The following is a 215,808-nucleotide window of genomic DNA, read 5'->3' on the forward strand; positions in this document are numbered from 1 at the left end:
ATCAAAATAAAAGAGAGTGGAATGTTTATAACGATGTAAGAGAATATCGTTGAAAGAATTCATCATAAATAAAAAAATAAAAAAATTGTCCTTCGCTGTTTTTGGACAATGTATCTGATGCAGAAAGAAACTTGACACGCCCTGTCTTCTTATCAGCATATAATCCTGTGGAATTCATTACGGCTATATGGTTATACCTTGCCTTTGTGCAGTGATGTTTATTACGTATACATATATGACTAATTCATTATCGGCTGTTATGTAAATTACTTTTTTATATAAATATGAATATAAATATGTTTATTGTTTGAAAAACAACCACCCTTGATTATGCACATGTACTGCCGCCCCCCCCCCCCCCCTCACAACCATCCTTGATTATGCATATGTACAGTTCTGCGAATGATACGGTCGGTATTTTACGTAGTACGTTCTGTGATTTCTATTGACACTCAATTCTCTTTTTCTTGGTGAATAACATATTCCTCCAATTCCGTTAGCAATGAAAATGTAACCATGACACGTATTGTGTGTCGTGCAGTATATCTCATTATGTTTCGGATGTGGCTGATGCTACATGGTGGTGCAGCATGGACTATACTGTATGTTCTGGACATTTTGCAACAACTGACGTGACTTCAAAAGCCAAAACGTTCACTACAAATATGAAAAATAGCAGTTCAATTCGACATTTTCCAACACGATACACTGGACACGATGATTACGGAATGCCATATATATCAAAAAAGTCCAAAACAATATAAGCATGTCCAAAAATAACATGAGCATGTCCAAAATAATATGGAGAGTGCCGAAATATTATATGAACATGTCGAATTGAACTGCTATTTTTCATATTTGTAGTGAACGTTTTGGCGTTTGAAGTCACGACTCTTGTTGCAAATGTCCAGAACAATATAAAGCAAGTCCAAAAATAATATGAGCATTTCCAAATTTATATAAACATGTACGAACTAATATAACTATGTCCAAAAATAATATGAGCATTTCCAAAATAATAATTAGCGTGTCAAAAATGTATATGAATATGTCGAATGTAACTGCTAACTTCAACTTTGTAATGAACATTTAGGCGTTTGAAGTTACGCCATATATATAATAATATAACATATATCGAACTTTCTACTTTGGTGTGCTGAAAACAAATACAGCATATCAAGCGAAAAGTAACACGATGTACAGTTCATCCATTACCTTCTTAATGTATGTGTTAAAATTTTAATGATATGTCGGTCGAGAACGATTTTATTTTCGAGATAATATTAGTTGAGTTCAGTTGTTTGGTAGCGCGAGTGGTCGACCGGCCCCAAGGTGCTGTGACTATCAGTGAGTTACCACGAACCGGCAGCGTTTTTTTTCCCAGGACGAACGTTGGTTCCAGGTTTTTCAGGAATTTACAAATTCGTTTGAAATCAGAGTTAGGGATTAGAAATTGGGTTAGGGATCCAGATTCTACGAAAATGAAGGATTGTCTACGGAGAGCCAAACGTTCCATAAATGTCGAAAAAGAAAGTGAATTGTCCAAGTTAATATATACATGTCCAATTCGATATCAACATGTTACAATTCCATATGAATGTCATAGGTCTTATTTTTTTTTAAGACGTTCACGTTGATGCAAATTTATCCTCTACCATAGCCCAGACAACAACCTCAAAGAGCCCATGGCCCACACGTGATTTAATAATGTGCAAAGACAAAAGGATAATTCCTGTAGTTGCATTGGACCCTTTATACATTGGAGAAACCAAAAAATACCATCTACGACTTTTATCTGTACCGGGCCCCAGGCAACAGCCATAAAGGGCCCATGGCCCACACATTATTTGATTATGTTAACAAAAAGCAGGATAATTCTTTTAGAGGTGTTGGCCCTATTGGACATTGCGGTATCCAAAAATACCAACGACATCATTTTTTAACTGTAACGGGGCCCATGCAGCAACCTCAAAGGCCCAATTGCCCACACAGGAATTAATCATGTGAAAATAGAAAAAGGGCTCAAAAATTGTACTAAGGCGTCAACGTGATCCCTGTGGCTTGAATATTTTATTTCCTTCTCTCAACATGCTGACACAAGTTTTGGACATTCTCATATAAATCTCGACATATATATACAGTTTTGGGCATTAATGAAACGATGGCGCGCGCCGATGTGCCAAAAATATAGCATGACGTCAATATTGTATCTAGCAAGCAATGTTGACATGACCAATGTAGTAGTGGCATGCTGTTACAAGTTTTCGACATGCTGATGTTGAATTTTACATGTTGATAGACGTAATGACATATTGGTATTTTGTTTCGACATGTTCATATGGAATTGTAACATGTTGATATCGAATTGGACATATATATATATTAACTTGGACATTTCACTTTCTTTTTCGACATTTATGGAACGTTTGGCTCTCCGAAATGGTGGTAAAATCATATATAATGCTTCATATGTAATCAGGTAACAAGTGGCATGCTTGCAGAGCTAGTGCTGGTGAGCTTTTTTTAACTAAATACAGAATGCAGTGCTGAATTTGAGATTGAATGTGATGCTATCTTCCGATTGTTGTTGTCGAGTAACCAAACCGTAGTCCAGTTTTGCGAAATAATCCCTGGTTTCCGTGATACAGATTAAGTTATACAGTAGTTCTGAAAATCTACACTGTAACTTGTAAGGTAAACATAAAAAAGAATGAAACTTTAAGCTTTTTGCCTTGGTTTTTCGTATCGTTCACAACTTATGTGAACTTAAGACGGTACTAACAAAGTTAGGCTACAGACTACAGTTGTAATTGTATACGTGCCGTTATGCACAGCCAAACCGTATATAGGACTTGGAAAGTAGGACTAGGAGACTAACATTACGAGTAGTAAGGCTAGCCTAAAAATAATGTAGCCTAAAAAGTTAGACTAGGCATCGGTAGTAAGTAAGCTACTGTAGGACAATGCAGAATACACCTACTGTAGCCTACTGATACTGTACAGTGTTAGAATTGGGGAGTAGGATTGGCTAGCTGATGTAAATAACAAATCTTGTGTACGGAAAACTTCAAGAAAAAGTTAGGATTAAAAAAATATGGTAAGTGACAAGGTTTCTATGCCATAGTTTCATTGTCTTTCTCACTACATTATTCTATTTCTCATCTTTTTTTGTATCACCAAGTAATATTAGCAATGTCATCATCAATTTTGTATTTGTGTGCAATTTGTAAAATTTTATCAGTATCAAATACTTGTGGATACATTATGAAGACTGCATAGACCTACTGTAAGCACTTATTGATTTATTGTGTATGTTATACAGTGCATACAGTACTGCATATAGTTACACTAGTGATAAACACTGTAGTTGTTGTGTTTGAAAGTCAGGTTTTAACTTCTCAAAACGTGTTTGCTGAGTTCCGAAGTAGATTCAATGATTCTTATTCTAGATGCACTCTGACCAGGTGAGCTTAAAGGATGTAAAGACTCGCGCACAAAGAAACTCATGCTGGTAATCTGACCTAGTTTTGAATGAGGTGTAACAGAAGTGTTAGACACCACCATCGATCCCAGAAAATACACACACAGCTTGCTACCGTCGGTAATTAGACACAAGTGTATGTACAGTCAATACATAAAGCTATGGTTAATACCCACAACACAGTGTACATAGCAGCGAAGGACATCTCAGGTCTAGATAAAAGATAACAAGGTATCACGTTTCATTACTGTCTGCATTTTGTAGCGACAAGAAGAAAACTTCACTTGCAAGCAATGGAAAGTAAACTTTTTCAGAGCGCGACACGCGGTTTGGGGTGAGTCTTCAATGCCTTTAATGGAGAAAAGCTCTTGCAATCCAAAGAAATTCATTTTCAGTTGCCCTTATGGCGTGAACGATTTATCGTAAAAATGAGGACTGCCTATATATAGCAGCATGTTCATTATACAAATGTAACCACTAACCTACATACTCATATCCACCATTTTGACCCAATTCCATGGAGGAAAAGTCTTAAAACACTGTTTATTCATGGCAACGTAGGGAAATCACACAAATTTGCAAACTACGTCGGTAAGAAAGAAAGATACTTTTCAAGAGAAGGGACCTAACACAGGCTAGCCATGAAAGTGGAAGTAAGTCTAGCCTAACAGTCGTAAACAAAACAGAGAGATTTGATTGTTGATGATGTTGGGTGGGGCTTGCAAATTTTGATTGCTGGATTGTTCAACCAATCAGAATTAGTGTATACAACAAACTTCAATGCATTTACCAAGTTAGGGATAATTTTACCTTGCTGACCTTACCAGATAATATGGACTTAAAACATTGAACAGAATAAATATAAAAACCTCATGTAGTCATTTTGGTGAAATCGGATCAAACCATCAATGGCACTGACGATAGAACATTATAAGCCAACATAAAAAAATCCAGGGAAATTCCAGGGATGTTAGGAACCTACTGACAGGGCATAAGCTACATGTATATGTGGAACTTACCTTGCTAGGCTTAGTACTTGTAGCCTATAGTTTTAGCATATGAAAGCTGCGCACATTTATGGCTGTCATTCCCCTAGATAAATGCGCATTGGTATTCTGGGCTGGTGGTTATTACACAATTAATGGCATTCACTGTGATTGGGTAGTTGTTTGCTATTGGTCACGCATGGTGACTGGGAGTTTATTGTGTATTATTCTTTATTTATATACAGAGATAACTTTCGGAATTGCGCTGGGAAGCATGTACTTTGGGGACAGAAGTAAAGAAAATATACGAATAACGGTTGTTTAGGTTATTTAGGGTTGTATTGTTTTGTTATTTTGAAAATTGTGTACAATTATAAATACTGTAGACAGTTTTTTATAAAGATTATCTCCCGTAGCAGGTTTGGTACATAGGGCAACCATTTCTTTAATGTTTACTCTGGTAATAAAACAAGCCTTCCCCTTTTTTTTCTTTTGTGTTCATTAAATTAATCACCAGCCCTGGCAACAAGTTCACTGGCTACTGAATATGCAAAGTGACCAACATGTAACTGTACAGTATGAAATAGCAGTGACCAGTGGCAAGGTTTTTTTAATGATAATTCAGGGTGTTGCCATCTCTTGATTGGGCAGATTGGTTACTACCGTGTACTACTGTGTTGTTGTGAAGGTTGTGCCTGTTAGCCAAATTTATTAGCAGAGCACCCCTACCTGCCAAACAGTGAAGAGTTTCAGACCCACTTTTTGTAGTTTATCACTTTTTACTGTATCGAAACTTAGAAAGTTTATTTGTGAATCGTAGATAGCAGAATCCTATTTTAATAATTAGTCCAGCTCTTAGCTATAATATCCTATAAAATAAGCAATAATCTTTGTCTGGAGGCCAGCTTCACCATTATCAATATTCGTACCACCTTTGAAGAAACTCTCCTGCCAACTATCATAATATTTGAAGGAAACCAGAAGTGTTTTATTTACGTTTCTACCAAGCGGAACAGTCACCTACAGTAACTATTTAATTATTATTTTTTTTGCCAGAGGAGAATATTGATTTAATATTGCTGTATATTGTGTGGAGAAGGAATCCACAGCCAGCAACAGAAATGACCATCCAAAATGAAACATGACCAAGAAACATATTCAACTTATTATTTCAAACAGAACTATTTTTGTATTATTCTAAGTTTTCATTGGAGACGCCCCAACAGTAAGACATTTTATTTAAATGTTAATTTCTATCTGTTATCGAAAGACCTTTAATAGTAAATTTAGCCCTAATTAAATTATTTAAATTGACTCAAGTATCAAATATAGCTCTCCGACTTCCTGCACTTTGTTGTACAGTGTTATTTATTTTATCTCTCTGTCTCCTAGATAATGCTGGGAAGTCATTAGACTTCCTCAGCATTAGGATTTCTATTGACCAAATGCTAGTAAGAAACTAACATACCCTCAGTGATTGATTTCTCTTACTGTACATCATTTATATTTGATAAATTTAAAATAATCTTTATTGGTCTTAATATGCAGTTTTGGTGATGTGAATCAATGCAATATACAGTATTCTCTTTCATGAGTGAGCTACAATATAAGCGATGTTACAAATGGATGCAAAGTAAATCAGGGACTTCACAACCATGTTCGTAAAGTTTAAAATTTGGGAAGGTTAAGTTTATCTTAAAATGTTACTTTCTTTTAACATTTAATTCAGCTATAAGTGAATACAGCCTAACAGGTAGGTAACTTTATAGTTCTTTTTGAGCATAAATTACAGGCTAAACAAATCACCTTCAAGCATTGTTCATATCACATGATTGCAAAATGATATTTTATAGTGGATTCTTGGGAAAGTTAAATTTATGCAGTTTCAAGGGGCGATGACAAACCTTGTTCATGTCGACTGTCGAGACTTGAACGTAACAAGGCTTAACCAGCTCTCAGGTATGTATAGACATGAATCGATATCTAGAAATGTTATTATTTCTCCATCTGCAGCAACTTGCTTAATATTCATCTGTTGTTTAGCTAACTGAAAAGCAATATATCCTTTCTAACTTTACTGTTAGGGAAGATAGAAAACTTGTATATAAACTGTAATAACAAATTCTTTTATTCTCCTTTGTCCAACTATTAATCATTGGATTTTCTTAACACTCTTACTAAGTTTCAAAATCAGTGGTACGATGCTCACAGCACAAAATCTGTCTCATCACAAGAAACAGACCTCTCATCAGCTTTGGAATTCTCATCATTAATCTCATCTAAGTTGCTAGCATTTTCCTCTGCAACCTCTTCTTCTTTCGTAATTTTTTTCTCTTTTTTTCAAGTTCTAAATCGAAATTTCCATTTTGTTTCTTCCTCTGAATCTCTTTGGAATTCTCAACATCGCTCTTGGGTCTTGGTTTTGAACTGGTGTAACTGCAAGGTACCTCACCCTTTGGATACAACACTGAAGGTCTTCCAACATTTCCTTAAATACAGAAAGAGACAGAATTGAGACCATTTGAAGTTAACATACTCATGTGGCCATGACAAACACACCATGGAATTTAAAAACAAAATAATGATCCAATTTAATAACAAAAATCTGCCTTCATATGCAATCAATCTGACTTTTCATTATTTGCTACAAGCAGAAAGAGTCTGTGCAACAGTGATGGTGTGTGTGTGTTTGCACTGTATGTGACACCCTTGTTTTTTAAACTCATAATTAACATGTCAGTTGAAGTTTGTATTTGACATTCAATGTAGATCACTAGATCCCCCTTAATACATACAAGGACACTATTGAAACCAGTGGCTGTCAAAGGTCATTTGAGGTAAAAGTCTGAAAACATGATAAATACTGTACTATAACTCTCAAAGATTATAGATGATTCCTTTTTGTGGAGAGCAAAATCCCAAAGAGCCAAACGTCAAGAGAGGTCAAAATTCAGAAATCTTCAAACACAATAACTATCCAAGTGAATTTGGACGAACTTCAATACGTTCTGTATCCAAAATAGTGCCAACAAAGAAACCGATTGAAATTGTGATTAAAGATCATTTGAGGTTAACAGAGGTCAAGGTCTGAAGAAGATAATTGCACACAAAATCAAGTTCATGCTGGAGACAGTATACTGTACATGTAGTAGAATACCTTTGGTTGGTGGAGGTGAAAAGTCATTTGGAGTGTACAGATCATCAAAGTCTCAACATTTTATAATCCTGACAATTCCAAAGGGTAAAATGCATTACTGCGAGAACACCCAATGCTGATCACTGCCAGTCAATGACTGTTTGGTCAACAACACACTATAAGAAATATTTATGCAGTGTTAACGTTCATTTGCAATATGGCAAAGAAATCACTCGACCAATTAGCTCTCTGGTTGTTTACTTTGTCTTGAATGTTTAAGGTACATAACAATGTGAAAAGTTGATGTACAGTTCATCATGTTCAGTGACACATATCCAGGTCACTTGCAGTACACTGCTTAGACAGTTATATGTCAAATCTACTTTTATACCTTTAACCATGCAAGAACATATACTGTACACACTGTTGAGACTCAAATTGCTTTACAGTATGTCTCATGAGGACTGTAACAGTCCATGAAGCTACCAGGTTTAATTCTAAGGTATTTAATTGACAATGCCAACTTGTGGTCTGAAATTAACCATTTACAGTGCTAAACTAAAATTAATGTATTCAAACTTAAAGTAACTTACATTACTTAAATCAGAATGGACTGTCTTACCTTGAACCATTTCAATCTTTAGGCTATGTCTGCTAACGATCCCAAACACCCAACTCTTTCCAGGTAAATTATTAGGAAATGGATTAAATCTAGTAGCAACATTTATAAGGGCCTGCGCTTTATTTCTCAGATCTGTGGTCGTACAAGGGTTTCCAGACCTGGCCCTTTCTATAATCCAATCCACCAGTTTTTCTTCTTCATTTTTAGTCAGTACTGTTTTAGCTCCAATGGCACAATCCATGCAACTTCTTTCACGAACCTTGTCAGTCAATGTAGTCCGAGGAACCTTATAAAACATTGCAGCTTTTGATATTGATGCTCCTTCCTCTTGTACCATTTTGAGAGCTTTTGCTAAGTTTTCTAGTAGGTATCTTCTTCTCACACCTGGTTTTTGTCCGTGGTTCACCATTTTTATCTGAAAATTGAGAGATAATTTTTATTTAACAATCTATCTATTGAAGGGACTGAGTATCTGCTACCAAATCCCTCTTGAAAATTGTTAAGTATAAGTCACCACCTCTGCACCTCATGAAAATTTTAATTTCTGTATAGCTGTATTGCTTTTATTTAAAAGACACTTAATTAAACTCCTTAATGCTTCAGAGATGATGACATCAGCTCCTCAGTGAAGGTATAAATGTTAATATTAATTATTTAATTTCATTAATCCAAAGAATTTCTTTGGAATTTTATGTAAAATAGAGAGCACCCTTGGATGATAACCATTTGTCCATGAAAAATTTGTAATGTACTATGTCACTTTATACCCAGGTTATTCTTTCTAAACCTTTCTAATTGTACTTTTTATATCACAAGTTTTAAACAAAGGGTACCATCTGATGTCACACAATTGAATTTCAGATGCATTCCACTCTTTAAAGTACTATAGAGGGGTATAAGAGTCGATACACTGTCTTCAAATATATAATTTAGTTGGTTAAATAAATTGAATGAGTTTAGGTTGATTGTTTATTCAAAAAAACAATTCTGATTGTTGATCTAAATGAACGATTTTGCGGGCCTAAGTAGTGTGAAGCGAAGCAATATACAGTGCATATAGGCCTACAGTGTACCCACAATATGTGCTCTTTCTGTCATACCAAAGTGCTTTAAGTGCCATCGGAGTAACATGGCGGAATGGCTCTTTTTCTATGGCGGAAAGAGCACATTTTCTATGGCGGAATGTACCGATGGCGGAATGACACGCCCGCCAGCACAAAAGACCTAGGTAGCAGTAGTAGTACTAGTACTTCTCTGTTGGCTTACCAGTCAAAACGTCCCTTTAACAAAACGTCCCCGTACCAAAACGTCCCCGCTTTTGGTCAAAACGTCCCCGTCTATCACATTCATTCAGAGTTGTGAATATATATTAATTTTAAGTTACAATTTGGCTAAGTATTTCGGCATGCAAGTTGGATTACAGGCGCTAAATAAATCGTGAAGGACTACAACGTTTAATTATATATAAAAAGAATTATACAAGAGGAATTAAAAACGAATTTGGATGCGTTTACTATACAATATATATATATATCTATATATAGGGAAAATTTTCCACAAAACATCCACACTTGCATTCCAACTGATTATAAAAGCGGGGATTTTTTGACTCACGGGGACGATTTGACACACGGGGACGATTTGACTGCGGGGAGGTTTTGGTAAAAAGCGGGGACGTTTTGGTCTTAAAAAAGCGGGGACGTTTTGGTAAAGGGACGTTTTGACTGGATACCCTCTGTTGTACTGACATTAAACCGGATAGGGCCTAGGCCTAAGTCGATGGTTCGTACAGTAAATTGTAGCACACAACGTTAAGTTCGTAAGCGGCACCGACTTGAAAGCATTCTGTTCTTATTCTGAACATGTTTAACAAAGTATTGTTTCATAATAACCTGTGACTTGTGTAAAGAAAATGGAGATATTCCAGTTGTTTCATGAAATCCAGTTGCTTATTGTTACTCTACTGCAGCCTACTGGAATTTGGAGAGCAAGTCATGACGCTTACAATGAATCTTTGTGAATAGTGTAAATACATACAGTACTGTAGGTACTGGTTTAGCGAAGGTTGTTTGATGTTATCATAACTAGATATGTAGAATACGCCATCCAAGCAATCTGCTAGACAATCACGATCGAAATTGAATACATCTGCCCGAAGTTCGCGTGAAAACCATTAAAGGGATATTCAACACTGTTTATTGAAAACCCCATCTAAGTATTGTAAAGAAAACCAGTCTCTTATAAAACCCAATTTTCATGATGCCATCATTCACACTACTGTTACATTCTTCCTTTTACAATACACTACAGGGGCGTCGGAAGCTATTTGGGATTGGTACGGCAGATGAGAATGTGGCCATCTATCATAATTATCGGGGGGCGTTTGGTAGGTCAAACTACGCTACGCGCCACCATGGTTGGCGCGTAGCGTAATGGAGATAGTTTTGAAAAAAAATGCCTCCCAGATTGCAGGAAATGGCACTTCCCGAGCTTGAAAACAAGACCCCTGCCATGCCAGAGTAGTCACATTTAGCCTACTTGCTTGTTTCATTTTGGTTCTTTATTTTTTGCCATTTTTTTTCTTAGTCCTACTTTTTTTTTTGCGCCGTGAATATTGGTCCGGCATTCGTCGGACCTGCCGTACCGGCTCCGACGCCCCTGCACTATGAACATCCCTTTAAAGTGGGCTTTCCATTGCTCAACTTCTACCAAAGTGCTGTGGTCGAGTCGGGATAAAAGCGGTGGCTTTTGAAGCAATGAGGCTTAGCAATCAAGACATTACAGGTTCGATACCGGCCGGATCATAGTAAAGTGGGTTTTTCTTCCAAATGCAATCTACGGTTTCCCGTCTCATTCTTTCTAACTTGGAAAAGATTCCAAATTTGAGTTAAAGTGTTGAATTGGAAGCCACCCGACATGTAAGTTGTAATCATACAACCAGTTAACTAGCAAAAAGTGTATAGATGGACATGTATGTGCATGGTGTTTCAAGAAAATTTTGGAGATGCCAGTATGTGCTTCATGGTGGCGATACCAACCATAAATAGGAACACCCAGAGAAGCATCTCCCTTCACCTGTCATAAGTTCCTTTTTGAAGTGTGGTACACCAGACCGCCATAATGCGAGTAATCGATTCGTAGTACAGTACACTGATTAAAACTGATGAATTCTCTCTGTTTATCATTTATACGTATATCATTGATTGAAATATGTGGGATTGCTTTTCAGATTTGTTACAGACCAGGGCCCAAGAATGGAAGTTGAGGTCAAAGTTGAAGTCCTGGATGACGAAGATTATTTATCGACACAAATGTTAGAAAGGCAAGGTGAGCAGACACCATTCTAAAAGCAAAAAGAAAAATACTGGCCTCACCGTAGGGTGGGGGGGGGGGTCATGAAAGTGTGACCTCTTGTGACTTAACTAACAAAGTGCCCTTTTGTTGAGAAACTTTTAAAAAAAATTGTACCATCAAATATGTCTTGTGTCATGCACAGATGACTTATTATGTCACAACGAATTTTCTACCAGTTTTTTTTTTTTTGATTTTCCTCTCGAATCAAAGTCACATGACCTATGATTAGTATAGCAGGTGCGTATCCAGGGGGGGGCGTTGGGGGCGCGCGCCCCCCGGGTAAGAAAAAGAGGAGAGAAAAAAAGAGAAGAAAAAAGGGAAAAGGAGGGGGAAAAAGAAAAGGAGGAGAGAAAGGAAGGGAAAAGAAGAAGAAAAAGGAGAGAAAAGGGAGAAAGGGAGGGAGTAGAAGATAGCCAAGACTTCGGGAAGAGAAAGAGGAACAGTCATAGTTAAAGCGCTGATCCCTATTATATACACAGGGTAGCCAGTGACAGATCAAGGATTACGGAGGGGGTGTGCGCCTCACCCTACCCCTTACACCAACAACTCCATTTTGACGTTTTTTTCCCTCTCTCACTAATGTATCTATATAAATACTATATATGGTCTATCATAACGCGTGTGTGTATGGACGCCTTAAACAATTGTACAATTGTGCTATATGGAACCAACTGTGGCTGGTCTTGAACTCGACGGGGTCGTCGGGAACATGACGCATTTCGGGAAGGGGGCGACCGCCCCCCCCCCCCGAGCAATTTCTCTTTATGACATCGCTAGTAATTTCAAAATAGACAATGCTTAGGTGCAACTTACAAGGCCTGGGAAGTGTCATTTCCAGCGATCTGGAAGGCATTTTCGGCCAAAATTTTTCATGTACGCTTCGCGCCAACTCATGGTGGCGCTTCGCTTAGATAGTTTGCATACAGGCTTCGCCCCTCCCTTGGCAATTACTCGCTACACGCCTGTTCGAATTTGTAAAGCAAAGAGCAGATATAACATCATATCAGTGAGCATTGAAATGACTGTTCCACGATGAACAGCCTCAAAAACTGTCTATGTGTGTAGTCGAAGGCGTAGCCCAATTAGATTTGGGGCTGTAACGACTTGCCCGAAAAAAAAGCCAAAATTTTTCGCGCGCCAAGCGCGCGTTCAACATATCGATGCCAATATCATATAAGCAAGCATCGGTCATTACATTGCATGGCATCGTGTACCGCACGGTCCGTGAAAGTAGCACAGTATATCGCAGGATGCTAATGTAAACAACCAAATGTCTTATGTAGATGGAGAAAAACCATACAGATCCATTTATGTCAAACTCTCTTTTACAGTAGTAATGTCGACCAATCTTAGAACTTTATTTTAATTACCAAGGAGATCATTTTTAAGCTTTTCATTGCTATTTATTTTTCTCTCAGTAGGTGCCCGAAAAAAATGGGGAAAAAATTGGTTGCGGGGCGGGGGGTGGGGGTTGCAGCCACGCCTCCAACGGGACCTACGCCTATGTGTGTAGTGTTCGGTTTCGATATACCTGATATCGGAAATATCTGCTATTTTTCATTTCCTTCAACGAAGTTTTATAATAGCCATACTAAGAGGTTTTAATATTTCTACACCAATAAATTAACTGTGTCTGAATTTTCCAAAATTTCCTCACCAACATTCTTCATCATACTTTCCTCTACTCGTGCAATTTGTACCTGTCTATTAGGGGTTCCAGGAGGTTTTTCCCTATTGGTTGTCCATAGATTGAATTTGTGCAACATTATGGGTATGTTTTGAAGTGATTTTTATTCACGAGAAATGTGAATTTTCAAATTCTCAACAAATAATGGGCTTAAAACCTTGAAAAGTGGGGCTTTCGGATATTGTGGGCCGTGACGTAGAATCGCCTACAAAAGCAATGATCCATAGGACATGCAATGAGGTCGAACATGATGTGTGACTGGTGACAATCTTCAAAAAGGTTATGGATGGAAAAAAATTGAGAAATACTTGGTTCTCAGGCAAAAGTGTACATCTGGTTGGTCATTTTCAAGCCCGAGAAGTGTCATTTCCGGTGATCTGGGGGGTATCAAAACCAGAAATTTTCTTGTACGCTCCGCGCCAACCGATGGTGGCGCTCCGCTTAGATAGTAATTCGCGCCCCCCGGGTTAGAAAATCCTGGATACGCGCCTGTATAGAGTACTGCAACCCTGGTAACTGTCTAACCTAATGTTACCGTGGTTACCAATCCTTCATTCGCTCTGTTTTGCAATGTATCAGGATTTTGCAAAATAAAATTAAATAGTGTTTAATATCCATTCAACCAACTTAACCAGCTTTGTTGTCTTTCCATGATCCAATTGACTATGTTAAAAGCTGTCCATTAACATTGTGGCAAACATGGAATGTATTAACTTATTTCAATGCATAAAAGTGCAGTATATTTCTCTTTCTCCTTTCTAGAGATGTCATTATCTGAGATAGACAATATGGACAAAAGAAAATGCCAAAACTTTGTGAACATTGAAACGGTCACCTCCAGAGTGAATGGACGAAAGGAGATTTTTATCAAAGAAGATGGGCATACTGAAGACCATGACCATAAACTTGAGGTTTACGATACTAAAGACGAGGGAACGAAGGGATCAGATTGGATGGGTACAGGAGTGTCTAGCGAGTTTATTGAAGTAGCACATAGTAATGATATCACAGATAACATTCCAGTGCTACATCACGGGGAAGAGGAGCAGGAGGCGGGAGAGGAGGAGGATGGAGGCTCGGATGATGGATGGGAGGTACAGTCAGATGATGATGATGATGTTAACAGCGAAATTGTCAGAGCAGCCATGGAAGACCACAGAGAAGATTCTAAAGGCAATCCAGATATTTACAAGTGTAGAGTTTGCGGGGAGGACTTTGCTTTTCTAGCACAGAAGACCAATCATGAGAAGATACATGTGAGAGATAAACCATTTCGATGTCGGAAATGTCCCAAGGCGTACACCGTACCCGAACGGCTCCGAGCACACGAACTGATCCATGAGGGGATTTCCCTTTATACATGTAATGTATGTAACAAGATGTGTATATCCAAGAAAAATCTGAAAACCCACATGACTTTACATACGGGAGAGAAACCGTTTGTTTGTCGCTTCTGTGGGAAGACATTTCGCTTGAATCACCATTTACAATTGCACGAAAACATCCACAACGGGATAAAGCCGTATAGTTGCAAGACTTGTACCAAGTCGTTTATTTCCACGAGCAGTCTCAGAGCCCACGAAACTGTCCATCAGAGCGAGAGAGCATACCTTTGTGGAATTTGTGGCATCTCGTTCAAACGCCCTCATCAGTTAAAGAGGCACGAAAAGGGGCATTCTGGTGAACGGCCTTTCAAGTGCACCTACTGCGAGAAAAGCTTCACACGTGCCTACCATCAAAGATGTCACGAGAAGGTACATACAGGTCAAGGCCTCTTGGAGTGTAACTATTGTGATAAAACATTCTGTAGCAGAGAGAGGATAGAGAGACATGAGAAAATACACACAGGAGAAAAACCTTTCAAGTGCCACTTTTGTGACAAAAAGTTCATTCAAGAATCACAGCGAAAAAGCCACGAGAAGACGCACAAGAATACAAATATATATGTTTGCACGGTGTGTTCTACTGAATTTAAGCGAAGCCGTTCCTTAGATAAGCATATGAGAACTCATAACGCTACAGAGCAGCACTAATGAATATACGTACTACGCATGTATGTCCGTCACAACCGTTTTAGTGTGTGTTGCTTAGAGTTGGATAACTTGTTAAACACAGATAGTCATGTTTGTAAGGATATATCCGAAGGATAAATGTTTCCATGAACAAAAGAAAGACTGCCTTCGCAAATCTCATTGAGTAGAACGTCCCCTGTGTATATTTTTGCAAGGGATAATGTGGATAATGGAGATTAGTAACATTAATTTTCTGTTCATACTTAATTCATTGTATAGATTAACATCTTCCAATTGAAGACAATGAGACCCGGATTTGCATAACTTAGGAATGGAGAGTTGTAGTTACAAGGAATTTCTGATGACCGGCAATATGAAGCTTATATTGAAGAGAAAAATATTCCACACTGCTAGTTGAAAACCCGTCTCCATATCATGCCCCTAACTCGAGTTATGGTTGATTGAATGTGATCTATTTTTGACTTGCCAACCTTTTATCTCCAGTTTATCTCCCATTTTGTTTTATTTTTCTATATTTTTTATGGAGCCAACATGTGGCGTTACCAGACTTTTCGCATGTTTAAATTTAGGACCATTACTGGTGACCCTTTGAGTGCTCAATTCATATCTCAGAGTCTAGCGACTGACCGCCCGTATACCCACAACTTGGCTTCATCGTTAAGTGTATATGGACGCGCTGTAAAGTAAGCATATTGTCAAAAACATAGATTTAATGCAGCGACGAAGGGGCTAGATGCTTGAAATCTACCGAAATTGAAGCCATCCTGTCATTTTTGCCTCATAGTAGAAACATCTTATATGCACTATGAGGTACATTGTCACTGCAAGGAATTTAGGATATGCCGGAAAGATTCTCCGTCCATTTATTTCCTTCATTGGTATATCTTGTTAGGAACACTACTAGGTTCCTTTCATTAAATTCAAATTAACATGTAAATGGTGCCTGATGTCTCGTTTATAACCCGACGGTTGCTTCCATCTTTTATCTGATACAATTCTTTCCCGACTGAATGTAAGCAATTACCGGACTAATTGCTTCACCTCCGACTGACGATAAGTGAGGGCGCCCCAGTGCCCACTCTAATCCCCACCCAGCCCTCTCAGTGTAACCCCTCGATCGTGATGTAGAGTTTAGGACCTTTGTGTGTGTGTGTGTGTGTGTGTGTGTGTTGTTCGTTAACATGCAAGCAGTCACAAAGGTTCCCCGAATGTTTCCGCCCAGTCCAAAGTTTGGTAACACATTCTCTATAGCATTTCAAATTTTTTAATGACAGAACACACTCTTCCGTCCAATATTTTGCCTTCACGGCTGCCCACCCTCCCGGCATATAGAAGTTCTTTGTTTCGTTCTGGGTTAGGACCCACAAATCCCTTTAGGATACGTATAGGAGACGGTATCAGACGGTACCCAGAACAGCACCCCTTTAATTATAAACTACTTCATTCGCATCCGTCCAATATTTTGCCTTCTGCGGGAACCCTCCCGTGGCCTAGTGTCCCCTTCTTTGATGTGATAACTTCCAATTTATTCAGTAACTTTACACAAAGGAAATGTAAAAAACCTTCGTCCTCCTGAGACTAATTTAATTAGTAAAAGTAGAAACTGGAATAAACTGAAAATGTTGATCGTAACCACGCAAACACCGGTTTCCATTTCGATAAGTGCAGGTAGGCTTTGTTAATTTCTCATCTATTCATGCAACGGGTTCAGAATCTTCTGAACAGTAGAGAGGGGTTGGGTGGGGGCGGAGAGTTAAGATCATCAGTGGGACTTGTGGACCCTTCTAACATTTGCCTTTTCTAGGACGTTTGTAATATAGTGGACCAAATGGGAGATTAAAATTACGATATCATAGGTAATTTCCCAATTTCTATGTCGTAAATTTGGCTTTTAAGTCGGAAATTTATTTCGCAATTTCAAGTTGTTTACATTTTTATGTCCAAATGTCGGGGTATTTATTGTCTCCATATCGTAACGTTTATCTTGAAATTTCCACGGATTTTGAGGTATAACTAAAATTGACAGCTATATCATTGCCTGCCATTCTTTTTGCTAATGCCTAGGATCCAATTGATTGATCCAAAAACAATGGAGTGCTTCTCTGTGTAGAAAATAGGTGAAAACATTAGAATCTCCTGGTTACCCTCCCACAACTCCTCTCCCAACCCACCCCTTCCCGTCCCCTTCCGCCACTTCGGGGCTTTTACCGACGCACGAGTGACCAGTGAACCTGTGCTCTTCCAACGGTAGCTATATGATAGTTTTTAAACAGCGCCGTAGCAATATTGCATCATCGATTCTGTGTACGAAACACATGCTTCCGAGTAGTTACGGACATCTGTGTGATATTAAATACCATCGAAAATTTCACAGACTCAATATACGTATAGGGTTAGTATCAATATTTGCCTCATCTTTATCATGAATTGAACCCTGAAGGAAAATAGGCTACTCTAGATTTAGAGGTATGTCGGTTTGCACCCTGTCGTTACACTACAGTCTACAGTATGTTACTTAGGCTAATGTAGTGAAGGCTCAGTCAACTTGCATACCAATTGCACTACATAGTATCCACTCATTGTGTAGGATAGGCTATGTCGTGAAACTAGTAATTAAGGAACCGTTGAACAAAGAATATGAGTTAAAAGCATTTCTTCGGTCAAGCCTACAGTATGCCACTGTGGTACTATATAAAATGTCATTGCTTAAGTCATCATATACATATTTACAGTATGATGGAGTTAATAACCCCAGGCAATTTTTTTTACAGCGAATTTTGTTTGCTTGGCTTATGAATTTCGTTTGCTTGTCTTTAATATGAATTTCGTTTAGGCCACCTTAACATGTTTTGTATTAACTATTATACACAAGAGAATTAAGCCTAGGCAAAGGCGAAATAAAGAAATAGACCTAGCCTACAGATCTCACATGTTTCATGTGCCATCCCGCAACCATTTTTTCAGTTGCAAAATGCTCTTTTCAAACATGATTTGAAGTCTTGGGAACATTTTCTGAGGAAATCACACTATACTTAACTTAGTAAGCTGTTTTTTTTTTTTTCAGGTTCCCACAAATGTTTTGATCATATTGTTTCACAGTAGGCTTATAGTTAGTCAGTGTGCAATGTCTAATGACTAACTTAATGGGAAAGCCTTACTAATTGATCTCAATTGCTCATACTGTACATCTAACTACTTGACGATAAGAATAGACCAGTGAGCAAACTGTGATGTACTTAAGTTACAGTAATAGTATACAAACAAAGTGGCCATTTTTATGACTAGTCGTAACAATAATTTCCGGTTACGCATGCGCAGTTGCTTTAACGTGGCTATTTTTACGACCAGGAGTACTATTTTTACGACCAGGAGTAACAATTATTTCCGGTTAGGGTTACCCCTGCTACATGCGCAGTTGCTTCATTTACTTTACTGCGCATGAATTCGCGATGTCGTAAGAATAGTTTATAAATAATTGTTACGACTGGTCGTAAGAATAGCCACGGCCTACTGTAATACAAATGTTCCATTAAGCAGATCGGAATAATGGGCTATTGCAACTCGACTTTATCAATCTTTTTGATACCTTTACCAGTGTGTACAATTCTTTTCAATTTCTGCTTCCAGTTAGACTTAAACTTAGCTACTGATTTGGTTCATGTCAAGATGCCGTTGTTTTGCCGATTCTACGAGGAAAGATTCCCTGAGATTGAAGATGTCGTCATGGTTAATGTTTCGTCCATCGCTGACATGGGAGCTTATGTTCATTTATTGGAATACAACAGCATAGAGGGCATGATACTGCTTAGCGAACTGTCCAGACGTCGTATCCGATCCATAAACAAATTAATCCGTGTCGGACGTAATGAATGTGTTGTGGTCATCAGAGTAGATAAAGATAAAGGTAAGTTTTCTAATTTTGTGAAAGCTTATTAGCCATGTTTATGAAGGCTATGTAACAATAAAGCTACTACATACAAAGACACAATTTAAGATAACAAAGACCCTTGCCTAATAACCAAACAATGATTCAATACTTACGTAGGACACTCCAAGATACTTACAAGTTTGATATTTGGTCTAGTTTTTCCCAAGGGTTAGAAAGTCAACATCAGCTCATTTGAAACCCTAACCATATGATGATCTTCGATGAACATCAGCTTATACCAATCCCCCCTTTTGATGAGTCTTCAAGGCATGTGTGTAATTATTGCTCCCATTCCTGCTCCCAGGAGCGCCAGTTTACATCCCCATCCACTGGACGAGAGTGTACCAGCAATTCTGAATGGGTAAAGAACGTGGTGATTTAAAGTATATTAACTATGAATGAAGACACACTTTAATTTGAATAATTCGTCACCGTGTTGCATTCACATTAGCAGGTTGAGTTCCAAGCAAAGCAGATGAATGTGTTCTCCTACTTGACTATTAAGTTACAAGTGCATAATTACACCCAAGTAAGGACACGACAAAGAGAATATGGTTTCTGGGGAGGATTGAACCCAGAATGTAATAATTGTGGGACGGACACTTTAACTGCTACAACACCTGCACCTTCTTTTTTATCTTTGCCTCGCTGCAAAATTTGGTTTTGACAACAATTTACTGTCATTCTTTCTGTCCGTTGTGTACATTTTTATAAGTTTGCGCAATACAGCATTTGATTTGCTTAAAAAATCCCTTACCCTAGTTCAACCATGGAGGTAAAAACAGACCTCCATGGTTCAACTGAAGACCTGGTTAATATTTGAATGAACTCTAACCCATGAACAAATTCTCAACAGTATGAATCTGACAATATTTATCAGTCTCCTTAATACAGAACATTTACAAGTTAAGTAATGTTTGGTATGCCTTCATCTAGATATATATAACATGATCAAATGTTTCCCCCTATTTGTCAATGTTCTTCATGTGAACTTTGACATTATTCTCATCTTTCCAATTCCCAATTGTCCATTCCTGTTATATTTATGAGTAATTTAACTTATTTAATTGAAATTAACTTTATTCTATTATATGACTCATTAATTTTTCAAAATAAAGCACCCGTAGAGCTATAAGTTATTGGTTATCTTTCCTGCAAGGTTATCTACTGTACATACAGTAGCACAGTCGATCAGTGAAGTAAATAATTATGTAATTAGGACTGAGCTCGTTACTGTAATTAAAGTGGTTGCCAGTATTCAGAAGCGAGATTTCAATTTATTTCTACAGGTTACATTGATTTGTCCAAGAGGAGAGTCTCAACAGAAGAAATTGCCAAATGTGAAGAAAAATTTGCAAAGGCTAAAGCTGTGAGTAGCTAGAACTAAGATTAAACATGAAATAATGATGATAATAATAAGGTCCACCCAGAAGGCAGTTACTTAACTTACTTCACAATGCTAAGCAGTTACATGTGCATATTGGAGAAGCTGAATGGTTTATAACTCAAGGTTGGGTGGCTATCCAGATTTACAGTCTTAGCTCAAATTTAGTCAATTTTTTTTTATACAATTAACTACCCAATTTCAGATGCAAAAATTGGGAACTTCTCCTGAATGAAAACGTCATTTTAATTAACAGGCCAGGGCTGGAATCCACAGGTTTCATTGGTTCTAATGCGCCATAGTCTTCATCCACTTGACCACAGCAAAGAACCTTAACAATGACAGTAGCTTAAATAAATGGTCTTACCTATGTCTTACAGGTCCACTAAGTTTAAGCAATGCATTACTTGCCAGTTTTTACTACCAAGGGTATATGGATTACTTTCCATTAAATTGTTTTTATGTATGTCACTTTCATCTTCATCAAATGCTAATGAAATGCATAAAATGCTAATTTTCCATATGATGCTCTGGAGATGAACATTGAGGCTCAAATTGTGTGTCTTCTATACTGGTCAATCACTGTAATCCTTCCCCTTACAACAACAAAAAAAGAAGACACAATTTGCAATGAAAGCGCCTAGTATTGTATTGCTCACAACTTAGCACCTACAATGTGATAAAAAGGGTTCAGTGCAAATAACACAAGTAATGGATTTTCCAGAAGAGAATTTGCACATTCTTTTCTTTTCAGTCTTAACTCTTATTACAGCCTGATTTTTTAGCCACATATGACCTCCGCAGCTTGACAGTTTGGTTAAAATTGGCTAAATTTTCAATTCATGGTCTCCTCAGGTTAACAGTATCCTGAGGCACGTAGGAGAGCTGCTGGGATATGAATCAGATGAACAGCTAGAAGAACTCTATCAAAAAACGGCCTGGTACTTTGATAGGAAAAATGGTCGCCCTGGCTATGGGGCATATGAAGCATTCAAACTGTGTGTACAGTAAGTCAAAATGATACTTAAGTAGGGCAGGGGAGTGAACTGTACCAGCTGTGTGTGCCCAACTGGAAACGTTGTGACATCAAACATAGCTATAATAATGGAACCTCAATCCAAGCACGGCCACAGTAGACTGACATTGTATGTGTGCTTCACAAAGTAGGACTGGTCAAGATTTAGGGAGGTACAAGTGGTGTTTTCAGTATAACTGTCTTGTTTCCACAAATGTAACCAATCACAACAAAACAGTTTTTGTTTGAAAAACCTAAACGAACATTGGTTGGAAAAGAAAATAGTGGTTCATTATACTTGGATTATTTGTACAGGTCTTGAGAATTATCAAAAACTAGGTCATGTCAGTGGCATGGAAGTCGGACAGTGTGTTAGGCTGGTGTAACATTAAACCTTGAGTGGCTTCTTGTTATAGTTAATGGACAGTAAAAATGCCAGCTAATTCTTCAATAATATTAACAGACCTTGTCTTGTTCAGTTCTGTGACTTTACTGCTTTACAGAAGCAGAATTGACCAGTATTATCAACAAGGTTTTGTCCTAAGAACTGTTCTCTCTCTATTCAACAGTGTTGTATTTTGTATAAAGTATGAAATAAATTGTACAAGAATACATGTAAACATGTCAACACATATTATCATATTAATATTAAAGGTATATTCAGTTGTAGAATTGTGTTTGCCATTAATCTTTATGCTAACATTATCAATGACCTGGTAACGTAGTAAGTGACTTCCTCGAGAAGGTCGATGCGCTTGACATGTAAGTTAATTCTCGATCACAAATGCGGAGATTGAAATTGATGTTTTCTCATTTTCAGGGAACCTTCAGTTTTAGAAGAGTGTGGACTGGATGAGAGGACAAGAGATGTCTTGCTAGATAAGATCCAGTTTAAGCTAACACCACAGGCTGTCAAGATTAGATCAGGTTTGAATCTCTTTCACATAATGTATTTTTCATTAATACTGATCACCTTAGATATTGTAGTACTTAACATGTTTACAACTGGTTTGTATTGTCTTTAATTGATCCATCAAAATAGTGACGTGTCTTGTTTTTGACTGACCAGTGTTAATTATTAATATCTTTAGATATTATTTTGAAATGTTTCTTACTGTTCTGTAAAATTGCAATATTAATCTCTTCAAATATCCCAGGGTCATGAATTTTGTTTACTGCTCTGTAATTTCATTATTTATATCTTCTGATATTTAAGACAATGTTTCTTACATTACTGTGGTAACACTATTGATCACATCAGATTTCTTGGGTCCTTGTTGTTTACTGTTCTGCAATATCAGTATTGATCACTTCAGATATGTTGGGTTCATGTTTTTTTCTCCAGATCTTTAGCAGGTCACCTGTTCTGATATTTTATTACAATGTTTCCTACTGTTTTGTAATATCACTATTGATCACTTCAGATATCTCAGAGGCATGGTTTTCTTATTGAATTATAATTTTGTTATTGATATCTCCTGATATTGCAAGGCAATATTTCTTACTGAACTGTTGGTAGCACTATTGATCACATCAGATTTCTTGGGTTATTGTTGTTTACTGTTTTGTATATCACTATTGATCACTTCAGATATTGAGGTGTCCTGTTACGGATATGATGGTATTGATGCTGTTAAAAATGCACTGATGGAGGGCCTCAGCTTATCTGATGAAGAAATGCCAATCAAGGTACTGTAAGCTTAATTGTTGACAGTGTTTTCAGCTTCCTCAAATATATTAAGGTCCCATGAAACTGAAAACATCATTAAATAACATCATACATCAATAACATCAAACATATATATATATATATATATATATATATATATATATATATATATATATATATATATATATATATATATATATTCAGATTCATCTAATAGCACCAATTCAATATGTTTGTGTTTATTTTTTTTTTACTTATTACAGATTCATCTAATTGCAGCACCTCAATATGTTTGTGTTTAATTTCTATTTATTTTTTGTCAGATCCATCTAATAGCACCACCTCAATTTGTTTGTCTTTATTTTTGTTTATTTTTTCAGATTCATCTAAAGCACCACCTCAATATATTTGTATTTATTTTTATTTATTTTTTCAGATCCATCAAATAGCACCACCTCAATATATTTGTGTTAATTTTTTCAGGTTCATCTAATACCACCTACTCAATATGTTTGTGTTTTATTTTATTTTATTATTTTTATTCAGATCCATCTAAAAGCACCACCTCAATATGTTTGTGTTTATTTGTGTTTATTTACTCAGATCCATCTAATAGCACCACCTCAATATGTTTGTGTTTATTTGTGTTTATTTACTCAGATCCATCTAATAGCACCACCTCAATATATTTGTGTTTATTTACTAAGATCCATCTAATAGCACCAACTCAATATGTTTGTGTTTATTTGTGTTTATTTATTCAGATCCATCTAATAGCACCATCTCAATATGTTTGTGTTTTATTTTATTTATTTTTATTAAGATCCATCTAATAGCACCACCTCAATATGTCGTGACCACACAAACCTTGGATAGAGTGGAAGGGTTGGCCAAGTTAAACCAGGCCATAGAGAAGATCCGAGATGCGATAGAGAATTCCAATGGAACGTATAATGTCATCATGGCAGTAAGTAGCACATAAGTAGCACATTATAAATAGTCTACCCATATGCATACTATTAGCCACCCACTGAGCGTACCAGTTGATGATGGCTTATCAGAACCGTACCTCCCAGGAATCTCTTGACCTCTAAATTTTGTATAATGGAGTTCAAAATCAGATCGACAGGGAAGGTTTAGTTTAGTGAATCGGAGGGATTAGCTGCTTTGGGTCGTGTTTATTTCTTCTATTTCTGGACAGGTTTTCTAGATTTGTTTGGGTTGTATGTCGGGTGATCTTTGACGCTGGTGCTGTGGGGATTACGATACAGAAGAGAGAACATGTTTTGTGTACCAGAGTTGCTCCCAACCACAGAGCTCTCCCGATATCCAACACTGTCGCTGTAACAGTTGCTACTACTACCTGTGAGCTAACACCAAAGATGAGGAATCATTATCAAACATTTTGTCTTCTTCTTCTTTATCAATCCCAGCCAAAGGTTGTAACAGACACAGATGAAGCTGAACTAGCCAGACATCTGACGGAGCTTGAGAAACAGAACATGGAGGTCGATGGAGACAACGATGCAGACGACCTCGGAGAACAGTGAAGTGAATATGAAGAGTCAGGTGACAAACCTGGCAACATTGATTTATACATTAGTCAGTGGAGAATCCATTGCTATGGACAATTGGTGACCTTTGACCCATTTGGAGCTTGTTTTGTGTTAAAGTGGATAATACAAATGATTCCACCTACAGTAGTTCATGAGACATCATTTACAGAGCATTTAGACTAGTTGATGAACTGTTGGGTACTATTTTATAAGGCATCTGGCAATTCTAAGGCTAAGAGTCCATGTGTGTACTGTATGCTAGTCATAACCTGTTTGTGTTTATGGTTATTACACTAACATTGTGCAACGTTATGTTTGTATCTTGGTTGTAAACATCATAAGTATTTTCCCTCAGTTATACTTTGAAGACATCAAAGTAATTACTATTTTCTGCTATTATACTTGTTTGACTGTCAAACTTGAAGCAAGGACACGTCCTCTCTCTCTCATAAACAGTCAGTAACCATCAATGCCCTCAACAATTATTTGTGAAATGAACTTTTTGGATACTTGGAACGAGTGCTGCTTTCTGAAATGATGTTTCAACCAAAATACTGACCAGATTACAGAACTTATCTTCAAGTCATTAGTGCAGAAAAGTATATTCATTGTCTGTAAATCATCAGCACAATAAATCAATTAGTTTCTATACTTAAAACAGAGAGCCAACTCCCAGAGATCATCATTAACATTAACATTATCACAGAGGTTATCATTAACATTATCACAGACATGAATGTGTTTGGCATTGTTACTCTACTCTAGATTACATAGGGTTGGATGTAAACCATTAACCTAAGGTTTGGGATGATCTTTCTGTTCTTTGATATTTCTGTCTTTAATTAGTCATGCCTGTAAAGTTAAAGGAGTATTCCATCACAAGTATTGCCTCTCATCAACTCATGAGGGTCTCAAATTTATAAATCTGCCGCTAGGTTAGTTGGTTTACATTTTAATTGTCATCAAATGCTTCAATAGTTCTTCTGTTGTTTTTGTATTTACGATTCCCTTAAAACCTTTCATAACTTTTTTGTTCTTAATAACGTAGTTGTTGATACTACTTTAAATACACAAGATAAAAGTATCTTTTAATCTGTCAACTTTAGCTACAACTTTGGAAGTAATAAATATATCCAAAGTGAGAAACATGACTGTATTTATGATCTCTATCTCTTTAAAAGTCTTTAATGTCAGTGGATTGTATTGTCATCCATATTGCTGTCCATTTTGTTATGGATGCCTGTATGCACCTTCAGTATCAAACCGATTGCCTGTCCATTTTGTGATGGATGCCTGTATGCACCTTAAGTATCAAACCAATTTGCTTTTAATTTTGTGATGGATGCTTGTATGCACCTTGAGTATCAATCCGAATTGCTGTTCATTTTGTGATGGATGCCTGTATGCACCTTCTGTATCATACCGATTTCCTGTCCATTTTGTGATGGATGCCTGTATGCACCTTCTGTATCAAACCGATTTCCTGTCCATTTTGTGATGGATGCCTGTATGCACCTTAAATATCAAACCAATTTGCTTTTAATTTTGTGATGGATGCTTGTATGCACCTTGAGTATCAATCCGAATTGCTGTTCATTTTGTGATGGATGCCTGTATGCACCTTCTGTATCATACCGATTTCCTGTCCATTTTGTGATGGATGCCTGTATGCACCTTCTGTATCGTACCGATTTCCTGTCCATTTTGTGATGGATGCCTGTATGCACCTTAAGTATCAAACCAATTTGCTTTTAATTTTGTGATGGATGCTTGTATGCACCTTGAGTATCAATCCGAATTGCTGTTCATTTTGTGATGGATGCCTGTATGCACCTTCTGTATCATACCAATTGATGTCCATTTTTTGATGGATGCCTGTATGCACCTTCAGTATCATACCAATTGATGTCCATTTTGTGATGGATGCCTGTATGCACTCTCAGTATCAAACCAATTTGATGTTCATTTTGTGATGGATGCCTATATGCACCTTCAATATCAAACCGATTTCCTGTCCATTTTGTGATGGATGCCTGTATGCACCTTAAGTACAAACCAATTTGATGTCCATTTTGTGATGGCTGTCTGTATGCACCCTCAGTATCAAACCAATTTGCTGTCCATTTTGTGATGGATGACAGTATGCGCCTTCAGCTGAAGGATTCTTCATCAATGAAATACAGCATCAAGAAAGCTGGTCGATACGGAGGTGTCCCTCAACATTTCCAAAGTGAATATCTTGGTGTATTTATTGGGTAAAATAAGGCTGTGTTTTCCCCGCTTTTATGTAGGCCTACCTTTACCCTGACTCCTTACTCCAATAATACAATATCACGATAGCTGGTTTCATCAAGTATCATTCATCATTTGCAGTTGAACAAGTTATAGCATATTCAAGAACAATTTGTTAAATTTATCCTTTGTTCTTCCTTACGGCTGTTAATAAAGTAACCCCGCCATGTCATATGTATAGAGGTACTTCATATGAAGTAGCAAGAAGTACGATTAGTTTTATGGAACTTTGGATAAGTTGCTATTAATGTTTGTTAACCATGCGTAATACAATAATAACAGAAATCAAGCAAACGTTTGAGATTCGGATATTTTATTGGATTTGGAGAGTGAATTGCATCATGAGAAGTGGAACTGAGTACCATAGTGTCAGCTTAGATGAAAAGTTCTATCATAATTTGAAACAAGTCTAAAATATGGGAGTTTGTGAGGCTGATTAGTGGAATTTAAGTTTAAATAGTAAATAGAAGCTAACTACAACAGCACTAAGGTTTACCCTACCCCGCCCCCCCCCCCCCCATTACATGCTTTTAAGATCTTTCTGAAGGGGTTAATAACAGTTGAGTTGATATAAATAACTAACACCAAATATTACTTGATAGTCGTGAGTTTCGACATTATCATTCGACTCCTTTTTTGTAAAAAATACAAATTGGAAGACTTTCTACTAAATTTCAAGTTGGACGTACCATCCGTTGCTAAGGTTACAAAAAAATCCAAAGGTGCTTGATTATCTAGCCTTGTCTGGTAGATTGAGAAATCGCAATCTCATTCTTGGTTATATCGTCAAGTTTGGTAAACTCAGTGAAAAACATGGTAACCAAATTACAGACAAAACACCTTACTTTTCTTATTCATAAGGATGGATAACATTTTGTAACCTAACTATATGAAACATTTCCCATTGGTCTCTTGTATATTCCCGAATTGGTCTCTTGTATTTGCGTAATAACAACTGTGGGTCTCTTCAGTGATCATAATCAGGTATAGTGACCACCATCTTACCCCGGGCGTGACCCTGTTTGACCCGATTGAGGGCGTCGTTAGCGTCTAGCATGTCATAGGTGGTATCGATGCAGGCTCTAATCTGAAAAAGTAGAAACGACAGAGGGATTATACCAATTTATGTAATGAATAAATATTATCTGGTCCAAAGCAAATTGGGGGATGAAAAGAAGTTAAACCGGAATGTCAAACCCATCCCTTACTGTACTGTTCAGACTAGTTGTGCAATCCCCCCCCCCCCCCTGTATCAACTGACAGTTTTCGAAAGCACAACCGGATCAAGACAACCATTTTTACAATTCATAAGTCCTTCCGGACGTTTTATCTGCGTGGCGAACTTCTTGCATCTTGTGGTATCTGGTAATTGTTGCCTTCAAAATGATGAAACATTACGTCATGGACTGGGGCGGACTGGGGCATGAATTTTTACCAGCTGAGGGATCCATCAGGCAGGAGCTTGCAACAGCGATCGACGCACAATAGGCACTTTGTACAAGAGTAGAACTTTCCCAACCAGGAGAAACCAGGCGCCTCGTAACCTGCGGTGGACCGGTCCAGAGCCAGTAAGCCGGAAGGCCAAACCGCCCGGTCATCCATTTACTTGAGAACGTAATGACTATACAATATTATTCTTTACCACATACCTTGCCTTCCTGTACCAGTTCGGCGATCTCACCTAGTCTTGCTCCACTTTGTTCATGGAACGAATGAACAAATAGTTTTCCATAGAACAATTTCTGTAAAGAAATAAACTACTCTTGTAAAAGCATTAGCATTTTTCGACAAAATTATCAAATTTCCATTAGTTTCGGAAGGTTGGGAACCAAATTGATAGCCCATAATCGGAATGGCATCTCGGTGATTTAAAAATTCTCCTAAAACATCTCCTGAAATTCCACGAGGGGTGGAGGAGCCGGTGGAACAGGGGATAACACCCCCCCCCGCCCACCACCACCACACCCATCCCCTATATTTTGTAAAACCTCAAAAGGATCACATTCATAGCTTAGTAAGTTCCCCAATTGTTAAACATTTGAAATAATATTAAAAAGTGTCTTTTTTGTTATTTAAAATGTGCACTGTTGTTGAAAACTTAAGCATAAAGTAATTAACAAGTGCCATTTGTTGCGTTATTTTAAACAAGTAATTTTAAAGGGCCATTTGAATTCAACATATTTATCCCTGAACAAAAATGGCTAAAATCGTCACAGCAGATAGTAAATAGTTGTGCACATGCGGTGTTAGGGGAGTTTATGCTTGTTGAGTGTGATTTTTTCACTCAATACTTTACAACCGGCTGCACAATGCGTCGACCGAACACGACTCGACTCAACTGGACAGCCGTAACACCGTTTTCAATAGTCCTCAATGCATGTATGGCCATAGTTTAATCTATCTCATTTGAAAGGAATCCCTTTACCAATGGACAAAAGAAAATAGTTTGTTGCTAAAGCAAGTATCCGCTTTTAGAACCGCATTGTTCTTCGTATAGTGAAATAACTTATATAACCATATTTTCAGGCCTAATGAGGGTAAGGGTGGGGATCGGGGTGAGCGGGGGACAACGCTGGGGTTTGTTTGGTGGTCCGTGAAATATGGAGGGGTCGGGGAAATACGGGGTACATGAAGAGTGTGAATTCTTCCCCCAGAGCCCGACCATGGCTCACGACGCCTCTACATATTTATCAAAGATGTCGGTTGTGACATCTATCAATATAGGCTACCAGCAAAATATTTCGTAGCCCGGAACAATGTATTACAACAATTATCACTAATGATTTGGTGGTTTCTTTCTCTGTACCTGAGGAATCTTAATCTTGATCTTATCGACAAGATTGACCACGGAACCAATGATGAAACCAAAGCGATCCAAGTTTCGCATAACAGGTGTAACTATGGTTACCACCGCACCGCCAGACCGGCAAACCGCCAAACAGGAACGGTATGTATCATTTCCGCCTCTCGTACAGAAGACGTAGTCAAATCTGGAATTAAGATTTAACAAAATCATTTTTTTTTTAATGTGCATGGAGATTGACTAAAACTCATTTTCTAAAATTGTTAGCGTAAAATATTTAGTTAGTGGTCCTGCATTTCCTTCTTTGCAATTACCCAAAATTATTAAGTAAACAGGTTTACAAATCCCCATACTTACTTGGATCAATACAACAACAAAACACTATTTGTTGATGATGATCTTCTCCAGCTAATAAGATTAGAGGCTTTTAGCTGTTTCCCTACAAGGAAACAGAAGCAACTTCTCGTTGAAACGACTGGTATTGAGACCTGGTTCTGATGTGTCGGCCATGTTTTAACCCAAAGCTTTCCGCCGTTTAGCTGGCCAAGCATTATACTGCACAGTGGTCAAACTAAGAAGACAAGGCCTGTTGTGTAAACACATGTCGGGTCTTGCAATAAGAATTTGAAGTAATTGTACGGAATCTTACATGGCGGAATCTAAGCAGAATTTTGTGTCCTTCAAATTATATTCTAGGACTAATGATGCAACAAGACCACGTGGTATCAACAGAAATGCATATGCAAAGTATGTTACAACAGTGATGTAATAATAGACTCCTATCACCATTGACTTACTATAAACAAAAGAAAAGTCATGTGAAAGTGCATTGTTTCCATGGCGGCCTAAAATACCCCGACATAGTAAACGAGCAAGAATGAATTAATACGATCGTTTCTCGTGGCTATCAAAATGTTTTTCCCAAAAACTATAGTTTTTGTTGAGCGTTAATGAAACAATATGTCAATCATATGTGATTGACATATTGTTTCGCTCAACAGCTCATCAAAATACGTGCAATAACCGAACTCGTCACACTTTTACACTTGTTTCAGGCCATGGCTAATATACAGTATTGCATCTCAAAAAGTTTGCCTAAGATATATCTTTTTATGTACCTTTCTTTGCCTTCCATAGCAGAAACCAAAGATTCCTTTTTGTAATCGATGACGTCATCCGCTCCTAGTGATCGAACCATTTCGAACCCATCGGCGCTGCATGTGGTTGTCACGTGACATTCCCACGCTTTCAAGAGTTGAATAACAAAACTTCCAATACCACCAGTGCCAGCTAAAACCAGGACCCTGTGATTAAATTAGACAGATCTGGAATTGAAGAGAGGTCACTCGGAGTATTCCCAACCAAGTAAAATACGTTAGTAAATCGCATTTATTTAAAACATCCTCATTTCTTAATTGAACAGTTCTGCAATTTATTTGTGGGCTTTAGCAATAGGCACGCGGTTTTGTTTTTGTAACTATACTGTTGGCATTATATCCGGGTCTACTAGAAAACTCATTTCACAACACCTTAACAAATGGTTATGGAACAATATAGGAGAAATTTGTATACGGCGCCTTATTCCGTATACAAAATTGTGACATCACATAAGTATAAGCTAGGCGCTGCTTGTAGGACTAGTCGTCTGGCCTGGATTAATGAAGGCATTGTTAATCCTGAGAATGTAATTGGTACTAAAGAGGGATAAAAGCAAACACAGTTTGCTCCTTTAAATTTAAGCAAAATGCATAAAAATTTGCCTGACGAGAGGGGTCATGAGCTAAAGCCCCTGGCTCGGGACATTGCATAGTAGAAATATGGGAGGAACAATAAGTTAGTCTCATTTTCATATTATATTTAATGAAGAGTGAAGATATTTTGTGACATATTTCCCCCGGGTCCGACGTGGCTGTCGACGCCACTGTGTATCCTGCAGTAACCCGTTTGGTTACTGCATGCCCTTACATTTTAAAATACACATTTACCGTTTGCCTTTAGCCGAGGATGGGTTTACTCCAGCTTTTTGAAGCGCCGGATATGAAGTGTTGATGACGTAAGGAAGTGAAGCAGATTGTGTATGAGTCATGTTTTTAGGCTTTAAGCTGACGTCACGTTCAGACGTCAAGAAATACTGAGCAAGTGTTCCGGCAGGGTGGAAGAGCATGACACTCGTCCAAACCTGAAGAAAAAAGTCCAGGACAGGATTATGTAAACAGGTAAGAGAATAATGCCTTATATTACATGATGGGCTTGGAATGAGGTTGTACTAGGCCTGAACTGGGGCTGGAGTATGCATTGTTATATAATATCGGCTGGTGCTGGATTGATGGCCAGAGACTGAGAATGGAATGTGCCGAGATCAGGCAGGGATTGAGTTTGACTGTGATCGGAATGGGCTGTGATTGGGCTGAGACTGGAATTAGTGGAGCAGGGGCAGGAATGGAATTTGGCTTGAGGCTGAATTGATACTGAAATGGGATCATGTGGGTCTGATATAGATTGGGGATTTATTAGACCTAGTGTCCAATGTTAACTGGATAACAATGGGTACTGAGGATAAAGGTGGTAAAACGGTATCCTTGCCCCACTAATGTCCCACTAATTCCCCCACCACAACTCTCTCTGTCTCTCTTCCAGGGCTCACAATATAAGATTGATTTGAATTCTAGATATTAATTATTGAAAGATGTATAAGCAAAACCGATCCCACACAATATAAGGTCACTTCCAGTTTCAAACTTTACATAGACAATTAAATTATTTCCTCGAATAGAGGCTAATGTAGCCATGGCAACGCATCATTATTGTATCTATAAGATCAGGAAGACTGACCTCATCTCCTGGTTTGAAGTTCATCACGAGTTCACCAACCTCTTCCACCACTCCTGAACAGTCTCGGCCAATGACGAAAGGAAATTCGTTAGAAAACTGAAATGAAAGCATTTCAGATTATTATAGGCACATTCCCCACTATAATCCCTGACAGATGAACATACAGTACAGACGGTTGTATGAGGATGGTCACACATAATGGATTTACGGATAATCCGCTGTTAGTGACCCAGTCAGGTATCATGCGATGGGGCGAGACTAATTTAAAGAGAGGGTCGCCCCCTGGTTTTGTACTGGTGGTGCTAAGATGTTAAGTCACCCCAGGGGAGGGGTCTAAGAGGAAGAATGACAGTAAGAAACCTCTCTCTTTGATTTTATTTTGTCAAATGGTGGGCGGCGCGTAAATCCAAAATGGTGCTTTATTTTGCATTTTTGGAAACAATGTTGAAGAATCTTCGACTGTTCAGTCTACATGTAACCAATATAGAACTAGTATTGTTCGATACAGTTGACAAAAGCCTACAGTGGAATAACGATCTTCCTTACGGGGTTTCGAACCTCTGGACATACAATCAGCGTCCATGGTCTAGTTGGTTAGGGTGTTCGCAAAAGAAAGCGGGAGGCCCGGGTTCGAATCCCGGTAGAGGCTAAAATTTTTCACTGTTCTGGGTTTTCTATCTCATTAGAATTTCAAAGATGTGCTGTCTGCCAGTGGTTGGTGGGCTTAGCACTTCCCATTTTTCTAGGGTTAAAGCCCCCCCCCCCCACCCTCCAGCACACACAAACAACAGAGAGGATACGTGGTTGCTTCCCTGCTTGTATCTCATGGTACAAATAACAGTCCACTGTCGTCGGAGACGACACGGAAACACCATATTGCTCTTTTATCTGCACGATGAAGAGGCGGATGTTAATCGGGTCGGGGGGGGGGGAGAGGGGAGGGTATTAATGTATTGGGTAATAAACATTCTGGTTTATCATGTGTAATTTGTTTAGAATAAATTAGCCCTACATGAAATACTGTGAAAATATCATGTTGTGTCTCCCTTCCTCAAAGTTGACTCGCCCAAAGACCGGCGTGACTTACCCCAAGTTTCGTCCTGATATGTTCTAGCATGTTGCGTCCATAGCCTTCTTTGACACGGTAGTCTATGGGGTTAAGCGATGCTGCCTTCACGCGTATCAGTACATCCGTTGCCTTGGTTACACGTGGTCTAGCTATAGTACCTATCTCCATTGGATGAGTGCCATAGCTCTTCACTAATATCGCCTTCATCTTCTTCGTGTCCGAAAATAAAATGGCGGGCTCCACTTGTTTATTCGTTGATTTGAGCAGACGATATGATACAATGACAGCACAAGCTGCTACCGCGAGCTTTATGTGTGTTTTTGTGACTGTTTAAAAAAAAATATGAAAGTGCCAACGATTAGGCCGTTGTTTCTCTCGTTAATCTTTTATTCAGCAGCAACGTCAAGAAATGGACTATAACATGTAAACTCGTTCATTAGTGAGACAATTAAATCCCATTACACATCCCTTGTAGTTAACGCTAAACGACATATGTGTTGCATGGTCGACCTTACAGCACTGTTTCATATATCACAATATTACAGTAACTTCTGTATAGAGTGTATGTTATAAGTTTTTAACCAAACACATTGCAATGCTCGAATGGCCGGTAAGCAGTTCATATTATTAGGCTACCTTCATTTATATTGATAAGGCTTTTACTGAGAGCATAATGCAAATAATACCATCTGGTAGAATTATATGTGCAGTAACTACTTGGATGAAGCAGATCTTCTCAGAATAGCGAGACATCAAACTATAACAAGTCAAGCAGTCAATTATTGTATAGGCCTAACAAGGATTATCAATGATAAACCGGGCTTATCAAACGATACCGCGGTTTTAATTTACTTATCAACCTCAGAATTCCCGTTTTATATTCTGCGATCTTTGTCATCTATACGCACCTGTTCCCATAGTAACCTCAAAACCTTTATCTGGTGTTAAAAGTGTTGCTGCTGTTGCCACAAACATGAATGCTGATACAAAACACATTTTGCTTCCTTCTACCGCCATTTTTTAAGACAGAGCTGGACCGTCGTGCTATCTAGAATGATGACATTGATATAATGAAAATGAAAATAAAAAATGAAAATCCATTATTTGTCAGTGAACAGCGGGTGAATACTAAATAGAGCAACAACTTCATCGGTTACAATCATTACGGAGGCGTTCATTTTTAAAATCACGTTTCATGTGTATTTCCATTCATTAGGCTCCACATTTTTATTGCACTTACACATTTCCGTTGTTTGCTATCTAGCGATACTAATTTCAAGAGATATTCATATATGTCAATAGCCTATATTGTAGTTGAATCCTTAGTAATATTGTAGTGCAGAACCCTTCATATCAATATGTGTAGATGATCAGTAAGGTCAATTGAAGCTACCGTAGAATAAAGCATTATGCAGTATCCTAGCATCCCTCGATTGGTTTCGGCTATATTGTAAGTCGTGGCCCCATTAACTAATTGCCATTATATGCAAATTAACACAATGCATAACTCGTTGCTACATAACTAACTGGCAGGCGTTGTTGATCAAGACAACAGTTTTCACAAAGGAAACATATCTTATGCTGGCATCATAAAATTAAATTATGTTCATTTGGGAAGACGGTCCCTGAAAGTTGCCATCTGTATGTCATAAACCAGGTGGCATTAGACACTGGTAGAAGGTTTACTGCAATGTTAAAAAGTGCAGCAAAGCTGCAAAAGTTCAGCTGAACTTCTTACTAAGAAATATATTTTGATTGGCAATATTTCTGAGCATTTCATTCATTTATTTGTGAGAAAAATGTAAGACAATATCAGGCGGGATAACGGTGTCATTTTCTTTCCTCCTATCCCCTTTTCCTTCCCTTATGCTCCTGCTTAGCAGACAGAGTTTGATACAATGTTAGAAAGTTGTAAGTACTTGGTTTGGAAACGAAACATAAGGATAAGTGTTTTATTTATTGAAATAAACAATGATAAAAGTTTGTAATAAATTTGAAAAGTCTAAAGTACGCTGTAATTACTGCTAAGTTGTTTTCTCGAATACTTAAATGAAGAGCTGCCTTTTTAGTATCTTTAAACCAGAATGGAAAACTGTATTGAGGTTTGATGGATGATTTCATCTTAACAGGATATAAGCCAATGTTATCCTTATAAGATGAAAAGGTTATGTTCATATGATTTCTACAGATACTGTTGACCCCCGATGAAATTTGACCAGTCACAAAATGTATCCATTTATACTCAAAATGACACCTCACGGAAGTAGGACATTTTTCATTGTTACATTTCCTTAGCTAAAGTGGTAACAACGTTGGACTTTATAAGCCTTAAATTAATATCAAGGCGTTTGTCCAACTCAGAATGAATAACCTACATGTTTCCGTTCTTGAGATAAGGTACTATGTATATATAAGGTTTTCACTGTTTTATCCCGTTGACTACATATGACTTTTGACCTCCAATAACATCAATAAGGGTCCTTATCTATAGGCAACCACATGCCAAGTATAAGAGTTGCATATGATACACGTTAGAGATATAGGTGGTACAAAAAGGCAGCACACATACAAAAACATATACAGACTCAAACACGTCATCATGAGTTCATCGGTTGGATCGTCGTTGAATCTATACTATAGCGAACCTATTTTAAAGAAAATTGAAGATATGAAGAACTAACTTCCCAGTACAGCCATCATCGGTACGTTCGACGCCACTTCTCTTTACACTAATATCCCTCATGCTGAAGGTATCGCAGCTACCTGTGCAACCCTGTCCAAGAAGGTCCACCCATCTCTGACATCAAAGTTCTCATGCAACATGTTCTCACCCCAAAACCAACTTCACGTTCATGGACAAGCATTACCTTCAAAGACACGGGACTACGAGGATGGCGCCTTCCTTTGCTTGCCTGTTTATGTCTAGCTAGAACGGATGCTCCGTCGCAGCGCCCTACCGTCCTCTTATATGGTGGCGCTACATTGATATCATCCTTCTTCGTTTGGACCAGTGATGAAGAAAGCCTTTTCACCTTCATTAATCACATCAATTCCTTACACAGCACCATTAAATTCACCTCTGATTACTCTCACCAACAGGTTAACTTCCTCGATGTGACTGTTCGCAAGGAACACGGTTCTCTCTCTACAGACTTATACACCAAGCCCACAGACACACACCAGTATCTACATTCTTCTAGCTGCCATCCCCGGGCCACCACTGCAAGTCTGGAATTACCCGCAGTCAAGCACTTCGTCTTCGTCGTGTTTGCTCTAAAAATTCCTCTCTCATTCGTCATACAGATGTTTTAATAAAACACCTTATTGTCAATGGCCATAGTGCCAGAAGAAATGCATGAAGCCATTCAGAGAGTCCGCTCCCTATCCAGGTCTTCTACATTGGTAGTGAAGGTCAAAATGGGATGAGATTGCGACGACAAGCTCCCTCTGGTTGTTACTTTCCACCCAAATCTTCCTCCTCTTCATATACATATATATATAGTTATATGCGGACACACTAACCACTAGGCTATGGACGCTGATTGTATGTCCAAAGCTTCGAAACCGGTAAGGAAGGTCGCAATTCCACTGTAGGCGTTTGTCACCTGTATCGAACAATACTAGTTCTGTTTTGGTGACATAGTTGCCTTACTCTAGAGATCAAACATGATTTTAACCAACTCGAAGTCATTTGTGATTCCTAAAAGCCGGATCTCGTAAGTTATACTTTGAACAGACTTTTCTTAATGAAATGGAGGTAAACGACAAAGGCGAATTAATATATATAATTGAAATCGTAAGGAGTTGAAAAATCCAGAACAGTTATATCTATATATACATATATATGCATGTGTACTTTACTAATAAGCAGAAAAAAATAACCTACCTGTAGTATGCTAATATAATACAATATTCGGTTGATGTCGAGGTTTTGTTCAACGAGTTACCAAAATTTATATGTTGCTTTGATGCAGCTGAAGTATAAATGAAGTGGAAAACTTTACACACAAACCATTTATGTGTATGCTAAAACAGTTTATGCATGTTAAATGCTCGTTTTTCTTGTATATCTGATTCTAGATTTTATCACAGATGGTCGCTCTAATATTTTAACACCTACACAAGTGTAAAACAAATTACACGATATGAGCCATAAAACAAGTGGGGAATGTAAACACCTATGTTTGCTTGCACGCCATATTGCAATGCGGTGCTGGTAACAGTGAGTTTAAAGAAATATTTCATATGGATAGTCTGCATTAATATTAATCTAAACTAATTGCTTTCGTAAATTCTCATACCCAACTGAGCCTAACGCCAGATGCGGGACTGTTATTGTACATGACTGAACTTAACTCTAGGAGGCCAGACTGCTATGCACGTGACTAAACATAACGACCGTGGCCGCGACTGCTTTTGAATCGAACTGAAGCTAACACCATAAAATGGGACTGTTTGTTGCATCTACATGAATGAGCCTATCACCAGAAGAGGAAATGTTTTTGCACCTTAATTCATGATTTGTATACCAGACTTTAAGACCGATCACAGAAACGGACCACGCCCTCTATTTTAGCGTATTTTTTGTTCAAATTTATCTATCATTAAAGTTAATAAGTCAATTTGAAGCTTTCAGCGGAAGCGAGTTATTTATATATAAACATATCTTCTATAGGGACATATGGTAAACTATGTGTACGTTTGGGTGTCTATACCCGTATATCGAAATGTGAGGGTATAGAAATGAATTAATTTTTCTCAAATTGGCAAGTAAGTTGAACTTTCGAGTAAAATAAATAAGCTAGTTATATAGGTGTTTTCAAATATATAATAATGGTCTTCCAGTGCAACTCATTATACCGTTACGTAATATTACAAACAAGTTGAAAATCATTTCAAATATTTGACTTTAATATGAGTTCAAATTCGATTAACTTTGTATTTGGGACTAATAGAAATTATGATGGAATTATTGAATAAATATTTCTAATTGATTCTCTCAAAATCAGCTCCAATTTTTCTAGCAGTTCCCGTGTGGTCATACACATGAAAGACTAGACGTTTGATAAAGTTTAATGTTTGATAAACTCTATCTTGTGAAAATGTGACATTTGCAATAATCGAGAAATTCTGATGTTCGAGTAATTGGAGAGGTTTGCACTTACAACATTAAACGTCAGGCCAACTTACTTTTACACAACCTTATAAGTTAATATGCGAACAAACATTTTCCCAAATTATCAGAATTACACATTGGTTATTTGAACCAGTTTGCCATATGTCACGTGATTTAAAATCCAACAGATTGTGCTCATGGTTACCACTTTCATTTTTTAAAGTTTATTTTTGGTTTCCACATCATTTTTTTGTTACCAAAATCAAATCTAAACATCTCAACTGATCCACTCTGAGCCCCAGTCCCATTTTCATCGAGACTGTAACCGTATGATCATGATGTTACGTCATTATGTGTGTCACATATTATTTGGAAAGGGGATAAATACTGGACATGGTCAGGCTAAAGGCCGAGAACTATACTTGAGATAAAATGTGATAATTAATTAGAATTACTAACAATGATATATCTGGAAAATAGGAACTTATATTGACTTATTTTAGACTGTAGACGAACATACGTATATTGTACCTAGTGTATGCAAACAGCGAGATTCTACAACAGTTACGTCATCAATACACTTTGACATTCTTGCTTACGTCATGTTTATACCGCAGTTTAAAAGTGCCATCAAGATAAGAAAATCGTTACCCTAATCAGTGGACATTAAAGAAATTAAAGAAATAAGCAAAAATAATGAATTGTTTAGTTGTGTTATTTCTAAATTTCACCAATTTCTGAAGAAAATGATTAGATGAAACTTTTAAAGTCAACTTTATTAGCGATATCTGCGTTAGTCCTTATGTGGCGACATGCGAGATCCCCACATATATAGGACTTGTGAATATTGTCGGTATTGGCGGTCATTATGTGGCAGTGTTAGGATCGCATGATAGGTAAAATGTTCTTGGTCATTATGTGGAGGTGCTATTAGTGCCACATAAGGACTTAAACGGTTCTTGGTCATTATGTGGCGATAACTTTGTGTTCACATAATGACTTAGGTTTACATAATTTTTAATGCATTTTCGTCGTTCCATAGTCATGTTCCGGCAATGGTTACCTCTGCAGGCGGACGTGTACTACTCTCATTGTGGTGCGATACCTCAGTGTAACGCAGTGGTATAATCTCTAGCAAATAACGTATGTACGAGTATGGTTACAATGATTAATACTCTCCGCCTGTTATTCTTCTTTTCATTATTCTGCTGGTAGGTTTTCGTGGATAATCTGTTTGCCTTTTATCTCTGTTGGGTGTTATATACAATGCTGCAGTTTACATTATAACGTTACTTTACTCTCACCGTGTCGATTCGGTTTTCAGTCATAGTCTGTCCATCTCACAGCTTATGGTGTAATTACTGCTGGTGGGTACGTAAGGCATTACACGTATGTTATAGCTCACTGTAATGCAACAGATGAACAACGTATTGTGTGCCAAACAAGATACTCTTTCTTCTGTTGCTCAGTACCGACTTTAACGCAAATGCTTGTTGTTAGACTATCACACCTGAAGCTATTTAGTCTGAAAAAGGTTTCTATTTCGGGATAACATCAATCTTCTGATCCCGTCGACAAATTGATATCGACTTTTCACACTGTAACGAATTATTTTTCTTACTACAGGAACAGTTCAATCGGAGAATATACCTTTTTAACACATTTCTTGGACTAAGTGAAAGTTTTGTGTATACATCACTAAATCTCATAAGTATTGTTCCCAGATATGCTAGCAAGTCAAATAACGTACGAACACCCATATTTAAACTTCGACATGGCATTTCAGCACTGTCAGGCCTCAAAACTGTTTACCTTCCTTTTGGGTGGGTGGGGGGGGGGCACCCCAATGTCTTCGAATAGTTGCGTGACAGTCCTTTCAGAAAAATAGCTTTGAAGACTTTTAGCACTTCTTAGCACGATAATATTTGAAGCCAATATCGACGACCAACTAGAACATAAACTAATTGGGAATCAGTTGCACGTAAACTGTACGGCTATTGGGGAGAGGTATGCACCCCGCCCTTTCCACCCCCCCCCCCACACACACTGAACGTAGATATTAACACAACTTTAGGTTTAGACCTAATTATAGATAGACCCAACGTGTAGCCTAAATATGCACCAATTCACTTCGTTCTCGAAGAACCTCAGTGACACGCCCTCTCCCTTTTGAAATCATCAATCCGGCCCTGGTTACACCACATAAATGCTAGCGACTGCCGCGAACCAATGTGAAATTTGTAACCAATCCGTGGGCCGTAACACCTAGGTTAAATATGTACATATATATTCCCGTGCAAAAAATAGAAGTATTAAACGAACGTGGCATCATCGGGACCTGTAACACCCAGGGACGTCGCTAGAGGGGGGGTGTGTGGGGGTGTCTCACCCCCCCAATCTTGGTAAAAATTACGATAGTTGGAAAATTTGAGTGCGACAGTCGGAATTTCCGACTGTCGGAATTTCCGACTGTCGCCAGCTTCAATTCGGAATTTCCGACTGTCGCACTCTAATTTTTCTGACTGTCGCACTTTTATTTTCATATGTTCTTGTAATTTGTGAGTGACATAAAATTTTCGATCAAAATTGACCTTTAATCAGTCATATTTACCACGTTTACTCGTCACATTGAGAAATTGTATCTCGCGATCCTTATACTCCACCATACAAAACTTCGTACGATTTTGAATACTCTAAAAAAAAATACAACGTTCGCCAGCTTCAATTCGGATAATTTATGTATTAATTTTGCTATTGGGTGGGTCGACCCTGTTCGCTTGCTTCAAGTAAGTTCAGGATATACAGGGACGTAGCCAGGGGGAGCAGGGGAGCGACTGCTCCCCCCTTTCAGTGTCGAAAAATATGTTTAAAAACTGTTGTTATTACACTGCTAATACACGGCGATAACGATATTTGTTTTTAGGCCACTGCACATCTGGCTGTCTTACAAAATATGAAAGTTTATATTGTCCATCAGTTAAGTTCGTCAAATGTATTTCTGATATATTATGTAAAAGAACATGTAAAAGAATTCAAACAGGAAAACAAAATCTGCTGATAATATGATATCATATGATAATGATGAAACTGGCAACAAATTGCACCAGATCGCATCTAAGGACCTTCAATTGTTCAAAAATATCTCAAAGGGGAGGGGGACACCCCCTCCCCTTAGACCCCTCCCCCATAACAATCGCAAAATGTGTTCCCTCTTTCAAACTCCTGGCTACGTCGTTGGGATATATATTGTCTCTATGGTATACAATTAAAACGCCAATGCTAATCTATGGAAGCTTAAAAGTGCCATCAACATAAGCAAAAACTTTGCCCCATAAGGTACAAATGTATCGAAAAAAGTTCGGAACATAAGTGCATTCGCGAAAGATGGGGTGTCTGACTGAAACTGACCGTATCGTTGACGATTAGTGCGGGGGTGGGGGGGGGGGGTACAAGGCAGCAGTCGGAATTTTCTGGCTCCAAAACCCATCCAGTTGGAATTTCAGCCACTACACCCCCCCCAATCATCAGGCCTTAGCTACGTCCCTGGTAACACCGTGTGAGAAATTACTGACTTGAAAGCCTTTATGATATATTTCATTCTAATCAACCAATCACCTATATTGACAGAGAAACTGAGAGTCATCGCCCTCATATATATCGCCACGTGTCTATGAAAGCACCGTAGCCGGCAGAACTTTTTTAGGGGGCGCATGCACAATTGTGCTTCCAAGTATAAAATTCTATGACGAAATTTAATTCGGCATTGTGCAATGCTGCCCTCTATTTTGGACGGCATCTTATGACTTTTGTTTAAAATCTGTGACACCATCTTGTATTTAGAAAACGGGCACTCTTCTTATGGTGTTCGAAAGAGGCCCTTCAAAAAGCCCAAAATATTGTAGCCTGTTCTAGGTATTTATATTTGCAGAGATTTTCAAATATGTACACCTTTTTGTTAAGACACTAATGTAGCAAACACAACTAAGTATTTTGAGGTTATGTGTTTGTGCACCTTTCCATATTGCACTTCAAATATTACCAGATATTTTAAACAGAGAGAAGAACAATATAGGGATTTAGAAAAACACAGAGGTACAAATAGGGTTTATCACATTTATTTCATCAAATCTCAAGATATTCTACAGTAATTCAAGAATCTGTGAAAACCTCAAGCCAGTAAGGCTTAAGGCATAACCCAATTTTCTTTTGCAAAGGGTAAACTACAAGGTCTTGCTAGGCTTGGAGAAACAGGGAATGGGCTACCTTCCATCTTCAGAGGTGAGTTGGGGGAGTGGGGGAAGGAGGAGGAACAAAACTTCTTCTCTCAATCTGCCACATGAGCATATCCTTTTAAATTGAATATTCATGAAACATGAATGTGTAACCACTCAAATTCAATGGTAACATTGGTTTAGTAATCCATTGTTTCAGTGGTGTTGAGTCACTTTGGCAGATTTGAACAAATGCTTTAAAGATTATGAAATCAGTTTTGAGTTATTCCACAAGAAGTCTATAACTTACTCACAAGAAATGGGGTTTGTTAATGAATAGAAATACTACAGAGATAGAACTGTATAGATATAATCATGTCCTTGTAGAAAACAATTTACTGGTAACATGACATCTGGAGTGTGAATCCTGATAGTTTAATATTCAGTAAACCTGAAAGGAGAGCAATTCTAGTAAATAAGAGAGATCTGTAAAACACTGAATGCATCTAAAAGACACTTTGTTACAATCTTCACAGCTGAATATATATGTCTCTCCATTTTTCCTGACGTGTTTGGAAACTTTGGAAACATTCAAGCCATGTTTATAGCCGATTGAATAATTTATGCAGGCCTCTTACGTTAATTGATGTACTTTGCATTTTCTTTTAATATTGATAAGTCAATGCGAACAGATGTGTCTAGACACAATGTGATTTGATCTTTATGCAAGGTTAAATAAATAATGAACACTGGGTAAACTCTTCGTTCAGTTCCTTCATTGCAGACCTAACGTTTGCAGAACTAACGTTTGTCCAGTACCAATTAAATACTTCATTTCATAATGGGATCAATACTTTCATACTTTAATTTGATGTCACATAAACTATTGTCATGTCAAACATCATCAATATTGGCCACAAATTTTAGTCCATAAATATTTCTAACACTTTGCAAAAGTATCTTTCTGGGTGCTTCTGACCATCAAAATTATCCACAAATATTGAGAGGTCTTCAATGAGAGACTTTTTGCCTCCTCTCTGAGGTCATGTGATAGGTCATGTGATAGTGAGTGGTGAAGTGACAAGCTTGTTAAAACATTCACAATGAGTGACCTTTATTTGATTTCCTTCTATATCTGCTGCCAATACTGATGATCATTGTTACCAGAAGACAATCCTTGCCATGAACTTTGGAGTATAAATATATTAAACTTACTGTAGGCATCTGGCAACAAGGTAAATTCAGTTTGTAGGAAGTCAATACAGATGCTAATGTGAAGATAAGGGATGAAAGATACAATAACTATAAGAGAGGGAGGGAGAGAGAGGGAGGGGTGGGAAGATGTAACTATAACTAAATCATAGAATTGGAAAGAAAGTGAGGTAAAACTACCAAGTGTACAACACCTGATGGAATGCGAACATTTTAAAATTCACAATTAGCACACAACATCAACCTCGTCAGCAGTGATATTACAGTGAATAAAACACTTGGACAATATTTAAAATGCTTATATTTTTAAAAGCTTTAAGTGTCTTGGGGGTTTATTGCTATAAAATGTAAGTTTACTGTATTTTTCAGTTAAGGTGAACACATGATACTAGTATAAATCTGATGAATTCACATAATGACAACAGCTTTGGTACTTGCTGTAAACTCATTTTTGTGACTCAACACCACGACGATGCTCATGAAAGTAGCTGCCTATGGGATTAACATATGACAACAAACAAACTGTATTGCTTTGGTGGATTTAGAAATACCCTCTGAGGGAAATTTAACATTTAACAATTAATCAAATTTTGAAATACATTTCAATAATAATAATACTGTTAAAAAAGTTTACAAAACGTACAAATAAAGCGAATCAGATATGAGATCAATATAAAATGTTTGGAAGGGATGCATTAAAAGAGAGATTGTCGTAGTTGTTATTAAACTATCATTACTGAAATTCTTCTCTGTTATTAAAATTTACGACTACTGTTGCTGGGTCAGATCAGTTCTGCGAGGGGAGTTGACTAACATGCGATGTTCACAGAAGGATTCAGTTGGCAGGGCAGGATCGTAGATCAACCTCTCCAACTCGTCTCTTGTTTACTACCGGTTCAGACTTGCCGTTAATGACGATGTTTCTGATACAACCACCGAAGGATTCGTTCTCCAAAATGCCATCGTGAACTTCACCATCTGAAGCAGAAATAAGTTGAAATTGTAACACTGGTGATGTGAATGGACTTAGCATTTAGTAATCATATAACAACTAGCAAGAAAGGATTCCTGATTTACAGGGAAGCATATAAATTCTCTAGGTTATAACAAGAAGCAGCCAGTTGATCAAATACTAATACCACTCTATACTGTCCTTCAGAGCGTATGGACAGAATTAACAGTTCCTAACCTTTTTCTGATAGGAAACTGATATTCATACTGCTCATTCTGTCAGTTCGAGTGCTTTGAGGCCGGACATGAAAATACAGCTCAGAATAAACTTGTCCAAACTATGCATGAAGTTATCATCTGATTATGTGGCTTTCCCTATCACTTACTTAGCCAGTTCAGAATGGATTAATGACTCACCAGGAACACCACGAAAGTATAAGGGATTAATGACTCACCAGGAACACCACCAAAGTATAAGGGATTAATGACTCACAAGGAACACCACCAAAGTATAAGGGATCAATGACTCACCAGGAACACCACTAAAGTATAAGGGATTAATGACTCACCAGGAACACCACCAAAGTATAAGGGATTAATGACTCACCAGGAACACCACCAAAGTATAAGGGATTAATGACTCACCAGGAACACCACCAAAGTATAAGGGATCAATGACTCACCAGGAACACCACCAAAGTATAAGGGATTAATGACTCACCAGGAACACCACCAAAGTATAAGGGATTAATGACTCACCAGGAACACCAACAAGGTATAAGGGATTAATGACTCACCAGGAACACCAACAAAGTATAAGGGATCAATGACTCACCAGGAACACCACCAAAGTATAAGGGATCAATGACTCACCAGGAACACTACCAAAGTATAAGGGATTAATGACTCACCAGGAACACCAACAAAGTATAAGGGATCAATGACTCACCAGGAACACCAACAAAGAATAAGGGATCAATGACTCACCAGGAACACCACCAAAGTATAAGGGATTAATGACTCACCAGGAACACCAACAAAGTATAAGGGATTAATGACTCACCAGGAACACCACCAAAGAATAAGGTATCAATGACTCACCAGGAACACCACCAAAGAATAAGGGATCAATGACTCACCAGGAACACAACCAAAGTAAAAGGGATCAATGACTCACCAGGAACACCACCAAAGTATAAGGGATTAATGACTCACCAGGAACACCACCAAAGAATAAGGGATTAATGACTCACCAGGAACACCACCAAAGAATAAGGGATTAATGACTCACCAGGAACACCACCAAAGTATAAGGGATTAATGACTCACCAGGAACACCACCAAAGTATAAGGGATCAATGACTCACCAGGAACACCACCAAAGTATAAGGGATCAATGACTCACCAGGAACACCACCAAAGTATAAGGGATTAATGACTCACCAGGAACACCACCAAAGTATAAGGGATCAATGACTCACCAGGAACACCACCAAAGTATAAGGGATTAATGACTCACCAGGAACACCACCAAAGTATAAGGGATCAATGACTCACCAGGAACACCACCAAAGTATAAGGGATCAATGACTCACCAGGAACACCACCAAAGAATAAGGGATCAATGACTCACCAGGAACACCACCAAAGAATAAGGGATCAATGACTCACCAGGAACACCACCAAAGTATAAGGGATTAATGACTCACCAGGAACACCACCAAAGTATAAGGGATCAATGACTCACCAGGAACACTACCAAAGTATAAGGGATTAATGACTCACCAGGAACACCACCAAAGTATAAGGGATCAATGACTCACCAGGAACACCACCAAAGTATAAGGGATCAATGACTCACCAGGAACACCACCAAAGTATAAGGGATTAATGACTCACCAGGAACACCACCAAAGTATAAGGGATTAATGACTCACCAGGAACACCACCAAAGTATAAGGGATCAATGACTCACCAGGAACACCACCAAAGTATAAGGGATTAATGACTCACCAGGAACACCACCAAAGAATAAGGGATCAATGACTCACCAGGAACACCACCAAAGAATAAGGGATCAATGACTCACCAGGAACACAACCAAAGTAAAAGGGATCAATGACTCACCAGGAACACCACCAAAGTATAAGGGATTAATGACTCACCAGGAACACCACCAAAGAATAAGGGATTAATGACTCACCAGGAATACCACCAAAGTATAAGGGATTAATGACTCACCAGGAACACCACCAAAGTATAAGGGATCAATGACTCACCAGGAACACCACCAAAGTATAAGGGATTAATGACTCACCAGGAACACCACCAAAGTATAAGGGATCAATGACTCACCAGGAACACTACCAAAGTATAAGGGATTAATGACTCACCAGGAACACCACCAAAGTATAAGGGATCAATGACTCACCAGGAACACCACCAAAGTATAAGGGATCAATGACTCACCAGGAACACCACCAAAGAATAAGGGATCAATGACTCACCAGGAACACCACCAAAGAATAAGGGATCAATGACTCACCAGTAACACCACCAAAGTATAAGGGATTAATGACTCACCAGGAACACCACCAAAGTATAAGGGATCAATGACTCACCAGGAACACTACCAAAGTATAAGGGATTAATGACTCACCAGGAACACCACCAAAGTATAAGGGATCAATGACTCACCAGGAACACCACCAAAGTATAAGGGATCAATGACTCACCAGGAACACCACCAAAGTATAAGGGATTAATGACTCACCAGGAACACCACCAAAGTATAAGGGATTAATGACTCACCAGGAACACCACCAAAGTATAAGGGATCAATGACTCACCAGGAACACCACCAAAGTATAAGGGATTAATGACTCACCAGGAACACCACCAAAGTATAATGGATCATTGGTGTTGGTTTCAGTCTGTGCTGGATTATCGCTGACCCCTAGTATGCCTTCCTCACCGTCCACTGTTATAGAGGCTTCAAAACGATCTTTGACCACTGCAAAAGAACAGTGATGACAAAGATGGCCCTTTGTGTTACACTTTTAAAGTCACAAATTTGAAATTTTTTTATGCTTGTTTCTTCTGTCAATACTTCATATGTAATATTATTTATTATATTCTGTATTGGTATAGCATCATCGCATGGTGGTGCTAATGGTATAGCATGGTGGTGCTAATATAATGGTATAGCATGGTGAAGCTAATATAATGGTATAGCATGATGAAGCTAATGTAATGGTATAGCATGGTGAGGCTATTGTAATGGTTTAGCATGGTGAAGCCAATATAATGGTATAGCATGGTGAAGCTAATATAATGGTATAGCATGGTGAAGCTAATATAATGGTACAGCATGGTGAAGCTAATGTAATGGTATAGCATGGTGAAGCTAATATAATGGCATAGCATGGTGAAGCTAATGTAATGGTATAGTATGGTGAAGCTAATGTAATGGTATAGCATGGTGTAACTACTGTGCTCATAACTAGCTATTAAAAGTCAGTGGGCTTTGACAAACAACAGCAAAATGGAATCTGCTATGCTATGCCACCACCAAACAAAGCTAGTGAAATTAAGGGTAGTTACAAAATATGTTAATGCTATATCACTGCAAAAACAGCTTGTAAAATTTATAATAAAGCTACAAAATACTTGATGCTATGCCATAACACAGCAATATATGTATGTTCTATGTAATTGATCAAACAAAGCTAGAGAGATTAAACAAAAATCTACAACTTACTGTAAATAGTTATAACTTTGGCCAAAGTTGAGCTAGTGAAATTTAGCATATAGCTACGAGGTATCTACTATGCTATGTTGCTGGCCATAGCTGAGCTAGACAAATATAGCATATAGCTACAAAACACCTTGTATGCTATGAATTTAGCATACAGCTATGAAATATCTTCTATGGTATGTCACTGGTCAAAGCTGAGCTAGTCAAATATAGCATATAGCTACAAAATACCTTGTATGCTATGAATTTAGCATACAGCTATGAATTATCTTCTATGCTATGTCGCTAGCCATAGCTGAGCAAGACAAATATAGCATATAGTTACAAAATACCTTGTATGCTATGAATTTAGCATACAGCTATGAAATATCTTCTATGGTATGTCACTGGCCATAGCTGAGCTAGTCAAATATAGCATACAGCTACAAAATACCTTGTATGCTATGAATTTAGCATACAGCTATGATAGATCTTCTATGGTATGTCACTGGTCAAAGCTGAGCTAGTCAAATATAGCATATAGCTACAAAATACCTTGTATGCTATGAATTTAGCATGCCGCTATGAATTATCTTCTATGCTATGTCGCTAGCCATAGCTGAGCTATACATATATAGCCTATAGCTGTAAGGTACCTCATATAGTATGCTTGTGTCTATACACAATCTACTGGTCTTTCACATACCTTCTATGCTATGCCATTGGCCATTGCACAAGCTGAACTCCCCATTTGGAGGAATGTAAGAGGCCATGAACTCCCCTCCTCCATTCTGTACACTCAAGAACAGCTGTCAGAATACAAATAAAATAAATCACGGATGAAACATTTAACAATCCTCATTTTTCATGATCAGTTTGTTCACACAAACGTTTTTATCAAGTGCTTCCCTACTGCATCCAACTTTTTTGTCTCTTACTTCAATTTGGTGGATGTAGTTAACCATCAAGGGCCAATGAAATGGCTTCAACAAAAATCTTTCCAATTCCCAAATTTCCATTGTTACATTCAAAACGGTTCAAGTAAAGTCTGTTCCACAACAATATATTCTAATGGTGTACATAATTATCACATCACAAACACTTTCAGACTATTTTTAAATAGCTGGATGGATGGGGAGGGGAACATTGAGAGTCATGAGTGGGGGACTACAAGTGTTGAAGAACCAGATGGCTACCTGTCCGTCTCTTAATTCCAAGGCCAAAAAGTCCATGTTTGGTTTCTGGATGGAGAAGATGGTTCCACTGCTCTTCCTGGGCTTGATGTCAAAGGTCATTGTCAACTCGATACCAACAGAGAATTCATCGCCTAAGAAAATAAAGAAAAGATTCATTTGTGAGATATGCAATTTGAAACAGATTTCTAAAGTGAAATGGATTGTGGGATATCCGATTGGTAAGCTGAAAGGAGTGCTGCCTCTGTTTAGTAAAATCTTTACTCATCTGAACCTGTGTCCTCTGGGCCTTGAGCTTTAGATCAGAAGGATTCAATACCAACAATTATAACACTGCATACTAATATACTTTCATCTTCACTATAGCACTAACAGATGTGTACTCTAAGATCTGTGTACCAACTAAATACAACATATTTTGTAACTGTTACGAAAAAAAGAATCTATCGATCCATGATTTTCAGTCTTACCGAAATGTGTTCAGAATTTTCTTGCCATTTTGTATGACCATCAATACAGTCTACTCCGTGAGGCAAATAAACGTGATTTTAAAATCAAAATCAGATACACGGTAGATCCCTCATGAAGCTTTAATTTTAATCAGTTAACACCTGACACTACTAATCAGCAGATATGAGTGAGCCAGGCAGAGGGTTTGGACTTTGAACCAGCTGGTACCCTTAAGACATAAGTGAAGCACTAAAGAGCAAGAGGCCACCTGTTCAATAAATTAGCGGTGGTTTTAACACAACCAATATCTGCGGACCATCACTGGTACGCAGATGACAGAGGGAAACTCTTCAGCGAATGAGACATGGGTATTAGACATTTAAATTAACCGACAATGATGTAACAAGATTTCATTGGCTGGTGATGCCCAGAGTTATGCCATATATGTAAAGACAGAAAACCTAAAGTTCAAACGCTTAATAACATTAAACATATTGCAGCATTCGCTAAGTTTTCAAGGCATTTCAAAAATATTGTTCACAGCATTTTCTTCTTCTTCGACTAAATTTTTACAGATAATGGTGAGGGGGACCAATTGACAGGGAATCTGGTTTTAATATTGTGGGAAAGTAGTAAGTGGAGCTCTCAGTGTGGTTCTAGGTTATCACTTTTTGGTTACCCCAGGATGTTTAGCAAAGTTTGGGAAAATGTTCCTTGACGGGAAAATTGGTCCAGTTACTGATGAAATTGAAGAACAATGAAAAGATGAGAGATTTGGAAAATAATAAACTCACTAAGGACTACGTATCCCCCGTTACTACCAAAGAAGACTCCCGGCTCTCTTAATCCTGGACAAGTGGGAACTTCAAATTCATTCTCCAGTTCTCTTGGTTCTGGTTGAACGTTAAAGTCTTTGATGCATCCTATTAGGCTCTCACGGTTCTCAACCTTAACAGAGGATAACAAAATATCAATTGTAAATTATTATTATTCTTCTGTAATCAAGACCAGTAACTAAAGATAGCACTCGTAGAACTGACTTAAGTTACCAGAGCCAAGTGCATAGTAGTTATGCTCATAAACTAGCAGAGGTTGGTAGTAGTAGTTATGCTCATAAACTAGCAGAGGTCATTACTAGTAGTTATGCTCGTAAACTAGCAGAGGTCGGTAGTAGTAGTTATGCTCGTAAACTAGCAGAGGTCAGTAGTAGTAGTTATGCTCGTAAACTAGCAGAGGTCAGGAGTAGTAGTTATGCTCATAAACTAGCAGCGGTCAGTAGTAGTAGTTCTGCTCGTAAACTAGCAGAGGTCAGTAGTAGTAGTTATGCTTGTAAACTAGCAGAGGTTGGTAGTAGTAGTATTGCTCATAAACTAGCAGAGGTCGGTAGTAGTAGTTATGCTTGTAAACTAGCAGAGGTTGGTAGTAGTAGTATTGCTCATAAACTAGAAGAGGTCGGTAGTAGTAGTTATGCTTGTAAACTAGCAGAGGTCAGTAGTAGTTATGCTTGTAAACTAGCAGAGGTCATTACTAGTAGTTCTGCTCGTAAACTAGCAGGGGTCAGTAGTAGTAGTTATGCTCGTAAACTAGCAGAGGTCATTACTAGTAGTATTGCTCATAAACTAGCAGAGGTCGGTAGTAGTAGTTATGCTCGTAAACTAGCAGAGGTCATTTAATGAGCATCAAGAGCTACCAGGGCAGAGAAGTGCTTTGCTTGCATAAGGGCAACTTAAATATGACACAGTTAAGCTGTAGAAATGCAATCAAGTCTAGGTATCACGGGAAGAAGCTGGTCGAATCATAGACTGTGTTGTTATTTACAGCTGTGTATGATACAAAACATGTGAAGTCGCAAACATTGATGGCAAAATCATTATTACTTACTGATGCGTGGGTGACTAATACTTCAGCTCAAAATATTTCTGACTTGCATCTTGAAAAGTTTTAATTTAAAATATGAGAGCATTGATGATGGCCTCAACTTACGGGTATATCATTGATCTCCAAATCTGGAGGCAGTCCTCCCACAAAGAGTGGTGTATCTGTAAGTAGATATTTATTGGGACCTTGGAGGTATCCTGTTGCCACGGTTTCATCATCTACAAGTATCTCACCATGTCGACCATCTCGGAGGGTTTCAATCTAGCAAATAAAGCAATAAGCCAAGGAAATAATATTTAAACCATTCTCAAGACCTCTTTGCTCTAATTTGCCTTAATTGAACTTGCAGTGGTTTTTCTGATTGAACTTAATTGTTGTTTTAATTCTTTACATCTTTTGTTAATTTCTATACCTCCTCCCACCCATTGCCTAATACCTCCTCTCACCCACTGCCTAATACCTCCTCTCACCCACTGCCTAATACCTCCTCTCACCCACTGCCTAATACCTCCTCTCTCCCACTGCCTAATACCTCCTCTCACCCATTGCCTAATACCTCCTCTTGCCCACTGCCTAATACCTCCTCTTGCCCACTGCCTAATACCTCCTCTCACCCACTGCCCTAATACCTCCTCTCACCCACTGCCTAATACCTCCTCTCACCCACTGCCCTAATACCTCCTCTCACCCACTGCCCTAATACCTCCTCTCACCCACTGCCTAATACCTCCTCTCGCCCACTGCCCTAATACCTCCTCTCACCCATTGCCTAATACCTCCTCTCACCCACTGCCCTAATACCTCCTCTCACCCACTGCCTAATACCTCTCACCCACTGCCCTAATACCTCCTCTCACCCACTGCATAATACCTCCTCTCACCCACTGTCTAATACCTCCTCTTGCCCACTGCCTAATACCTCCTCTCGCCCACTGCCCTAATACCTCCTCTCACCCATTGCCTAATACCTCCTCTCACCCACTGCCCTAATACCTCCTCTCACCCACTGCCTAATACCTCTCACCCACTGCCCTAATACCTCCTCTCACCCACTGCATAATACCTCCTCTCACCCACTGCATAATACCTCCTCTCACCCACTGCCCTAATACCTCCTCTCACCCACTGCCTAATACCTCCTCTCACCCACTGCCCTAATACCTCCTCTCACCCACTGCCTAATACCTCCTCTCACCCACTGCCCTAATACCTCCTCTCACCCACTGCCCTAATACCTCCTCTCACCCACTGCCTAATACCTCCTCTCACCCACTGCCTAATACCTCCTCTCACCCACTGCCTAATACCTCCTCTCACCCACTGCCTAATACCTCCTCTCACCCACTGCCTAATACCTCCTCTCACCCACTGCCTAATACCTCCTCTCACCCACTGCCTAATACCTCCTCTCACCCACTGCCCTAATACCTCCTCTCACCCACTGCCCTAATACCTCCTCTCACCCACTGCCCTAATACCTCCTCTCACCCACTGCCCTAATACCTCCTCTCACCCACTGCCCTAATACCTCCTCTCACCCACTGCCTAATACCTCCTCTCACCCACTGCCTAATACCTCCTCTCACCCACTGCCTAATACCTCCTCTCACCCACTGCCTAATACCTCCTCTCACCCACTGCCTAATACCTCCTCTCACCCACTGCCCTAATACCTCCTCTCACCCACTGCCCTAATACCTCCTCTCGCCCATTGCCTAGTACCTCCTCCCGCTAATGCCCTATTACCTTCTCCAGTCCAAACCCTGGTCTCCCATCCCTGTCGGATCATGCCCGCATGGCCGTCCCTGGTTAACTCACCATGTGCCACTGGTTATCGTTGACTCGAGATGAAGAGGTTATAAGCACAGACCCTGAGCCATAGTCAAAGCTGTAGACCAGGTATCCATCATTCAGGTATAAAGCTGTGAAATCATACTGATTATTGTCCGCTGTATAGTATAGAATAGCATAACTCGCTGCTGTCTTCAAAGAGAAGGACACTGTATCACTTCAAGAAGAACAAAATATATAGAAGAGTTATTCGATGTGGTAGATAATAAAAAATAAAAACATAAAAGAAAATTAAAAAAGAATTTATTTGCACACAATATTTGCTGATCACAGTGCCTATGATTGGATCTTGTTTTATTCATGTGGGTACTTTCCATTCGAGACTCTGTTGTTATGTTGCCAATCTACACAGTTTTAATAATGATATTATTATGGTTAGATCAGTACATAACAACAACTTTTAAGTTAATACCTATCAGAATAATCCCGGCCAAAAGTTTGATACTCATATCTGCTTTCATTGGTTGCACCAAAGTAAACAGCTCCACTATCTGATGGGTCAACAACATTGGCTGCTTCACCGAATCCTAACTTGCATTGTCCAGATGGAGGGGTAGTTCCAATTTCAGGAAAGGGTGTAGGGGTGCCATACTCGTCTGGAGGTGTTTCCGATACCACGATGGCTTCATCCGGACAGAAACCGAACGATGCCGAAGAATCACCAACTCTGTCTGCAAAGTTTTGTACACTGATGAAAAAATAGAGGGAGACATTTTATATACCCAATACATAGATAAAGCAGCTTTAAATATCAGTCAAAATTAATTGGCTAAAGACAGGATGTACCAGAAATCATAACTATAATAGATAATGATAGTAGAGCTATATCGAAAAAGAAGCAACAAGTACAAATCAAATCTTTCTGTGACACAATAAGTATATTCTTTCCTCTTATTGTGCTCTACGAGACTATCATAAAGTCTTATTATCTGAGACTAAATTAACTGGTAGCAATGAAGTCTAATTATCCCAGACTATATTAACTGGTAGCGATAAAGTCTAATTATCACAGACTATATTAACTGGTAGCGATAAAGTCTAATTCTCCCAGACTATATTAACTGATAGCAATGAAGTGTAATTATCACAGACTATATTAACTGGTAGCGATAAAGTGTAATTATCCCAGACTATATTAACTGGTAGCGATAAAGTCTAATTATCGAGGACTATATCAACTGCAGTTAATATGGTAGCGATAAAGTCTAATTATCTGGGCATCACTTACTCCTGGTCTGTGCCCACATCTGAGATACATCCTACAAATGGCTGGAGATCTGGAACAACGTTTACATTGTAGGTCAGGCTCTTTGGCAATCCTCCAACAAAGAACTGACCATCTGTGACAACGGATGAACGGATGCGGAAATTACCAGTGTCTTCATCTTCATCATCTATACGGAGTTTAAGGCTTTAAGAAGATAGAGAGGGTTTAGCACAATTAAGACTGCAATGGAGCCGGGGAGGGTTGGGGTTGCGGTGGACACTTCCTATCTTGTGGTATTAATGATATTCCTTTAATATGGTCAAAACCAGGACCAGGAGAGATAGTGACCAGTCATCAATTATCACCGGCATAGTACCTCAGTAGAGCAACCAGCAACCAAACATAGGTGGTTATCACACAGGGCTCCAACATACAATTTCTGCAGCCAAAAACATACATTTTGGGCATATCTGTTCTAATTTCAAGCTGGCCTTGAGCCTATCTCTCTGGCTGCCAAATTTCAGCAGCATGAACATATTTCATCCAATTTTTTTCCGTAAAAATAAGGATAGGTTTAGCTTCATAGAAGAGTTGATCATTTGTTTCAATTTTGAAACCAAGCCTGAGACTATAAGATAGTTTTCTGCACTAAATTCTAAACCTGATAGAGAAATGCTTTCTTTTATAATATTCACTGTGTGTTAGCTATCATCATAACTGAATATGTATAACCTACTGAATATTCAACTATCTATACTTATACTCTCTGTTGCTTTTTTTAATAATATTCAGTGTGCCAGCTGCCATCATTATATCTGAATATGCATAACCTGCTGAATATTCAACTATCTATACTTATACTCTCTGTTGCTTTCTATTCAGTGTGCCAGCCTCCATCATTGATCTGAATATGCATAACCTGCTGAATATTCAACTATGTATACTTACTCTCTGTTGCTTTCTTTATTAAGATTCAGTGTGCCAACTGCCATCATTACATCTGAATATGCATAACCTGCTGAATATTCAACTATCTATACTTATCCTCTCTGCTGCTTTCTTTAATAATATTCAGTGTGTCAGCTGCCATCATTATATCTGAATATGCATAACCTGCTGAATATTCAACTATCTATACTTATACTCTGTTGCTTTTTTTAATACTATTCAGTGTGCCAACTGCCATAATTACATCTGAATATGCATAACCTGCTGAATATTCAAATATCTATACTTACTCTCTGTTGCTTTCTTTAATGATATTAACAGTGTGCCAGTTGCCATCATTATATGTATCCTTCCCAGACTTCACCTTTGTTACCATGGATACTTCTTTTCCAAATGTTGCCTCGACTGTTCCATTGTTAAGCTGCACAGCCATTACATCTTCCTGTTGGTCGAGTTAAAGGGGTATAGTATAGCTCCTTTAGTATATCACTTTAAGGTCCAACCATTCATCTTTCTAATTACAAAGATAATTCTCACTGAAACAAGACATTCCTCATCAACCAAACTTGATATTTCCCTTCTGACATCATGAGCACAGACATAATTAGCGAACCCCCCCCCCCCCCCCCATCTTCAGCTTTCACTCATGCACATGAAAGCACTCCTAAATTTAGTAGCTTGGGAATATAAACCAGGACAAGAAGACACCATTAAGGAGCATGATGAAGTAATTAACCAATAACCATGCTCAAGTATCAGAATAAAGCAACATCCTGCGCATAAAGCAGAACTTGCCTATAAGAAAACCCGTCCTAGATACCCCACCTTTTTTCCATAACAAGTCGGGTAGGTCGGGTAGGATACCCCAGTTTTTACGGAAAAAGTGGGATATCTAGGGTGGATTTTCATATAGGCAAGATCTGCATGATGGGTTGTGTTCATTACTGGTTTGTCATTAAAGATTAAAGATATCATGTATTGCGTAAAGCACATACCTGCATTAACATTCCAATTGCATACATAATATGTAGCATGTCTGCAGAGGTAGTCTCAAGAGGTAGCAACAAAGTGACTACAACCACCATGAACAATTGAACAATACCCTTCCCTTGCCCTTCCCCCCCCCCCCCCCATCTGATGTACTTCACACATCTCAGGAGGTAGCAACACAATACTACAGCTACCATGAACATATGAACAATACCCTCCCCTTGACCCTCCCCCGCCCCCCTTGACCCCCCCCCCCCCCCCCCCCCCCCTTGACCCCCCCTCCCCCATCTGATGTACTTCACACAGACAAGTGGATACTCACATGGGCACTATCAGAGAGGTACACCAACAGACCGGTTGGTTGGTGTGCTCTAAAACTAAAGAGAAATTCTCTTCTGGAGTAGAAGTCAACAGGTGTCATTTTCACATAGCCTCCGTTGGGAGCTGGGAAGGACACCAATCGGATATCCTGAAGAAAGAATATTGGAAAAGCAATTATTTTTCACGGACTGTCTTTGGCCATTTGATACTTAGGTCAACTTTATGGTCACCTAACACTTGTCTGTATCTACACTTCAGTTACTTTCATTATTATCTTATACATACAACATGGTACATGCAACATACATACAACTTATACATACAACTTATACATACAACTTATACATACAACATGGTACATGCAACATACCTAAAACTTATACATACAACTTAACCATACAACTAATACATACATCTTATACATACAACTTATACATACAACAATACATACAACATGACACAAACATCTCAGAAAGGAAGTCTCTGAAGCTCTGTCTAAATCTTGTCAAATTATTCCAGGTTTATTATCTTAAAGGAGCCTTACATGGATGCTGACCTCAATTAGTCTAAAAGCTAGTGAAGGAGGTAACAATGGTTTTGATCATCTCAAGGTCATATCTGGAACAAAGGTCAGCATTGAGGAATGAGCTACTGGCATCTGGTTACCGGCTACTGGAGCTACTGGCTACCGGCGCTACTGGCTACCGGCGCTACTGGCTACCGGCGCTACTGGCTACCGGCGCTACTGGCTACCAGCTACTGGAGCTTTTGGCTACCGGCTACTGGAGCTACTGGCTACCGGCTACTGGAGCTACTGGCTACCGGCGCTACTGCCTACCAGCTACTGGCGCTACTGGCTACCAGCGCTACCGGCTACTGGCACTACTGGCTACCGGTGCTAATGGCACTACTGGATACCAGCTACTGCAGCTACTGGCTACCGGCTCTACTGGCTACAAGCTACTGGCGCTTCTGGCTACTGGCGCTACTGGAGCTACTCTCATGTGTGACTGAACAATTACACAACAGTCAGTGCTAATGTGACAGTGGTACCTCTATAAACATACATGACTTCATAACAGACTACTTAGCCTCCAAAACTCAGCAATTTTACAGGTCTAGACAGCTTCCCAGCTGCATTCCATTGTTCAAGACAAGAGATGTAAAAGCATGCTTACCCTTTGGATGCAATCAGGAAAGATTCCTTTGGACTTGATGTTATCCAAGAGATTGATGGATTCCCTCGTAATTAAGATGTTCTTGATACACCCATTGAAGCCCTTCCTGGTTACCATTCTATACAGTCATCATTAGAACAAATTAAAAAATGTCATTTATCACTAAAATGATTTCACTTTCCAGTCTGTAATTTCAACTAAAAACCAAAGTTTAATCAATCCACAAACTGTCTACCCTTAATCTCTTTTTAACGTGATGCAGCAAGACAAAATCAAACAAAGATCTCAGGGAGATTAATATCATCTAATTAATAATTATAACTGAAATTTAACAAAGAATATTCATTCTAACCTAAGTGTCATCAACTGATCAACTTTAAATGCCAGATTAATACATTTACATACTTTAAACTGAACAAAGAATGTTCATGCTAACCTAAGTGTCATCAGCTGATAAACTTTAAATGCCTAATATACATAACATAATTTGCATAAAAAGCTTTCACAATCCTATATAATCCGTTTATAACCACGTTCAGTTTATGTCACATTAACAATTTTTATCATTCTTTAATTTATTATTCCGTCCACACACAGTGATGATGTAGTTTAAGTGTATAAACCCCGGCTGAGCGGAGTTGTTGAATGCCATATATAATATTAATACATTTGATCACCATGAACTAAATACCAAACTAGCCTTTACTCAGTTAAAGGGCATCATAGTAACAGCATTTCAAGTGAACTGGACAGATTACTAGACGGCTAAGGAGTCAGGCTTGATTAAGTTTTTAACTCACGGATATTTGGTGTCCTTAATTCCAACGAGACCTCCAAAGAACAGAAACTTTATGGGCTTCAGTTTAGCGCTGGTTCCCAATTCTTCTTCAAAGCGTTCTGGTCTGTTAGGAGCAAACATAAATAAAGAAAAATCTATCAATAATTATATTTTTCTGCTCACGATATACCACCTTGAAAGAAACTCCTCTTTAACAAAACAAAATGACATAAGCTTTCTCCTCTCTGGAGGTTATGCTTAAATATTAAATATATTATCATGAACTCTTTCCATATTTGGTAAAGGCGAAAGAAAAATGGAATGTAATGGTCCTGTCAAAATGTCTGTTCTCTTCTCTTCTGTTCCAGGTTATGGGAATATTCCTCCGACTTTGTGCTCAAAATTGCGTTCATGCTTTAGCTGGGTACATTCCGTCTCTCTGAATTATTCCAAACCTTGAGAATTATATTAAAGATAAAAGCACCACAGCTATGGCAGATACTGTTTTAAGAAGACAAAAAACATATTGCAATTAGTGACCATTATTAAAATTTCTAGCAGATTCCATGACAATACTGATGTATCTTTGTGGTTACTGTTGTTCATTGAAAAGATAAAAAAAAGTACCAACAAAGAAAAGAAAGCGTATCCAGTGTAGCATGTCAAGAATTTCTTACGTCAAGATTGATTCTAAAGAATCAATATTAACCAGCTTTTGAAACAATTTTCAACTGACACCTTCATGCCAGCTCAGTTAAAGCATATTATTTTAATGGCAATCTGACCTTGTCAAACACTTACGCTTTGCCGATCTCCACTACAACCAGGTTAATAGTGTCTCGGAAACGACTCAAATCCACTGATGTCCAAATTTTCTTGTTATACTTTTCGCTGGTGGCAATTTTGGTAAATTCTCCGTTTATCGAGAGAGTCACTACGACCCTGCCTCCTCTTATTTCTATAGATATGTAATCAGCCTGCGGGAAAATTATGAAATGTGAGATTGTATGTAATCTTTGTCTTCAAAAATTAAATATATAATTCAGTCTAATCAGATTTATGCAGCCATGCAAAAATAGAACAAGGTTTATGTAAGTGAATGGCCTTATGCGACTACTGGCGCAAAGAGAGAATTAAGGTTAAGGTAGGTTATGTTCATCATCACAGCACCTCCATCACAAATGGTGCAAAGAATGTCCTCAAAAAGGAACAAATTGTGATAGATAATTAACAGTGCTTCTTCCTTCAGTTCACTTTGAACTCTCTAATTTGTTCATGCGGACTAAAGTACCATCAAAACGTAGCACATAGGCTTATCATTTTTCATTTTGAATAATGGAGTTATAGTTAAGTTAATAAATGTCTATTATTTTACCATTTGTTCTATGAGTGTGATTATTACTAATATCAGAATGTGTCTGGCAGACAACAATTTGAAATATGATTATATACTACACTTTCCGAAAATTCTATTTTTGTTTTTGTTTCTATCAACTGCAACCTTACATTCGTTTTTACTTGGTGACCCCAACACAAGAAATTACTAAAAAAGATAGACATATGTGAACAGGTGTGTAACAAGCCTGGTCTGGCCCCATGAACAGATGTGTCACCTGGCCTCCTTTTCGAAGTCTTTATTTTTCCTTAAGTATATTTCTTAAACTGAGATTATTCTTAATCCCATACTTATCCATAATTGCCCCTGGTCCGAGGGGTTGTATGACAAATCCTCTCTTTAACAGTGGATTCAAAACTCACCCCTTTACCACCAAAGAAGATTAAACCGTTGACAGACTGAGTCTTAAAGTATAATCCAAAGTTAAATGTTTTCCCAAAGTCCTTAGGATTGTGGATCTTGACATAACCCGTGCCGTCAAAAGACGTCCCTCCCGAATCGGCTGGGTTAGGCTTCTCCGCCAAATCGGTGACATTTCTACGAGAAAGGAAAGTTGTAGACATCAAGCAGTTGCTCACCTCCAAAAGTATTGAGTATATACGTTGGTAAATGTTATAAATTATTGTTATGACAAATATTACAAATAACAATATTAATTACCAATATCACACAGTAATGATATATAAGAATGAAAATATCACTTACATGATTAAGTGGAAAACTGAGTATAAACTGCTTAAATTAAGTAGGACATGATTTCTAAACATACCTGATGATTCCTTGGTTAACATGGTCAGCATTCTCAAAGTTCCAAATACCAAGTGGTTCCTGATTGAAGATAATGGTATCGATTCCTCCAACGAAAGGGTTAACGTTGATGGCACCTGGCGCCTGGCAAGCAAAATAATCCACAGATTATCTTTATGAATATTATTATGATATTTGCATATCACATTAATATTTACATCTGCTTAATATTTATTCATGAATTATGCTCAATTTTTCTACAGAGTTCAAAACAGAACATGACTACAGATATCTATTTATAATATATAGAAACACTCAGTATCACAAATAAATTATAAATAAATATATTTTCCCCGATTTTTCTCTCTTATTTGAAATGAAATTCTTTCCAGAGGGGTTTCCTGAAACATGTGGTTACCGTAGATAATCTATTGGTAAAACATTCCAATACTACATAGGTACAGGTAACATTTAACTTAACACCATTATGGTTTCCTTACTTACAGTGAAATTCTCTCCGATTCCACCTACAAAGATACCCCATCCTTCACCCCAGTGTAGCAGACTATTTTCACCCTGTGAAGTGCCTTCGTTTTCAACCATTGGAGCTCCCTCAAAATCAGAGTACACAATCAGGCGGCCTTTCTTGCCAACCCTGCAGGAAGGAAAAAGGTTAGGTCAAACAAATTTTGTTCACATATCAAAATACACTATTTGTGTAAAATCAATCATGTTACTGTGAGAGAAAGAAACTTGCTGCATATTATCAGCTAATGAATTCTACAATGAAAACAACACATGATATTTTAATGTTTTTTCTTCCTTAGTTTCAACTGGAGTCTTAGACTCTCAGAAACAAAGACACTGACAAGCAGAGCCACGTTCTTTCTCTTTATGTCATAAGAAACACACTACATGTGACTCCAGAAATGATACAATCATGTTGTAAATGAGAGCATGGCTGGAAGATGAAGTGGGTGCGGGGAAGAGTGGTTGCTTGCTGAGGTGGGTTCTGGGAAGAGGGGTTGCTTGCTGAGGTGGGTGTGGGGAAGAGTGGTTGCTTGCCAAGGTGGGTCCTGGGAAGATTGGTTGCTTGTGAGGTATGTGCGGGGAAGAGTGGTTCCTTCTGCAGTGGGACCGGGGAAGAGCGGTTGCTTGCTGAGGTGGGTTCTGGGAAGAGTGGTTGTTTGCTGAGGTGGGCTTGGATGAGTGGTTGCTTGCTGAGGTGGGTGCGGGGAAGAGTGGTTGCTTGCTGAGGTGGGTGCGGGGAAGAGTGGTTGCTTGCTGAGGTGGGAATGGGGAAGAGTGGTTGCTTGCTAAGGTGGGTGCGGGGAAGAGTGGTTGCCTGCTGAGGTGGGTGCAGGGTAGAGTGATTGCTTGCTGAGGTGGGTTCGGAATGACTGGTTGCTTGCTGAGGTGGGTGCAGGGAAAAGCGGTTGCTTGCTGAGGTGGGTGCGGGGTAGAGTGGTTGCTTCCTGATGCGGGTTCGTGGAAGAGTGGTTGCTTGTCGAGGTGGGGTGCGGGGAAGAGCGGTTGTTTGCTGAGGTGGGTGCGGAGAAGAGTGGTTGCTTCCCTAGGTGGGTTTTGGGGAAGAGTGGTTGCTTCCAGAGGTGGATACTACTCCCAGCCTACTGAATCAAAGTCACAACAGCTTCCTGTTTAGTCTTCCGATCATGCCTTCACGATTTTTACTTTTAGCTCCCATTGACTGTGTGTAGGGTTAGGATAGTAGGATTAACTTACACCTGACTACAACTGTATTGAAACTAAGTGCATTGATGGGTGCATGGTTGGAAGCTGAGCTGGGTGTGAGGGTAGGGAGGGTGAGAGTGGGGGAAGTGGAAGAGTGCTTTCAAAGGTGGTTGCCGCCCCCAAGTAAAATGTTTCCTATAATCTTTCCAAAAAGATATTTACTGTTAGCTCTTATTGCATTCAAAATGTTCCTGTCAATACAAACGGGACAACTTGTTGGCAACAAATGCAAACAGAATGTCAGTGACATTGCAGGTTGCTGATGTGTTGTTGTACAACACAGTAATTCTCAGAGGTTAATAACAGTTATTTACAAACTCTAAAACATGTGCAATTGTTTTGTGAGCTGTTACAGATGGAAACATGTACATACATTTCTGAGAATCCTAAGAATAAAGTGCACAAACTTTAGAGGACTTTTTTTCTGCGATTCCTGCATAAAAGATATAGGAAAATCTCACCGTTCTACCACCACTTGATGCCACTGTCCATCAGCAACGTTCATCGCCAAGGGAACCTCTACATCTACATCTCCAAGGTTATATTTTAGCTTGATCTCACTCTTCTCAATTTCAAGTGCGAGATACTCTTCCTATGAAAGTAAAAGAAAGATAATCAACAAGGACAATATAAATAACTTTCAAATACCATGAGATAAACACCAAAAAACTGAACATTTTGGTTTTTTTAACAAATATATGGACTGAAATTCTTTCCTTCTTTGGTTATGTCTCAGCATCTCCCACACATATTGTTATCCTTGTGTGTTACCTTCCTTACTGTCAACAGAGAGCTGAGATGCAAAGAGATTCTGAAATTCTCCACCGATAGAATTGTATTAATAATATACAACGTTTGTTCTCTACAACAAACAGTAGGTAATATCACTGGAAGATATTAAGTATCTTAACTGCTGAGAACGATACTATGTAACCTTAAGGGTTGTACCCTTTGTTTCTTTTCTTTTCACCCATCCCCCTCCTCCCACAAACATTGTCTTCTCCATCCATCCCCCCTCCTCCCACAAACACAGTCATCTCCACCCATCCCCCCTCCCTCCTCCCACAAACACAGTCTTCTCCACCCATCCCCCCTCCCTCCTCCCACAAACACAGTCTTCTCCACCCATCTCCCCTCCTCCCAAAAACACAGTCATCTCCACCCATCCCCCTTCTCCCACAAACACAGTCTTCTCCACCCATCCCCCCTCCTCCCACAAACACAGTCTTCTCCACCCATCCCCCTCCTCCCACAAACACAGTCATCTCCACCCATCCCCCTTCTCCCACAAACACAGTCTTCTCCACTCATCCCCCCTCCTCCCACAAACACAGTCTTCTCCACCCATCCCCCTCCTCCCACAAACACAGTTATCTCCACCGGTCTCCCATTCTCCCACAAACACAGTCTTCTCCACCCATCTCCACCCATCCCCCCTCCTCCTCCCACAAACACAGTCTTCTCCACCCATCTCCCCTCCTCCCAAAAACCCATCTCTCTCTAGGGATGAATTACTTACAGAGGCTCCTGGTCCTCCGGCGAAGAAGAGAAGTGCGTCTGGTTTTGTGGTGGTGAAGTACATTGATATAGAGCTGACTGACTGAGGGCCATCGCTGAGCTGTAAGGAACGTAGCTGAATGCTGCTGTCCGATTCAAGCTTGGCTGCAATTTGTATCTGAGGATCCAGACAGAAACATAATATAAATGACATGACTAGGGACCAAAAAACTGAAGTAAGTAAACAGAGAGAATTCTATCAAATAGCATAGCTAACCTTTGTGTGTATGTCGTTAAGGGGGGGGGGGGGAGGGAGTACATGTCTTATTTAACCTTCAATATGTAAATACTTTCTTTACCTATGATCCCAATTGTGGTTCTGGTTGCTTCCAATGGACTTAAGAATTCCTGACATTTATTTAACAGTTACTCCTGTAGTGTGATTACTGGCTAGCTCTAATAACTGTGCTCATCTTGACAATCCCAACAAGAAGGATTTTGCTGACAACAGGGAAAGTTCTTTAATAAAGAGATACATGAACGTTCCTAAATTTATGCATTTAATCTCGACGGTCTACACAATCGTTCTTCACACTGTTGCGTAGTAAATAATCACATAAATCACAATGATGTACTTTTTAGCCAAAATTTTGGCCTCTTTGCAGACACCAATATTTCTGCTAGCTAAAAATGGATCCAACCCAGACAACTTCAGGAAACCAACGAATCTTTTCAGCCATAGGTGGTTTAATTAATGATAAGCCCAGGAATCTTTACAATGGAAGCATTAAAGTTGTGAAAAGACTAAGTTTGCATGTACAGTAGCTTGCACATTAAGTGTTAGTTAACAGAATTATATCTGTATATTAGTACAAATGTAAGAGTACCATATGAACAGAAAGACGCTTTTGATATTCCAGAAAACTGCTTAGTAATTACTAAAAAAACATGAAATCCAGATGTTTTCTCCAAGTTCACATCCAGAATACAATGTTAGATTCTCACAATCCTTGTTGCATTGTGTGAATACACAAGACCATTGTGTACTTGGTATCCTTATTTGAATGTGGTATATGCTTAATTACTTCCATATATGTATATTGTTAGGTTAAGATTATCATGTGCTTGGTATGCTTGCTTCTGCCATATACATGTGTAAAGCAATTGTGTATCTGGTATGCTTAATCACTTCCATATTTTGTGTCTTTTTTAAATAAGAACATCATGCACTTTTACTCATTTACTGCCATATATGTATTTGGTTTGCTAATCTACTTCCATAAACATATATTTTAAGGTTAAGACCATAGTGTGCTTGTAATATGCTTACTTAGTGCCCTGTATGACTAATTTTAGTTAATACCAACATCATGTGCTTGGTATGCTTCAGTATTTCCATATATGTGTATAACATTGTGTGTTTGTTTTGCTTACTATTGACTTCAATTTATTGTGTATAATTTCATGTGCTTGTTATGCTTATGTACTGCCATACATATATATATATATATTGTTACTTACTCCATGTGGCAGGGCCAACATTGTCAATCATTGTGTGTTTGTTTTGCTTACTATTTACTTCAATTTATGTGTATAATTTCATGTGCTTGTTATGCTTATGTACTGCCATACATATATATATATGTATATATTGTTACTTACTCCTTGAGCCAGGGACAGAGCATTGTCAATCATTTGTGTGTTTGTTTTGCTTACTATTGACATCAATTTATGTGTATAATTTCATGTGCTTGTTATGCTTATGTACTGCCATACATATATATATATATATTGTTACTTACTCCTTGAGCCAGGGACCGAGCGTTGTCAATAATTGTGTGTTTGTTTTGCTTACTATTGACTTCAATTTATGTGTATAATTTCATGTGCTTGTTATGCTTATGTACTGCCATACATATATATATATATTGTTACTTACTCCTTGTGCCAGGGACCGAGCATTGTCAATCATTGTGTGTTTGTTTTGCTTATTATAGACTTCATTTTATGTGTATAATTTCATGTGCTTGTTATGCTTATGTACTGCCATACATATATATATTGTTACTTACTCCTTGAGCCAGGGACCGAGCGTTGTCAATCTGTTCTCGTAAGTAATCCAGATTACCTAACACATTACTGGAGATGTTCACAAACATTTCATGTTTATCAGTGAGACTTTGGGCAAGGCCAGGGATCTTATCAAGGAATTTGCGACTTTTCCTATCTGTTGGGATGAAAATAAGAAATACTGCCCAATTAAAGGTCATGTCTCACTGACTGGATAAATTGTTACACAAGAGGGAGTTTATTTTATCATTTTTAATAAATATATTTCATGCGTATTACTATTCCATATTTAATTTATGCACAGGTATATCTTATGGATTGTAGAACTATTGGAACCATCATTTTCCCATCCAATAGGTCTTTCCCTTTAAAGTGGAATTTTAACTTGATTCAGATAATCTCTTTAAAGATACAACATAACTTCTTTTGCTATAATTTATCTTTTTACAAAAAACAAACAAAGGTACTTGTCAAATAAGTTTATACAATTTTCTTACTTGAATAGCATCAAATATTTGAGAGTGATGCTAGTTCATTGTTAACAGCTGAGTCATTGTTTAATTAAAGGCATCCAAAGCTCATAAATGACACTATTTATTCATGTGTGCTTTACACTGAAGTACAACAGCAGAAATACATATTTGACATTTTTTTTAGTTTAGTGGTGTGCTGTTTTCATACAGTAGGTACTGTTTAAAATATTTTACAATATTTGATAAACTGAGGTACATCTCTTTCCAAAAACACTACTTCTAAAGAGCACCAGTTGAATGAACTTTGTTTTAATAATAAAATTTAAATAGACTCTACTCTGTGGTTGTATTTCATCGATGTTTCGGTTGGCTTCGATGACCCCTTCTGGAATGTGGGTGGTGACCAATTCTTCCAGCATGGGTAACTGGTCGATGAGGTGCCCAACCATACCAGCGGCTGCCTCTGCCCTCATACTCGCATCCATGGCTTGCATGGTCGCATCCAGAGCCTGATCACTGAATGCAGCTGTCAACAACAACAACAACAACATCTCAGTTTGATCAACTTCGTCTAAATGATGCATTTTTACATACAGTATCTGAAATATCTGTGACCCAAGTCCACCAAACTAACACTGTCAATGACGGAATGACACATTACTTGAATGTAGCTTTTTCCAATTGGTAAATCATTTTAGTTTGAAAAACACTTACAATTATTCAATATCAGATTGCAATTGTGTATAAAGCTAAGACAACTTCTTTTCACAACGTGAATATTCATCAGCAAGTACATGACATTTCCATTCCACAAAATTTATTTAACAATTATTTTCCCCAAAACATTGTTGTTTTTTTAAATTTTATTAATCACAAAAACAAATCAGAAAGTTTCTGTAAGTTCTATATTTTTCTTCATTAACAGAAATGAAAATTGGACACGTCATGCCCACTAAATGTACTGCTATGGGAGTTTGGGTTTGAAAAAAAATATTAGAAAAAAATACGAAATGTAGCTTTGACAAACTGATCAAATGAAACCTACAGAATATAGTATGAGATGTGTGAAACACATAAAAATATCTGCATTGCATTAAAATGATTGATCATTTACAAATTAGGAAAAACCAATTAGTTGCAAACACTTTGAGATCTGTGTCTGCTTATGAGATATCCACTTATTTGTGAATACAGTTGAGATAGGTAAGCTTGGAATAGTCACAGAAGTTCAAATTTCCATCCCAACATACAATAAAGCATAAAGTCTAATGGTAAGACACCCAAGTATACAATATTAACATTACTCACCAACATTGCAGTTTGCTCCTGTGAATCCTGGTTTACAGGCGTCATTATCAAGTGCGCATACCTTGATCTCACAATCACTCTCCTCTGAGAAAGAAACCAAAATGAACTTATTACAAGACAGGAATCTTCATTGGTGGGATTAGGCATATTGTTGACTTTAGTAATAATACTGGTAAATGAATGGAAAGTGTCTTATTTTGCTCTTGTAATGCAGCGATCAGCAAATTAAGCGACATTAATTGTAAAATTAGAAATTGTTTGAAATTAAAAACAAGAAACACTATTCTACAGAGGATGAGAAATAAACCCAATCAGCTCAAATTTCATATCATTTAAAATGAGATCAAAGTACACACTGAATAACTTTATCATTATTAAAACATGATCTACTGATAAACTTTACAGTAATATGATCTCTCATGCTTTGAAACTAGGGAAACTTTCAACATTTAAAAGAACATTTATGGGAGTTCCTCTGTTATTGCTGTGATCTCTTGGCGTCTGTAGGAGTTCTTAGACATTACAGGACTCTGTATGGACTCTATTATAATTCTTGGACTCTAATAAGTATGCAATCTTTACCCGATGGTATAGCCCTCATTCCTCTAAGTGGTTACAGGACTCTGTATGGACTCTATTATAATTCTTGGACTCTAATAAGTATGCAATCTTTACCTTATGGTATAGCCCTCATTCCTCTTAGACATTACAGGACTCTGTATGAACTCTATTATAAACTCTTGGACTCTAATATGTATTCTTTACCCGATGGTATAGCCCTCATTCCTCTAAGTGGTTACAGGACTCTGTATGGACTCTATTATAATTCTTGGACTCTAATAAGTATGCAATCTTTACCCGATGGTATAGCCCTCATTCCTCTAAGTGGTTACAGGACTCTGTATGGACTCTATTATAATTCTTGGACTCTAATAAGTACGCAATCTTTACCTTATGGTATAGCCCTCATTCCTCTTAGACATTACAGGACTCTGTATGGACTCTATTATAAATTCTTGGACTCTAATAAGTATGCAATATTTACCCGATGGTATAGCCCCCATTCCTCTAAGTGGTTACAGGACTCTGTACGGACTCTATCATAATTCTTGGACTCTAATAAGTATGCAATATTTACCCGATGGTATAGCCCTCATTCCACGTTCTATTTCTGAGAGGTCGTACTCCACCCCATTGTTCTTATCTCTCGCTTGACGGACTGCATCCATGGAAGCGTTCAGTTCTGCCTCAAGGGCTTTGAGAAGGAAGAAATATATGAGTCATTACCATCATTGGTCACAAAAGAGATTAGTGATCTGTTTCACCTTCTCCTAACATACATTTTCACCTCTTTACCTACTCCTAAATACAATTAACGTCCTCTTCATTTCTCAACAAGTGCATGATTTGACCAATTAAAACATACCGTTTTAACTCTCGTACTGAAGTTGTGAGCAATATGACTCAATTTACCTACTCCATTCTTCTCAAATAGTAATAAGCTTCTTCTTCTCACCAAGTAATTTTCATCATTTCTCCATAGTTTTTAATTATTTTTTGTAACATTCTGAAGTCATGAACAATGATGATCTTATACCTATCAAATTTAAGCTTTATGAAATTATCTAATTTTGTGACTAACTGATGCTCTAAATATCTATTTTATTTACAAACTATGAGCTGTAACTGGCGAATAATTAATGACTTATATAACAGTGGATTCCACCTTTTTTTTCTTCATCTGTTCTTGTGGAACAACAAAGAATTTATCAAATTATGTAAACATTTCATATTTTTATGAATGGAAACTTCAATATGTCAGCTATTAACAAGTCCAACACAGAAAGTTATGTTGAAAGGATATCCAAACATTATTGTTCATATTACCAGAACAGAAGAACAATCTAAGGATCTGACTGAAAATGTCACTAAAATGATTAAATTATATTTCTTATTTTACTCTCTGTAGATCTTACTATATGGGACTAAGATTACACCGTTAACCGGTCTCATTAATAAAATCGGTTGTTAAAAAGCAGAAACACCGAATCACAAAGAAACTTCCTTTACATAAGAACATGCTGAAAAGAATAAAACAGTGACTAGGGTAGAGTAAACACTGTGAGATTTGTAGAAAAAGGATGTTTATAAATAAAAAGTGCTTAATTAACAGGCGAGACGTTAATGATAAAAGACGATAATAGACACAAAGGCCTCAAAATGAAGGCTATAGCAGCATGTTTGAAGGTCCCTGTGGGGCCAGGATCACCTACTCTAAGTTACCACTAAGACTAAGTCTTGTTATTGTAACAAATTACCACTATAACTTAGTCTTGTTATTGTAACAAATTACCAATCACCTCTTAGAGACAACTATTTCCAACTTTCTCAGAGTCTTCCTACTATACAAGCCATTTTAATGATCACATAGATGACATCTCTATAATCAAGGCAATAAATTGCTGCCTTCCTGAAAAATACAGCCATTTGATGACATTAACACTCTCTAATTGTGTTTAAAATTTACTAACCTCCCAGTGTTTTATTTGTTTTTTCACCCTTTTTCACCAGCTTGTTGCTTATCTTCAGGGACTTCTGTGGTTTGTTGCCAAATCCACTTGCCTGATGGGAAAGAACAAAGCAACATGGCTCAACACTGTTTGATAAAATCATTTTAAATAGATAATAATATGTATCTAGAAAGTATTTTTGTCTCCTGCAATAAAACAACTAATGACCTAGGATTTCGTTCTCACACTTGAGAATGCAAGGAGGAGGATTGGGATCCTGTTTTCCCCTCGGAGAGATAGTAATGCCGACCCTTGTTCCGTATGTATTGTCTAACCACACACTCACGATGAAGTACTGCTTGCAGTACATGGAAGGGAGCGTAACAAAGTTTCGCCATTAACAGAAATGTGCAGATAAGCTGCATGTTAAATAACACATGATCTTGCCTTAGCAAACAGAACATTTTGTAGCAAAAGTATATCTCCAGTTGCCCAAGTCTAAGCACTGACGGGCTGTATTCCTTATTTAGGGTATACATATCGGACTAATACTATTGAAGTTAGAAATGTTCACTTACGGTAGGCATACTGCACACCTTATGTCTAAAATTAAGAACACATGCGACATGGTTTATGTAACATAAGTGTCCTGCATTCGATGCTTCAAAAATACAACTTTACCTCTCTTACAAATCAGGATGTTGCCATGTGATCTTGAGTAGAAGTGTTCTCTAACTTGGGTTAAATAGCTATACCTTTGTGCTCCTTTCAATTGTTGTTAAACAGGTATTAGTTTTAACCAAACACAGGTGCAATGAAAGCTTTGTTTTCAAGCTATATCATTTGTATAACACTATTTAGAACATTTCAAGACCATCGGTCAAACTTGTCAACCTTGTGTGACAATCTTTGATACTTTCAAAGGTTTCTTTGTAACAGCTAGCATTAAAACTATGGCCATGTGACTCCTCTTAAACACATGTAAATCTCATCAAACCTTTCTATCCTGGTGGGGTGTAAATAGACAAGTTTTAATTAACACTACATTTCACAGCATGTCCATTTAAAATATCATGAATATTTAAAATGGCATGAAAATATAATACCATGAATATTTAAAATGGCATGAATATTTAAAATGGCATGAATATTTAAAATGGCATGAACATTTGAAATGGTATGAACATTTGAAATAAATCTTAAAAGTCACTTACTGCTTCCTCAGCCAAAGTGCTTGCATTCTTAGCAGCGAGGGCAGCCTTCTCTGCTTCTTCAATAGCACTAACGATGTCTTTATAGGCATTTGCAGCATTCAAGGCATTCTCTGCAAGCTCTTTTGTAGACACAAGCAACCTGGATAGAACAGGGAAAATTTGTAATCATTCATTCCTTACAAGAACTACTAATACCAAGGTTTAGAAGCAGACAGTAAAATCTGTGGAAAGATTAAACTTGTGCTTGCGAAGACACTTGCAAGGTATTCAGTAAAACAAAGGCAAGAAAATCAAGGTAGAAGAGTTAAATAACATAGGAGCAATCTAACCAATGGCATTAGTACTGGGAGGTCAGGGGTCAGATACACAATTATCCCCAAAGAATTTCCATGCATATTCATGACCATTGTTTAAAGTACTGAATGCAATGTAACCAATGGCATTAGCACTGGGAGGTCAGGGGTCAGTTACACAATTATAACCAAAGAATCCATGCATATTCATGACCATTGTTTAAAGTACTGAATGCATTAAAATTAAAATCCAAATCGTCTTTACAAAATGCATCCTACAATGAAAATTGAAGATATTTTACACAAATTTTATAATGTAAGACATTTAATATTTGTATGGTCAACTTTTTCATGAACTGTGACTAATTATAGGTAAGTCTACTTAATACTACTACTGACATATGCAGTGCAAAAGAATCGATAAAATGCAAAGAATGCAACTAAAAACATTCTACTGTGAGCTTTTTCATGATCATTATGTTTGTAGCTAGAATTAAGTCCCCTAAACGGGACAGTGCCTTCATGGCTTTCTCTAATTAAGTCAATAACTAAAACAATACAAGCTTTCGTTCATGTACACATGCAGAAGGGCTTGCTTAATTTACACCTAAAGGTCATTTATAGACAGAATTTAATGATTTTTTAGCTAACTTAACAACACAACCACATGTGAATTAAATATTCTTAGTTTTTGCTCTTCTTCAAAGCAATAAATTTGAAGACCTGTTATCCAAAACATGATAAACCTCTCCCTTCCAAAACTGCTATGAGAATGTCCCTTGATATTTGATTGGCTAATGGTACTCACCTCTCCAAATAGTCTGCCTGAGCAGTGAGATTAACAGCATGTGCCATAGCGTTGGCTACAAGCTCTCGACTGATGTTGAGGGCGTCCTTCAAAGGCCCATACTCTGTCTCCAGTTTGTTGTGTGCTGATGAGAGGGCAGATGCATTGGCCCCAGTAACCTTCAATAAACAAACAGAAAACTTAATAACAAGGAAGTCAATAAATACATAACTGTACAACATCAAACAGAAAAACTTGCAGGTTCTGAGGGCTTAGTGATATCTTGCCTACATTTATAGTGTTTACAAAGCAAGGCATCACACATATTTGCAAATAACTACAAACAAATGCACACACACATGGGCATCAACACATACACACACGCATGCCAATTTGATTGCATAGGCTAGTACTTGCCTGTCTAAGTTGTTAATAAACTATATAACTTGTTTGATCTCTGTCTTTGAAAACAACCGTCATAAGCGTACAACAAGTCACTTTACTCGAAAATGTCATTTTTAATAAGTAATTTAATTGCAAAAGAATTACACTATAATTTCATCTGTAACTAACTTGACTTTGAAACCAATCGCTCAAGGGTAATGTTAGGTCCTTCTTTTAGTTTCCTACATGATCACAGAGTCTTGGTTAGTTCCGGCCACTACAATTACATACCAGTTGATTACCTAACAGAGAGGTATTCCATCTTTCACTTGATTCAGATGCTATTATTATGAAACTTACCTCAACAGCAGCTGCAGCATCCAGCAAATATTCTCTTGCTTGGTCTAACAAATCCAAGGCTCTGTCAATTTCATCTCCAGACATTGTGTAGATATTAGTAATTTCGTCTCCAATAGACTATGCATATGCATTAAGAAAAGATTGAAAAGACAATGCATATTCATATTAAACAAGATTAAACTGTCTTCATATACCATGAAAAGTGTTAAAATTACTGAATGCATATCCACTAAACAAGATTCAAATGACTATGCATATGCATGACCCATGTTAATGTACTGTAAAGCATATTCATTAAACAAAATTCAAATGAAGGTAGCAAGAAAACAAAAGAATATGTTTATATGCATTACAGATGTCACAGATGATCTAGATAAAGAGAGGAAAAACATTGGGATGGTCTTCTTCTTTTGAAATCTGAATTGTCTTTACAAAATCCATCTTGATAAGAGCTGTGGTTTATATTCCATATGCAAATGAATATGCAAATGCATAATATTTTGCAAATTAAAGCTGATGACTGTCCTGTCCGATGATAATTCTCGTAAACCTATCTACAGACAGAATTGACACCATTCTACATTGTATTAAACAGAGAATATTTGCACATTTGTTAAATTGTTAAATAGACCAATTTTAGCCAACCTAAAGCTTGCTTCTCCCTCTTCTATAAATTGTGGAACTGCTATCCAGACAAAAGCATGAAACATTTGTTTCCTCGCAAATATTAGGCCAAGATTGCAAACAAAACCAGATAAAATGTTACTAATTGTACAGTCCTAAGAAGTATGCAGGGAATTAGAAGGTTAGGTGAGGGATGACCAAAGACTATGATTACCCCCACCCTCCCCTCCCCCTCAACCCCCTTCCCTCAATCTTTCCAACTCTAGTTGTATCATTAAAGGATCCACATACATCGGAGAAGCTCTAACTGCCTATGTTGCTCCTTCACTGTTCATTCATCTCCATAAAGTCTGCTGGTTTCAGAAAGTTGACAATATTTACCTTGATGTCCGTAGGAAAGTCAATGGTATCATTGACAGCGTCGATGATGTCTCTGGCCTCGGCTGTTAAATTGTTCAGTTCTTCCAACTTGTCTATAAAGTCGTCCAATTGCTTTGAGACATTCATAAGACGTCCCAAGATGCCACTGGAAGCATTGGTCAATCCCAGCACTCTGTCCAGTACTGTATATAAGAATGTTAGAAATTATAAAGACAACTCAGTAATGTGATTAAGTTTTGAATCTATAAATTACATAACTAGATGGCAGTAGTGATGACACTGGAAGCATTGGTCAATCCCAACACTCTGTCCAGTACTGTATATAAGAATGTTAGAAATTAAAGAGACAACTCAGTTATGTGATTTAAGTTTGTATCTATAAATTACATAACTAGATGGCAGTAGTGATGCCACTGGAAGCATTGGTCAATCCCAGCACTCTGTCCAGTACTGTATATAAGAATGTTAGAAATTAAAGAGACAACTCAGTAATGTGATTTAAGTTTGTATCTATAAATTACACAACTAGATGGCAGTATTAACGTACTGTTTTGTAACTGCAAATGTATAAAGTTCTGTTCAGGTCAGTGCATTTGATTACCACTTGTGTATTGAACAGCATTTCCCAAGACTATTGTTCTCTTTTTACAGTTCTTAGAAATGCTTCATATAGAGCAGTACTTCTCAACCGGCTTAGATGTGGATCCCCAGAGGGGAAGTGAAAAGTCTTGGGGGTGAATTGAGAAGAAAATGGAATTGGGGGGGGGGTGGGGTGTGGGTAAATGGCCTTGAACAAGGGCCTGAACCAGTGACCTCTGGGTTCCAACCAGTGACCTCTGGTTTCAAATCGGTGACCTCTGGATTACAACCAGTGACCTCTGGATTCAAACCAGTGAGCTCTGGATTCAAACCAGTGAGCTCTGGGTTCAAACCAGTGAGCTCTGGGTTCAAACCAGTGAGCTCTGGGTTCAAACCAGTGACCTCTGGGCTCAACCAGTGACCTCTTGGTTCAACCAGTGACCTCTGGGCTCAACCAGTGACCTCTGGGCTCAACCAGTGACCTCTGGATTCAAATCGGTGACCTCTTGGTTCAACCAGTGACCTCTGGGCTCAACCAGTGACCTCTTGGTTCAACCAGTGACCTCTGGGTTCTGGGTTCAGAGGTCACTGGTTTGAATCCTGTTCTTGACATACATTTCTTGTCTGTTTTCTATATTGTTACCTTACATAGGATTACACAGAGTAAGGGAAGCCTCGCAAATCTAACCGCCGGTTCCGGGCCGGCGGAAATCTCGCACCCCTTGCTCATTATGCATGTGCATATTGGTCCCATGGTTGAATGCACACACGCTGGTTGCCAGCCGGAGTAATGAGCACAGCGTCCTGACAACACAAGGCTGGTTATTCTTCACAAACAATGAGCAAACTTGACCAAGTGACAGGATTAACTTTTGCGGTTTTGATAGTCAATAGAGCGGTAGTTTATGTCGCAAAGTGACTTATACACTAAAATCCGCCACTACCAAATGTCCGAGATTCAGTACTTTATATAATTCTTGCAAATCTTCCACGTTATCAAACCTCACAAATAAAGTTTCTTGGGTCTCTTATGAACAACGATAAAAGCAGCCTTTACCTGGGCCTATACATTATGAGCTTTGTTCAACGAGTGGTACGTAACTATGAATTAAAAACTGAATCAGCCATTGCATTAAATATATGCCCCCAAGAACTTCAGAAAACCCATATTGACAAACCAGAATTTAAACAAAACAATAGTTAAGCTATGCCACATATGTATGTTAAAGAGAGAACATCGACCGTAACGTTGATCTCTGAAGCTAACTGCGACACAAATTCAACGAATAAACAGATGTTTGAGGCTTGATTTTCCCATTGACTTAGTGTGTTAGGCTGCCATGTGGTTAGAGATATAAGTTACTATTCGGTGAAAATTTTACAATACGTACATCAGTTTACAACTGCAGTGTTTACCCCTACTTAAATATCATCGTTTTCATTTTTATCATTTTTGGCACGTTTCCAAAAAACTTTTCATGGAGTAAACTATTTTGGCTCCACTCTAGAATTAATAAGGTAAGTCAGTAAAGGATCGGTAAAGTTATGCGAAATATTATCTTAGACGTTCAAGAAAAGTATATATCCCCGTAACATTAAGGTAAGTAAAACACCTCAAGCCAACCGACTCCTCCGCATGAACAAAACTTTCTATTCCCCATGATACACGAGTCTATACCATACAGACAAAGCACGATATCAAGGCCCCAATAGCTACAGTATGGCTATCTTTATGAAAGTAAACCTTTTAATCCCATGTTTTAGGCCACTTGGCATGATTAACTGAATGCTAAATATTGTTCCCATGTCCTTGTAGAAAACGTCAACTTCGCAAAATACAATTAGTTGTTTTTGTTGTTACGTGAGATCCGTAACCGGTGAAGTGGTTAGGCTATTTACTATACACTTAACTATGGTAGGATATTAATTTTTCCTCTTTTATGGTGGAAATTCTAGAAAATACTTTCTTTTTCCCCCGCCAGATGTGGTCGTATGGTTTATTCATAAATGGGTGTACTAGAGCCTTGCCTACATGACATTAGTTGCATTTAGCACGATATGCCAGTTTCGCGTGAATTTTTCGAAAGTATTTTGCTCGATCTTTCTTAAAATTTGAAAGGTGTACCAACTTACTGTTCGTACACAATTGCTAATTTCTCTACTGATTTTCAGAGTAGTAAAGGACGTTTTTTTTTTACGAAGGTCAAAAGTCAGTAAATGAAGTTGATAAACTTCATTTCTTTCAACTTTCTTAACCATGGAATGCTAGAATAACATTTACACTTAAAACGGAGAAAGGATAATCGCATTTTTTCCACATTTATTTCAAATTTCTTTCACAAGAAATTATCATTTGTTCAATCCTCATGATGTCTACGATCTAGCTGGCTAAAAAAAAAGTACAGCTCCGCTAGAGTGCGAAAAATTTTCCTACAGTCAACCGATTTTTTTTCACCTAGCTAGGTAGTTTAGGTCCTGTTCTATACAACTTAGTAGGATTAGTCTAGTCATCCCGTATGTTAGGCTCTGGTTCACGCTTACAGTATGTGTACGTGTACAAGAAGTGAGATTGTGATTTCAGTTTTTTAAATCTTAAAAATTCAGGAAACTTAATGTCCTTGCAAAAAGGCAACGAAACTTTTTGTTCCTACTTGGCCGACTGGGAAAATAAGAAAGATAGCATTTTAGATTCCTGCAGTGTAAATTCACATTTCCTTACTTATTTTTCATAGAAGTTTTGCTTCTGCAGTAGAATAAAATACGGCGTATAAACATACTATCTTTTTGAAACGTTTGAATACCTTGAGACTTAGCTATGATGTTTTGTTCAACTCACTATTGTGTTCAAATCGGCTTAGTAAAAACTTGACCGAGGCTGTGAATGTAACTGTATAGCGTGGAGGGTGGTTTGGAGAGAGTGTGCACTCAAGTGTGACTCATTATCTGCTTGTGGCTGTGCTCATTATAGCCGCGGAAAAATCCACCGGCCCGGACATGGCGGTTAGATTTGCGAGGCTTCCCTAAGTAACATTACATTAGAGACACTCATTATGTGATGTTAAGGAACATGTTTGGTCAAATACTAACAAATAATCTCATCCAAGTACACTTCTTGACCAAAACACTAGAGTCAACTCCTTACGTTAACTTCTTGACCAAAACACTAGAGTCAACTCCTTATGTTAACTTCTTGACCAAAACACTAGAGTCAACTCCTTACGTTAATCCAGTGAACCAATCCTCATATCCAATATTTCATCTTCATTCATCACCATTTATTCAAAGTTACTACAAATGTCGTTGCAAATGTATGAAGTCCACTCCTGAACTTGTTGCTGAAAACTGTTGATTCACTCAAGATTCTGTTGATGCTACCCTTGCAGGTGATGACTAAGAGATTTCACATCCTATTATTAATGAACTCACATTCTTTGGCAGCCTCCAGCTCAACGTCTGATTCGTTCACCATTCCTGAATGATTGCGTCCTCGGATCTCCTCTAGAATCTCTAAAGCTCTTTGCAGGAGATCATCGAAATCTTCCGTTTGATGCTGCATGGGATGGGTCATGTTACCGGCTTGGTCTATTAAAACAATGTAATCAAAACTTAATGATATTTTACTGTAAATCTTTATGATTTACATACTAATAACGACCTACACATCTTGTGACATTACCCTGTCCATTAGATAAGGACTAATAACTCCTCCTACCACGTCGCTCAGAGCTATACCAGCTAATATTGAAAGCTGTGATATCAATCCTTTAAGCATTTGACACTTGGGTTAAAGAATGTTTACAGATGCAGCACATTACAGTGAATATTTGGGGGGGTGGGAGAGGGTGTGGGGGGAGGTTATTCCTGCAATTCATATCCATACAATTATTTTCATCATGCTCAATTCAAAAGCCACTATAAGAAATACCTTGTAATATAATAAGTGTAAAAAAATTTTTATCCAGACTAACAACCAGCAATCCTTCAAACAGTCTAAATTTACCTTTGATACTGTTGAATGCATTGTCTATCTTAGCTAAGATATCCTTGGCACGCTGCAGAGTGGTAGCTGTGTCGTTAGCAAGGTCGTCGCTTTTATCATCAGCTCTGGATGCCTGTGTTACGACACAAGAAGAGGCGAGAAACTTAAGTATGGAGGCTGAAGATTGATAATGGATATTGTAGGGAATTAGAATGCTCGTTACAAATGGGAATTCTTCGACACAGGGTCAGCTGTACAGAGAAAGAACTCATAACCACTTTTACAACCCTGGTATTCAAACTGTTTAACTCGCTAACCCCAATATTCACCTTCATCATCATGGCCTGGAGAAGCCGTCTAGGTAAGGGGAGAGGGAAGAGAAGGGGGAGGGGGTGAAATTGATATTTGCTTTAGGTTGCTAAGTTGCAAGATGGCAGGTGTTTTTTGCAACTATTAAAGTTTTCTTATGTTCAATATTTTTCCACTTTTTCTTCGACAAATAAGGGCAACATTTCTTTCTTCTGAAATTTTTGGTGATCCCTCTAAATTCTTTTGGAGATGATAATGGTTTGGTGACCCACTTTAAATACCACAAGCAGTCTTCAGCAGTTCACCAAACTATACCTTGCACTGCTCGTAACATATGCTTCCAATTGATTTGACTAAGTTAGCTACAAATTGTTACAAATTGAAAATAACGCGAAGACATTTATTCAATGCAATGAGGTCATGAGGTCACTGGGGTGAGGTCATGAGGTCACATGAGGTCACTGGGTCAAATGACGTACTAGCACAAAATATCTCTTTCCATATTCGTTAGCTAATTTACCAACTGGCTTGAAGACATCAAGTGATGTAAAATTATTGCTTATTAATATTTTATACTGATGGAAGCAACAGAGATCAAAGCAGATTTGTCGAGAAATATAGGCTCCTCTTGTGAATGTGATAGCAAACAATATTAATATGACACAAATATGGATCTATTCTGCCATATACTGTTGCTTACTTTACTTTACAAACCATAAAAGTTCAAACTATTTTGTGAGTGTACCATGAGATAGAGATATATTCATTACTTTACAATACTTTGTATAAGACTTAATGAGCACCTGAGGAACGCAATCCAGATATTGCAGAAGTGTGATAAACACAAATGTTATTAGTTTTAAATCAAAATGAACTACGGTTATTCAAATTTTGATCCTAGTATAAAGTGAATATTTTTACCCCTTTTAATGTTCTCTTGGCAATCTTCTTGAGGCCATCCAGGTTATCTGAGCTGTCTTCTATATCTGGTCTAACTTTCTGGTTATTAGACTCCATGGCATCCGTATGATTCTGTGAGACCAAACATTCATAATTAGACATGGAAAGATGCTTATATCATCACAAGTGAGAGCAAATTTGAACACAAAAAGACACTTTGGAATGAAAAAAGACATCTGAGGAATAAAACTGACTGGAAAACAGCCAAGGGATCAGTGGGATCACCTCTTGGGCATCTCTAATTGGGGATGGGAAAACAGCCAAGGGATTAGTGGGATCACCTCTTGGGCATCTATAGAAGGCTATGGGAAAAAGCCAAGGGATTAGTGGGATCACCTCTTGGGCATCTCTAGTAGGCCATGGAAAACAGCCAAGGGATAAGTGGGATCACCTCTTGGGCATCTCTAAATGGTAATGGGAAAACAGCCATGGGATTAGTGGGATCACCTCTTGTGCATCTCTAATTGGTGATGGGAAAACAGCCAAGGGATTAGTGGGATCACCTCTTGGACATCTCTTATTGGGGATTGGAAAACAGCCAAGGGATTAGTGGGATCATCTCTAGTAGGCTATGGAAAACAGCCAAGGGATTAGTGGGATCACCTCTTGTGCTTCCTAATTGGGGATGGGAAAACAGCCAAGGGATTAGTGGGATCACCTCTTGTGCATCTCTAATTGGCGATGGGAAAACAGCCAAGAGATTAGTGGGATCACCTCTTGTGCATCTCTAGTAGGCAATGGAAAACAGCCAAGGGATAAGTGGGATCACCGCTTGTGCATCTCTAATTGGCGATGGGCAAACAGCCAAGGGACTAGTGGGATCACCTCTTGGGCATCTCTAATTGACGATGGGAAAATATTTCCAAGGGATTAGTGGGATCACCTCTTGTGCTTCCTAGTTGGTGATGGGAAAACAGCCAAGGGATTAGTGGGATCACCTCTTGGGCATCTCTAATTGGCGATGGGAAAACAGCCAAGGGATTAGTGGGATCACCTCTTGCGCTTCCTAATTGGCGATGGGAAAACAGCCAAGGAATTAGTGGGATCACCTCTTGGGCATCTCTATTAGGCCATGGGAAAAAGCCAAGGGATTAGAGGGATCACCTCTAGGGCATCTCTAGTAGGCCATAGAAAACAGCCAAGGGATAAGTGGGATCACCTCTTGGGCATCTCTAATTGGTAATGGGAAAACAGCCATGGGATTAGTGGGATCACCTCTTGTGCATCTCTAGTAGGCCATGGAAAACAGCCAAGGGATAAGTGGGATCACCTCTTGGGCATCTCTAATTGGTGATGGGAAAACAGCCAAGGGATTAGTGGGATCATCTCTTGTAGGCTATGGAAAACAGCCAAGGGATTAGTGGGATCACTTCTTGTGCTTCCTAATTGGCGATGGGAAAACAGCCAAGGGATTAGTGGGATCACCTCTTGTGCATCTCTAATTGGCGATGGGAAAACAGCCAAGGGATTAGAGGGATCACCTCTTGGGCATCTCTAGTAGGCTATGGAAAACAGCCAAGGGATAAGTGGGATCACCTCTTGTGCTTCCTAATTGGCGATGGGAAAACAGCCAAGGTATAAGTGGGATCACCTCTTGTGCTTCCTAATTGGCGATGGGAAAACAGCCATGGGATGAGTGGGATCACCTCTGCATCTCTAATTGGCGATGGGAAAACAGCCAAGGGATGAGTGGGATCACCTCTTTGGCATCTCTAATTGGTGATGGGAAAACAGCCAAGGGATTAGTGGGATCACCTCTTGTGCTTCCTAATTGGTGATGGGAAAACAGCCAAGGGATTAGTGGGATCACCTCTTGTGCTTCCTAATTGGCGATGGGAAAACAGCCAAGGGATGAGTGGGATCACCTCTTGGGCATCTCTAATTGGCGATGGGAAAACAGCCAAGGGATTATTGGGATCACCTCTTGGGCATCTCCAATTGGCGATGGGAAAACAGCCAAGGGATTAGTGGGATCACCTCTTGGGCATCTATAGAAGGCTATGGAACATAACAAAGGGATTCACCACCTCTTGGGCTAAATCGTTCAGTCATTCGAAAAAATGACCTCTTATCCTATAGGTCACTCGTCTCATTCCTGATTCAGCTTAAATGACCTTCATTCGTTGTAAAAATGAAACATTACTCACTGCTACATTTTGAGTCAACTTCTTAGTGCAACAGAATAAAAGTTATTCGAGAAATTGTAAACTTCCTTGAACAGTGATTCATTTCTAAGGTGTAATACTCTTATCTTCCTTCCAAACACAGACGATATGAAATGAACACCAACTCTTAGGAAGACACCCTTGAATACCCCACAATAGTCTCCCATTAACAAAATGATTCATTCAGACAAGCAAAGCTTCAAGTCCCATCAGAAGAAAATGATTAAACATGGCTACATGTTTATCTCATAGCTGACAAAACAGTAGTGTCATACCTTTCACCTCTCCTACCACCCCCCCCTCCCCCTGACCCTTTTGTGATAAAACTGTATAGATCAGAGGTACCTTGATATCAGCGATGGATTCATTTATAGCCTTCAATCTCTTTATTGTGTCCAGTCCAACAGATATATTTGGAATGGTAGATAAGTTGGCCCAGACTGCAAAGTCCATGTCTTCAAGAATGTCCAGCAACAGATGGACACAGTCATCACAAGCTGTGAGAGAATTGACCAATACGATGAATCACTACAGAATCAATTAAAGGAGGAATAATGCAAAGTGGACAATCTACAAGTAGATTAACCTGCAGGACAGACAATCTATGATTGAATTAACCTGCAGGACTGACAATCTATGAGTGAATTAACCTGCAGGACAGACAATCTATGATTGAATTAACCTGCAGGACTGACAATCTATGAGTGAATTAACCTGCAGGACAGACAATCTATGATTGAATTAACCTGCAGGACAGACAATCTATGAGTGAATTAACCTGCAGGACAGACAATCTATGATTGAATTAACCTGCAGGACAGACAATCTATGAGTGAATTAACCTGCAGGACAGACAATCTATGATTGAATTAACCTGCAGGACTGACAATCTACGAGTGAATTAACCTGCAGGACAGACAATCTATGATTGAATTAACCTGCAGGACTGACAATCTACGAGTGAATTAACCTGCAGGACAGACAATCTATGATTGAATTAACCTGCAGGACTGACAATCTACGAGTGAATTAACCTGCAGGACTGACAATCTACGAGTGAATTAACCTGCAGGACAGACAATCTACGAGTGAATTAACCTGCAGGACAGCCAATCTTCGAGTGGATTAACCTGCAGGACAGCCAATCTACGAGTGGATTAACCTGCAGGACAGCCAATCTATGAGTGGATTAACCTGCAGGACAGACAATCTATGAGTGGATTAACCTGCAGGACAGCCAATCTACGAGTGGATTAACCTGCAGGACAGACAATCTATGAGTGGATTAACCTGCAGGACAGACAATCTACGAGTGGATTAACCTGCAGGACAGACAATCTACGAGTGGATTAACCTGCAGGACAGACAATCTACGAGTGGATTAACCTGCAGGACAGACAATCTATGAGTGGATTAACCTGTAGGACAGACAATCTATGAGTGGATTAACCTGTAGGACAGACAATCTATGAGTTAACCTGCAGGACAGCCAATCTGTAAGTGAATTAACCTGCAGGACAGACAATCTGTGAGTGAATTAACCTGCAGGACAGCCAATCTGTGAGTGAATTAACCTGCAGGACAGCCAATCTGTAAGTGAATTAACCTGCAGGACAGCCAATCTACGAGTGGATTAACCTGCAGGACAGCCAATCTACGAGTGGATTAACCTGCAGGACAGCCAATCTACGAGTGAATTAACCTGCAGGACAGACAATCTACGAGTGAATTAACCTGCAGGACAGACAATCTATGAGTGAATTAACCTGCAGGACAGACAATTTATGAGTGAATTAACCTGCAGGACAGACAATCTATGAGTGAATTAACCTGTAGGACAGACAATCTATGAGTGAATTAACCTGCAGGACAGACAATCTATGAGTGAATTAACCTGCAGGACAGACAATCTGCAAGTGAATTAACCTGCAGGACAGACAATCTGCAAGTGGATTAACCTGCAGGACAGCCAATCTGCGAGTGGATTAACCTGCAGGACAGCCAATCTACGAGTGAATTAACCTGCAGGACAGACAATCTACGAGTGAATTAACCTGCAGGACAGCCAATCTACGAGTGGATTAACCTGCAGGACAGACAATCTACGAGTGGATTAACCTGCAGGACAGACAATCTATGAGTGAATTAACCTGCAGGACAGACAATCTTTGAGTGAATTAACCTGCAGGACAGACAATCTGCAAGTGAATTAGCCTGCAGGACAGACAATCTATGAGTGAATTAATCTGTAGGACAGACAACAGGAGAGGAAAAACATGTACCAAAGTACTTAAGTTTCATTCAGCCATAAATTTCAAATCACAATCTTTGCCTTGTGTTTTACATTTACTTGTTATTACCAAACAGAATTATCTAGGTTATCCCTAGCTCACAAACTTATCCTAGTAGAAGGGATTCAATATCAGACCTCTCCGGCACCTTTCATGCCCAGGTCAATTTCTGATCAATTAACAAAGCAATTTATACTTTACTGTCATAAAATAATAAAATCAAGAACTACACGTCCCACCCCCTAGAATGAGGGCCATTTAGCCACTGTATCAAATGATGTGAGACATTAAATAACCCACCTTACTCTCCTTTATTCCCCAACCCCCCCTTGCCCCCACCCCCCCAAACTGACATGTCCCATACTATCCCCCCACACATCCCTTACCATCCCTATATGGTGATAAACAGGCTGTGAGCTTTATACACACCATACAGACATAGAATTACAGAGGCAAAAGGCTTTTTCCTTTTGACTGCAGATGCCACAATATTTCTTTGATCACAGGTTTACAACAATTCATGACTAACACATCACTAGGACAGTCGAATGCATTTCATCATTCAGTAGCGAAATGGAGATTGAAAAAGAGTGACTTTGACTACATTGTAACATCTTCTTAAGACTGGCAGCCACCTCCGCGAGATGGTGAGAGAATACTTACGCAAACACCCATCCTTGGTCAGTACATAACGATCTTCGCATTGATCACAGTTAGGTCCGATAGCGCCCTCAGGACAGAGACACTCCCCTGTGTCTGGGTCACATCGCAGATTAGCAGCACATGAGCATGCTGAGAAAGGAGAGCAGAAAACCAAATGACTTTTTAGCGATTCCTTGCCACAGTTGAAACCTCTAATGAGATTACTACAGACAATATTAACTCCTGACCATTGTTAAATACATGTGATCAGCAAGGTACTTGCACTCATGTAGGCCAGTTTAATAGGGTTTCATACTTTTGCATTCTTTTGACCTCAAATGACCTTTGAACGGCACAGAAAACAATGCTTGCTTTTACTTAAGCAAAGCTACATACAGAGTCTTGTACTTATATAAATATTTAAGTAAATTAAGCAGGCTCTTGAATTTCAATATTTTCTGCTTCATGCTATTGGTTATTAGAGATTACCATCAACTTAGGATTTGAGAGAACTATTGCTAGAGCATAAGAATTGTAATTAACAAGTCACGGGTTCAAATCACGTAATTCTTTGCTCTTTCCAAAACACATTTAACTTTTCCTACTATCACCAATGCTTCTCTTACCTCTACATCCCTGTCTAGAGTACCGATAGAATCCTTCACTGCATTGGTCACAGTTTCGTCCCTCTACGCCAGGCCTGCACACACACTCTCCAGTGGAAAGGTCACACTGACTACCCACAGACGCCAAACCGCACTCACAGGGGGTGCACCCGAACCCACTCTCAAAATTATAATAATTTGCCTAGATAAAAGGAAACGAATACAATTAATATTTTCATATCTATGGAAGTCGTTAGGCAAAGATGTAACCAGATGGGATGGATGAAATCTCTTCTCTGTGTTTGTTATACGTTGAAATGAATAAAGACAATTTTTATGAATAGAGTGTGACCCAGGGAAGTTCTGTACCACACTTATACCAAGATCAGCAGTATACCGTGTCTTCCGTTTATATAGTGTTTGTCCATGAAACCAGGAGGTCCACAAAATATAATGCCCATGAGTCAGCATTCATGAAGATTGAGCCATGACCCACCAGAACCCTAGCCCTCAGAATTAATGTCCAGAATGCTTTAAAACTAGCTTAGACTATGGATTTTGGCAAGCTCCAGAAGCTGCAGATGTCTGGGAAACTCCTACAACTCAATTTTGGGTCGAGACCATAGTTTGTAGACAGAATGTTGACAGAAAGTGATATCATGCTTGCCTTGACAATGATCACAATAAACTAACATAACAACTGCTCACTCTTTTAAAGCCGTTGGTTGTCAAACTTTGAAGGGTAAGAGAAAGATTAATTATACAGTAATAAGTTACCTCACACCGATCACATCTAGGTCCAACAACATTTGGTTTACAGGTACATTGGCCCGTTGATCTATCACATGAGTCAGAGCCATACCGATCACAGTCACAAGCTACCAAAACAAAATGAGAGAACAATAGGATTACATAAAGGAGCATTGGTGCACTGTGTGTGTTATCAGTGAATGGGTGAGTTTAGTAGTAACATCACCAACTTCCATTCACTTTGTTATTCTTTTATTCAATTAACTTTTATACAAATGACAAATGATCATTAGTTTCATTTATATCAAATATTGAGAAAATCTTCACATATGAACCAGTAAACAAATTAAGAATATTGCATGTTGCATATTTAATCTATTTATTCTGTTCATTGAAAATGATCTTCCTTTGTAAATTTAATTCACGATAATTGGTACTTGCATAACTCAAACTTTGTTGACGATGTAAAGAACCAAAGTATGGTAAATATGAGAGAACATGCATTAACAAGATACTCAGGAAAACAAAATTGTAAAACTACAACATAATTGCAAAACAACAATCCAAACTCTTTCCCTATATTGGTCACTTTAAAAAGTACCCTATGGAAGTTGATTATGTAAAGTTTGTAACAAGTTGATTATATTGTTTTATCTCCCGACTACTTACGTCTACAATCCTTCCTATTGACTGCATCTCCGTAGTACCAATCGGCACAATCCTCGCAGTGTTCTCCTGTTGTGTCTGGTCGGCACCTCAAACAATTACCGTAGAGTGAATCACACTCAGGACCGAAGAGACTCGAGTCACTATTCTCTGAACAGTCACATCGCTGGCACTGATTGTTGGGCTTTGATGGGTCACCATAGTAACCGTCCTCACACCTGAACAAAATAACATCGATTATTGTGAAAGATTTAACCTGATTGAAGAAACTGCTTGTTGATAATCTCACATGATTTGGTGTCACTGTTTATTCATGACCTACGTAGATATGCAAATAATTTGTACTACCTGACTACTTTGAGGCATCATGCACTCACCACAAGAAACTTCAACAAGTGGTCTACAAACCTATGAAGCAACCAAATAAATAATGCCAAGTAAACATAGTTGAAGGCTGCCATCAAAATGTATATTTATTTGTTTTAAGAAGCCATGACATAGAGATATGTACTTACATATCACAATATTTGCCGGTATGGCCTTCCAAGCAGATACAGTACTGGTTGTTATTGGCATCAAACCCACAGGTCTCTGCATAGCTAGAAGTATGAAACATATGTTACAATGGTCAAAACAAATATTGATAGGAGAAACAGACTGTACTGATATCACTACATAGAAAATATATATCACATTACTTCACTTTCCAAAACTTATCAGAAAGTCATAAGGATAAATAATTTCTTGTTTCTATTGTATTTAGAAGAACTTTAAATGGACACAAGCATCTAGTTATCATCAAGGTTTGTTCTCTAATTAAAGTGAACATACATCACAGTACTCTCACAGCAGACGTGTAGTACAACAGAAAAATGATTTTACAGTACAAGTAAAAATCCTGTTGGTATGAGAAGAGTACAAGGCTCTAAGTGTGAGTATGGAATATGATTGTGAGTACAGACTCACTTCAAGTATCTTAAGGACAAATCGCTAGGTACCTTGATATCACTCGCACTACCAGCAGTATAGGTTCTTGCACTCTTCTAGACAGACCCATGTGTTTAACAAGACGTTCATCCCCTAGGTGTATGACGGCTTAGAAATAAGTAAAGAAAGTTTCTGAATAAGAGATTACAATCTTACTTATGATCATCCGATGGCCTTGGACATGCACAAACTTCACAACCATCTCCAGGTATAGGGCTCAAAGCATTACCATGGTAACCAGTCCTACAAGTCTGACATTGTGCTCCAGATGTGTCATCCTCACAATTCTGCAAAAACAAAATTTCAAACATTGTTGTCACTAAGGCTAAGTTCAAGTACAGTAAAACAATCCTCAGGTAAAATGAAAGAAACATAATCATTAACTAGTGTAGTGATACAGACCATTTTGAAATTCAAGAATAAAAGAATAAGTGAAAAGATGGGTCTTAAGTACACTTATAAATTTAGAAAGTTTAGAGCATGTTCGAATGTGATCTGGTAACTTGTTCCAGAGATAAGAGCCAGAGTATTCAAAGCTTCTGCAACCATAGGTCTTCCAGTGTGGTTTAGGAACAGTTCAATACAGTTTGTTGGAGGAACGAAGTGTGCAAGTTGGAATACCACAGACTCTGTTATGTATCACATATAGACACACACCACATAACTGTAGAATACATCAATTGGAAACGATACATCAAAATAAACTGATGTCATTTATAATGTTGCATATTCATCAGGACTCACCAAGCAGTAGCCAGTTTCTTCATCACACTCATTGGTATGGTTGTTACATTGACAAGGGACGCACTGACCAAGGAATGTCCCACGGGAGATGCGATAGTGTCCTTGAGCACAGCGCTGTGGATACAGAACAAAGTGCGTATTCATCAGTGGCTGTTATGATACAGTAACATGATCTACCTCTATAACAAACAAAACATTTGACAGCAGCACCCACTAGTTTAAAAGTTTCAAGAATTTGATATTCATGTTCCAAAGATTAAAAAGATTGGCTTAAACCAGGCTTTAAATCCAATGAGATAATTTTAGCTATTAAAGTAACAATGGAAAGCTAATCCATATTTAATACTTTACAGTACAATACTATACCAACTAAATTGGAAGAGCCATTAAGAAATAAAAAATAGTCACTTTAGTTCAGGACATCCTTTTCCTCATCAGGCTAAACATGATAACTTAAAACTATCTGATGAAGAATTAGGTCACATGTTTGCTTCAACTTAGGAATTTTCACCATTTAGTGCAATATTGCATACAACATGCTAGTTTCACTTACAACTTGCAGTTTTCTTCAATAGAAACAAGATATTTGCTTGAACTGTGTATGACCATTTACCTAATCAAGCAGGGTTTCAGCATGTATCGTTAACAGATCATGCAGTGTTACAGTATGTGTCGTTAATGGTTCAAACAGTGTTACAGCATGTATTGATAACACTTACTTCACATGATAGCCCAGTGTACTCTGGAGGGCATCTGCATCGTTCCACAGAGCTTGCTGAATCTCCGTTGCCATCACGATGAGTTGTTTCAAAGACAATATCAGACAAGCTACAAATATAATCAAGTATAAATAAATAGGACTGAAATGGCTGCATGGGGAAAGAAAATAGGAGTAATAGTTGGAAAACGAAAATACACTAAATGTTTACAAAGAAGCATTGGTAAATTCCACACATACAGGCCTCAACTACTATTTAAAAGTGGGTGGCAAAATACGTTTGGAATATTTGGTGGGTCTTAACACACGTTGGAAAAATTTAGCTTAAGTTTTACTGGGCTTGATCGAATATGATCGATTTAACATTTTTACGTCCACAGTCTAGGCTAACTTCCATGCATTTTGAACATCCACTCTGAGGGCTGAGGGTCTTGTTGGTTGTGGGCCTGACAATTTGCAGACTGCTGTTCTACACCCTCAAAAACTGTTTCAAGTTGGCGGAATTTAGATATTGAAATATGCCATATTACCTGAAGTAAAATTCATCATTAGCCTTAATCGTTACTAAAATAATACTAACAAACTAACTTCAATAGTTTAAGTTTAATTTCATGATCTTTCAATGTCTGGAGATAGAGATTAAAAGTAGGTCTATCTTAAACTTTTATAAATACGAAAGCAAATGCACTGGCTTCCATTTCTATATATTAACACTTTAACTACATTAACTACATCTTCATTCAAGTTTTGGGGAAAGCCAAGAATTAGAAACTTGAAAAGCCATTCGGTGACATCATTATAATGTATGCATACTGGTCCTCACCTGGAATCAACAATGCTGTCAAAATACTGGGCCCTGATTTCAAATTGGTCGATATTTCCTATCACCATCATGAACTCCTCTCTGCTAACAGGCCGTCCACTAAAACTGTACTGAAAGTTCTCCTGTTGATGAAAACAGATTGTACACAACAACTTTAACCTTTGACCTTTAGTCTTCATCTCTCACTCCTGATGCTTCAGTGCATGGCACATTTAGCGTGATTACCAGAGTATGGCTATGATCAGTGAAAGCATGCGACTTTCTCAAAGTAATACCCAGCTGCTAAAATTACTTTTGCTAACACATCTGGTAACCGCATACAAGACAACAACAGATCACACTTGTATTTACCTTGCTTGAAATCACCGAGGAAGTCTGAAACTCATCAGGATCAAACATACATTGTTTAAATTTCAAAGATGTATCACCATTACTATCCTTCATATGTGAGTTTGCATGTCCTTGACAACAGCATAAGTTGACAAGCTAAGGAAGATTTAAAATTTACAAGACTAGCAGTACGTACTCTTATGCATTCTAAATATAATTTAATTTAATATCCAGAATCAGAGATGAAAAAATAGAGGACACTGTATCTTCAGACATCATATATTTATATGGGTCGTTTACTTTACCTCAATTAACTTAATATCCATTGTCAGAGAGCTAGATGGTTGAGGCTGCTCCAAGTTACTGTAAATGATGTTGATACCATTACCCTAATAGTGGGAAAAGAAAACAAATTACATGCACACTTAAGCAAATTTACTTAACATAGTCTGATTGAATTAAAAAAAAAAAAATGTAAACTCATAATACACAACTTATAAATTTGGAATTTAGTGTCAAGCTTGTCACCATGGCAATGCAGTAGTATTGAGATTTAAGATCGAACCATGTTGTAACCCAGGAATGGATGTAATTTTCAATTCAACTTTTCCAATTAACATTTTTCCAATTTAACTCTTTCCATTCAATGTTTAGGGCAGGGTTTCCCTAACTTTATCCCCAACGAACCCCCCTGTGGATGTCAGAGTTGTCCACGAACCCCCAACATTTCGAGACACGATCTGAGTCATTATTATACTATAATACGCATAACAGTGCTTCGTAAAAGATCAAGTTCATAGTGTAATATTGTTATGAAATAGTGATACCATCTCTTTGATGTTACCGAAAAACTCCATCGAGACACCTTACAGGCCTCTTATGTATTTATCTAGGTCATGGATTCAGTTTTCCCACGAGAAGTTTTTAACTATCTTATTGAATCTTGGTACAGGGCCTTTTCCCAAAATAGATTCCATTATGTCTGTGGAACATTCGAGAAGGTTCTCTCACGTGGTATGGAAGTTTCCATAAGAAAGGGGATGGACTTCCAAACTCCCAACCAATCAGGGCAGATCAGTGCCAGCGCACTTATTTTTATATCGTTAAGTTAATACAGGATGGTCAGGTTATTGGCTGCCTACTGATTATGCGCAGTGGGATTTTTATGGAAGTAAGGTTTAAAAGAAAAAGGAGGTCAGAAATTTATCACTCCGTCAGAAAGTTTATGACTTGATCAGCAAATTTATCACTCCGTCAGCGCTCCGTGATCAGTTCGTTGCTTCGTCACCATTTCATCACTCTTTCTAATTGTTTAATTGACGGAGTCAAGTCAAGTCAAATCATTGTAATTTAGTTTTATTTGTAAAGAGAATCGACAGAGAAGAAATTATACCGAATCAATAATCAAATCCTATCTCGTCAAATTGTTTTTTCTGTGAACTCATTGTTTTCTTCCGTTCGAGACATCTCCTGAAGAAGCGTAAATACGGCATCAAGATACCCCAGTACCTTTCTATCGCGAGTCCCGATATAGTTTTACTATCGGAGGAAGCGGGCTCGTCACAATATTACATGGTGGAGGAGCGGGGCATTCTTCAGGAACAAAAACGGAACTTTTCACAACTTTCGTTCGTTACGATCAATAACGAACAGAAGGATTTTTTTGGCCCGAAGACCTAACGAGGAACACAACGTATGTTCACGACCTTGCCTAACATACACACTCTACGAGGGAAGTCAGCCTTCACTAGCCTAAGTTTGTACAACGGATGCCGGAACCACTGCAGATCTGTACACTAACGTTAATCAACCCAGCATGCAGTTCGCGTTTGAACATTCGCGCAACTAGTACTTAGAATACTACAGCTCTAAACATCAGAACTGAACATTTTCGCGATCTAAGCCTAGACTCTACCCGATGTCAACGGCGAACGAATCTGCAGCATACGAGATGTAGGCCCACCTGCTACTACCCACCTGCTACTGCTACTACCTGCCGCTACTACTACTGCTAACCGAGGGGCTTCAGTCATCGTTTGCAGTTCCACTACCAGTTCTTAGTTAAACTTAAGGGTGAGTGAAATCATGCCAATTTGTATCCCAACCCCTATTTGAGATCAGAGTGTAACGATAAGTTATTTTAATCGTGTCCATGTATTGCATATTTGTTATTTGTATTTAATTGCGGTCGATAGTGTGTTCAATTGAGTAGAGGCTCATGTTGTATACTCATAACTAGCCTAATTGTATGCGGCATAATGTCCGTCAGTGAACAGGAAACTTCGACCTCTGTTAATGTTATGCAGAAACATAGGCCCACTGATTTTTTGCCATCACGATTTCAGGGCGATATAATTGATGCAGATTTAGCCGAAGCTCATTATTTGGGATTTGAAGATTATTTAGAGTTGCATAAATTGCCGTCCAAAACCCCTCCTGTAGAGGAAGAATTTAATGAAATAAGTCGCATATTTAAGCGAACACTTAAAGGCCAAGCCAGACTCTGGATTGAAAACAAAAGTTTTTCAACTATTGCTGATCTGCGCAAGCAATTCCTTGCTCGTTTCAGTCCAGGAACTTCTTCCTACGCTAAATCACAGGCATTTCATGCATTAAGCTATACGCCAGGTGATACAGCTCAAGCTCATTTGGCCAAAATTTCAAAAGCTGCAGCACAATTAAGCTATGGCGAGGACCAAATTAGAGATAAATTGATCTCGACCCTGCCTTTGCAATGCCGCTCAGCAGTGTTAATGTCTGCATCACCAAAAGCAACAATTGCAGATTTGGTCATGAAAGTCCAATGTTATTTTGACTTACAAATCCAAAGTCAATCCCCAGCTTCTTCCGAATCATTTATGGCAATGCACGACAAAGCGTCTTCTGTTCAGACTCCAACTATTTCTGCATCTTCTGAGATACACGAGTTGTGTACCAAAATTCAGGAATTAGAAACCAAGTTTGATCAGTCACGTAGGTCAGAATCGCAAGACAATCCAAAAGATATGAGGCAAAGATATAGTTCTCGTGATTCTCGTGGTCCTAGGACAGGTCAGAATAATAACAGGAGAAGGTTACCATATTTTAATCCTTCAATCACATGTTACTACTGCCAAAATCGAGGTCATTTTGCACAATATTGCCAAATTCGCCTTAGCCATGAAATAGAGGCTAAGGTAAGCAGAGTACCAACACAGAATTTTCAGTAGGGAGCACTTATGATTGCACTCATCATACAGTGACTCCAGACAAAGTACCAAGTAAAGGAAGATCGAAACGTAAAGCAAATAATATTTGGAAGAATAGTAATATTCCTAGTTCTAGATATACAGGGAACGACCGTAATGTGGATATTCAACTGGACACACGTAATTTTGTAAGAGGTACTTTACATGATGGTAAAGGAATTTCACTGTTGTTTGATAGTGGAGCGACACGCTCTATCATTTCTTCTTCTACAGTGCAAAATTCAAAGTATTTATCCTCTATACAACCAGTCTCAGTTGATGTAGTAAACCTAAAGTTGGGTAATGGTCAGTTTATTCATGCGTATAGCACGATAACATTTCAGGTCAAAATTCAAGGTCATGAATTTCAGCTTTCTGCTTTAATTGCTGCAAACCTGACAGGTATTGACTTAATATTAGGTAGTCCAACTCTGAAGGAATTGAATGGATCTTTGGACTTTACCACAAATTGTTTTAGAATAAAACAAGCCAAAGTTTTCCTTAGGCCAGTGCAGAGATTTGTTCTTTACCCAGGTCAGCAAAGATACATTACTATACAGGGACGTCTTCCATTATATGCACGAAATGCAGATGTGGTTATTAAACCGTTTCCTCTAATATCTCGTATGTGTCCTTCACGAATGTTAGTGAAAATGCATAAAGGTAGAACAAAGATTCTACTAAGGAACATGGGTAACCGGAAATTTTTTCTGAATCCTTCTCGCACAGTGGCTCATTTAAATTTAGCAGATATCATTACTGTCACAGAAGACATACCTACTGAATCTCTAGATTTTCTAAATGTCATGGGAGACATCGAAAAACCGTCTCTTTTTCGAACCAATTCAGACTCCAAAGAGAATCGTGATGAAATTACACGATATAATTTACATCGTTATCCACATTTGACAGACGATGATCCCCTGGTTTCCAAATCCGAACAAGAAATCATGAGAGATAACATTAATTTGGAACAAAGTATTCTGAATGCTTCAGAAACAGAAAGCATTTATGAATTTCTAGACTCGCATAGAGATGCATTTTCTCTTTATGGTGAATTATCTCACTGTCCAAATTATGAGGCTGATATTACGCTTACTAATGATGAGCCATTTTACATACGTCCCTATAGACTTTCAGATGAGGACAAAGTCATTGTCGCCAGTGAGCTTGACAAATTAGTGCGATTAGGCATCTTAGCGGTAGGACATCAGTCTTATACCTCACCGGTTTTCCTCATTCCAAAGAAGGGAACAAAAGACAAAAGGGTTGTCACAGATTTTCGCTACTTGAACAGTAGAATAAAACGTCTCAATCACCCATTTCCATTACTGAATGAGACTATCCGTACCATAGGGTACTCTGGAGCCAAAATTTTGGGTGTTCTTGATTTAAAGTCTGCATTCTTCTGTCTGCCACTTAGTGTTCATGCACAACAGTATACAGGTATTGCTTCATTTCATGGAGGAAAGCATTATTATTATAAACGCTTACCACAGGGATTGAATTTATCTCCAGCGATCTTTCAGTCGCAAATTAATGATATTTTGGCAACGATCCCAAATTCAGATAAGTTCTGTATTGCTCATCATGACGATATCATTGTGTACAGTGCAGACAAACAATCTCACAAACAACACCTAAAGGCAATTTTTAAGGTTTTAATGGACAACGGATTGAAAATCTCTCCGAAAAAGTGTAGCATTTTTCAAAATTCAGTCCGATATATGGGACATTTGCTCTCAATAACCCCAGAAGGTGAGGCTTGTATCCAACCTTTACATGACAGATGTGCAGCAATCAGGAACACACCGAAACCACACAATGTTAAGTCAGTAAGACGATTTGTAGGTGCAGTTAATTATGTGGCTTCGTTTTTCCCAAATATTCAAGCACTATTGAGACCATTACATCATTTGAGTCGTAAGAGAAAGGTATTTAAATGGACAGAGGAACATCAAAGTGCATTTCAAAAGATTAAAGAGTTGTTGTATAATCCACCTATATTGCATATGCCACAGAAATATGGTCGTTTTGTATTATATAGCGACACATCACGAGTAGCAACAGGATCATACCTGACACAGAGAGTTAACGGCAAAGAGAATATTATTGCATATTACTCTAAGATAATACCACCAGCATGTCAGAGGTATAGTGTAACTGAATTAGAAATGATGGGTCTATTTATTAATGTGACAGCATTCAAACATTTATTGCAAAATGTAGAATTTGAGGCATATGTTGATCACTCAGCCATTGTTGAATTGTTTAAGTCAAAACAAGAACCAGCAACTTCACGCTTACGTAAGCTTCTGTTCAAGTTGTCAGAATATACATTTCAGGTTGGTTATAAGAAAGGCTCAGAATTGGTTTTGGCAGATTATTTGTCTAGAGCACCACAGGAATTTCACTCTGAAATAGATCAGGTTGCTCAAGAGGTCAATTCTGGTGAGGATTTTTCAACTCCACCTAAGGAGACATTTAATCCAATCATGACAAGGTCAATGGCAAGGTCAATGGGAGTCAAGGTTCCAGATTTATTTCCAAATAAAGTCACTAAGGAGTCCATGCAGGATTCCCCAGCTAAAGAATCAACAAATAGAGTTGAAAGGACATCCATTCCTAAGGCAACACATTCTAATGAGCATGTTACACAGAGACCACAATCTGAGTCACAGAAGACGACTACACCAGTTATTTCTACTGACAAGAGAGAAACATATATTCAAAGGCCTACTATTTCTATGCCTAGTGAAAATAGACATACATTTAGTCCTGATGTATTAGTTGTGCCAAATTTTACAAGTGTTTCTCAACCTACAGAGCCAAGATTAGTGGATCAGAGTAGACATAGAGTGCAAGAGGTAATCAGAGAACCACCACCAGAATTATTTTCTCAGCCGAAGCCAGTCATAACAAACATTGATCATTTGGTTACAGGGCACATTCCAAAACAAAAGGAATTGAATAAAGTCATGAAGGCAATTCAAGGAAAGCTGATCAAAAACTATGATCTGCCATTTGATGTAAAAGAGTTGCAAATTCAACAACAAACTTGTCCTTACTACAAACCAATTTATGATTTTCTTGCACATGATATTATTCCAAGTAATGCTAAGCATGCTAGAACTGTTCGTTCTCAAGCAGAGGATTATTTGTTATGTAATAGTTTGTTATTCAGGATATTTTTGCATGAGACTAATGATGCTAAGATGACTCTTCAGTTAGTCATACCTGAGACTATGGTAGAACAAATAATATCTCGATATCACGATGACTTGTTAAGTAATCATCAGGGTGTAATGCGTACATATTTGACCATTAGACAGCATTTCTATCTGCGTAATATGTTTCAACGCATCAGTAATTATATTCAGGCATGTCTCCGTTGTCAAGAATTCCGTAAGAAACCGGACAAATTGAGACAATATCATGCTCGCATTCCTGATTCTTATCGTCCTTTTGACAGACTTAGTCTGGATTTCAAGACTATGCCCACAACGGCTACAGGATTTAAACATTTGATGGTTGTTTGTGATGAGATCACTAGATTTGTTGTATGTGTTTCTCTTAAGACTCTTGATGCTGAAACAATATGTGAAGCATTATTGCAGAGGGTAGTCACAACCTTTGGTCCACCGTCTTGTATCATAAGTGATGCGGCAGCTTCTCTTACGGGAAAATTAGTGGAGCTCTTAAGTAAAGCTTTAGGCATTGAACAAAAGTTCATCAGTGTAAGCAATCATGGAAGCTTACAGGTTGAGAGACACATTCAGACTCTTTCAAATTTCCTAAAAGTGAACTTAAATCAGTTTGGTACGGATTGGGTACGATTTGTCCCAACATCAGCCTATGCATATAACACATTTTCCTCTCCTCAGTTAGGTAGCTATAGCCCATTTGAACTTGCATTTGGACGTAAGCCACCAAATCTTACAAATTTATCGTTCAATCCAATGGCAGGATTATCACAATCTCATGGAGAATATGCTGCATTGTTAAAGAAACGATTTGATCATTTGTCTAGGGTAATGTTAGTCTTACAAAAGAAGCAACAAGATGCTCAAAATGTTAAGATAAGTGCAAAACTGGACAAAGGTGCAATTTATTCAATAGGTCAATTAGTGTATCTATATAAGCCAACGTCTTCCTCCTTGACTGCGAACTCTCGCAAAATTGCTGCTGAATGGTGTGGACCACTAGTGATCCATCAAGTTTTAGATAGGACTCATTATTTGTTGGCCACTCTCAAAGGAGAAATTCTTAGTGATGTATTCAATTATAACAGGCTTAAACCATGTTTTGTAAGAGCATCTTCTGAAACTAAGAATATAACAAACATTCAGAAATTGCGTCAGGTCTTGAAAACAAAGGGTTCATCAAGTGAAAAGGTTGCACGAATGCGAAATGTTTTGAGTAGTAACACTTCTAATGCAGAAAATGTCAATGTCATGCAAGATGCACATATTGAGTTTCATGATGAGTTTGGTAACATTTTGCCAGGGGTAACTTCAGATCACATCATGTGTCTTATGACCACTAAGCCAATGAATGTTGCATCCTTCTTAGAGAATAGAGCACATAATGAAGGATTAGCACTTCCATATCCTTCCATGAAAGATAGCATATTAAGGCAAAAGAAAGTTTTTGCAAATGCTCCACAAGGAGACATGAAAGTCCAACGTGCTAGATACAAATTGGGTGAATTACAGGTTCTGGTCACCTATCAGACACCATGTTTTCCAACAGGCTTTAAGAGTCATGATTTTTGGTGGAATGTAGGAAAATATTCCAACACAGGGGAAATAATGAATTTTCTCCATGAAAAGGGATTGAACATTACAGGCAATCCAGGCAGGATGTTGCAAACGTTATATGGTTAGAATGTATAACTGCATATTGCTTTAAGTTCAGATGAACAGGTGTTTTACCCACGATTGTATGAATGGAATGCGTTATGGCAATTACCTGCATACCTATTAAGTGGAAGTCATTTTACTATATGGTGTAACAATATAAGCTTTATTGTTAAAACCACCACCAAGTGACCTAGTTTCATCTTTTATAACAAATGTGTGATGAGTATACCTTATTTCTCCTTATGAATTCGTTCAAACGTTTACCCGGCAATTAGAACATATCCGGAATATTAGCAACATGGGTTTTCATATATTGAGAAATATTTTAAGGATATTTACATTGCATCATTTATGTTATATATTGAAGGCTATTTAGAGACAGCATTGGTGATATGCAACTTTTGCTTACAGCAACAGTTATCGAAGCAAATAAAAGTATGGATCTTTTGAGGAAGTTATGTATATATTTTCTTTTCCTCAATTATTCATGCAAAAGTAAATTTCTTCACTGATGAAGCAAGAAGTTTAAAAGAACAAGATGTTAAGTATATAATATGTAAATTTGAAGAAAGATTTGTTGATGTCATAGTCTATGGGGTCTCTTTTTATGGTATCGAATATCTAGTACTTTGGTACTTTACTAGAATCATTTCGGAGTGCATACCTAGGGTCACCATGCTATCGAGTCACATTTTCTTGATTTTCTTGAAGTGGATGTATATGATTTACAGGGTTTCAAAGCAGTTTTGAAACTATGCCTTCATTAAAGAGGAGGTTTTGTAAATGAGTTTGTAATATTTTAAGGTTCTTTTTGTAAAATACGATTTTTTTTATGGAACGCTGAGGTGTTCTGTTCAGTTAAAAGATAACTAAGTCAAGTATTCTCTGATCTCTCCCCAAATCACGGCATGATTTCACTTTTGATATAAATGTATTATTGATGTATGAAATGCATAAATGTATTTTGTAAGAGATAATGCATATTTCTGCTGTGTCATGTAACTTTAAGATATCTTAATGATATTTTTTTTTAGATTACATCATATGATGTCATCAATATTGAAGAGGTACACAAAAAATTTTCATGGAGATAGTGTCAATGTATATAACATATGATCATTTTAATAATTCGTAACCAAGATGTTACCCTTTGAGATATATGAAGACCATTTATTGAAGTCAATGAATATTAGTGAATGTGCTTACAGTACTCTACCTTCTTGAAATTATGATAAGTTAAAGCAGTATGATGTTAAAATTTTGGAGTATCCAAAAATTTTAAAAGATTGAGGGGGATGTTATGAAATAGTGATACCATCTCTTTGATGTTACCGAAAAACTCCATCGAGACACCTTACAGGCCTCTTATGTATTTATCTAGGTCATGGATTCAGTTTTCCCACGAGAAGTTTTTAACTATCTTATTGAATCTTGGTACAGGGCCTTTTCCCAAAATAGATTCCATTATGTCTGTGGAACATTCGAGAAGGTTCTCTCACGTGGTATGGAAGTTTCCATAAGAAAGGGGATGGACTTCCAAACTCCCAACCAATCAGGGCAGATCAGTGCCAGCGCACTTATTTTTATATCGTTAAGTTAATACAGGATGGTCAGGTTATTGGCTGCCTACTGATTATGCGCAGTGGGATTTTTATGGAAGTAAGGTTTAAAAGAAAAAGGAGGTCAGAAATTTATCACTCCGTCAGAAAGTTTATGACTTGATCAGCAAATTTATCACTCCGTCAGCGCTCCGTGATCAGTTCGTTGCTTCGTCACCATTTCATCACTCTTTCTAATTGTTTAATTGACGGAGTCAAGTCAAGTCAAATCATTGTAATTTAGTTTTATTTGTAAAGAGAATCGACAGAGAAGAAATTATACCGAATCAATAATCAAATCCTATCTCGTCAAATTGTTTTTTCTGTGAACTCATTGTTTTCTTCCGTTCGAGACATCTCCTGAAGAAGCGTAAATACGGCATCAAGATACCCCAGTACCTTTCTATCGCGAGTCCCGATATAGTTTTACTATCGGAGGAAGCGGGCTCGTCACAATATTACAATATAGTAATGGAAAAAACAGGAGATGAACAAATATTTATTTGGAAACTTCAAGATCAGATCAGCTCTTTATCTTCACGAAGTACTGTAATGCGTACACCAACTTCACCAGAGTCATGCGGCCTGTGTCTGTTTCATAATTCAATTATTTATCACATACCCGGTAGGGTACTACTATGGCAACATATGCGTATGGAACGCTAAAAGAGTTTTTCGATAGGTACAACTTTTTTACATTACTAAATTATATGATATATCAGATTTTAGTTCAACAAAAAGTACTCTATTTTTGGCTTTCAGAACGTCTCACGAATCCACTGGGATGGACTCATGCACCACCTGGGGGTTCATGCACCCCAGTTAGGGAACCCCTGGTTAAGGGTATAGTTACATGAGTTATTAAATCCTGTCAGCATTACAGACTCACCTTTCTCTTGTTAACATTGCAAAGAATGAAATTAAACTCAACTGATTGAAAGTTACCAAGAACTAATATTAACCTTAATTTAAGCTTTCAGGTTTGTAAACTAATGTTTCAAGTGCTTTGAGCAATAGCTTCACTTTTCATAGTGTGTTAAAAAGCTTACCCCGATAACAACATCTGGTCTCCTGATTGGCTGAGCAGTCGCCCCTTGATCTCCTCTGCCCTGCTTGGGGTTGTTCATCACTCGAAATGACAGACGCCCTCCATAAGAATTCAACTGACAATGAAAAAAATAATTTGGGAAGAATAATCAATTTACAAGAGATTAAATTACTCTCTAACAGGAATCACAAACAACATTACTTCACAATAATTATTTATTTGTCTGTAACTAATTTGGACAAGAAGCCATACAGCACTTTAACTGGAATCAATTAGTTTGGTCCAGTCTCTGGGCAGTCAGAAGGGTGGCTTGCTTTGAAAAGTACAAGGTACATCTGTTGTGGAAGCTGGATTGTAACATTAAGCAACAACTATCGCTTAGAATGGGATTCAAAATGACACCAAACTATGTCAAAGTCTTTAATATGCATTTGTTGAAACAGAAACTCACCATATTATAATGTACAAGTAAATGAACAAGGGAAAAGCGACTGTCAAAATATAAACAATGCCAAGAGCAAAGACATTTAAGGCTAGATGGTGATTCAACCTGTGACCTCTCTGATACAAGCTCTACCAACTGAGCTGTCAATTAGCCCTTTGTTGGTGGCGAACCCTATACAGACATTTCTTTGCTGGGGGCGCCAGTCAAAGGCCAAGGTATCCTGCACCGTGTAACCGCGGGGATCACGCCTTGGTTACATTCTATGCAACCCAAAGATCAGCAGGGAAGGTGATCTCAAGGGAAATTCTAAATTTTTAGTGTAATTATGCAAGTTAATGAACAATGGAAAACTGACTGGGTTGGAGATGGCATTATCAGTCTTTAAATTTGTCTAAACCCTAAAACCCTATCTGTAACTATAAACCTTAAAAAAACCATGCAAAGACAATCAACACTAAATGTGTCCATGGTTACCTGATTTCCAAAAAAGTTTGATGGTGGGATCCAATAAATGGCCTCTGTCGGTTGGTCTCCTTCACCGTTCACATATACATTGACCAATCCACCACTGTACCTGATTAGAGGGTTGGCCAAGTTGGTCACCTGCCACTCCTCCCTAAATGCAATCTGAAAATTTATCAAAAAGAGGTTTTAATTTAAAACCAATCAATAACAAAGGGCTTAGAATGTTCTTCACTCGTATTGAGTTTTCATTCCAAAAAGGAGTGAAATATCAGTTACAAATTTCAAAACTGAATGGAGAATATAAATAGCTTTACACTCTTTTCATAAGTATAGCTGAAGTATTGTGACTCACCGGTTGTCTGCTTCTGGTATAACTCTTACAGTCGTCTGTGACACCGAAACAGAAGCAGGATAAACAACCCTGTTTGTTTCCCTCACTAAGGTCAAAGGTACCTATGGGACATTGGTCACACTGTTCCCCAATCACATTATCCTGAAAACCAAAGAAAAAAAGTGTGGATTAAACATGTACAAAAGAATCAAATATGAGAATATAACATGAATAATTATAATCACTAAAATCATTGTGTTTATTCTTAAATTTTTTTTGGGCTGCCTGGACATAGCAAAGGTTTTAGCCAAAAGTAACACATGATTTCACAATGGTATTAATGCAAAGTTGACCAAAGTAGAATTTTGTCAGTATGCTACCTGATTCAAATCATAGAAATAGGTTCCTTAATAGTCTAAAGAAGAGACAAGAAAGAATAAACAAAATGAATTAAAGATGAAAGTGTCGTCCTAGCCGACCACTTTTGTTTGGCAAACTGGAGGAGATTACAGCTGTATTTCTGGGCTGTTACTCTTGCAAACTTGGGAGGAATACAATCAGACTCTAGAGATGAGATACATATCTTTAAAGGTCAAATATTTAAGGGTCAGTTGACCTTCCAAGCCAATCAATTATTGTTTCTGGTGACCATATTTACTGTCCGAACAAACCTCAATTTCAGGTACAGTTTCCGTCCAATAGATGCAGGCAGGGAGAATTCCTTAAAAGAAGCACTGTAAGTATTCAAGAGATACTGTTGGTATTAAACACAAGTGTTTTTGATTTTTACACAAAGAAGAGTGAAATATTACCTTGCAGAGACACTGAGCTGTAACTTGGTCACATATTTGAGAGAGAGTTCCTGCAGATTCACAATCACATTTCAGACAGAGAGGATACTGATAGTAGCCAGGCAGACATTGGTCACAACGACGTCCACCGACATTAGGCTTACATCTGAAAACAGGGCAAAGAGGAAACTGATAGAAGATGGATCAAAATATGGGATTTTATGTGGACACAATTGTTATGCTTTTGTAAAAACTGGTAGCTTAGATGTTCAGAAAACAATAGTGCTAATCACCAGGGTAGAGTACACCAGACCACCTCACTCCCCCCTCCCCCCCCAATTTGGGTGATGCATGGAGGCTTGGAATGAGCCTCCCTTTTGTTTGAAAGTATTTTTGTGGTTCATTCTGATTGAAAGAAAGAGATGTAGAAGGAGATTATATTTAAATATGATTAAACAAGGACGTAGGACGTGTGTTTGAATTTATAACAGATTCTAGAAGCTCTCAGATCAATATCAATAAAACAACATGAAGGCCTTCACTTACCTGCACTGACCACTGACTGGGTCACACTCCTCGGATCCTAAGTTTCCTCGATCATCACAGTCACAATCCTGAGAGAGAAAACAGACAGGTTGATCACGAGGCATTGTAAAGGTGACAACTGTGGGCTACAGAAGAGTGAGTTCTGTAGACTTAACAGGGTTTATGTGTATTTCATTAGTTTTGGGTCTATGTGCCTCACTGAGCACTCAGCAAATCTGGACCACAAAAGAGTTAAGTAAATAAACAACAGCCAAGCAGAGATTTAAGAACAGGTTATTCCATCCTTTCTGCTTGAGGCTACAGAGTTGACACAATTCAACACTTACGTGAAGATTATACTTGACAATAGAACTTGTAATTGCATACAAAGACACTCCCGTCCACATCCATAGTTTAGAGAGCTAGTACTAGGAATGACAAGAGTAGAGCTTGCTCCAAGTTGACAGCCTCTTCTCCAGAGAGAACACATCTGCGTTCATCATGCTCAAACAAAGAATCCCCCCCCCCCTTCCACCACCAATCTCCATCACCTGCTCTAGAGTAAAAATTGCACTAAGTTGTTCTTTGCTGCCTGTCTCTTTCCTCCAGCCCTATTCCATATCCCCCTTACCCCTCCCACCTCTCAGATCCCCCTCCACCCCCCTCCCCCCTCCCCCTCCCACTCCACCTGCCCAATCACTGTTCCACTGAAAAGTAAGTCTTGTCAAAATATATTGAGCTGAATTTAATATTCAACTGAAAACTTAGTTCATAAAGCAAAAGAATTTGACAAAGAGTTAATTACCACACAGCCAGCTAAAGGATCATAGCCATATGTTGCTACTGCACATTGGTCACATTGATTACCCACAACATTCTGTGGGCATTCACAATCACCGGTCACTTCATTGCAAACTCCGGTAGGACAACGGCAAGCTAGAGTAAAGTAAAGAGGAAACTTCAATGCATTTAATACATACAAAGAAACACAAGTAATGCATGAGTGTCTTATGTAAGTAGGTCTCATGTAGTTATCAAACAGCTGAAATCATTAAACTTCACAACCACCAGATATACCATCATATACCCCATTAAAACAGCCTGCAGCATGATAGAGTTAATATAAGGTAAAATATTCATAAAATATTACTATAGAATGAGTTTCTGGAATGCCAGAGGGAAACAATAAGCAACGTAATGGCAAGAGAATAAAATTACATCCCAAGAGTACTTATCAAAGATGTGTTGGTACAGCCAATCAATTCACTGAACTAACTTTAAACTCAAAATGCATTGATTAAACATTTTGTGATAACTTTTTTATTTTGTGATAACAATGTCATTTTTGTGATACATTGTCATTACCGCAAAGAAGAGTACTTTAATAATTATCAGAATTTGTTATTTTTGTCAACAGGTTGAAACCAAACTAAGCTTCATCCAGGGATTGGCAGAATAATCATTTCTAGCAGATTCTCTTCTGGAGATTGACTTATTCAACCAGATGGCCCTTCCTCAATGACCATGCTATCCAAATTTCATCAAACCTAATACCAACATTTACCAGAGTGAAGTATTATAAGGATACATAAACCTCTTGATAAATGACCTACGTATTACCCTCAGATGAACTTTGACCTCAAACTAGTGAGGCCCTTTATAAGTAGCACTACAAAGAAATGTGTATTGTTGGGTTGTTCAGTAACTTACATCTACAGGCTGGGAAGTTATAATAGCCGATGGCACAGCCATCACACTGTCGACCTACGACGTTGGCACGACAGGAGCATTGTCCTCCGATTGGTTCACACTCAAACCGCCTGGAACCGGCTGGATTACAATCACAGGGAAATGCACCGTTGTTAAATTCAGTCGAGATGGAAAAGACGGCATCCTTACACAGGTCAGGTGAGCTAGCCCTGTAGGAATAAATAGAATCATAACTAATTAGTCTGTAAACAGAAATAGGTTAAACTCTTGCAATAGCAAAGCTATCTCCATGGTGATATTGGATGAGACTCTGTTTATCTTTGTTCTTTGTCAGTCTCTCCTGGAACTTGAATCCTCATGCCAACAGACTTTAAGTAGAAGAAGTCAGAAATGAGGGTTTGAATCACAAGAGATGAGAAGCTCACTGGAATTAGTATTTAACACAAACCAAGAAGTAATGCATGATCAGGAGCTGGGACAAGGACTAAGTAGGCTCAGAAGCTAGCTAGCTGTTACGACAGAACAAAGATTAGGCCTACTTGGCAGGAACCAGCCAAAACACATTATATTAAGGAAAACTAATGCAATGGAGCAGTAAACTTGAATTAATCGATGGAGGAGTGGGCCAAGGTGATGGAGGGGAAGGGGAGGGGGTGGGAAGGGATCATCATAAATTTACCAGAGAAATCATAACAGACTGTACGTAGTCCCTGCATGAACAATAGTATATTGCTATTTGGACTACAGAAACAAATTCACTGGTCTATAAAACTTGTTACTCGATTGTTGTGTGACCCACTCGATCCCAAACCACACCCTACATGAATAATAGCCAAGTCATACCATGCCTGGGCAATGATGGTTGACATACAGACAGACATTTATACTGACATATAAGATAACAAACAAAACCGCCAACACAATGCCGCATATCATAGCATGACCGAACTCCCCTAATATGAAACGAGGAACGAGGAAGGATTTAGACAAACAGATGGACAGTGTGAAAAGCAAAACGCACATCATTTAAAAATGAATGATGAACCGATAGAAAACCAACAAATGCCTTTATGTTGTTTGGAGAACAGCGAAGCAAAGGGTGTCAAAAGCACATAGTTTGAAAATGAATGGATGTATGGATGAACCGATAGAGAAACAACAAATGCTTTTATGTTGTTTTGAGAAACAGAGATGCCAATTGTGTCAAAAAGCACATAGTTTAAACATGCATGGATGAACCGATAGAAAAACAACAAATGTCTTTATGTTGTTTGGAGAAACAGGGAAGCAAAGGGTGTCAAAAGCACATAGTTTGAAAATGAAAGGATGAACCGATAGAGAAACAACAAATGCCTTTATGTTGTTTTGAGAAAGACGGAATTAGCCAAGGGTGTCAATATGAATAGAATTGGCGTAGCATAATGAGAGGCAGAATACATTAAAGGTAAAAGGTACTGTCAGGCTATGTAGGATAAACATTTCTGATCCTCCTTCAAGTTCATGAAATTCTGATCTTATTATAAAGTACTAGCAATGCACTGTTTGAAATCTCATGAACACTGCTGGATTATTACGCTTGATTACCACAGAGAGATAAACACATGTTTACTCCCCTCTCTTTGTTTGGGGTGGGGGAGGGGGAGAGTTGGGGTAAATTATCAACACTAAACTAGACAGTGCCTTTGAGAGAAGAGAAGTGCTTGCTAATAATGTTTACTGAGAGGGTGTACTTGATGGGCATGTCTGGTCACTATAAAATAATGATAAAACAAAACAATGCAATGAAAAACAAAAGAAATGGACTGACAATGAAAATAAAGCAATGAATAAATCCACCTTACAGAATCTTGTAAACTTACAAGAACAAGCATCAATGTATGAAAAATCCTTGCAGAGTATTAGAAAACATAATGATATAACAAAAAAAACACCAAACATATTGCAGCAAATGGTAAGCTTGTTTGAACTACGGATTTCTTTGCCTTATAAGCAATAACTCAAAAATTCTTGTGATTGACAATTCTGATTTTTTGTAAAAATATCCACTGTACTTATAGTTTGGACATTTTGTTTCCTGAATATAGAAGACTGATTATAGTCTGATTTTTCACATTGTTTTTGTGAACCAGTGAACTGTTAGAAACAGATCTGGATTTAAATAAAATTACATCAGTGCATGAATATACTGATAAATTTATTAAACATAACATCAGTCTTAATGACTTTCGTGCAGCTAAATGAATTATTGCTTCTTTTTTTTAAACAAAATACTGCAAATTTAAGAAACAGGAAAATGCTATAGCATGCGTAAATAAAATAGAACGAACTATAAACAAATACGTATCTGTGCAAGTCAGACATTTACTGTACAGCTGCAATTCATTTTCCTTGAGAATTTAACTCACCATCTACTTGCATTAATACCCTTGCTGAGAAGTAAAAATAGTATATATAAAATACTACACAAATGAACTAACTCTATATACCTAGGCTTGTATCCTAGAGGAAGCATGTTGATGAAGTGGGAAAAATATAAAGATATAAAACAGTTCAATAATAGATAAATGAGCAAATGGGCAACAGGAAAAGTCTCTCAGAATGTGAAGAATGAAGTACCGTTTCACTAAACCTGAAACAACCATCTGTAGCGGAAGGAAAATTTATGGAAAATTAAATTTCAACCGGATTTTATGATAGATTCTGCCTTTTAAGAACAAACTTTTAAAAGCAGTGATCACTTATATATTCTTAAAACCTAAAACAATTGTCTCACAAACTTGTGACTCCAAACTTGTGATGTGATAGGAATGAACTATGAATGAAAGTATTCTCAACAAAGATTTATCTAATGTCTAAATTCCCCATATCCGGGAAATCTTTGTTTCAGAAGTTGAAGCAAGTCGGTGAAAAACTTACGTAATGAAGAAATTATCACTTCCGCAGAAAGTGATGAATTCACCAGCTCTATCTAATGGAATCTCGTTGAGTATGTCACCTGTGTACTGATCCGCGGGAATAGCCAGTATATAGTCCTAGAGGAACATAAAAAATGATATATTTCAATTTCAAAAATAAATCAGATTATGATGTAACTAGGAAAGCAAACACTAATATGTGTGCCATTACATCTTGAACTAAAAAATGTTTAATTCCAATACTGGTTTGATCTTACCAGTTGATATGTAGAACATGTCTTTTCTATGGGATCTATCCAACATATATTAGATTCTAAAATATTTGAAAGAAATTTTTAACTCTTAAAAAGGAAATAAAACCAGTTGTTACTATGGTATCTCTATGACATCATATAGAGCTTCTTGCCCAATCTCTATATCTATAAATTAATTTTTCATATCACAGACTTCTTTGTCACACAGTAACAACAACCCCTTAGACAGACTGAGGAACAAATAACATACCAGTTGCTTCAAAATAATGAGCACGTGTTAATAAATTTGATTGATGCATATCATAACTGAATCAACTCACTATCCACAGGGTGTGGTTTCCCCTTCCTGGGATGGAGACCTCTATTGACTGTCCGAGGCCGGTCAAGTCAATTTCATTGCTCCCATCTGGTAATGTAACAACCACTCTACACCCAGAGATGTGTGGACAATAACCAGCATTGAAAATTCCTGAAGACCAAAATATGAAGAAATATAGTTAAGCAATCCCTACGAGGGTCATCCACAGATTCTTTAACCCACCCTCCCACCTCCTCCCACCTCCTCCCACTATAACATATTCTTGAGTCCTTCCTCTAATCTATCCTTTTTCTATCTGGCAACGACAACCAGCCCCAACCTCCCCCCCCCCCCCCCGGCTTAGTGATTTACATTCAATAAGTCTATTGACTTCATACAATGCTACCATCCTCTACTTTACCAAGTAGGCATGCATGCATTACCTCGCTAGACTGTAGGACTTATCCCATTCAACATGTTGTCATAGTTTGTTCTCTGTATGACTAATATGACTAATATATCCTTTGAATTCCACACAATCCCACCCCTCCTCTCCCCCTACTCTCCCCCACCCCTTCACCTAGACAGGCACCATCCCTCAACAGCTTGCTGGATCTCTGAAGTGTCAGTATAAGAATAATAGGAACTGACCTTCTTAATTTTATTTAATTGTTAAAGCCATATCTCACCTTCACTGTCAAACTCTCCCAGAATTCTGAAGTTGACATCAAAACCTGAATTCTCTGGCTGGTAGTAATGCACAACAAAGACATATTCACCGGGAGGAAGAAGGTGAATCTCCACGTACACGTTAGTCTGAGAGAAAACAAAACACAATCACAAGAATTATAAGTAATAATATATATATATATATATATATATATATATATATATATATATGGAAGCTTCCTTGTATTGTATGTATTGTAGACCCTCCTGCAAGCAGGAACTCGCGAAGAAGCCATCATTGGCTTATCAAAGCCGCAAGCTGACCGAAGTCAGTCTCTTAGATTCATATTTAACGTATATGATCATCAATTGTCAATAATCAACAAATCTGTAACTGGACGACATACATTAATCTTGGAGTGACTCAAACTCGGGACCTTATGATTGAAAGGCACCGGCGTTAACCACTGAGCTAACACTCCCTTGTGGAAGGCACCTGAGATGAACACAACCGGCTCCCTTGCAATCGAGAATATTGCACTGGATTCTCTTTTTCCAAGAAATTTTCATAATTAAGAGTTTTTGCTTAATATTTAAGATTAATTCTTACTGTCTCCTTTCTTAGTTAGACTATGTGATAAAGCTTATCACTTCTTAAATAAGAATGAAACATCAGCTGTGGAGGATGCTCATTAAAAGCTCAGAAGACGATATTGACTCACTATTCCATCAGTCGTTGAGATGTACCTCACTGTCGTTGTCGGTATAAACATGTTTGGCGGTTTGGGATCTTGCCCGGTAGGATCGACGAAATCTATCATAGTCGAGTCTGGTGGTATGGGATGGTTGGACCCCAGACATCTAAGAAAATGAAAATTTGATCAAATAAATCATAAATTTTCAACCCCAGTAGAACGTTTGAGAAATTAGTGGAAACCATAGCAACAGATTTCATATATTGTCAATGGTGAGACAAATCAGTTTGTTACAAACATGTCATCTAGAAGCCTAACGCTAGCCTACACTTATTGCTTTTGCTTATCTCGGCCTCATCGTCCTTTTGTCTGGACTGGTATCATTATTAAATTATTGTCGTAATCGTGGCATCATAATATGCCCTTTCTTGATAATCCCCTAAAGATGCATTTTACAAGACACGACGAAATCGTCAGCTATATTTTTTTTGCCGACTTGTCGTGTACGATTTTGTCGGTACGTGTGGATGGGTTCTCCTCTTGTCGTGAGGAATTATCGTTCACAACAAAGTCATCCACAATTTCTTTTAAAATTGCACCTGACTTGATCGCAGCGTGTGAATGAAATCGTGCTCAACATCTGTCTCGCACTACAAGATTTTGAGTTGTCGTGCAAAGTTGAAAGTTGAACAATGGAACAACTTTCTAACTGTGCATGATAAATCGTGAGCTACTCAAGACAACTCATTTGCACGCTGCGATTCTGGGCGACTTGTAATATGCTCTACTTCGTGCATCAAGTTGCTCACAATTCAACTTCTGCGTAAAGTCCATTCCACACGACACAATTTTTTCGAGCACGACCGTCGTGCACAACAAATCGTGAGGAAAATCGTGTCGTGTAAATGCGCCTTCAGATGTACAACATTCCAAGATTACCAAAGCAAATGTTGCCGTAGCATCGTCATTTAACAATAAACTTTTTCTTCACAGGCACTGGCTGCAAGATGCTGCAGCAAGTCAATTTTAAACAATAGAGTTTTATCTCTGCACACCAGCTGTGTCTATTTTATGAAACTGTAGAGCAAAAAAGATTACATCCTATGCAGCCTTGCTGCAAGATACTGCAGCCTCCTTGCTGCCATACTTTTGATATAGGGACTTAGTTACTGAATTTGAGAATTCTCACCACTGAAGCTGGAAATTTCAGTCTAGGGCAAGGGTAGGAGCCTACTCAATTCCTAGGAGGGACAGAGAGAAACATTGTTTGGAGGAAACGGCCAGAGAATCTCTATACCTATACTGAACAATGTGTAGGGTAGTCTGGTAGGATTCTTAAGCCAAAGGCCGTAGGAGCCACATACCCAGCTCGTGGAAGACTTATTTAACAAGTCATAGTGCAACCTTTCTGTGGGCCACATTTGGCCCGCAGGTCACCTCTTGACCACCCTTTCTGTAGGTCATGTGACAATATCAACTATTACTGTTGAATTCTAATACTCACTCTCCGGAAGCGGTCCGTACACATTCAAGAGAAGGAGTGATGAAGTCATAATGAAAGTTATCAACTGGGATAGCAATCACAGAACTCTGAAAAAGAAAAGTATGTTCTCAAAAGATATGTAAAGGTGACAAAAATGTTACATCCTCATTATTTTGTTCTACTATGATGGTTTAATGCTCTAACATTACTCCAACCCCTCCCTTAATCCTCCTCCTTACCCCTCCAATCTACCTCAACCATACACATCTTCCCACAGCCACTGTCTTCTTAACCCCCTACCTTCATTTTGCTCTAGTCCTTGTCTTATTTATTTTATTTTAACTTTTCTATTCTCTGCTCTCCTACATTCTGTGTTACCTCTTGTAACATGCTCATGAAAACAATAGTACAAGTGCTTTGTGTGTTTATTCTTCCCTTCATGTTGCATTTAATGTTACGTTTTGTGGACATTAATTGCTATAATTCAACCAGCCTGCATAAACTATACTTCATGCTCCAGACCCTATCCACAAATCACACATTGAATTACGATTATTCATGATTAATATATGATTTTTCATGATTATTATATAATTATTCATGATTATTATATGATTATTCATGATTATTATATGAATATTCAATATTATTATATGATAACCAGCCAGTTGGGACAATTTCCTAATGCTATTACCTCTCTAAACTGTACTCAAAACTCATGCTCTCAAAGCACTGGTATTGACAGTACAAACAGTTCCTAACCTTGATCTGATAGAAACATGATATTCATACTGCTCGTACTGACAATATGAGTGCTCTGCAGCGGGCCATGACACTACAGTCTAGAAAAAATTGTCCCAACTGGGTGTGATAATCTTTCAACTCACCACAGCCAGGAAGAATGGATCTCCAAGCTGTTCCAACACAACAGAGATCTGGTTATTTTCTATGTTAAAGATTTCTAGATCTCCTCTGGGACTTACGACTACTGAGCGACAACTATCAAAAGAAAAGAAAAAGAAAACAGAATTATATGACAGCAGCCCTCTCCAAAGAACAGAGGATGAACTTCATTTGAGAATCTCTTCTGTATTTAACGTTACCTTTAAGACAGAGAAATTGCATCAGATCTGGTTGACTTCATTCAACATTGTTTAAGACTCAGTCATTACACATTATAGAATATGTTTCACATCAAAGTAATTGTAAATGTGTCTTTTCTTCTTTAGTTTGAGATATATTTGAGATAAATCATCAAACCAGAATGAAAACATTTCATGGTTCCTTGCTGCTGTTCATTAGTTCCATTCATAGGGAAATTTCTAACAAAGCCCTAATACAACAACAGTAATTTATGCTCACAAACTTTTGTTGCCAAAGTAATGCTAAGCCCTGATATCAATTGCAACACACATCAGTGTGTGAAGACTATCTACCATTATCATCATACCAAGTTTGACGAAATTCCCATTAGTAATAGTAGCCAAGTAATTGCAATTTGGAGTATTTCACGTTGGACCCCATGACCTCATTAATATTCATGATATGAGCACCAAAATCAACAGGGTTAATCTACTTACTATTGGCCACCCACTCACCAAGTATGGTAATGATTGGTCATTCCCTTGTTGAGTTATTGTGCATACAAACTTTTCATAACGAAATAATGCTAGGCCCCCCCCCCTTATAAACATGCATGATATCAATTGCAACACACATCAGTGTGTGGAGACTATCTACCAATATCATCATACCAAGTTTGACGAAATTCCAATAAATAGTAGCCAAGTTATTGCAACTTGGGAGTTTTTCACGTTTGACCCGTGACCTCATTAATATTTTTTAACTTTGACCTCGTATAACTTCGCACACGAAGGTCACACGGGGGTCAACCTATTGACATTTATGATCAGAAGGTACCTTTGACATTTTTGGTGACCTCGGATCACATGACCGTTAAGTTTGAAAATATTCCCCTATACCATTTGCAACTTGTCCCAAAATATCAACCGTGTCACACCTTGGAACTGAGAGTTATTGCATTAAATGTCTGAAAATTAACTTTGACCTCGTATAACTCCGCACACAAAGGTCACACGGGGGTCAACCCATTGACATTTATGATCAGAAGGTACCTTTGACATCTGAAAATAGCATCGAAACTGTAAAAATCCCCAAAACATGAAAAGGTCACCAGAGGTCAAATTGAGGTCAAGGGTCACCCAGATGCGGGTCGACAATTGGATTAAATTGAAGCAACTCCCAACCCTAACGGACAATTCGTTCTCAAGTTATCGCAAAAATACTAGTTTTTTATCATTAATTGACCTTTGGTGACCTCGGATCACATGACCGTTAAGTTTGAGAATATTCCCCTATACCATTTGCAACTTGTCCCAAAATATCAACCGTGTCACACCTTGGAACTGAGAGTTATTGCATTAAATGTCTGAAAATTAACTTTGACCTCGTATAACTCCGCACACGAAGGTCACACGGGGGTGAACCCATTGACATTTATGATCAGAAGGTACCTTTGACATCTGAAAATAGCATCGAAACTGTAAAAATCCCCAAAACATGAAAAGGTCACCAGAGGTCAAATTGAGGTCAAGGGTCACCCAGATGGGGGTCGACAATTGGATTAAATTGAAGCAACTCCCAACCCTAACGGACAATTCATTCTCAAGTTATCGCAAAAATACTAGTTTTTTATCATTAATTGACCTTTGGTGACCTCAGATCACATGACCGTTAAATTTGAAAATATTCCCCTATACCATTTGCAACTTGTCCCTAAATATCAACCGTGTCACACCTTGGAACTGGGAATTATTGCACTAAATGTCTGAAAATTTACTTTGACCTCATATAACTTCACACACAAAGGTCACCTGGGGTAAACCTATTGACATTTTTGATTGTTGAGACGTGAATATAGCATCAAAACTGTAAGAATTCAAACATTTTTTTCTTTGCCCATTTTCTCACCGAAAATACTAGTTTTTTAACATTAATTGACCTTTGATGACCTCGGATCACATGACCGTTAAGTTTGAAAATATTTCTCTATACCATTTGCAACTTGTCCCAAAATATCAACCTTGTTACACCTTGGCCCTGGGAGTTATTGCATTAAATGTCTGAAAATTAACTTTGACCTTGTATAACTTTACACACAAAGGTCACCCGGGTGTCAACCCATTGACATTTTTGATTGGAAGGTACCTTTGATATCCAAATCTAGCATCAAAACCAAACATTTTCTTTTTCGCCCGTTTTCTCCCAAACTAAGCACATTTTTTCTAATGTGACCTTTGACCTTTTGACCTTGGTTTCAAATGTAGTTTGATCTGCTGATTCCAAAAATCAACACGATAAGTCTGTACAGCCATCCTAACTCTGACCGAAAACTTTGACCCCATATAAGTTCGCACACAAAGGTCACACGGGGGTCAACCTATCGATATTTATGATCGGAAGGTACCTTTGACATCTGAAAATAGCATCGAAACTGTAAAAATCCCCAAAACATGAAAAGGTCACCAGAGGTCAAATTGAGGTCAAGGGTCACCCAGATGTGGGTCGACAATTGGATTACACTGAAGCAACTCCCAACCCTAACGGACAATTCGTTCTCAAGTTATCACAAAAATACTAGTTTTTTAACATTAATTGACCTTTGGTGACCTCAGATCACATGACCGTTAAGTTTCAAAATATTGCCCTAACCAGTTCACAACTTGTCCCAAAATATCAACCTTGTCGCACATTGGCACTGGGAGTTATTGCAGTTTTAGTATTTTGGGTTTTTGGACCATAACTGACCTTTGGTGACCTTTGTGGGCACCAAAAACAATAGGGTTCATCTACTCACTATGGGCCACCCACCCACCAAGTTTGATCATCATCAGTCAATCCCTTGTTGAGTTATCGTGCATACAAGCTTAAGCGTCACACACACACACACACACACACACACACACACACACACACACACACGCCAACCTGAATACATAGGTTCCTTTGCTTTCAGCAAGGAACCAAAAAAGTAGAAACAAGAGGGTTCAAACAGACTTGTTTTGAAACCAAGGATATGTTTCAAATTGTCTCATAATCAATATTCAATCTAGGCACGACAGGCTCCTAATGCAGTTTTATACAAAGGCAGTAAGAGATAAATGACTTCATGTGGTTCTCACCTTATATCAGTCACCTACGATCACTAAACAGTGGACCAGATCAACCAGGCAACAAATTCTGAGATAATTGATTGATTGATTGCCAAACTTTATATCTTTCATCCTAACCCAATGTAACACTAGAAAATACTCAACTCAAATTTGTGATTTTCATACGAAGTGAAACTGCCTAAAATTTAACAATTTGCCTGCTTATACTTGCTTAATACAAAGCAGAAATATTTGAAATATACAAAAACAACAGCAAAATCTTACGTAACTAATTTGAATACTAACAAACTTAATCTATGATGACAAAGAAAATGCCACTTGAATGTTTGTATGTTATACTTACAGATATGAACAGTTGTAAAAGTTGACTATTCCTTGCATACGATTCTGGCCATCAGTTACAGTGATGGTTCCCATCTGTTGACCAGGACCGCCTCCGTAATACTCGACAACAAATATGTAATCTCCTGGATTATCTATCTCCATTGTTAGATGAATGTTATTCTATAATCAAAACGCATGTAATGAAGAAGTCAGTCGATAATTGCCTGTCATTACAATATCATGTTCATTTAGTAACAGTAACATCTGGAAATCTATAAATCAACAACATGTCATAAACAAATATTCTTTGAATGACTGAACAAGAGCAGCCCTTGGTCCTGGACTGTTGTTAGGGTCTAGGAAGAACTTTATGGTTTAATTTACAGTACTGAGATTAAGTTTGGTGATGTTTTTCTTCTTTGGAATTAACCTATCTGGTTTAATTAAGGGATATAGGATTATCCTACCTGGTTAGCTGAGGGAACTGGGATATTCCTAGAGCTGGGATAAACTTTACCTGGATTAGTTATGGGAAACTGGGATTAACCTATCTGGTTTAATTAAGGGATATAGGATTATCCTACCTGGTTAGCTGAGGGAACTGGGATATTCCTAGAGCTGGGATAAACTTTACCTGGATTAGTTATGGGAAACTGGGATTTACCTATCTAGTGTAATTAAGGGGTATAGGATTATCCTACCTGGTTAGCTGAGGGAACTGGGATATTCCTAGAGCTGGGATAAACTTTACCTGGATTAGTTATGGGAAACTGGGATTAACCTATCTGGTTTAATTAAGGGATATAGGATTATCCTACCTGGTTAGCTGAGGGAACTGGGATATTCCTAGAGCTGGGATAAACTTTACCTGGATTAGTTATGGGAAACTGGGATTTACCTATCTAGTGTAATTAAGGGGTATAGGATTATCCTACCTGGTTAGCTGAGGGAACTGGGATATTCCTAGAGCTGGGATAAACTTTACCTGGATTAGTTATGGGAAACTGGGATTAACCTATCTGGTTTAATTAAGGGATATAGGATTATCCTACCTGGTTAGCTGAGGGAACTGGGATATTCCTAGAGCTGGGATAAACTTTACCTGGATTAGTTATGGGAAACTGGGATTTACCTATCTAGTGTAATTAAGGGGTATAGGATTATCCTACCTGGTTAGCTGAGGGAACTGGGATATTCCTAGAGCTGGGATAAACTTTACCTGGATTAGTTATGGGAAACTGGGATTAACCTATCTGGTTTAATTAAGGGATATAGGATTATCCTACCTGGTTAGCTGAGGGAACTGGGATATTCCTAGAGCTGGGATAAACTTTACCTGGATTAGTTAAATGGGAAACTGGGATTAACCTATCTGGTTTAATTAAGGGATATAGGATTACCCTACCTGGTTAGCTGAGGGAACTGGGATATTCCTAGAGCTGGGATAAACTTTACCTGGATTAGTTAAATGGGAAACTGTGATTAACCTATCTGGTTTAATTAAGGGATATAGGATTATCCTACCTGGTTAGCTGAGGGAACTGGGATATTCCTAGAGCTGGGATAAACTTTACCTGGATTAGTTAAATGGGAAACTGGGATTAACCTATCTGGTTTAATTAAGGGATATAGGACTATCCTACCTGGTTCAGCTGAGATATTCCTAATGGGATCAGCCGATAGAGTTGAGATTAACTAACCTAAATTAGTTATGGGAAACTGGGATTAACCTATCTAGTTTAATTAAGGGGTATAGGATTATCCTATCTGATTTAGCTGAGGGAACTGGGATATTCCTACCGGGATCAGTCAATAGAGCTGAGATTAACTTACCTAGATTAGTTAAGGAAACTTGAATCAACTTACCTGGTCTTCATCGAGGTGTGCCAAGTCAATAACATCAAGCTCATCACGGATGAATTCATCAGCAAATGGTGTTACTCTGATATACTGTCCAGTGTTGATATCGTAGTATAAGCCATCCACACCCCTCGCATTGGGGTATTTGTCATAGGATGGAAAAACATAGTAGTTACATCTATACAGAAATACAAAGTAAACCATTATTAGTAGAATCTATCGACACCCCTCGCATTAGGGTATTTGTCATAGGATGGGAATACATAGTAGTTACATCTATAGAGAAATACAAAGTAAACCATTATTAGTGGAATCCATCAACACCCCTCGCATTAGGGTATTTGTCATAGGATGGGAATACATAGTAGTTACATCTATATAGAAATACAAAGTAAACAATTATAAGGAGAAGAGAACCACTGAGACAGATGGAAAAAATTCCACATTTTATCTTTAAATGAACCAAGTGTTCTAGGCGCAACTGGCTCTTTATAGATTTAGTCGGCAGTTTTATGTACCAAGTGTTGGAAGACCTACCATCTGTCTTTGCAGACTATAACATAGACTTGTTCGATCACCATGGCACTATGAGTAACATTTTCACAACCAGACAAATATCATCTATGACAACAAACTGTATTTAATTGTTCCTAAACCACGCTTGAAGACCTATGGTTACAGAAGCTTCGAATACTCTGGCTCTTATCTCTGGAACAAGTTACCAGATCACATTCGAACATGCTCTAAACTTTCTACACTCGAAAGTCTACTTTAGAACCCATCTTTTCACTTGTTCTTTTGTAAATTAATCTGCTTTCTTTGTAAAACGCCTTGAGCAGTGACTTTTGTCTACTGATTTGGCGCTATATAAGTCTCATTTATTATTATTAACATAAACCAGAACTGATATACCCTAAGACAACCAAACACAACCCTCGCCTAATATCGTCATCACTCATCAGCTTCGACAACATGTATTTTTCACAACACTTTTTGGAAGACCTAATCTTTCTTTTTTCCTGATGTCAAGCTCACCTTTCTTGTTCAGCGTTCGGGATACAAGGATCGGCCACACTTTGTATAAGAACAGTTGCTTCATAAAATGCAGATGGCAACAGTACCAGGTAGTCCTGTAAATACAATCAAATTGACTTTTTGAGTGGTTTGCATGTGAAAATTTGCCAAACTGAATCAAACTGTAGTTTTCTTTTCGTACAATTGGTGACATTTCAACCGCAAGCTGATGAAACGAGATAAGCAGCATTGTACGAATACACAACAAATGAGTTTGTATCCACTCACCAAGAGGGCGCCCTCCGGTGCTTCTATCCTCGCTGTCCATTCACCGCGGTTAAGAACAAATGGCATAATCACACCACCACCCTCTATCGTTACAAACTGTGGATCGGGTCCTGGAATAAAGACAATGTTGCTGATCTGCTCTGAGCCTGAAAGAAGGTGAAAGAAGTGTTAGAATTAGAAATAGAATTGCATCATAGAATTGCATCAGGGAGTGTTAGCTCAGTGGTTAACGCCGGTGCCTTTCAATCATAAGGTCCCCGGTCCGAGTCACTCCCAGATTAATGTATGTCGTCCAGTTACAGAGTTGTTGACAATTGACAATTCATAATCATGGACGTTAAATATGGATCTAAGAGACTGACTTCGGTCAGCTTGTGGCTTTGATAAGCCAATGATTACTTCTTAGCGAGTTCCTGCTTGCAGGAGGATCTAAAATACATGCAAATACATACATGCACACAATCAACAGCAACTGGGTTTATTTCTCAGCCCTTTTTGTACACTGCCCCCCTGGTTAACCTCAACCCTGGTTCAATTAACCATATCACCTGTATGCCACCACTCATGTACTGCAACTTTTGTGGCAATTTAACTATGGTCTACTTCAACATAGTACATGTTTTACCTTAGTGCACATCAAGCTGAAGTACAATTCGTCCAGTGTGCACACTCCATCTCTGATGTACACTAACCATGATGCACTGCAACTCTACTGCAATTCACTGGAATACCCCAACCACAGTACACTTTAACTTAAGCATACTTAATACATGAACCCTGCATGATGCACTTAAAAATAAATGCACTTCAAAGGTCATCACTCTTAGTTTGCAAATACCATTTACAAATGGATAAGCCAATTTGTTTTTTTTCTTGTTGATAAGAGATCACCGGGCTCAGATGATAATACTGCAGTAAATCTCAATCACAACAAGGGTATTAAGTCAGATATCTAATTTAGAGTAAATATTTGTCTCCAAATCCCTTTATCTACTTTCATGTTTGGTTTTTGTAGATAATTTGAGACTCACCTATATCCCCTGAGGATGGGGTCAGTGTAATTTGACCGGTGGCCGGAGATGATCCGTCGTATAAATACCTCAATACAATACGGTAAATGCTCTGCCGGTCAACGTCGATGGAAACCATGACAACTGGCTGCAAGATGGAAGAAAGTAGTACTCATCAGAACACAAGAATTCTATCTTATTTAAAGGTTTTGTCAAAAGTTATTAACCCATTTCTTATCACGTCATAAGAGAATTTTCTAGGGCAAAATTATAGAGATTTATAAGTTCCATGAATTTGTTAAACTTTGACAAATTTGACTGAGAATGTCGATTATGAATCAAACTGAGGCTTCTGGCAAACTTGTAGACAGTATTTTGGGCTTTTGGTCACACTTGCTTGCGACCATTTTACAAAGAGAACTGATTATTGACTCCAGCTTCAAAATAACCTTTCTGAGAAATTCCCCAAAATATTTTCTCTCAAAATTTGCACATTTGCACTGGTCATTCAAAAGTTTATTAGAATGTGTAAATGTTAATTTTACATGTTCAAGTCTTCCACTAACTTCCACTAGCTTCCAGCAAGCTATGTTAACACAGACACTGTCTACATCATAACCAATCTGGTCCATGATTGGTGCTTCTTGATATAAACAGCCAATCAAACACTCATGTAGACTATTGTAGGAATGATGTCACAAACCTGAATTAACTTCCAGCAAGCTATGTTAATACAGACACTGTCTACATCATAACCAATCTAGTCCATGATTGGTGCTTCTTGATATGAGCTGCCAATCAAACACTTAAGCAGACTATTGTAGGAATGATGTCACAAACCTGAATTGATGACATCACAGCATATCCAAGGTAACTGAATTCTGGGAATTCTTTACTGTCGTAACCAATCCTGGGACGTGTTCCACTAGGAGTGAAGCCACTTTCAATCTCAAACTTAATTTGGTGCAAGCTTGGGAAAAAGTGAAGCTGAGCTGGTCTGTAAAAAGAAAAAGAAATGTGCTTGAGGCAACATGTTTAATAAAGAGCACTATTTGGGTAGTTATATGCTGTTGAAAAACCTGATAGAACAAATAAGTTACTGAATGTTAAACACACCTGTATGAAGTACTTTAGAGTGACAAGGATTCACTTGAAATAAGTTGTTTTTATCTTCCTAGAATTCACTCACTATATTCTAGCAAAGAACAGCTCACTGTGTCCTTGTTTATTCACAACACAGACTCTGTCCTTCCCTTTCTTCCCCAATGAAACCAACCAATGCCTACTATGTCGTATTTACATTGACCAGGCTCCACCAACCAGCACAACCATCTCCCCACCCACTCCCCTCTTCTGAATATATTAACAGTCAGCTTAACATTTTATATAGTCAAGTAACCCCCAAAGCACCATGTTTCTTCCACCCCCCCCCCTCCCCAGATGCACACACACATCTGATTCACTCTTTTCAGTACTAGCATTCTGTTGTATAGCATCTTTAATACTCACTGTGCACAGTTCCGTCCACTAACTCTTGCTCTACAGACACATTGACCGGTGTTCTTATCACAGACATTACTTATGGAGCCACCAACATCACAGCCACAATCTGAAAGACATAAAGATAACACTCATTGAATGCTGTAATACTTAACAAACAGTATCTAGTAAGTATCTCATACAGCTTACAGGTTAAGACGGACAAAACTGCAAACCATCCTGAATTTATATTCTTGGAAGTAATAACACAGTATACAAGAACAAGGTCAGTGGAATATTGTATCAGTGTGTATCTGGGCAGCAGTATTACTATTTATCTGTTTACGCTTACCTATTTATCCAAATTCATTATTAGACTCAACATCTTTGCATTCTTACAGAAGTAATTAAACAAGAAATGAATAAGAAGCATTTCAATACGAGGGCAGTGTATAGGTGAAGGCATGGTGTGGTAGTGAGAATGTCCGTCCCCCAACCATTAGGTTCCTGTTTCAAAACCACACCAAGAACTAGATTCACCAACACATCCAACATCATGATATAACATATGCATTGATCCATCTACCAACATACACATCCAACATCAGAGTATAACCTATCCATAATATATACTTACCTACACATCCAAATGCATTACCAGCCTCCAGTCTATAGTAGCCATCTTTACATTCATCACACTGCTGGCCTCCAACGGCAGCCTTACAGAGACACTGACCTGATGTCTGAAATGAAACAGAAACACTTGGTCTGATAATTATAATAATCTCAATATCTTACATATCAATCATAAACCCTAACCTATTATGATCCACCTGAGAGATTCACATTTCTGTTATACAGGGAATGGATATGATTGGACAGCTTGGTACTGATGAAGGCATACCAAAACTGGCCATTCTAGCTGATGTTGTAAATTAATCCTGAAATTCACCAAAGAGTTTAACAGTTAATTTATGAAAGTCTGTACGTTGAGCATACTGGTTCAAGTGTAACATTGACCATCAAGGTTCATTACCAATGTTATGCAAATCACAATTGTAAGCATGAAAGGCTCAATTTAATTGAGTGAAAACATTTTCTTAAAGAGACTGGAGAGTGAAATAAAATTAAGGAATAGCAGCATCTCAATCATACATCATGGCTGTACTGCTGAGAGAAGAAAATTCTGAAAACAACACAATCCGTTTACACAAAAGCTCTGAATATCAAAATTATATCTCTATATAAAGTTAACCATCAAATTCAGAGAAGTACATGGATTTTCATTCTTTTGACAGCTGAAAATTCCTAATCTTGCAAAGTTTCGTTAATAAAAATCAATAAAATGACAAACCACATCACAAACAGCAAGTCCTGAAACTGTTCCTTCTATAAAGCAGTCACATGACTCACAGCCAGCTGGGTTGCTACGCTGAAGGTTGTAGTAGAGCGGAGCGCAAGAATCACAAGCTCGTCCAATCACATTAGCTTTACAAGTACAGGCACCCTTTTAAGAAATAGCAGGTAAATAAATGTGAGTTTTCTCTTGAATTATAAAAAAAAGAAATATATATACAAAAGTGAGCAAGATTTCAGAAACTGCTTTCTGAGTATACCTCTTCACAGCCTATAAGGCATTGCCAATATATCCCAGTGCATCACATTCAAGCAGTTTCCAAACTTAAGGTAACATGCAAGTCTCACTGTGGGTTGTAATCAGCATCACTCCCCACAAATGATTTCCCACTATTCTGATTGGGTTTGATTTGGGATAAGTTCTTCTACGATTGATTGCCCATATCTCCCTCTAGTTGCATTCCATGTCATTCCCCACCAATAATCTTTCACATTTCGGAGTGGGCTTGAAATAGTATGTTTCCCCTACCTGTGTTTGACCACATCTCCCTGTGGGTTGTCCTGGACGCTCTATCACTCCAGCAGGATCACAGTTGCATTCCTCACAGTTAGGATAATTGTAAAATCCCTCAGCGCACGAATCACAGGTTCTGCCCTGGTAACCGCGGCGACAGCTACACTGACCTGTGAGCTCAACACAAAGAATGCTCCGAGAGCCACTTCTGCTACAGTCACAGGCTGTTGAAATAACAAAAGTTCATTGTCAAATAAATTAAGGCTTCACTAAAATGAGAATTGTGAATGCTCTTCAAGTACCTTTGGTACACAGTCCATCAGAAAACAATAAAGATGTAGCCTTGCCCTCTCCCACCTCCCTTGAACCCCACACCTGGAACACTCTCACTCCTGGCCCAGCAACATCCCCCGGCCACCCCTATCCATGGCACGCCCACTCCTGGCCCACCAACATCCCGGGCCACCCCTATCCCTGGCTAACTCCCACTCCTGGCCCAGCAACATCACCCGGCCAACCCTATCCATTGCACGCCACTCCTGGCTTACCAACATCCCCGGCCACCCCAATCCGTGGAACACTCCCACTCCTGGCCCACCAACATCCCCGACCACCCCTATCCATCGCACGCCCACTCCTGGCCCACCATCATCCCTGGGTCACCCTATCCCTGCTATCCCTGGCTAACTCCCACTGCTGGCCCACCACCATCCCTGGCCTCCCTATTCCTGGCCCACTCTTTTAATACCTACCCAAGCAGTCCGGATATCTATAATAGCCATTGGCACACATGTCACATTTAAGTCCATCAAATCCAGCCTGGCAGTAACACTGACCACCCTCAGAACAACCCTCATACTGAGAGCCCTTAGAGTCGCATCCACATTCTGCAAGGAAATAATATAGAATTTAAAACCCACATTGATAATACGATGACATCACAGTAGAGTTTGCAGAGACAGAATAATTTCACATTCAGAACATTACCTACCTAACAGTAAGCGTATATCTTTATCCTACAGGGACAGATTCATGATTTTTATTCCAAGTATTACTCAGAATAATAAACATATCATCACCTACTTGGACATTAAGAGTACCCTTATTACTTACCTCGACTGATACACCTTACCTATCTAATCAGAGCATGTGTTACTTACGTAGACAGATTAACTTTACCTATTTATTCAGAAAGTTACTTATTTAGACCATGGAGGTTTAGACTCAGTAAACTTAAACTATGTCTTCAGCAACCCTTTTTAATTCCCCAGTGAATGAGGTCGCCAGGAGGAAAATCATGTGGCGACTAGATCTTTATTTTTCCCAAATTCTGGTCGCCCAGAATGAAAATGTGATCTCCACTTTCATATGCTAAATATTAGTACAAAAAAACACTAGGCCTAGGCTCAACATCGAGTAGCACTACTGTCAGTACTGACTACACTAACGTTGAAGTGATTTTGTCTTGCTTGACATACTTGGGAAAGTTTTTATTTCCTCAGAATCCTCAGCACATTCAGACGACGAACTTGAGAGCCCCCCATCGTCTACTTTTCTCTTTTTTCCCAAACAATTCGCTAAAGAAAGTTGCCGAGACATTTTATGAACTACGTCTAAATTAATCCAGTGAAGAAAGGCAAAATGAGTGACTCTAGTTTTAAAAACGCACTATACCGCTATACCCGAACTTCAAATGACTTAAGTTGTGCTATAATTAAGTTCTAATTCCCGTGCTTTCGTGGCAACATAAGGCCCGTGTGTACACACATGTATGGGGCAATTAATACCGTAACGTAAACGATAGCTACAGTACCACTCACGTATAACTGGACATGTGTACGCTCACAGAATCATATAAAGACGTATAAACACGTACAACAATTCAAGAAATGCTTACCGTTAAATACTGGCGTAAAACAATACATTTCGTATTTATTGCAATAAAGATCCACAAAGGATAAAAATGCTAAGTAGAGCTTACTTAAAGAGAAATAGAAACTGCATGTACATGGTTAATTTAAGTATCCAAATACTATACAAAGAGATTCAGTTCACCGAAACACCCCTTTTCCTTACCACCTGAAGAAAACTGTCTTTTATAAATTATAGTACCTTACAGTACTTTACATTTGATACAAAAGTTACTACTACAACAGCTTCCCAAAATTTGTGTGTGTCGCAATAGGTTAAGTTTTAGCCACACAATACCATTAATAATTTGCATATTACACCAAAATTTACACTCGGCGTCCAGATGGCGGGAAAATGTTCAATGTGTTGTTGTTGTGTCGTTCGGTCGTTCCCATGGTGCGATGAACTTGGGCAAGTTCAATAGTCAATGGGAATTAGATGCATGTTACAACGGCATGGTACGTAGACCACTACGACATGTGTGTACAGCGGTCTTAGGAAATTATTGTTGCTCTGAACTTTGCGAAAATTTGAAACGGGAAATCCATTCAATATTAATTTTATAGCAACGTGCATTTAGTCAGTAAGTACATTTCAGTTTTTTGTAAAGCATTGGTGAAATTTTCAGTTGCAAAAACTGGTCGCCACAGTATTATAGGGCTGGCGACTAGCATTAATTTTTCCAGAAATTCTCATCGCCAGCCGAGAATTGTGGTCGCCAATGCGACCATGGCGACCGTAATTAAAAAGGGTTGATCTTCAGTTCGCTCGATTAACCTGATTAAATTAATCAGTGTTACCTATCTTGAATGAGTTACCTTACCTATTTGTTCAGTATTTTTTATTTAGACTGAGTAAACATACATATTCAATCAGAGTCTTACTTAGGTAGATGGAGTAATTCCATACCCATATATTCAGAGTGTTACCTACATACATGATGAACCATACCTACAGTATATACTTTGAGTGTTACTAAGACTGAGTAACCTTACCTATATTATTCAGAGTATTTTATGTACCTGATTAACCTAATCAGTGTTATACCTATCTTGACTGGGTTACCTTACCTATATGTTCAGAGTGTTACCTATTAATGCTGCGTTACCTATTTTAAATTTTCAGAGTGTTACCGACCGCTAGTGATTCACCTTACCTATATATTCAGAGTGATTAACCTTACCTATATGTTCAGAGTGATCAACCTTACCTGTATGTTCAGAGTGTTACTTATTTAGCTTGATCAACCTTACCTTTATGTTCAGAGTGTTACCGACCGCTACTGATTCACCTTACCTATATATTCAGAGTGATTAACCTTACCGATATGTTTAGAGTGTTACTTAATTAGATTGATTAACATTACCTTTATGTTCAGAGTGTTACTTATTTAGCTTGATCAACCTTACCTATATGTTCAGAGTGTTACCTATTTAGACTGAGTTACCTTACCTACTTATTCAGAGAGTTTTTACATACCTCTACATTCTGGGAAGCCATAGTAACCCACAGCACATGTGTCACATCTGCCTTCAAAGTTGACCTTGCAGATGCAGGCACCAGTGGATGGTTCACATACCTCATCAGTTACACCAAAAGGATTACATGAGCAATCTGCAAAAAATACATCAAAATAAAGCTCAAATCACTAAAACCATCAAAGGTTACATGATATGAAAATTTTTTCACACTTTTGATGTGATGACATCACTTTGTCAGCAGTAGATGCCTGTCAACATCTGTTACAAAGATCCAGAGAATGACTCTGTACTGAAAAGCTTTGACTATGTTTAAACAAACGAGATTAACAAAAGTTGCAGCCAGTGATGACAATTGTGTCTCTGAGAGTATATCCCTGCCTCTCTTCACTCTCTCATGAAGAGACACAGCTTTATTTCATCAGTAGATTTACGAACATGTGCTGCAGTATTAACAGAGATGGTAAATGACCTAAATTGTTTATTGCATGTCATTTTCAAACATAGCAATATGAAACTATTAGAATCTGAATAGTTCAAGTGAGGGTCTGTTTCACTTATTAACAAAATCAGTGAAGAGCTCCATCATACCAATATCATGGTTATCTTTCTTTAAAGAGCCGTGTTAAAAAATAAAGCATAAAATAGTAGTCAAGTTAAACCAGGCGCGTAGCCAAGGGGGGGGCGAAGGGGGCAGCCGCCCCCCCTTGAGCATATTTAAAAAAAATTTTTTAAATGTTTTTATGATATCGCTAGTATTTTCAAAAGAGAAAATGCTATGATGCAAGTTACAAGGCCTGGGAAGTGCCATTTCCAGTGATCTGGGAGGCATTTTCAGCCAAAATTTTCTTGTACGCTTCGCGCCAACCATGGTGGCGCTACGCTTAGATAGTTTGCAATGCCGAATCTACATTTTCGCCCCTCCCTTGGCAAATTCCTGGCTACACGCCTGAGTTAAACTTAGTTTCATTCCAACTACTTCTTCTTCAAGGATGATATTGTTGCAATACATTATTCTATAACATGGGAAGGACATGGAAAGGGCATGGAAAGGGCACAGGAAGGACATGGAAAGGACATGGAAAGGACATGGGAAGGACATGGAAAGGGCATGGGAATTAGGGCATGGGAAGGACATGGAAGATTGACTTACCCTGACAGTTAGGGAATCCATAGAAACCATTTGCACATTCATCACACGTACGTCCACCATAAGTGTCCCGACATCGGCACTGGCCGCTACCTTCATCACAGGATCCACCACGTGACCCTCTCCTGTCACAGTCACAGGCTGTCGCAATCACAAAGAAGAGAAGGTTATAACATTTAAAAGCTCAGTATACAAAATAAGAACACAAACTTATTGTAAATGGATCAATTTCTGTCAAGACAAACCAAAAATGTTTTGTACCTGTAAATGTATTTATTGGTTTATGAATAATATATTACATTTTTACCACAGCTATTTGCAGCCAAGTGTCACAAAGATGGTATGGAAACTATAGCCTCATAACACAGAAAACACCGAGATGATATGGGAACTAAAGTCTCATAACACCAGACAACACCAAGATGGTGTGGAAACTATAGCCTCATAACACCAGACAACACCAAGATGGTGTGGATACTATAGCCTCATAACACCAGACAACACCAAGATGGTATGGGAACTAAATCCTTATAACACCAGACTGGTCATATATAAACAATATTCTTTTAAAGTGTATAGTGTTTAGTATTCTAAATTACTTATATTAATAATGCCACTGCCACTTTGAGTGAGTTCAATGAACCAGCTTGACTACAAGTAACTTTTACCTGCACAAGCAGCATAAACTTTAGGGGTGCTTTTTTCTCCAAAACATTAAAAAATCGTGTCCCTGATTTCACATGAACCTTAAACCATCACGGATGCTTGAGCTAATAACAGACATTAATATAATACCAACCTTACTAATTTATTAAGTCTTCACTCATATGATCAACTTATAACAAACAAGTAGTTCCCCTCCTCTCTATGTTCATCTAATCTGGTGTCCTGTATGCTGATGTTACATCACTTATGCCCAGGCGATTCAAAAGCCAAGTTCAGCTCCAGGGACAATTATGCCACCTGGTCTCACTGTGGTACAGTAGTCTACATATATTCATGATACATTTATGGACATATGAAAAAAGTTTATTCTTCATCCCATAATCACCAAGGCCACCTGCTTGACCCAAGGGCCCAAGACTGCAGCCGCATCTGACCCCCAATTTTCATCAACCCTGCTTATGCAATCCTTTTATTATTCCTGTTCCTGAATTAACATCCCTGTGGTCATCTAGTGTACTCTGTCATCCCAAAATGTCCTTTATCTGCATCTCATCCAGTGTCCTGTACACTTTGAGGTAAGTGTCCCCCATGTCACCATCTAGAGACCACCACCACTTGAGCATACCCCCATTAATTACCCCCATCAATTACCCCAATTTATAGTATCTTGTATTCTCTGCTGGTTACCCAAGTCTAAAATGATTCATAATTTGGTCACAAATGGCTTTGCATCACTGCTATGGATATATATCCACATATTTTGATAATCTACACTATTACATACCACTATGGATATAGATGTATCCACAATGTTTATATAATCTACACTCTTACATATCACTGTGGATATCGATGTATCCACATGTTTTGATAATATACACTCTTAGTGTCAACATGTCAGGACACAGCATGTACTTCAATGGAAAGGTTTTTTCCCATCAGTTTTCTTCTTATTTTCCTTTCCAACTCTATTTAAGCAACATATATTTCAGAGTTGATTCTCAGCCCTAATTCACAGCTCATTCTCAGCCCTAATTCACAGCTGAACTAAGCCCTCTTTGATACCGACCAAAATCAGCTTTGAACAACAGATCGGTCGATGTACTACAGATTTCAAAATGGAAGAAATTCAATCCAAGACAGCAGATTGTTGCTCAGAGTTTAACCTGGAAGTTAGATCGCTCCTCAGTAATGACATTTGCAGAGCAACATAAACAAGATAAATGGCAAAGGTCAATGCATCCCTGTCAAATTTACAATTTTCTCATGCCCTATTTACCCCCTTCTATTGTCAATCTTCTCTTAGCTAAACATACTCTCAAAAGACTGCCTGCCTCCATTTCCTTAACTCAAGGCACTTTGCAAATATTGACTCTGCATAGGAGGGTTAATTCTAGGTTTCGAAGAAGACAGTTTTGGCATGGTGACCTATTGATTGCAAAGACAATGGCAGTGTAGGGTTAGGAAGCACAGTCAGTATGGAATAAAGTTGTCAAGTCCTATAGTCTGTCAGGAAGTTTGTATCATTCAAATTTTATGATGATATGGCAGGCAAGCAGATGCCAAGACAATACCAAAAGGTATCCTAACATCAATGTTGGAAGGGTGATGGAATGACTGGATAAATTAGAGAGAGTCTTTAGAGGGACTGGATAAATTACAGAGGGTCTTTGAAGGGACTGGATTAATTAAAATAATTCTTTGGAGGGACTGGATAAAGAAGCGGAAAGATTCTTTGGAGGGACTGTATAAATTAGAAGAGTTGTTGGAGGGACTGGATAAATTAGAAAGAGTCTTTGGAGAGACTGGATAAATTCGAATCTTTGGAGGGACTGGATAAATTAGAGTCTTTGGAGGGACTGGATAAATTTAAAAAATTCTTTGGAGGGACTGGATAAATTAGAAGAGTTGTTGGAGGGACTGGATAAATTAGAAAGAGTTGCTGGAAGGACTGGATAAATTAGTAAGAGTCTTTGGAGAGACTGGATAAATTCGAATCTTTGGAGGGACTGGATAAATTAGAGTCTTTGGAGGGACTGGATAAATTTTAAAAATTCTTTGGAGGGACTGGATAAATTAGAAGAGTTGTTGGAGGGACTGGATAAATTAGAAAACGTTAATGGAGGGTCTGGATAAATTAGATAGAGTCTTTGGAGGGACTGGATAAATTAGAGTCTTTAGAGGGACTGGATAAATCAGAAATAGTCTTTGAAGGGACTTGACAAAAGGCTTTGCCGCTTTGGCAGGACTGGAAAAATTAGAATAAGTCTTTGAAGGAACTGGATAAATCAGAAAGAGTTTTTGAAGGGATGTATGAATTAGAGTCATTGGATGGACCATTTAATACTTTATGTGTTGTTATAAACTCATAACATCTTTATGTAACCATTATCATGTAAAAGCACTCACAATGCATCACCAGGTATACAGTATAAAGCCATTTTGCTATGTAATGTTATTACACAGCCTAAATATCTTTTACCATGCAATGTTCTTATACATTCCTTACATGAAGGAACAACATTACTGCAGGGATATGTATCACAGAGAGGCAAGAATGGATCTTGTGGAATCTATTGAGCAATTACTTCATGCCATGGACATTTATTGAGCTGTATAGTTCTTGCCTCACATACCGAGAACTGTTTAACTGAAGGGTCATGCACTTTTGCCATGGGGCAGCTATCCACAACTTACCAAAGGGGTAAGAGCTAACATGACTAAGGAGCATACAGCGAGCTGAAGTACTTGAGACTGAATATTGGTATAACATATATCAGTCTGCATTCATCTGCACTTCCCAAAGACCTTGTATCAAATGCTTAGGTACCCAGGGGATAACCAAGAGAGGGAAGGAGGGTGATACTGAGGGGAGACGAAGGGGAGGGAGGGAGAAGGAGGGTAGATGTGGGGTCACTCATCTTCACTGTTGGTGTCAGTCTAATGAGCAATAAGTTTGTATCTACAAATTTGCATTTATTCTGCATTTTGATCAATAAATAATGGGAATCCAAAGGATCTGTATGCTAATCGTTACCCTTTTATAGATTTAGGAAGTAATATTATGCCTGGCTGAGGAGGAGGGAAGTCTAGCAATCTGTTATTCAACCAACCATGCAGCTTTCTCCCAAAAACCAGAAATATTTTGCCTAGATCAAGACTTGCATACCAACACTAGCCTACTGTATGTCAGTAGTCTATAAAACAGATAACCTGAAGGTATAACAATCTGTCAACAAGAGTTTTTTCCTTCAGTGTTTATCAAGTTTGTCAACAGTGATATCTTAAATCGAGTTATATATAAACAGTTTACCCCAGACAGTCTACAGCGGTATTCCAGGCACATCATAAATAATATTAGTATGGATTATTTCTACAGTGCTCATGATGCAGCAGCAGTAACAGCCTGAAGGCTAGATTGGCCAGAGAATAAACACAATGGCAGCAGGCAAAATTCGTCACTAAAGAAGAATGACTCGTTAAAAGGAGAGGGCATAAATGATGGGGGTGTATGAGAGAGTAAATGTGGGGGCATATGACAGGGTAATGAGGGTGAAATGAGCAGATAATGAGGGGGGCATATATTAGGGGTAAATGGGAAAGCATATGAAAGGGTAAATATGAGGGGCATGAAGAGGGTAATGATAGGGCATATAAGAGAGTTAATGAGGGGGCATACTAGAGAGAGTAAATAAGGGGACTTGTTAGACAGTAGCTGAGTGGGCATGTATGAAAGGGCATATGAGCTCTAGGATAATGAGGGGAAAACGAGCAGGTAATGAGGGGGCATATTAGGGGTAAAAGCATATGAAAGGGTACATACGAGGGGGGCATGAATAGTTAATGAGTGGCAAAGGGAAGGCATTGTAATCTAGTGACTCAATGACAAATATTAGTTAGACAGGTAAAGGGCGCTCTTTCCAAAACTCCAGAAAGATGAATTGAGAACTTTCTACCATCATCCATGACAGGTAAACATTAGTAATAGGGTCAGGTTCAGTGGCGGAGCTAGGGGTATTGGTCGGGGGGGCGAGAATGGTCTGTAGGGGCGCTTTCGTCACTATCTAAGCGGAGCGCCACCACTAGTTAGCGCGTAGCCTACAGAAATATTTTGAGTAAAGATACTCCCTAGATCGCCGAAAATGACCATTTCCGGGCCTGGCTCATTTGCAGATAAACGAAGAATAAATAGGTGTCATCGCCAAATTACACCAACAAAATGTGACAAATGTCAATAAGTAGATGAGAGCGCATTAAAAAAGTCAATAATCTAGAATAAGTAAAAAGTGGTAAAGAGCTGCAAAGGGCGCCAGCAGTCCATTTGAGTCCGTCAGGGGGGCATCCGCCCCCCCCCCTGACTGTATGGACGCTCCGCCACTGGTCAGGATGGATGAAGAATCCTGGTAGACTAGCAGCCAGGAATACTTTTTAAATTGACATGACAGATACTCACACAAACACGCTGGAAAGTCGTAGAAACCACGTTCACACTGATCACAGAATTGACCAGCGTAGTTGACTTTGCAAGGACACTGTCCTCCTCTAGGAAGACATACCTTGTTCTCTGTGCCGTTGATGTTACAGTCACAAGCTGGAAGGAGTAAGAAAAACAAAATCGTTTACAAGGATATTCACAAAATACTGACAGTTAAAATGAAGTCTGATTTTGTCTGCTTGAAAAGCTGATTATAAGATGCCAGCAATTGGGCACCTTTCCTCTGAGAAACCTCCAATGACCAATAAGTCTGTGCCAAACAGGGGTGGGGGAGGGACAAGCTCCTGCAGGATGGCTGATATTGAAAGCAGAATAATGTGGGGAAAACAAAACAATTGTTGCAAAGTAGATGAGCAAATTATTCAGAATGGAAGCATCAAAACTAAACAAGAACCAGCCAGCTAGGTGAAAGAGAAGCTGACTTCATATTTAATTGCCTTACTGCATACCACAAAGGTGAGAAAGTTCTTATCCTACTTCTCACTTCTCATAAGCATCTGAATACAAACCTCTTCACTAGCTCTGCCTGATACCCCTACCCCCTTCCCCCTCCCCCTACCTCTTCCCGCTACCCATACCCCTTCCCCTTCAATAATTGATACTCAAAAGCAGCTATAAAGACAGCAGCTTAAAATCAAGATGAAAGATGAGTACTGTGCGAGCAGACAATAATTTTTCATAATGTAGATCAGCCACAGAACGGTAACCAAGGGAAGCAATTAGGAACTAAACCTTATCAGCAAAATATTCCCCTGAAAGCATGATCATGCATTCAAGAAGTCTTGAAGAATTATTAAGACAGCCCTAGAGTCCAAACAGAACGTGATTTCTATTTTAATATTTCTTTTTTAATATTTCTATTTTAATACAACTAACAGACCTATACCATATTATTAATGTTTGTTTTGTTTTTAAAATTGACAAATAAACTCTATTTATTATTTCATTTTAGTGGACTGGAAGTCGAATTTACAGAAAACCGAATCAGAACTTCCGTTGCTAAGACCGTGTTCCGGCTCAAAGTCAAGTTTCATACCAGATGGAATCATTTACTTTCGTTGGTATCCTAATAATCCTAGCCAAGATATTTGGTTAATCATGACCTTGTTTAAAAGAAGCATATCAGCACGATCATCCTCTTTCCAGTTTGAACCATCTAGACTGAAGAATGCTGCTGAGATGGTCTCCCCAACAGTCAGGTTTAATTTAGCCAGCCTAGAGTGAGGCTTGTGACCAGACTTCACCTGCTGTGAAGGTTTTACAATAAACATGGAAAGTCTGCAGCAGTGAGCAGTCTTCAGTACCCAGCCAGTAAAGAAACTAGAAGAAACAGGTGGTATTTATCAGAAACTTAAAGGGATTTAACCTCAAGAAGATTTGAGAATTTCCTCCTAAATGAAGCGAAAATAATTAGAGAAGTATCCTGATCCACGGAGACCATTAACAGCGATAAAACCTAGCGTCTGACCCGCATGAATAACATGTATTTATCATCGATGATTAATCCATGAGTTAACTATTTGAAATTATCTCTACATAGCAGAATGAGCTAAAACTGTTAATTGAATAGCCACCCGACGTGAAGTTTTAATTTCTAAGCTATTTGGCTTCTCCCACATGCACATGTGGCTGCTAATTCAATGTAAAATAAACTTCTATAAACTTCCAGAGTATTCCTCTCTCTTTCTCATCTCTCAAAGACACCTAAACCATCAGTCTCAGCGACAATTAATTGTCGTAATTTATTCATCCCATCATTTCCCAGTAAACGAATAGGACATGTCTAGGCTGATCTTTATCAATTGTTTTCAATCGCTGCATAATTCAAGAGCTGTATATGCAACAAATTTTTGGTGCTAAAAAGCATTTTTTTATAGCTTTTATAAAGTAAACATGATTATTTATGATGGCCAACTGCTTCTGACTACTGTCTTGTATGGTACAAATTTTAAATGAAACGTTAAAGGTCAGTAAGAACTTTCAAAAGGATAAAGTTTCACCAACAGCATCCTTTCCTTTAACTATGTTTCATGTTTGTCAATTGACATTACAATTGTCTCTGGAGCCATAGCAGCACTTTCCCGTTTTTCTCGCAACTGTGTACTATTTTCTTCCACATTTACAGACTATGGGGTCGTATAGTTAGAAATTATCCCAGTCTCTTTCCCCATCATTCCGCTAAGCATAGCAGCTGATTCTCCTCCTCAGATCTTGATATGATACTGCTGTAACGCTTTAAGAAAGTAACAGTCATGTTACCTCCACGGTGACCATGTGACTATGCTGATGACACTGCCCTATCGTGCAACAGTGCTAACCATTCTGTGGCTATTATGATCAACTGAATTATTTAATATTCTGTAAAATGTATGGTTTCAATCAATGTGTTAGCAAAATAATTTGTTGCTTCAACCCCAAGAAATGTGTTTTTCATATATACCAATCTAAAGCACAGAAGTTTGTTTTGATCAATATAACACATGGATCATATCATATCGTCTAGCAGGCTAGGCTTTCCTTTAAAGTAATGGAAGAGTCACATTACTTCCTAATGTTTACTGTCTGTATACTCTTTACTTTAAAATCCTTTATATAGATATTTTATATTTATACTGGGATAAATAAAGTAAAAAGATACAACTTAGTTTTGATTAGTGGTGGGCCACCACCTGCTATGGGGAACCTCTTTAATACCAATTTAGTCCTTAATACCTCAGGAATTAATTCCTGGGTGTTCCGAACGTGACAATTTACGACAACATGGGTAAATACTAGAGTCATATGACATGTACATCTAACAATGATCCACTTTAAACAATGCACTATAGCGTTGAGTAGAGGATTCCAATGCCTCTTCTAGGTAAAATCAAAGGTAATCTTTAGTATTGTGATTGGTTATTAGTTCATAACTATTCATTATCTTGTATATCATGTGATGTAATCAAGACACCCAGATCTAAGCTTCTGGAAGGACCTTTGCTGTTTATCCTGCCAGTCACGTTCTGAGCGTTGAAAGTGATGAATTGAAAAGCAGACGCAGAGAAATATCAAATAAATTGGAGTCGAATCAGACCTCATAATCATGTTTCTGATTGTTGTTTATTAACCTGAGATGTCTTACTAATCAAGTGTACGGACCAAAAGCAAAACACTAAAGATTAATTCCTTTAAGTTGGTGATGTCACGAAACCCACAAATAATTTACATTCACTTAATTTGATCAATGATTTCATAAAATGAATGAAAGGGCAGAAATAAATCGATATTAGTAGATGGTATGTTAGGGTCCAAGAAAAGTGGAAAAAAATGAGTGGTTCGGTAGTTATGCTTGTAAAGCTATATTCTGCTTTTCGAAAAATTTCAGTTTCAAAAAGTGTCTGAAATTCTCCTTTAATGCTAGACTGATGATGGGGTTTGTCTTCTCAGAGCAGGTCTAAATTAAATTAATAATCCATTGTTTTAAATATTATCATAACTCAAAAGAAACATATCCTTCTAGTTTCATAAATAACAGATCATTCAACACCATTTGTCCTTGACTTATTTGTAATACATTATAAACATGTCATTAGAGGCCATTTAAGTCTATGTTGATCCAGTGAGTTTCGTGTTGTATCTGAGGCACTGACCTAATGATATGTGTATTAAACTAAATAGTCCATTCACTTTAACAAATGAATATCAGCTGTTGAAATGATTATGTCTCAAAAATTTAAAAGTGGAATAGAAATACCGCCTGGACAACAAAATCAAAATTAATTTTGTTCCTAAATGTCTTCCCTTTCTATCATCAGTATTGGCCACAAATTTTAACTTTCTAAAATATGCTAAAAGTTTTCAAGAGTCCCCTCATGGATACTCTGATCCAGTTTGAAATTTTCCCAGCCATTAAAGAACGATGGCGAACTACTGGAAATAGACAGCGGGAACTACTTGAAATACATGACCGTGAACTACTTAAAATAGATGACAGAGAACTACTTGAAATAGATGGGGGGTGGGAAGGGGACTACTTGAAATATACAAGGGAAACTACTTGAAAAAGATGACAGGAACTACTGGAAATAGACGACGGGAACTACTTGAAATAGATGACCTGGGGGGGCAGGGGACTACTTGAAATAGACAAGGGGAACTACTTGAAATAGACGACGGGAACTATACTTGAAATAGATGACAAAGAACTACTTGCAATAAACAGCGGTGAACTACTTTCACAGCAAACTTTATGCAAAGGTGACCACTATTTTACTTTTCTAGAATATTTGGGGGCAATATCCTTTGCCTTTAAATTGAATATCTGGCAATGGTTGAAACCATTCATACTGAAATGTTTATACAAGTCAGACTCAACATTCCTCAAAATAACTTCTGTTTATTTACAAACAGCAGCTTGAATGAAAATGATAGAAAGAGAGAATAACTTAAGTTCCTATTTCAAATGTAAAAATACATACAGGTCAGTTACCTTAGGCAGGATGTACAAATATAAAAACATTCCAGTGTATATCGAGGTTATAATACTTACGCTTGCAGGTGGGAAAGTCATAGTAACCTTCATTGCACTCCCCGCAATCTGGTCCTGTGAACCGAGGGCGACATTCACACTGTCCTGTGATTGGAGCACAGTTGCCAGTGGAGAAGTAAGGATCACAATCACACGCTGAAATATTTGAAATCCAAAACAAATAATTCACACTTTGTGTGACCATGGAGGGGATAAACTTTCAATAGTCTCAGGTTAAATCTCAATACGTGTTTGCTGATGGAAATTTTGGAAAACAAACTTAGGAAGTACTGACCAGGTGGGTTTGATGGAAAGAAATTTACTTTCTGTTGCCCTTATGGCACGAACGATGTAAACAATAGTCTACACATGCGGCCAATCAAGATTTTAACGCAGTCCTATACTTGTATGATCATCCATTTTTTTTTCAATAGATATGAAAATTGCATAAACCAGTGTCATTTTCACTAATCTTTAGTGCGGTAAGCTGGAAAGGTCAAAGTTTAAATTTGGCAAACACTTAGTGAGACTTCAACTCCATCAGCAACCAATCCCATCCCCCCTCACCCCCCCATTGCTCCCCCCATTGCTCCCCTACCTTTTTCTCCCTTTCTTTGGAACACAAAGAAAACAACATAAATACAGCAAAAATAAATGTTAAATCAACTTATGAAATTTTTGACAGGTGAGAGCAATTACTCCAGATACAGAGAATTGATCACATCGGGATACCCAGACACAGATGAAATCAGTGATTTGATGAACTGTGGAATTCAATTTAATCAGATAATCGAAGCCAGTTTCTCTTTCGTTTGCAAAACATCGGAAATACTGCACTGAGAGGGTATAACTTCTATGACTGTAAGTCAACAGAATGAAAAGAAGTAAATTTAATCTGATAACAAGATCTAGATTCAATCAGTACTGGGTGATGAATAAAGGTCTCTACGGTAGAATGACTCATTCCTTAGGTTACATATTGCATCTGCCTCATGCAAGGATAAGTATGGTAAGGATTATAAACAGGTATGTCAATAACAACACTAGACCTAGACTGTAGAAGTATGCCTGTAGTATGGTGAGAATTAACATCTGGACTGCATATCATACTGTAATAACAGACTTAGCCCAACAGGTCTGCCTACAGTATGGTGAGAACAGGTCTAAGACTTGTAGGTCTGCATGTATCCAATTATAACAACAGGCATTAGCACCCAACAGTTCTGCCTGCAATATGGTGAGAACAGGTCTAAGCCTTGTAGGTCTGAATATAATATTGTAATAACTGACCTAACCTTACAATTCTGCCTGCAGTTTCTTGTTCACAACAGACTTTGTTAACATTGTTTACTTCTTTAATATTTAAGCAAAATAAAATACAGTAGGTCATATGACATCTGTTTCACTTTTTTATGACTAGTCTAATAGTTTCCTGATTTTAGTCTATTTTTCATTCTTAGATGTTGACATACCGGTTGTTGGGTTTGATTGAAACTAAAGAATGACACTCATATAGGTTTACATCGAACTCACCTTCACAGACAGATGGAGATTCCAGAGCCTGGTTACCGAGGCGATAGTAACCATCTTCACATAGCTCACAGTTTACACCAGCAGTATTATGTTGGCAGTCAATACAAACCCCACCGCCATCGTACCGGCCAGAAATATCCAAGGAGAGACGATTCCTGGATACTTCTTCATCATAATAGCAATCACTCGAGTGCTCATGACAGTTACAGGCTGTAAGAAAAGACAAACATTATTGCACCTTTGGCTAGCCATGAGAGACAAGATTCACTATAGATTATCATTCTATCATTAATAGTCAATCATTATTAGAGCATTAATTTGTGAGATTATTTCATGTATCCAGATTTCCTTTCAGGGCAAGTTTAAGTCAAGGTCATGTAATAACTTAATGGAGACTATATAGTGTGGCAAATAGACCTGTAGAAAACATTGCATGTTGAGAACATTATTCACAGAGAGACAATATTATCTCAGCATGACAGCCTATATCACGGACAAATTCTACAGATTTAAAGCTCTTAAATTAAGGCAAATGATTGATGTTCTTTCTGTATAAACTTTTAACTTGTTTGGGATAAACATGACAATGCTATCCATGGTACAGTAAAGCAACAATAGTTATCTAGGTACTTTCATTCTTTTATAACTATTATAAATTTCTTAGACTATTTCAGTCGGATTATACTCAACAAGTATCACTGAGGAACAGAATGTTTGAAGGGAAAATTTGGAAAGGGAAAGAGGAGGGGGATTGTGGGTGCCAGGAGAGGATAAAAGAGGAGATGGGAGTAGGCAAAAGGCAAGGCAAGAGGAAGGGAGAGAAGAGGGGCTGGAAGAGAACTAAAGAGGCTATTGGAGAGAACCTCGTTGTACATACGTTCACACTCATTGGAATCTTCAAGTGTTGCTGGTTTCCATTTTTTCTGGACGAATCCTGGACAACAGATTTCACACTCTGAACCACAAGTATTGTGAGAGCAGGTACAGATAAGGCGATCATCTGGGCCAGGGGTGTCACAGGTATCAGCATGTCCATTACAGACACAGCGCCCTCCAATGGAGATATCCTTTATACTGTAATAATACTGCAGATAACATACCATATGAATATGCATAAATATGCATAAATAGATATGCATAAATAGTTAAATATAACACAGTAGAGTATATCTGGCTAATACCATTTGTAATAGGTATGAAGTTATAGGCTAACAAGTGTTATTCTGAGATAGCTAAGATAAGGCTCAGGGAAAGAAAATATTTTCAGATTTAGTCACAGATGATAAATACTGTAGCTAGTTTCACTAAAAAACAAGAGCCCAAGGGCACTGTGGTTCCTTGCTTGGGGTATATGACAATACACATAATATTATCAAGCAAGATTGGGCTCAAATAGTCCAAGTAATTGTGGTCCTACATGTACGCATAAAGTAACCAACACTATAGCCAACACTTTTGTGATCACAAAATGTGATCGGATTTTTGATCAAAAGGCACTTTTGAGATCTAAATATGGCGTCGAAAATGTAAGAAGTATAAGGTCACCTACAAGCGGGTCAACAGACATGATAACATTGGTGACCACAGATGACATGACCTTTAAGTTTGAAAATGTTCCACCACCCCATTCACAACTTGTCCCAAATTATCAACCGTGTCACACCTTGGCATTGGGATTTAATTGCATTAAATGTCTAAAAATTAACTTTGAACTTGTATACGTAACTTCACACACAAAGGTCACCCGTAGGTCAACCAATTGACATTTTTGATCAGTGAGACCTAAACGGAGCATCAAAACTGTAAAAATTCAAACATGTTTTCTTTGCCCATTTTCTCCCCCAAAAAATACTAGTTTTTTAACATTAGCTGACCTTTGGTGACCTTGGATCACATGACCGCTAAGTTTGAAAATATTCCCCTATACCATTCGCAACTTGTCCAAAAAAATCAACCTTGTCACACCTTGGCACTGGGAGTTATTGCATGAAATGTCTGAAAATTAACTTTGACCTCCTATAACTTCACACACAAAGCTCATCCAGGGGTCAACCTATTGACATTTATGATCAGAAGGTACCTTTAACATCTGAAAATAGCATCGAAACTGTAAAAATCCCCAAAACATGAAAAGGTCACCAAGGGTCAAGGGTCACCCAGATGTGGGTGGACAATTGGATTACGTAGAAGCAACTCCCAACCCTAACTGACAATTCGTTCTCAAGTTATCGCAAAAATACTAGTTTTTTATCATTAATTGACCTTTGGTGACCTTGGATCACATGACCGTTAAGTTTGAAAATATTCCCCTATACCATTTGCAACTACTCCAAAAATATCAACCGTGTCACACCTTGGAACTGGGAGTTATTGCATTAAATCTCTGAAAATTAACTTTGACCTCGTATAACTTCGCACACAAAGGTCACACGGGGGTCAACCCATTGACATTTATGATCAGAAGGTACCTTTAACATCTGAAAATAGCATCGAAACTGTAAAAATCCACAAAACACAAAAAGGTCACCAGAGGTCACCAGAGGTCAAATTGAGGTCAAGGGTCACCCAGATGCGGGTCGACAATTGGATTACATTGAAGCAACTCCCAACCCTAATGGACAATTTGTTCTCAAGTTTTCGCAAAAATACTAGTTTTTTTATCATTAATTGACCTTTAGTGGCCTCGGATCACATGACCGTTAAGTTTGAAAATATTCCCCTATACCATTTGCAACTTGCCCCAAAATATCAACCGTGTAATACCTTGGCACTGGGAGTTATTACACTAAATGTCTGAAAATTAACTTTGACCTCATATAACTTAACATACAAAGGTCACCTTGGGTCAACTTATTGACAGTTTTGATCGGTGAGACCTAAATAGAGCATCAAACTATACAAATTCAAACATTTTTTTCTTTGCTCATTTTCTCCTCCCAAAATACTAGTTTTTTATCATTAATTGACCTTTGGTGACCTCGGATCACATGACCGTTAAGTTTGAAAATATTCCCCTATACCATTTGCAACTTGTCCAAAAATATCAACCATGTCACACCTTGGAACTGGGAGTTATTGCATTAAATGTCTGAAAATTAACTTTGACCTCCTATAACTTCGCACAAGAAGGTCACACGGGTGTCAACCCATTGACATTTTTGATCGGAAGGTATCTTTGGTATCCAAATCTAGCATCAAAACCAAACATTTTCTTTTTTGCTCGTTTCCTCCCAAAATAAGCACATTTTTTCTAATGTGACCTTTGACCTTTTGACCTTGGTTTCAGATGTAGTTTAATCTCCTGATTCCAAAAAACAAAACGACAAGTCTGTGCAACCATCCTAACTCCGACCGAAAAACTTTGACCCCATATAACTTCGCACATAAAGGTCACACGGGGTCAACCTATTGACATTTATGTTCAGAAGGTACCTTTGACATCTGAAAATAGCATCAAAACTGTAAAAATCCCCAAAAACACGTAAAGGTCACCAAAGGTCAAATTGAGGTCAAGGGTCACCCAGGTGCGGGTCGACAATTGGATTACATTGAAGCAACTCCCAACCCTAACGGACATTTCCTTCTCAAGTTATCGCAAAAATACTAGTTTTTTATCATTAATTGACCTTTGTTGACCTTCGATCACATTACCGTTATGTTTGGAAACGATGCCTTACCCCATTCACAACTACTCCCAAAATATCAACCATGTCGGACCCTGTCAATGGGAGTTATTGCTGTTTTTAATATATTGGTTTTTGGCATCTAACTGACCTTTGGTGACCTTTGCGGGCACCAAAAACAATAGGGATCTTCCTCTCACTATGGGCTATCCACCCAACAAGTTTCATCATGATACATCATTTCCTTATTGAGATATCGTGTACACAAGCCAAGCGTCACATACACACACACACACATACACACATACACACACACACACACACACACGCCAAGTTGAACGCATAGGTTCCTTGCTTTGCAAAAAGCAAGGAACCAAAAATAAAAAATAAAAAAAAGCATTGATCGGAAATAATTCTGAAAGCCAAAAAAATGAGGTAAACATTGTAATTTCCAAAGTCCTACAGTAAAATTCCCAAACAAGACGAAAAAGTACATGTCCTTTTCTTAAAATTCAACCAAAGCATCTCTGTTCTAGGGCTAGAACACTGAGCTGCCACAGGTTACCCCCCCCCTGTTCAAACTTATCATTATCCCACCCACCAGTCCCTTTGCCCTCCACCACCACTCCCCCCTCTCCTCCCATGCCCTTCCATCCATAAATGTATACCTCAATAATTTAATTTGCTACCATAGTTGCCCTTACACATGTGTTTCAAATGATTCAAGCAAGAACTGTGAATTCATAACTCTTGCCTGGGGACTTACCCGTCTGGTGACTGTTGGGTCCTGTCGAGCTAGGCCCATCAGATGGCCCAGGAGAGTGTTGGTCCGTAGAAGACGTAGCCGGATGTTGGTGGCTTTAGTCCATTCCTGGAGTGTTTCTGAATATGAGAAGTTATCAGCTCCTGGCCGGTCATTCACAAGAGACACAACAATCTGCAACAGATTTAATTAATTAATTATGATTATGTATTTGGTCTGTCTGTGTAATTTGTGTCAATAACACATATTTTGCTCTATAAACAACCCGTTGTCGGAGAATTAAATACTGTTGTACTCGCACAGGAAGCGTTGCGGTTTTCACTCTCCGAAATTGCTGTGAGAGCACTGCACACTGTGGTGTGTTCAGATTAGAGTCGCGTAAAGGAGGACTTCACAAAATTCTTACGATGCTTTTATTTGCTGGTTGATAGTACGAGCGTTAATATTGATCAATCAAGTCAAATTTTATATCTACTGTACAGAGAAGAGTCAACAAAATTTTATTTGGGATATAGGAAAGAAATTGGTTACACAATCACACTCCCAGCAATCACAATGAAAGCATTGAGAGCTAGGGACATTTTGAAGAGGTTCACTGCTTTCCGAACTGGTTTTTACTTTTTTAGATTAAAAAGTACGGGGTTTAGTTCACACGTATAATAAATAACGACGCATCATTGTAAAGTGGACACAATATTCTTCAAAAGGACATAGAAAGAGTTTTCTGAGTGCTATACTTAGTAATGAAAAGCGCGAGTTAGCGCGAAATGTGCTTATTTTGTAGCGATATTTGCTGCGTAACGGGGTGTTTTGTGTCGAGTTCCGCAAGGATTCCATATGCTACTAAAATATTTTGTAATATAATGCCCATCACCCAAACTGTGTAATGTGACTGATGTACACTGTACACTTTATGTTGAAGAAATCTAATTTAACTTTCTCATCAACCAATCAACCTAACTATCTATGTCCAGTATTAATCTAAACTGAACATATTATTGGTAAATGTTTAATATCGTAATTTCTCTTTGGTTTGTGTCCTATTTGTTTTCTTTCATCAAAGAGCTTGGACCAAGGGCCTCCTAGATTCTTAACCTTTTGCTACATATTTAGCATCTTCCAGTGCTTTTTGAATGCAACCCTCCATGAACCCTCAGAGTTATATTGCACACGTTGCAATTAGTATGTAATTAAATAGTATGTAGTTACAGCATATTTATAGCAACCTCCTCCATGATAAAGTTCTCTCACCATACTATCCAGGGACCCTCCCTGATCCCCCCCCCCCGCCTCTTGCCCGAAGTTTGTTAAATACAAGTATTACAGAAGTGTTCCGAGCTCATTTTCTGACTCTTACAGCATATTGCCACACAAGATGTCTTGAACTGTACTACACTATAAACACTTCCTATGAGTCAATAAAATCTAAAATGCTAAGGACCTTTGATTCTAACAATTCACACGCATCATCGAAAATACTTTGTTTGTTCAAGTCCATTCAAACTCAATGAAATTGTAGTACTAAGGTACAAAGGTGAGGGCACTAAAACCAACACTTTAGTTCAGCACCTTTAATAATCTCCAAAGTAAATACCGATTACTGAATTTTATGTAAACAGGCAATAGGAAACGGAGGCCTGGATTTCACACAACTAACCATCACAGTGATAAACATTGCACTTTAAATGAAGCCAAGCAAAGCAACTACGAGTCAGCAGTATATTGACCAATGGAAACCATTAATAAACCATTGAATCTATTGGTTGAATGTTACCTAGGCAACTAAAGAATAAATTGTCATTTATAAATATGATAGTATCATGGAAACACTTAAATGTAACATCAACAAACCTAACCTGTAATTTATAAATATCTAGACAGTAATAAAGAATAGGCCAAACTGACCTCAATAAACATACTATGTTTTCATTGACTGTCACATTACCCTTTTAAGATCACAGATGTCAAGATTTAATGATCAATAAATGGGGTTGGGATGACTTTTAACACAGAAAGGCAAAGTATAACCTGCAGTGTCTTTATAAGCTGGATGCCATTTCTAAGATTCCCTGGATCTGGTCTACAGTTAATTAATACCTGCAAACATCACAATTTGTTCCCTTCCATGCTGCCACACTAATAGCAGCAGCTCCTTGGTCTTGCTACCAAATATCTCAAGTTCTGTCCACTCTAAAACTGAGATGATTTTACTGGACATCCCTAGTATTTAACTGTTTACACAACTGCTCTTGATATTTCAGACGTTTCCTTAATTAATAATAAATTGTAAATAAGTGGTTCTCTTTACAGTAGTTTAAAGCAGTTTCCTCTCTTATTTAAGTTACCAGAAGGCCAGGTGCAATTTCAGAATGTTAAAACTCACAAATTATGACACCAATGCTGGAATTGAAAACTTGAGATAAACACAATAGAGAGAATGATCTTAGAGCATTTAGGTGATATTTAAGCCTATAGTGGATATATTCTGCACTTTCATGACCAGCAAAACTTTTGGAAAATCATTCAAATCTACCCTTCTAGAATTTCAACTGCACTGCTCCAAGCAGAACCCCTACCCACCCTACCCCCATACCACTCTCACACAGTACACATATTATTTAGACTTTGTTAGTTTGCTACAATTTCGGAAGACCAAAATTGCTTTCAGATAACCAAAATGGAAGACCTGGTCGTCCTGGTTACACAAAGCAAAAAACCTTCAACATTTGCTCTGCCAATGAAGACCTTAGAAGCATCATGGCAACATTATTAATATTAATATATATGTTCATGACTTAACTTAAACTTAACAGAGACCTAATCACAGCCATAGGGTTAAAGGATGACACTTCTGCGACAATTTCAAAATGAAACATAACCTTTCCTCAGCTACACTTCCTTTCTTTACCGATCTTTTTGCCCACTAGCTTTAACATTTAATTTGTGGCTTTTATATAAACTTGTGAGCTGTAGTTATTATACATATTGAACAAATCAAGATGTGTTTGTTCCGCTGGTTATAATACACACAACATGCACCGGTCTGTGAAATTCATGGTATTCCTGTGAAATAATAAATCTTGAAGTGACTTTTTTTTTTTTTGCTTTCAAAGCTGAAATTAACCCAGTCCCTGTCAAAGGACAGATGTGTGTATTTTTATGGAGAATTTATGGACAGTCAACCTCTGCGGTTCCAAACACGGAATTTAATGATGCAATGAAATTCCAGCAGCGGCCAAGACCAATGTTACTGAATAGATGCTGTAAGACGGTCCATGGGTTAATAGTGGACTGCATTGCGAGAGTACACAAACAATATATCCTGAGCCACCCTGAAGGTGAACCTATTAAAAGTGAAAATATGAGTGACCCACATTTCAGCGGGCTTCTCAAAAGTAAAATGAATTTAAATAGTACCGGCTGCGAATGAATACAGGCAAGATTTGGGGTTTGGATTTCTGGCCATCTCTCAAAGAACAAAAATAATTGATTTAACTATGTGATGGAGTTTAAATGTTCCTATCACATAGTACCAAAATACACAGTTGATACCCTTCAGATATTATTTCAGAGAACCTAGGTTGATAGAGATGACCAGAACAAGATGACAGTTCATAAAGAACTTCAATTACTGATGAGATTTTTAATACAAAGATGAATAGGAGAGTTATCATGTACAGTACATGTGTAAGAGAGCAAGCATGGTGGTTCTGCTAAAAACATCCTTTCTGTTTGCTGACAATACGAAGGAAATGAACTCCTCCCCCTCCCCTCCCCCCCCCTCCTCCAAAGCTAACTTTAACTGACATCATGTTATTTACAACATAACCAGTAGCGAGTTGCAGTCGATAATTTTTGCAGGCCTGTCTACAGGAAATACAAACTGAAAGTGAGGTTTCATGACACATCTTCCTGTATTTACACATAAAAACCCTAGATTGACTGGTGTATACATGTTTGTTTGTAGATCCTAATGCAAGCAGGAACTGGCGACTGGTGTATATTATTATTGTTAACTCCACCGTTTCCCAGGAAATGTTCACACTGCATTATTCATGATAGCATATCACTGTCAGAAGATTTGGATATTAACCAAAGGTATTGATAATCAAAATGTATTGCTAATCCTTGACCTTGTGTAAAGGTTAACTATGTATAGAGCCTCCTCTATGCCAGGTGCCAAATGACAGGCAGAATGAGAAGCAGTAGGAAGGTAAACTGGGGAGGGGAGTGGGAGGGGAGGGGGAGGGGGAGGGGGAGGGGAGGGGGAGGGGAGGGGGAGGGGAGGGGGAGGGGAGGGATGACTTTTTGGCCAATAATACCCCTCCCCTGCTTGCTCCCCATACCATGCAGGTATGAAGTTAACCTTTCTCTACAAAGTGTCATACAGTGACCAAATTAAGCGAAAGAATTTACAGCTGAAGATGAATGTGTCACCAGCGACCAGATTGCCACCAGCACAACTTGCCAAACAGAAGCCTATAAATCATTGAGAAAAATACCTGTCCCATTTTGTGATGCTTAGTAGGCGCACCCTACAGGTCCATCACAAACTCTGGGATGCATTTTGTCTCTTAAATCAAACATGATCTACACAACATGAAGAAATTTAAGTCAATTATGTAACCCTGTTTCTGCATGATACAGTAGATGAATATATCGAAGCAGAAATATGAATGTTTATGAATATTTATGAATATGAATGTTTATGTATATTTATGAATATGAATGTTTATGAATATTTATGAATATGAATGTTTATGAATATTTATGAATATGAATGTTTCCCTACCTCTCCATCCTCCAAGGGTACAATGTCCGAGTAATCAGAGGTACAAACAACATCGTCATCATTTATTATGTCTGTTATAGATTCCATCCCAAAGATTTCCTGACATTCACTCTCCGATTCCGCAAAATACTGCCATGCCTCGTACGTGTTCCCGTAGTCACGTGACCGCTCCAAGATCCACTGTCCTGGCCGTGGGGAGTTTGCACTCTTGATGATGATGTAGGCAATGTGATAGAGCTGTAAAAGACACCAAAAAAAAGGAACTTATCTTTACTTTTCCAGAGTTTTTACCAATTGGAAATCAATTTATGCGATTATATTCCTCTTTATGAGAGTACAGGCAGGGTTTTCTTTACACAAATGAAGGCTAATTCATCCTTTCACTTTGGAAACTTTCATTCTATAAACACTTTCCATGTACAGTACAACTAATGAAATATTATCACTAGGAGGCCTGTGAAAACTTTAATGAGACTTAAAACTCAAATATTTTAAATTCAAGTATATTATGCTTTATATCTTTTTCACCGAAAAATCAACATTGTAACAAAATAGAGGAAAGCCATAAAAATACTTGAGTTTAGCATATATGTCAGACTTCTTCAAGTCTTTAATATTGTGTACTGAAGGACTGTTGAAACTCTCACAAATTTCTGCCAAATGGGATAAGATTTTTCTTAAGGCCTCAGTACTTATATGCCAAACTTAAACTTCGACCTTTCCAGCTTACTGCACTACAAGCTCAGTGACACTGTTTTATGCAACTTTCATATCAATTGAAAAAACTGGATGATCATACGAGTATAGGATTGTGTTAAAATCTTGATCTGGCCGCATGTGTAGACTATATTGTTTACAATTTGTGTAATGAACATGATGACATGGGCGGTCACAGTGATTTTACAGTAAATCGTTCGCGTCGTAAGTACAATAGAAAATGAATATTTTTCTTTCGATTGCGACAGCATTTCTCCATTAAACCCACCTGGTCTGAGTGCAAGTAGAACGTATGAAACATTGAATCTATTTCGAAATTTTGTTTTTTTACGAAATTCATCAGCAAAAACAGGTATTAATTGAGACTTTAAGGTAAGTGTCTGTTCGAATCTAGTTCATCCCCTGTACTATATAGATATCTCTATCACAATAGTAGCCTAATGTAGGCCAACAGGTATGGACAGGGTTCCTTCACCAAATAGAAAATCCAGGGAATAATTTGCTGCTAAAATTTGGCATCTGCAGTTTTGATGACTTTTGTCTCTTATTATGTACAACAATAATAGTTCCTTTGTACAAACCGCTACACATCTTTGTATTTTTTTATAGTAATTTGCTCATATTTGCACCCAGGTTTTATGATATGACTGGTACCCAGATAAATTACATTCCCTGTTCCCTGTTCTTTTTTTCCTTTGGGCTATCCAGTCTGCAAACTCCTAATTTCTTGGCTCTGCTGAGAGCTGTCTCTGATCAGAATTATTGCTCTTCAAGGTCAGTTTGCAGTAAGTAGCCAGGACAGAAGTATGGGAGGCTGAGGTCAAAGAGATCAATCCTAGTGATGAAAGTTTGATTGATTTGGTTAAATGCTCCACTTTACAGGACTGCAGGAGGGTAATTGAAAAAGGTCAACCCCAAAGATGACATTCTCCAAATGGACAAGCAGCCTCCAGCAGTTTATTTTCTGGAGAAAGTTTTTAAAAGCAGTTTTTTGGTAAGGTGGGAATTAGATGGGATTAGATGGCAGTGAACTGACATTGGGTAACCTCCTACACACCCCACCCGCACCCCACCTCCCACTAAAAGCATACAGACAACCTCGTCAATGGCAGAGTTAGTCTGCTTAATGAACTGCAATATTAATCGATTTTTAGCATCAATTTGAAGTCAAACATGGGCCAATAACAACATATAAAGATAACCATGGACAACACCCAAGAACAAAATTTAGTTTGTAAACTAATTTTAGTGCCAAATTTAAAGTTTTGGCAATCTGATGACTTTTGAAGTAAACACTGGTATACATGTGTTTACTTTCAATATGAACATGTACTAAATGCCAACATGTTCCAAGCACAGGTTTGAACCTGTGCATGGAACTCTCTGCATCACCATGGCAACCCTCTGTGCCAGTCATCAATGGATTTGACCTATGCAAGGATCCTCGAATAACAGAAGCTCCCTAACCAATGGCAGCCGAGCATACTGTAGCATTCAATGTGCAGATGTCTGTACCCCAATCTTTAGGCAACACTAGTACACTAGTATATTGCACAGCATGCCAATCTTACCAGAGAATGTTTGGAATTTGTTGAACCTCCCTCCCTATGATTGGCTAAGATCTGCTGTTCACCACTACAGACTTGTAACACCAAGAAATGAAATGAGAAGAAATCAAACTCAAACTCATTATGTATATATTTATAGAATTTGGATGCTACATGGTGCATGTACTGTACTATTCAAAGCTCTTTATGTTTCCTTTGTGTTCTCCTTGGGTACAGTGTTTCTTGAGTCCACTGCCATTAATCTCTCTAGATGTGATCTTATCATCCATGAAACTGACTCCCTATAATCTCTCTTCAGCTCTGGGCATCTGAGTGAATATATCAAAGCTAATTCTGAGATCAGATATCTGTCATTAGCTCTTTTAAATTTTCTTGTAATTATACTGACATAGTGAATTTCATATCTGGGGTGGACCTAAATATCCTACATCACTATATGTAATGTCAGGATCATTATCATCGTCTCCCTTGAAGCAACATTTGATTTAAGATGTTTTCCTGTTGGTCATTTTTCATTATTTTTAGTGAGCTTGTTTCATAAAAATACTATCATTTTTAAGAGAGTCATTTTTAACTATCTGGCCGTTTCTTGTAGCTATGATTCTCACCTACAGATTTTACATTCATCAAAAACAAACAAACAAAACAATTATTTAAATCCAATTATCCACACGAGATCTAAATGAAAATACATACAATACAAAAGAATGTATTACTGTACCTATCCTAGGAACTCCATGTTGGGTGTTCAGATGAAAATTGTCATCCTCTACTAAATCAGCTTTTAAATGTTCCATGCATATATATACCAATATCACTAGTGATCTTTTGAAACAGACCCATATGTGAAAGATAGTTTTGGTCAAGTTGTTAATTAAGGCAGGGGACTTGTGATTCAAAGGCTTGCCGTTTCGAGTCCTGGCCAGATCATTGTCCTTGGGCAGGGGAACTTTACCTCCATTGCCTCTCTTCACCCAGGTGTATAAATGGGGACCTGTGAGATAAACTGTCAGTTGGGTGCTGTTTAGCTGCTGCCATGTGGAGGGATTTGTCTTTATGTTTGACAGGTTATCATTGACCAGGGTAATATTGTTATGCGCCTTGAGCACTTAAATGGGTGGATGTCTACGCTTAATGTGTTGACAGTTAACATTTGAATTATTCATTTGCTCAATCTTTGTGAAGGAAACAAAATGTGGGGGAAAAAATATGATTGTATTACTACCTAATATTGCCAGAGATGACCTTTAGTTGTTAAGTAGATCTTTCAGTGGTCGGATTCCTAACTGAATGTGGAATGCAACACCCCTGTTTTCAAAAATGTGCAGAAAACCTTGTATTCTATTTTGTGAATATAAAACAGAGAACATTCTAAGAAAAGCTTAAAAAGATTCCAAACTCCATGCCTTTCACAACATTACAAGTTTCATTAACTTAAGTGTAAGCTTCCTAACATCCTACATAAACTATCCACCAAGAATTCATTTTTCAGGACTAAGTTTGTCTTATTGGTCCAGGATTTTCAGTTTCATGAATAAGAAAGATCTTTCCTAATCTAGATCAAATGAAATGAGAAGCAGTCTAACATGTAATAGAACAACACTCAGTTTAAGAGCACTAGCCTTCGCACTGCACAACTTAGTGTAAAGTGCTCAATGACTTTATACATGTATAAATTTATATTCTATATTCAGTTCAGTCTTCCTTGCTCAAATACAAAGAATGCAGTCAATTATAAATTCTTCGATAATGTTGACTGATGGCCTCTCTGGCTGTATCTCTCCCTACTGGCTGACAGGAGTCAACTTTACTACCCCTGGCTGACCCTTCACCATATATTATACCTATTTGAGACCTCATTAATTGTACCCAAGGGATCAATTTGATCTTGACAGGAATGAGGATAAATCTATCACAGTCCCTTAAAACTTTGGTGGACTCTTCCAGGGAACTGGGTCACCTACAACCAAGTTAAATGTCAAATATTAGGTAATCAATCTTCAATCTTAGAATACCAGCTCAAGACTGTAAGGAGTCCATTAATGACCTCCAGACACCTCTACATTCTTCCTGCCACCAAATTGATGGGTGAGAATGATAACCCAGGTTGCCTCACAGTGGAATTACCAAGCATTACAACATGCTGTAGGTTAACCATGTATTTATTATACACTTACTTTACTTCATGTATTGTGAGCTTTTGCAGCAAGAACTGATATATAGAAATATGTATCAAGGTATGACTTGAATCATGCTATTCCATCGTGTTTCAAATCAGAGTTTCAAGCACACATTGAGTTCTTTACACTGCGGGCGGTCATCAGGTGCAACTGAATCTTGCAATGACCACTTTTTCCTTTCGGGCGGCGCTGTCAGGGGGCTTCTTTGAACGGTTGCCATAACAACATTTGGACACAAATTCGCTATGCTTGTTGATTGCGTTGTAGCTTTTGACTGCTCTGCTTCTTAATATGAAGTACTTTTCATCCATACAGAGATTACACTGGTCGGAGCTGAGCTTATACATGTATTAGAGCGCTTTTTATATAAGACAGCTCTGCAATAGCAAGTTTTTTTTTTAAATTCATGAGATCTATGCTTAAAACTAATGATGGATTTGTGATCAAGATGTGATCTGATAAGTTTATGATGCCCAGGTTATTTCATTAGACTGAACATTTCAACTGTCACTGCATATATGATATAATTTCTTTATGGCCTTCTGGGCATGAAAGCATTCAGTGAGATACATGTAGATCCACAGATACACAGACACATTCATACACTGGTCTGTCATGTATATATTATGTAATGTATGTATATGTGATCTTCCCGCAAGCAGGAACTCGCGAAAGAAGCCATGGAGGCTTGTAGACTCGCAAGCTGACCGAAGCCAATCTCTCGGCACACATCCATTTAACGTCCATGTCAGGAAGTTGTTATTGAACAACACCCTTGCCAGACGACACACATTGCTGTCGGCGGGGAATCGAACCGGAGATCTCATGACTGGGAGACGCTGGCGTTAACCACTAGGCTATACACTCCGCCACAGTATAATACAGTATAATACAGTATGGTATAATACAGTATTTGTACTTGGTTTTCTTTCATCTCATCGCCAATTGCCTAGTTTGTCTGCCAAATGGAACAAAAATGTGAAATCTGAAGTGGATTTGCATAAATAATAGAAAGTGGTGAAAACCTTATCAATATGGGTCAATTCTTTGTGCTTTCCCTTACCAAACATGATGGCTTATTTAGGCTTCTGAATGCCTTCATTAAGGCTTCTGAATCCTTAAATAAGGATGTGAAGCCTTAAACTAAAGCTTCATGACTATGAAGCCTTAAATTGAAGCCTAACAAGCATTCAGAATTAAGGCTTCATGAACTTGAATAAGGATGTGAAGCCTTAAATAAAGCTTCATGACTATGAAGCCTTAATTTGAAGCCTAACAAGCATTCAGAATAAGTATTCATGAATCCGAAGCCTTATTTTCTCACTTCTGTGAAGCCTAACAAGCAGTCAAATAAGGATTCATGAATTTGAAGCTCTATATTGACATTGCTGTGAAGCCTTACAAGTCCTCATGAGTTTGAAGCCTTATTTTGGCATTGCCATCGAAGCCTAACAAGCAATCAAAATAGGGATTCATGAATTTGAAGCTCTATTTTGACACTGCTGTGAAGCCTTACAAGTCCTCATGAGTTTGAAGCCTTATTTTGGCATTGCGATCGAAGCCTCACAAGCAATCAAAATAAGCAATCAAAATAGGGATTCATGAATTTGAAGGTTTATTTTGACATTGCTGTGAAGCCTTACTGTAAGCTTAAATCTTCATGAGTTTGAAGCTTAATTTTGGCATTGCTATGAAGCCTAACAAGCAGTCAAAATAGGGATTCATGAATTTTTTTTTTTTAAATATTGGCTATAGGCTGCATGCATTGGCTTTGGAGAATTGCCCAAGACTTTTGTAATGGACAGATCCTTGGTGATATACAATTCAGTGGACAAGCACATCGAGATACTGTAGGCATTTAAAGGAAGGCATGTACGCACGCTAGAAAAGAGTAACAACCGTCAAGGCCAAGACTACATTGGTACCCCCCTTTTACAGTGTCAGCTCCCTGGAGAGGCATTGGCTATGTGCAGTACTGATGCTAGCCAATTAGTGCAAATACCATTATATGAAAGAAGTATTCCTATATACTTAGCACTTACTGGACAATAAAGTCATGAAAAGCTTAATGAATGGTAAAATATTTCCTGTGTACATAGCCATATACGATGAGTTAATTTTGACACGGAGATATCAACTAAAGCTGTTTAAATTATGTACAATTGAATATTATTGCCCACTTGTCAAGAGAATGACCTTCTGATCACTTTTTGTAATAAGTTTAACCCTACATCAGAATTCCAGTGAACAACAGTATGTATTAATTGGAACTCATTACTCAAAATAAAGTAAGTAGAGAAAGTAAACCATTCTTCTTAAGTGTTGTGATACAAGTGGAAACTGTTCTGCATCCATGGTGGCCAGGGTATCAGGGGATCCCTAGTTCTGTAGATGATTCATACAAATGACATATAAAAATCAATGTCCTGCCATGAAACTTAGGATGATTTGTCAAGTACCATTCATTTTTATTGATATTTCTCTCTATCAAATTAAAAATGATGATGATTCAGATAATACTGTATATAGGATGATTATATCATATTTTTATTACAATAAGTTTTGGTAGGAATGAAGAGTTTGATTATTTTTCGTTTCCAGATGAGCTCTTGACATCTTAAGAAGCAAACAAGCACTCATTTTTTTTCAAATTTCAGCTAGCTGGTTGTTTAAAGTATCCTCATGCATCGGTGATATATGTTATTAAATGGAGCACCCTGAAATATAAAGCATTGATTTGGTATTCTCCCATGAGTTATAAGGAAATGCCATTGTGTATTTAGCTACTGTACATGCTTCAAACTGTGCCTTGATTGCAACTTTACATACTGTGATGACAGAAATTTAAAAACTTTATCAAAAATACAGGATGATGCGCTACGACTTTTTGAAGTTTATATTTGGTATTGCCTGCACTCTCAAAATAATCATTTTACCACTTATACATTAACTAATGTTCAATAAATGCATTACTACAATAAGTTGGTGAAAGTCAAGTGGACTACTATTCTATGTTACACCCCTGGTAGTCAAATTGGGGTCACAACCCTTTTACGGACACCAAATGTTTTTTTGGGTGGCCAAATGTAAACAGTCAATTGGAAAAATGTCAGCCAGTGTTTTTAGTTACTAGGAATTCAAAACGCGCGTTCCAGAGACACATCTGCCGAAAAAGTTTGCATTCCACAGATAAAAACTTATGTCCCCCAAGACAAACCTGTGTTAAATGCACAAGCCAAGCTATGACCTTTACGTTCTTTTGAAGTCAAGTATAACAACCCTAGATCACAATTTCTTGCAGTTTGAGACTAAATAGAATTGTTGAGGCCTATATATACACACAAACAAATTAAAAAAAGATAAAATTAGTTGCAGTACATTTCAAGAAAATGTGCAAATTTGAATGTTCACCAAAGCTGAAGTTTTTCCTGTTCTGGTAGACTTAGCCTAAGCTAAGCGTTACATACACAGAACGACTTCCTTGAGTACTGTAGGCCAAAACAAAAACTATATTTGGCATTACTTTACATCGTGACTAACATCAAAAAAGTCTTTGGATTGTTCTTTGCAAAACAACTTCTGTCATCCACCCCTACCCAACCCCCTCCCCCAAGAAAAAAATAATAGAACGGCAACCTAAGTGTTATTGTTCTTCCTTCTGAGCACTGAACACGAGCCCTTCAATCTAATTATTCAGGTAACTCTTGCGCTGTAGATTAAGCGGTAAAGATTTGACAAATTACCAAAGAGATACGCAATGCCCTCTTGAGTCAAAAGTGAACGACAGCCATTAAGACAGAAAGAAAGATGAGAGGCTTATCACAGCAAGTTGCAACAAATACTTTTCAAATTGATTTAACCTATCAATTGTGAACAAGAATAACATTTTTCAGCATTGTACTGAATTCACAATTTATTCATATTGTCATTTATATCTACAGTGTTCCTGTTGTGTTGATTACTTTCTTTCTCCAAACAATACTGATCAGAATCAGCTTTCCAAATTCCAGTAAAAAGATTATGTTATAACACAGTGACCTGTACGTTCATGAGCTTTTTGCTCCACGTTTCTGGTCAGTTCGAATCTGCTACTGTAACTTTAACATTAAATTTCTCTAAATTAATGTCTCTTTGGACTAAACAGGAACCACAGTATTGTTTGTTTACTATTTACTACTAAAATACTTTAGACTAGTATGATCTAGCCAAAAAAAAAAAATTTCTGCCTCCAGCTTTGCATTTTAAGGGCAGTTCCAGGCTCCTAACTTTAAAGAGGCTTAATTGTATACCCTGCCCATGTAATTTTGGTGGACTAGGCTACAGGGCTAAGCCTAGGTATAGACCAAGACAGTAATAGTAATACAAAGAAGATATAGCCTAGGCCTCTTCACAATATTACCCTACTAAAAAGTAGTAGGTTTTCTGTAGGCAGCCTATAGCCTTACCAATACCACAGGCTGTATACCTTTTTGTTCATGGTGGGAAAAACATCCAGTTCCATCATAACTGAAGTAATAAAAGTCATTTTAGCAACCTTTCAGCTCCATTTCCTTCATTGATTCCTTCTGTTGGGAGTTGAGTGGCACCAACGTTAGTAGTATTCAGACTAGTCGTAGAACTAGTACTAACAGGGCTTACGGCTACACTAACATTAGTGTCATACATATTGGGCCTAACGTAAGGCATCTTATCACACCATTGTCTAAATCGTCAAACTGAGATGAGCTTAGTCGCACCGTGTAGTTCGTGGCATACATTTCAACGGGTTGCTTGTCCTGAAATAGTCTCTATATTTAGAAAGCATTGTAGGCCTCAATATTGATCGACAAAAGTTCCGGAATTTTCTTAGAGTATAGAACTGAAGTAACGTCGTCGGTACTTTTAAAGTCTAAGGAGAAGGTACATAGGGTCTATACATATCGCGCGATATGCGCACAGTACAGTATACTATTTTACGTCGGTCGAAGTTAAGTTGAACATTGCTGTCGACAATATGAATATGCATAATGACCTACCGTAACGACGCGGAACTAAACCGCAGACGACGTGCCCGGTACGTTTATTCATTATTTTTTAATTTTGTCTGGTCTTCTAAAGCCGAGACAAACGATACCCCAAAAAAAGACCACCCACACTTTCTAAATAAATCTATTTTAATTAATTACACCTGACCTGTTAAACCCACGAAACACGAACCAAACAGATTCGTTTTGTGTTAAAGTTATTACAGTTCACATTTACAAGGAGCATTACTCGGGACAATCAATTTCGGCGGTAAAACTTATACACTTTTAAAGATAGTAAAAGTATATATTGGAAGGCATCTGTGGCGTATTGTCGGTATCATCTTTCTTCGGATTTTTTGCTCATTTTAGTGGACACCTCCTGTTGCGTTCACTCTAGTATCAAGGTTTATTGTTTCTGTCAACGGATCTAGTGTTTAAAGCAGTTTGGATTCATTATTTCCAGTGATTTAGTTGAGTGCATTTTTCGAATTTCAACTTTTCGGTCATGTTGTAGTAGCCTATACTATAGCCTACCACTTGCATTATACCACTTGCATTGTACGTGGTTCAGTTCGTTAGTCGTTTACCAGAAGGAGAAGAAGTGCAAATATGTTGGAAGCTTGCTGGGGACCGAAGAAGATATTATTAACCGAAGTACGACGAGCTCAGGAGAGAGTTACAAAAGTATCAACGTATACCCCAACTAAAATTACCATGTAAGTACAGTAATGGTTTTGCATGCTCTCATAATGTTTACATTTTTTTCTTTATTTTAATTAGGCCTAGGGGCCTAGGCTACTTTGGTTTTCTTTACTTTATGAAAAACTAAAAGACGTGCAATGTTAAATTAGAAGCTACAGCATTCATTGGAAGGATCATGCATCACGGAAGGTCAAATTGATATATTGTTTCTGAACTGATTGTTTGGTCCAAATATGAACTGCAAATGCTGCATTGATATTGTGATTAGTGTTCAAACGATTATGCATAACAGAAAATACCGATTACCGATTATTTTTTTCATATTCGTACCGATTCCGATTATTTGAAAAAGAGAAAATATCCCGTTTATACGAAATCGGCAATGAATTTTGTGATAGAAACAATTATTGTTGTGATTTTCCTGTTTCCTTTTGCTTTCGTGGTAATACAAGGCTCTTACTAGGCCTAGGTATCCTTTTGTTTGACCAAATTACCTCTGGAGTTTCTCGGAAAGATTTTTTTTTTTTTACAAATTTCGAAAATATGACATCCTACCTAGGCCTAGTTGCTAAGCGAATGGCCTAACCACCTCGACGTGTATGTCACCTGTTAATGGCTTGAAATGGGCTAAGAAAGTTACTCAAAATACAAAGTGGCTATTCTTACGACTGTTCGTAAGAATAATTTCCGACTACGCATGCGCAGTTGCTATTTTTATGACAGGAGAACTATTTTTAACGACCAGGAGTAACAATAATTTCCGGTTAGGGTTAGTGTTAGGATTGGGGTTTAGGGTTAAAGTTAGGGTTAGGGTTACCCCTACTACATGCGCAGTTGCTTCATTTACTTTACTGCCCTTGAATTCGCCTTTGTCGTAAGAATAGTTTATAAATAATTGTTACGACTAGTCGTAAGAATAGCCACGGCCTCAAAATATCCATCTCAAAAAGCATCTAATTCTAAGACAAACCATCCATCTTCAATCTTTACCAAAGTGTGAATTTTAATTACATATTGCCTACATTCCAACATTATTTTGTACTTATTTTCAGTATTATACCGTTTATGAACAAATAGAAATGTTACAAACTTGAAGTTAAACATACCTATTCGTTACCTATTTAACTCCATTCAAGTTCAATTAGAAAATGTATGCTCAGGTCAATCAAACTGAAAAGCAAATTGTACCATCGTAACTTGTTTAAAATTATTCTAGAAGTAGAATGTTACCAGATTGATGTAAAGAAATAATAACAACTAGAAACTACTCCAATATAAAATACAACATTCCCTCTTTAAGACATCGCACATACCTTCCAAACAAATGCCGATTTCCAGCAAATTGAAAGTTGTAAACTAAGCTACGCATTTTTTTTTTTTTTTGCAAACCGATGGTTAGGCTACATTTTCCATTGACTTAGTGTGGTTGTTAGGCTAACATGAGGCCGAAGGTTGCAGTATCTCATGGATATTTTAGTTCTAGCTAACTGCGTCACAACTTCAGCGAATAAAGAGATGCTTAGGCTAGATTTTCCTGTTGACTACGTGTGGTGTTCGGGTACCATGCGCGACGATAGCAGCAAGGAAAGTATGTAGAAAAGCTACGCAAAGTATGGTTGGTTTTTTTTGCAAAACGATGCTTGGGCTATTTCCCATTGACTTGGTGTGGTTGTTAGGCTAACGTGTGGTCGAAGATTGCAGTTTCCATGGATATTTTTATTTTTTATTTGCGACACAACTTGAGCGAATAAACAAATGGCTAAGTTAGATTTCCATGCTGACTTAGTGTGGAGTATAGCTACCATGTGGTCGGAGATTTGTGGGGCTTTTAGGTTATTGTCGCTGGTACTGAAATTGCTTCGTGGAGGCCGTCATTTGCCAGTAACTGTGCGCGGAAAGTTCCCAATGATTGAGCGCGACCCGCCCGCACTGCATCAAATTTGATGCGGGATTGTGAGAACTGTTTGTGCCATTCGCGCTGCTAAAGCAAACGCTTGTTACAACTAATTTTACACAGACACCAGGGCGATTTTCTCATAGAACTCTCTCTTCTTTTTCGCACACGTAATTGTGATTTAGGATGGCTTTTTTAGCACTTGCTAGGGCGAACTTCGCCCGTCGCCCCCGCTTACATTCGACCCTGTCCAGCACATTCGTTAATTCGCGAAATTGTTATTGTTACCATGCTTACTATGCCGAGAAATATGAAGTCACTTATTACGAGGGAAGCAAAATCGGCGACCATGGCAGCCTAATTTGATGAAATTACATCGTGAAAGACGTATAGAGGGTGTCATTATTTAATATTTCGTAGTAAAAGAGCAAACCTAATACATCAGTTGATATTTTCAGCTTCCATATATATGTTTTTGAATAATGATATTTTCACCTTCCATATGTTTTTGAATAATCGGTATGACATAACTGGTATTCCACGTAATTTTTACCGATTCCGATTATGTCCCGATTATGCAATAATCGTTCCGATTCCGATTAAGTAAATCGTTTGAACACTAATTGTGATGCATTAAGATAAACCTTCAATTTTGTTGGTCTGGTTACACGCATCATTTCAGCTGGGTGACATCTTCTGTCTTATTATTGTTTTCTTTGTTTTCTTTGATATATGGACATATCTTGACAGAATAAAGCTAGTTTTAACAAACATTTTCAATTTATGTCAAGAAGATTTCACAGAACCTTTGCACTTTCCTTACAACAGTCACTTGCGGGGAACTGCATTTCTTGAAACGCTTGACAGGTGCATTGGAATGCCAACAAGCCTCCCTTGGCAACAAGAAACAGGTTAGATTTTTGTAGTATTTTTTTAAAGGCATTTTTTAAAGGAGGATAGGTAGGTAGTTGAGAGATACACAACTTTCTGTACAGTTCCCTTCAAATCAGCTATAAATATGCATCCTGCAAAGATTTCCCAAAAAACTGTCTCATCAGTAGCAATTTCAGCCAGAACTTTCTTTAATCAGCAGAAAGATACCGTTTGTGTTTGAAAGTCAACGTCCCAGTTTTAAGGAAAATTCAAATACAATCCACTGTACAGAGAGTAATGTAAAATGTCATTATTGTTCATCTTTAAAGTAGTAGAGGTGTTGGGGAAGTGATGTTGATATAACAATTGTACCATCTTTGCTTTGTTTCTCTTTTTGCTTTTGTTTTCATATGCTGCAAGGGCTTGAATCAGAACAATTGATAGAACTCTTTGAATAATAGTCCCTCATTTAAAGGGAAGAATGACACTCCACAGCCATCTATCAGCTTCCCTCTAGGCCTGAGGTTGCTTATAACTTTAGTAAAAGTTGTTCATACTTTTTCTTACAGACAGGTTTTTCAGACCCAGAAGTTCCATTTTTTGGATGGCATTGTACCATCAGAGACATCGGTTGAAGAAGACAGTTTTGTCCAAGAATGTGAGAGTAGTGAAAATTTTGAGGTAGGCCTATGTCACATATAGTCATCCAATTATGCTGGCATTTTTTGCCATTCGAAAAGGATTGTCCAGCCAAAAGTTATATCAAAGAGTACTATAATCTGAACATTCTGGTAAAACTTACATTCAAATCTAATGCTTTGTTCTCGAATATTGACATTTGAAGTTTTCAAATTTTGTACCAAGAATAGACTTGAAGCATACAGGTGTGATATCATAGCCTAGGTGCACACTGTCCATAATTGATGTTTAAACATACAGTTCTACCCTGTGTATCGAGCACTTTTTCGACCAGAAGTGACACATTGTTTTATGTAGATATATATATATATATATATATATATATATATATATATATATATATGAAATATTATTATTAGACAAAACCAGAGAACTACGATATGATTCATAATTGACAAATAGGGAGTAATGTTTTAGAAAATACTATTTCCTAAAACACTACTCCTTATTTGTGAGTTATGAGTCATATCTTATTTCTCTGGTTTTCTCTAATAATATATTTCTTTGGAGTAAAAATGGATTTTCTCTATAATAAATATCTATAGCCTATATATATTTATGTTTGTTTCTGTTCTTTACAGATTTTTGTCATGGAATTGCCCCACGCCTTGATGCATACAACAGTAGAATACCGGCTGCAAACAGCATGATTCATATAGGGTCTGCAAGCAGCATGGGGTAACGTTTGTCAAGTGGTGTAGCGGGCGCATTTTCAGTGCAGACGGTACAAAGCACCGGGAAATGTTTGCAATGTATGTACAAACTTTACCAAAAGTGTCAACTGTCAACTCTGCTAATTGAGAAATACTGTAGCTTATAAACATAATATCTGACATATACTGCATGTTGGGCTTGGGGAAATGTGTCATCCCTACTGTTTTGGGTCAAGTGAATATTTACAAAATATGCCTTAATCTTGATATGCCAATATCTTTGCAATTGTAAATGTACACTTTAATTAATATGAACTTTGTTTGTATGTGAGTTATGTGAAGTAGATATTCCCTATTTGCCCTGGGGAGAAGTTCCCAGAATTTGATGAGCTGCATGTGCTGTAAAAAATCTTGAAAAGCTAGTGTTTGGCTTACAGGTACCTGCTAGAAAGTTTTCTACTCTGTTCTTAATTTGCTATTTGGCTACACAAATTACCAAGCCTATAGGAATAGAAGTCAGCAATGGACCAAGTTAGTAATTTGTTTTGTTTTACACCAAATTTAATGCTTTTAGAATGTTCACATAATTTTGATGTAGCTTAACTATATTAATGTTGCTCATGTTTTGTTTTGCCTTAATTTTATGATAAATATATATTCTATATATGTGCCTTATAGCATACAGAGTGGCCATTCTGTGATGCAACATTCTGTAAGCTTCCAATCCATTCTTTAATTGGATAAACATTGCCAAATTTTATGACTTGATCAGTGTTTTGGGTATCCAGATCTTATCTTTCAACATGATTCATTCATTACTACCTTTACAGCAGTATACTATACTATAATACTATAACACTACACATCTATAGTGAGGAAAATGTAGTCACAATTAAGGGTGCCCCATGGGCATATGTAATGTTTTGATATACCATTTTTATTACACTTGTATAATTGCATTTAAGGTGCTTTCTTTCTTAGCTTATCAGCTATATACCAGTTCATATATCTACCGTTCATTATCTACTTGTGACCAATTCTTTATTTTTCAGTTTTGCATATACTTTTTTTAGCTTGCCAGGATAACTCTAATTTGCCTTTCTCACTACACTTGTTAGTATATGTTTTCAACATAAATAAAACTGATTTTCCATGTTCGGTGCTTTCAGTCCAGATTTTGCATTTCATCAATTGTTTCTTAAGAAGTCTATTCTTCACATTTCTTGTAGGTAGTCTATTCTTAACCAATATTTTATTTAATGTTACCTTATTTCTAAGCATTGCCTCATTTGCGAATACTTTCATGCATGTATTTCCATGGAATACATGCATGTATATATCCTTTGCATTGGTGCATGCAATGGATTTAAAAACATGCATCAAGCATGAATTGTTTCAAATCCGACAAAAAAAGCATGCTTTAAGCATGAACATGTATAAAACATTTCAAATACATGCTTCACACATGCCACAGTGCATGTGCACATATATTGTTTCAAACCCGCGCAAAAAACATGCTTCAAGCATGTACATGTATGAAACATCAATACATGCTTTAAGCATGTATTTGCTGGAGCATGTAATGTAGCTCATTAACATGCATGTATTTTTTTTCAAATACATGCTTCACGCATGCCATAGTGCATGTAAGGAGGGCATTTACATACATGTATTTTCTTCAAACCCTGTGCAAAAGACATGCATGTAAAGGGTACTATAAATTTGTGTAAGGGACGTCATATTCTGATAAACTCTTTGGTTTCAAATTTCATTCACAATTGTTTCTCAATAACGATGATTAATATTTGTTGAATTAAAGTGTTCTTCTTTTAGAAATAATATAAATCGTCTCTTCATCATTACATGTGTGGGGTGAAGAGGCATTCATGAATGCATGGGACGGATAGGTCATTCAACCCATTGCTAGGGGTGGGGAGGGGGGCCGGAGCATTGGAAAGGACCAATACAAAATAGCTGTCAAACCAAATAATGTGAGGTGCATACAACTAATTTGCTTCATGATATAATTAAGGTAAAGAAAGTAATATTTAATCGCAAGGTTTGACCCCACGGTGTTGGGTGGGAAGCGTATATGTACCGTCAAGTCAATCATGAGGAAAACTGAAATGCCTTCACTATAAATCTTCAAAACAATTTCATCAATTTAAGGCTTCACAGTGAATACCAATATGCAAATTTAAGCCATCAAAGCCTGTGCTATTTTTTTTGCTAGATCTGATGCAGCCATACACCGAAGCCTTAGCGAAGCCTTAGTGAAGGCATTCTTGGGGCAAATATAAGCCATCATTTATAAGCATTCGAAGCTTTAATGAAGCCTTAATGAAGCCTTCATTTTAGGCTTCAGGGAAAATTTATGCTAGCATTAAGGCTGCAGAGCGAATGCCTATTTAAAGCTTCAAAGTGAATACTTATATGCAAATTTAAGCCATCGAAGCCTTAGCTAATTTAAATTTTTCGGCTCTGGTGCAGCCTTAGCGAAGCCTTAGCGAAGGCATTCTTGGGGCAAATATAAGCCATCATTTATAAGCATTCGAAGCTTTAATGAAGCCTTAATGAATGCATTCATGTTTGGTAAGGGTTACATTTAAAACCCAACATTCAAATTGGAAATCTTGGTCCATGTTTGTTTTCAGCTACAGCTAAATCCTTAAACCCCTCACAACTGAGTGTTGTACTTCACACTACCCCTACAGCTAAATCCTTACACCCCTCAAAGCAGTGTGAGTACAGTATGTGTGAGCATGTGTAATACACACTGTGTGTGTACATGTTTGTGTAATACACACTGTGAGTACATGTGTAGTACACACTGTGTGAGTACATGTGTAGTACACACTGTGTGAGTACATCTACATAGTAGAGTATGTACACTTTGTGTGAGTACATGTGTAGTATACACTGTGTGTGTACATGTTTGTGTAATACACACTGTGAGTACATGTGTAGTACACACTGTGTGAGTACATGTGTAGTATACACTGTGTGAGTACATGTGTAACTAGTATACACTGTGCGAGTACATGTGTAGTACACACTGTTTGAGTACATGTGTAGTATACACTGTGTGTGTACATGTTTGTGTAATACACACTGTGAGTACATGTGTAGTACACACTGTGTGAGTACATGTGTAGTATGTATGTGAGTACATGTGTAGTATACTGTGTGAGTACATCTGTAGTACACCTTGTGTGGTGTATGTGTAGTACACTTTGTGTGAGTACATGTGTAGTACACACTGTGTGAGTTTGTGTGTTTCAGAGACCTACATCAGCTTCTGATCATAGCTACATGTGCAGCATGCATCTCAAACTATTCCCTCACAATCATTATTCAACACCAGATACCTGGGGGTGATGTTGTCAGAGTTATCAAAACATCCATTAACAGCACATATCTGATGTTATAAGAGCCCTTGGGAGAGAAAGTAAAGAAACAAGGTCATTGTTACAGGAGTTTGTGGAAGACTGACAACTAAAGCTGCATAATAACTAAAACTGTTTGTTCTGGAAAATGGCTTCTGGGGTAATATTACATCAAGGAAAGGTGATAATAGCAGGAAATGTTAAAGTGGAACCCCCTGGAGTATGAAGTTTACTGGAAACAGGGAGTTGAATAACCTTATATCTCTTGTGGAATAGTAGAGTACTTATACTAATAACAGGGAATATTTTAGTATTCACATTTTGTGCAGCAGCTTTGAAGGCTCTGTGTGTTGTTATCTAAAAGGTCTGGTAACTGTGAACAAAACTGAGCATCTAGAGCATTTGTACATGTGTAGCAATGTGCCCATCTTCTATCAATATGGCCTCGTGTGATGTGATTTAAATTATTCCCTGAGGTCACATGATGTGCAAAAAACCCACAAATACAATGGAGTTACCAGGACAACCATAGTACTGTAAGGTAACCATGGATATATCCATGCTGGGAAGTATGTCTTTACAACTTAATCTGGGGTCATTGGTAACTAATTGTCACACCCACCAGTTTCGTACAAGGAATTTACCAAGGGAGGGGTGAAGCCTGTAGGCAAACTATCTAAGCGTAGCCGCCACCATGAGTTGGCACGAAGCATTCCAGACAATTTTGGCCGTTAATGCCTCCCAGATTGCTGGAAATGGCACTTCCCAGGATCATGGGTTGGCGGGAAGCGTACATGAATATTTTGGCCAAAAATGTCTCCCAGATCGCTGGAAATGGCATTTCCCAGGCCTTGTAAGTTGCATCTAAGCATTTTCTATTTCGAAATTACTAGCCGCATTATTAATAAAAGAATATGCTCAAGGGGGGGCAGTCGTCCCCTTTGCCCCCCCCCCCCGGCTACACTCCTGACACCCACATACCAAAGTGCGCACAATTCAATCAATCTCTCCTGGGGCACCACATCCACGTGTCCCCCAAGGGACTTCCCATATAGGGTGCAGCCACAAACTGGGGCACACAACTATATTTACGAGGCTACCTCGCAGGTCCCAATTTATACTCCTGGGTGAAGAGAGGCAATAGAGATAAAGTGCCTTGCCCAAGGACACAATGCTTGCAATGATCTGGCCAGGACTGGAACCTGCAATACTTAGATCACAAATCCACTGCCTTAACCACTTGACAACAACACCCCCCTTGACCACAATAACCACATGGAAGGCTGCACATGAATGTAAGGCATGGGAGCTGAGAACAACTTCACTATACTGACTATAGCCTGGTATACAAATATATACTTATTAATTATGCAATATACTGTAGCTACAGTAAAAAAAAAAAAAATCACAAAATAATTGTGCCAGTGGTTTAACAATGTGATATCATAATGATCAAGATTCCTTGAAAATGACTGCGTGAAGTAATTGATATATATATTCTTGTAAGTTTTGAATAATAAAGAAAGGTTTCTTCGACTCAAGGTGACATGAGCCCTTTCAATTTAACAGAAAGTGGCCTGTGATGTAACCTGCAGTACAGAGCAATATTTACTGGTGTACTGATAGTGGAATTGAGTGCCAGGTTGGGTCCAAGGGACAATTATATCACCAGGATGGATCCTTTCTTTATTTTTCAAATCTCCATTTTCCCCTTCACATCAGGCTTGTGTCCTGGACATTTCTGCAAGTTTTTTTCTGAACATGCACATTAATTGATTTTCAATTGAGGTACTGTGTGTCATGATAATTAGAGACCAAGCATATGATTATGAGTGGTTTAACTTAACAATTAAACAATTAAGCAGGTTGTACATCGGGCAATCTAAAGGAGGTTTTTGTTGTCCAACAATTAAGAGTTAAGTCCCACCCACTTGGGAACCCTGGATTTAAGCAAAAATGTGATGAGGATCCATCACTGGTTAAAGGAATTGTCTGGTGGAAGATTTTGATACATTGTCCTTGTAGTTATTATTTTTCTCTTTCTAACCATGTAAAAATTGTCCCCATTCGACATTTTTTCTTGTAGAAATCTGGTTTTCAAATTCACCAGTTTCTCACCAAAAGTACCGTTTGTTCGAACGCTTCAATATGGTGTTTGACGTAGTGCTTGCAGATAGGCAAAACAGGCGACTTGAAGTTAGCACTCCCAATTCCGCAGCAAATTAACTCACGTGTAAGCACATTGAATTGCCTCATATATATAACGTACATACTCGCGAACGTATATACTACGATGCTCAGTTGGTGTACTTGTATAGCGTTACACATAACACTCACACTCACACTCAAACCACAGTTCATTAACTGTTCTTCGAACTCGCTGAAATAAAATTCACGGTTCAAATTAACAGTAAAAGGAAACTAATAAAGTATTCGTTAAACCGAAAGATGAAACTTGGCGGGATCGATGTCATCGCAGAACTGTCCGATTGTAAACGTTAGGGTAGCCTATACACGCGAACATTCTTCGCGCTGGTGCTGGATACCGCGATGTATAAACAACGAAGAGCCTGCTGTTAAAACTTATCTTGTGTTACACAAAGACCACGAAACCACCGATCTACTAAATATATTGCGGCTTACGGAGTTTTTTAAATCATATCTAATTTATAAGAAATTTCACCGGAAATTATTGAAGAAATTGATCGAATCGTTGTCAGAGCAGAATATAGCGCTGAAAAGCTTAGGCTTCGCAGAACTGTCCGATTGTCAACGTTTGAGTACAGCCTACATGCGAACATTTTTCGCGTTGGAGCTGGATAGCGCGATGTATAGCCTGAACAACTCAGAGTCTGCTGTTAAAATTTACCTTGTGTTACACAAAGACCACGGAACCACCGCTCAAGTACATGGTGGCTTAAGGAGTTTTTGAAAACATATCTAATTTTTAAGAAATTTCACCGGAAATTAAGGAAGAAATTTATCTGTATACACACGCTGTTTTTGTTGTGATTACCGTATAGGTACTGTGCGGAGGGTGGGTTATGACGCAATCTGCTATGGCAGAGCTGACGTCACGTATTGTACTGTTCAAATCATATTTGAAATGTCTATCCATAACGATTAAAAAATCGTTTCTCTGTCAAACGCAACATTAGCGTTCTCATACTTTGACAACATGTTTGGAAAATTATTTACTATTTTTTAAGGTAACTTCTTTGGGCCACCAGACAATCCTTTTAAAGTGAATCATGGATCCATGTGCTGTTCCTTAAATAACTTGCACCTATGTCTGCTACAGTTGAACTGTATACATTCAACTTGCCCTACCTTCCCTCCCCTCCATCTAGTCTCTTTCCCTTACTCCCTTCCCTTCACCCTTCCTGGCTCCACCCTTCTCCACTATCTAACCAATATCTCACTTCAGCCATTGCCATGTCTCCCTACACCCACCCATTTTCTCTCTCATTCTTGCCCCTTTCATCAACAACACAAACCTGAAACGGTATCACCCATAGGCATAACATTTCCACAGCCTATACTATAGACAGTAGGCCTAGCCTAGGTGTAAGGAGTTCTATGTCTAGGTACAGCTAGGATAGTCAATTTGTTCTCCCATCAGTTTTGGTGATGCTCAGTATATACCCAATTGGATGTAATAGAAGGTTAAGACAAAGTACTGTAGGAATCAGGTCTATATAGTACTACTAGCCTTGTCTAGTTTTGTTAGTTACATAATAAGATCTAGTAGTAGCCTTGTGTAGTTTTGTTAGTTACAGTGCCTGAGCTCCAAAGTGACCCGCAACTGGCGGGTTTTGACCGCATTTGATGTCGCAAACCTGACATTTATATTACGGCAAAAAGTTTGGCATGGCCAGACATGAGTGTAATAAAGCCTGGGAATGACTGAATCAGAGTTGGTAAGAAACAGAAGTAATAACCAATGTTCCTGGGATCTGAACATACCTGTCCCAAATCGATTGTAACGTTGACATGATTGAAATCAATTCCGGTCCCCAGTCTCGACAGAGGTGGACTCTGCCACCATTTTTCGGTTCCATCGATAGCGTGTTGAATTGGATGAGCTTTCACCAGGTTGTTCGGTTCACAATAATCACAATATTGGCCTTGAATAATTTCTTGTTCCCCGGGTCGAAAGACATCGGCGGTATTTCCAGTGAGTTTACAATACCGTTCACCTGGGAAGGAAAAGCCTTCTCCGCAAGTGGCAGTTGCTTGGATATTTTTTCCTTCAGCAACATTGAAGTAAGCTGGATTAAGAACAAACGTTTGTTGTTGAGTTTCTTTTAGTAAACATGCCAAAAAAATAACGCAGACGACCAGTCGACGAAGTTCGAAGTACAAATCCATTGTTCCTATATTTTAGTCAAACATTTACTTTCTAAAATACAAGCAGCGCTTCCACTACGAAGCGATACTAGGAACTGGTAGAAACAAGTCCTGCCTATGTAATTTACTGGAGATGGAGTTAGGCACATGCATGCATAAACACAGGCGTAATGTCTTACCAGCAATCAAGGCGAAAAGTTTACTAATAGAGGGCGCTCACCCAAAATTAAATTAATATTTGGAGCTATGTATGATAAGGAAACTGTCATTGGCAATACAAGAGTGATGGTCATAGAAGCTCAAATGGGCTCATGGGCGTCAATAGCATTGGAAGACATAAATTACTGGACATAGATAAAACTGAAGGAGTGTGCGCTCAGCGCACACCACGAGCGCTTTGGCGCAAAGCCTTTGTCGGCCGGGGCCCCTGAGTGGGCGCGGGGCGAAGCCTATAAGGAGGTCGGGGGGGGGGGGGGAACTCACATCTATGAAACTTTATGTTTGCTTCTGTTTGCTCCCTGCATTGATATGTCAGTCCTAAATTTTTTCTAACAAAGTCACATCTGATAAGTAAGTAGATTTAACTTAAGAAAGTCTTTTTTATTGAACATTCAGATGTACCTTAGGGCCTTTATCGTGATTAATAAAATTGAAACTTAAACCAAAAACGGGAACATTCTTAAACTTTGCAACACAAGAATATCTTGTTATACAGATGTATAAAACATGCATACATTCAGGCGCATTCCCAGCCATGTCGATCCGGGTGGGGTGTGGGGGGGGGGGGATTAAGATGGTCGTCCTAATATCATGGTCTAACTTTATTTGTTTAATACCGTACTGAATAATATTGGATCAACAAAGTCGATATATTGCACAAACACGATCATCTGTGATTCAGTGTTCTTCTTGCCTTTGAGCTTCTACTGTCTGATCCGTTTCTATTATTATTTCCCAGGGGTGTAGCTACTTTCAGTTATGGGGCCCAACATATTCATGAGTTGGGGGGGGGGTGGGTTCAGGTTGGAATGACCCAAGCGCTCCCAAGGGCCTACGGCCCCTGTTGAGGTCCAGAGGCAACGCCAAGGTGGGGGACCGTTGGTGGTTTCCCGGAAGCGCTGGGGTATTAACAAACTTGTGGGCATTAGAATGAAGCATTTAATTACCTTCAAATGGCATTGGATGCGCATTAAACAGACCACAAAAATCACCATTTGTCTTCAGCCGTCTTCTGATGGCGCTGCACACTAAGGATTGTGGTCTTTCAGCGCAACGCTTACAGCGTTACCACTCTTCATTTCTTTCTGCTAAAAAAAGTCTCCCTCTAATTTGACAGTCTCCCTCTATTATGGTCTTTACTTCTGATCAGAAACTTCACAAAATGTGCAAGACTAAAAAGTCAAACCAAAAAAAAAAAGTGATAAGATAGATACGGTGAAGAAATTCACCGCATTAGAATTTTTTTTTTTTTTAAATATATTTTTTTGCTTATGAAGGAAAGACGTATGGTGCTATTAACAAATTCTTAATTTTTCTCCTATAGCCAAATTGTGACAGAAAGTAAACTGTATACTCCTATGGATACTGAATGTTGCAGTCAGTGTATATTATTATCACGCTGCATCTTCGTAAATATGTCCCTGAAGCAGGCTAATGATTGCATTCTAATAGATAGGGCCTACGTTTATTTAAATATCGTTATTGCAACATGGACGGAATACACCGGCTTTAAAATAAACTATAGATGTACAATGACAATAGCTATATATACTCATCTTGAAGGAATAAGCACCACAAGTACATCACATAATTACAGGTCTGAATTCTTGACTGACAGCTTGGAATCCATTTCAGAATGCTGGAAGGTGATCTATTCATTCTCACATAATTACAGCTCTGAATGTAACTTCAGTCGGTCTCCAAAAAAAAAAGCTTATTGGTTTACTGTACACCCCTTTAGAGACGATACACTGAAGTTGACGTACTAAAGAGACTATAAAAGTTACTAATGACACTGACGATTCGACGAAGATTTGAATTCAAAAGAAACCTTTTGCTGAGCATAGAAAGCCGAGATTGCCATATCCGGGCATCTAAAGGTGCCAAATATAAAATATGGACTCTTCTTCCGGGCCCATTGCCATTGATGCACTGTTCCTTGCTGCGCCACCACCGCAGACATACACACCCGATAAACCCGGTTCATTTTTTCCCGCTAACCGTTTAGTTATTTTATAAGTGTGCGAACGCACATGGTAGTAACTAGTCATGATTGATTCATGTAGAGAATTACTTGTTACATATCGTCAAATCAGTTTTCATTTTTCATTACTTTTTTCATGACTTTTTATAATTATATCTTATTTATTGTATTGATCATATTATCAGATCAAAGCGTTACCAAAGATTATCTTTTTCATCTAAGCCACCTTTAATAAACACAAGTTCCTCAAAGGGGAGGGGACCCTACCTTCCCTTAGCCTCCTCCCCTGCACGGTTAGACAAAGGAAAGATCCGCCGGGGTGCCAACTATTCTAGGTACGCCACTGCGTATACTTAGATCCTGAACTGTCAATTCTGTCGCATGTCGCAATACCAGACGGAAATACCCGTAGACATAGTTAACTTCGTGATTATATATGCACATGATTACAGAAATTACAGGCATAACATACCAGAGAGGCGGAACAAGTTACTTCACACCTAGCCATTGCATCGAATAGTTGCGAGTAGACTGCTCTTTGGTTGAATATTTAAAGTCTGGGGTAGCTTCACGTAAGTAGAATTATTTGTTTCTATTCAAGCTCCTTAAGATCCGATGCTTATTTGTTGGTTTTCGCACAAAAAAACTCCACTTCACGACGATAGTAAATCGATCAGCAGTCGAAGGTAGGATTTGAAATTGAACCATTTGTCATCAAAGACGTGAGTTCAATAGTCCATGAATTGTGTAATGTAACGGATGAAGAACAATCTTCACCTGCATATTTATTATTACAAATACACAGCATAGTTTTAGCAAGCTCACATAGATATTTGATATTAGCGTACCCATCACTCAGTTCCAGACTGTTTCAGATCCAGAATTTCATACAGGGATTTATAACTATATGGTCGCTGAACTAGAGTCTACGTGTAAGGGAAGGAGGGTTGTGAGAATCCTCACACCTGAACAACATCAAATGTCAACGTCAAATGACTGAGTTAAACATAGACCTGGCAACTGAAGCAAAAATTCATTAGATTCAAGAAAACTTTTTTTTTTTTTTAACCTAGGCTTTAGATTTTAAGTAATTTACTCCCATGCCCCAGCCTCAACCCAGGATCAGCGTATGCGATCTATCCTTTTGAACTTTTGGCTAGATATAGGTCTGTTTCACAACCCTAAGTATATATAGACGTTTGTATGCAACTCAATTTTCTGAAACATTCCTCTTAAATTTTGTTTATCATCATAGCTTTTCTCAAACAATGGACGTGAAGGAAGGATTTTGCTGGAGGTGTAACTTAAAGTTACGAAAAGGAATGGTAATATGCGATTCGTGTAAAATCGCTCAATACTGCAGTCAAAAGTGCAAAGAAGCTGACCACCTACGTCATAAAAGTGTAGAATGTCCTACATGGTCAACCAAAACGTGCGGTCATTGTCAGAAAATTGGAGCTAAATATCAAGTAAGTTATACATAGGTTGGTTGCCGAAATTTCAGTCATTACATTTATACACGAAGCAAGGTCACACGAGGGGCGAGGGGTTTATGCTGGTATGTAATTGAAAGTTTACTCACGTCTAATTCTAAATATGTAGAAATGTACATGGTTATTTATTTAATAGTCTTCATATGAATATACAAGTCATCGTTTCAAATTCATTTTAGAACTTCAGTTGAGTAGCAAATTCAACAGATGTATGAAGCGAAACTTTATGGATGGAGTTAGCAACAGTTACTCTTTCTAATTTTTTCTCCAGTGTGCTGATTGCTTGACAACGAATTACTGTAATGGTGATTGTCAGAAGCGACACTGGAAGCGGCATAAACCTGTTTGCCAAATTTGGAAAGAAAGGGTAAAGCAAACAGCATTGCGACCTCTGAAGTATACTCAAGATTTACCTTATTACTTCAGCAATTCTTTCGCTAATGATCTCCTAAATCTAGAAAATAATGAAGGAGAGGGCAGTTCGTCATCTGCTGACCTTAGCAACAATGATAAAATCACTTCCGACTTTAGCATTTTACTTCCTGCCTGCGGTGACCTACGTCAGATGATCCAGACTGTGTATTCACTCCCTGTAAACTTCACTGGTAGCCTGAAGTTTGTTTTGAATGATATTGACCCGTTCGTCATGGCCAGAAATGTCCTTCTTCTCTACATGTTTAGTTCATCAAAAGACGACACCGCTCCGATTATTTCGTCCATTTGGCTGTCGCTACTTCTCTTTGAGGAAGAGTATTCCTTCCTCCAAGACTCCCTCAAAAATCTCATCGAGATGGACTCCATGCAACTGAAGAAGAGAACGAACGGTGTGCTTGAAGTAAGTGAGAGGTCCTACAACACATTGCGTGGAGTATGGCTTGGCTGGAAGAACCTCGAGGCAGGGATATGGACAAGAGTTGGATTCATTACTAGACAGCAGAGGACCTTTATGTTTGCCCTCGACCCTTTAGCAGTTGAAAGCACCAATGGATACATCGAACAAGTTCCGAAGCGACACGCACCGTCGATTCGCATATGGATGGAAGACGGTGTAATAACTTCCGGAGACAAACGACTAGGGAACACCTTGCGGTATTGCAACCCGACCTTCACTGGTCGTCAACGGGGCGAGAGGTTCCGACCAGGGGAGTCCATTCCTCATGATTTTGTATTTCAATACTGCGTCAGATGTGATTGTATGCCGTTTCAGATGTGGGATTATCTTGATATGATTCAACACATCGACTGTGACTCGGTCACCGAAATGTGTCATGCCTTCACCACTGATTGCGTCATCAAAGTTACGAAAATGATGAATGAGAATCGACTGATCATAAAGACCTTCACCGAAGATTTTCTTAACATTGAGTCATTTCTGACCGACAGTCCGCAATTTGATCGTATTTTTACATCCAATCTGATAGATTATCACCAAGTGGGAACGGTGCTGGGGACACTTGAACCTCTCCTTAACAAGAAGAACCCCCACGCTGTCATCTTGACGGAAACCATTAATTGGCATGCGGAGATGGAGGGTGCGGATTTACCAACTGATCAGAAAATCCAATCGAGTTTGTTCCTTTGTGCAGCAAAGGATATAGATCCAACGATGAAACGGTTCTTTGCTATGAAACACAAGAATTATAGCATTTCTCGTGAATATTATAATAATCTGGATTACTTCATATCTTACCTCAGAGGCAGAAAGCTCAATGATTCAGGCAAGTTTCGATACGAAGGAACTAAACCAAAATTACCAACATGGTCAGATGTGAAAAAGTGGGGAGGGTTACACCTCCGCGACTTTCGCGCCGGTAGGCATAAGGTTGTTCCATTTTCCCGAAGGGTGAACGCTCGCGCGGTAAACATGCTGCGTGGCAGTGTTCGTACCCTCGAATGGTATCGGAAGGAGATTTAATCACATACTATGACTAAGGCAAAGCTGAAAGGATTTTCAGGTGGTTGAAGTTGAATGCTTGACAAAATTGCTGAAAATCTTTTGTATCTTTAATTCCAAACCACATCCCTGCGTAGCAATTTGTATTGCGAAGATAATATCTTTCTCGAATTTTGTGATATTTTGTGATAACATCTGGCAACAGCGTAAAGAATGATGGATGTCTTTATGGCAATTTAGCTGAAAGACTTTGTTTTTCTTTAACTATGTTAATCGTTTAGCCAAGGAGGGTAATAAAACTTCGTCAAAACAATTTCTTTTTAAATATTGAGAACATATGGCAGCCTTGAGCAAAAAGTTCGAAATGTTTCAAATTTCAATGATAAATCAACAAACAGGTTACATAAGGGAAATATCACTTTTCAGAGAAGAATTGTTCCTAATCGGACCACAAACCACCTACTGTGATCCACTTCCTGGAGAAATGGAAAGTTTATCTAGTCATTATGTGATACAATCAATCAACTTTTTTCTAGGGTCAAGGAAATGATATTGAGATAGGGTTTTCGGTGTGCAACTTACAGTGTGTGGATTTTTCCCTCTCTATGATAAGTGTTACATTATCTGCCACCAAACATTGCTGTATCTGAGCAATAATAAAAACTATAAAACATTAAAAAGAAAAGAAAAAGAAAAAAGTAAAGATAATGCAGTGAATGATCTAGATATCGTGTCATAACTGCTACTCAGTGCTCTCAAATGCATTGCTTAAGAAACCTTTCCTCACTCATTAGTATCATGCACACTTATGTGAGATGTGAACGTCAACTAACACTAAATCGTGCAGACAGACAGACAAACAAGGTGTCAAAAAAAAATTGAAGAATGCAATGGAGGATGCAGTTTTTTTTTAATCAGTGCATTTTCGAAAACCTGTGATAATTTAGACGTCGCTGAATACATAGCTCCTCACATGACCGGTTGTATCACTAAGAGGACTATTTTTTTTTTGGTCACGTTCATAATTAGTTTTGGTATAAACTATTTAAACAGGTGTTTTTAATCAATGCATTCTCGAAAACCGGTGATAATTTAGACGTCGCTGAATAAATAGTTTGTCACATGACCGGCAGTATCAATAAGAGGACTATTTTTTAAATTTCGTCACGTTCATAATTATTTATGGTTTAAACTATTTCAACCGTTTTTTTTAATCAATGCATTTTCTAAAAACTCTTTAAACAGGTAAGGCCTTACCACATCTGTCGTTCGATTATTGAAAAAAAATCACTCTCAATTGAACATGATGATGAAGTACTAAAGACATAAATTCAGGTCAGATAAACAATGCTGCCAGGAGGACCCATTATTACATTCAATGCCACGTCAATACTAAGTTCCGTTCTATGCCGTTGACATGTATTGAAATGATTGGAATACGTAGTTTTCTATCTTATATGAGAGAATTTAATGGGTTGCGCTATGAATTAATTTTCGATTACGGACACGTCTGCAAGAACAATTTTAAATTACTATATGAGACCAAAAGGACAGCTTCGTAATATAATTATTCGCTCTTATCTTCGTTTAACCAAGACTTTATCCCATTTTGTTATTAAAACCACTTTTATTATTCAAAAGGGCTCCTTTGTTGCAATATTAATATTATATCAATAAACTTGTAATTAATTATTGTTGTTAAATGAACACAAGAAAAGTGATTAAAATAACCATTTTGTTGAAGATTATTAAAATACTGAGAAAAGTTGGAAAATGTTGAGGTAATCTTATGGTTTGTGATAAAAAGTAAAGTTTGTGACTACAATTTTAATATATAATTATAATAATATTGAAGAAAAACTGTTAGCATATGTTCAGAAAGAAACTGTAATTATAGCTTTGTATTTGAGATATAATATTTTACAATGGAGGCACATGAATTAAAGTGGCTGGGCTACCAGGTCAGTTCCTCAGATGCAACACAAATCTCAAATAGGCAAACATACGAATTTGAGACGCTCAAATGATGTTTACATTGTATTAAAAATTTATTACAAGATGTGCTTTATAAGAAGTTAATTTATCATATTTTGGTTACGTTATTAAATATTGTAAAACAATAGATTAAAACTTAGACATGTACTAAGACGCTGACGCATTCACCAATTAAACATTTTTATCTGATTATCCTGAAGACCACAATTTGTACAGAAACGTTCCTAGCAGTCAAATTTCTCTATTCTCTTGTCCTATCACATATTGTGCCTTAAGCCATTCTTTCATAAATATATCTATCATTTATCTCTCAATGTTATGTAATGCAGAACACCAACAGACTCAAGAGATTACGAAACAGGAATATTTGGTACTGTTCATTATCAATGTTATTTACTGTGCACGTACATTGAGCACAAATAGATGAAATCAAAAGCTTCTTGGCATTGTTGCATTTCAATCTATGTTAGCAAAAGATAATTTTAAGACATCCACATAAAGTATAACTCCATTCAAACTCTTGAGCAGAGCAGTTATACTGTTCGGACAAACTACACAGAAGCAATGATAGGATAAACTATTGGTTTACTATAGTCTCTGACTACAATGTAACAAGTACTATTCCCACAACAGATACACCTGTATACCAACACTGGGGTGGGGTATGGGCAGGGTTATAACTGGGGTGGGGTATGGGCAGGGTTATAACTGGGGTGGGGGATTGGCAGGGTCATAACTGGGTGAGTATGAGAGGACCAGGTTCCGACTGGAAGTTTACGGTTCTGTGTGTTACAATCTTTGCCATTTCACGAGAGATAGAAACACAGATTTAGGAATGCACAATAGCAACAAATAAATACATCTTAGAACATTTCAAGTCATCCCCCCCAAACCCCCCCCCCCCCATCTTTCGAAGGAAGACTTAATGGAGGAGAGTGTATATTTACATCCATGATTGATTCCCCATATTTCCCTTTAGTGACCCTTCTCTGTCCACCTTACTGACACCTATGAAACTTTTCCACAACACATGCTTCTGAAAGACTAAATTATTGGATATATCACACCAAATAATGCAAACCACTAACAATAATTACAAAATAAACTACCATCTGCATATTTTTGTTTTAAGCCACTATGACAGATGGATCGCCCACAACCAAGGTCAAAGCAGAGGATCACAAAACCCAAAAGGATGCTTGGTACTCCGAAGATAATCCATCTCAGATAGAAATGATCCTTAACAATTAATGAAGTTGTAATTATTTATACATTTACAGTAAATCTATACTTGCACAAGCCAATACTTAACTTGAAATAATGAAACTCTGTTGAAATGAAGGGGCAGAGGACTCAGCTTGTTGGTAAAGTGTTGATACCTCTGCACCGGTTGAACCGATTTGACCAAATTATCTGAGAATTATTCAAAACCTCATAATTTTGGTGGACTCGAAGGGGGTGGTTTCACAAAATTTACAAATGTTAGTGAGTCAACATTGGATAACCATTTTTAGCTTCCAACTTTTGCATAATGTATTAAAGCATTATGCTATGAAATTATCATATATTGCAAGCCATGGTTTTGCACAAGATTGGGAGAGGGTAGATGGGAGAGAGGAGAGAGGGGAGAGTGGAGAGGGGAGAGGGGAGAGGGGAGAGGGGAGAGGGGAGAGGGGAGAGGGGAGAGGGGAGAGGGGAGAGGGGAGAGGGGAGAGGGGAGAGGGGAGAGGGGAGAGGGGAGAGGGGAGAGGGGAGAGGGGAGAGGGGAGAGGGGAGAGGGGAGAGGGGAGAGGGGAGAGGGGAGAGGGGAGAGGGGAGAGGGGAGAGGGGAGAGGGGAGAGGGGAGAGGGGAGAGGGGAGAGGGGAGAGGGGAGAGGGGAGAGGGAGGGGGGAGGGGGAGAGGGGAGGGGGAGGGGAGGGGGAGGGGGAGGGGGAGGGGGAGAGGGGAGAGGGGAGAGGGGAGAGGGGCGAGAGGCGAGAGGGAATTAGCACAATATTGGCCTTGAATAATTTCTTGTTCTCCAGGTCGAATGACATCGGCGGTATTTCCAGTGAGTGTACAATACCGTTCACCTGGGAAGGAAAAGCCTTCTCCGCAAGTAGCAGTTGCTTGGATAATTTTTCCTTCAGCAACATTGAAACAAGATGGAGTAAAAAGAAACGTTTGTTGTTGCGTTTCTTGTAGTAAACATGCCAACAAAAATAACGCAGACGACCAGTCCACGAAGTTTGAAGTACAAATCCATTGTTCCTATATTTTAGTCAAACATTTACTTTCTAAAATACAAGCAGCGCTTCCACTACGAAGCGATACTAGGAACTGGTAGAAACAAAGTCCTGTCTGTGTAATTTACTGGCATTAAACACAGGTAATGTCTTACCAGCAATCAAGGCGAAAAGTTTACTAATAGAGGGCGCTTACCCAAAATTAAATTAACATTTGGAGCGAAGTATGATAAGGAAACTGTAATTGGCAATACAAGAGTGATGATCATAGAATAGTAGCTCAAACGCGCTCATGGGCGTCAATAGCAGTGAAGGACATAAATTACTGGACATGGATAAAACTGAAGAAGTGTGCGCTTAGCGCACACCACGGGCGCTTTGGCGCAAAGCCTTTGTCGGCCGGGGCCCTGGGGCCCGCCTTAGGGCCCCTGATGGGGCCAAGGGCGAAGCCCATTAGGAGGTCCGGGGGGGGGGGGAACTCACATCTATGAAACTTTATGTTTGCTTCTGTTTGATCCCTGCATTGATGTGTCAGTCCTAAAAATATTCTAACAAAGTCACAGCTGATAAGTCAGTAGATTTAAGTTAAGAAAGACTTGTCTCTTGAACATCCAGGTGTAATTTAGGGCCTTTATCGTTATTAATAAAATTGAAACTTAAACCAAAAACGGGAACATTCTTAAACTTTGCACCACAAGAATACGATCATCGTGTTATACAGATGTAAACAACATGCACACATACAGGGGCATACCCAGCCCTGTCGATCCGGAGGTGGGGGGGGGGGATTAAGATGATCGTCCCGATATCATGGTCTAAATTTAATTGTTACATACTGAATTATATTGAATCAACATAGTCGATATATTTGTACAAACACGATCATCTGTGATTCATAATTCTTCTTTCCTATGAGCTTCTACTGTCTTCAGCCGTCTTTTGATGGCGCTGCACAATAAGGATTGTGGTCTTTCAGTGCAACGCTTACAGCGTTACCACTCTTCATTTCTCTCAGCTAGCTTGACAGCTCCCTCTATTTTGACAGTCTTCCTCTATTATGGTCTTTACTACTGATCAGAAACTTCACAAAATGTCAAGGACTAAAATATCAACAACAAAAAATCCGATATGATACATACGGTGAAGAAATTCACCGCATTACAAAATCTTTTTTATGAAATATATTCTTTGCTTATGAAGGAAAGGACTTATGGTGCTACTAAAAGACTCTTCATTTTTCTCCAATATCCAACTTGTAGCAGATAGTAAAAAGTAAACTCCTATGGATACTGAATGCTGCAGTCAGTGTATACTATTACCACGCTGCATCTTTGTGTTCCTGCAGCAGGCTAATATTTGCATTGTAATAGATAGGGCCTACGTTTATTTACTTATCTTTATTGCAACATCAGGACGGAAAACACCAGCTTTAAAATTAACTACAGGTGTACAATGACAATAGCTATATAGACTCATCTTGAAGCAAGAAACACCACAAAATACATCACATAATTACAGGTCTGAATTCTTGACTGACGGCTTGGAGTCCATTTCAGAATGCTGGAAGGTAATCCATTCATTCTTACATAATTACCATATTCATTAGCGTGCACAGGATTTCAAAAGTAGAGGAGAGGGGAGGGGGAGGGAGTCAAAATATCCCCTGACTGATTAACTTCAATGGGGATGGAATTTTGTGGAAGGGCCCGAGGTGAATAGAGCTTTTTTTAAATAAAGGGGGAGCTGAACTTGGGACATTGTGGCCGACCCCTATAAAGGGGGTAAAGGGGTCCGCCGCTCAGAATTGTTTTATATAAGTTTTAAACGTCAAATGAATGGATGCATATCTATGTAACTCTAAGTACGGTACAATATTTTTAATTAATAAATTATAATAAACTCCAAAGTTCCTCCGACTGAGTTAGGTAGTGACTTGAATCTTTACGTGCTAGGCGCAAATGTAAATCAAGTATTTTATAAACGAAATGGTGCTGTCGTTGTGTCATTGACGCCAACTTTCATGTATAACTAGGGTATTAGGGGTCCACTTTCAGAAACGGCTTAGAAAGTTAGAATTCAAGCGGTGAATTCTGAGACATATTTAGACCAAAATTAAGGTTTTAAAAGTAACTCGAAACGGAGGGTTGCAATAATAAATAATAATAAATGTGCCCGACTGATTAAAGTAGGGACCTGCGCTATTACGGGATGGGCTGCAGAGGCGAACGATAATGGAAGGGTAGTTGCCCTTGCGTCATTGTAGCTATCTACTGTGTTGGCGGTTGAGTGGTGCCCCCTCGCTCAGAGAGAAGAAAATTAGGCCTAAAGTGATGAATTCTGACGCACATTATAAGTTATAGGTCTATTGATGTAGCTCTAATACATACTTTGTGTCAGATTAAAAAAAAGAAAGACGTTACCCCCGTAGTAGCGTTTCCTTTTCTTCCTTTACAAATGGTCAAAATACCTAGACTGAGCCATGCCCCACCCCCAACTCCCGACTGACGATCATAAGTAGTTGTCGTGATGCATTTGATTTACTCCTTTATCTTAAATACATTTATTTTAAAACACAAGAAATCATATTTATAAAGAAACAGAAAACATTTTCAACAACCTGTTCTCGGTATAACATCACCTTCTTGACTCGCTTGTCGCATGACTGATAAAAACTGCCAAATATATGAGGCAAATTTAAAATTAGTCACCGGCTTAACTATAGTTATGCATAGAACCGATGTTTAATACTTTCGGCTCATTTTTATTCAGTTTTCTAAATGGATGTCAGAGGTTTATTAATTCAAATACATTCACCGAATGTACCATTTTTCATTTTAGCTTCCAACACAAGTTGTTCGTTAACTGTGGAACCATTATGGATGTTCAAAAAGGCTACTGTTGGCGATGTAATCAATCTTTACGGGGTGCGCCGAAGAAATGTACCTCTTGTGCGACAGCTGAGTATTGCAGTACGTTTTGCCTCGGTGACGACAGGGTTCGACATGAGAGTGTAGAATGCCCCAATTGGTCGGCCAAACCATGTGGAAGTTGTAAGAAAATCGGAGCAACATGTGAGGTTGGTATTGTTTCGGCATGTTACATGTTTTTTTAAAATCTTTTTCTGTTCAAAGCCAAACGAAGATTGCGATTTAACATATAAATGGCTTCATGTACGCGGGTGACTAATAAGTTCGGACGGTTGTCAGAATAGACACATTTGCGACAATCATTGCAATTGCCGAGAAAATAAAACGCGATTTGCACTCATAAAAGATGTTTGGATGCTCGTCACAATTGGGCTGTTCGTCTCCCCCAAACAATTATTATTTATACAGACGTAAGAGATTGTCAGATAAGGATTTTGGACGTGTTCGTTATTCAACTGAGAATATGTCAATCAGCTTTTCTAGTGATACACAATGCATTAAATAGGCTAAATTAACGTGCTCTGTTAATGTGTGGAATAATAATAAAGATCCATCCGTATGAATGCATGGATGATCTGAATATTTAATGTACAACCAAACATTCGTTCTCGTAACGTTTATTCCAAGCAGTTTTATTGAACAAGTGTAAGAGCGTGTTGTTGTTCTAGGATTGCAGCAAATCTTTGATCTTCCTATTTCTTTAACAGTGCTGTGGGTGTTTATCGATCATGTACTGCAATGATACTTGCCAAAAGTTACACTGGGAGAGCCACAAGCGTGATTGCGTCAGGTGGAAGAAAAAAGCCAAGAATCTCGCATCCATACTGCTATTATCCAGCACGCAGGACTATCCGTTTTATTTTAGTAATTCATTTGCGAATGACCTCTTGAACTTGGAGAGTAACGAAATGAAAGACAAAAATGATTTAGAGTCCGCCCGACAAGATTACAGCATTTTACTTCCTGCTTGCGGTGACCTACGTCAGATGATCCAGACGGTGTATTCACTCCCTGTAAACTTCACTGGTAGTCTGAAGTTTGTTTTGAATGATATTGACCCGTTCGTCATGGCCAGAAATTTCCTGCTACTCTATATGATAAGTTCATCTACCGAGGTCCTCGCTCCAAAGATTGCATCCATTTGGTTATCACTCCATCTCTCTGAGGAAGAGTACACCCTACTCCGTGCATCGCTCCATAGACTCATAGAGATGGACGCCACTCGGTTCAAAGAAAGCACGAGCGATGTAGTTGATGTCAGCGCGCATTCATACAACGCAATGCGTGAAGTTTGGATGAGATGGGGAAAACTGCAGTGTCATAAAGGCAGTAAGGATTGTATCAAGTTGGAAGAAGAGAGACAAAATATGGTTCCACCAGACGAGGAATCAAGATCCAGTGTTAAGTCATACGTATGTCAAGTTCCAAGGCGTCACGCTGCATCCATTGATAAATGGTTCTCTGATGGCGTTATAATGGCAAAGGACACTCCAAAAGACATACTACCCTATTACAACTACACATTCACCGGTCGGAGAGTTGGACAAAGTTTCTTTGCAGGAACCAATATTCCTTCAGATATAACATTTAATTACTGTGTCAATGATGATTGCGTCCCTTTCCGGATGTGGGACTATCTAGACATGATCAAGAACGAAGACCACGACTCCGTCACAGAAATGTGTCATGCGTTTACCACCAAATGTGTTACCATAACAACGAACATGATCAAGCAAAGAAGGATGAAGTTGGGAATTTATATTTCAGACTTCTTGAGACTTCAACCGCTTTTACCCCGCAATGCTCAATTCGACCGCATATTTGCCTCAAATTTAATTGACTACCACAAAATATCTGTCGTGTTGGAGACGCCTAGAACTAGACTTACAGATTATATTACTTTTATCAGTTAGTGTGTAATTCAATGGGGCCTGTAATAGGCGTATGCTGCTTTCAGTGAACTTTCGCAGAACTAGTTGCTCCTAAACTTTACGTTCAGTTTGTCTTGTCAGGGGTCGCGTCGAAAGTAAGATATTTTCATCCTGCAAGTACATTGATATTTCAGTAGGTTTGTGACCATTAAAGATTAATATTCACTAAAAGTTATGCTGTTTGCTTTACTGTCTACAAGGAATTAGCCTTAATTTACGTTTGGCCCTAATCATGAGTGTGCCTCATGTTTATTCAGTGTGTGAGGTCATGCCCTCTGTTTGGTCATTTCTGCATGTGGCATTGAGAGTTCCATGGACCTCACTTGCATTATACATCTGCGTAGCGTCAGTTGTGTGACCAGATACTTTATAAATACACCTTATACTATACAACTTGTGCCAGGGTGTGGCAGCCAGTGCAATCCATGCCGATACTTTGTGAATTTGTCACGGGATTTGCGTTAATATAAAGAGTAAAGGATACTAAAGAGGTACGTTAATTCTAACTATTGCGGTTTATGGAGTTTTTAATGTGTAATTGTAGAAACTATTTGAGTTGCGTCTTTGAGGTTTGCGTTGTAATTTCTAGTCTTTATGTGATACTTGTATATTTTGTAATGCTTGCGATTTACTGATTATTTGTGATATATTTGTACGTTAATAGAGAATTTATATATATATTTTGTAGTTTTCACGGATTGAATAGATGCGTGCGTAAACCAGTAGAAGCCTCAGTGTCCTCCTTACTTGTCTACATGTCTACACCACCACGGCTATATCATGATAATACAGAAGATAGTCAGGTCTAGGCCTTAACAGTATACTGAAGTGAAAATGTCTTACTAGGCATCATAAGTTATACTAGACTGTAGGTTAGGTTGAAGCCTATGAACTTGAAGCAGTTTGACATATACCAATTCTTCTTTTTATTAGGGTCTTGATTAAGATACAGCGTCTAGTACTGACTTAGCTTTACACATATTTGTTAGATGTAGCCTATGTTGTAGTGTTCACTATAATAAGAGCTAGGCCTATGCACCAAAGTAAACTAAGTTGAGTTCTTAGACTAGCTGAACAAATAACTCATTAAAGTGGGCCTAGTACTGTAACTTAAGATCCTGATTCATTTGAATGTCATGATAAATGATCAAACAAATTCCACAAGTCACATTCTACATGTTTCTTTCCTTTACGTTTTCTTTAATGGTCAGTTATAGTTTGCAAACATTTGAAGGAAAAAACTGAATGATTTTCTAGTGTCCTCCGATGCACATGCATGTCTATACCCTCAGTCATAATTTGACTTGATTTATTTGTTTTCTCACAAAAATACAATGTAAGGGAAGTCCTCTAAAAAACCTATACATGGTTTAGCAATGCAGAGGACTCCCTGTGCAAAGAAAAGAGGTGTTTACAATTAGAAGTATTTACATATTAATTACGTGTCATCTATTTACATATGATATACATTTAAGCATGATGTAAACATGATAACGTGATAAACATGATAAATTGAATTATAGCAAATACGTAATAATAATAATATAATAATAAACAAAAAAGATCATTAAAAAAATCAATAAAAAAAATAATGAAATGAAATGTGAAACTAACCAAATCCCTTACATTTTGAAAAGCATAACATTTACCTACAAAGAAATGTTATTGTGGTTACACACGTGACTAGTCATATTGTACTGTAGCGCTAGGCCTAGTCTAAAGTCAATCAAGAATAATTTTAAATACAGTAGTACATAGCCTACAATATTTTTAAGTCAGGTATGATTCATACCAAATGAAATTCTTGTGCTCATTCTCATTTCTAACTGGTTACTGTTTACAGTGTTGCCACAGAATCTGACTGTCAGCTTACCAGTACTGTATTCCTGAATTAACATGGCAGCTCCCATACCCATCAGATGAACACTATGAATGCTTTTCATCAATCTGTATTTATTTGTTTTCATTAGAGAACAGAATTAAATATTATTTTCCTTGCTCACTTTCTGTTTTATATTTTAAAGAATAAGAATTTTAACTTGGAAACGTGGACTAGAAACTGAGCTGCTTATGGGACTACTGTAGGGGAGAGACTTCCCATGGTTTACTTTACTTCATTATTAATGAAAATGTAGTACTTGTGCTTTTCAGTGAAATTGTATGCATAATTCCGTATGCCTACACTTAAGCAAATATTTCAATATGGTATTAGACGGTAAGATTACCTCTGATTTAAGTAATCTCTATAACGATCGCAGTATTGTACTTCGTTTGCTGCAACTACGTTATTACTAAAAGGTTTGTTGTAAATGCATTTAAACTACATGATTACTGATTACTGTTCATTGACTGAAATATTGTAAGAAGAATCTAGATGGTGATAAGAATAAGTGTGAATTTGGATAAATTCTAGCATGTTTTTTTTTTCTACAGTTGCATACAATATTTCAGCTGGGACAAACTGATAACCATTAAATACTGTATTCTCATGTGATCAATTTCTATGGTTCAGAACATAATGTTTGTGCATCAATTCATTGTTCAAACTCTTTTGCATTTGTACAGTAGTGAACATTTTTGGCATATCAATTGGAGTAGCAGCCTACTGTAGCAGTCTTGCTGTACTAGTGGTACATTTTATACTCATTAATGCAAAACTTTAGAAAATACTAGTCATAAAGTCTCTCATTTCTTTTTTAATAGAGACAAATGCCCTTTAAGTTTGAAGCATAAAACATGTTTTTTTTTCTATTTGAATAAACATGTAGCCCAGTCGTGATTGATGGAAAGACAGCATATCTTTCTGGACAGTTGGGATTGGATCCTGACAATAATGTCAAGTTAGTACCAGGAGGCATTGAAGCTGAGACTCGGCAAGTAAGTGCACAGTACAGGCTCACTGCATGACTCTCTGTATTAATGTAATGCTATTAATTTGATCTAACTTTCATAAATTTGAGTTTCAATAAAGAATATTTTGTAAGATTCCAGCAATGTAGGCCAATGCCTAATATCTATCAACAACGGTGGCATAAGTTAAGTCATGCCTGTGAAAGTTGATATGAAGGAAATCGATTCACGGAATGTACGGAGCAAATTGTCATTAGGGTACTAACTTTAAAGTTAAGTTGTCTAAGAATGAACGTGTTTTATTTTGTGACCTGAATAACTAAAAAGTATAACAACTTGTGCAGTTACACCCGGAGCTGGAGAGAACAAAGAACTGGTTGAAAAATGTAAATGTTTCCAGAATCACATTGTTATTAGAGAAGTGTGAAAGCTTGAGAGTAATGCCGCATTTCTGGTACTGTCGCAATTGTAAATTTTACAGTCGACATCCTAAAAAATATTTACGATGACATTTTACATCTATGTAAGTAATCCAAATCTGACAAAATTTGCTCAGCTGCTTTGTTCTAGTTACTCAAGGAGTAGTTAGATACTTATTGAGATTCTGCAGAATTACTGAGCCAATGTTCCCAAATTTTGAGAAACCGTTGGATTATGTAGAACTATTTAAGGCTTGAAGAAATTATTGTCAAAGGAAGACAATTATCCTACATTCTGTACAATTTATTTTCCCACAGACGTTTAACAACATTGGCAGATTTCTTCGAAGCCACGGGCTGTCCTATGAAGATGGAGAGTGGAGTTTCTAAAGAAGCATTCAATTTGTTACACATAATAGACCAACCTGACCTTGTGAATAAGCTCTGATTTGCAATCAAAATGAAAAAAAAAATCATTCATTTTCCCTTTTCTCCTAGTGGTGAAAGTGACAGTGTTTCTCACAGATCTCAATGACTTTTCCAAAATGAATGAAGTCTACAGACAGTGTAAGTTTGTCTAATTTAACTTAGTAATTTCTTAGTAATCTTAACATCCTTATCACCTGCATCATATGCTGACAACTCACTATCAGAGTTGTCTGGTTTGAATTGAACTTTTGCGAAGGTCACCTGCTCTGATACTGTAAGTTTGTAGACCTACGGTAGGTTGAATGTTGAGCTTTGAGTTGTGTCTAGTATGTACTCGATTCAATTGAATTCAAGTCAATTTATTTCTGATATGTACATAACTCACTGACAAAAGAAGTTAGAACAAAAAATTACATAATATTACATACGATGGACTCTAGAAAAAAAGAACACTGTTCGTCAAAGCTAGTGACCGCAAAACAAACAAAACAAAAAACACCTGCAGATTGATAGTATGTATCGTATGTTGTTGTGTGGTGCTGTGTAGTTCTCGTATAGCTTTAGTATAGTATACAGTAGATTTGTGACGTAATGACAGACTGTTGGTGTTCGTTGTGTAATATCTGTGACATTATATCTATGCAAGGCAGTGATTGGCTTGTTGCATATCACTGTACATCAGGATGTATTAATGTACAAATCAAGAATTCTTCAAATATCTCCTAGAATTGGTGCCAAGTGACTATAACACTATTAGACATATTGATCTCCATATAAGCCAATTATTACGACAATTGTTATGTTCGCAAACACAACCAGCTTGTACTAAATTAGAATGAAATATTAAGATTGTCATATTTTTTTTTCTAATTTTAAAGATTTTCCTAGTATTGGTAAGTGTTATATGGGTAGCAGTATTTGGAATTTCTCAAGGTGAATTCAGAATTTTACATAGTAATTTTGATGTTAAGTTTCAGGTGCTTAAAAGAACATTGAGATCATTGAACAGTCCAACTTGCAGCTCTCTCCATATTTGGAAATGCTTTTATAATGGTTGAAACTTCTCAAGGCACCTTTAGCAAATTCTCATGGAAAATACTGTTGAGCTTTAAATAATTGCAAGGTTTCTTCTTTTTTTAGAAAGCTTTGAACGAAGATGTATGAGTAGGGACATAAAATTTGCTAGGAAAAGATTACAGGAATTATGAAGTTGAAGGTTTACAGTCTTGTTTGAGACCAAAGGCCTCCTCACACAACTCATTGGTTACTTGTCTCACCCAAACACCAAAGTGTGCACAATTCAAGCAATCATTCCTGGGGCACTACAGTGCACCACATCTACGTGTCCCCTAGGGGAATTCCCATAGGGTGCAGCCACAAACAGGCTCACCCAACTAAGTGCCCATTTATACACTTGGGTGAAGAGAGGCAATGGAGATAAAGTTCCCTGCCCAAGCACACAATGTATTAATGATTACGTGTCATATTGAGCATATTTGATAGATATGCTAATATTCCACTTTTTAATATTCATCAAGATTGATATTCTAACAGCCATTTCTATTCCATTTTCTCTAATATCAACCACCTGAATCATCATCCCATGGGTTTCTTGCTGAGATGTTTATAAAGAACATTAAAGCTTGAAATGCTCTGGTGTTGAACTGGCCATTTTTCTTAAATCGCTCGGTTCCATTTCGAACTGTCTAGCTGAATGTTACGAAGACCTAGAGAGAACATGGTAAAATAATATATATTACGTACGTACGTAATATTTATTACGTACGTACGTGATAATTTTACGTTCTATACCGAAGATAGTAAGAAGTGGCGGTACGCGGTACGTATATACTGTAACACATTTGTCTGTAACACATTTGTCTACATGCAAGAAGTCAGAAGTCAAGCTTATGCAGCCTAGAGACTAGTTATACTCAAAAATGCCGGAGACAGATAATTAAGGTACGTTCGTTCGACTAACAGTAACACCACAGGTATGCCTGTACTTTAGAAGCCACAATTTTGTGCTGGAACTCATTCCCGGATCATTTGTCCTAGGCTCAATTAATGCATAAATAGGTCTGGCGTAAGTTAGACCTAGGCCTCACGTTAAGCTTGTGTTCATTGAATCTCACGTGGATAGGTCATGGGCTAGGCCAGTGATAAGGCCTGTGTAGTGTCTATTGCCGCTGTCGATCCAAGATGATGTTACGGCAACTCCCTGGTAGATCACTTAAACTCCCCAGCCTATGCACATACAGCCAGGGTAATACTAATAGATGGGCGAACGATACTATACAAGGTATTTGTTAGAACAACTCCCTGATTGAACTCACATTTAATAGGCTAGGTAAGGGTAGGACAGGACTACCCTACATTACAGATGATTGTTTGAGGTGTATTTGTAGCCTTGAAATGGATTTTAAAAGTATAAACGTGGAATTGTATGTTGATAATCATATTGTGTAGCCCTCCTGTATCAACAGCTAGCCCATTTATTATAATAACTACCACGTCCTATACAATTCAATTAAGGTTAGTTACTAATCTCAAATCACTACATGGTATCAGCTAGTATTATTATAAGGTTAGCCTACTTTACACACAAACCTAACCTAACAAGTTACTAAACGTCAAAGGAGCCTAGTGTTAAAAACCACATAAAATGCCCTGTAGAAAAAAAACCCAAACAGAAATAAGACTGACCAACTCAGAGAATTATTCCAAGATTAAATTAGGGTTAGGTTTAGGGTTAGGGTTAGGTTTTCAAAAAGCATGGCACAAACTATTAGACTGAAGAAAGCGATTAATCTTCTTTTCATTCTAGTTCGTTAACACACAATTTAATACTTTAATTGTTTCATTCCTTTCCTAGATTGGTGCAAACTGGAAGAGGTGAAAATGAGAAATTGAGAGAGGCTACCAAGTAACGCAGCTTTGCAATAGTAGAAGGATGTCTTTGGCTTGGAGGATGCACATCAAGAATGTGATTGTAGCTGTTTCTATGAGAAACAATTTGATGTTTTGCATTTCAATTCATCTCTCTGTCCACAATTGATAATACCTGTTGGTACAACTTCAATGAAACTTGCATAGAGATGGCCTGTTATGAAGAGACTTGTGGAAGTGCTCAGGAATTTTATGTCAAAGGTCATTTAGGGGTCGGTTTAGTTAATTGTTTGGAAACGCTTCTTCCTGAGTCCACGGACGGACATGTGGATGTATGCAAAACGTGATCATAATTGTGGTCATTCGGGCTCGGAGTATATTTCATGTTCAAGGACACTTTGGTTTATACTCTAACTACTAAACTGTTAGCTCAAAATCTTTTCAAATTAATCTTTCTTGTGATTATAATAAGCTTAACTTAATTACCACTTTCTATTGGAGTTAAAATAATTTGCACAAGTATGTGAGGTCCAAGGATGAGCTTATTACTAAAACATTAATGGTATCGTTGGAAGCCTAATTATTGTCTTGCAGATGTTCGGTTTGCCTGTGCAAAGTGGTAAAATATAATTGTAATTAAATAAAATATGAATTAATTACCAATAAGTAAATAATTAAATTAAACAAATCAATTTGGTATTAGGTCATCCCTATCATCCCTATCATTAACAATGTGAACAAAGATCTTCTAAGACCTTCCTATCTAGTTTAATGGTAGTCAGTATATGCCCCAAATTATAGCACGCTATAATGGCAAGAAGTTTTCAAAAAGTACCTTCCAATTGTTCTCAGACATTTTTAAGGACACACAAGATGACTGAATAGGAAAATTCCTCAAAGGTTGTAATAAAAACAGTTTAAGAATTCTGACCAAAGGTGACCACATTTGAATATCTAGCATATTTGGGCTATTACAGCATACCTTTAAAGAAAAGAAGCTACTGACACGGGGCTGAATTTGTCGTAACAAAGGTTATTGGGAGAGAGGCTTTGATCAAGTATTTTAAGTAAGAGGTATAGGGTCCATTTCTTGTTCTGTACTGAAAATTGTTCAAGTGATTTCCAAGTTGTATCCTTGTGCAAAAGTGCTGATCAATGTCTTGGTATCCCTGTTACATTTCACAGTTGATGTCGAGCAATCAGAGCTTCAGCATGTAACGATGGTTATGCTGTAAATATGTCCTCAAAAATTTGATTTCAGTATTGCATTTCTTATATTAATTCATTGTATTAATATTTGAGAAATTAATTAAACTAAATTGCAAAAGTTCACTTATTACTCAAAATTCGAAAGTAATGGAGATGCAAATAAAGTTAGCTATCAGTAACATTGAGGATGTTGTTTTATAATTTATGTTTGCTTTTTCTCAATTTGAATGCATTGCAACTTAAATGGAGAATAAGGTGAACAAGGAACAAGGAAAGGGGTGATTTAACCAGGAATGAGGTGGAACATCAGTTTAATATTAACCAGGATAATGGTGACATCAACCAGGAAATGTTGTTTAATTTAACCAGAAAGGGGAGGAACATTCTGTGATATTAACCAGGATAGCATTAGCACCAACCAGGAATGTTGGTTAATTTAACCAGGAAAGAAGTGAAATATTTCATGATATTAACCAGGATAGTATAAGCATCAACCAGGAAATGTTGGTTAATTTAACCAGGAAAGGGGTGGAACATTTTATGATGTTAACCAGGATAGCATTAGCACTAATCAGGAATGTTGGTTAATTTAACCAGGAAAGAGGTGAAATATTTCATGATATTAACCAGGATAGTATTAGCATCAAACAGGAAATGTTGGTTAATATCACAAGGAATGAGGTGAATACCCATTGATATTAACCAGGACAGTATTACCATCAACCAGGAAATGTTGGTTAATATCACCAGGAATGAGGTGAATACCCATTGATATTAACCAGGACAGTGTCAAAATTTCACCACGAAATTTAACCAGGCTTTTCTGGTTACATCTACCAGGATTTTGTTAAAATCTCATTCACCGGGCAACTTGGTGAAAACAACCAGGATATATAGGGTAGCATATAAATGCAACTCCTGGTGAAAATTTCACAAGGAACTGGCGAAATTTCACCAGGTTGTTTTTAGAGTGTAGGCCTATACGTAGGCCTTCATGCGTTATAATTATTAAATACGTACGTGATAATCATTACATAAGTACGTAGTAATTATTACGTACGTACGTAATAACACTACGCACGTACGTAGTAATTATCACGTACGTACGTAAAACATATCACGTACGTACGTGATATTATAACGTATGTACGTAGTATTATTACGTATGTACGTAATATTTTTTTTTTTAACCATGTCCTCTCTAGATCTTCGTAGAAAGTGTACCTGGATGTAGCTGGATGTGATGCAGTCTCTGGTTAATCTAAGAAGAGACATTGCCTCTGTAAACACATGCCAGCCCTTTGCAAGAAGAATTTGAATTGATTAAATGGATGCTTACTTTGCGAAATGTTAACAGGTTGAATCTTTTTTGCTTCAAAATTGTATTTTTTGGACTAAATGATGACAGAGACAAAAAAAGTGTGCAAAGTACTTTGAATTTTGAACTTTGAACCGTTTTAGAGAGTTAATAAAAGTGTCTCCCACCATTGACGTACTAAGCATAAGAATGCAGCTTTGTCAAGGGAGTAATTTCGAATTTTACTGTTTTTTTCATGGGTTCAAATATTCTAATGATGATAGTGAAGAGGAAGATATAACACATGATTTGACAATTGATTTTGATATAGAATAATTGTACAGAAATAAAGACTACAGCACTGTGGGCTCAGGGATCTAACTTTGAAGGCAGAACAAAATGGTACTTTGTATTCTTAAAGAAAGGGACAAGATGAGACCATCTGGATATCTTCTTTGAAAGCTTTACGGACCAATGTCAAATACTGTATGAAAGTTAGCATCCCTGCAATGTTTTTTGTAAAATATTTTTAAATATTTTTGATATCCAGAATAAATCTAAAATTTAATTTTGATCTTGTTTTGAATGATCATTTCAGAATGCAAGAATCGAGATAGAATGCATAGCGTCATTTGGCCATGCCGTTCGACCGATGAGCAAGCTGTGATTGGCTGTGTTGTCTATCCTGAAACTGATGACAATTGCCATGACAACTTCATCACCTCATTATAATAGTAGAATTGCGAAATTTGCTGCTGTAATATTGAAGGAATCATACAGATTCAATATATGTAAACACGAAGTGGATTTTTGACTTTATAGGCAACAGTTTATAATGCAAGAAAAAAAGTGGCTTCCATTTTTGTTTAATTTGATCCTTGGAAAGAAGATGGCGCATCCAGCCGAGATGCAGCGATCGATATGAAAATGAAATAATGACACTTTGCTTTATGATGTTTGATTACGATGCAGACAAAACAGCATAAAGTACTTTGTGAGGTCAATTATTTTGTAGTTTTTGAGAAGTGGTTTATTCAGTTGAAGATTATAAGTTACGCTGTTATAGGGCATGCTGTATGAATCCAAAACGATGATGTGGAAAGTTTAGATTTTAAAATTACCACTTTACTATTTACATGTGGACTATACTGTTTAGAAAGTGTCTTGGAGGTAAAATCAGAGTTGTTAGAAAGTGTCACACGGATGGGTTAAGACACTAGTGGGTCCAGAGTACTCACTGACAGAAAGGGTGGGCAAATGATTTGTTTCCAGACTGTGCCCAGGGTGTTATATTTTTGCAAAATTTATAGCAAAGTTAAAATAATTATGTCCAAATTATTATTATGGTATTTGCCTGATCTTCCTCACCAAATTCGTGGGGTATATGCCGTACCTACCTCGCCAAGTTGGTAAGTGGATAGCACGAAACCTGCATATGTCAAGTTTAATTCAACATATGTCGATCTCTTCCACATATGTATGTATTGTATGTATTTTAGATCCTCCTGCAAGCAGGAACTCGGGAAGAAGCCTCATTGGCTTATCAAAGCCGCAAGCTGACCGAAATCAGTCTCTTAGATTCATATTTAACGTCCATGATTATGAATTGTCAGCTGTCAACAACTCTGTAAGTGGACGACATGCATTAATCTTGGAGTGACTCGAGCTGGGGTCCATATGATTGGAAGGCAACGGCGTTAACCACTGAGCTAACACTCCTTAGTGTTGATTCCTTGTTGATATGTTGATTCCTTCCAATGGTGGGGGTGGAGGACGGGAGTGAAACTTGGTCATTGTTTCATTTTTCCACGTATCACTTGTAAGTTTGTGTAAGTATTTGTAAAATGAACGGTTCAAATGTCAACAAATTGTTGATGATAATGATGAGTCACCCAGATACATATACAAGTTTACATGCTTTGAATTATTTGCAAGGAGTAAATGAGTAATACTATATGCAGGTTCAGCAGGTGGTCGTTCACATAATAGTTTCAGGAGATAAGTAATACGTTATTTAAGTATACAAACCAATCAAGCGACGTTTATTCATGTTGAATGGGACTGAATGGTTCATACAAAGATCTCGGTTTCTTAGTGGTTTTAACAGTCTTTCATGGACGGTATACAGTTCAATGCGCGTGCATGTACAGTATTATTATATTATGTTATATATACCACTGCCAAGCTTACAAAGCACTGATTGTGCTAACATTTAACAAACATTCCTTGTTGTGAGGGACATATCAAACATCAGCCACCACAGGACCACAAGTGCTGTGCAGTCTGCATGCAGCAATTTTTAAAGTTATCTTTGGATTGGATTGGATTGGATTGGAATTTCATTCGAATTGAATTGTAGCTATTAAGAGAAGCATGAATTTCTAACATAATTCGTGCAACAAACTAATAGCCATTCTTTATAATCTATGTTATGTCAGTCATAGGACGTCTCCGCATACAAGTATCTCTTCCAAGCATCTATTTCCTGAAATCTGCTCACGTGGGTGAAGCCCTCGTCAAAAGAGGTCATGAGGTCACCTTCATTATCAGTAGCGTAAGTTCATACAAGGTTTCTGATTCAAGGTGGGGTCCTTTGTATAATTTTATCGTCTACGATAATCCCCATCCAGATAATGCGTTTAAGGACCACTCTCGTCAAAGCATCTTTCCAAGATGGTGTTACATCAGGAATGTTGCAATCGGCCGAACTTGTCTATAGTTCAATGGTACCAGACTGCCAGCAAGTTTTGTCCGATCTGGATATTTTAATAAACAAAGTCATCGCGAAGCAATCTGATATTCTGGTATATGATGGAATATGCTTATGCGTGCAGTGCTTATCTAACAATCCAATATTCGCTGTACTACGAGGATCGACCCCGTCAGGCTACAATCCAAGTTTCGCTGTACTATAAGGATCGACCCCATTGGGCTACGATCCAGTCTTCGTCGTACTACGAGGATCGACCCCGTCAGGCTACAATCCAGTCTCCGCTGTACACTGTAAAAACACCTGGGTCATTTTGTGTGACCCATCTGCTGAGTCAGCCATACTTTACCCAGAAATGGGTCGTATTGGTTGAGTTATTACGCAAGATTGTTTGAAATTGTGAAATAGCTCGATGAAAGTTTGACTTTTTGCACTGGGTCACTCTCAAAGACTTTTCTCATTGGATAAGTTATGTCATGTGACCACTATCAGCGTTTTTGCATGACGCCTTTCGTAGACGACAGCTGAACACCGTCACACAAATCTACAAACCATACGTAAATTCAGGACCAAGAAGGCAGTCTAAGTTGAATCAAAAACTTTGATGGGCTCTGAAAATGGACACGTTTGTTAGTTCCACCCTTGATGACTGGGGTTTGCCAATGTAAATACCAATATTCAAAGGTAAATATACGCCAAAGTATGCTGACTAGTTCAGGCCACAGGTGCTCGCAACGTTTATTAGTTAAATACTATATTATAGTATGCCATTGTAGATATGATGATAGGCTAGGCCTAAGTAACATGTTATTAGTGCTGCGAGCGCCGTGGTTCAGACAAGGCCATAATTACCCTGATACAGTGATACTGATAGTGATACATAGATAGCTGTAATGTTAGACCTAACGTTTGGTCTTTGATAAAGCATAGGCCTAACCTCACTACGTAAGTTTAACTAAATACAACGTTAGAGGCTAAGACTAGTATAATGTTACTTGTTAATAGCTATCTTGCTGAACAGAGAGTTAACAGTGTGCTATTAAATGTAGTAAAACAGTAGCATAATCAGACTTTTTAGTGGGGGTGGGGTGGGGGAGAGCTGAAGGGTAGCAAGGAGTCTGTGCAATGGGAGGGGGACAAGATATGGGGAAGGGGTGTAAGGGGAGGGATAAAATTCTTGTATTTAAGGGGTGGACAAGATGTAAAATGGTTCATCATTTCTATCTTACTAATTTACTTGTATGTCAATTTGGGGCGGATGGGGGTGACCAATTGGGGGCTTTTCCCCTACTGGTTATGCCACTGCAGTAAAATATGATATACTCCAACAAACAGTCTTTGCCAAGACTATAGTCGGTGTAATTGAACAATTGAAGTTAACTATATATGTCCTATTTTTATCTGTGGACTATATGTAGCATGGTACACAAAAGCCCATTGGAAACATCCTGCTACAGACTATCTTGAGGAAAGATTGCCCGAAAACGATCCCATGCCTTTAAGAAACAAGAAGCAACACCGAAAGAAGTAAAGAAGCCTACACCTGTAAAGTGCAACATAAAAACAGATCCAAAAGGTACTAATACCATTATCTTGAACAGTCTACATACAATATACTCAGTAAGGGATAAGGGTCAATTTTTTTTAACTGTGTAGGCTAAGTAACTGATATTCCTACATCCTCAGTCATTCCTACTGGTATGCAATTAAATCGCATAAAATGTCATGATGATTTTTCACTTATAACAGTCAGGTGCCAAGTTAAGTTGCTTGAACCTTAAACTTAGTATGTAGGTAGCCCTTTGTGAGTAGATGATCCCTCTATTTTTTCATGGAGGTCCAAGGTCATTTGAGGTCAACAGAATCTTAAATCTGCTATGGTAATGATTCAAGTGAAAAGATTTGCTAATTATTTAAATTAGTGACAACAGAATTAAGTGTGCATTGAAAGCAGCAATTTATTTTCTTTCTTCCAAAGGTTGGGACCAATCTTTCTCAATTCATGGAAGATGAGCTTAAGCAAGATAGAACTCGAAAGCAGCCATTCGTCCTTGCATTTGGTGATAGAAGGTATTCGACTCAGTCATTTGTGATCATCGAAGGGGTTGCTCTGCCAGCAACAGATTTGATTGCAGCTTTTGAAATTTGTTTCAAATCATTGTACTTGTTTGACATATCCTACCCCTGCCAGTATCAAACAACCTGGGAATTTATACACAAATTCCTCTTTAAGCTTAGTGAAGGGAAGGGAAAGGTTTCGACATCCCCTTCAGTAAGAAGCCTACGTGCTTTTTTAAGTAGTCAGTAAGAGAAAGAAAGGTATGTAAACAACTTTGTCAAAAGTAGTGTTTAATATGATTTATTTGTTTTTTTTTTTATACATTGTAACCTTTTATCGTATAATTTTCTCAAAACACATATAAGGGATATGAACATATCTCCTGTAAACCTTGGGCAGTGCAACATTAGGTTAACACTTAGTTCATGGTCATTAACATGATGGGATGATTACATGAGGTTTTTAATTTACATAATGTGACAAAGTTGTTTTCTATTTATGTCTGCATGTTATATTACCTTGAACAAGGTTTCATTTGGTATTTGTTATTGTTAAGTTTAGAGGGACTAAAGAAGCAGAACTGCCTCACAAACAGTGGTGCAAAACTAGTGTTCCAACCATACATCATACATGCACAACTAGCCAAAAGCATGACTGATGTACATTTTTTGCCTGAGCAACTGAAAATTTTATACATATTGTAACATATTGGTGGTGCAAAAATATTTATTCACAGTGTTTCCATTTATTGATGACTTTTGAGTGATTATAACTCTTGTACTGTATGTTATAAACAGCTTTTCCTCATTCAAATCTAATGCTGTTTTGGTACAAGAACTACTGAGGAAATTATCACCTTTGGGATATGCTTGCAAGATTTTATTAATTGGCAGCTGGCCATAGGGTTTGTCTTGCCCCACCAACCCACTGCAAAATATGTTTGATATTGTCTTTGACTTTTGACATTGACAAAGCCCCCACCAAACATTGAGCTTTCCAAAATATTTGATTTCTTACAGCCACCATTGATGTACTACATGTCTTCTTTGTATACCTAACATTTTATCCAATTGATAACTATGGAATGTTGTTTATTTATATTCTTTAAAAACAATTAGAAATGCTAGCTAATAATCAAATTACTACAGTGACTAAGGATACAAGTAGAGAGTGAGTGCATGCTCCAGTCTTGATTAACTTAATATTACAAACACTGCAGCAAACCTAGCTGTGAGATCAACAATTAAAGTCTTTCAAGTAGTACAGAACGTATTCCTCAGTGAACTAAAATTTGTGCACATGAATAAATGATCAGTTGTTTTAGTTAAGTATGTCAGGATTTTAATGAACATTGCTTAGTTTCCAATGATTCTCAGTTGGTACATTAGGCTTAGCCTATGTTCTTGTGTTCATTGTTTGTTTAGTTTTATGGGTATCACATTACTCTGATTTTCAGTGTTACTATGATGTTCTAGTTGGAATAAAACAAAATGAATATCGATAATTATATGTGAAATAGAAGAAGTTGCATGCTTTAGTGTAACACCACTTTGTGATTTGAATAAATTAATTTATCTTTAGGAATCGAAGTCTTATGTCATTTCTTTTATAGCCTTCCTGCAACTGCAAATGTAAATTCAGCTTTGACCCATTTACGTGGTCAATTTTTTTGACCCAATCTGCTGGGCTGGTGGAGATTGCACTAACCACTGGGTCAAAAGCTGGGTCAAAGTAGCATATGGGTCAAAGTAGCGTATGGGTCAAAATAACCCAGTTTTAGGTCAGATGTCAAATGACACAGATCCTTGGTCAAATTGACCCAAACCTGGGCTGGTGGAGATTCCACTAAGTTGCTGGGTCAAATTTGGGTCAAAAAATGACCCAAGTGTTTTTACAGTGTACTATGAGGATCGGCCCGGTCGGGCTAAAATCCAGTCTTCTTCGTACTTTGAGGATCGACGGCAAATTTGGCATATTCCCAATGATGATGGTTTTATTGTGTTTTAACTAGTGTCATACGTTGCTACTCTATCTAATTGGATGATAGTAGAGTTAATCAAGGGATACTCGTCAGTTCCATGTACAAAATAAGTTTGATAATCAAACATCATTAACCCGTTTGTGACGCCCAGCTTGTTTACTAGATATCTCACGAAGAGAAGCATGGGTAAACCTCATATTTGGTGTGTAGAAGTACCACATTGAAGAAAAGAAGCCTATTGTTTTTGGTAGAGGTCAAAGTTCATTTTTGGTCACCAGTGGTCAAATTGTGAAAACCTTGCTAACTCGATATTGCAAGAAGAGAAGCGTGGTGAAAACCTCATATTTGGTTTGTAGAAGTAACACATTGAGTACAAGAAGCCGTTTGCTTTTGGTGGAGGTCAAAAGTTATTTTGGGGTTATCAGCCGTCAAATTGTGAGAACCGTGTAAACATGATATTGCAAGAAGGGAACCTTGGACAGATCTCCTATTTGGTTTGTATATGTACCATACCAAATTTATGGTGCCTATTATTGCTTTTGGTGGAGATCATAGGTCATTTGAAGTCAACAAACGCCAAACATTTACTTCACTCCCCTCTTACCTATCTCTCTACACTAACACACCTTCCTACACATAATATCGCAAGGGTAGCTTGGACAGATCGCATATTTGGTATGTAATTGTACCACATTGAGTAAAGGAAGCCTTATGTTGTGGGCGGAGGTAAATGGTCGTTTGAGTTCACCATGGGTCAAATTGTGAAACCATGATTTACACAATTTTTCAACAATGACAGATGTCATATTTAGTATGTTGATGTATCTATCACATTTAGCACAAGAAGCCTGTTGTTGAGGTCAATGATCATTTTAGGACAGCCTGTGCCATTGTGAATGTATTGTCTGTCACATCACACTGCTTTCACTGTATTACTAAGATCAAGTATGTGGTACACTCTTACTATACATTACGTCAGATACATGAAGAAAACTGCTCATGTTACATCATCGATACCACAATGCATTATTTACATTCTGGGGATAACAACTAGTCATTTTCAATGGTTTCAAGCACTCGAGGCTTATAATAAAAGATTTTCTAGTCCGCAGACAAAAACGTTCATCATATTTTCAACCACCACTCACTCATAAAACAGTACTGTTCGGTTTTAACCTTCTTAAACATTTCACTCAAATTCACAGCAATTAAATGAAAAGCCTAATCTCGTATAGGCCAACTTGGATATACGAGGAAGATTATAAACTGTGATTTCAACTGTTAATTGGGCTTAAATATGAACCGAAGTTGTTGGAAATATTTGCGGCACACAACGTTCATTCATAATTTGATTCTATCATGCTGGAAAGAAAAAGTTCTTTATTCCAGTATAAATTATATAAAATGTATACCTAAGGACCAATTATATATATGACAACCAAATAAATAATTAATTAAAATGATTAGAACAGAGACAGATTAAAAAAGATGTAGTGTGAACAGTCCAATTTTCCTCAATGAAACTACACTAGTCACTGATATAAGCGGTTCGGTAAAACAGTGTTGAAAGCACTTGAATTTATATTCAGTTATATATGATTATAAATAAATTACCGATGGATTCGAAGTTCACAATATGCTGCCAATGACTGTGATGTATTCGATTTCAAATGCAACACAATTTTGAAGTATTTATTTTGTATCTTACAACAACAAATACCCTGAAACAAATTTATCATTGTACGTCTGACATCACATCTGCTTGCTTCAAGTCCACTTTTGGTCTCCAGTATCAATCTGATGTTAGCTGAAAACGTTGCATAGGAAATGAATTCAAACTTCAACTGGAAGCTTAGCTCGTATTCATCTTTCATCAGCCGAAAATATACTTTCTCCCTGGAATAGCCTTTCAATAAGTTTGGTTAGCTTTTCGCCAACTGGTATCAGGGAAAATAAAATCCTTTGTCATAACAACCTCAGAAAGTCAATAAAAACTATGATTATGGTCTGTTTTTTTTGTTTTTTATCAATATGGAATTTTATGACAGTAATTGTGACGATCAATATTGGCCCCATTTCCTAGAAATTATTTAAGAACTTCCATTTTATATTACAGTTTTCTATAAAAGACGTGCGACTGTTTACTCAACACCCAATCAGAATATTTATATGAATACATAATTGTCATTGCCACCGGCCGCTTTCTAACTGTTTACATACGTATATGCTTTCAAGTAATCCTGAAAAGTACGTTGGTTCTGAAAGGACAGTTGTGTAGACTTCCGTGTAACGTATATAGGCAGGTAACAACTCCCATGGTATGGGTTACGCGATATCTTGACCATTTGATAATTTTAGTCAAAATGTCATGTTAGTGTAATTGTAATCAAAATCTTTTTTTGTAAAGTTTAGTTCATCTAACGCATCATCTCATAAATGTTAAATGACTTAGTACATGTAAAAGGGGTAACGTGTAAGAAGCAACTCGAGGAAATGGAAATTTTCGTCAAGATGTCACTGGGCAAATATCGCATACGCTGGTTTGGGTGATGTAACGATTTGTCAGAAAAAAATGTAACCAAAATTGAAGGGCGTACTGGTGAAACCCCCCTCACCTTTTGAGAATGTGTTACTATATTAAAAGGTGCTAAACTTAGATGCATACTGGTGCTACTATTGGAAGGAAACTTATGTATACAAGAATTTTCACTTTTCAGGTTAGTCTGTATAATATTTTAACCAGTTGGCGTCAAAAGTGTGTGTGAAGAGGGGGGGGGGGTGGGGTTGACTATGCGGACATGTCACCCCCTATGCACACGACTCCACAACATCAATGTCAGATTAGTCGGGCAAGTTTAGAATGTGATAGTCTTACTACCCGAGGCTGAGTTTTTATACGGAACTACTGACTCTCATCAAACAAGATTATTGTATATATTTTTGGCAGTGCCCGAAACAATATCAGAATATTGCCAGAATTTTCACAGGAATATCTTTTTGAGGGGGGCTTCCCCTCGCCTCCTACGCCTATGCCAATAACTTCTCTTTCAGAAATGTGTTTAGGAAGGGGGCTAAGATGCAAAGTAGTCCTATCATTTCTACAATTTAAACAAACATTTGCCAGTGTACATGACTCATTGTGCGTGTGCAAATGTTTAGCTCTCCTTTTCTTACCTTCATCTTAATAACTCCGTCAATGTCGTCAAATTTATCATTTTCGATGCTATGTGAATATTCAAATTGATATTGAACCAATCATCTTGTCGATTGAATCGTATTGTCAGTTACAGTAGTTAACCCTTTTATAGTGTAGTCAATTGGTCCGTTTGTCTAATCCACACAGCCTCATATCCATCTCAAGGTAATAATTTATAATAACTTCGTGACGATGACGTTAAAAAAAGATTTAGCTGTCGCATTGGAAAACGAAAATGTTCGCTTCAAGGGTGATTGAGCCGTGCTCATGTTTTTGGAGGTTATCATACCTACTGGCTAAACAAGAGTACAGTACTGAACCCTTTTTATGCCCCTACCTAAATCAGTCGGAAGAATTTTGGTTCATCTTATGTGAAGTTTTTCATCTACCCCTCCCCCCTCTCCCCAGTACAAAACAGTTGTTGCGCCCCTATTATTAGCTGTAGAAGAATAAAGGGCTGATCTGGGTCTGACAAATATCACGTGAAAATTCAAGTTCTCCTGATACACTAATATTGTTGTGATATATAAATGGCATTACTGCCATACGATGCTCATTGGTCACCAGAAGTCTTTCATATATAGGCTACCATAAAGGATCTTCACAACATCTCTGAAACCCTTTACGAACTATATAGGCGGATACACATGTGTTTTGCTAAAAACGTCATTTATAGTATTCGGTCAATTTTCAAGAGAATCGTGGTGTCCGCGGCGTAGGAAGAAAGTTCAATCGAGAGATGGTAGGGAGAGGGGTTGGGTGGGGGGGGGGGGGTTAGAAATCTAGAGGGACAGCAACAACCCATCATTTTTCACAAGACGTGTTTTATAAAGAAGAGAATTAACGCTTCAAATATAACGAGCTGTGTTGAATCTATCTGCGCCTTAAACAGCCAATTGAGACTAAGCAATTTTCATTGCATATTCAAATTGTCTGGGATATCGTCTGTAAAACAATCGACCACTCAGCAGCTTCCAGACTTACACCGTGATCGACTAATTGATATGATGTGAATACGGAATTGTGTACAACCAGCTCCATATTCACAATGTTGAACTTGAATATGCATGAATCATTACATACGTCATCCACCATCATGACCAAATAAAAGTCACTATATGGGTGACTTTATTGGACGCTTTATGAAGATGGTAATAACTACTGGCAAACGGTCAGAAATTCTTCATTAGTATCACAGAACGACAAGACATACATGATACGTACCTACTTACCACAGGAAAAGACGCATTTGTAAACTTAGATGGTTTTTCCCTTTCCGCCTCTGGATTTGTTCAAAATGAAGAAAGGAGGATTAAAGCAGTGTCGATCACCTTTTCTTATTCATCTTCTGATTGCTGTCATTCTGCTTCTTGGAGGAAGGTCTAAGGGTAGGCTTAATTTTACCAAAAAGTACCTTTTTAACAATGATATACATTAAGTGCCCATGAGTGAACAACAGTAATAGTGTTCTGGGAACAACCATGTCGACATAATTGTATACCTAATTTATAGGCTACAAGTGATTACCTCAGAAATGCATAACGTCACATTTATCTTTTCTTCTTCTGGGGATGGACCTCCAGACCTCCCACATGACAGAGTTCCCTTCAACGATCCCAATGCCAAACTAGTTATCTTCGTATAAGAGCAAAGGTGAACTGTTATATGCTTTACTTCCAGCACAACTGGACTGCAGGACTATAAGCCAGCGTTGCCAGTTTGCCCCCCCCCCCCAATAAAAACGTTTATGTTGTTCAATCCGACTTAAGGTAGCTATAGGCCTAAAGGCTTGGGTAAAATCGTTTACCACGTTTCACTGGAGATTGCTCATCTTAGAGGCCTCCAAGTCTCAACGAAATGCGAACAAACATAATTCCCACCCACATAATGGGGCAGTTGTCAAACAAATAACAAAAACTTTGTATTTGTTATTCGTTCCCCCGATTTTAACAAAACTTTGGACGGTTGCCTCCCAGAATAATTGGCAGACCCTGGTGTAGGCAATATTATTTGTGTTACAATTGGCTAGGCCTATAAACAATCAAGATTCTGGAACACTTTCTGTTTATTTCATGACTTTTCATCCTCCGAGGAGGAATAAGTGCCACAATGAGATGGGAGATAGCATAGCTCCTTTGAAGGAGCCTGGGGTTATTTTCTTCCCCAGACTCCCTTCCCCTAAACCAAAATAAACCTTATATAAGCTTCAAATGGTGCATAACGAGGCGTATTTGGATTAGACTCGGGATTTAGGTCTATGTCGATATATATATATATATCCGTGGAGGTACCTCCATGATATATATAAAAGGCGATTACCCGACTGATTAAGTTAATAATAGTGGCTGAACTTTTGTTCAATGGGCCGAAGTCTTATTAAAGATTTTATACAGGAGGGGACTACATACTTTAGGGTCACTGAAGTCGAATCCTATATGAATGCGGGTCTGGGGTCCTTCCACAGACAAAAGACCAATATCTCTTAAATACCAAATGGTGTATTCTGAGGCATAGGCTTACTTAGATTTTAATGTAGGTCTGAATAGGTAGATTTAAAGGGCGACCTAAATCTTCATGGGAGGGTCATATATGAGAATAAAGTATTTTATAAAGGATCAAGGGGTGCTGCCATACGTGGTGTTGTTGAAGCAGACGCTCATGTGTCAGGAGGAGGGTTAGGTGCCTCCTCCAGAAAAAAAAACCCAAAATAATGAAAAAAGTCCCCCACCTTGTGCATGCCTCTGTACAGAAGAAAAGTATAGAACAGAAATAAAGATTGAAATAACAAAACAGCCAAGTGCCTTTAGCACTATATAATTGCAGAAAAGTTATGACTAATTAGGTCTAAATGCTTGAAAATTACACCACAAAATAAACTAGGTGGTTGTCTGACGACTTCGATACAAACTCACAATGCAAAGAATTGTTAAGCTATCAAAGTTAGAGTTAAAAAAGAAGGAACATTTTATTGTTATTATTAATTAACCATTCGGGGGGGGGGGGGAACGCGTTTAATCTATACTTATATAGACCTAAATTATAATCTAAATATGCTTCGGAATTCAACATTTGATGTTCAATAAGTTTTTTTTTTTTTTTTTTCATTGAGGTGGACCGCCAGAATATCTTCATAGAAGCAGAACTATATCAATCTCTTTTCATAACTTGATCATTGGTTAAGAAAAAAATCTTCAAGTTTCCCACTTACAGGTGTTATAACAAATGCTCGAACAAGTTAAGAAAAAGAGTCATTTTTTTGGAAAATCCCGGTAGCCAGTGTAATATCCTATTGTATGGAACATACAGCGTACATTGGTATACGTTGGTAGAGGTACAAAAAAATGAGAGAACTCAATTATTTAAAGCAAGCAGGTATTTTATTGAACTGCCTTCTACATTACAAGAGCAAGTGAACAACTGATATAGAGACTGAGTTAAACATAGACCTGGCCACTGAAGCACAAGTTTATTGGATTCAAAAATAGTGTTTTACCTTGGCTTCAAATGTAAAGTACTTTTCTCCCCTGCCCAGCCGCCCCCAAGTTCAGCGTATGCGTTCTATCCTTTTGAACCTTTGGCTAGCTATGGGTCTGTTTCACAACCCTAAGTATATATAGACGTTTGCATGCAACACAATTTCCTGAAAGATTATTCTTAAATTTTGTTTATCATCATAGCTTTTCTCAAACAATGGACGTGAAGGAAGGATTTTGCTGGAGGTGTAACTTAAAGTTACGAAATGGAATGGTAATATGCGATTCGTGTAAAATCGCTCAATACTGCAGTCAAAAGTGCAAAGAAGCTGACCAGCTACGTCACAAAAGTGTAGAATGTCCTACATGGTCAACCAAAACGTGCGGAAATTGTCAGAAATTTGGAACTAAATATCAAGTAAGTTATACACAAGTTGTATTTATACACGAAGCAAGGTCACAGGAGGAGCGAGGGGGTTATGGGGGCATAGGCGTAGGAGGCGGGGGGGGGGGGGGCTGCAGCCACCAATAATTTGCAGTGTGTTTTTCATTTCTTTTGGGGTTTCGGCAATATGCAGAGAATTTTTCGGGCATCTACTGAAAGAATAATAAATTGCAATGTGTTTTTCAATTTTTTGGTGAATATTCGGGCAATATGCTGAAAATTTTTCGAGCACCTACTGAAAGAAGAATGATTCGCAATGTGTTTTTCAAATATTTTGGTGAAATTCGGGCAATATGCTGAGAATTTTCCGGGCACCTACCAGTGGCGGAGCGTCCATACAGTCAGAGGGGGCAGATGCCCCCCTGACGGACTCAAATGGACTGCTGGCGCCCTTTTCAGCTTTTTACCACTTTTTACTTATTCGCGATTATTGACTTTTTTATTGCGCTCTCAAATACCTATTGACATTTGTCACATTTTTTTGGTGCAATTTTCTGACAAATGGCAATGACACCTCTTTATTCTTCGTTTATCTGCAAATTAGCAAGGCCTGGAAAGGGTCATTCCGGCGATCTATGGAGTATCTTTACTCAAAAAAATTCTGTGCGCTCCTCTCCTACAGACCATTCTCTCCCCCTGACCAATAACCCTACAATCCTCGACAAAAATGATGGGACAGTATGAGCAGCAACGAGCGATATTGGTTTAAGCGCACTCCCTTCCCCCCGTTCAATGTTGTAGCCAAAAGCGCTCAGAAACTGCAACATTGTTGTAGCCAAAAGCGCTCAGAAACTGCAACACGGTTGTAGCCAAAAGCGCTCAGAAACTGCAACATTGTTGTAGCCAAAAGCGCTCAGAAACTGCAACATTGTTGTAGCCAAAAGCGCTCAGAAACTGCAACATTGCTGTAGCCAAAAGCGCTCAGAAACTGCAACATTGTTGTAGCCAAAAGCGCTCAGAAACTACAACATTGTTGTAGCCAAAAGCGCTCAGAAACTGCAACATTGTTGTAGCCAAAGCGCTCAGAAACTGCAACATTGATACGGGGAGTAGGGTGTCCCATCTATTTTTGTCGACGATTGTAGCTCCGCCATTGGCACGTACTAAAAGATGGATATCTTGCAATGTGTTTTTCAATGGTTAAATTTATATTATTATTATTATCATTGTTGTAACGACTTCCCCAATAATAATAACCAATATGGAAGGGTAATAACACGGAAAATGATTGTATGTTATTGGCATGTGATGTAATAACCGAATAATGCCTATATGATATGCACATTAACATGTGGAAAGTGCGCGGAGCGCGCGAAAAAATGTTGGTTACATTTTTCGGGCAAGTTATTACAGCCCCCCAAATCAAATGAAGCTCCTACGCCTATGTATGCGAGTATGTAACTGAAAGTTTACTCACATATAAATACGTAGAATTGTGTATGGTTATTCATTTTAACAAGTACATGTCGTCACATGAATATGCAAGTAATCGTTTAAAAATCATTTTAAAAATTCACTTCAGTAACAAATTCAGCAGATTTATGTAGCGAAACTTTATGGATGGAGTTAGCAACAGTTTCTTTTTCTAATTTTTTCTCTAGTGTGCTTATTGCTTGACAACGGATTACTGTAATGGTGATTGTCAGAAGCGACATTGGAAGCGGCATGAACCTGTTTTCCAAATTTGGAAAGGAAGAGTAAAGCAAACAGCATTGCGACCGCTGATATATATATTCAAGATTTACCTTATTACTTCAGTAATTCTTTCGCTAATGATCTCCTAAATCTAGAAAATAATGAAGGAGAGAGCAGTTCGTCATCTGCTGACCTTAGCAACAATGACAAAATCACTTCCGACTTTAGCATTTTACTTCCTGCTTGCGGTGACCTACGTCATATGATCCAGACGGTGTACTCACTCCCTGTAAACTTCACTGGTAGCTTGAAGTTTGTTTTGAATGATATTGATCCGTTCGTCATGGCAAGGAATGTCCTTCTTCTCTACATGATTAGTTCATCAATAGACGACACCGCTCCGATTATTTCGTCTATTTGGCTGTCTCTCCTTCTCTCTGAGGAAGAGTATTCCTTCCTCCAAGACTCCCTCAAAAGTCTCACCGAGATGGACTCCATGCAACTAAAGAAGAGAACGAACGGTGTGCTTGAAGTAAGTGAGAGGTCCTACAACACTTTGCGTGGAGTATGGCTTGGCTGGAAGAACCTCGAGGCAGGGATATGGACAAAAGTTGGATTCGTTCTTAAACAGCAGAGGACCTTTATGTTTGCCATCGACCCTTTAGCAGTTGAGAGCACCAATGGATACATCGAGCAAGTTCCAAAGCGACACGCACCGTCGATTCGCAAATGGATTGAAGACGGTGTAATAACTTCCGGAGACAAACGACTAGGGAAGACATTGCGATATTGCAACCCGACCTTCACTGGTCGTCAACGGAGCGAGAGTTTCCGACCAGGGGAGTCCATTCCTCATGATTTTGTATTTCGATACTGCGTCAGATGTGATTGTATTATGTTCCAGATGTGGGATTATCTTGATATGACTCAACATATCGACTGTGACTCGGTCACCGAAATGTGTCATGCCTTCACCACTGATTGCGTCATCAAAACTTCGAAACTGATGAATGAGAAGCGACTGATCATAAAGACCTTCATCGAAGACTTTCTTAACATTGAATCATTTCTGACCGACAGTCCGCAATTTGATCGTATTTTTACATCCAATCTGATAGATTACCACCAAGTGGGAACGGTGCTGGGGACACTTGAGCCTCTCCTTAACAAGGAGAACCCCCACGCTGTCATCTTGACGGAAACCTTTAACTGGCATGCGGAGATGGAGGGTGCGGATCTACCAACAGATGAGAAAGTCCAATCGAGTTTGCTCCTTCGTGGAGCAATGGATGTAGATCCAACGATGAAACGGTTCTTTTCTATGGAGGAAATGAATTATAGCTTCTCTCGTGAATATTATAATAATATGGATTACTTCATATTTTACCTCAGAGGCAGGAAGCTCAATGATTCAGGCAAGTTTCGATACGAAGGAACTAAACCAAAATTACCAACATGGTCAGATGTGAAAAAGTGGGGAGGGTTACACCTCCGCGACTTTCGCGCAGGTAGGCATAAGGTTGTTCCATTTTCCCGACAGGTGAACGCTCGCCCGGTAAGCATGCTGCGTGGTAGTGTTCGTACCCTCGAATGGTATCGGAAGGAGGTTTAATCACATACTATTACTCTGTCAAAGCTGAAAAGGATATTCAGGTGGTTCAAGTTGATTGCTTGACAAAATTCTGAAAATGTTCTGTATCTTTATTTCACAACCATATCCATGCATAGCAAATTGTATGGCGATGATTATAACTTTCTCGAATTGTGTGATATTTTGTGAATACATCTGGCAACAGCGTAGAGAATGATGTTGCCATGGGCAACTAAGCTGAAAAACTTTGATTTGTAATGGAAAGTTTATCTAGTCATAATGTGTTACAATCAATCAACTTCTTCTCGGGTTAGGGAAATGATATTGAGATAGGGTTTTTGGTGTGCAACTAGCAAAGTGTAGATTCTTCCTCTCTAGGATAAGCGTTACATAGTCTGCCACCAAAACAATGCTGTATCTTAGCAATAACAAAAAATATAAAAATGTAATAACGAAAAGAAAAGAAAAAGATGATGCAGTGAATGATCTTGATATCGTGTCACAACTGATATTCAGTGCTCTCAAATTCATTGCTTAATAAATCTTTCCTCACTCATTAGCATCATGCACACTTATGTGGGATATAAACGTCAACTAACACTATATCGTGCACACAGACAAACAAGGTGTCAAAAGAAATTGAAGAACCAATGGGGATGGAGTTTTTTTTAATCAAGGCATTTTCGAAAACTTGTGATAATTTAGACGTCGCTGATGACACATGACCGGTAGTATCAATAAGAGGACTATTTTGTTTCTATTTTGTATTACAAATTTGTCAAGGACAAATTGTATTCATGTTATCCAAAGATGTGCTTTATTAGAAGTTAATATAAAATATCTTTGGTTAGGATATTAATAATGGTAAACCAATGGATTACCATTTAGGCATGTATTAATGTTATAATGTTATCTGAATATCCTGAAAACCAGAATATACACAGAAACGTTCCTAGCTATCAATTTCTCTGTTCTCCTGGCCTATCACATATTGTGCCTTAAGCCATTCTTAAATAAATATCTATCATTTATCTCTCAATATTATGTAAAGCAGAACACCAACAGAGTCATTATCAATGTTATTTTCTGTACACGTACATTGAGCACAAGTAGATGTAATCAAAAGCTTCTTGGCATTGTTGCATTTCAATCTATGTTCACAAAAGATCATTTTAAGACATCCACATCAAGTATAACTCCATTTAAACTCTTGAGCAGAGCAGTTTTACTGTTCGGACAAACTACACAGAAAGAATGATAGGATAAACTATGGGTTTACTATAGTCTCTAACTACAATGTAACAAGTACTATTCCCACATCACAACAGATACACCTGTATACCAACAATGGGATGGGGGATGGGCAGGGTTATATCTGGGTGGGGTATGGGCAAGGTTATAACTGGGGTGGGGGATAGGCAGGGTTATAACGGGTGGTGGGGTATGGGCAGGGTTGAAACTGGGGTGGGCAATGGGCAGGGTTATAACTGGGGTGGGGGATGGGCAGGGTCATAACTGGGGTAAGTATGAGAGGACCAGGGTCTGATTGGAAGGATACAGTTCTGTGTGTTACAATCTTTGCCATTTTACGAGATAGAAACACAGATTTAGGAATGCACAATATCAACAAATAAATACATCTTAAAACATTTGAAGGAATTTAAAAAAAAAAACATATTTGTGATGTTTACTTAATGGATGAGTATGTTTGTTTACATCCATGATTGATTCCCCACTTGTCCCTTTGGTAACCTGTCTCTCTTCCCCTCACTCACACTTCTCAACCTTTACCCCAACACATGCTTCTGAAAGATTGAATTATTGGATATATCACACCAAATAATGCAAACCACTAACAATAATTGCAAAATAAACTACCATCTGCATATCTTTGTTTTAAGCCACTATGACAGATGGACCGCCCACAACCAAGGTCACAGCACAGGATCACCAAACCCAAAAGGATGCTTAGTACTCTGCAGATAATCCATTTCAGATTAAACTGATCCTTTATAGTTAAAGTGGCCATGACACGAAAATTTCAACTTCCTGTCTTTTTGGGATCTATCTAAGCATGCTCTCTAGAACATATATCAACCATTCTGCCAGTTAAAAATTTAATTTTTCCCTTCGAAAATTGAGATTTAATTTACCCTCTTCGGGCTTGAAAAGTTCGTTCGGCTGAAAATGTTCCTAATCTCATGACGTCATGTGACGTCATGTTATGAACACGATTCGGCTCTCGCTGATTCCTCCGAACACATATCATACTTACAGTACGACAAGTGTACATAAATACACAAAACAATCGATAACAAGTCGGCGCGAAATCAGATCGAAATTTCCCGTGGAATGTCAGATTTAGAACCAAATGCGGCAACCGAAGTTCAAAGTGATAGTGGTTCTTCATCAAGCAGTGAAATTGGACTATGATTAGAGTGCCCT

At 38.1% G+C, this 215,808-nt stretch overlaps 8 protein-coding genes and 1 long non-coding RNA gene across 18 annotated transcripts; 6 read left to right on the forward strand and 3 right to left on the reverse strand.

The window, feature by feature from the left end:
• Positions 1–2,061: 2,061 nt before the first annotated feature.
• Positions 2,062–16,236, forward strand: LOC139973159 (uncharacterized). Of its 4 annotated transcripts, XM_071979628.1 has the most exons (4): positions 2,453–2,694; positions 10,536–10,611; positions 11,455–11,552; positions 14,029–16,236. In XM_071979628.1, exons 3-4 carry the CDS (start codon positions 11,480–11,482, stop codon positions 15,297–15,299), a joined length of 1,344 nt encoding a protein of 447 aa, XP_071835729.1. In that variant the 5' UTR covers positions 2,453–2,694; positions 10,536–10,611; positions 11,455–11,479; the 3' UTR covers positions 15,300–16,236. The 4 variants fall into 4 exon arrangements, with proteins under 4 accessions (XP_071835731.1, XP_071835729.1, XP_071835728.1 ...); XM_071979630.1 differs by lacking the exons at positions 2,453–2,694; positions 10,536–10,611 and adding an exon at positions 2,062–2,445; XM_071979627.1 differs by lacking the exon at positions 10,536–10,611 and having other exon boundaries at positions 2,454–2,694.
• Positions 5,631–10,276, reverse strand: LOC139973163 (uncharacterized). Its single transcript, XM_071979639.1, has 3 exons — positions 10,118–10,276; positions 8,226–8,640; positions 5,631–6,955 (listed from the first exon to the last, which is right to left on the reverse strand). Exons 2-3 carry the CDS (start codon positions 8,632–8,634, stop codon positions 6,747–6,749), a joined length of 618 nt encoding a protein of 205 aa, XP_071835740.1. The 5' UTR covers positions 8,635–8,640; positions 10,118–10,276; the 3' UTR covers positions 5,631–6,746.
• A 1,295-nt stretch (positions 16,237–17,531) lies between the features above and the next one.
• Positions 17,532–26,002, forward strand: LOC139973161 (eukaryotic translation initiation factor 2 subunit 1-like). 4 transcript variants are annotated; one of them, XM_071979635.1, is made up of 8 exons: positions 17,533–17,691; positions 18,927–19,203; positions 20,517–20,596; positions 21,467–21,618; positions 22,447–22,553; positions 23,218–23,315; positions 24,119–24,262; positions 24,729–26,002. In XM_071979635.1, the coding sequence occupies exons 2-8, from the start codon at positions 18,966–18,968 to the stop codon at positions 24,843–24,845; spliced, it is 936 nt and encodes a 311-aa protein (XP_071835736.1). In that variant the 5' UTR covers positions 17,533–17,691; positions 18,927–18,965; the 3' UTR covers positions 24,846–26,002. The 4 variants fall into 4 exon arrangements, with proteins under 4 accessions (XP_071835739.1, XP_071835738.1, XP_071835736.1 ...); XM_071979636.1 differs by having other exon boundaries at positions 17,558–17,691; positions 18,931–19,203; XM_071979638.1 differs by lacking the exons at positions 24,119–24,262; positions 24,729–26,002 and adding an exon at positions 23,899–24,027 and having other exon boundaries at positions 17,532–17,691.
• Positions 26,003–26,218: 216 nt separating this feature from the next.
• Positions 26,219–37,891, reverse strand: LOC139973160 (reticulon-4-interacting protein 1, mitochondrial-like). Of its 3 annotated transcripts, none has more exons than XM_071979632.1 (9): positions 37,734–37,891; positions 34,756–34,895; positions 33,866–34,173; positions 32,779–32,874; positions 31,932–32,125; positions 31,065–31,250; positions 29,950–30,133; positions 28,793–28,885; positions 26,219–28,230 (listed from the first exon to the last, which is right to left on the reverse strand). In XM_071979632.1, the coding sequence occupies exons 2-9, from the start codon at positions 34,862–34,864 to the stop codon at positions 28,111–28,113; spliced, it is 1,290 nt and encodes a 429-aa protein (XP_071835733.1). In that variant the 5' UTR covers positions 34,865–34,895; positions 37,734–37,891; the 3' UTR covers positions 26,219–28,110. The 3 variants fall into 3 exon arrangements, with proteins under 3 accessions (XP_071835733.1, XP_071835734.1, XP_071835735.1); XM_071979633.1 differs by lacking the exon at positions 37,734–37,891 and adding an exon at positions 36,529–36,652; XM_071979634.1 differs by lacking the exon at positions 37,734–37,891 and adding an exon at positions 35,088–35,137.
• A 6,609-nt stretch (positions 37,892–44,500) lies between these two features.
• Positions 44,501–172,650, reverse strand: LOC139973059 (laminin subunit alpha-3-like). Of its 2 annotated transcripts, XM_071979426.1 has the most exons (76): positions 172,128–172,650; positions 150,484–150,720; positions 145,695–145,865; positions 142,183–142,390; positions 141,306–141,515; positions 139,794–139,928; positions 135,224–135,361; positions 130,108–130,245; positions 128,956–129,090; positions 126,318–126,452; positions 125,581–125,789; positions 125,050–125,202; positions 124,333–124,438; positions 123,726–123,825; positions 123,057–123,213; positions 122,238–122,364; positions 121,207–121,352; positions 120,940–121,034; positions 119,911–120,082; positions 118,064–118,224; positions 114,415–114,526; positions 113,549–113,634; positions 112,072–112,210; positions 111,370–111,496; positions 110,703–110,851; positions 110,130–110,245; positions 109,619–109,642; positions 107,214–107,422; positions 106,309–106,439; positions 105,525–105,592; positions 105,000–105,144; positions 104,209–104,349; positions 103,866–104,018; positions 102,948–103,061; positions 92,517–92,600; positions 91,882–92,003; positions 91,060–91,168; positions 90,341–90,454; positions 89,753–89,883; positions 89,125–89,208; positions 88,613–88,827; positions 87,971–88,071; positions 87,215–87,395; positions 86,610–86,738; positions 84,001–84,152; positions 81,452–81,562; positions 80,243–80,354; positions 79,669–79,824; positions 75,664–75,845; positions 74,659–74,775; positions 73,936–74,093; positions 72,835–72,973; positions 71,642–71,732; positions 70,249–70,365; positions 69,111–69,194; positions 68,140–68,328; positions 67,332–67,486; positions 65,282–65,437; positions 64,224–64,354; positions 62,515–62,665; positions 62,033–62,154; positions 61,626–61,800; positions 60,669–60,844; positions 59,890–59,991; positions 59,090–59,207; positions 57,913–58,059; positions 56,891–57,042; positions 55,674–55,856; positions 54,858–55,133; positions 54,413–54,602; positions 52,700–52,855; positions 51,511–51,664; positions 50,270–50,400; positions 49,780–49,882; positions 48,225–48,350; positions 44,501–45,364 (listed from the first exon to the last, which is right to left on the reverse strand). In XM_071979426.1, the coding sequence occupies exons 1-76, from the start codon at positions 172,530–172,532 to the stop codon at positions 45,222–45,224; spliced, it is 10,977 nt and encodes a 3,658-aa protein (XP_071835527.1). In that variant the 5' UTR covers positions 172,533–172,650; the 3' UTR covers positions 44,501–45,221. The 2 variants fall into 2 exon arrangements, with proteins under 2 accessions (XP_071835527.1, XP_071835528.1); XM_071979427.1 differs by lacking the exon at positions 109,619–109,642.
• Positions 114,779–117,534, forward strand: LOC139973060 (uncharacterized). Its single transcript, XR_011795130.1, has 2 exons — positions 114,779–116,115; positions 116,270–117,534. It is a non-coding gene; the product is annotated as an uncharacterized lncRNA (long non-coding RNA).
• Positions 158,569–167,371, forward strand: LOC139974031 (uncharacterized). The gene is made up of 4 exons (XM_071980945.1): positions 158,569–160,670; positions 163,379–163,461; positions 163,993–164,104; positions 164,704–167,371. Exons 1-4 carry the CDS (start codon positions 160,564–160,566, stop codon positions 164,732–164,734), a joined length of 333 nt encoding a protein of 110 aa, XP_071837046.1. The 5' UTR covers positions 158,569–160,563; the 3' UTR covers positions 164,735–167,371.
• Positions 172,651–175,156: 2,506 nt separating the features above from the next.
• Positions 175,157–180,712, forward strand: LOC139974560 (uncharacterized). The gene is made up of 3 exons (XM_071981789.1): positions 175,157–175,286; positions 175,970–176,183; positions 176,479–180,712. Exons 2-3 carry the CDS (start codon positions 175,983–175,985, stop codon positions 178,120–178,122), a joined length of 1,845 nt encoding a protein of 614 aa, XP_071837890.1. The 5' UTR covers positions 175,157–175,286; positions 175,970–175,982; the 3' UTR covers positions 178,123–180,712.
• Positions 180,713–183,727: 3,015 nt separating this feature from the next.
• Positions 183,728–187,120, forward strand: LOC139972970 (uncharacterized; the record flags this gene model as incomplete). The annotated part of the gene is made up of 3 exons (XM_071979288.1): positions 183,728–183,889; positions 185,161–185,398; positions 185,957–187,120. Coding segments are annotated over exons 2-3 (1,365 nt in total), but the record flags the coding sequence as incomplete, so codon positions are not given.
• Between the last annotated feature and the right edge of the window lie 28,688 nt (positions 187,121–215,808).

Source organism: Apostichopus japonicus, chromosome 9, assembly GCF_037975245.1.
Source record: "Apostichopus japonicus isolate 1M-3 chromosome 9, ASM3797524v1, whole genome shotgun sequence".
In the NCBI taxonomy this organism is placed as follows: domain Eukaryota; kingdom Metazoa; phylum Echinodermata; class Holothuroidea; order Aspidochirotida; family Stichopodidae; genus Apostichopus; species Apostichopus japonicus.

Excerpts from the sequence above, each read along its gene's own strand:
- LOC139973161 (XM_071979635.1), top strand. The coding sequence starts at position 18,966 with ATGCCGTTGTTTTGCCGATTCTACGAGGAAAGATTCCCTGAGATTGAA. Across the intron at positions 21,619-22,446 it reads GCATTCAAACTGTGTGTACA|GGAACCTTCAGTTTTAGAAG; the intron begins GTAAGTCAAAAT and ends TCTCATTTTCAG. Across the intron at positions 23,316-24,118 it reads ATGAAGAAATGCCAATCAAG|ATCCATCTAATAGCACCACC; the intron begins GTACTGTAAGCT and ends ATTTTTATTAAG.
- LOC139973059 (XM_071979426.1), bottom strand. The coding sequence starts at position 172,532 with ATGGATTTGTACTTCGAACTTCGTCGACTGGTCGTCTGCGTTATTTTT. Across the intron at positions 79,825-80,242 it reads TGCATTCAACAGTATCAAAG|ACCAAGCCGGTAACATGACC; the intron begins GTAAATTTAGAC and ends TTGTTTTAATAG. Across the intron at positions 61,801-62,032 it reads GTTAACCAAGGAATCATCAG|AAATGTCACCGATTTGGCGG; the intron begins GTATGTTTAGAA and ends CCTTTCTCGTAG.
- LOC139974031 (XM_071980945.1), top strand. The coding sequence starts at position 160,564 with ATGTTGGAAGCTTGCTGGGGACCGAAGAAGATATTATTAACCGAAGTA. Across the intron at positions 160,671-163,378 it reads ACCCCAACTAAAATTACCAT|TCACTTGCGGGGAACTGCAT; the intron begins GTAAGTACAGTA and ends TCCTTACAACAG. Across the intron at positions 164,105-164,703 it reads AGAGTAGTGAAAATTTTGAG|ATTTTTGTCATGGAATTGCC; the intron begins GTAGGCCTATGT and ends TGTTCTTTACAG.
- LOC139973160 (XM_071979632.1), bottom strand. The coding sequence starts at position 34,864 with ATGGCGGTAGAAGGAAGCAAAATGTGTTTTGTATCAGCATTCATGTTT. Across the intron at positions 32,875-33,865 it reads ATATCAGGACGAAACTTGGG|TTTTCTAACGAATTTCCTTT; the intron begins GTAAGTCACGCC and ends CTTTCATTTCAG. Across the intron at positions 28,886-29,949 it reads TCAAGATTAAGATTCCTCAG|AAATTGTTCTATGGAAAACT; the intron begins GTACAGAGAAAG and ends ATTTCTTTACAG.
- LOC139973163 (XM_071979639.1), bottom strand. The coding sequence starts at position 8,634 with ATGGTGAACCACGGACAAAAACCAGGTGTGAGAAGAAGATACCTACTA. Across the intron at positions 6,956-8,225 it reads AAAGATTGAAATGGTTCAAG|GAAATGTTGGAAGACCTTCA; the intron begins GTAAGACAGTCC and ends TCTGTATTTAAG.
- LOC139974560 (XM_071981789.1), top strand. The coding sequence starts at position 175,983 with ATGGACGTGAAGGAAGGATTTTGCTGGAGGTGTAACTTAAAGTTACGA. Across the intron at positions 176,184-176,478 it reads AAATTGGAGCTAAATATCAA|TGTGCTGATTGCTTGACAAC; the intron begins GTAAGTTATACA and ends TTTTTTCTCCAG.
- LOC139973159 (XM_071979630.1), top strand. The coding sequence starts at position 11,480 with ATGGAAGTTGAGGTCAAAGTTGAAGTCCTGGATGACGAAGATTATTTA. Across the intron at positions 11,553-14,028 it reads ACAAATGTTAGAAAGGCAAG|AGATGTCATTATCTGAGATA; the intron begins GTGAGCAGACAC and ends TCTCCTTTCTAG.